Consider the following 243,793-nt stretch of genomic DNA (forward strand, 5'->3'; position numbering starts at 1 on the left):
GAGGCGCTGGCTGTCCGCTCTATTTATTCCTCTCAATGTCTTGTACACCTCTATCATGTCTCCCCTCATCCTCCTTCTCTCCAATGAGAAACAGCCCTAGCTCCTTTAGTCTCTCCTCATAATCCATACTCTCTAATCCAGGCAGCATCCTGGTAAATCTCCTCTGCACCCTTTCCAACACCTCCACATCCTTCCTATAATGAGGCCACCAGAACTGGACACAGTACTCTAAGTGTGGCCTAACCAGAGTTTTGTAAAGCTGCATCATCACTTCGGGGCTCTTAAACTCGATCCCCCGACTTATGAAAGCTAACATCCCATAAGCTTTCTTAACTACCCTATCCACCTGCGAGGCAACTTTCAGTGATCTGTGGATATGAACCGCCAGATCCCTCTGCTCCTCTACACTGCCCAGAATCCTGCCATTTACCTTGTACTCTGCCTTGGAGTTTGTCCTTCCAAAGTGTACTACCTCACACTTCTCTGGATTGAACTCCATCTGCCACTTGTCAGCCCAGCTCTGTATCCTATCAATATCCCTCTGCAAGCTTCGACAGCCCTCCACACTATCCACAACACCACCAATTTTTGTGTCATCTGCAAACTTGCTAACCCAGCCTTCCACCCCCTCATCTAATTCGTTAATAAATATCACAAAAAGTAGAGGTCCCAGAACCGATCCCTGCGGGACACCACTAGTCACAGCCCTCCAGTCTGAATGCACTCCGTCCACCACAACCCTCTGCTTTCTACAGGCAAGCCAATTTTGAATCCACACGGCCAAGCTTCCCCGGATCCCTTGGCCTCTGACCTTCTGAAGAAGCCTACCATGTGGAACCTTGTCAAATGCCTTACTAAAATCCATGTAGACCACATCTACTGCACTATCCTCATCAATCTTCCTGGTCACCTCCTCAAAGAATCCTATCAGGCTTGTGAGGCAAGATCTTCCCTTCACAAAGCCATGCTGGCTGTTCCTAATCAGTCCATGTTTCTCCAAATGCTCATCGATCCTATCTCTTAGAATCCTTTCCAACAGCTTACCCACCACAGACATAAGGCTCACTGGTCTGTAATTCCATGGACTATCCCTACTACCTTTTTTGAATAAGGGGATAACATCCGCCACCCTCCAATCCTCCGGTACCATTCCCGTTGACAATGAGGACTCAAAGATCCTAACCAGCGGTTCAGCAATCTCCTCCCACGCGTCACGAAGCAGCCTGGGGAATATTCCGTCAGGCCCCGGGGACTTATCTATCCTAATATTTTCTAACAACTCCAACACATCCTCTCTCTTAATATCTACATACTCTAGAATATTACCCTCACCTACACTGTTCTCAGCATCATCAAGACCCCTCTCCTTGGTGAATACTGAAGAGAAGTATTCATTGAGAACCTCACCCACTTCCACAGCTTCCAGGCACATCCTCCCACCTTTGTCTTTAATCGGACCTACCTTTACCCTAGCCATCCTTCTGCTCTTCACGTACGAGAAAAAAGCCTTGGGATTCTCCTTAACCCTACTCGCCAAAGCCTTTTCATGTTCCGTTCTTGCTCTCCTCAGCCCTTTCTTAAGTTCCTTCCTTGCTACTCTATATTCCTCATGAGCCCTGTCCGATCCTTGCTGCTTACACCTTATGTATGCTGCCCTCTTCTTCCTAACTAGTTGTTCCACCTCTCTCGTCACCCATGGTTCCTTCACCCTACCATTCCTTCTCTGCCTCACCGGGACAAATTTATCCCTAACATCCTGTAAAAGATCCCTGAACATTGACCACATCTCCATAGTACATTTCCCTTCAAAAATGTCATCCCAATTTACACTCCCAAGTTCTCGCCTTATGGCCTCATAATTCACCTTTCCCCAATTAAATATTTTCCCATCCTCTTTGCTCCTATCCCTGTCCATGACAATTCTAAAGGTTATGGAGCAATGGTCACTGTCCCCCAAATGCTCACCCACCGATAGATCTGTCACCTGACCCGGTTCATTACCTAAAACTAGATCTAATATAGCATTCCCTCTAGTCGGCCTGTCAACATACTGTGTCAGGAATCCGTCCTGGACACACTTAAAAAACTGCGCCCTGTCTAAACCTTTGGCACTAAGTAGGTGCCAATCAATATTTGGAAAGTTGAAGTCTCCCATTATAATAACCCTGTTATTTTCACATCTCTCCAAAAACTGCCTCTCAATCTGCTCCTCAGTATCCCTACTGCTACCGGGGGGCCTATAGAATAATCCCAGGAGGGTAACTGCCCCTTTCTTGTTCCTAACTTCCACACATATTGACTCTAGAGAGAATCCTTCTACATTATCTACCCTTTCTGCAGCTGTAAGTGTCCCTGACCAGTATTGCCACCCCTCCTCCTCTTCTCCCCCCCCCCACCCTATCCCTTTTAAAACACTGAAAACCAGGAATATTCAATACCCATTCCTGCCCCGATGTCAGCCATGTCTCTGTAATAGCCACAATATCATAGTCCCATGTACTTATCCAAGCTCTCAGTTCATCTCCCTTATTCCTGATGCTTCTCGCATTCAAGTAAATGCACTTTAGCCCATCCACCTTACTACTTCTGTAGCCTGTACTCTGCTTCTCCTTCCTCAAAGCCTCTTTACCTGTCAGATCTGCCTTTTCCCCATCCCCTTCTTCCTCTGACCTACTCCTCTGGTTCCCTTCCCCCTCGCAATCTAGTTTAACCTTGTACATGGTTACTAGGCACCGGGGAGTCGGTAAGTGTGTCACTCACTGCAGGATAAGCAGAATGTGCATTGCCATCACTGTTCTGCTGGGCCAGCTGTCTGATCACAGTACTTAGACAGTTGGCCCACCAGGACAGTGGAGAGCCCAGGATGATGATGGTAATGCCATTGATTGCTGTGGGGAGAGTAGAGTTTTTTTTTGGAGTTGGTCATTGCCTGGAACATGTTGGGTGCAAACATTATTTGCTACTTGTCAGCCAATCATGAATGTTGTGCAGGTTTTGTGGTCTGATTAATTTTTGAAGAGTCGTGAATAGAATTGAAGACTGCAGTCATTTTCACCTCTGAAACTGAGACAGAGGAAAGGTCATTGATAAAGCAGCTGAAGATGCTTGAACCCAGGACTTTGCCCTGCAGTTTTGTGCTAGGACTGAGATGCCTTCAACAATCACCACCATCTTTGAGAGGTGTGACCCTAGCCAATGAAGATCTCCCTTGAGTCCCAATGACTTCAGTTTAACATGGGCTTCTTGATGCCACACTTGGTCAAACACCATCTTGATGAACAGAACATCATTCTCACCTTGTGCCTGGGGTTCAGCTCCTTGGTCCATACTTGGACTAAAGCTGCAATAAGCTCTGGAGTCTACTGGCCCTGGCAGATCCTAAACTTTGCATCCTTAAGCAGGTATTTTATAATATGAGATAAGATATCTTTATTAGTCACATGTACATTGAAACGCACAGTGAAATACATCTTTTGCGTAGAACGTTCTGGGGGCAGCCCGCAAGTGTTGCCACACTTCTGGCGCCAACATAGCATGCCCACAACTTCCTAACCTGTATGTCTTTGGAATGTGGGAGGAAACCAGAGCATCCGGGGGAAACCCACGCAGACACATGGGGAGGACGGACAAACTCCTTACAGACAGCGGCCGGAATTGAACCCAGGTTGCTGGCACTGTAATAGCATTGCACTAACCACTACACTACCGTGCCTGCAACACCATGAGTAGGTGTTGTGATTGCAGTGTCAACAAGGCCTTCCATCACTTTGATGTTTAGAAGTGGAAAGCATGCAGCAATTAGCCCGATCAGATTTGTTGTGTAGACAATAATATTCCTGTGGAACTGGAGCAGCTTGACTAGAGCCTTCATGATTACAACCAGATGTTTCAGGATCTATAGCCTTTTACTGTATCCAGTCCACTTTGCAACTTTTTGATATAACTTGGAGTAAATCAAACTGGCCGAGACAGATTGGCAGCTCTGGCTATAGATGGTTACACTTGTTTCAGCCCTGTCTTCAGCACTCACTCGCTGGGGCACAGTATCATTGATGGGTGGGATTTCCTGGAGACCCTCCCATTAGCTGGATCTGGGAGGACAGCCAAGCTTTGACCTGATCTGTTACTTGTGAGGTGGTTCACATCATGCCAGTCTCACCACTACGTCCTCAGGATTCCACCATTCTGCTGCCAAACCGTTCTTGGTGATAAACATTGAAGTCTCCCACCAAGGGTACTTTCTGTGCCATTGATGCTCTCAGTCCTAGTGGTGCTCAATGTAGAGGAATTCGGAGAGAGGCCAGTAGGAGGTAATCAGCAGGTAATTTCTGAGCTCGGGAGGAGGCCATTCAGCCTATAATGTCCTTGCCAGCCCAAAATGAACTATTTTGGTCAATCCCAGCTCTTGGCCCATAGCCTTCATGCTTATGGCTGTTCCAGTGCTTGTCCTGTTACTTCTAAAATGTGATGAGGGTTTCTGTTTCCACCATCCTTTAGGCAGTCAGTTCCATGCTGCTCCCTACCCCAGTACTCAACTTCCCTTCAATTTCTTTTTCTCTTGACTTCCTTCTAATCCTTCTACCAGTCAACAGATCTATGCACCCTAATCATTGGGCTTTCCATTTAAGACAATGGGGGTGCTTGTTCGCACTGTGTAGACTCTCAAAATAGTTTCAGAATGTGCTCTTCCATTTTCCTTGTCCTACCCTGGTCTGCATGTTCTTTGACATCTTTGGGGTTCTAGAGATGGGTCTTCTCTTTTTTTTTAATGGGAACATGTTTGGTTTGAACCCTGACTATCTCCTCTTTTGGAAGCTTCATGTTAGAGTCTCAAAATATGGTTGTCAATTCAGGACAGAGATGAGAAGAAATTTCCTTACCCCGAAGGTAGTGAATCTCTGGAATTCTCTACCTAAGAGAGATGTGGAGGTTCCGTTGCTGAGAATATGGATGAGATTGATAAATTTTTGGATATTAAAATAATTAAGGGATAGGGGGTTAGTGCAGGGAAATGGGTGGCGCTGGGGTAATTGAATGACAGATTGGGAGCAAGGGGCTGAAGGGCCTGTTCGTGCTTCTACATGGGTCTGACCTGATGCTATGGGACTTCATTGAGGGAAGAGTAAATGTTGCGGGCTCCCAGCTGACCCTACCCACTGCCACCCCCTCCCATTAATCTGTATAACATTGTCCCAACACCTCTACGCCCTTGGAAAGGACATAGCTAGGAACCATGATGAAGGAATCTGGAGCTTATATTGAGAGAAAAATAATTCTACAGGTTTACTGTGTCATGCTTGTCTATGGAACTGTTCTTCTAATTAGCTCCCAGATATTCATGAGCTGGATGTGTCTTTGTATTTGAATCCAGTGCCCGGGTCAACACTGTCCTGTTTTATTCCTAATAAGGTTTGTCATGGTTTGATTCACTGGCTTCCTGGGCTATTTCAAAGAACAGTTAAGAGGCAACCACAGGGTTGTGCATCTGTTGGTACTAGTGATCATCTTTGTGGTGAAGTGCATTGAAATGCATCTATAACGTGCCTGTGAATCACTGCCATTTCCTTACAAGATCATTGTATAATACAGCTTCTGAACTATATTTATATCCAGGCTATGTTATTTTGGACTTTTGAAGAAATGAGATTATTGCATTGTAAACCATCTCCAGCTTTATTTGGCTCTTTCTGTACTTTATCCACAGTGAGATTCTTTTCTGCAACACATGAAGCTGAAGTAATAGTTTGACATTTACATCATAAGTTCAGGGTCTAATGTTCACCATTCCTTACTCCCACTAATTGTCCTCTTCCTCCAATGTTGATGAAATAAATCTCTCTGTAGTCTCCAAGTATGATACAGCAATCCTTTTGCACTACTCATTATATGTAGTGCCCCAATGGATATTGCTCCAGCAGAATTTGGGCCAGGTTCCATCACTACACAAGTTAAGCCCTAAGTATAAAGTTCATTGGAAATTGGGGTGGAGGAATCCTGTTGGAGCTTACTGTGAGTTGGTTTGATCTAAAAATAATAGCAAGCCAAAAGATGATCCAATCTAGTTATGGTTAGTTAGTACTGCACCAACAATTGTTGTGCTATGAAGTTTTTAACCTATTGACAGTGGTAAGTATAAGGACATCTCCTATGTGAATCAATAGAATATTTATGTGATTTTTGTTAGCTTGTTAGGAATAGCATATGATTAAAGTAATAAGAATGTATTTTTGATTATCTGCCCATTGGCAGTGAAACAGTCATGGTTATCTTTCTTGCAATACTCTGTCATTTGGACTATACAGATGCACAGTTCTGCCCTGCTTCTTCCCACCTCCATTATATTATGATGCAGTGTTACAAGCAATAAGAAGTTGTGGTTTACTCTAAGCCTGAAGTATGCAGGAAGTATCTGACCCCCTTTGAGGGTACCCTCTGTAACGAACACCCTTACTGTGCCGTTTCTCACGGGCCTGATGTGGTGCCATGCAACACTGCTCCCATCTCCAGATTCACCACAGTCACATAGGGTCACAATGGGGATCTCCAGGACTGCTGGGTTTCCAGTCTTGGCCTTACAGCTGAGGGGAACTGCAGGGTGCTAGGCTAGGGAGTTCTCCCATTGGTGGGAAGATGAGCAACCTACAAATGACTAATCTGAAGGATCATGCAATCAGCTGCACACAATATGTTCTACTCTTTGCAGAACTGCTTGCAATGACTGATGCAGCTTACAAAAGGTGAAATAGAAAAGTCTTGATCTAGAGTTTGACTTTCTAATGCCTTTCCATTTTGGTTCCTTCTCCCTGTTGATCTTGTTGTGCTGAGCTATTACAGCCTCTCTCTCTCTCTCTCTCTTTCTGTCTTTTACTCTGTTTCCTTTCTATTTTCTCCTCTCGGGACTAACAGACTCAGACAAAGTTGGAGCATGCCCGTATTCGGGAGCTCGAACACAGCCTGCTGTTCGAAAGGACCAAAGCTGGAAAACTCCAAAAGGAGTTTGAAGACACTCGGGTAAAACCAATCGATGTGGCCCTCTGCCCACCTGTGTCGTAGCTTGCCCGAGAACGGCTTGGCAACACACCAGCTTCGTTTTATTTTCAAGCTTATTGGGTTTGTTTTGTGCCTCTTGCTTTGCATTGGGAGATAAATGATGAGGTTTATTTATTTTTACTTCTGTGTTTGCAAGCCTTTTTGTATTTCTGCTTGGCATTGCTATTGCAAAAGCTTGGCACATCCTCTAATTTGCTAAGTGTGTGGTAGGAAGCTGCCTGTTACGTCCTCTCGCTCTGCTTGTGGCATCGGCTGCTTGTGAAGCAACAGGATTTATGGCTTTCAGTTAAAAGATGCTGGTTAGTGCTATTCTTTGTCATGGATAAAAGAATTGTTTAGATCGGGTTCAAACGATAAATGTATCTTCAAGTGTCACTCTTAAAGAATTCATAACAATAGGTAATTTAGATCCATTTCTCACAGGCTTGGGAGGAACGGTTACAGATATTCTCTGGTGTGCAGGAATATAATGGGAGGGACATTGTAGCATTGCTGAGTACAGGAGGGACCTCGGAATGTACATAGAAGGATGAGTATCATGATCAAGGGGAGAGGAATCATGGAGTATGGGGTTTACTAGGCATAGGGGTGGGGGGTGGGACAATAATGTGAACCTGTGGTTGGGGTTAATGTGAGCACAGTAAATGGACAATATAGGGGCTCCCTGGCTTATGAATGACCTGACTTATTGAAATTTCACTTTATGCAAATTCTCCCATACATTTCAAAGCATTTTTCAAGCTGCTAATAATGATAAAATGTTTCATGATATTCATTAATGACCAGATACAGCATATATTCCATTAGTTTCGTTATGGTTTGTATTAGGGTGAGTATTCAGTGAAATGAAAAAATTATAGCAAGTGAATGTAGAGCGATACGACATGGATAGCTATAGAAAGCAGATGTTTCTGACTTGTGGAGAAAGTCTCTTACGGACAGTTCTCCGGAATGGAAGCCTTGTGTAACGTCGGCACTGCCTGTACTGTGAGATCGGGAGGGGTAATTGTGTCAGTGCCTAGTGGGGAGGCAATACTGAGCAGAGTAGGTGGACAAGGTGACGTAAAAGGCAGCAGAGGAAATGGCAAGAGGAAACCAAAGAACTGAACTGAAACTGGAGGTTACAGGACATGTTTGCACTGGATGGTAGCTCTGGTGGTGGGGCTGGTCCTCCATCAGTCTAAAGATTCTGAATGACAGCAGTAAGTAATACACGGGAGGGAATTGGAGTGCAGCACTGACGGGGAGGTGGGGTGCACAAGACATCAGGGCCAATGGTGGTGCTGTTGGTGGAGTGGAATGTTAGAAGGGATCAGGGGCTGGGCATCGGGAGAGAGGGGGAATTGCAGTTGGTTTGGAAATCTGGAGTGATGCCGGGGGGTTTGGGGAGTGAGAATTGTTTCAATGTAGAGTTACTAAAGGATGAAGGTAAGTAGCTGACCTGAGTGATGGGTATCCCACGCCAGTGTTGCACTGGGAAGACCGGGTTTCCCAGACTTGCTGAACAGTGGGGCTTTGCACAGAGAGCCCATGCATTCCTTGCAGCCTTAATGTGGAAATCGTGTCAACCTCACGAAGGTAAATCACAGTCCAGTCTAAATTCCAGAGGGACCCCAGAGTGGCTCAGAACTGGTCATTATCCAATCCACTCCAGGAAGAAATCAATTTTCAATTAAAAATGTTAAGAAAATGTTTTGTGATTGAATTTCTATGTAGTTTTTTTCCACTATAGAAGCTTTGAATGTAATGAACCTGTGTGTCTGGACTTCCTGATTCGTCATAAAAATACCACTGCTTTTCCTCCACAAGTTCTGGCAGAACGTAGACAATCTGACTTGAAGTCATGGAATACTGAAACAAGCCGTTCGGCCCACCAAAACCACATTGCGCATCAAACACCTATCTTCACTACTTTTTTTTATTCTTCCCACATTCCCATCAACTCTTTAACCCCCCCCCCCCCAGGTTTTACCCCTCACCTGTGCACTAATTTACAGTCACCAATTACACTATTAACTAGCACATATTTGAGATGTGGGTGGAAATCAAAGCACTCGGTGGAAACCGACACGGTCACAGGTAGAATGTGCAAACTCAGGATTGAACCTGGGTTGCTGGAGGTTGTGAGGCACCAACTCCATTTAGTTGTACCACTGCGTCGTCCTCCTCAGCTCTTGCCCTGGACCAGATAGCATTGACTTGGGTAGGGAGATGGGACTAATTCCATTCCAGCCCAGCGCTACAACCTATTCTCAAAGGTCTGCTCTCTCTCTCTCTCTCTCTCTTTCTCTCTCTCTCTCTCCCCCCTCTCTCTCTCCCCCCTCCTCTCTCTCTCCCTCCTCTCTGTCTGTCTGTCTGTCTGTCTCTCTCTCTCGCTCTCTCTCTCTCTCTCTCTATCGTCCATCTTTAACCTGATGTATAACTGAAGATTTTTCTTTGTAATTGTACATTTAAAAAGGGAAGGGCTTGATCATGAGTAATCAATGATGTTAGATGCAAAGGAAAAAGAGAACGCAGAGTAGAGAAAGAAGGAGAAAGAGTTTCTGGCAGAGAGATGTAGACTACGGGATGAGAAAAGCAGATGCTAGAGAGTGGAACAAAACTATTACCAGAACAGACAGGACATGTTTTATAGGTTTATGTAATGTGTGTGTTATTGGGTTTATTCTGCAAGGTCTCTGTAACGCCACTCATTTATAAAAGGTTTTGTACTTCAATGAGCTGATAATTTAACATAGTGTAAAACACCAGATATTAATGGAGAAGATTACTTCCAGAATGTATAAAGAACAATAAGATGTAGAGTAGATAGAATGTTGCCTTTTTATGTATCATATGCATTGGTAGAATATAGAACATTACAGCACAGTACAGGGCCTTCGGCCCATGATGTTGTGCCGACATTTTATCCTGCTCTGAGATCTATCTAACCCGTCCCTCCCACATAGCCCCCCACTTCTCTATCATTCATGTGGCTATCCAAGTGTCTCTTATATGTCCCTAATGTATCTGCCTCCACCATCTCTGCTGGCAGTGCGTTCCACGCACCCACCACTCTGTGTTTATAAAAAAAAATTACCTCTGACATCCCCCCTATATCTTCCTCCAATCACCTTAAAATTATGCCCCCACGTGTTAGCCATTTTCACCCTGGGAAAAGTCTCTGACTGTCCACTCAATCTATTGCCTCACATCATCTTGTATACTTCTATCAAGTCACCTCTCATCCTTCTTCGCTCCAAAGTGAAAAGCCCTAGCTCTTTCAACCTATCCTCATAAGACATGCTCTCCAATCTAGGTAGCATCCTGGTAAATCTCCTCTGCATCCTCTCTGAAGCTTCCACATCCTTCCTATAATGAGGTGACCAAACCTGAACACAATACTCCAAGTGTGGTCCAACCAGAGTTCTATAGCGCCGCAACATTACCTCGTGGCTCTTGAACTCAATAACCTGGCTAATGAAGGCCAACACTCCATACACCTTCTTAACAACCCTAAGAACCTGTGAGGCAATCTTAAGGGATCAATGGACATGGACCCCAAGATCCCTCTGTTCCTCCACACTGCTAAGATCCTGCTATTAACCTTGTATTCTGCCTTCAAATTCGATCTTCCAAAGTGTTTCACTTCACACTTTTCCGGGTTGAACTCCATCTGCCACTTCTCAGCCCAGCTCTGCATCCTTTCAATGTCCTGTTGTAACCTATAGCAACGTTCTTCACTTTCCACAACACCACCAGCCTTCGTGTCATCTGCAAACTTATTAACCCATCCTTCAACATCCTCATCCAAGTCATTTATAAAAATCACAAAGAGCAGGGGTCCCAGAACAGATCCCTGCGGAACACCACTGGTCACCGACCTCCAGGCAGAATACGCTCCATCTACCACCACCCTCTGTCTTCTATGGCTGAGCCAATTCTGAATCCACGCAGCCAAGTTTCCCTGGATCCCATGCCTCCTGACTTTCTGAATGAGCCTTCCATGAGGAACCTTATCAAACGCCTTACTAAAATCCATGTACACCACTTCCACTGCTCTACCTTCATCAATGTGCTTTGCCCCATCCTCAAAGAATTCACTCAGGCTCGTGAGGCACGACCTGCCCCTCACAAAGCCATGCTGACTGCCCCTAATCTGCAACATCCCCTTTCCTCACATCGACATGCCCCAGCCTATCAGCCTGTTGTACGCCATCCTCACAGACGTCAAGGTCTCTCTCTCTCTCTGGTGAATACTAAAGCAAAGTATTCATTAAGGACCTCCCCCTGCCTCTTCTGACTCCAGGCACATGTTTCCTCTTATCCCTGATCGGTCCTACCCTCGCTCTAGTCATCCTCCTATTCTTCACATACATGTGGAACACCTTGGGAGTTTCCTTAATCTTACTCGCCAAGGACCTCTCATGCCCCCTTCTAGCTCTCCTAAGTCCATTCTTAAGCTCCCTCCTGGCTACCTTGTAACTCTCCAAAGCCCTGTCTGTTCCATGCTTTCTAAACCTTGGGTAAGCTTCTTTCTTCTTCTTGACAAGATATTCTACAGCTCTTGTTAACCATGGTTCTTTCACGCTACCATCCTTGCCCTGCCTCAATGGGACAAACTTATTCAGAACCCCATGCAATTACTCCCTAAACAACCTCCACATTTCCGCTGTGCACTTCCCCAAGAACATCTGTTCCCAATTTACACTCCCAAGATCCTGCCTAATAGCATCATAATTCCCCCTCCCCCAATTAAATACTTTTCCATATCATCTGCTCCTACCCCTCTCCAAGGCTATGGTAATGGTCAAGGACTTATGGTCACTGTCTCAAAAATCCTTTCCCACTGAGAGATCTGAAACCTGGTCAGGCTCATTGCCTAGTACCAGGTCCAGTATGGCCTCTCCTTTAGTTGGCCTGTCCACATACTGTGTCAGGAATCCTTCCTGTACACACCGAACAGACTCCATCCCATCTCTCCCCTTTACACTAAGGAGGTGCCAATCAATATTAGGGAAGTTGAAATCACCCATGACAACAACCCTGTTATTTTTGCACTGCTCCAAAATCTGTCTCCCTATCCGCTCCTCAGCATCTCTGCTGCTACTGGGGGGGGGGGGGGGGGGGGGGAGGGGTGGTGGTGGTCTGTAGAATAATCCCAATAGAGTGATCGCTCCCTTTCTGTTTCTGACTTCCACCCACACTGACTCAGTGGACGATTCCTCCAGGACATCCTCCCTTTCTACAGCTGTGACACTGTCCCTGATCAGCAAAGCCACTCCCCCACCTCTTTTACCTCTGCCCCTGTCCCTTTTGAAACATCTAAACCCAGGAATATCCAGCAACCAATTCTGCCCTTGCGACAGCCAAGTCTCTGTAATGGCCACCATATCATAGTTCCACGTACTTAGCCACGCTCTAAGTTCATCAGCCTTGTTCCTGATATTTCTCACATTAAAGTAGACACTTCAGCCCATCTAACTGACTGCAATTTTGCCCTTTCAACTGCCTATCCTTCCTCACAGTCTTTCTACACTCTGCATCTACTTGTACACTAAATGCACCAACCTCTGACCTATCACTTGGGTTCCCATCCCCCTGCCAAACTAGTTTAAACCCTCCCCAACAGTTCTAACAAACCTGCCCTCAAGAATATTGGTCCCCCTCCAGTTCAGGTGTAACCCGTCTCTTTTGTACAGGTTGTACCTTCCCCAGAGGAGATCCTAATGGTCCGCAAATCTGAAACCCTGCCCCCTGCACCACCAACTCAGCCACGCATTCATCTGCCAAATCATCCTATTCTTACTCTCACCGGTGCATGGCACAGGCAGTAATCCAGAGATTACTACCCTTGTGGTCCTGCTTTTCAGCTTCCAACCTAGCTCCCTATATTCCCTCTTCAGGACCTCATCTCTTTTTTTCTACCTATGTCATTGGCACCAATATGTACCACAACTTCTGGCTGTTCACCCTCCCTCTTCAGAATGCTGTGGACCCGATCTTAGCCGTCCCTGACCCTGGCAGCCTGGAGGCAATATACCATCCGGGAGTCTCTTTCACGTCCACAGGATCTCCCATCTGTCCCCCCCTTACTATGGAATCCCCTATCACTACCACTTTCCTCTCCTCCCTCCTTCCCTTCTGCACCACATGACCAGGCTCAGTGCCAGAGACCTGTTCACTGCAGCTTTCCCCTGGTTGGTCCCCCCCCCCCCCCCCCAAACAGTATCCAAAGCGGTATACCTGTTATTCAGGGGAAAGGCCACAAGGGTATTCTGCACTACCTGCCTATTCTCCTTCCTTCTCCTGACGGTCACCCAGCTACCTGCCTCCTGTAGCTTAGGAGTAACTGCCTCCCTGTAGCTCTTATCTATGAACTCCTCGTTCTCCCATAGGAGCCAAAGGTCATCCAGCTGCAGCTCCTGTTCCCTAACGCGGTCTGTAAGGAACTGCAACTGGATGCACTTCGTGCAGATGTAGTTATCAGGGAGACTGGAGGTCTCCCAGAACTCCCACATCTCACAAGATGAACATACCACTGACCCTGGAGCCATTCTAACTACTCTAGCCTAGCACTGAAGGAAAAATCAAAGAAAGAAAGAAACTTAACAGAGACTTGCCTTGGCCTCCACCTCCTCTCGCCAAAGCTTCAAGTGCTCCACTCTAACCCTGGCCCACTCCAACAATGGCTGCTCTGCTTGTATTCACTGCTATTAATTAGCCAATCAACTGGACACAATTTGCAAATGTGCCTCTTTTAGACTCTTGCAAGGTGAAACTCACAAGCACACACACACAGACTTACCTCTTTTCAAAGCTTCTGCTCCAAATCTCGCTCCATCTCCTGACTCTGCAAGGTGAAACTCTCAAGCACACACACAGAGGCATACAGTATTAATTGGAAGCATTTCCACTGTAACTTCATGAAATTTTCATGACACTCAATATAAAGTATTGGGAAGTTAATCAGAGGATAGGTAAAAGTAGCCTTGAGAAGACTGAGACAAGGTCATTTCTGGAAATGGCAATTTGTACAGAAAAGCCTTTTGTTTTTTTAAGAAGAGCATTGATGGTTTAAACATTAGGTGAGATCAAAATCTATGTCTGGCAAAATGAAAGTCAAGAACATGGTGGGGGAGAAGGTGCAGGGGAAAGTGCAGATTTTTATTTTTGATTAAGAATTCTACAGAAGTTGTTTAAATGTGTGTAAAACCATAGTTAGACCATCTTTTATAAAAGTTCTAGTATCCATATTCTTAAATCACTGAGGCACTGTAGGTGTAAAGACTGGTTTATTGGGATGATACCGAGAGTTTATACCCACCAACAAAGACCAATAAACATGCGGTAATCTGAACAAGATCGTTAAGTTTATGAAGAGCTTTGATCCAGTAAACAAAGAGAAGATGCTTCCACTTGAGACAAAACCAGGAATACAGAGAGTAAGTAGTGGAAATAGTGACAAATAAATTCAAGAGGGAATTTGGGCAAAATGTCGTTGCCTAAGGTGTGGTTAGACTGTGGAACTTTGTTTCTCGGGTGAAAGTGCGACAAAGGCCATTGATGAGGAAGCCAGATAATCAGAAGAGGAAGTAGGAATTAGAACAATCTGCTGTTACAGTGAGATAAAGAAGGACAGATGGGCACTTCTGTGAAAGAAAAATGCTGGCAGCGAAAAGCCTGTATCCAAAACGTAAATAAATTTGTTCTTTCTAAATATAGAACAGTGGAATCATTTCCCAGATCAGGCCTTTGAAATGGATTCTATAAATGCACACTTTCTAGACAAGGGATGAAGTTGTATGTTTGCAGAATGAAAACCAGAAAAAAGAACAAGACTATCCAAGCAAACATCCTTTTGCCCTTCTCCTCTGATGACTCTTCATCTCTGTTTTGTTTTGTCTCGGTCTCAGTTCTGGCTGTATTTCTCTCGGTCTCAGTCTCATTCATTCTCCTGGTCTGGAAATTAGTTTTGATCTTTCTTTTTGTCCTGGTCTTCTTCTGTTTCTTGGTTTCATTCCCTTGGTCCCCCTTTCTCTCACAGCACCATCAAGGGGTACCATCAAAATGAACCCGGGATGTTACAATTATTATGTGAATGGACGACAGAAAACTTGATCTAGGTTGCTAATATCAATGAGAAACACTGGTGATGTACTGGGATGATGACAGCTCATGAAATAAGTGTGGATTTACCATGATTGTGATGATCTTGGGATAATTTCCAACAATTTTGCATCACTGACCCAAGTGTGTTCAGTGCAACATAACAAAAGACTATTGAATTGACTGGAGCTCATGCTATGACCATACAACACTAGTTAGGCCACAACTTGAGCACTGCATACAGTTCTGGTCACCAAATTACGGGAAAGATGTAGTTGTACTGGAGAGAATACAGAGGAGGTTTACGCAGATGTGGGCAGGATGGGAAGGTTGGCTTGGCTGGAGTTACTTTCCTTGGAACAATGGATACTGAGGGGAGACTTGAGGTCTATAAAATTCAGAAGCTTAGATAGACTTAATAGGAAGGAGCTAGTTCCCTTAACAGAGGGGTCAAAAACCAGGGGGCATGGATTTAATATAATTGATGGAAAGGTCACTGGGACGAGGAGGAAGGAGTCCCTCACCCCCCCCCCCCCCACCCAATAGCATGGTGGGGGTCTGGAACTTGTTGCCTGAGTGCGCGATGAAGGCAGAAACCCTCACCACATTTAAACAGTACCTAGCTGTGTACTTGAACGGTGACCTGCAGGGTGATGGGACCAAGTGCTTGGAAGGATGGGTTAGGTTGGGTAGATCTTCAACTGTTGCAGAAACAACGGGCCAATTAGCCATCTCCTGTGTCCTACATCTTCTGAGTTTACATGTATGGAGGAGTGCATTTATAATAGAAAAACTTCTGAAGGTCACAGTTTTATATGTAGCTAAGCTACAAAAATCTGACAGAGGCTGCTAGAGTGGCTGTATGATGGGTATTAACTTCATTTCTCTGCTTTCTGGCCCTAGCTTACAACAGTGGCTGAAAAATCCAGGATTGCACAGCTTGAAGATGAACTTAATCTGAGGAACAGCGAGATCGAGGAACTGCAACAGAGACTGAGAAACACTAACTCCTCGGGCACTCCTGAGCACAGCCTCAGTCTACAGTCGGAGGCTCTCAAGTTGCGTGAACAACTATTATCGGTCAACAAGGAGCACCAGACAGAGAACATCTTACTGAGAGAAAAGTACGAGGCCAGGTTGCAGGAGTGCCAGCAAGAAATGGAAAAGTTAAAGGCCAGCAATGAAAAATACTCCCATGATGTCAGTGAGCTCCGGCAGAAGCTCCACCAAGCAACCAAGGAAAACATGGAGATGATGGACAACTGGAAGAACAAATTGGACACATTGGTGTCTGACCACCAGAAATCTCTCGAGGAACTTAAGGTTTCATTAATTTCAGGTACTGATGTTCAGAACAGTGAGCTGTTGGAGCTCAGGGCCACCATAGAAAGCCTAAAGATGGAGCATCAGCTTGAGTGGGAGAACCTAAAAGCCAAGCATGAAATTGAGATGGCACTGCACCTAAAGGAAAAAGAGGATTTCAAAGTCAAGCTGCAAGAAGCCAAGTGTGAACTGGAAGAATGCAATTCCAACTGGCGAAACAAATTGGAGGTTACAACAAGTCAACACAGGCAAGAACTCCAGACAGCCATCGATCAGCTCCGAAACGCAGAGTTAAGGCTTAGTGAGCAGGAGAAACTTCAGCTTGGGTATAAGGACCAAGCACAGGCTATCGGCTTCTTAAAAGAGCAGATCTCAGCGGCTGAGAGAAAAATGCTGGATTACGAGGCGCTCCAGAAGTCCGAGATCAAACACAAGCAAGAGTATAAATTGCTACAGGAGAAGCTACAAGCAATGGAAGCTCGGCACTCTTCCGAAGTATGAGAATAAAACCAAAAAAAACAATCAATATATCTCTGGTCTGTCTGTGGTGGGAGTAATCATGTTAGTCCTATTGAGCTCTCATTAACATCAACTCAGAATATATCAAAAATAAGTTAACAAAGGATTTAATAATATCCAGGCTTTAAGCTTATAAAATATTAGATGTCAGCATTTGAACAATTAAATATGTGTTGTCTGTACATTGAGTTGAAGTTGTGTTAAATGACAGAAGAGGAAAACATGTTTGCTTACATGAAATGTAATTTCAAGGTTCATTAATTCTTAGCACCATTGCTGCACACTTTTCTTGTACTCGGCGTTGGAAGTTTAAAGAGCCAGCTACCCCTTGGGAAGATTACACAGGGAGTGGCCGAGCCACGGTTGACCCTTGCTCTGCAGGAGTTGGCCGTTTACTGGGCAATGGAAGCCACATTTTGGTGACCCTGTTTTAAGGAGGAGTGATTTCAGTAGAATTCCTATTCCAGTCACAGTTCAATGACTGGGGATTCGTGTATTAGCACTGGATACTTGTACGCCAGACGCAATACTCGTAAAATGTGCGCTGGAAAAAAATCAGCACCAAGAGGCAGGGAAAGAAAATGAATGAGAAAGCTAACAATATTTTTCTTCAAAGGTGGGTAGCCGTGGTTCTGATCCACTCTTTCCAACTATCTGCCACAGTAATTGGACAGAAGGTGCTAGAGCTGTGATATTGATTTGGTGCCTGGAGCACGTTATCTTCTTAGGATGTCCAAAAGTCCTTCAACACTATAGGATTATTTCAACCTAATCTGATAGATGGTGCTTTGGATTAAAGTCTCACCTGAAAGATATTGGGACCCAGGTTCCTTTTTGCTTGCCACTGCCAGAGTGGGTGATGTTTCAAAAGCTTTAACATGGACAGAGAGGCTGTGTATATTTTTAAAGTAGTAAATCGCCAGTCGCCAAATCACTGCCTCATCAGGCCTTGAGTGTCATTACATATGCAAATTAGAGATTGACGAGCTGCATCTGAATGCCCACTTGGTGCCCTGCATTGTACCAGCTAATTGTTAATGAGGGCCACCAGTTTGCAGTTGTAGCCGTGCATTTGCCCTAGCCATGGCCAATTGAATGGTTGACTCTGCCAAGCAATTGTTCTAACATCAAGAATGAGCCCATTTGCTGTGCATCTCTCCCTTAATACACCTGCCGTGGCATTGTAGATTGGTTGTTTAAACCTGCAGTGGGGCTTAAACCCAGAGCCTTGTGATTCTGTGGCAAAGATTGCTGCCACTTCCCCAAGCTGCTGGCAACCTGCTGAAGAATGCAATGTGGATGAAGCTTGAGAGTTCTCTCTGCTGGTTCTGAATCGAAACAAGAATCTTTTAAGGGATTTGTGACCAAAAAGGTTTTGGAATCACTTGCACTAGTATTGCACTTCACTCATCTGTACAAATGATCCAGTCATTCTGAAAGTTGTTTCTATATAAAGGCACTGCAATAAATGCTGTATAGATTCTAGGATAAACACAGTGGCTAATCATTGTCTTCATTTTACTGAATTGGCAGAAGGTGCCCAGAATTCTTCCAGTTTTTGCTGTTGGACACATCTTCTTCTTTGGAGCCTAGTCGCGGTCCATCACTGAGTTGGCAGTCCGCAGCCCACTGCCTGTGGTCGCTAAGCTAACAACTACCCTGAATCCAGGGTTCTTTTCAAGCTGGCGTGGGAGTGGGAGGATTTGACAGGAGCCCCTCAGTGCAACCGACATCCAAAGTGTCACCGGCTCTTGACTGAAGTGCAGACTTTGGTGTGTGCACGTTATCGAGAATTCAGTGACATAGGCATTGAAACATCTCTAAAACTGACCACTGCCTGAGGTTTCAGGCCTTCCTCACTGAAACACGTGTCACCATGTGTTCAATGACACCAGGCGCAGAAATGAGATCAGCTACTTAGTATGTTTGCACTGTGAAGCTTCAAGTGGAACGTCCTCAATATTCCAGATATGCAGGTGCTCCTAATCCTACAGCAGTCGGACATTGAGTGAAAAGGCCAGCTGGATTGATGGGGTATGCTGCAGGCTGACTGCAGGCCGTGGCAGCCAAGAGGGCAGAGAGTGGCTGTAATCAAGTCCGCTAACTTGAAGAGTGTGTCAGTGTTGTAAAGCCATTGCGTTGTTTGGATTAGTTCGTAATGTAGCAGCGAGGCACATATTCCACTGTCACACTCCCCGTAATAGTGAGGGAAGCATTAACGTGCAGAACAGCAAAAAGCCATTCCGCCAAGAGCAAGAAACTAAAGCGTTATCTAATCCACAAGTCCCCCTCTTTGCCATGCCCCCACTTTACCTTCCGACCCCGTGTGAACTTTGACCCTGGCCTGCTGCCTTTACTGCTTCCACTTGGCAGCTTTTGGGTCCAAACATGCACTCGGTAAATTTCCCCCCTGCAGAAACTCTATGAATAAGAATTCACGCACCCAGTGTGAGCACTGCCCACGTGAATTTCTTCATGCCGACAGCAAAGGAAACTGCAGAGAGACTGACTCCAGCCAATTCACTACAGAAGGAAGCGTCATCCACGTGTAAGGTTTAACCATACATGAAAAGCTCCAGTTTTCACCTTAATTTTACCTCCATTTTCTCTCGACTTTCCTTTCTTGATGTCTGTTTCAGATTCCACCGATGTTTCATTGATTGTGACACTTTAGTATTCTTTTTAAACCCCTCAATGACCAGCCAGGACCGAAGAGGACAAACGACATTTGGTGAGATTCATCGGCCCTCTAAATTAACACTGCATGCTGTAGTCTGCATGGCTTTGCTCCAACACTACTACTTGTGGACAGTTCTGGGAATAATAATTATCTTTTCCTCTTGTCCTCTTGAGCTCACACTTTACAACAAGCTTCAGCGTTACTTACTTAAAGGCTGCATGTCCTCCGGATGCTTGCTTTACAAAGTTAACCACGCTGCTCACTGCAGGGAACAATGTGTCAGCAGACCTTGTGCAGGAATAATAAATCACATGCACTGACAATATGAGATGCTCTTGGCAAACACTGTGTTTAATCTTGGCTTTTCTTTATTTTCTATGGCACGGACTTCCGATCAAAGATCTACCTCTTTGTGCTTCCCAGCTTCTGGCCCTAACTGTCACGTTTTCTACAAGTTCAGGGTTGTTTGATGAAGAGGAGAACAGGCTCTGCACCATTTCCTCGGCTGGACATGGGTGGCGGTGATGGTGCCTTGACTCACAAGGGTTCAGAGCTCTGTCCAGAGCCCACTCAGCATTTCAACGGACAAGAATCTCTGCCTCCGCAAGCCTGCTCCTGGGCACTAGTAATGAACTGCACACATCAGACGGGGGTGGGTAGGGAGTACCGCGGGTCACCGAACCAAGCATTGACCTTTACAACTGAACTCCCACCCTCAAATTCCATTTGGTGGCTTCAAGCAATCTTATCCAAAGCAACGAGAGTTTTGGGCAGCTCTCGGATTCCAGATGTTACAGAGGTCGATGATACTCTACTGTGCTAGGCAGTTGGCCTCCATGAGGGACACTTGGATCAGGCATTCCTTCACCACATCTTGACCTTCCTTCTCCTTAATGCCACTTTCTCCCAAGGGACTCGTCAAGCGGTCTTCATTATCGAGCAACACCTGACCGATGACAAGGGTAAAGAACCCACTGCCCTCCCTGATAACTTCCTGTGCATGAGAGACTCTGCCCTGATTCAGTCTGATGTAAAGGCCTCTAATTCTCCATGTCATTTGCAAAATTATTTGCAACAATTGGAAGCGCCCACCAATGCAGGCTAAAATGCAGCAGGACACAACTAATGTCTGAGAGGGAAAGACAAACCATGGGTGGAAATTATAATTCTCCAATGAATGCTCAGCCAGTTCTATGCAATTGCTTTTGGCTCGTTAACGTTCACATTAAAATGGTGCAGAATTTCATTGTGCACAATTTGTTGGTTGTCTATACGAGAACATTAATGGTATTTTTTCTTGATTGAGCCTGAGTGAAAAGCAGAGCTCGTACATTGCCTGTACCGCCTCAGTAATGTCATTGATGTGTTTCCAGGCTATCGACAACAATAACGTCTTGAAGGAGAAAATGAAAATGAAGCAATCGATAGAAGGTAACTTTTGACATGATTTAGGATTTTTTTTTTTGGAAGTTTTATTTGAAACTTTCACACACAGCTTGAGCTAACCTCTTATTTACTCTGCTTTTTTTTTTGCCTTGACACCTTTAGATTTGTTAGACAAGCTCAGTAAAAGGGAAAAGGATGTTTCTTCGATGTCGTCGCAGATCGAGTTATTAAAAACCCAAATTGTTGGTAAGTCAGTTGAAGATGGTTGTCATTCTGTTGTAAGTTGAGAAAAAAAATCTGGTGGACTTGTATTTTTTTTCTTTTTTTAAGGTATTATGAAAAATAAATTAGTAAGTTTGCAAGGAAGGTTTGCAGTCTTCATCGGGAAACTTTCCTCCTTTATACTACTTTGTCCTGTAAGCATGTAAATACCAGTGTGATTACTGTAAACTCGTTGACCATGAAGAGTGTGCTTGCTGAACTCATGGGTAAAAAAAACAGTATTTTTGCTTCAGGGGAATAACTTTGAAGTACTCTCAAGTTAAAATCCTTTCATTGACTTCCTTTCCTCATCTCTGTAAGCTTGCATCAACATTACAACTCTATGCACTCCTTAACCCCTGGTCTCTCGTGGATTGTGAACCTTCCCACCCTCCCCCCCCCCCCCCTGCCCCCCCCACCACCATTGGTGATCATGCCATTAGCCATCTATGCCTTAACCTTTGGAATTCATTCCCTAATCATCTTTGTACCTCCACATCTTCATTAAGATGGCTGTCCTAACTTCGTATAATTGCTTATAATTGTTTTTAGCTTTATCAGAGCTTCACGGAATGGATTTGATTGATTGCATAGAATACCTAGGTATGGATACTTCTGTAAAGTAATTTTGTGAGAACATTAGCCACACTCTCTGATTCCACAGCTCTGGAACACAAGTCCAAATCTTCCGAGAAAAAAGTTGACGCAACGACAAAGGAAAAAGTCAAACTGGAGATGGAGCTGGAGGCCCTGACCCGCAAATCCCACGATGCTTCGGGTCAGCTGGTCCTCATTAGTCAAGAGCTGCTGAAGAAGGAAAGGTGAGAGTTGTTGGACTCGAGTCGGTGCTGAAAAAAATGTGGAGGTGGGGGAGGAGGAAGGAGCTAGCCATGCAGCAGCAGTGGTTCGAGAAGGTGGTAAATGGGGGGGAGGAGGATCGCAGACAGCTATGAAAAGTTTTGGCAGAGTACTGGGTGGGGAAAGGCATCTGAGCAAATATTTGTTCCTGCTGATTTCTTAGGAAGTAATTCACATCAGTTTGCAAAAAACAAGTCTTCTTGTGGTCTCTGCTCTGGATAATATTAAAGAAAATTGCTACATATTGAGGAAGCAGATGAGAAATGCTGCAATGTTCTGAATGATGTTACAGTAACTTAAAAATCCAGTAATAATTGTGGAAACAGCTTCATGCAGTTTAAGTTAATCCACGTACTCCTTCCTCCACTGAGTAGCACTCCGCTCAGAAGTCACATCCCTCAATAGACTCCACGCCTGGAAACAGATTTTTGTCAGGGAAGATAGCAAGAAGAAGAGGTATTCAAAATATTGCTAAATGGCTTATTCATTTAATATACTAAAAGTCATAAATTATTTTATCTTTAATTATGGGTTCAGTTACATTCATTGCTGAATCACCAGCATCTCAGACTGTTCTAAACTTTAATATTAACAGGATTTCTCAGTAGGCAAACACCTTTCAACTTGATCTTAGGCCTGGATCAGACTAACAGCATAATGTGTAGATGTGCAATGGCTGCCCTCTATCAAAGCGTTTGCATCCTTATAATGACTTGTGTTTTTCCACCTATGACACCCATCTGCTTCTCTTCATTGAACCCTTCAATCATCCATGAAACTAGGAATCTAAACGAACTTCGCTCGTTGTTGCTGGAGACCAATCGTCACTCCAGTGCAGGAGAAAAGGACCTCAGCCGGGAAGTGCACAAAGCTGAGTGGAGGCTGAAGGAACAGAAGCTACAAGAAGACATCAAGGTCCTCCGAGAGAAACTATATGTTCTTGTAAGTAAGCTGCAGCTTCTTGCACAAACATTTATTTTCAGCCTCAAAGGTCCAGCATAGATCAACGGCACCAAATCCAGGGATTGGTTCGTTTAGCTTTACCTCAAAGCCAATGGTGAGAGGGATCAAAGGATATAGAGACAAAGCAGGAACAGGATATTGAACTTGGATGATCAGCCATGATCATATTGAATGGTGGAGCAGGTTTAAGGGGCCAAATGGCCTACTCCTGCTCTGATTTTCTGTTTCAATGTTTGCAAACCCAAAGACATCTTGAAAAGTTTCTTTCTTGAATAAGTAAATACAGTTTATTTTCTTTTTAACGATATATGTACTATGATTAGCTTTAAGTCAGTAGGGTGTGTGTTCTAAGTCTGGCTGCCCCGTTTACTGCACCTTAGTGAACTGAAGCAATGGATTTCAGAGACAGAAGGTCATTCTGAAGGCAGAGCTATTTCATTTTCAGCAGTGAACCCTGCTGGCCAGCTATGGTGGGCAAGGCAGAGGGCTTCATTCCCATTGGCTTGTTAGTCTTGTCAACTATAAGAATTTGCAATCATATGATGGGCCTGGGGATGGTATGAGGTGACTAAAAGCAGAATTTGAAAGATAGTACAGTAGTAGTTAAACCTTGGAAATGTATAGCTGGTGACTGAAGGGCACATCTTCCTCCTGTTCTACAGTTTGTATAAAGGTCACACCTCACTGGATCACCTGAGGTTGGAAGTTTGTTGAAAGTGGAGTCACCAATTACATTTTAATTACTATTTTTGGTCAAGTTTTGTATGACTGAAAGGACACCAGTACTGGGAGTGAGAAACGTTTCCATTTTATGCATGTTATGCCGGCACTGAGCAGTTCAGGGTAGGTACCCTACAATTCTGACCGATTATATCGGTATTTTTTTGAAGCTGCAATTCCCGCTCAGCTACCATAATGTAGGGCTTAAATAAAGTTGGCTATGGAAAATGTAAAACGTGTTATAGATAGTGAATTGGAACAAAAGAATTACTCTTGTATTATATCGTTGTCTAGATCAGCTACATGACAGAGAGAGACAAAGAGAAACAAAGGACAGCCCAGTTTATCAAGGTATACTTCAATGATGTAGTAGGATTTGTGATGGAATCCACGGCTAATTACAGGATCATGTCAAAGTGCTTTAATTAACTCCGTGGTCCGTTTCACAAATCCTACCCAACATTCACTGTATGCATCAGAAATAATCCTCAGAAGTGCAGAATCTGGGCTGCAGCACCATTTTGGTTTGCTTTCTCTTGGTGCTTCGTTGGCTGTGCAGTGCTTTGGGCCACCCCGAGGATGCGAAAGGCGCTGTATGAATTCAGGTTTCTTTTGTTCGTTCTTTCTGTTGACAGGAATTTTGACCTTTTACTTTTGAAGTGCTGCACTTTCATTCTGCTTTTTTTTTGCTGGTGCGGCTTTTTGTATGTAAATTTACAGAGAGCTTCTGCAATGCAAATCTTTCCGAGATGTTTATCTGCTGCACAACTGCAGATTTTAGTGAAGCATGGATCAACAGGAAATATTATATTCAGAATTGGTGTTTTTCTGATGTTAAACTCATTTAAATCCATTAAATCCACAATCTACAAGGCTTAATATAAAAATTATTGGATAAAAGTTGATTTCATTGTGACGATAGTAGACCTTAGTAATGTATTGAGAGTGATGCTGTAATCTAATCACCACAGGCTATAGAGCAGTTTCACTCTTGCTGAGCATTATGGGTAAACACTGCTTCCATTTGGACAAACTCGCCATCCTTTCTCCTGACCCCCTTAGAGGTAACAGGGAAATGGTAAACAAAATTAATGAAGGAGGAAAAGAAGCTGAGAAGGGAAAACTATTCCACATGCTGGGTGATGATTCCCACCCACTGTGCGTCATTATTGGATGCAGCTGAAATCAGTGTGACAAATTGATTTTCCCATTTGAGTTCTACTGTATTAAAGTAAGTTCAAGTGAAAGGCCTTTTTCTTATTTTAAAGAGTTGCTCATCACAGATCTACACCATCGTGATTACCTCTCTATTTCTAGGGTACTGAGAAGTACAAACCTGATCAGAAACGGCGCCCCGTTTCTCTGCAGGACACTGAGACAGACACTGAGATCTCCAAACTGCAGCAAAGGCTAGTTAACACCGAAGAGGCCTTGAGGAGTGCCCTGGAGCAGAACCAGCAGATGGAGAAACTAATGCAAGCCATGCAGGCAAGAACCCAGATCCACCATAAAACCCTCTACCTCTCTTTTAAATCACTCCTTAAAATCTATGACTTCGGCCAAGCTTTTGGTTATCTATCCTAATGTGTGGCTCACAGTCAAAACTCGCTTAATAACACTCTTGTGAAGCACCTTGCCATACTTTATTGTGTTATAACTGCTGTATAGATGTAGTTCCCAGATGGTCAAGCCCAGATAAGTTTGTATTAGATTCTATCGGAATTGTGATCCAAATGGAGACGCAATGTAACGAGAATGAATGAAGGGTTATTTCATAAAAGGCACACTCCCAGTATCATCACCTGGGACTGCATATTGGGAACTTGGGCTTTTGATTGCGTGATTTTGTTAACATTAATTTTAACATCTGTAAAATTCCTGTGCCAGGAAAGTGAATTTGTAAAGTTGTCTCAGTATAGAATAGCGAGTTTTATACAGCACATAAAAATATCAACACAATTGGTCAGGGTTAACACTGAATTAACCTATTTTATTATTTCATATCTTCTTATTTCTCTCTGTCTCTTTTGCTACCCCTCCCCAACCTTCTCTGCTACTAAAAATTAACTTGTTTTCTTTCTTTCTCTGTTCTGAGGAAGGGTCAGACACCTGAAATGCAACTCTGTATCTCCTTCCACAGATGCTGCCTGACTTGCTGAGCATTTCCAGCACTTTCTGTTTTTTTCCACTATCCCAGTTATATTTTTGCATCTCTTAAAATGTCACTTTTAATGTGCTGTTTTTGGATAGGCAACACAGGTGGTGATTCTTCATGTGCTCCTTCCTGCCCGTAGCCAATTAGTTTCCTGCTCTTTCTATTTCTTAGACACTGGATAGTGCCAGTTCTGCGAATGGGGTTCATCAACGAAGTCAACTGGAAACTATGACAGACAGCAGGTGCTTCAAGCAAGAGGTGAGCACAAGTTTCAGCTTTTTAACAAATTCAATAAATATCTCAACGCTTACCAAAAAAAGCACATGACCTTGATGTTATGAAAGCACCAACTCTTCGTCATGCATCGTGAGACAATAAACGGCAATTTGACCTGTCAGACTCTCTCCTTGTACAGTCAATGAACCCTAGGGTTCCCAACTCTCCAGAGTGATCAGGCATTCACTGGAATCTGGGGTTTCTTTCCCCCTAAGTGCTGCTTCCCATAATTATCCCCAGGGGGAGAGAGAAGGGGGGACTGTTGTAGTGCATGTATCATTCCAGTAAATCTATGTTGCTCTCCCCTCACCTTCCAAGTATCCTCAGGTACGGTGCCCTGAGGTGCTGTATTACTCCAGCAGTTGTCAAAGCAATGCACAAGTTCCACTGCCTTGATTTTGTGGTCAGACATAAAATCCTGCCTTGCATTCTCTTTGTTGATTACTTCCTGTCCATAATACTTTAATCAAGTATGTTCGTGATCCCCCAACTCTTTGGATACTCATTGTTTCATTACGTAAAAAGTTTTGCATTCTATCATTTTCAGATCCAAAGTAGATGAGTTACCGTTTGCCTACAATGAAATCCATTTTCCATAAATATGCCCAACTGTTTAAGCTATTATTACGGGTAATTTCATCTTTCTATCTGCACTAATGGTACCATCTATCTTCCTGTTGTCAGACTTGGATGCGTGGCTTTCCATTCCATCAGCTAAATCATTAAAAATGCATTGAGTAGTTCCAGCCTCGACAAAGATCCTTGCAGGACATCTTCTAATTAGTAAACTTGCCTATCATCCACCCGCAAACCACTCCCCCCCCCCCCGCCCGTCTCCTGCCACTCAGCCAGTTTCTTAACCAAATCAATAAATTGCCATCAATTTTATGAGCTTCAACTTTAGCTTGCCACTGACATAAGTAAAAAAAAATTACAGGCTAACCTCTGGTGATACTCCCGGTGGGAACATGTGGAAATCAATGGGAGCCCTGTGTGTTTCAAGAAAGAGACAGCATGGTCTTCTCACAGTTCATTAAAAAGAAAGAAAATCTTTAAAAATAAACAAAACACTTTAACATGCCTTTAACTGCCTTTAAACTAGGGGATCCAACAGTTCTCGCAGGTACAGAGAAGAATAGATGGTTGAAGGCGGAATGGGGTTGCCAACTATCCAAATTAAAATGGAAGCCGGCTACCCCATGACAGTATATGGTGTCCTTTCTCTCATATAGTTTTCCTCACCTTGACATCCAGTCGTGGGCCAATCCTGAGCTTAATGACTCTGGGCCAGGAATTTATTGGAGACACCAAAAAAACACAACGGCCCTGGACTTTGCAGTCATTTGCAAATGGAGTCAGCTAATCACTCATTGCCAAACTAATTGAAATTTACCTCAGAGCAACCTCCTGCTGGGTCCTTCCAGGGTCTAGAATACACCCAGGCAAAGAAAAGTAAGGCCCCGGCCCTGGAAGCCCAGCTCGCCACTTGTTCTTAGTCTTAGTGCAATGTTGGCAATTCTGCTTTTAAGAACCTTGAAAGACCTTTGAACACTTTAAAAACCTGAATTTAAAAAAAACACTAGAACTTTTCAAATAAAAACTTTGGAAACCCGTTTTATAATGGTAATTTTTAAACTAACAATGCCCAAAGGTTTCAAGTTACCAATTGCTTCCCTGAGGCTCTTTAAGTTATTCCTCCGTAGGCCTGGGAATCTGGAGGCTGGAAGAGAGTGATTGCTGGGGTCAGGCCTGAGAAGGACTGGGTCTGCTGATGGCAGAATACCCTGCGCACCTCCACAGGTTGGCACAGGCTTCTCCTGGGTTTGTAGTCTCAGTCAGGGCATTACACTGAGTCCCTTACCCCAAACTGAACTCTTTGAAGGCCCCAGTGTCGGAGTGTCACCTGCCACCCTGTGGACAGTTGCTGACAGCCCCTACAGCACTTGCAAGTTCAAAACTCCTTGATATTTTTGTCCGTCACCTAGATTAATGATGGTTAAACAAAGAACATTACAGCACAGTACAGGCCCTTCGGCCCACAATGTTGTGCCGACATTTTATCCTGCTCTAAGATCTATCTAACCCTTCCCTCCCACATAGTCCCCCATTTCTCTATCATTCATGTGTCTATCTAAGAGTCTCTTAAATGTCCCCAATGTATCTGCCCCCACAACCTCTGCCGGCAGTGCACTCTACGCACCCACCACTCTCTGTGTAAAAAAACTTACCCCTGACATCCACTTTGTATCTTCCTCCAATCACCTTAAAATTATGTCCCCTTGTGTTAGCCATAATGAATTGTCAATTCATTTAATGTTGACGTGTTAATGCTGATGTCATTTCCCCACTAAATCTGGGGCTACATTAGCAACACCCCACTACTTTATACATCTTATCAAAAAAAACATGCAGTTTTGTCCTGCACCCTTAACAAATCCCTGCTGTCCTTTTTTGTGACCAGCTAAAATTATCAAGGTGTTCAATAACTGCCTCCTTAGCTATAAATTCTAGTAATTTTCTGTCAGTTGAAATTAGGCTAACTACCCTCTCATCCTGACTGCCCTCTCACCCATCTTGTATATGCATTGTTTTCTGATCCAAAGAATGGTTATTAAATCTTGGAGATTTTGGAAGATTAAAGTCTGCAACATTCTCACCTCTTTCCTGGGATGGAAAGCCGATGGTTTGTTATTTTTTTCTTCATCACTGTTATTTTACGGTTTGTGAATCAGTTCCAGATGCAACACTACTTTCTTTGGGATCTTTCCTTTGTCCCACACCTTTCCATGTATCCTCCAGAACATGTATGTAGTCAATCACTGTAGGATCTGCATCACTTGCTCTCAGGAAGGGTGAGCACAGGGCAGGTGGAACTGCAGGGTCACAGATCCGTAACCGTAAGTTCATTAAGCACCGATGTGCATGGCAATAAATTCATAATGTGAGTCTCTTTAACTTGCCTCTGCAAAAGCTGTCAAATTTCAATGCCTCCTTTTGCCCCGACTCCCTGCGTCATCAGGATGTCAGAGGCTACATTTCCAAACAATTCAACTTCAATTGAACCCTGTTGTGTTCACAAGGTACCACCAGATGTCACTGTCACTGGAACCTCGACCCAAATTTCCCTTCCACAGCCTTGCTGAGAGGTTTAGAGGTGTCTGCACCCGTTCCTTGCTTGTGGGGTTTTCTCCACAAACCTGGCTTGGGACCATGAAATTCATGTGGCATGGGACCTGCGAAGCTATCCTCGTATCTCATTTCCGCAGTTAGAATTGCCAACCCTCTGGAATGGACCTGGAGCCCCCAGAAATTAAGGGATGATTTCCTGGGCACTGCTGCAAGTAACACAGGAAACAAAGGAATCACAATGCCGCCTTTATTTACCCTCCTTCAGTTGATCAGCTTCAAAACAAAATGACAATACCATTAATGCCCTTTGGGCGGCACATAGGCACAGCTGGTAGAGCCGCTGTCTGTACGCACTGGAGACCCGGGTTCAACCCTAACCTCTGGCGCTGTTTATGTGGAGTTTGCACACTCTCCCTGTGACCGCGAGGATTTCCTCCCAGTGCTCTTTTTTTCCTCCTATCCAGCGTTATTGGAATTGATAGGTTAATTGGCCATGTGAATCGCCACTAGTGTGTAGATGAGTGGCAAAATCTGTGGGGAGTTAATGGGAATGTGGGGAGAATAAAATGGGATTTGTATAGGATTAATGTAAATGGGTGCTTGATGGTTGGAGTGGGCTCAGTGGGTTGAAGGGCATATATCTGCACCATATGACTCTGACTGAATCAAAGAGGTTGATTAATTAAGAGGACGGGTGAGGAATCCTCCAGGATCATGTCTCACCAAAGCTGACAACCTGAATGTTGGCTGTATTGGCCCCACTCCCTCTCACCCTACCCCCTGAATCCTCTCTCACCCCACTCCCTCTCACTCTATCCCCTCAACTCTCTCTCGCTGTGCCCCCAACTCCCCCTTGCTCCACCTCCCCTCCTTCCCATGCCTCTGCCCCCTCCCATCCTACCCCTGTCCCTCTCTATCTCCTATTCCTCTTCCCCCCCCACACACCCATTGTGTCCTCCTCCCCCTGACTCCACCCTTCTCCACCCTCTCAACCTCTCTCCGTCTTCCAAAGACAAAGCATTTTCTTTTGCACTACTCTCAAATATTGTACTTCATTGGTATTTTACAGTGTGATTAAAGCTGCAATTAACTCACAATTATATTTTATAATCGCCCAATTAATTGATGACAGCTCTAATTATAACATAATATAATAAAAATATTGATAGTTATAATATGTTGTAATTATAAAGTTAATCATGAATGCAGTGACTGACAGTTTACTTTTTGCAAATTTCAGTTAATAACTGGTTAAAGTTCTGTATGGTTTCCTGACAATATTTTTTCATGAATTTTGTGTTATTGTTGTGCTTTAAAATTTACTTCTTTGAGTTATATCCAAATTTCTGAGGGCTGGCTGGGGAAATGGTAGTAGCAAATACAATAGCAACATTTAAGAGGCATTTAGACAGGCACGTGAACAGGCAGGGGATAGAGGGATACAGGCAGATGGGATTGGCATCATGGTCAGTACAGACATCATGGGCTGAAGGCCCTGTTCCTGTGCCGTACTGTTCTATGGCAGGCAGCATTCCCGAAGGCCTTGAAAGCTTGTTTATAAGTTGGGGTTAAAAAAATTCATCAGCTATGCAGGTTTCCAGAATAACTTAAATAATTTCCATTAGTTCAAAGTGTACAAAATTATAAGAGGCATAGACAGGGTAGATTGTAAGAAACTTTCCCCAATGGCAGAGGCTACGATTAGAGGGCATAGGATTACGGTGAGGAGTAAGAGATTTAGAGGAGTTCTGAGGAATAATTTTTTCATCCAGAGGGTGGTTGAAGTCTGGAACAAGCTTCCTGCGAAGGTGGTGGGGTCAGGTACACTCATGATATTTAAGAGGCATCTGGACGAGCACATTAATCACCAAGGCATTGTAGGCTACAGACCAAGTGCTGGTTAATGGTTCGTATAGATAGGTACTTGATGGTCAGCGTAGATATGGTGGGCTGAAGGGCCTGTTTCTGTGCTGAATTACTTGTGACTGTAAGGCTGTAATTATACTGCCTCTTGCTTTCACAACCTCCATTTTCTGTTGGTTTATCACCCTCGTTCATCTTGCATTCAACCTCTCCTCCTCACAGGTCTTCCTTACTCCACTGTCTGCACCTTCCCTGCCCCTCTCTCTGAACCTTAAAAGGATTAATTCTAATTTTTCCCAGTTCTAAACAGAAGTCATTAACCTGAAACATTAGCTCTGATTTTCCCTCCACAGATGCTGCCTGACCCATTGAGTATTTCCAGCATTTCTCTTTTTATGTCAGTGTTCTACTATCTGCACTATTTTGCTTATGTATTGTGTTTTTCTATGACTTTTAGGTTAAAGCCCAGTGACTTCATCTCCCAATTTTTTTTGTCTTCTCCCAGGAATACTCGAGGTCACGTTCCCCCCAGCGCCAACATGACTCCAGCCGAGCGAAGCAGCTATTGGTGACGGAAAACAGAAGGATAGAGAAGCTCTTCAAGGAAATGTGCGAATCTCCAGCGCTCAGACCTCTTCCAGTAGTTACGGCAGCAATGTAGAATCTGAGAATTTACCCCAAGGGCAAGGCACAGCACCCTGCTATGTGAGCTGTGGAGAAGGCTCTGGTTGGATTGCCTCATCCCACTGATCTGTCAACCTCAGCTGGCTGCTGGGTGCACGTCAAGGCAAACCAATGGAGCAGAGGGTCAGCAGTATGAAGCTCTAGTTCCTGTTGACCAGTTCAATAAGGCAGAAGGAGTTTAAGCTTCTGTTCCCCTTCCTCACTCGATAGATTGGGCCTGAGACTTAGACATCAGAGACAGTTAATTCCCTCTCAAAACTAAAAATATTATCAGGCACTCTGATATTCCCAGTGGCACTGGCCTGTTATAAGCACTGTGTTTGATTTGAAACAAAGTCCATAGGGTGGTAAAGAAGGTGTATGGCATGTTTGCCTTTGCTAGTCGAGGCATTGAGTTCAAGAGCCAGGAAATTATGTTGCAGCTTTATAAAACTCTGGTTAGGCCACATCTGGAGTATTGCATTCAGTTCTGGTTGCCTCATTATAGAAAGGATGTGGAGGCTTTGGAGAGGGTGCAGAAGGGGTTTGCCAGGATGCTGCCTGGATTACAGGGCATGTACTATAAGGAGAGGTTGGACAAAGTTGGGTTGTTTTCTCTGGAGCGGCGGAGGCTGAGGGGAGACCTGATAGAAGCTTATAAAATTATGAGAGGCATAGATAGACAACTGGCATCTTTTTCCCAGGATCAAAATGTCTAATACTAGAGGGCACGCATTTAAGGTGAGGAGGGAACGTTCAAAGGAGATGTATGGGGCCAGTTTTTTTACACAGAGAGTGGTGGGTGCCTGGAATGCGCTGCCAGGGGTGGTGGTGGAGGCAGATACAATAGAGGCATTTCAGGGGCTCTTAGATAGGCACATGAATATGCAGAGAATGAAGGGATATGGACCACGTGCAGGCAGAAGGGAGTAGATGTCGTTAGCTTAATTAGTTTGGCACAACATCGTGGGCCAAAGGGCCTGTTCTGTGTGCTATGAAATTAATATCAGGTCTTTTGCAGGTTTGATCAGTTTGGCTATTAATAGAATTAATATTTCAGTTAGAAACTGAAATGGAAGACAAGTCTTGCAAACATGAAGTGGTTGGTAGCCTTTCGGAATGAAATCTTATAATTGGCCACAGATCCAGTGGAGGATTGCCCAGAAGAGAACTTCTGTTCCTGTAAATGAAAAGCAAAAACCCACAGATACTGGAAATCTGAGATAAAAACAGAAAATACTAGAAGGTGACACTCGGTAGGTCAGGCGGTATATATGGAGAGAGACACACAGTTAATGCTTCAGGTCAAAGACCCTTCAGCAGCCCCCTTGTTTCTGTAATTGTTCACTACTTGAACAACCCAAAACCAGCCACATTATCCCAATTCTCACCCACAATCTGTGTCTTCCTTTGCTGGAACTATTACACAAATTTCCTGGTCAAGCTGCAATGTCCCAGCCTGGATGCAATGTCCTGTTTACCCCGTGACAAAGTGCCCAGTGGTCTAACAACACAAAGAACATCCCTGCTGTATCTCTCACTGCTAGTTTGAAGCCAATGACCTTTTACCGTCACTGACTCCTCTCGGATGAAATCGTGTTCCCCGGCCATTCCACCGTAACTTAAAACTTAAATAATGTAAAAAAAGTATTTAGTTTGTTTTATCTGCTCCAGTGGAAAGAATGGAATCATAGAGTGGTACAGCACAGAAACAGGCCCTTCAGCCCATTATGTGCATGCTGACCAATGAACCCATTTGTACCGTTTCCATTTATTGGTATTGGTTTATTATTGTCACTTGTACTGAGGTACAGTGAAAAACTTGTCTTGTGTATCATTCGTACAGATTAATTCATTACACAGGACATTGAGGTAGTACAAGGTAAAAACAATATAGAATGCAGAGTAAAGTGTCACAGCTACAGAGAAAGTGCATTGCAGGTAGACAATAAGGGGCAAGGTCATAACAAGTTAGATTATGAGGTCAAGAGTCAATCTCATCGTATAAGGGAACCGTTCAATAGTCTTATAACAGTGGGATAGAAGCTGTCCTTGAGCCTGGTGGTATGTGCCCTCAGGCTCCTGTATCTTCTGCCTGATGGGAGAGGGTAGAAGAGAGAATGTCCAGGGTGGGTGGGGTCTTTGATTATGCTGGCTGCTTCACCAAGGAAGCGAGAGGTATAGGCAGAATCCATAGAGGGGAGGCTGGTTTCCGTGACACGCTTGGCTGTGTCCACAACTCTCTGCAGTTTCTTGCAGTCCTGGGCAGAGCAGTTGCCGTACCAAGCCATGATGCATCCAGATAGGATGCTTTTTATGGTGCATTGGTAAAATTTGGTGAGTGTCAAAGGGGACATGCCAAATTTCTTTAGCCTTCTGAGGAAGTAGAGGCACTGGTGAGCTTTCTTGCCATGGCGTCTATGTGGTTGGACCAGGACAGGCTATTGGTGATGTTCACTCCTAGGAACTTGAAGCTCTCAACCCTCTTGACCTCAGCACTGTTGATGTAGATGGGTGCATGTACACCACCCCCTTTCCTGAAGTCAATGACCAGCTCTTTTGTTTTGCTGACATTGAGGGAAAGGTTGTTGTCATGACAACATATCACTAAGCTCTCTATCTCCTTCCTATACTCTGACTCATCATTATTTGAGATACAGCCCACTACGGTGGTATCATCTGCAAACTTGTAGATGGAGTTGGAGCAGAATCTGGCTACACAGTCATGAGTGTATCAGGAGTAGAGTAGAGTAGAGGGCTGAAGACGCAGCCTTGTGGGGCACCAGTGTTGAGAATAATCGTGCTGGAGGTGTTGCTGCCTGTCCTCACTGATTGCAGTCTGTTGGTCAGACAGTCAAGGATCCAGTTGCAGAGCGAGGGGTTGAGTCCCAGGTCTCGGAGTATGGTAATGAGTTTGCTTGGAATTATAGTATTGAAGACGGAGCTGTAGTCAATAAACAATAGTCTAATGTAGGTGTCTTTACTGTCCAGATGCTCCAGAGATGAGTGTAGGGCCAGAGAGGTGGAGTGCACTGTAGACCTGTTTTGGCAGTAGGCGAATTGCAGTGGGTTGAGGTTTTCTGGGAGGCTGGAGTTAATGCGTGCCATGACCAGCCTCTCGAAGCACTTCATGACTTACTTGCATTTGATCCATAGACTTCTGTGCCTTGGCAATTCAAGTGTTTGTCTAGATGCTAAAGTGTTGTGAGAATATTTGTCTCCACCATCTACCCGTGCAGCCCATTCCAGATTCCTACCACTCATTATGGGGGGGAAAATATTCCCCTCAGATCCCTTCTAAATCTCCAAACTTTCACTTGAATCCTGAATTTCAAGTCTCTCCCACCTCTTAGTTTCCCATCAATGACACCATTCTAATTAATCCTCACTGCATACTGTGTACAGGTTTAATTTCATACAATAGGCCACCCAACTTCTACATTTATTCTTTAACCTTCCCATTCATTCATGATGAGTTCTTTAAACTGAAGGAGTCCATTTATAAAATGGAGGAGGTGCATCCCGGTCTGATGAAATTGGGCATGATGGAGAAACAATAGATAAGAACAGATTGGAAAGGTGTTTACTCTGTTTGTAGAGAGAGAATGGTGAGAAGGCCGATGTGGAAATGAGGCCTGTTGGAGGATGTAAGATGAGATTTCTTTATTAGTCACATGTACATCGAAACACACAGTGAAATGCATCTTTTGTGTAGAGTGTTCTGGGGGCAGCCCGCAAGTGTCACCACGTTTCCAGTGCCAACGTAGCATGGCCACAGCTTCCTAACCTGTTCGTCTTTGGAATGTGGGAGGAGACCAGAGCACTCGGAGGAAACCCACGCAGACACGGGCAGAACGTACAAACTCCTTACAGACAGCGGCCGGAATTGAACCCGGGTCGCTGGCACTGTAATAGCGTCGCGCTAACCGCTACACTACCGTGCCTGCCTTGTCCTTAATGGCCTATCCTTCTTTCTAATGAAACGCATTCCGTTTCTGTAATTGCTCACTACTTGAACAGTCCAAGACCGGCCACATTATCCCAATTCTCACTCACGATCTGCGTCTTCCTTTGCTGGAACTATTCATGCAAATTTCCTGGTAAAGACACAATGTCCCGGCCTCATTTACTCCTGTGACAAAGTGCGCAGTGGATTTATAAGAATAGCTATACCAGAGTCTTCTGAATTATTTATGTCAAAATCCTGTTGATTTGAGTTGTTTGGAATGAACTGTTTACACGGATTATATATCTCTATGGGAAATGCGGTTATAAAATAGCCCAGAAACTTTTCCTTAATAAAGCAGTTGTAAAAGTACCTACTCTCCTGGTTCCATATGTCAAAGACACAGAAAGATTTAAACAAAATGGTTTGTGTGAATAATTAAAGTTCTTCTTCTATGTCTCTCTGCAGAGAAGAGATGAGTGTTTGTGCTTCTCCTGAATCGCTCCAAATGAAAGGCTCCGGAGATCCTCCTGGCAGACAATCCACGTCAACTGATCGGAACGAGACCACAGAAAAGGTCAGGGATTCACCAGAAAAAATGTCTCATTCTTGCTTAAAAAAAACAAGGGCAAATGGATACGATCAAGCTTATTTGCCAGGGTAGTAAAAGAATTTGCCATGGTGGCAACAGTTGTTGGGCAAATTACAAGAGTTACAGCATGACTTGTTTGGTTTGTAGACATTCTGTATTGTTGGAGGAAAGAGGAACTTAGGAACAGGACTAAGATTCTACATTTTGAGGCAGTATGAAATTATAAGTCCTGGTGGCAAACATGATAATTGAATTAGATTTGAACAACATGGAATGTCAGGAGAAAAGAAAATGCATTTAGAAGGAAGTTTGAATTCAGTGATCGTAACACTTTATAGTTGCTAATAGTTGAGGAAGATTGTGGCAGATAGTGAGAAAGAGTGAAAGCCCAAACTGGAAAGAGGTCACACAAAAGGCAGCAATCCCAAGTTCCAGACCTCATGGTTTTGTCTTTTCCATCAACCTTGTATTTGGTAACATCAGGAAGAGAACAGAGTGTAGGCCTTTCATTTCTGGGTAATGTCATGTTCTGAATTATGACCTCCAATCACCTGCACAGCTGATAACTACTTATCTACTCACTATGACACAGGTACTTTGTTAATGACTAGCTGCTATACCCAGTGTGGTTTGGGTTATTATGCCTGCAATTGTGATGTTTACATTTATTTCCACACACATGGGTTTTATAACACTCCTTGCAAATGAAATGAAATCTAACTCAAATATGAAATTATTCCATGAATAATTAGGGGGTTAAAATTATGTAGCTTAACTAAAGTTACCAATAAAAGCATACACTCTGAAAATAATTATGTTTACAAAAATTACATTTAACATAGTTCTCTTTAAGTGAGTATGTACCTAGGCACAATGTTTAATCTTACTTGGTTTTAATGTTGAAGTGCTTCAGAATACGCTATGTTTGTTTCTTTTGAATCTGGTGCAAGAATGTACAGATTATTTTTATCTCCAACTCTAGAGCAACCAACATATAGCCAACCATGGGAAAAGCACTGAGTTTCAAGATTAAGGCCGATAACCTTTAGTGATTGTCCTTGCACCTTGTTAATGCTCATAGCAAAACTAAGTTGAACAGGAAACTGAAGTTGCTTGAATTGAAAAGATAGATCAGATGGGATAATTGGTATCAAAGGGATGGAGATATTTTCCAAACAGCATTACCACTCATTATTGTATCCTCAATTACATGTGATGGTAATTTTTGAACTGACAATCTCGTGCCATTGCATAGGATTGGTGGGCTCAAATTCCTGAGAAGCATGATTGGAGCTCCTCCTTTTAATTCATGATTATGTGATGGCACACCAGGTGGTGACAGAGATCTTAAAAATCAAAAGGAAAATGTATAGCCTTATCATTGTTTGTCACACTGTCAACAGATTTATATTGTACAGGTTGGCTGGGAAGCTTCAAAGGTCTTTCTTCATGGCCTGTGCTGCATCAATTTTTGGTGCTAAAATCGCTCTTTCATGCAACCATTAGTAATTTAAATAGTTTTGAAGGATATTGGGGAAAACAGCTCGCGTCCGATCATGATATGATGTAACAATTCAGTCCAAATCAAAATCTGGTTAGTCTTTGTGTTTAATTTCCCCATTTCCTAATTTGAGTAAATTTGAATCAAACTCTCCCGCAGATGGATCACCTATCAAATGCGCTTCCCATATTGGTTTTCAAGCATAATCATTTAACATTTTCCCAAATATATGATGCTTTCATATAAGACTTCAATTCATCTGCTTTATTACCTGGTGGAGTTACCGGTAGAATATTACAAAAATCTCCACCTAGCACCTCCCATTATTATGTCTAAGATTTTGCAACATTCGATCTACAATGGCTGCTTTGTGAGCCATTGTACATTCATCCTGGACGATAAGTTTGCAGTCGTTTTAGAATTTTTTTCCTTTGCAGTTCCTAACCGATGTTACATGTAGGAGTCTCCATATTTGTCAAACTTAAGGGGAGTTAAAAAGCTGAATGTACAGTTTCCCGCTGTCAAAAGTGTTGAAGTAATGGCTGATGATGTCATGTCCAAGGCAGTCATGTTTTGTCTTCGAACCTTAGCCAAGAAGGAAAGTTTCACCAGAAGCATTCAAAGAAAAGCATGATTCCTTGGTCATTGCAAACAGTCTCTGCAATAGTATCTCAGGCATTTATTTGGTATTTCACTAAACTTGGTTTGTTCCCTCAGATGTCCTCGTCTAACTGGTTTAAATCGTAACTAGTTTCCTGTAGAAACTCAATGCACAGATTTTTAGTTTCTCTTTTTGTAGTTCAGATAGACCAAAAGTACTTGGGTCAGGTCAACCTAAATATTTCATACCTCAAAAACAGATCTGACAAAAATCTCATCACTTTCAAATTAAAATTAGACCCCCCCTGGGCTAAAGAGGAACTTCAGTGGAGGTTATTGGAAAAACAAAAGGTGTAGTGCGCATCCTTATGCTAAACTCAATTTGCATGCAAAATGTCAGATTTCTAGGTTGTTTTGTTACTGAGCTATGCACAGGACACAGAGACATTCGATTTTATTTTATACCTTTAGACTCCTAGTCTTTAATCCCTGTTGTTTCAGTGCCAGGGTTATTTACTGTTGTTTTTGTTTTATTGGGATTGCTGCATTTCTGTATGGAGAAGGATGTGATTGCACTGGAGAGAACACAAAGGAGATTCACTAGGATGTTGCCTGGATTGGAGGACTTTAGTTATGGGGAAAGACTGGATAGGCTGGGCTTGTTTTCCCTGGAGCGATAGAGGCTGAGGTGTGACCTGATAGAGCGATATAAGATCATGAGAGGCATAGACAAGGTGGTCAAGATCTTTTTTTCACATGGTAGGCATATCAAAAACAAGAGGACATAATTTTAAGCTGAGAGGTAGAGATTTAAAGGGGATCTGTGGGGTAAGTTTTTTTTTACACAGACAGTGGTTGAAATCTGGAATGTGCTGCCAGAGGAGGTGGTGAAATCAGATGTAATTACTACATTTAAGAGGCCTTCAGATAGGCAAAGCATAGAAGGATACGGTCTTAACAGAGCAAATGGGATTACTGTAGATGAGCAAAAAGGTCAGTATGGACGTGGTAGACTGAAGAGCCCATTTCTGTTCTGTACGACTCTATGTTCAGCCATATTTTCTAATTTTGGCACTTCCTCCTACAATTGCCAGCGGGCAATTAGTGTGTTCCAGATGGATTTTAAAAAAATTGGGTCATAAACCTAACCAGTGATCTAAAGATCTTAAAAACAAGGGATAATTCTGCCTCGGGAAGGGTGGGAGAGCTAAACACTTTCCTGTTTTTTGTGTTCAGTTCTGGTCACCATATTACAGGAAGGATGTGGAAGCTTTAGAGAGGGTGCAGAGGAGATTTACCAGGATGCTGCCTGGATTGGAGAGCTTGTCTTATGAGGATAGGTTGAGTGAGCTAGGGCTTTTCTCTTTGGAGAGAAGGAGGATGAGAGGTGACTTGATAGAGGTGTACAAGATGATAAGAGGCATAGATCAAGTGGACAGTCAGAGACTTTTTCCTAGTGCAACATTGGCTAACGTGAGGGGGCATAATTTTAAGGTGATTGGATGAAGATATAAGGGGGATGTCAGGGGTAAGTTTTTTCCACAGAGTGTGGTGGGTACGTGGAACACACTGCCAGCAGAGGTTGTGGGGGCAGGTACATTAGGGACATTTAAGAGACTCTTAGATAGACACATGTATGATAGAGAAATGGAGGGCTATGTGGGAGGGAAGGGTTAGATAGATCTTAGAGCAGGATAAAATGTCGGTACAACATCGTGGGCCGAAATGCCTGTACTGTGCTGTAACGTTCTATGTTTACAACACGTTTCATAACTCACTCTGGCTCATCCCAAGGTCATATTCAATTGCAACTACTGCACTACCATGCAACTAATTAGAGCACTAAAGCCACTATAAGGTGGTTGCCACAAAATGGGATGAGCAATTCAGAAAGCCTTGGGAGAGGCTTGGAAGTTGCCTCAGATGATTAGTAGTCTCTGTCATGGCTGAGGAAGTAGGGCAGGAGAAGGGATTGTCCAGATGTGAGCTGGTGCTCAGTCCAACACCGAAGCCCTGTTGTAAGTAGGCTTTGCCCCTCGGTCACCCCACTAATCATTGCAGCTTGATCACAAGGGGATGCACGAAAGTTTTAGGTCACCACAGGACACTGGAGTGACCCCAGGCATAGAACAGTGCTTCACGGTAGCCACAGCACCCTTGCAACAGGCGACACAGCTCCATATTTGCCTTTATCTGGACCCAAGCATTGAGAAGATGGACACATTTACCCAGTAAATACCATCGAGTGCTCTGGGGTTGTAGATTTGTACAGGACAGAAACAGGCCTCTCAGCTCACCCAGTTCATACTGTCCAACAAGCTCCCACTTACACTAATCCCGTTTTGCTTTCCCCACATTCCCATCAACTCCTCCAAGGTTCTATCACTCACCTACACATTAGGGGCAATGCAGTGGCTAATTAACCTACCCCGCACGTCCTTGTGATGTGGGAAGAAACCAGAGCACCCGGACGAAACTCACGCAGTTACAGGGAGAACGTGCAAACTCCACACAGCACCAGGAGTCAGGATCGAACCCGGGTTTCTGGCGCTGTGGGGCAGCAGCTCTACTGGCTGTGCCAATGTGCCCGGGTAGGTGTAGCAGGGTCTACAGAAGGGTTGATGGTACTTTGGGCACTGGCAGGGCTGAGGGGTGATCATAGAGGTACGTTCCTTCAAGCAGTGCCATTCAAGTCAAGGCATTGGGCTGAGAAAGTATCCAACATTACAACAACAACTGGCATTTATTGTACAACATCCAAAGGTGTTTCGCTGGAGTGTTTCCAAACAACATTTGCCGCCAAACCAAGTAATGAGATTTTGGGCAGGATGGGAGGAAGTGGTCAAAGAGTGCAGCTTTACGAAGCACCGTAAAGGAGGAACTGGGGAGAGGGGAGAATGTTTTGGGATTCCAGAGCCTTGGCAGCTGAAGGCACAGAGTGGAGTGATTAAAATCAGGGATGAACGAGATCTGGGAATGTTGCAGGGCTGCAGAGCATTCCAGGGAGGGAGGGACAGCGCCCCTGAGAGATGATTCTTGAATTATTGTTGGATTCTCTTCAGGGACAAGGCATATCTACCAGCAGGATGGGAGCCAGAGCAAACCAATGTGGGCAGTAGTAAGCGATCCCTCTGTGGCAACTATATGTGGTGACCCGCTTCACATACTTGTTTACCATCAGACACACTGGATGGTTGGAGGTGGGGGCATTCAATCCCCATTACCCACATACAGTGAAAACAAACCATTCACCGCAATGACTGTGGGCTGTGTACCTGCAGTAATGCTCGCCAACACAAGATGGCAGGAGCAGTCTGCGCCAATGTGAACAGGGTCCTTGAACTCAATGCAAAAGGCCAGTCTAAACCTTGGTTGTGGTCCAGGAGTGAGATGGTGATGGGGACGGAGCTGACAGAGATGCTCTGACACCCTTCACCCCACCTGGGACATTGTATCCCTTGACCCCCCCCCCCCCACATCTTCCACAACCCCAATGGCAGGATCAGCTCTTGAACTCGTTCCCCCTTGCTTGTACCTGCCCCACACAACCAAACATCACACTCTCCTCTTTTTATAACACAGCTTAATGAACTATCCTCTAGTATGGGGAAAATAACTGGGGGAAACGAAGACCCTGGTCACCTGTGCTCCATCGGCAATCCGCCAATGAATGATGTCATCTGCCAATGAATGATGTCATCCTCCAGTGAATGATGTCATCTGCCAATGAATGATGTCACCCTCCAGTGAATGATGTCATCTGCCAATGAATGATGTCATCCTCCAGTGGATGATGTCATCTGCCAATGAATGATGCCACCCTCCAGTGGATGATGTCATCTGCCAATGAATGATGTCATCCTCCAGTGGATGATGTCATCTGCCAATGAATGATGTCGCCCTCCAGTGGATGATGTCATCTGCCAATGAATGATGTCGCCCTCCAGTGGATGATGTCATCTGCCAATGAATGATGTCGCCCTCCAGTGAATGATGTCATCTGCCAATGAATGATGTCGCCCTCCAGTGGATGATGTCATCTGCCAATGAATGATGTCGCCCTCCAGTGGATGATGTCATCTGCCAATGAATGATGTCGCCCTCCAGTGGATGATGTCATCTGCCAATGAATGATGTCGCCCTCCAGTGGATGATGTCATCTGCCAATGAATGATGTCGCCCTCCAGTGGATGATGTCATCTGCCAATGAATGATGTCGCCCTCCAGTGGATGATGTCATCTGCCAATGAATGATGTCGCCCTCCAGTGGATGATGTCATCTGCCAATGAATGATGTCGCCCTCCAGTGGATGATGTCATCTGCCAATGAATGATGTCGCCCTCCAGTGGATGATGTCATCTGCCAATGAATGATGTCGCCCTCCAGTGGATGATGTCATCTGCCAATGAATGATGTCACCCTCCAGTGGATGATGTCATCCTCCATACACCAGGCTCCCCGAACACGTCAGATATGAGCATGATTCTGTCAGTTGTCAATATGCGCAGGACTTGCTGCTTTGCTTCACTGGGTTTAAAACAAAAGGACTGGACATTGGTGAGTTTCCTCTAGTTTCCTCCCACACTGGCTGCTGTAAAATACCCCTTGGTATAGGTTAATGGCAAAAAGGATGAAAGGGGAGTTGATTGGCCTGTGTAAGAGAGAATAAAATGGGTTCCTCTCTGGGAGCTGGCATGGACCCTATGGGCTGAATAGTCTCCTCTTGTGTCATTATATGACAACAGATGGATTCTTACCCTCACGACCCACAAAAACTGGGGCATTCTTTCTTCCCCACTCTACACCAAGAACAACCCACCTACCCAACACCTTTCCGTTGGTTACAAGCTCCCCAAACCAACCTCCAGTCCAACCCACAGTCAACATCATGACTTGTTACTGAGAGATGGGTGTTGGCTGATTGACACTGAAGTAAAGTAAGTTCTCACCTGAACCTGCAAGTCCAGGGGTCTCGACTTCCCTTTCCCAATAGGTTTCTTTCTCTAACTCTTCTTCTCTTTCTCCCCCAGGTCCAGCACTGATGCAGGAGGCGTTTGCCGATGGGACGAGTCAGTTTGCTCTGTGCTTTGTGCAGACGGCCAACAGCTGCTCCAGCCAGAAGCCCAGTGTGTTCTTTTACTGCTTTCCACCAGTGATAGAGCTTGGAGTTTGAAGCCCTTGTGTCCATCATGTAGCCACAATACAAGTGGAAAGGTGCCTCCAGAGCCAGCCAGTTGTCAATAGGCAGTATCCACCTATAACACAACAAGCACCTAAAGCAGTCAACACTCACCTTCCTGCCCAAGTATAATGTCGCTCTATTGTCCTGTTTACTGACCATTTTTCTTGTTGTTTTGCTCACAAACAGAGCTTGAGCTTGAAGAAGGATTTCTTTTGCTAATGAGGATAATAAGTAGTGTTTATTAAGAGGGCAAAACCACATTGTACCCATGTTCGTCAGGCCAGAGCTCATTGTTCGTCTCCACATTTTGAGTTGTTATTCCTGTCCTGGAGGTGATTCCCATTGATTTTATTCCCAGGTTCTCTGATCTTGGAGGAACAGCAATCAAACGGAATCGTGAGAGAACACCTTGCTGATCATCTCCAAACAGCACATTAAACCCAGTCCAATCTGACATGCAGGAAATATCTCTCTGACTGCTGTTTCAGTGAAGATTGTTTCACAGTGGGTATAATGTACAAACACAGGTAATTAATGTTAGTTATTCATGTGGGAACTTGGATTTGAGGCACTTTGTTGGGATGGTGTGGAGAGTGTCACTCACCACATAACTCATCACCTATCGGAACAGCCCAGGGCTCTGCAACCATTATAGCACTTTGTGAAGTGAAGCCCCTATTTGTACAAGCAAGGTCTTACAACAGCAATGAGAGAAGTGACCAGAGGATCCTTCTGTAGATCTTGCAAACCTCCTGTCTTGAGGGCCACCTCTTCTGGCCTTGTTGCTGATTTTAATCTCTCCAGCTGAAGCCATGGAGTCCGAGGCCCTCTTCTAGAATTGCCTCCCCAAACATCTCCATCTCTTTCCAGCTTTAACAAGCTCCTTAAAGCCAAGTATCTGCCCTAATACCTCTTTCAGACTTTGCTTGACAGTGTTCTTATTATATTAACAGCATTAACTGCAAGTTGGTGCTGTCCACAAGGTATTTTCTTCTGAGGTCACTTTTAAATGGTTTACTAATGATCCAGAGCTGGTTTAATGTTGTCCTCTACCCCTCCCCGTTCCCTGAAGCTGTTGATCTTTTATTCTTGTTTATCAATGTAGCCTAATATTTATTTAATCAACAGCACGATTGCAACAATCAGAGCAATTAATCCCCACACTACATAAACTGACCATTGCATTCCTATACATGAGCTGACAAGTGTTTCTCTCATTATTCAATAGGTAGACCAAGAAATGCTTGTATAACAAAGCCAATTGTAAACCAACAAGTAATATCATTTTACGTATGAATGTATAAAAAATATAGTGACCTTTAATTTATTTCAAAATGTTTCTCACAACAGGAAAAATGTCACGGTGTAATGCATTATCCACATTAATGAGCAAATCTACATAGCTTTCTGGAAATTCTCTGAAATTTATTGGTGCATAACTTACTTCCGGGCCTCTCCCAGTGTCTTCCACCCTGGGTCATGCAAACAGTGTGCTGAAACAGGAAGCTGAAGGAGCCTGTGACCTGCTCCAGTGCTTTATAGTCGGGGTTAGCCAGTCAGACATCCCAAAACCTTAAGAGAAAAGAGATTTAAGGTGCTGGAATCTGGAATAAAAGAACAGAACACCAGAAGAACTTAGCGAGTCAAGCAACAACTGTGGAGGCAAACAGTGTAAATCAATGTTTCGGGACTGGAGCAACACACACAAAATAAAATGCTGGAGGAACTCAGCAGGTCAGGCAGCATCTATGGAGGGGAAATAAGCAGTCAACGTTTTGGGTCGAGACCCTTCATTAGGACCCTTCATCTGCAGGATCTCTTGTGTTTCGGGGCTGGTGCAGAGCCTCGACCCAAAATGTTGAATACGCCTTTTTCCTCCATAGAAGCTGTTTAACCTGCTGAGTTCTTCCAGCATTCTGTTTTTATCTCAAAACCTGAGTGTATTTGGCAGTTTCATCGATACTAAACCAACATCTTTACCCAACAGCTGATGATTTTACAATAACTATCAGTTGCTTCTTTGTCCGAGTGGAATCCCACCCTCTTCAACTATCAAATGGAAGCTACTGCTTCAAGAAAGCTCTGAGTCCGTGTCATTAATCTGCTGGGCACTAACTATCACTGCACAAGCAGGGGATTGCACCTGAGCCTTCACTGGTCAGCTCTTCACTGGATACTCCCACAAAGGAACACAGTATCCAGGAGGAGGAAATTCAACTTTCCATTCATTAGGCTCACGGTTCATTATTTTTCAGATCCGGCTACCTTCTGTAAACCTTTTGCTGAAAGATATGTCCATCCATCTTTGATTTGAAGTCTTTATCTGAACTTCTACTTCACTGTTTCCTGTGTGAGGGAGTACATGCTGATATCACTCCTGAATGTCCCAGCTCTGATTTTGAGGTGCTGAGCCCCTGACAGAGAAAATAACTTCTGGCTATCCTTCCAAGTCATTCAATCTTCTCAAGAAACCTCCAGAACTGCAGATCCACAGTCCTGTATAACTAGCTTAGTGCAACTGAAAATCATATTTAAGCGTCAGCCTGACCCTGAGTCCAATTAGAGCACTGACTATAAATTTGTCCCAAATGATTAAAACATATTTAGTTATGTGAAATCTTATCCATAATTTAAATCCTGAATTCAGATTTCCATCTATTTCCCAGAGGAATCTATCTTACAGTGAATGAATGGTGTGTAGATTTAATTTAATAATAATATAGATGTAGGTTGATTTTTAAGGTATGAACATTTGTTTTGCCTTTTCAGCCAAAATGTGAAATGTTAAATAAAGTGCACTGATCCCGGTAGACATTGTATATGTTACGTTGGCAAGGTAACTAACTGTGGGGAAACAGCTGACAAATTCCTTCATGCCGTGCACATGATCTGTCCCACTTGAGCCACCTGTATCCTGTCCTGTACCTGCCCACCACATGGTACAACATTTGAACAAACTGCTGATAATTATCGATAATTTAATAATAACTGCATTATCCCTTGTGTCCAAATGCTGTCTTTCTGTAAGTACACACACACACACGCATGCACGCACGCACGCATACACACTATTAGCATTAAATGATATGTACACTGTATAATACCAGGGTGCACTGTGATAGACCAGCTCTACATAATGTAACTACACCTGCTTCCAGGGTACGACATGCACGTGCTGGCTCGCTGGGAGAGGCAATGGAAACAAGCACAGGTTTGCTGATTGTTGGTTCCTTGGCCTGTTGATTTCACTCTGGGATCCAAAAAGAAACTTAACATGGTCTCCAAAGGTCAATAGAAGATACTGTGGCATAGAATGAAATATCTTGAGTTGTTTAATAAACACCAAAAAAGCAAACAGTATTGTACTATTAGGAGCTATGAACCACTGAGTCAGTTGTGCTTTGACATAAATGTAACCATCTTTTTTCTAAAGTGTTTCACTGTGGAACTTTATGATGGTCATTTTTTTTTTAAAAGAGGGTATGATGCCCTTCACAGCCCATCACTCCATTAGGGTCTTGCCGCACTTCACCTCTCTGACAGCAAATTGGATTAATTAGACCAGGCAACGAGCCCTTGTGTCTCAAAGTAAGGCCTTTGCCTGCTCAGTTAGTTAGAGACACCAAGCTGGAAACCATTCTAGCCTCCAGTTCAGTCCTGCCTCTCTGCACCTCACCCCACTCTGAGACAACGTCCATCCCCATTCTTGGTATAATTGCTTAGCTGCAGCTGGAAACTAGGCAGATCAGGGGATAGAGATGGAGGCTTTGTCCTACCATTCCATGTGCTCCAATCTGAATTCTACTAATTTAACAGAAGATAGGTGCTGACTCTGTGTTCTGTACCCGATCTGTATAGCTGGCCTATATGCTACGATTCATTATGTCAACCCCCCTCCCCATACACATTCTAGGATTTTGATCTTAAATGGGCTTTATAATAGGATTGCTTAACAGAACTCATATAATGAAGCTTCCCCAAGGGATCACAGCTCTCCTGTAATAAATGAAAGCAGTCTGCAGTTAGCATTTTATTCCTAGGTAAGTGTGTAGATAACCAACCCAGCCTGTTGCTTCTGCCTTGTCACCTGGAGGACTTTTCATGAATCTATGTGATGGGACTATTGCAGGAATAAGTGGAGATCAGTGGTGCGGTGCACTGTGGGAGTATCCCTTATCTCTACGTGGTATGGCGAAGGTACAGAGCTTTTCCCCTATCACAATGCCACAGAGGAGAAATGGAATGATCCTATCATACTCCAGTGCTTATGATGCAGGCTATAGTCAGACCCGACAGAATTCCCATTGTTGTCTTAATGTGTGGAGCTGGTTGTGAATATTTAATCTTTAACACTCCGTTATGGCTAATACTCTACCCATTACAGTAAACTGCATGGAGATGTACATGTGTTAACCTTGTTTTCAAAATAAAATGAATCCTGTTTTCCTTGGCTGCTTTAATACATCGATGTTACTAAAACAGCATTCTCCTCTGCCAGGCCCGATCAACATTGCAATTCAAATGCAATATCGCAAAAATGATCTGCATGTAATGGGGTGGTCAGTGTTTGCGGAGGGTTTGCTGAGTGTGCCTGATGTTCTCGGAAATCCACCACCCTACCGGAGACTCTTGAAAGTGATTTACCGATAAAGCCACAAGGATTGAGCCTCTTGGCTGCTGTGTGATTTTCACCCTTGGTTTACAGAGACAAATCCACTTACCTGTATTGGGCTATCTTATTCACAGTGTAGGGAAGAGGCAAGTCTTGGGGACTTCCATAGCTTATGCTGCAAGTTGCATGCAGATATACAGATTAGCGGCAGGAGAAACCCTCTCGGGCCATCGAGCCTGCTCCACCATTTACTACAATCATAGCTGCAACCTCAGCTCTGCATTCTGCCTGCTACTGGTAATGTTCCCCTTTGCTTATCAAGAAATCATCTACCTCCGCCTTCACCATTTGAGACACTAAAGCCTCAGAGTCTGTGAAAGGTAAAGCACTTAAACACTAAGTTTCCTGTTGTTTGGTCTGGTCCCTATTCTGAGCACTGGCCTACCTCACACCATCCTGTTCACCCATCACACTCTGCACACAGCTGTGTCGGATCCCAGTCCAGAAAAGCCTCAATTTCAACATACTCTTTTTTTTCATATCCCTCTGTGCCTTTGGCTCTCTGTACCCTTAATCTCCTCCAACCCCAAAAACTTCTCATTTAGGGCCCTCGTCAGTGCCCTCTTCTTTGACCGAGCTTTTCACCACATCCAATAATATCCTCGTGTGGCTGAGTTGCAAACTTTGATAGCTCTCTCGTGACAATCCTGGAGCATTTTACCATGTTTGAGATGCTCTATCAATGCTGGGTCTCCTGCTGGACCTCAGACTTACCTGGAGTAGAGCAGGAAGAATCTCAGTCTGGATCTACCCCTTCAGGTACTGTTAGTTCTGGTATTGTCAACAGTACCTGTAATATATCTGATAGAATGAGATTCTCAAATCTTTCACACAGCATTGTTTATGGTCCACTTGTCCAGATTTTTCAAGTTGATTGGGGAAAGAAAGTGGATTTTGTTTTGGAGGGAGTGGTGGGAAAGAAAACCTCAGGTCAATTCAGGGTGCAAATTGCAAGGAAATTCCTCTCTAATGTCCAAAGGTAATTTATACACTTGTCCCTGATTGTTCCTATCAGATAGTCTATAGAGATGTCGAGGTGTATCACATGAACACAGTCTAGCCCTTCAGTAATTTAAATAGTTCAAATCAAAATTTCTTAAAGTCTGTGCTTTTCCATAGAAATAGCATGAAATAGGTTACACATCTCTAGGACGGCGAGCTGGGCCTTTTCGCTTTGGAGAGAAGGAGGATGAGAGGTGATTTGATAGAGGTGTACAAGATGATAAGAGGCATAGATCGAGTGGACAGTCAGAGACTTTTTCCCAGGGCGACAATGGCTAACATGAGGGGGCATAATTTTAAGGTGATTGGAGGAAGGTACAAGGGGGATGTCAGGGGTAAGTTTTTTTACACAGAGAGTGGTGGGTGCGTGGAATGCACTGCCTGCAGAGGTTGCGGGGGCAGACACATTAGGGACGCTTAAGAGACTCTTAGATAGACACATGAATGATAGAAAAATAGGGGGCTATGTGAGAGGGAAGGGTTAGATAGATCTTAGAGCAGGATAAGATGTCGGCACAACATTGTGGGCCAAAGGGCCTGTACTGTGCTGTAGTGTTCTATGTTCTGTGATGGTGATTAAAGCTTTTAAGCTCATTATCAGCCTATTGCCCCTTTTAAATATTGTCTTTTATCACCATTCATATATGGGGATCAAACTCAGACGCGCAATATTCTAGATGAACACCATCCCAATTCTTCAATAGCTGCCTTCTGTTCCAGCCTTATTTCCCGTGTATTTTGATAGTCTCCCTTTTAACATTCTTGTGCAATTCACTCGATGAGTTGTCATAGTCTTTGCCTTGTTGAAATGTGTCCACATTCAAATAGCTCCATATATGGTAAAAAGATATTTTAACAGAAGAACAAGAATTAGGATCAGGGAGAAGTCCTTTAGACCTTCCAGCTCACTCTGCTGGTCCCTAACCTTCCACCATTTTCCAGCACTGCCCCTATATTCCTCGATTCCCTTAATGCCAGTGACTCCAGAGGTAATCCTGAATGGTGACCCCTGTACAAGAGGAAGAAAAAACTTGCATCTTAATGAGCCTTATCATAAACATTTTCAAGATTTTGAAAACCTCCAGTGAATCCTAATTAACTTTAACCATTCCAGTGAAAATGAGATTAAACTTTCTCTTTAAAATTCTAACCTTTTGTCAAGGCTTCACTTCACTGAATCTTTGCCATAGCCTTTCCATCCCTCCAAGCTCTTTCCAGCTATAAGGTGCCCTGTCACGTACACAATGCTCTGAATTTTCTGCTGCTTCTTATAAATTCAGCAACAGTTGCTTGCCTGTTGCATTCAATGCTGTAGACAATTTCTTTTTGCTGCAATGTCCCAGTTGAAAGTTATATTTGTTGTTGCATTCGAGTCACTGAAGGGTAGTAAAATCTCATTCAAGTTTTAACATGGGCCAAATCATTTCAAAAATTAGAAAATAGCAATCAGTTCATTCAAACAAGAACTCTGTGTTAACCCTCACAGTACTGGGATGCAGCAATTTGTTGGAAACATTCATTGTGAGAAATAAGAGTATCTTGGACCATGCTGCTATTTACAGATTGCTTCAATGGGACATCGGCAATCAGCCACTGAAACTGAAGTAAGTAATCGGAAAGCAAAAAATTGCAGCTGCTGGTAGAGGCTGTTCCAGGTTACGAGCACCTAACTTATGGACACCCCTATGTACAAATGAGCTCCCATAATATTATTAAATTAAAAGTCTGAGGTATGTACATATGTTCATTCCTACCAACAGCAGAACTAGTTTCTCTCTCCACTTTTAGTAATTGTTCTTTCTTATCAGATGCCATTCGTTACAGTATGGTGGAGGTATGGTTACCATAGCAAGTGAATTTTGTGTATTCTCCAACTTACGGACAAAATCAACATGTAGACATGTGTAAAAATGGAACCCATTCATTACCCAGCCTGTAATCTGAAATAAAAACAGAAAATGCTGGAAACTCTCAGCAGGTCAGACAGCATCTGTGAGAGAGAAACAGAATTAATGTTTCAGTTCAATGACCTCTCATCAGAATTAATGAAAAGGTAGAAACTGAACATGTTTTAAGTTGCAGCATAAGCTCTGTGTGTGTGTGTGTGTGTGTGTGTGTGTGTGTGTGTGTGTGTGTGTGTGTGTGTGTGTGTGTGTGTGTGTGTGTGTGTGTGTGTGTGTGTGGTTTGAGGGGGCGGATGTTGGAGAGAGCAAACGGGATGGCTGTGATAAGGTGGAAACAGAATGAGACAAAAGGTGGTGATTGGTTATTCAGCACCGTTGATCTGTCTGGAGAAGATGTAAAAAGGAGATAAACGGGGAAAGAGAAGGGAGCGATACAAAACTGAGATACAAAACGCAACAGCGGCTGTAATCTGAAATAAAAGAGTATGCTGGAAGTACTCAGCAGGTCAGGCAGCATCCGTGGAGAAAGAGAAAAAAACGTATTAACGTTTCAGGTTGATGACCTTTCAACAAACCAAAATAAATTATGGACTAGAAAAGGCAAGAAAATGACGATGGTGGAATTCTGAAATAAAAAAGAGAAAATGCTCAAAGTTCGTAGTAGGTCGGACAGCATTTGGGAAGAAAAAAAGCAGAGTCAATCTTTCAGGTTGATGATGTCTCAGGTGCTGACTGTCATACTGAACTTCTGCTTTTAATTTCTCCTGGATTCCCACACGTGCCGTGAAATCTGTTCCTCTCGGATTTACTCACAGATGCAGTGTGCCGATGGCAGGGCCCAGTCCTGCTGGGATTCCCCGGAGCTGCTCTGGGGAATAGGCACCGGGATCTTGTATCAGTTCAGAACACTCATTTCAATGGGGATTGTGAAGTTAAGACTCAGGAGGCAAAAGGAAGATTTCTTAAAAATTCTTTTGTCTTTTTAATTTTAAAAATATTTTTAAAAGATATTTACTTCAATTTTATAGTTTCTCTGTGCATTGTTATAATTCATGATGAGTTCCACAGCAGGCAAAGATCCATCGCCAACCTTTCCACCTGTCAATCAAGGGCCGCCAGAGGTGGCTTAGTAGCGTGGTCTCTCCACTGCACCACCCAAGGTCCAGTCGCTATCGGACAGACCACCTGCATTTGGCCCAGGTAAGTGTGGGGATTGGTGGGCTGCGAGTGACAATTCCAGGAGAAGAACTGAGTCGGTATGATCTGACCTATAGAAGCAAAAGATGAGGAAAAACTGAGAGACAGCAGAAAGAGATAGTTGGCTCAGTGGTAGCGCCGTTAAAGTCAATAGGTTTTGGGTTCAAATCACACCCTGGAGATTTAGACACATAATCTGACCTGATACTGGATTGCAGTGCTGAGGGAGCTCTGCACTGTCAGAGATAGATGCTGGGATGAATTTTAACTTCGCCTGATGTATGGGGAGTCGAGGGCACTGGTCAAGGGCAGCAGACCTGACTATTCCCTGCAGCGTGTTTGACAGAACCACTGTAACTCAGCCCGTGTATTATTTACAGGCTTCCTGATCATTTATTGAAGCAATCATGACGATGATTTAACCTCCACCATTTAAAGGCACATTGAAGTATGAAATTGGATGGACTCTGCACCACACGGGGGAGATGCGACATGGCTTGCAGAGACACAGGGCTCAGAGGTTCCTTGCTGGATGATCTGGTCAGGCTGTAGGGGCCTGCAGAGGATCATATTCCTCAGTAAAGGGAGGGAGACAGCAAGAAGGCCCCACTGGAAGCCGCTGCAAGAGTGAGCTTCATGAGTACAGTCCCCCATTCCTAGGTCAGAGCTTGAAGCAGTTTTAAAGGTCTCATCAAGTAGGGAAAGGTGAGCAAGGTGGCACATTCACCTGGACCCTGATGTGGCTTTTACTCCAGGCCCCTCTCGCTACCTCTTTACTCTAACCCACTCCTCATACCGGCTCACCATGCAGATAGGAACGCCCCTCTCTATCCCCATTCATCTAGCCAAACGTGGCATTCAATCTCATGTAATGTCATGCCTCTGCCTCAGTCACCATTAGCCAAAGCTCTCCGTCCATCATTTCTGCACAGCTCTCACCCAGAACATAGAAGACTTCGTCGTCATGGACTGGTTGGGCCAAAGGGCCTGTTTCCATTCTGCTTGACCTTATGACTCTATGAGGTGATAGAACAGTACAGCAGAGTGACAGGCCCTTCAACCCATGCTGTCAATGCTGACCATGACCAACCTTGAGGTTCCTTCATTTCCTTGTTGTAGAAGGGAGAGCAGGAAACCAGAGAGCAGCAGAGAACCAGAGGTCATCCTCCAGTCACCTGGCCACAGCTAAGACAATAACTGCCATAATGGAATTTAGGATCATCAGACAAACCGATGGGGATCTCACCGCTACCTAGTGAGGAAATTCCAACTCTTCCAGCCAAACTTCATACAACATTCATTCATGTGGGGTTGAAGTCAGCAACAAGTGAAAATCGATCTGATGCATATTAAACATTTTTACTCTGAAGGTTGCAGTTCATATCTCTAACCTTCCATACAGAACACGCAGTAGGGTGTTAACCAGAACTCTTCCATGGAGGAGGAGGTCACTCACTCAGAGCATCCCCCATCACAGGACGCAAGTCTGCCATGTTCAGCTCTGACACACAGTCCTCCCAGGGCCCCAGTTAGAGAGAGAACTGTCTTTTCACCAGGTGGAGACAGACGCAGCCGTAGGAAGTCCTCATTGGAGGGCAAAGTTTGTTCCAACCTTTGCACATCTGGATGCAGATGATGCTGCTCAGGGGTCGTTGGGGGATAAGATAAACAATGGGGCAGCAACAAAGACCAGTGGATGTACCAGTAGGTGCGGTGGATGCTTGCTAGGACTTTGGAAGGATTTATCTGAAGCAGAAACGGCTTAATGTCACAGAGTTTTGCGATGTCTTAATCAATGGAAGGACTGGCCACATTCATGGAGTGTATGCAATCCTTATGGAGAGCCACCCTCAATATAGAGATCCTAACTTTGGTACTCAAGCAGTAATGTGCTGAGCAGCTCATTGCTAGCAGAAGAGTCATGAGATGGATGATGGTGACTTAGGACATGGAAATGGAAGCTCTGATCAAAGCAAGTCCCTTCTCAACCGTTGTCCCCTTGGTCAGTCAGTGTCCCAGTTGAGAAGGGGTGGAGAGCTCTAGAGTGGGGCCCTCAGAGGCTCCAAACCCCAGAAGATGTTGCTCAAGATCTTCTGAGCTTACAGAGTAGACCTGAGCAGCAGTCCATACCTGTCCTGCAGCTGTAGGTTGGATCCATGAGTTCTTGTTAAAGGAAGGGGAAAGATTTATAGCTGTACAAGGGCATGCAATGAATGGGTTATGCCATTTGATTGTGTTAAGTTTTGGACCTTTGGACAGATGTAGTCAAGAATGAGTGCAGGTCAGGCAGCTCCCTGAGCCTGCACTGTCATTCAATATCAGGGCTGAGAGAACGTAACGTCAGCTCTGCTTTCCTGACAACCTCTGGTAACCTTTCACCCACATGAATCGTACCTCTGGCTTAAAAATATTCATCCATCCATTCTGCTCCCACTGCCCCTTGAGGATGAGAGTTATTGAGTCACAGAGTTGCACAAAAAAGAAGCAGGACCTTCAGCCCATTGCGTCTATACTGACCATCATTCCTATCTATACTAAACCCAGTTGCCTGCTTTAATTCCATGTCCCTCCATGCCCTGCTCATTCAAGTAGCTGTCAAGAAGCCTCTTAAAGGTTCAGAATTAGAATCAGAATCAAAATCTGGTTTATTATCACTGTCTTATGATGTGATGTTTGTTGTTTTGCAGCAGCAGTACAGCGCAAAGACATAAAATCACCATAAATTACAAAATAAATAAATAGTGCAAAAAAGAAGGGATAATGAGGTAATGTTTATGGGTTCATGGATCGTTCAGAAATCTGATGGCAGAGAGGAAGAAGCTGTTCGTGTTCCTACCTCCGTCACCTCCTCTGACAGCTCCTTCCAGATACCAACTACACTGTGTGAAAGATTTACCCCTCAGATCTCCTTTAAACCTTCTCCATCTTACCTTAAACCTATGCCCTCTAGTTTTAGACACCCCTACCACGGGAAACAGACACTGGCTCTCCACTCTATCTATGCTTCTCATAATTTTGTATACCTCTATCATGTCACCTCTCAGTCTCCGTCACTCCAGGGAAAATGGATCCAGCTGACACAATCTTCCCAATCCAGGCAATATCCTTGTGAATCTTTTCTGTACCCTCTCCATCTTAATCACATCCTTCCTATAGATGTGGTGACCGGATCTGCACACAATACTTCCAAACTTCCACAGCCTTCTGACAAAAAATGTTTTGCCTCACTTCTGATTTAAATGGGTGAGAAGTTTTAGTTCTAGATTCTCCCACATGGAAACACCCTCTCCGCACCCACTCTGTCAAGACTCCTCAGGACCTTATACGTTTCAATCAAGTCCCCTCTCACTTTTCTAAACTCCAGCAGATACAAGTTTAGCCTGTCCAGCCTTTCCTCGTAAGGCAACCTGCCATTGCAGGTATTAGACTAGTAAATCTGAACTGTTCCAACACATAAACATCCTTCTTTAAATAAGGAGACCACACATGGAGAAATGTGTGCAGTAATGGTCTCATGCATTGGAACAGTTTGTAGAAGATTTAACCCTCAAACAATAAACAATAACATTTTGTTACACTTACTAATTACTTGCTGTACCTACACACTAGACCCCTACAAATCCCACATTGGGACACCCACATCTCTTTGCATCTCAGAACTCAGCAATTTCTCACAATTTAGGTAATATTCTGCTTTTTTTTTATATTTTCCGTCAAAATGGATGTTTTTGCATTTTCCCACATTGTGCTCCATTTGCCAGAACTTTGTCAACTCACTTAACCTACCTCTATACCTTTGTAGCGTACGTGTCCTCTTCACAACCTATGTCTTGTTGGGAAATGTAACAACTGTATGCTAGGTTTGGTGTGAAGTAGTTAAAGCCCCAGTACTGATCAGTATGACACACCAATCATTATATCTTGACAACCAGAAAAAGGCCTACTAATGCTTACTCTCTCATTCCTGTTAGCCAGCCAATTGCCTATCTTTGCCAATATGTTATCTCCCATAAACATGAGCTCTTACTACCTGCAATAACCTTTGATGAGGCACCTTATCAATTACCTTCTGGAAATCTAAGTATGTTACTTCCGCGGGCTCCCCTTTCTCCAAAGCACATGTCACTTCTTCAAAAAACTCTAATAAATTGGTCAAACGTGATTTCCTTTCACAAAACCATGTGGACTTTACCTGATTACATTGAATTTTTCTAAGTGATCTTTAATAATAGCTTCTAACATTTTCCTTAAAACAAATGTTAAGATGCAGCTTTTTTTGCTTTCTGTCTCCTTACTATTTCTGTATGGAGTTTTATTTACTGTTTTCCAATCTTCCTTAGGGAATTTTGGAAAATTAAAACCAAGGCATCAACTATCTCACTAGTCTGAGGATGAGGACTTGTCAGTGAGCAGCTCCAGGGGTTTGCTCAGCATGCCTTCCCTGGTAGTAATAATCTTCCTGCATTCCTCCTTCATCTTCCAATTCCCAGTTTACAGCTTTTCCTGGGATGTTACTTATATCCTCTTTTATAAAAACAGTTACAAAATACCTGTCTAATTCATCTGCCAATTCCTCGTTTTCCATTATTAATTCCCCAAATTCACTTTCGAAAGGACCAATGGCTGTAGAAACTCTTCCTAACAGGTTTTAGATTTCTCACTTACTTAATCTCGCACTCTAATTTTCTTCCCTTATTAATCATATTGTCATTCATTGCTGATTTCTTAATATTCTACCCGATCTCTGACCTGCCACCTGTTTATGTACAATAACGTTGCTTCTTTAAGGTTGATACTGTCCCTTCTACTCCAGTACTTGCCAAACATCTCCATTCTTCTAATTCTGGCACCTTTAATCATCATGAAACTGAATCACTTCACTTCTGGTGACAGTGTCTTTCACTCTCCTGGAACACACTCCTGGAACATCTCTGTGCCCCCACTCCTCCTGTCTCCAATCTCTCTGGCCAGGCACTTGGACATATTCCCTGATTTTTGCTAATGTGGCTTGCTGTCAATATTTTGTTTGAAGAGCCCTGGGATGGTTTTACTATGTTAAGGGTGCTATATAACAGAAGTCGTTGTTATCGTGTGGAAAGATCATTGACTGAGGCTAGGTAAAGGTATTGAGTAAGGCATGCACAGCTCTATGTATTGATGTAAGTGGGAGAAGGGATAGCATGTTGGTATCCAGATGTCAGATGGACAGAGCCTGAGTCAACTCTTCCTAATAACTGCACCCTGAGTGTTCCCGGGAGTGGTCTGTGCTGCTTCCCTTGTACTGTCTGTATGTTCTTCCTCCTCCTCCTTCATTACTGCAAAGGATCTGACCTCTCCAGAGTGCGCCTCTGATCCTAACCGCTGAGCTAGGTGACCAGGGGACCAGCAGTCTGAAGACCTGGTTGGTGCACAGTGAAGGACACCTCCGAAGTCTCTTCAACATGCAGATAGTTTGCACAGTGAGACTTCAGACTGGAAGGCCTCGGCTATATCACTGTAGGATGCAATTGGTGGGATACCGCTCTAGTTTTAAAGTGATGTGTGCTTGGAGATGTTAAGTGATTGAGGAAAATGACCTGCCACGGGGTAGCTGCCTGAGATTGACGCTCTCAGCGACAGAAATATCCTGCTTTAACTTTATGCTGATGGAGTGGAAACCCTCGCAGTTAATAAGCTTGCTCAGGAAAATCTTGGTTGCCAAACAAAGGCATCTTGACCTGTGGAAAGATAGCCAGAGCTGCCAATCATTCTGACTGGCCCCATGACAAGCAAAGCAAATAGAGTTGGTCACCCTAGTGTCAGTCATCGACAAATATGTGTGAGTTGGCCAACTTCGCATAATGTCCGGCAGAGCTTTCCAATAACATTGCGGGCCATGGTTACTTTGACAGCCACCAGCTCCAATAGGCTGCAAGTGTCTGCCACTGCCTACGCTGTTTGTCAGTGTCAAGGCCCCGCTGTATTGCTGCCTTGCGGTGTGGATGTGAAGAACCACAAAGGACAGTTAGCAAGTTGGCGCAGTGATGCGGTAGTTAGTACGGCTGCCTCACAGCTCTAGTGGCCTGGGTTCAATCCTCACCTCTGGTGTTCTTTGCGTGGAGTTTACACGTCATCCTTGTGACCATGTGGGTTTTCCCCAGCTGCTTCCATTTCCTCCCACCGCCCAAAGATGTGCAAGTTGATAGGCTAATTGGCTAATGTTAGTTGCCTTTCGTGTGTAGGTGAGTGGGCGAATCTGGGGAAGGTTAATAGGAATGGGATTGGTCTCGGATTTGTGTAAGTGGGTGCTTGATAGTTGGCACGGACTCGGTGGGCCGAAGGGCCTGTTTCCGTGCTGTGTGGCTAAATCCATGGAGCAGATAAAATTGAACCTCCCATTGAGAAAAGTGTAACACTTCTCCAACAGTCTCCCTGCAGGATTCAAATTCATTCTTATTTGTCCCTGTCACCTAATCTCACCCTATCTTATTGTATCTTACACAGTCTCAGGGTTACAGTTGTAGCATCATAGAAATATGATGCATAGAAAGAGTTTCCAGTGTTCTTTCTAGCCCATTGCTTATCCCCTGATGGGACGAAGCTGCTGCTGGAGGTGGGTATGTGTAGGAGAGCAGCAAACGCAGGCACCTAGACGCACTGGTTGGAACTACCCTGTGGGTCAGACCCATCCTGTGGGCTCCACATTGCGCATCATGGGGAATTGTCCATGGTCCCCCAGAAAATATCTATCCCTTAACTAACATCACCAATACTGAAGTTCTGTTGGGAAGAGCCACAACATGGGGCCTTCCCAAAAATGGACACCAAGAGTGGAACCTAATTGGTAAGTGGTTTATTATTGTCACATAAGATAAGATATCTTTATTACTCACATGTGCATCGAAACACACAGTGAAATGCATCTTTTGCGTAGAGTGTTCTGGGGGCAGACCTCAAGTGTCGCCACACTTCCGGCACCAACATAGCACGCCCACAACTTCCTAACCCATTCGTCTTTGGAATGTGGGAGGAAACCAGAGTACCCAGAGGAAACCCATGCAGACACGGGGAGAACGTACAAACTCCTTACAGACAGTGGCCGGAATTAAACCCGGGTCGCTGGAGCTGTATAGCGTTACGCTGACTGCTGCACATGTCAGAAGCTTTTGTTTTGCATGCCATGCAGACAGATCATTCCAAACATAAGTACATCGAGGTAGAACAAAAGGAAAAACAATAACAGAATGTAGAATGTGGTTTACAGTTACAGAGAAAGTGCAGTGCAAGTGAACAAATAAGGTGCAAGGTCCATATTGAGGTAGATTGAGAGATCAAGGTTTCACCTTTATCGTACAAGTGTCTGCTGACAGCAGGTTAGAAGCTGTCCCTGAGATTGGTGGTGACTTGGCAGACTTACAACTCATAGAATGTTTGTGAAAGAATGATGTCATGCTGATGTAATTAAATGGAAGGATGTGTCTTGTACTGTGAAGGGCAAGATATGTACAGCACTAGATATTTGAAAATGTTACTAATAAAGTACATGCTTGAACAAAATATCCCCAGTACAGAGTATCTGGTACTTATCACACCTCTGTTTGTTGGAATACTGTATTGCTGTGTGCCAATCAGTTTCTGTGTTTTCTACATGGGAACAGGGGCTCCACTTCAGAAAGTAGTTCCAGTTATAAAGAACTTCAGACATCCTGAACCCATGGAGAGTTGCCTGATCACTAAAGTGGGGAAGTGAACGGTAGAGTAGGATTCTCTGGCTATTTAATAATGGAAAGGAGTCACAACTGGAGATGCCTGAGTCACCCACATAAGTCAATGATGCAAGACGTGGAAATCCAAAGACATGAAGAATAGGCCAATAATAATTTCCAGCCTCCAGTAACTGAATCTTGATTTAAAACTGGAACATCTGGAAGTCAGTACAAGGAAGGAATAATGCAAAAATCTAGAACTCCAACAAGGTAAATGACTGAGAGAATTAAAAGAAGTTAATGGAACATTATTTGTGAAAGATATGTCCTTTGAAGGATCTGGAAAATGTGCAGAATCAGTACGTCTTAAAGAAATCAGTAAGATAAGATAAAATATCTTTATTAGTCACATGTACATTGAAACACACAGTGAAATACAATCCAAACAAAGTCTGAAGTGAATGAATCAAAGCAAATCACAAAAGAACACCTGAACATATAAAGGCAACTGAGTAAGCAGGGTGTGAACAAGGATATATACTGAGAGTACAAAGGCACGCTTATATTAAATTAGTGGTGTGTGAGGGAACTGCTCAGCCAGAATTAACAAACCCGATCCAGTTTTTGTTCAGCCTCCCAATCCATCAACTGCTCCCAGGCTCCCGAGACTGGTCACTGAATGCAGTGAGTCATCTTTGAAGTCAGCCGTTGGTTTTGGGTCACAACCCCCTGGGTATTGCAGATGCCGTGATATCAGATGTGATGACGTCATTGCATTGCACATGCCCAGTAGCCATTAGCGCTGAATACTGAGCTTCCAGTGCTGAGCCAGCCGTTACCAGAGGAATGATTTGCAGAAGATTTGGATCATTAAGCAAATGGGCATAGAATGATGAAATGTAATTTCATCTTGCAGAGCGTATGAAATAACACGTATACCATAGGTAAATAATGGAACAGGACTAGCACAGTCTGATCCAATAGTATGTTTATGAATTAGGAACAGGGGTAGGCTACAAAACTGCTCCATTATTTGATAAGATTATGGCTGATCTGACTGTAACTGCAACTCTGTATCCCTGTTTACCTCCAGTAACCTTTCATCACCAACACACACACGCACACACGCACACACATGCACATGCACACACACATATCTAGAATCTATCTAACTTTGCCTTAAAAATATTCAAAGATTCTGCTGCCACCAACCTTTGGGGAAGAAAGTTCAAAGACTCACAACTCTCAGAGAAAAACATTTGCTTTATCTCTGTCTGAAATAGGGACACCCTATTCCCCCTAGTTTTTAACAGTGACCACCCCCACCACCCCCCCCCCCCCCCCCCAGTTCCAGCTCCCACAAGAGGAATCATCCTCTCCACATCTACATTCAGCCTTTCAAGACAGCTCAGGATCCTTCAACCAAGTCTCCTCTCACTCTATTTAACTCCCACCTGGCCTGTCCAACCTTTACTCATTAGACAACCCACCCATACAGCTTCTTTGAATTCTTTCACGCACCTAAGTAAGGAAACCAAAACTGTATCAGTGCTCCAGACATGGTCTCACCAATGCCGTATGTAGATAAAGCCTACTTTTGGATTCTTGAATGAAGTGCCTCCCCAGGAAGTGGCAATGCAGCTTCTCTGGGGCAGAAGAGACATCAAGGCATAAACCACCTCTTGAGCATCACCATAAAGGTCTCCACGTTGCTCTTCCTCCAGAACCAGCCGTGGTCTGGGTTCGCACCTTGAGTGGCAGCCAGCAAATGATAATAAAATCCATACCCCTGATTGTCCAAACAGCAGGTTCCCCTAGACTGATGCAGCCATTGGAAGCTTGGCTTTGGGAGACTAAAGGCGTTTCCTTCTATGAATTTGGTGGCTTGGTGGCTTGGTGGCTCTCGTATCAGTGCTCAGCTGATGTGGACGCTGCCGAAATCCAAGGAAATAGTGGTAGCCCTTGTTCTCCAAAATCCATCCCTTTCTGTAGTGCTGGTGTTTGAAAATATTCCACAGTGTGAAATTCTCACAATTGGCAATCAGTTGAATATTTAGCAAGTGGAAACCCTTTGTGTTAATGAAAAGGTCCATGTTATTAATCAGGGCACATTGGAACATGAATGGCTGCCTGCATGTGTGGGAAACCAACAATACAGCCAAACCCCAATGACCAAGACGCCACCGACTCATCTTTGAAATCAAAAGGATGAAATGATTCCTTTGCGAGTGGAGGTTGTTGGTGATGTATCTTAGACTCTGTGAACAGAAAATTGATGGAGTTGGTAAAGATCTGCTGCAGGTGCCTGGAGGTATCTGATGACCAGGAAACTGACAGTCACCATTGTGTTGACTTCCACTGAGACTGCAGTCCAGGCACGAAAGTGTGGCTGAAGGTTTTCCTGCCATATGTCACCTACCCCATGATGACAGCTCTGGAAAGCCCAAGTCCATGAATGGACTACAAAGCAGGTAGGTAGAATGTGACGCCTCCGGAAACTCTATGGGAATAGACTAATTAGAGTTGGGCAAGTTTGTACCTTTGGATCCAAAGTCTGTGGCCCATCCTGAGCAACATACCTCACCGATCCCAACACTTCCAGTGTCACCACTGAGGCACCCACTGAGTGATATCTCAGCAGCTAAATACTGGAGGAAACAACCCCAGTTGTAACAAACTCTGTGCATTGAGCATGTCAGCAGAGCATCCCTTTAAATAGAATCATGCAATGGCTTCCTAATTCTACTGGGGCTGTTCCAGGAAGGTCATTACTGTGGAGCTTTGAGCTCCAGTTTCTGTGGGTACGGGAGGCACTGTGCAGTGCGTGACCAGGGCTGTCATTAGTTGCATGCCTGATGTTGGGAAAAGGTCGGGCATGTAAACATGGATCAAGCACACAAGTGCCCAGTGAAATTTTGTCCAGGAATGACTCAATTTCACCCAGGAATGTTTGCCAGCACAATCTGCTCTGGATAAAACTGATTTTGGGTCATGTAAGTACTTTAAAAAAAACACTGCACAATCCAATTTCTAGGCTAAAGTGCAGAATGCACTCAGTAGCATGGTGAGAGAGGCAAAGGACTGAAGTTCTAGAACATAGAACATAGAACATTACAGCACAATACAGGCCCTTCGGCCCACGATGTTGTGCCTACAGTTTATCCTGCTTTAAGATCTATCTGATCTTAGCCCCCATTTCTCGATCATTCAGTGTCTATCAATATTAGCGAAGTCGAAATCACCCATGACAACAACCCTGTTATTTTTGCACCTCTCCAAAATCTGCCTCCCGATTGCTCATCAGTGTCTCTGCTGCTATTGGGGGGGGGGGGGGAGCTGTAAAATAATCCCAGTAGAGTGATCGCTCCCTTCCTGTTTCTGACTTCCACCCACACTGACTCAGTAGACGATCCCTCCAGGACATCCTCCCTTTCTACAGCTGTGACACTGTCCCTGATCAGCAAAGCCACTCCCCCACCTCTTTTACCTCTGCCCCTGTCCCTTTTGAAACATCTAAACCCCAGAATATCCAGCAGCTGTTCCTGCCCTTGTGACAGCCAAGTCTCTGTAATGGCCACTACGTCACAGCTCCACGTACTTACCCATGCTCTAAGTTCACCACCCTTGTTCCCGATACTTCTCGCATTAAAGTAGACACACTTTAGCCCATCCAACTGACTGCAATTTTGCCCTTTCAACTGCCTATCCTTCCTCACATTCTTTCTACACTCTGCATCTACTTGTACAATAAATGAACCAACCTCTGACCTATCACTCTGGTTCCCATCCCCCTGCCAAACTAGTTTAAACCCTCCCCAACAGTTCTAGCAAACCTGCCTGCAAGAATATTGGTCCCCCTCCAGTTCAGGTGTAACCCGTCCCTTTGAGGTCGTGCCTAATGAGCCTGATAGAATTCTTTGAGGATGTGACGAAGCACATTGATGAAGCTACAGATCTGCTTCTATGCCCTGGCTCAGGATAGTATGTGGGTGCCAATATCAACATCTAATCAATATGGTGTGGCAATTAAAATTAAAGCAAACTAGCTGGTTTGTAGGATAATGAATTACATGTGAGAGCAGCTATATACACAAACTGTCCCAGGAGCTTGCCAGAGGCATTGCAAGGACTTTAAAATAGACTTAGAAAGAGGATTTAGAAAAAAGGATTGGGAGAAAGGGGGAATACCAAGCTAATGGTCGTGGATAAGGAATGCCTGAATTTTTCGTGCAATCTCTGAGCAGATGAAGATCTCTACAGGAATCAAGAAATTGTAAAATAGTCAAATGTAGTCAAACTGGATTGGAATAGCAATCTCATGAATTGATGCAGTGCATTGCTTAGATCATATGTGGAGAAAAGTTCAACTCACCATGCTGTACAGGGAACATTTTGTCCTGTCCTTTTTTACTTTTTAAATGCAGTGTGTGGTTTCGATCCAAAGTGCACCACTTGACAACATTGTGGAAATAGATTAAGTGGAACCTCAGGAAGAATTGTACACATGTTTGAACTGGAAACATTCCATACGGAAAAAGCAGTGGCCTGGAACTAAGAGGGAAGGTCTTTCATAGAGCTGGACCAGCCATATTCTGTAAGATTCTGTGCTGGAGGCACATTTGGCAATGACTTCAAACTCATCTTCAACATCCTAAAGACACAAATGTTTTCTGACCCAGGCGATACCCTCGTACATTTATTCAGCTCCTTTACAATGGTAAAATATCCAATACATTTCACATGAGCATTAATAAACAAAGTATGATATCAAGATACACAACATATTGGCACAAGTTTTCCTGGAAAAGCTAGTATCTCCGTTCACAACTGCTGTTCTTATCTCCATGCCAGGCAGCAGGTTTGTTACTCCTGCACAAATGTGTTTGAACACAAAGGTCCCAAACTTCCTTCCAGATGATTGCTGCTGTGATTCCGACTGCGCTCCAAGGTTGGAGACCAGCAGTGGAGCCCAACCTCCTGCACTTTCTCAGTCAGGAAACCTACCAGCTGAGACTGATCCGTGGCAGCTTCTCCAATCCCATTCACTTTGATGGAAAGGCACATCTGTATGGGAGATAGAAAGAGGTCAGTTTCAAGTAATTTGCTTTTATTTTGCTTCGCTTGTTAACTTGAATGAATTTAATCATTTCAAAGCATTTTCTAGTGGGATTATATGCATTGCAACTTTTTCTACTTTTTAAAGTCTTTTAATAATTTTGAAAAATGTAATAGAATGTTTATTGCATCATTATTGTAGAATGCGTGAGACTGTTGTCTGGCGTCTTTTACCAGTGACTAAGTCTAGAAGTGGCTGTTCGGGGGAAGAACTTTCAGGAGGCCCTGCAGTGTGCAAGACCTCACTGATTAGGCTAGAACCGGCTTTCCTCAGTTAGATGGGAGATTCACTCAAGAGAAGAGTGGATTGAGAAGCTCTCTGTGGCAAGTGTGGGCCACTCCCTGCTCCAGGAAATTCCAGGCCGTTAATATTGGTGAAAAGAGCTTGCTTGAAGAGAAAAAATCAACAAGATGCTGGAGGAACTCAGCAGGCCAGGCAACATCCGTGGAGGAAAGCAGACGGTCAACGTTCCAGGTCAGCTCCCTCCATCAGGACTGAAGATGGGAAAAGGGGAAGCCCAATATATAGGGAGGAGAAACAGAGCAGTGATAGGTGGACAGAAGAGGGGAGATGGGATGGGCACAAGGTGGTAGTAGGTAGATGCAGGTAAGAGACAGTGATGGCAGGTGTGGGGGAGGCGGGGAGAGCAGATCCACCAGGGGATGGGTCAAAGATAAGGAGGCAGTCACCCCATGGGGGGAGGGGAAGCAAAAAGATAGGCGAGGAGAAAAAATATAGGTTAGGAAAGGGAAGAGGCATGGACGGGGCATTCTGCTCTGTTTGTCCCTCCTATATATCGGGCTTCCCCTTTTCCTGTCTTCAATCCTGAAGAAGGGTCCTCACCCGAAATGTTGACCGTCTGCTTTTCTCGACGGATGTCGCCTGGCCTGCTGAGTTCCTCCAGCATCTTGTTGCTTTTACATCTGGATTCCAGCACCTACAGTCCTTTGTTTCTCTAGTCTTCCTTTAAGAGAAAGATTTTAAGAACAAAAGAATTAGAAGTGGGCCATTCGTTCCCATGTCGCTGATCTGCCATTCAATAACATTTCATACCACTTTCATGAACCAACCTCCTACACCTGATTCCTCTAATACCTAAAAAATGTATTGATCTGTTTGGATATACTTCCTGACTGAACTCCAGTAGAGAATTCCAATATCACCGGTATCTGGATGAAAAAAAATTTGCTCGTCGTCTCCATCTTAATTGGCCAACTCCTTGTTCTGAGACTGTGATCTGTGGTGCTAGTCACCTCAGCCAAGGGATACTCTACATCCACCCCATAAGAAGTTAAATGTTTCAAAGAAGCCTATCGTCATTTTTCTAAACTGCTAAATGCAGACTGCTTAATCTTCAAGAGATTGTCGGTCCAGTCTGCTTCATGTAAGGGGTGATTTCAACGAGGAGAGGGTGGGGAGGATGAGTGAAAGAATTTCAGAGTTTAAAGCCCATGTAAGTGAAGGTATGGCCACCAACAGCGAGGGATTGAATTAGGTCTGAGCAAGAGGAAGAGGTAGGAGGGCCAGAGGGCACAAAGGGTTCTAGCAATCAATGATTACAGAGACAGGGAGGAGTACAGCCATGAAGGAATTTGAAATTAGAACTTATAGACTGAGAATTTGCCACACTAGGAGCCAATATAGAACAACAAGCACAAGGATGATGAGTTAGTAGAAATTAGGACATCGGCAGCATTGTTTTGGGTGAGCTCAAGGTTGCAGAATCACAGCAGAGTTATAGCATGGAAGGGGGCCATTCAACTCATCAAGCCTGCACCAGCTCTATGTAGGAGCAGTTCAACACTTCCCTCTCCCCCACCATCTCCCCATCGCCCTGAAAATTCGTTCCTTTCAGATACTTATCGAGCTCCCTTTTGATCATGACATTTGAATCTGCTCCACTGCTAGCCCTCAAAGAATATTCCAGACCCAACCCCTTGCTGCACAAAAGGTTTTTTTCTCCTCACCTCACTTTAGATCCTTTTGCAGTCACACTCATTCTATGTTCTCTGATTCATGAATCTTTCCTCAATGGTAATGGTTTCTCTCTACACACTCATGTTTAGATAGTCTATCAGATCCCCCTTCTGTTCCAGGAGAATGACCCCAGCTTTCCAATCCATCCACATAATTTTATCCTTGGAATCATTTAAGTAAATCTCCTCTACTCCCTCTCTGAAGGCTATTGGTATTGGTTTATTATTGTCACTTGTACCGAGGTACAGTGAAAAACTTGTCTTGTACACCGTTCATACAGATCAATTCATTACATAGTGCGTTGAGGTAGTACAGGGTAAAAACAATAACAGAATACAAAGTGAAGTGTCACAGCTACAGGGAAGTGCATTGCAGGTAGACAATAAGGTGCAAGGTCATAACAAGGTAGATTGTGAGGTCAAGAGTCCATCTCATCATTTAAGGGAACCATTCAATAGTCTTATAACAGTGGCCTAGAAGCTGTCCTTTAGCCTGGTGGTATGTGCCCTCAGGCTCCTGTATCTTCCGCTTGATGGGAGAAGGGAGAAGAGAGAATGACCCGGGTGGGTGGGGTCTTTGATTATGCCGGCTGCTTCACCAAGGCAGCGAGCAGTATAGAAAGATTATAGACAGAAGTAAAGGCGCTGGTGAGCTTTCTTGGCCGTGGCGTCCACCTGGTTGGACCAGGACAGGCTGTTGGTGATGTTCACTCCAAGGAACTTGAAGCTCTCAAAGGGTAGCGCCCAGAATTGGATGCAATACTCCAGTGTTTTATAAAGGTCCACCATGATTTCCTTGCTCTTGCATTCAGTACCACAAGCCTAGGATTCCATATACCCTTTCAACCACTAGCTCAGCCTACCTGCCCCTTACTCCTGTGTACTGTGTACCTTTACTCCCAGCTTTTTATTCTTGTACTCCTTTTGGACTTGTACCCTCTGGTTTATATTGCATCCTCTCATTCTTCCTACCAAAGTGTAGCACTTCACATTTCTCTGCATTGAGTTTCATCTGCCACCTCTCAACCCATTCCACCATCCGGTCTTGATCTACTACTTTCCTTCGCACCATTCACTGTGTCATCTGCAAATTTGGAAAGCATGTCCCACGTACCCAAACCCAAACTCTTAATATATACTATAGAAGCAATGGTCCTCGTATCAACCCCCGGGGAACTCCACGAATGTACTTCTCTCCAGTTTGAAAACCAGCTTTTCATTATTATTGTTTCCTGTTACTTGGTCAATTTTCCATCCATGCTGCTTCAGCTCCTCTAGTTGCACTCCCTTTAATCTTCAAGACAAATCTATTATGTGGCACCTTATTCAATGCCATTCAACCTCATTTCCCTCATTAAAATCTCTATCAAGTTGGTGAAACATGATTTGTCTTCAACAAATCTACGTGGGCTTTTAATCATCAATCCATACTTCTCCAAATGACTGCTTATTCCGTCCCTGGTTATTACTTACGCATGTTTCCCCACCACTGAGGTAAAACTGACTTGCCTATTGTTATTGGCTTAACCCTGACATTCTTTTGTGAAGAGGAGAGTAACATTTGTCGTTGCCCAGTCTTCAACACCGCCTTGAGTCTATAAAACAAAACAGAAAATGCTGAAAAAACTCAGCCGGTCAGGCAATGTCTGTGGAATGAGAAACAGTTAACGATTCAAGTCGAAGATCCTTCATCAGAAGCCTGAATCTACAGATGTTTTGAAGATTGTAGCCGATGCCTCTGCAGCTTCCTTCTTTACCTCCCTCTGGATGAATGCCATCTGGATCAGGTGATTTATCTGCCTTAAGAGCAGCTAGTTTTTCAAGTATCCACTCTTTGTCCATTTATAGCTCATACAGAATCTCAGCTACCTCCTTTCACAGGACTCCAGCAGCATCTTCCTCTTCAGTGAAGACCGACGTAAGGTGCTTGGTTAGATCCTCAGCCACGCTCTCTGCCTCCTTCTTTCTTGGCCTCTGACCCGCTCCCCTCTCCTCTCATTAAACTCTCCACATGTCTGCAGAATATTTTTAGATTTTCTTTTACATTTGCTGCCAACCTTCTCGTGCTCTCTCTTCCCCCTCTCGTTTCCCTTTTTTTAATCAGCCTGGTTCTCGAATGTTAACGTCTTGGCATTTGTCGTGTGCTTCTTTGTTCAGCTCTCATCTACCCTTTGTCTTTTTGGTCATCTGGGAAGCCCTGGCCTTAGCTTCCCTACCCCTTCTCCCCGAGGAGAAGGTACCTCTAGCCGAAATATTTCCCATTATTCAATCATGGTTTTGCTGGCCAATTTTCAATGCGAATTTACCCAGCTTGGATCTGTTCTCATCCCATTGACCTTTGGTCCTTAGCCAATTGCTTATTTTTACCTCAGAGTGGTCTGTGTCCTTTCTCATAGCTATTCAAAACTTTCAGATATTATGATAGCTGTTTCTTAGATGTTCCCCCACTAATACTTACACCACTTGGCCTGGCTCATTTCCCAGATCCAAGTCCAAACATGCATCCTCCCCCATTGAAGCAGAAACATACCAATCGAGAATGCACTTTAGAAACTCCTCCCCCTCTTTGCTTCTTGTGCATGTAGCTGCCATTTACTTGCAATATCCTTCCCATTAGTTGAAGAGTAATAGATAGTTCCAGTGGTGTAATCACACCTCTTGTTTCTTAGCTCTGACCAGATAGATTCTGTCATGATCGGTCCAGGATCTCCTCTCTTGCCAACATCGCAGTATTCCCTTTAATCAGGACTACTGTTTCCCTTCCTTTCTTTCTTTGCTGAACACCTTGCATCCAGGAATTTTAGAATCCGTTCCCGCCTTTTTTAGCCAGGTCTTGTTATAGCCCCAACATCATGGTTAATTGTGCCTGCAACTCACTAACCTTCTTGAACATGCTTCTTTCATTGATGCAATAGATTATAAACCTATCTTAGATCTCATTGTTCCTTCTCTGAATCAGGACCCATGTACAAACATTTTCCTGTTTTCCATTGCTATGTCCTGTGCCCAACCCCTTGAAACGTTAGTTTACGGAGGGTGGACAATGCAGGCTGCCAGCCAAGTTTGGAGGTGTTCAAGTCTAGAGATAACAAAGGCACAAGTGTGGGTTACAGCTGCAGGTGAGCTGCGCCAGGGGTGGAGGTGAGCAATGGTGCAGAGGTGGAAGTGGGCGGTGAAGATAACCGAGAAAATACGGCATGCAAGCTCACCTCAGGGACAAATATGGTGTTGAGTTTGTAAATGGACTATTTTGCCCGTGGCTAGGGAATCGAGTTAGTGCTAGAGACCTTCAGCCTTCCCTATATTGAGATGGAGGAAACTTCTGCACTTATTGTACAATCCCTGTGGTTGTAGAGCAATGACATCCTTAGTATTGTTATTTTGGTCTCCATCACAATAAGTGTCCACTTACAGGTCTTTGTCAGATCATAACCTGCCTTTGGGGAGCTTTTCTCTCATTGTCCAGCAAACTGAACTCAGTTATTGATTTACACCCAGTTATGTGGACCAAATGTGAATCAATATGAAGTTGCAAACTAACAAAGGCATAAGCAAATCTTCAATTAATTCTTTTAATTTAGTTGTCAGCTTTTAAAGCTTCCATTACAGGCAGTGGACCTACTAGCCCTTGGAATCTCTCTAACCAATTGTGCCTTCATCAGACGGGTTACTCCATGTGTTCTTATTGACTTAGTTAAACGTGAAACCCTATTTATCAAACCCTATTTTCCTCGATAGGTGACACAAAGATCTGAGATCCTCAGCCGTCTGAATGCATGCCAGGTTTGAGTTGGTTGCTTCCCTTCGGAAACTTTTATTAGGTTATTTCAGCAGTTTCTCGTTAGCGGCTTCCTTGACTGTAATTAACAGTTGTGAGTAATGCTTGTCGGATGTGGACATATACAAACTGTGGTGCTGAGTGTGCCACTTAAGTACTTGTAAAGAAGTATACTTGGCATCATTCTGCACATCAGGAATTCCCAAAGAGCTTTACAGACTATGAAGTACTTCTGGTGTACTGTTGACAGATAAGAAAGGCAGAAGCCAATAATGACTAGATAATCTTTTTCAGATACTGGGGAGCTGATGAAGTCAGTACAATTTTGTACTGCACGTGTGTGAAATTATGCTCAGCTCTATGGTCCTTTTGTGGTCAAACATGGCCAACTTATTGGTATACCAGATGGCAAAAGGTCTCTGCAGATTTACACTCCAGAGTCGACAATTTCAGGAAGGAAATAATTGGCTAAATATAAATTTTCAAAAGCTCAACTCTTTTGCATATTCTCCATCATTCAGTCCTGCTTCACCTACTCTTGGGTCAGTTTCAGTTTTACAACTAACCATTTGTGGCATTACACAAAGACAGTTGTTGACAAACCCTCTTGTCTTTTGGTTGATGGAGAGATTTTGCAATCCATTACCTTAAAGAATAACTGAAGCAGAGCAATGACAGCTTACAAAGGGATTAGATACATTTTTGGAAATAATTACAAGGCTATGGGGAAAGTACCCTTCCTGGTCCAGGAATGATCAGACAAGTGGTCTCCCAATTACTTCCCCCTCTCACCTGGACTCGTCTATCACCTGAACTCACCTATCCCATGCCTGTGTGTGCTCCTCCCCCTCCCCCCACCTTCTTATTCTGGCTTCTGGCCTCTTCCTTTCCAGTCCTGATGAAGGGTCTCGGCCCGAGACGTCAACTGTTTATTTCCCTCCATGGATGCTGCCTTACCTGCTGAGTTACTCCAGCACTTTTTGTGTATTGCTCCAGATTCCAGCATCTGCAGAATTCCTTGTGTGTACTGTATTGAAAAGATGGATAACATTGACCTTAATGAAGAAGCTTAATGGATATATTTTAATAAACAATTGAGGCTAATTTTGCTTAGTGTTGTCAGTTATGTTTTTAATTTACTCTTAGGCTGTGGTGTCACTGAGTAGTGATGGTTTTCCTACAGTCATGTTAGGTTGGGAGTTCCGGAATTAATGAAGGAATGGTAAGATGTGTCCAGTTCAAGATGGTGTGTGACTTGAGCAGGGGAACCAAAGAGGATATTGTTCCTATATTAATGAAGGTGGTGGGGGCAGCAGTGACTTGGGTTTGGTGCACTGTTGAACACACTCTTATTGTCATGTGAGGAGTACTCTAGGATTACTGCTTCCTCTCCAACTTTTGCACAGACGATCAACATGCTTGGCTTAAGTACATAAACAAGAGAAGCAAGTTGTACAGGTTTATACACAATCAGCAAGTGATGGACAGCAAAACACAAAAGCAAAACCTTCACAACGTGAAGCTTCATATCTTTATCCTCATTAACAGGTTGCAAAGAAAAACCTAAAGGGAAATAGACCAGTGGTGAGGTGGTCCTACAGCAGCTCAGCGCTGAGACAGTGAAACCCGTCTTGTAGCTCAGAGGACCCATCTCCCCCACCCATCCCATGCATCTCAGAGACATGCTGGTTGGAGGCTGTAAATTTCCCCTCGTGTGGGTGGGTGGTGGAGATGATGGACATGTGAGAGGCTACAGGGAAGTACAGAGAGAGGTGGGGGAATGGGATTGACGCAGATGTTCTGAGAGCCAACGGTGACTCGATAGCTCGAACGACCTGCATCTATGTCAGAGAAAATTTAAGAAATCAGAGACACAAGAGATTCTGCAGATGCTGGAATCTGGAGCAACACACACAAAATGCTGGAGGAACTCAGCAGGTCAGGCAGCATCTGTGGAGGGAAATAAACAGTCGACGTTTGCCTCTTCTACCTATCACCTCTCAGCTTCTTACATCTCCCCCCTCCCCCACCCACCCACCTTCCCTCTCTCACCTGGACTTACCTATCCCCTGCTTGCGTGTGCTCCTTCCCCTCCCCCCACCTTCTTATTCTGGCTTCTGCCCTCTTCCTCTCCAGTCCTGAGGAAGGGTCTCGACCTGAAACGTCAACTGCTTACTTCCCTCCATGAATGCTGCCTGACCCGCTGAGTTCCTCCAGCATTTTGTGTGAAATGAGAAATCGGTCCTGAAACCTGTTGTGACTCGGAGACCAAGCAACCAGCTAAAAAGTACAATGCACTTTACCCTGTCCTGGGACATACGATTATGGAAATAGATTTGACGACAAAAGTAGAAGCAGAAGATGCAGGAAATGGGTCAGGCAGCGTCTGTGGGAAAAGAAACAGGGCTGACAGTTCAGGTCCAAGACATGTTGACAGAATAGATTATACAGCCTCTCTCTGTAAACTTGACAAATTCAGAAAGTGCTGGAATTGTCAGAATTCTGGAGAAAGATCATCTACCAGAAACACTCACCTGCGCAACCCTCTCACCACAAATGCTTCTGCTGGGCAGATCCAACATTTTGAGGTAGAAATTCACCCTCAGCTGCTTGTTCTCCACGCGCGGTTTGGTAATGGCTGCACGCTGTCCTGTGTTTCTGAAATCTGGTTCCACTGAAGACAATGCAACAAAGTTCTAACATGGTGTACAAAGCACAGCCGCTGCTATCTTATGCAGTTGTGACTGAGGATGAATCTCTTCCAAATTTCTGATTTTACTCCAGGATTTACATTATTTAATTTTTTGGCCTTAAACAGCAGCCCACCCACTATTGAATCCAGGTACAGTAGCAAGTTAACAGTTCAGAGCCAGAATGAGAAGCATCTATTTTTATTATGAACCTTTAACAACCTCAGGATGTTTTAAGTTTTCTCATGGCCAATGGAGAACTTCAGAAAAGTTGACAGTGTTGTAAAGCAGATAAAGAACTAACGTGATTCAGTCAGAGCCTCATGAAAACAACCAAGACAAACATGCAACAGAAATAGTAACTCAGCCTTTCTCAGTTGTGTGTGCTCAGAGTGTGGATTACTCCTAAACTGAAGTGCTAAACCTGCATTGCACAGATAACCTGCATCTATCCACGCTGGTGCAAGCTGCACACTCCCTTCCTTTGCAAATTAATGTGTGAATATAATAGCACATGGTTGCATTGACCTAGCTGATGCTCAGTTCACAATGACTGGTGGCTTATATCACCCTCTTTTGCCAGTTGATGGTAGGTCTCCAGCCCATAAAAGGAATGTTGCACAAGGCCACTGCATGGCTGGGGGTGTACATGATGCTGCTGTGGGTTGACATTACAATATGAAAGGCTCAGTAGCTATGTCAATGATGCCTGCTTGCATAGCACACGTGTGCACCCTTTGCTCCAACTACCCTCTCACAGCTGTCAGTACAGCACTCTGACATTAACTTTCCCCCATTGTTTTGCAGGTTGAGGTGGCCTGGAGAAAGTCCTTGTCCCAATAAATCATTGTGGATTCTTTTATTTCTTCTCATTCCACAGCTCCCCAGCGGAAGGAGAGGGTTTTCCTTGTGGGCGTAGAGTCATAAAGAACGATACAACATGGAAACAGGCCCTTTGGCCCACCGAGTCTGTACCAACTATCAACCACCCATTTACAATTATACTATATTAATCCCACTTTTATTTATTCTTCCTAAATTCTGATCAACTGTCCCCAGATACCACCACTCACATACACGTTAGCGACAATTTACAGTGGCCAATTAACCTAACAACCCGTGCGTCTTCGGGACATGGGAGGAAAACGCAGCACTCGGAGGAAACCCACGTGGTTACGGGGAGAACGTGCAAACTCCACATGGACAGCACCTGAGGTCAGGATTGAACCTGGGTCTCTGGCGCTGTGAGGCAGTGGATCTACTAGCTGCACTACTGTGCCACCCGATATGAATCAGAATGGGGTTATGCAGGCCATATTACCTGCTGTGTTGAAAATGTCTTGATTATGGCATCCTGTGTCTCCTCCCCAAATGATATGGCATATGCCTTTTACCTCCATTGTAAAGGAGTCGTGGGAGATAGCACTTACCCAATGTAACCCAGGAGTCGTGGGAGATAGCACTTACCCAATGTAACCTATCACCACATTAAGCCACCTCCCCCAACCACTCACACAGGAACACCACTCAGAGAAAGAGGAAACCATCTCGTCATTGTGTCTGACCCTACAAAGGACCAGCTCAGATAAGAGATAAGATATCTTTATTAGTCACACGTACATAGAAACACACAGTGAAATGCACCTTTTTGCGTCGAGTGTTCTGGGGGGGCAGCCTGCAAGTGTCGCCACATTTCTGGCGCCGACATAGCGTGCCCACAACTTCCTAACCCGTATGTCTTTGGAATGTGGGAGGAAACCAGAGCACCCGGAGGAAACCCACACAGTCACGGGGAGAAAGTACAAACTCCTTATAGACAGCGGCCGGAATTGAACCCGGGTCGCTGGCGCTGTAATAGCGTTATGCTAACCGCTACACTACTGGCACCACAAGGACTGAACAACTGGGTAGAGGTGCATGTTTCATGAGGAGTGATAAAAGTGGGAAATCCCAGCTGGTTCCCTTCGACAATTCGGCTCCTGAACCAATTGGCACAACCCTAATCACTGGAGTGGAGCAACACTGTGACCACTTTGCACTAAAATGGACATTGTCTTTTTTTCTAATTCTGTTCTTTCTTCTAAAAAATGTTTAATTTATGTTTTTCTTGTGAATGCTGCTTAAATGGTGCTGTGTGCCTGTGATGCTGCTGCAAGTAAGTTTTTCATTGCACCTGTGCGTACATGTACTTGTGCATACGACAAAAAACTCAACTTTTTGACCTTTATCTTTTATTTCCTGGAGGAAGAGATTGTATAATAGTCCTGCCTCAGAGGACACATGAGGACTATAACAGGGATGCATATATAGGAGGCTGCTCTGAATGCATATGGAAATAATTGTTGCATTGCTTGACCTACCATGGCAGAATCCAAGAGGTATCAAAGAATTAGAGTAGACTGCAAATAGAACATCGTGGGGAGAGTCAGGGGGACATTCCTAGTCTCAAAGCAATGCATGGCCCAGGCAACATGGACACTCCTATGGTGCAGCAGCTGATGGAGCAGTGTCTGCTCCCATTGAGGCACGGGTGAAGGTCACACAAAGTCCTGAAGCCTCCGTGCAGTCTCAGGCCGTTCCAGTCAGAGCTGAACTTGCTGCTCTTCAGGAGAACACTACAATAGGGAGCATGTTGTTGTCATCAAGAAGCAAGCTGCTGCTATGGGAGTTGGTTGTCTGTGTTGGTATGAGAGGCACCAAGGGCCGCTGTACAACCTGGGTCACGCCACATGCAAAGCACACTGACTGCGCTGCAGTGGAAATGCTGCACTGGCAAGATGGAGTTTGAAATGCTGCTCTGTTTCTGGATGCCAGCAAGTCTTCTCCCACCTCCAGCTCTCGGACATTGCCCTTGATGTGCCCCACAGCCTGTTACCCCTCTGCACAGGACAAAATTACCAGCTGGTACTTTCAGGTAGAGAGCTGCTTGAATTCATCTGCCATGGATACCAGCAATCAACTGTACAGAGAGGGAGCATCTTACCATCAGCCATTACAAAGGGGTGTGGGGGGTTGGCGGGGCTGCTGGACTACATAGAAGCAGGGATGTCTATCACTAAGGGGTAACACATGATGAACAGTTAATCAGGTTGCACAGTTAGTAAGTTTTTGTTGGAATAAAGGGTCTGAGATTTCTGTTCATCAATATCTTTTGTTTAATGTATTTCAGATTAACCTCTTCAATAAAATGTCAAGAGGGGCTTTCGAAAGATGGGGCAATGCATAGTACAATGACCTTTGTCTGTGAAAACTTTACTGAACGTGTATAAGAACAGACCCAACAGATCACAGTTGTGTTCAATGCATCTCAGGACCTTCAACAAGGAGGCAAAACTGTTGCAGGTGTGTGTAATGTAATTAGTATCTGGGAGCTTTAAGTTGTTGACACCATCTTTTTTACCTCAGTCTGTGTAATGTCTTTCTGCTTTGAGTGTTGCAGGGACAGAACCCTTATCATCATATTAAAGTGTTATTGAAATGTTAGATGCACATAATGTGATGGAGTTCTAGAAAGGAATGTGCCCTGAAAGGTAAATGATCAACCATAACTGGCACACAGAGTCCAAGCTGTTGAATGAGTCAAGTTGTGGAGTCCTTTACTACATGGTGAACACACATCTGCAGACCTTCTTCCCAGTTAACGAGCAACTGTTCACTTTGGTCACGTGGGTGAAATCACCGTCACTCGTCCCTCAAATGGGAGGTGAAATGTTTCAATGGAATGGGTGGGATCCTTTGTTGATTTCATCTTTATACCTTTCACATTTGGTGATGCAAATACTGTCAACTTTCAATAGTTGTCAAAGTTGGTTGCAAAGGTACTGAAGATGCTTGGAGTCTTCATTATCTCCATCCCTGGAAGTCAAGGTAATGGCCACCTGCTCTGTACAGAGCTGTCTTTTGGAGTGTGGTGACTCGTTGCAAGCTGCTCTCTGCAGATCCACCCATTACTTTTACTATAATCGTTCTATTCTTTTCCTCAATGCACTGTGTAATGAATTGACCTGCACGAACAGTATGCAAGACAAGTTTTTTCACTGTACCTCGGTACAAGTGACAATAATAAACCAATACCACTGTCAAGGTCAGGGATTTACACAAAGATTCCTCTCTTCCCTCTGATAAGAGATTCCCCTCGACTTGATGCTTACCAGCTGTAGCTAGGAAAAAATGTAGCAGCACGGCTGCTGAGTCCATGAGGTTCTGCTGAGAGAGTCACAGACCTAAAGCCTTCCTGCCTTGAAGACTACTAAGATGTGGATAATTTTGCAACTAGTTCTGCTGACTCAGGTATCGGTGTTTTTTCTCAGTAGGTATCCCTTGGCTCACACAGAAAGCTTGAATTATGAGGGCTTGTTTGGACTGAATTATTCCTTTGGGAGTGCTGAAAATCATCCTGAGCATAGCTGCTACTGATGAACCTATCTCTTACTGAAGCTTTGTAACTGCTATGTAACTTCCTAAGTAATGCCTGGTCCTGACTAAATCTGGTCAGCTATAAAAGGTAGCTACTCTTTTCCGCAATGCACTATGTAATGAATTGATCTGTATGAACGGTATGCAAGGCAAGTTTTTCCCTGTATCTCGGTACATGTGACAACAATCTGTCCCAGCTTGTTGCAACGTTGACTGTAGATTGGGTGGCACACTGGTGCAAGCAGCAGAGCTGCTGCTTCACAGCTCCAGTGACCCAGCTTCAATCCTGACCTCCAGTGTTGTCCATTAGAACAGAAAGCCCAGCAACTGAAATATGAGATGTCTCCTTAACATTCTAAAGCAACTAGTCACAACCTCTTACTGTCCAATTAACCTCAGCCCTTACTGGGCCTTGATAAATGAGGGGGACCATGATCACTGCCACATTATGAACAGACGCACGTCCCACTTGAGTGAACACGAGATCAAGTACAATGGTGATAACTTTGCTTCAGATTGAGATCGAAGGGGATGGTCACCAGTCAAAGAGATGACTGCACCATTGCAATGAAGATATTAGGAGGACATGCTGCTCATTAAAGACTAATGTAAAGGTGAGATGCAGCCAGGTCTTCTGTTCACTTGTTATTTTATAAATAATCGCGTGTCATGCAATATCCCGATATTAGGATTAAGAACAGTGGATTTCAATCTACCTCTCAGTGGTGTAAACTATATATTTTGCTTCAATAAAAGAACAAAGTCAAGATAAAAATAGAGAAGATAATAAACTGTCTGTAAATTAAAGTGCCTGTGGTGTCAGTGGGGTATAAGAACATATGAAATAGGAGCAGAAGGAGGCCATCTGGCCCATCGAGTCTGCTCCGCCATTCAATAACATCACGGCTGATCTGGCCGTGGACTCAGATCCACCGACCTGCCTTTTCCTCATAACCCTTAAATTCCCTACTATGCAAAAATCTATCTAACAGTGTCTTAAATATATCTAATGAGGTAGCATCTACTGCTTCCCTGGGCAGAGAATTCCACAGATTCACTACTCTCTGGGAAAAGCAGTTTCTCCTCATCTCTGTCCTAAATCTATTCCCCCAAATCTTGAGGCTATGTTCCCTAGTTCTAGTCGCACCTACCAGTGGAAACAACCTTCCTGCCTCTATCTTATCTATCCCTTTCATAATTTTATGTTTCTATAAGATCCCCTCTCATTCTTCTGAATTCCAGCGAGTATAGTCCCAGGTGACTCAATCTCTCCTCATAGGCTAACCCCCTCATCTCCAGAATCAACCTGGTGAACCTCCTCTGCACCGCCTCCAAAACCAGTACATCTTTCCTCTAGTAAGGAGACCAGAACTGCATGCAGTACTCCAGGTGCGGCCTCACCAGTACCCTGTACAGTTGCAGCATAACCTCCCTGCTCTTAAATTCAATCCCTCCAGCAATGAAGGCCAGCGTTCCATTTGCCTTCTCGATAACCTGTTGCACCAGCAAACCAACCTTTTGCAATTCATGCACAAGCCCTCCCAAGTCCCTCTGCACAACAGCATGCTGCAACCCTTCACCATTTAAATAATAACCTGATCTTCTATTTTTCCTTCCAAAGTGGATGACCTCGCATTTACCAACATTGTAATCCATCTGCCAGATACTTGCCCACTCACTTAATCTATCCATATCTCTCTGCAGACTCTCCGCATCCTCTGCACAATTGGCTTCTCCACTCAAGTTAGTGTCATCAACAAACTTAGATACCCTACGCTCGGTCCCTTCTTCCAAATTATTAATGTATATTGTGAATTAATGTATATTATTAATGTATATTAGTGCCCAGCACCAACCCTTGTGGCACCCCACTCACCAGTAATTGTCAACCGGAGAAACACCCATTTATCCCAACTCTTTGCCTTTTATTGGTTAACCAATGAAAAACACTATGATGCTGGAGGAACTCTAGATTCCAGTATCTGCAGTCCTTTGTTTCTCATTGGTTAACCAGTCCTCTATCCATGCTAATCCATTACTCCCAACTCCATGCATCCTTATCTTATGGATAAGTCTTTTATGCGGCACCTTATTGAACACCTTCTGGAAATCCAAGTATACAACGTCCAGCTGTTCCCTTCTATCCACTGTGCTCATTATATCCTTGAGGAACTCCAGTAAGTTTGTCAAACAGGACCTGCCCTTCCTGAATCCATGCTGTATCTGCCTAATGAAACCACTTCCATCCAGATGTCTCACTATTTCTTCCTGAATGATAGTTTCAAGCATTTTCCCGACTACAGATGTTAAGCTAACTGGCCTATAGTTAACTGCCTTTTACCTACATCCTTTTTTAAACAGTAGCGTGACATTTGCCATCTTCCAGTCTGCCAGGACCTGCCCAGAGTCCAGAGAATTTTGGTAAATTATCACAAATGCGTCCACTATAACTTCCGCCATTTCTTTCAGTACCCTGGGATGCATCGCATCAGGACCAGGGGACTTGTCTACCTTTAGGCTCACTAGTTTGCTCATCACTGCCTCTTAAATGACAACAACTGTATCAAGATCCTCACCTCCCATCACATCCATAACATCTCTCTTTGGCATGTTAGCATGTGCCCCACCGTGAAGACCGACACAAAATAGTTGTTTGAGGCTTCAGCCATTTTCAGATTACCCAGTATTAATTCCCCCTCCTCATCTTCCAAGGGACCTACATGCACTTTAGTTACCCTTTTCCACTTCATATAATTATAGAAACTTTTACTATCTGTTTTTATATTTTGTGCTAGTTTACTTTCATAATCTACCTTCCCTTTCCTTATTGCTTGCGTAGTGGTTCTTTGTTGCTTTTTAAAGTTTTCCCAATCTTCCAGTTTCCCACTACTCTTAGCAACTTTGTATGCTTGAGCTTTTAGTTTGATGACTTCTTTTATTTCCTTAGTTATCCAAAGCTGGGTCTCCCCACCCTTCCTGTCCTTGTTTTTAACTAGAATATACTTTTGTTGAGCACTGTGAAAAACCTCCTTGAAAGTCTTCCACTGTTCCTCAACTGTCCCACCCTATAGCCTGTGTTTCCAGTCTACGCTAGCCAGCTCCTCCCTCATCCCATTGTAGTCTCCCTTGTTTAGGCATAATACACTGGTCTTAGATCGAACTATAGCACCCTCCATTTGTATGAGAAATTCAATCGTACTATGATCACTCTTTCCAAGAGGATCCCTAACTACAAGATCGTTAATTTTACCTGTCTCATTGCACAGGACCAGATCTAAGATGGCATTTTCCCTTGTAGGTTCACTAACATACTGTTCAAGAAAGCTAACACAGATGCATTCTATGAAGTCCTCCTCAAGACTGCCTTGACCAACTTGATTCGGCCAATCTATGTGGAAGTTAAAGTCGCCCATGACAACTGCTGTTCCATTCTTACATGCTTCAAATATTTCTTGGTTTATTGCTTGTGCCACTGTAATGTTATTATTCGGTGGCCTATAGACAACTCCCACCAGTGATTTTTTTTTTTCCTTTACTATTCCTAATCTCTACCCATATGGACTCAACATTCTGCTCCCTGCATCTCATATCATCTCCTACTATCGCCCTGATCTCACTAAACAGCGCTACCCCACCTCCCTTACCTTCCTGCCTATCCTTCCGTATTACCTGATACCCTTGGATATTTAATTCCCACTCATCTCCACGCTGCAACAATGTTTCTGTAATGGCCACTAAATCATACCCCTTTGTACTGACCTTATTTCAAATTCTACTGGCATTCCGATAAAGTGCCCTTACACTCATTGTCCTTTTAGAATCTAATAACCTTTGTGTCCTTTGCGTTTGACTTTACTGTACTCCACTCTTACTTTTCTCTTTTCTAACTTTTGCTCTGATCTCTGCTTTGCTTCCCTCTGTCTTTCTGCATGGATACCCATCCCCCTGCCATATTAGTTTAAACCCTCCCCAACAGCACTAGCAAACAATCCCCATAGGACATTGATCCCAGTCCTGCCCAGGTATAGACCATCTGGTTTGTACTGGTCCCACCTCCCCCAGAACCGGTTCCAATGCCCCAGGAATCTAAAAACCCTCCCTCCTGCACCACTGCTCAAGCCACATTCATCCTAACTATGCTGCTATTCCTACTCTGGCTAGCACATGGCATAGGTAGTAATCCTGAGATTATTACCTTTGAGGTCCTACTTTTTAATCTATCTCCTATCTCCCTAAATTCGGCTTGTAGGACCTCATCCCACTTTTTTCCTATATTGTCGGTACCAACATGCACCACAACAACTGGCTGTTCACCCTCCCCTTCCAGAATGCTCTGCAGCTGCTCTGAGACATCCCTGACCCTTGCACCTGGGAGGCAATGGATAATACAGTGGTCAAATTAGACCTGGATTAATAATCCAGGAATTGGAGTTCAAAGCCCCCAATGGAACCCTAGCTGTGGAACTAAGAAATACTATCAGATTGTCATTAAAAACCCATCCTGCCCCTTGTCAATCTATTTGGTCACCTTTTCAAAAACACTCAATCAAATTGATGAGATACGGTTTCCCACGCACAAAGCCATGCTGACGGTGCCTACTCAGTCCTTCCCTTTCCAAATGCAGGTAGATCCTGTCTCTCAGAATTTCCTGCAGCAATTTTCCAACCACTGATGTTAGGCTCACCAGCCTGTAGTTTCCTGGTTTGTCTTTGCAGCCCTTTTTAAATAAAGGCACAACATTAGCCACCCTCCAGTCTTCTGGTACCTCAACCATGGCTAATGTTTGATACAAATATCAAGGCCCCAGCAATTTCTTCCCTAACTTCCCGCAATGTCCTAGGATACATTTGGTCAGGCCCTGGGGATTTGTCCACCTTTATGTGTTTTAAGACCGTCAATCATTAACTTCAATCAGGTAGACATGATAGAAGTTTATTAGGGGCATAGATAGAGTAGACGGTATCTTTTTTCCAGGGTCAAAATGTCTAATCCCAAAGGGCATGCATTAGTGAGAGGGGGAAACTTCAAAGGAGATGTGCGGGGCAAGTTGCTTCCACAGAGAGTCGTGGGTGCCTGGTGGAAGCAGATGTGATGACGGCATTTAAGAGGCTCTTAGATAGGCAGATGAATGTGCAGAGAACAGAGGGATATGGACCTTGTGTAGGCAAAAGGAGTAGACATGTGTAGACATCATTAGCTTAATTAGTTTGGCACAACATCGTGAGTCGAAGGGCCTGTTCATGTGCTGCAGTGTTCTAGGTTCTATGTACCTGGACCCAAAATTCTTGGACAGTAATTCTGATGAAACTAGTCTTTCTCCAGATGGGTATTTTTCCTCCTGATGTTTTTTCCCTGTTGTGTTCTATGCTACACTAAAGCTAATGATATTTTGACCACTGCCCCTGGTCCCTTCCTCACTGGGCCAGAAATATACTCAGGGAAGCTTCCTTGTTCATATTTTTATGTTTTATTGCCCTTTGCATTGTTATTTTTCCCAGTTCATTTCAAGGTAATTAAAGTCTCTCCTTTGTATCTTTCTATAATTTGACTCCTCCTCACCTTGTGAAGCCCCGTAATGTACAATCAAGACCAGAATCGGTTCTTTATCATGCCTTAAGTCAAACCAAGAAGAAACTTTTAAAAAATCAAGCGCTAGGTCCCTCTCCAATACTGTAATATGACCTTTGAGTTTTACTTCCAACTCTCTGTCTTTATTTATTTTCCTTTCAGCAAGGAATGTTCTCAGTCTTTTTCTTAGGGAGCCAGGTCTCTGCTGTTTCAATTATACTGTGATCCCACATGGCTGACTATGCCTGCAGCTAACCTTACTTTATCTAGAAACAGAAAGTTCTGGGACTAGGCAGCAGGTCAGAGTGCATCTGTGGCAAGAGAAGTAGAACTAACTTTTCAGATCAATCACCTTTCATCAGAAAAGGGAAAGTTAGAGGTCTAACAGTTTTCAAGCAAGTGCTGATGCTGGGAAATCAGGGGAGGAAAGAACAAAGCTGAACGAGTATAAAAGGGTAGAAGGAGAACTCATCCAAGTAACTAAAAGGTTGAATGGTGATGGAAGCTGCAGGATGGCTGGTAATGGAATAATCGGAGGAAACAAAATGGCTTGAAAATTCCATTGCACAACATTTGTTTTCTTCAGAACTTATCCAAATGACAAGTCAATTATTCCCAGAAGTTAAACAGGAAAATGATGCTTTCTGGATCATTTTGTGTATTTTGGAAACATGGCAAGGCACTTTGTCAGGAAGTACTCTTGCATGGCTGATGCTTCCTCGCCATTCCTGTGCAGTGCTGCGTTTAACCAATTCTGGATGGAGTTGTTGTGAAGAGCATCAATTGTTGGCCACCCTGAACACAGGCACACATTTATTGTCGTGCTTGGTCTTAACCACGTGATTTTAAAAAAAACTCCCATTTTCAGTTCCAACTTCTGCACTCCTCAATCTGGCTAGAGAGACTTCAACTGACCTTTTTACAATGAGCTTACTTGATGCTCCTGCTGAATAACACAATGCATCTGCAGTCCTTTGTTTCTCTAACACAACGTCTAGGACAGGCTTCAGAGGAGCCACAAGTGATGTTGGGGATCGAAGGAGGAAGACGTGACAATGTTCAAAGTCTATTTCCACCAGAACCTACAGGGACACATGCTCTTATCTCAAGCTCTCGAAGGAAGAATGCCTCCAGAGGCTAAAGCGACCTTCTGCAGGCAGACTTTCAGGACTGCACCCATGCCTGGACTCACTTGCCAGTTGAGGTCTAGGTCAAGGTCACATTCAGCTTCCTGGTTTCTGGGTCAACCTAGGTGACAACAACCGGAGGTCTGGGAGGATGGGAGAAGGAACAAGAGGGGAAGGAGGAGCAGGTGAAGCAATGGGTTTGGGCGGACAAACTGCGGGGCAGTAAGTGCAGGGGCAGGAGACGGTGCAGTAGGCTGTGCAGAATCGGCAAAGGTTACGGCAGAAGGAGTTGGAGGACCAATGGCTGCAGGAGGAGGAGGAAGTGCAAAGATCATCGAATCTATCTATGACTCTGTAAGTTAAAGTGGGCACTGCAGTTGTTCCTGGAGGCTGTGGGAGTGAAACCCACTCTAGATATACTGTCACCTATTAGACCCCAGGTTCTCATTAACAATAACTCCGCAGGTTAGTGAAGACCAGAAGCAAAACTGCCGATGCTGGAAATCTAAAATAAAACCACAAAGTGCTGTAAATACCCAGCAGGTCAGACAGCATCTGTGGAAAGAGAAATTTAGTTAACGTTTCAGGTTGAAGACTGGAAAAGAAAGAAGAGGACCTCACTAAGCTGCAGGGAGGGTGAGGGGAGGAGATGTCTCTGATAGGGTAAAACCAGGGTGACCACGGCGATAAACTGTGAACAAGGTTATCTGGTCAATGAGTGAAATAGGAGCAGTTAGAGAGTGAGGGCACAGACTAAAGAATGTGGGAGTTGTGAAGTGCAGAGCAGGAAGACATGCCTGGCAGGTCAGGATGGACATGTCCTCCACTCCTAGAGGAAAGAAAGGGAAAAAACTAAACAAGCCAAACCAATATCACAGATGGAGGGCTGACGCAGATGGAGAAATCAAATCATCTGAAGTCGCAGAATTCATTATTGACTCTCGAAGGCTGCAACTTGCCCAGTCGGAAGATGAGATACTGTTCCTCAGGCTTGCTTTGGGCTTCGTTGGAACTGTACAGAGGGCCACAGACCGACAGTGAGTGGCAGTGGGATGGAGAATTAAGGTGGCAGGCAACCAGGAGCCTAAGGTTGCCCCGGGGACTAAATACAAGGGCCCTGCAAAGCAGTCTGCATGTCTCCATTGCCATAAAGGGCGGTGTTCTAACCACACTCATTTTCAATATCAGAGGAGCCATGGCAAGAAGCCAATGGGTCATGGTCACTCCCCCCCCTTTAGCTCCATTGTATCTGAAACGCTGCTGAAATGCTCTCTTTCTGTCACAACAGAGGCCTCCTGGAGCGAATGCAAGGGAAATGACCAGTGTTCAGTAGCCACTCAAACACTCTTCCACCTATCCAAGCACAATTCACAGACATCAATGCATGATGAGGTTCTTCAACATCGCAAATGAACAATGGTTCTAGGGCTGTCCTTAATGCCTCCAACGTAAAAATGTTTAATTTATATTTTTATTGTGAATGCTGCTTATCTGGTGCTATGTGCCTGTGGTGCTGCTGCAAGTAAGTTTTTCATCGCACCTGTGCACACATGTACTTGTACATGTGACAATAAACTCGACTTCGACTTCAACTTCAGTCCTGACCCTTTGGACCTGTGCTCAGGCAGCCTTCGACAACCCAACAGCAGTTGTTGCTGGCAATTATGGCCTTTCACCAATGCCGCAATCTAGTGCAAGTTAATGGAGCTTGGAGATAGTAGGCTCAAAATTTGTGGAATTAAACAATTTCTTTGGCCAAGTGATGGACAAAAAGATACATCATGTTTGCTGTGAGGTCTTTACCTGAACCACTTAGAGCAAATGATCGGTCAGCTAATTAATTGCTATCTACATGTGCGTGATCAACCTTGCAGTGTCATCACAGGTAAGCAAAAACCTTACTTCCATTTGAAAGCTGCAGCCAAGGTCCCAACACAGCGACTCAAGTGAAGGAAGGGAAACCATAGCCAGGCTGCTGTGGAATAAATGAATTATCAAAGGACAAAGTCTCAGACTTGTCCAAAGGTACTGAAGATATGGTATTGGAAAAAGAACTTAAACCAAGGTGTGGTCTATTCTCTCAAACAGGTGTAAGGCATTTTATGGAACCATTAGTGGTGGCACAATGGTGCAGCTAACAGAGCTGCTACTTCACAGCTCCAGGAACCCAGATTCAATCCCGACCTCCGCCGCTGAGTGTGTGGAGTTTGCATGTTCTCCCTGTGACCGCATGGGTTCCCTCCGGATGTTCCAGTGTCTTTCCACATCTACCAATCCACATGGCTTTGTGGTTAATTGGCCACTGTAAATTGTCCTTAGTATGCAGTGAGCGCTAAAATCCCCCATGAGGAGGGAAGCTAATGGGAATGTGGGGAACATAGGATCAGTGTAATGGGATGTTGATTGGTTGGCACAGACTTGGTGGGCCGAAGGGCCTGTTTCTCTGCTCCATGACTCTGTAAAAACATGGCAATCAATGAACCAATACAAGACTGCAGGTATCAAACACTCTCCCGAGTGACGTGTGCAAATTATTTTCCTAAATGAAAGTCATGACAATGCTTCAAAATTATGTAATTGTCTGTAAAGTGTTCTGGGTTAACATGAGATTGTTAACACTGCCATCTTTGTCCATTAATTTTATTTTGTCCTGCTGAGTGTGTAGGAAGCATGGAAATAAGTTTAAGGCAGATCATTTGATATCCATGACTGTTAGTTGGGTGAGAAAACACCTTGTTTCCTAGTCAGGACTTCTGTCCAGTTTTTGTTGCCTGATCGCTAAGCTGACGTTGAATTTGTTGTTAACCAGACTCAGCTGTCTCTTGCCCCGGTTCAAAGTCAAGAAAGAGAGGGATGGAGAAAGGGAGACTGTGGAGGGAGGATAACTACAAGAGTTGAAGTACGGTACATCATTTGCACTGGAAGCATGCAAATTCACTTTGAAAATTTAAAACCTGATGCACTGATTTAAGCAGTGATATAACATGTTACTAATATTTAAAAAGCTCTCAGAACCATTTATGAGACATTTTACAGTCATGGTTCTTAAAATCACAAAATGGTTACAGTGCAGTAGGAGGCCATTCAACCCACTGAGTCCCACACCCCCATCCTCTCCTTGCATCCCTGCAAGCAGTTTACATTTACAGTACTTCTCTGATTTAATCTGCCTCCAGTAACTTCTCTGGTAGTGCATTCCAGACCCTAACCATACACAGCATTAAAAAAAGTTCCCCCATGTTGCTTTTGGCTCTTTAGCCATTCCCCTCCGTTCTATGTCCTCTAGTTCTTCAATCCACTGGCGATGGAACAGCTTTTCCCTATTCTGTCTCAAACTTTCATGATCTCTTCCCAGCCTCCGCTGCTCTAAGCAGAATATTTAATCTATCCAAATAACTAAAATACATCTCCCAAGGAAATATTTAACTAAATCTCTTTTGTACCCTCCCTTAAACTTCCAGATCTATCCTAAAATGAGGTACTTAGAACTGGACCCAATAGTCTAGGGTGCTTTATAAGGGTTAATCATGATTTTCTTGCTCTTGCACCACATGCCTTTATTTGTAAAACCTAGGATCCTGTATGCTTATAAACTTTCAAAATGTCATACTTTATGTGGTTTTGTGTGTTACACTTCATCACCGATGTGTTTGCCTTTTCAGTCAGCCTATCCCTATCCTCCTGAAATCTATTACCGTCCTTCTCATGGCAACTACACTTCCAAGTTTTATGTTGTTTGCAAGTTTGGAAATTGTGCCTGTACCTCCAAACCCAAAACATTAATGTCTGTGAAGAAAAGTAGCCGTCCTAGTACTGACCCTTGGGAATATCACTGTAAGCTTCTCGCCATCCCAAAATAAACCCCTTTCATTACTACACTGTTTGCTGTTACCTTGCCAACTTTCTATTCATGCTGCCTGTGCACCTTTTACTCTATGTAGTTCAATCTTAATGACAAGCGTTTTATGCGACACTTTATCAAATGCCAATTGGAAGTCCACATACACATGATCTGCATTTTCCTCATCAATCCTGCTACCTCATCAAAAACACTGACAAGTTAACTAAACATGATTTGCCCTCAAAAATCCATTCTGGCTTTCCCTAATCAACTCTCCAGAACCAAATTGAACTGGAACTATATTGAGTAGTCGAAGTGACTACTAACTCTGTCCCTGATCATCATTCTAACAGTCTTTCCCATCACCAAGGTTAAACTACCAGGCCTGCAGTCACCGGGCTAATCCTTAACAATGGCACAGTGACACAGCTAGTTGAGCTGCTGCCTTGTAAATCCAGAGTTCAATCCTGACCCCTGGTGCTGCCTGTGAGGAGTTTGCACGTTTTCCCTGTGACCATGAGGATTTACCTTGGATGCTCCAATTTCCTTCCACCTGCCAAAGACGTGCAGTTTGATAGGTAATTGGACACTAAATTACCCATAGTGTGTAGGTGAGTGATAGAATCTGGGAGGAGCTGCTGGAAATGAGGGGAGATTAAAAGTGGGATGAGTATAGGATTAGTGTAACTGTGTGTTTGATGGTCAGTGTGGACTCAGGTGAAGGGGATTCTCCTTTTGGGAATGTACCCAAGCTGTATCTGAACCATCACATCCTTAAAGGTCGAGCATTGTATGATTACGGATTTGTCTGTCACCCATTGATTCCATTTACCCAGACTCTCTACGACTCTATGATGTGACATCTGCAGTTCTCCGGTCCTCAGGCACCATCCCTGCATCCACAGACAAATGGAAGAATACGGCTATGCTGTTTCCACCTTTCCTTCTCCCAATAACCTCGGGTGCAGCCCGTCAGGTGATTTATCCATCTTAAATGCAGCTCATGTTTTTGTACCTTGTCTCTACAAACTCATAACACATCCAGCATCACAGCATCCTTTCCCTTGGTAAGGAACTATATAAAGTATTCATTTACTACCAAGGCCTTGACGCGAAGATTTCCTTTTCGGTCCCTGATCCGTCCCATCTCTCCTCGTACTAACAGGTTACTGTTTATCTGCCTTTCATATTTTCTACCAGTTTAGCTATACTCTCTCTTTGCCTCCTATTTCCTTTCTCACTTCCCCTCTGAACTTTCTATAAAAAGCCAAGGTCTCACATATGTTATCAACATGACATGTCACATGTCCATTTATCAGCTATGTTTCATTCTCTATCTATCATGTTATCCAGAGAGCACTGACTTTAGTTGCCTTAGCTTTTCCCCTTTTGGGAATGTACCCAAGCTGTATCTGAACCATCACATCCTTAAAGGTCACGCATTGTATGATTACGGATTTGTCTGTCACTCATTGACTCCATTTACCCAGACCAGTTCTGTTCTTGGCCCATTAAAATTACCCCTCCTCCAATTGACTATTTTTACCTTAGAGAGGTCCATTTTTTTTTCATTGTGATTTCTAAACCTTGTGATGCTTTGAATGTTGTTCCCTAAATGTTCCCCCATTGATACCTTATGACAATATAATAGCTGCTCTCAAATATTCCCCCACTGGTACTTGCTCCCTCTAGCCCACCTCACTTCCCAGAACCAAACTGGACTGGAACCATACTGATCAAGGTTTCCTAAACATACACAAACCTGTCCCTCTCACTTTGTCCAGTATTACTATCTACAGTTGGAGAACTGAAGTTTTCCATTATCACTACTCAATGATGTTTGGCCATCTTAGTAATTTCTTTCCAAATTTTCTCCCCTATACCTTCCCACTAGTTGGCAGCCTACAGTCACGGTCTACAGTCTATCCAGTAATGTAATGGCACTGCTATCGCTTCTTGCATATAACCAAACAGATTATGTCTTCGACTGCTCTGGGATATCCTCCATCTCCCATACTACAATATGCTCCCTAACCAACACTGCCGTCACACCCTCACCACTGCCCCACTTCCTTCCTTCCCGTCTCCGCCCTTCCAGAACACTTTGATCCATGAAATGTGAAATCCTGCACTTTTTTAACCAGGTTTCTTTATGGCCACAACATCAGAAACCTAAATGCTAATGGTTCCTCTCCAGCCTTGTTTAGCGTGCTGTTTACATACATGCACTGTAAACCATTCTTAGATTTTCCAGTTCTTCTAGTCTAGTTGTACCTAAAAACCATACTGTTTCTTGCTCTAGTGTCACACATTATTCCCGTTCCTTTATGCACTATTGTTTTCTGAGACCTTTCTCCTGCCAACCTAGGTTAAACCCTTCCACACCCACAGCACCAACGAACGTCCACCACACGACATCGGTGCCGGCTTCATTGTGGTGCAACCCATTCTTACCTCCCCCTCGGCTCCAATGCCCCAAGATTCTAGACACCTCCCACCTTTCTCTTTCCCCTTTCCCCCACCCACTCTCACCTCCCTCTCGCACCGTCTGTCCAACCACACATTCACTACCCTCCTATTTCTATACCAACTGCCGTGTGGCACTGTTTCACCACCTTTGAAGTCCTGCTTCTTACGCTCTTTTCTAACTCCTTTAACTCTGCCTGCGGGTTTGTCTACACTGGTGGTACCTTTTCTCTCCACAATGTTGTGAGTGATATCCTTGCTATCACTGAGCAATATCCGTGGCCCTGGCACCAGGGAAGCCACACACCATCCCGGAATCCCACCTGTAGCCACAGAAACACTTGCTTCCTCTTCTATTTATAGATTCCCCTATGATTATTCCTCTCTTGACCACCCCCTTCCCTCCTGTACAGCTGACGTACCCATGGTTACGTTCTTCATTGTCTCCATTCTCCAAGGAAGCTTTTTGTATTAGTTCTCTGAACCAAATTCCTGTTGGAGAGCAATGAGTCTTCAGGGATGTCCTGAAATACCTACATGTTGTTTAGCTGTCTGGTGATCTCTCTCTGTCTCTCTTATGTATGGTAGGGTGATCACCACTTGAAACACTCAGCCTCACAGATGAACTTCAGTGACACCAGCTGCCATTGTAGTTCCAAGGAGCTCAAGCTCCTCTGGGTGATAGTACTTTGTGCACCTGTGGTTGTCCAGGACCTGGGAATTGTCCTGACCACTGAGTGTCTCCAGTGCTGTAAGGCATCAGCCCTACTCGCTGCACCACTCTGCTGTCCTGCCTTCTTGTGATCTCGTACCTCGGATCTCAAACACGTGAAAACTTCCACTGTCATTCCTCTTCCCAGAAAGCTTTGAGCTTGGGCCTCAACTTATCCCTTCCCCACTGATGACATTTCCTCACAGGCTGGCTCCTGCCTCTGAAGTAAATTTTTGGAGCCTCTCTATTTGATGCTGTAAACATTTGGAACTTCTGTGTCCCATACTGTTTTTAAACTCTTTGAGCCTCTCTCTGGCAATGATTTTTAAACTTGTGGAAAAATCGATTTGCTGCTGACATATGTGAAAGGACAATTTATCTTAATAATGTAATTGAAGCAACTTGGACCAGGGGTAATTCTTTGCACCACATCCACTCCTCAAAATAAATGATCCATAAATCATTGTTGATTAAAGATACACATTTGCACTGTGAAGAAATTGCAGTGGTTTTAAGGGGGTTCCTTTCCTTCTATTAGCTCGTCTGTGCTCAACTGTTTATTGAAATGTATAAAATGCCTTTCAGCAGATTGACCTAAGATAGACTGAGGACTGGAATCCACCAGTCAGTTTAGTTTCTCCATGAGTAGTAAATGCTCAACAAAAATGGAAAGAATTTGCTGCTATTCTATCTCTGAAGATAACACTTTGATCTTAATACTATGGAAAGAGAGGAAGGAAAGAAGAAAGTGAGAACTAACTTGCATTTATATGGCACCCATCACAACCACAAAACGTTAAAGCATCCATTAAAGATGTTTTGTATTGAAATCACTGAAAAAGTGTGGGCAATGCAGCAGCAAAGTCCCATGGACAACGAAGTAATAGTGCCTAGATTTTGTTTTAGTCATGTTGGCTGAGGAATAGAAGTTGACCCAGACCCAGCAATGATTCCCCTGCTGCTCTGCAATCATGCCAGGAAAACCTTTGCATTAGAGGGCAGACAAAGTCATAGTATAACATCATAGCCAAAAGACAGCTCCCCCGACTATGCAGCATTCCCTCAATCTGATACGGAAATGTGTACTTTTGTGTTTTAAATTGCAGAAGTGGGATTAGAACCTCCAATCTTCTGACTCAGAAGTGAGAAGTACCTGTGGCCCAATCACTTTAATGACTCTTCCCTAACAACTAAAGCCTGGTGCACAGAGCACTTGGTAGCATTACTATGCAAAGAAATGACTTGCAATTCATGAAAGTTATTTTTTACTGGGGGCAACAACTTGGACAAGAGGATTGCTCCTCAGCCAATGAAGGCAAGTGTGAGCAGCAGAGTGGTACAGCTCGTAGCGCTGCTGCCTCACAGCTCCAGCGACGCAGGTTCAATCCTGATCTCGGTGCTGTCTATGTGGAGTGCTCCAATTTCCTCCCACGTCCCAAGACATGCGGGTTGGTGGGTTAATTGGTTACTGTAAGTTGCCCCTAGTGCGTAGATGGGTGTTAGAGTCCCGACGTCGTGGCAGTGAGTTTCAGGGAATGTAAGGAGAATCGGTTGCATGGAAAATTACTGAGGGAACGGGATTTCTCTGTGAGCCGGCAAAGATACAATGGGTTAAATGGTTTCCATCTATGGGTACGTCTCCCATCTGCCTTTTAGCTGGCTGATCTACCTATCCTGCTACTTTCAGGGATCTGTGGACGTGCCCTCCAAGAACGCTCTATTCCTCAGTGTCTTTTAGTTTCCTACCATTTATTGTGCATTTCCTTGCCTTGTTTAACCTCCACAAAACATCACCACACACTGCTCTGGACTGAATTCCACTCGCCACTTCTGTGCCCATCTCACCAGTCCATTCATATATTGCTGCAGTCCATCGTGCCCTTCCTGTCAGCCACATTGCCAATTTTAATATCATTGACCAACTTCTTAATCTTGCTCCCTTTATTTAAGTCCAAGTCATTGACAGATACCACAAGCAGCAAGAGGACTGGTACTGTCTCCAACAGAATCCCACTGCATACAGTCCCCCAGTCACTCAAAGGCTACTCAACCACTACCATTTGCTTTCACCTACTGAGCCAATTTTTGACCTAGCAGACCATTTCTTCTTGGAACATTTGGGCTTTTAGTTTTCTGACCCATTTCCCAGGTGGGATTAGCTGAAGAGCCTTGTTTAAATGTATGTAGACTACATCAAACATGCTGCCTTCATTGACACTCCTTGTTAACTCCTCCAAAGAAAGACTGATGAATTTAGTCAGACAAATCCCTTCATAAATCCCTGAACAAATCCATGCCGACTGTCATTTGTTAACATGTTCCTCTCTAAATGATGATCTTTACTGTCCCGCAGAATATTTCCCAGTAATTTTTCCACTATGATGTTGGGGTAACTGCTGGTTGCCAATCCCATATTTTGTTGATATAGAAGGCCATTCAGCCCACTGAGTCTATGCCAGCTCTCACACCATTCCCACCTAATTTCCCCATAACCTATTCTCTCCCGTGCCCCGTTACCTCCACCCTGATTCTCCAACAATAGGGATATTGTCCAGCTTGTCGTTGGGACGTGGGAGGAAACCAGAGAGCACAGGGGAAACCCACGTCGTCACAGGGAGAACATGCAGACTCCATGCTGGCAGCACCGGAGGTCAGGATCAAACCCAGGTCACGAACTGTGAGGTAGCAGAACTACCTGCTGTACCACAGTGCCAACCCATTCTCTCTCATTAAACAATAGAACAATATTAACAGTCTTTTGGTCTCTCCGGCACCACGAATGTAGAGCAAGAGGACTGGACAACAATGATCAGAGCTTCTGCTATGATTTTAATCTTTCTTTTTTTCTTTAAACAGTCTGGGATATCTTTTATCTGGGTCTGACCACTTATCATCTTTTAAAAATGATGGCCCTCTTAATATTGCCTCTCTCACTCTGTGTTAACCATTTCCAATATGTCCCATTTTCCTCCTCCCTTTCAATGTTTCCACCATCACCCTTGGGTTACTGTTTTGGTCCCTACTAAGTCCTACTCTTTTCTTTGTTTGTCCCCGTTTCCCATTCTGTGATTATGAAACACATACAGATCAGGGTAAAGATAAGGCGAAGGAATATTTGCTGCAAAGAGCTTTGGTGGCCAACTCCTGGAAAAATGCTGAGGTTTGGCCTCTTAGCTAATGGAGAATCAACTCTGCTGGTGTGAATGCAATGGATTCTCACCGGCTTGATTCCTTTAATGAGCTACCAGTCCTCGGAGGGGATTTTCAGTTGAATGTCTCATATTCCATGGCATTTAGAATGAGAGGCAACCTCATTGAAATGTATCATACTATTAGTGAGCTTGACAAGGTATAATTTGTTCCTCTGGATGGATAGTCTTGAACCAGGAGGGTCATTATCTCAGAAAAAGAGTGTCAGCTACTTCACTGAGCTGATGGAAGGTGTCAATGGCAGTGTGATCCAGTGGGCCATACTCGCCAATAAATTGTTTGGGTTTTTGTTGGACCCACTGAGCTCCAGACCTTATTACAGTCCTGGGCCAATGTGCTGACTGCCCTTGACATCAAGGCAACGCTGACAAAACTGAAGTCAATGGGTATTAAGTCAAGTTGGAGTAATACCTCACACAGAGGAAGACAATTGTAGTTATTGGAGGTCAATCATCCCAACACCAGGGCAACACCACAGGAGTTCCCCAGGGTAGAGTCCTAAGCCCAGTCATCTTCACCTGCTTCATCAATAACCGTTCTTCCATCATAAGGTCAGAAGTGGTGGTGTTCTCTGACAATCACACAGGAGATGAAGCAGCCCAAACCTTCACACAGCAAAACCTAGACAACGTTCAGCCATGAGTTGATAATTAGCTAGTAACATTCATGACTCACAAGTGTCAGCCAATGATAATTGGTTTATTATTGTCACATGTACTGAGATACAGTGAAAAGCTTTAGTTTGCGTGCCGTCCAGACAGATCATTCCATACATAAGTACATCAAGGTAATACAAAAGGAAAGACTATAACTGAATGCAGAAAGTGTTACAGAGAAAGTGCAGTGCAGGCAGATAATTAAGGTGCAAGGGCCATGACAAGGTAGATTGAGCGATCAGGAGTTTTTTTTAATTGTACAAGAGGTCTGTTCAAGAGTCTTATGACAGCTGCATAGAAGCTGTCATTGAGCCTGGTGGTACGTGTTCTCAAGCTTCTGTATCTTCTGTCTGATGGAAGAGGGGAGAAGAGAGAATGACTGGGGTGGGAGTGATCTTTGATTATGTTGGCTGCTAGGTAGCTGGTGATGTTTATACCAGCTCATGTTACTGGTGATGTTTACAACTAGGAACTTGAAGCTCTCAGCACCACTGATGTAAACAGGAGCATGTGCACCACTCCGCTTCCTAAAGTCAATGACCAGCTCTCTTGTTTTGCTGACACTGAGAAAAAAGTTGTTGTCATGACACCATGTCACTGTGCTCTCTACCTCCTTCCTGTACTCCACCTCGTCATTGTTTGAGACAAGCCCACTATGGTGGTATCATCTGCAAACACGTGGAAGGAATTAGAGCAGAATCTGGCCACGTAGTCATGAGTATATAGGGAGTACAGTAGAGGGCTGAGGATGCAGCCTTGTGGGGCACCAGTGTTGAGGATAATCGTGCCGGAGGTGTTGCTGCCTGTCCTCACTGATTGCGGTCTGTTGGTCAGGAAGTCAAGGATCCAGTTGCAGAGGGAGGTGTTCAGTCCCAGGTCTCAGAGTTTGGTGATGAGTTTGCTTGGAATTATAGCATTGAAGGTGGAGCTGTAGTCAATAAACAATAGTCTAACGTAGGTGCCTTTACTGTCCAGATGCTCCAGAGCTGAGTGTAGAGCCAGGGAGATGGCACCCACTGTAGACCTGTTACGGCAGTAGGCGAATTGCAGTGGGTCGAGGTTGTCTAGAAGGCTGAAGTTGATGTGTGCCATGACCAGCCTCTTGAAGCACCTCATGATGGTGGATGTCAGAGCCAGAGTCATTAAGGCACGTTACCTTATTTTTTTTGGCACCGGGATGATAGTGGTTTTCTTAAAGCAGCTGCCAACCTCAGACTGGAGTAGGGAGAGGTTAAGGATGTCGGTGCATACTCCCACCAGCTGACTTGCACAGGATCTGAGGACACGGCCGGGGACACCATCTGGGCCAGTCACTTTATCCAGGTTCACTCTCTGAAAGGCTGACCTGATGTCTGCGCTGGTGACTGTGGGTACAGGTGCGTTGGAGGCTGTCAGGCCAAGTGGTGTCATTTCACTGCCCTTTGGTTCAAAACGTGCATGGAATGCATTGAGCTCCTCAGGGAGGGATGTGTTGTTGTGAGTGATACTGCCCGATTTAGTTTTGTAGCCTGTTACAGCAGTCAAGCCTTGCCATAACTGATGGCTGGTCTCGTTTGCCCTGGCATACCTCCAACATTCAATGGAATTACCACCACGGAGTTTCCCATCATCAATATTCTGGAGGTCAATGACCAGAAACTCAATGAGACCAGTCGCATAAATACCAAAGCTATAAGGGCAGGATGGAGGCTTGGTACCTTGTGGTGGGCGACTTGCCTCCTGACATCCAAAGCCTTGTCACCATCCACAACACACAAGCCATCAGCAGTGTGATGGAAACACTCTCCACTTGCCTGGATATGTGCAACCTCAACAGTCAAGCACCCCCACCCAGGTCAGCACAGCCTATTTGATTGGCAGCACGCCAATCACCTTAAACATTCATTCTTTCCTGTGTGCACAGTGGTTGTGACACAGGCCATCTACAGACCACACAGCAGTTCCTGGTCTCGGCCACTCTGTCCTTTATCTCCACCACCGTGAAGGACATGGGGACCAAGGACACCACCACCTGCAGATTCCCCTCCAGGACGTACATCATGTGAAAATGTATCAGCTTTCCTTCAACAGCCAGTGTCCCCATCCAGGACCTCCCTCCCTGCAGCACCCTGCCAGTTCCTTTACCAGACGGATTTGTTGACGGTGGCTCCCCACCAACTCCTCAAGGGCAATTAGAGAAGGGCAACAAATACTCGCCCTGCCAGGGACGCCCACGCACCAGAAACGAATAAATAAATTCTTTGCTCAGAGGGAAGGGAATCTTTGGAATTTTCTACTGCAGGGATGGGGGTGGTTGGGTTTAGTCCAGCAGTTTGTTCAAAATTTAGATTAATAGATTTTTTCAGTGTTAAGGAATCAAGGGATAGGGGGGTCAGATTAGAAACTGATATCGTTCAGTTGCACACTGAAGGATCACTATGGTCTTATTGAATAGTGGAACAGATTAGAATGGTAACACTGAAACTACTACTTATGTTTTGTAGGAAGCATTCTTCTAAATGTGTACAAAAAAAAACTCCGGGATTAAATCAAAAAGTCTCCAGACCGCATTGTGACTGAGTTCAAGCAGTGGCCCGACACAGCATTCAAAGAGTTAACAGAATGGCTACCAACTGAAGATCTGAGGTGAGTTCAATTTACTTGTCAGCTGTCCGCTGAACTGTGCCGCCTCTGCGCTGTAAAAGTTAACTCCTGGATTTGTTTTTAAGACGCATTATTTATTATTTGCAAAGGAGCGCTTGATCTGCTGACGGTTCGGGACTTCCGCTGAACGTGCACATGATGTTTTGCAGCAGGTTTGCTTTCTTTACCTTCGGTCTCAACGGGATGGCGATCTGCGGACTCAGGGTAACAGTGCAGTCGGCCATTTGATGCGAGCGCATATCTGTCTCTTTCTATCGGCCCCGTGGGAAGATCACATGGTCTGTCTCGCTGTAATCTACACCCTGAAAAGAAGGGCATAAAAAAACCCTGCAGCGCCTTTACATTCTGCAGATTAATCAACGTGGTTATTTGATGCATGCTTTTCATAAACAAAAAAAACGCACAGTTTAACACGGTTCTTTATTGGAATAAGAAATAATGGCCAAAAATATTAAAATTCCTTGATTGAGGAGTAGTTTATCAATGCGCACTCCCTCCCTGTATATTTCTGAGTGTTTTTTTTGTGGGGGTGTTTTAATGGAAGAAATTGACGCGCGCGGTTTCACGCGCTCTTTCTTGTCAATTTCTCGTCTCCCCGCCCCCTTTTTCTCTCTTCTTGTCAATTTCAAGGTGCCGTAATTTGGCGAAAAGAATGGGCCATGTGTGTGCCTTAATCCGTATGTAAATTACAGCCAATGAAGGAGTGTGTAGGATTGGAGCTGGGATTAGCAGGGGCGAATGAGTTTCTGCTTTACTGGGATTAGAGAACAAAGGCTAGTCTGAGCAGAGCCAGCAAAAAAAATCTGCCAAACCGTGCCTACTCTGCAATCAGGACAAAAAGATACCCCTTCAGAAAAAAGACCTCGGATTGTAATTCTCAAAAAATTCAGAAAAGCAAAAAAAAAATCCGGATTGGTCTAAAGGAAAAAACTAGGACGTTGGGAAGTTTTTTTTTATTTTTTTTTAAACAGAAGGAACTCCTGTGTGTTTGTGTGTGTGTGTTTTTTTTGGGAAAGAAGATCAGCGCTGTGGTGGGTCGTCTAAATTTAAAGGTGTAAGTAACAATAACAGAAGCAAACCAGAACAAGTTGTCACAATGTTTCATATTTTAAAGATACATATTGTATCCTGCGGTGACACGTGACTTGCTGGGGTGCAACACGCTGCCTGGGATCAGTCAGTCAGGATTTCAGCCGAGTTGTAAGGGGAGCATTTTATGGAAGCCGCTGGTTTAATTAATCTGACATTTTATGCGCGGCACCCCTTCCCCCCACTGGCGGCTCTTGGCACTTCCAACTCCGATCTGTGTGTGCAGCAGTCTGCTGTGTGTCTCAGAGAGGAGAGGAGAGGAGGGGGGAATAAGTGCCTGCAGGCCGGTCACTGTACCCGGTCATTCACCCAGTCTCCGTCAGTTTTCAAATTCAATCGCGTTCGGTGTCCGCAGTTTGCGAGCAATTCCGAGTGAAAAACAGAACCATCGCTCCCACCCCCACCGCCTCCAAGAACTACTTCGGTGTTTATTCCCGATTCCTCTTAACATTTCCCCTGCAGAAGTGCCCGATTACACGAATTTATTGATTATTTAATTGCCTGGAATGTGTTTTGGCTTCTTTTTATCTTCCACGCTTTTGATTTTCCTGACAATGACTGGATTGGTTTCCTCTCCTTTTGATTGGCCCTAATCTCGTTTTGTACTTGTATTTCAGGTTTGTCCTCCATTTTTTTTAACAAAACAATTTAAAGGGGTTCCTTAAAGTCATCAGCTCTTCCGTATCTTGTATTGCTGACTCGGATGTTATTCGTAAAACTGTGTCTGATAAAGCGGCAGTTTGTGCAGTTTTCATGAGTGACTAATGCCATCAGCATGTGGGAAGGGAGGAGGGACTGTGTCCAGAGTTGGGGGGGGGGGGATTTTTGGAGGACCCTGCTGTGGAGTGAGGCAGTTTCCAGGTGGAACAACGTTTTGGGAAAGTGTCAGTATTCTCAATGGTCTTCAGTGGGACTAATGTTGTCAATATTTCCCCAAAGGGAATAGTTGGGACCACTGGCCTTGTTTGATGCAGTCTCCTGGAAGAACCATTTCCTTAGCTGGAACAGAAAATCGTTCCACGTTCAGCTCTGATTTGGAAATTTGGAATGGAGAGAAACATGCTGCCTTTCTCTGTCTCCTGATCACCCCCAATCTGCTTTACAGCCAACAAGCACTTGTGAAGTCCAGTAATTGTACTGTGGGAAATGCAGAGGGAGCTCCCATCGGACAGTAATGTGATAAGATAATCTCTGTTTAATGGTGTTAGTTGGGTGATAAATATTGATCAGGAAGCACTGGAGGACTCCCTACTTGGATAAATGCAATATGATGTTATCTTCTCACCCAAAAGATGTCACCTCGGACAGAACAGCACCCCTTTGGAACTGCATTGATGTATGAACCAAGATTTCCATGCTCAGATTCTCAGAGCCACGGCCTCCTGACAGACACGAGTGCTGCCACGGAGACGCAATTGATACCTGACATGTAAAATGATGCAGTGTTACTGTTGCATCTTGTCGAAGCTTGTGGCGCAGTTGGCCGCACTTGCGCTTCAGAGTGGGTTGTGAGTTTATGTTCCCTTCTCGGCACCTGGGCGAATAAAATGCAGGCAGACAGTGCCAAATGAGTGCAGGACGATGGGAGGTGCAGTCCTTCAGCTAACAATTTGAACAAGAGCTGTGGTTTGCTCTCTCAAATAGTGTAAAAAAATACCCTAGAACTATTTTGAAAAAGTTGTTGTTCTCTTGCTTTGGCTAGTTTGATGTGTCAATCAACATCACTAAAATTATACTTTTTTTTCAATATTAATTCACAGGATGTGGGCATCACTGGCAACACCAGCACTTATTACCCACTTATAATTGCTGTGAGGAGGTGATGGTGATCCGCCTTACTGAACTGCTGCAGTCGGTGTGGTGAAGGTTCTCCATAGTGTTGTTGGGTAAGGAGTTTTGGAATTTTGACCCAGTGGTTATCTGGCAACTATCATGTTGCTGTTGTGTGAACGTGCATGATTAACCTGTATTATTTCCTACCTTACAGAAGTAGCTACACTTCATACACACCCTCATTAGCTGTAAAGTGCTTTTGGTCACTGAGGTTGTGAAATGCACTATTTGTATATGTGTGTTTCATTTTTTTCATTTATTTGTAATGAGAAAGAGAATGTCAGGAATCTATTTGGCGTCATGTCCTTGCATTCCTTGCTGCTGTATGTGATATAATTTATCTTTACAATGCATTTTAAAAAATTATACAGACTGTATTACTGCAGCACAGTTTTTCATTTCTCCCTTCAATTTCTCACGAAGTGTATTTGCCATTAAGGAAGAGACGTACTAAAGCCATTATGCTTGTTAAACCAACAACTTTTATTTGTACATCACTGTCAATAAGCAAAATGGCCTGAAGGTGCTGCGCAGGAATAAAACTGTTGCTAACTTACAGGTTACCAAAAGCTTGGTCAAAGTAGCATTCTTTTTAGGGTGTATTAAAGAAGAAAAAGAGAAGTTCAGGGAAGGAGATCCACAGCTTAAGACCTAGACTCCTGAAGGTAGATGAATTTGTGGATGCTTGTGTTAGGAGAACCATAGATATCTCAGAGGGTTATAAGGCTGAAGGAGGTGTCTAAGAGGGAGGGTGAAACCATGGAGGGGACATTTAAGCAAGGATGGTGAATGAACAGGATTTGGTTGAACAAAGGCAACAGAGTTGGAACAGCTACTTCCCTTCAACCATTCGATTCTTGAACCAAACTGCACAACCCTAATCACCACCTCAGTATAACAGCACTATGACCACTTTGCACTACAATGGACTTTTTTTTTGTTCTAATTGTATAATTTATCCTTGTATAATTTCTGTTTTACTTGTGAATGTTGTGTATCTGATGCTATGTGCCTGTGACGCCGCAGCAAGTGTTTTTCATCGCACCTGTGCACACATGTACTTGTGCATGTGACCATGAATGTGACTTTAACTTGGCTCTCAAGTCAATGGATGTAGAACACCGGAGGCCAGTCTGGAGTGTATTGGAATGGTCTAGTTTTAGATGATACAGAAGTGTGGGTCAGGGTTTCAACTGCACATGAACTATGCCTAGGGTGGACTTAAGCAATGTAATGATGGAAATAGGCAGCCCCGTTGATGGTGGACATGTAGGCAGAAGCTCATCATTGGGCCATCAAGGCCACGGACTATCTTGTTCCGTTTCATAAAGTCAACCGGGAGAGAAATGATTTGGTGAATGTGGAAAATAGACAGTGGCAGGACCTGATGACAAATGGCTTTGGTCCAACCTAATGTTTAGTTGAAACAGGGAGATAGATTATTGAGGGGTACCAGTTGATATGGTACAAGGTTGATATGGAAGAGAATCCAGTGCAGTTAATTCTCTGGCGAAGAATGGACAAGTATGAATGGAACCTACAAGATCCTGCTTAGCAGGACAACAGTGGAGAGATCCTGGAGGAGGATGGTGGCAGTCGAAGGCACATTCTCATGGGATATAATTTGTCGTATTGGTAACAGACCTTTTGATAGTGGGACACGAGTAGAAACCTGGTTGGAAGGAATTGAAGGTTTGGTTGGCATGTTATTGGACCTTATAGAGGAAAGTAGGGTTGGAAATGAAGTGGAAGTTTGAGGATTGACTGATTTGAAGGAGATATGAGGCAGTATCTGAGGAGAGACCTGTCATTGTTCATTCAAGTTGGAAGCTTGTAAAGGAAGTTGAGTGGTCAATAATTTAATGTGAGTATCTGCCAGTTGGGATAAGTTTAGAGAGGGCACAAGGAGAGGAACTAGAGGAAGGTGTGATTTTTTAGGATTAGGTCTACAGAGAACCTCGGAGGAAGTTTGGTCCGATTGGCTCGAGAAGTGAGGGAAGCTTCAGGGGCAGCTGATCAGATGATCATTGTTGAAGTTGGCAAAGAAATCCTTGAGTCTCTTGTGCTCATTGGAGGCGAGGCTTCAGGGGAGAGAGTTGTGATGAAGATGCTTGCAGTAGGAAGGAGAAGATGGGGTTATTGTTGCATTCCAGGATGTGGTACACTGCTCTTCATTTCTCTTTAGATTGTTATCACTAACATTGCAGTGCAACGTTGCATGGTCTGTCACAGTACAGCTGGATCCCTTGGGCACTCCATGTGGATGTGGCACAAAACGTCACTCCTGACAATTTCACAATTCTGTATTTTTCTTTCCTTGCATCACTTTAATACACCTCTCCATCCCCCCATCCCTATCAACGCAGAACATTCTCTCTCAGAATGCATTCAGCCGAGTTAGTCACACCATGGTTTAGATGACGAATCCATTAAGCTGTGAATGCTGTATGCCAACTCCCCAATGCTCCTTTCAGTTGCACCTTCATGAGATCCTCTGAGTCTGAAGCAGCCTAGTTATCAAACCGTTTCTCCTGGTTGCTTTTATTGCTGAGGTTTGGCCTTGTTCCGCTCCACAGCACCGTAACTAGCTCACCGTCCCTCCCTTCACGTCACGCTCACTGAAATGATACCAAATGTTGACGAGGGAATTGTCCAGCTTCGGCGCGGTCACTGGGGATTTGGCAGTAACTTATTTCCTTTTGTCTAATGTCACATTACAGTGCTGGCAAACAGCTTAGCAAGGCACTGGGGGCAGAGTCACAGTCAGGTTTCTGCGCTGATAAGACGAGCCCAATTTTATTAAGTATGAAATAATGGGAAGAGATCTACCTGTCAACTTCACTGGACCATTGAGCTGCTTAAACTTGTTCAATGTCACTTTAATGGGTCGGCTCCCTAGTTATCTCACTGAAAATTTGCCCCTTACAGCATAGGAAGAAATTAGTCGCCATTTTATCCTTTCAGGCCCCTTACAGAGAAACTGAGTCAGGCTAAAGAGATGGGAAAACCCAGTCCACAGAATTTTTAAGATGTGATTTACAGGGGTTAGGTTAACTTGGAACAGACTCGTGTTGTAATCCTGATGTCAGGAATGATCTGCCTTGCAAAACCACCTGGTGATGTCTGGTGGCAGGGTGAGGTGGGATTGGGAGAGGTGAGATTGTGGAGAAGGTATGAAGGTGAATTTGGTCTCTCTTCTTGGGCAGCTCCTTGGGAACGTTACATTTTCCCAAGGTAGCTCAGCAAACATTCTTGTTGCTTCCTCTGCCCTTCTGGTTATATCTTGTCATGGTGAGCTCAGTGTTGGGCATGTGAACAATATGACCTGCCCATTAGAGCTGACTATATATAACTGGAGCCTTGATACCAGGGATCTTGGCCTCTGGAGAACTCTGACCTTGATTATCCTCTCAGTGGATTTGGAAGATGTTGCAATGATGGTGTTGGTGGTATCCCACCAGTGCCTTTAAGGCCCCCTTTTTCTCTGAAGCATACAGGAAGGTTGGGGGGGGGGGGGGGTCACTGCTCCCTGGCAAACCATGAGTTTTGTCCAGGGTTTTTATCTTCAAACGCTGCTTTCCTCAGATGGCCAAAGGCTGTGCTGGCATATTGAAGGCAATGGTGAATCAATGTCTATCTCCATTCAGCGTTGGCTCCTGTGATATGGTAGGTGGTCCACAATTTCTGAGGCCCCATTGTTGGAAGGTAGAGTGTACAGTGGAGGCAGGTTGGTAGAGAGCCTTTGTTTTGTGAATGTTAAGTGCAAGCCTATTCTCCTGTGTACTTAAGTCATCGAGTTGATGATGACTTGGAGCCTGGTCTCCAATTATGTGCATACACAAGCTTCATCTACGTACTGCAGCTTGATGGCTGAAGGTGGAGCAATCTTGGTTCCGGAGCATGTGGGATGTAGGTTGAAGAGTCTCCCGTTAGTCCTGTGGATTAGCTCCACTCCTGCAGGAAGTTTATTGGAGGTGAGAAGCAATATTGCAGCAAGAATGATTGAGAAAAGTTTACGAGTGATGAAGCAGCCTTGATACCTGTTAGCACTGGGATTGGGTTTGCGGTGGACTCGGTTGAGGTGAAGGTTTGCGTGCTGTAACATAGCAAGTATAAATCAGATCAATTTGTGGGCAGCCAAATTTGAGAAGGCTGTTCCACAGCCCCTCTGCAATGATGGGATCAAAGGCTTTCATGAGGTTGAAATTTCCCATGTACAACTCCCTAGTATACAACCAATGAGGTAATTTGAAATGAAACTTCCGGCCTCCCCTTCGCAACAGTCTGTGGCAGCGTGTCCTAACGTTATTGCAATTGGCTCTGCTCTGCATATTTTCTTCCTGACCTCGGATAAACCTGCCTCACTTGCTCCCAGACTGTTAGTTGCCAAGGAGATGTAGGAAAGGTTGTTTAATACCCCACAAGGACAGACCAGGCTGGTGGATCAGCTGATCTTTTCCAGTCTGATATTTCTACACACTTGTAGTACATAATGACAGTTTCCTGGTGAAGACGTGTCTTTACTATATTTACAGGTGGCGGGTTTCCCTGGTGTTGGCAGTTGCTTCATTTATTTATATTTGCTGATGAATCAACAGCAAGTTTACGTTTTGCTGTTCTGGGAGGTGTAACAATGGAATAAACTGTGTGCAGATAAAAAGATCAGACTCTGAGAGATTAAACACCACAGTTACATTGTTCAAATACCACGAGATTAGTTTCCTAGGAGATGGATCCCAGTAGCCATGGACACAAGGGTCCTGGAATTAGGATTGCGAATTTTCTATCCTCTTCACACAAATATAGAGGAACCTGAGGCGCTGAGATAAAAGGACCCAGTAAGCAGCCTGCACTGTCTCTCTGGCCCACTGTGCACTCCATGACACAGCAGCTAGAAGAGCAGCATCCTCCAGGCTATAGTTGCAGTCTTCCCCGCCATGATATCATTCTTGTATACCTTTTCAACACAAAGAATGTGTGCTGGAAACAGCAGCAGCTTCTTGGGCCTGCCTGTGTTTATTGATTTCTTGTGTGAGGAATTTCTAAGGGCCTTTGTTGCAAATGATGAACAGCTCTTCTTTTATCCTGAGCTGGGTCTTTTTAAATGCTTTCTTTATTTTTAAAGCTTGTTCATTTTTATGGGAGGGATTCTGGCGCCACTGGCAAAGCCAGCGTTTGTTGCTCTTCCCTGAATGCCTTTGAGAAGATCTGGTGAGCTGCTGCCCTCAGCAGCTGTGGTCCTGCTGGTGAAGGTGCTGTCAGGGAGAGAGTTCTGGGATTTAGACCCATCGTCAGTGGAAAAACTGGCAAAGTCGGGATGGAGGGGGATCTATAGGTGTTGATGTTCCTTGCACCCACTGCCCTTGTCCTCCTCTTTGGTAGAGGTGCTGTCAGAATAGCTGAGGCGAGTAACCGCAGGGCATGTTGTAGAGGGAATGAACCTTCAGGGTGGTGGATGGGATGCTGGTAATGCTGGCTGCATTTTACTGGATGATGTCCAGTGACACTCCTGCCTTGTGCCTCATAGGTGGTGAATAGAATTTGAGGGATCGGGAGATAAGTCACAGGATACCCAGCCTCTTAGCTGCCCTCGTAGCTTCAGTTTTTATGTGCCTGGTCCAGATGAGATTCTGGTCAATGGTGTCTCCCTTCCAGGATGTTGAAGATGAGGAATGCACTCGTGAAGATGCAAACTACATGTAAAGGATATAGCTCCCACTTCAACTTTGGGATTCAGCTTTTAGGTCCATGTTTGGACCAAGGTTATGATGAGGTCCAGAGTCAAGTTGTCCTGGTGAAACCTAATTTTGGTTTCATTGAGCAGATTATTAGTGAGTATTGGTGATGACATTGTTGATCACATCTCCCATTGGTTTGCTGATGACTGAGAGCAGACTGGGTGGTAATTAGCCAAATTTACTGTGTTCTTCTTGTGAATAGGACATAACTGGGCTATTTTCTACATTGCCTGGTAGATGCCAGTGTTGTAACTATACTGGAACAGTTTTGTACAGGTTTGGATAGTTAGGGAGCACAGGTCTTCAATATTATAGCTGGGATGTTGTCTGTACCTGTATCAGTGCTTGCAGCTCCTTCTAGAGTGAATTGAATTGATTGGCTTTTTTAATGGAGGAAATCTCGGAAGGGAAACGAGATAGATCATCTATGCTTCACCTCTGGCTGAATGTAGTTGTAAATATTGTAGCCTTGTCTCTCGTGCTGTCACTGAGGATGGTGATGTTCTTGAACCCGCCTCCCTGTGCCAGCTGTTTAATTGCCCATCATCATGCACAACTAACTGGTGGGACTGCAGAGCTTTGGTCTGATCTGTTGGTTGTGAGGTTGCTTTGCTCTGTCTATTGCTTGGTGTTTTTGCTTTTTAGCTCCCATGTTGTTCTGTGTTGCAGCTTTATTAGGCCAGCACCTTGTGCTTGGGTGTGCCTGACGCTGTTTCTGCAGGGCCTTCTGGGTTGGTCCTTCAACCTGGGTGATCCTCTTGCTGGATAGTAAAGCTACAGTGGGGGGTATGCTGGGCTAATACAGACTGTGGTACTGGACATTGCTGCCAGCGGTAGTTCACAATGCGTCACAGTTGTCCATCTTTCAGCAGCCAGATTAGTTCAAAGACTGCGTTCCAGTAGCACACAATACAATGGAGCGTGCCCTTGGTGCAATCTTGTCTCCACCAAAATCATCATGGACAGATGCATGCGATCTGACAACGTTGAGGACTCTCAAGGCTGCTCCTTCTCGCCCGAGTGCCTCTCTGATGCTCCCCTTCTGGTCCTGCTGGTCTTTCTCTGCTTCAGTGTAGCAGTGATGGGGCAACTGAGTGATGATTTTTGTCTGACATTCTCATCAACTACCCCCTCAGATTCTACTACTCACCTACACACTAGAGGCAATTTACAGCAGCCAATTAATCTGCCAACCTGCATGTCTCTCGAACATGAGAGGAAACCAGAACACCTGGAGGAAACTCCACACAGACAGGACCTGAGGTCAGGATTGAACCCAGGTCTCTGGCGCTGTGAGGCAGCGGCTCTACTGCCTGCGCCACAGTCCCACATTGGTAGGTCTAGTAGGCCAGAGCAGGTAGGATTTCCTCCTCTGATGGACATTAAGGAATCAATTGCGTTTTCCCAATAATCTTGTAGTCATTAATGTTGATGACTAGTTATTTTAAAATTTCAGATTGTCAACTGAATTTAAATATGAGAGCTGCCACTGGTGGGTTTACACTCTGGTCTCTGGTTTGATAGTTCAGGCCTGCCTGATGACTGGTGTGCCACATAATGTCTAAATTGATTGTCTTTTCTCCCTTTCCAAGCCTTCCAGCAACTTCTTCCAGCAACTTCTTCCCGCATTGGCACGGCCGTTGGGTTAGAGTGACAGCAGTGGATTACTCTACCAGAATCATTGGGAATAACAGTGAATGAACAGGGTAGATCAATCACCCGACTATTGTGCTGAATGTTGGCCTTGTTGGATATCGGGGGTAGTCTTGCCAAGTAATAGCTTTGCTAGTTAACAATACAGCCTCATCAGTTGCTTTATGCTGGTTGATTTCTGTACACAATGATCCTGAGGCAATAGTTTTGTCCTCCCCCCCCCCCCAGCGGCTGTGCCATCAGCCGACCATGTCAGAAACTTGAGAACTTCCTCCTTAAGCCTAGTCCTTCTCATTTTAGGAAGTTGTTAGAACCTGCACTAATACCATTTTCTTTGGCTAGCTGTCAATCTTTTCCGGTTTTTGTTTCTGTGAAGCGACATTGGAGATTTCTCAGTGTTAAAGGTGTTGTGTTAATGCAGATTGTTATCATCTTTGGTCCCAGCATACTTGAGCCACCAGAAGTGACCAGAAGTGGAAAAACTATGTTGGTCCCTTGTTTGTCCCAACTATCCTTCTGGAAAGGTCATATGTGGATTATGGGAGTGGGTGCTAGACTCAACTGTAATTGTTCCCAAAGTTGAAAAGCTGGCAAATGCTCATACTTGGACTTGTTTAAAGAATGGACATTTGAGGAAAAATAGTGAAGGGTAATTGGGATCAGTGGCCCCATTGAGAGGTTGGTGAGTTCTAAGCAGCAGTATTGACTCCTGGAGAAAAGTGATAGGAGAATGGAAAGTATTACTCCAATTAATGCCACAAGACAGGATGGTAATCTGATTTTCATCTCAAATCCTAATTATACAACAGGAAAGATCTTTAGTTGGCTGTCATTTAATGCTGCTGGTTAGAATGGGTTGTATAAGTTCGAAGGCACTCCTACGGTTTACTTTGCAATTTTTTTTGTTATATAACTTACCAGCTGCTCCTGTTTTGCCAGGCTGGGCTTGTTTTGCCTCACTCCACAGTTGCAGCTGGGATCATTTCCTTCTCTGTGCTCTGCATTCCTTCCTGCTGATCAGTTGGTGTTCACTGATGTCCTCGTCAGAGATTAGTCTAAAACTATTTGCTTTCTTTTCATATCCAGTTGTTCATGTGTGATGTTTCACCAGTTTCCTTTGTGGAAAGTACTTTTAAAATCTGGAATGGAAAATTGTTTTTTCATACCCAAAACAATTCGTGAAATATTCCCAAACATATAATGGAGATGCATGGTGGGAAGCTATGCATTATATCAACACAGCAGAATTATTTCTTCTAGAAACAGGTCTCTTTAGGTGGTTATATTTTGAGGCTTTGAAGCAAGGGTTTGTAATGTGATGGACTCAAGTTAGGATGATCATTAGTGTTATCTGAGCATGATTTTGAGCTACTTGGATAGAACAATGTTTTCCAACATTATCATTTCTTGCCACAGCTCCTGTCTGGGCAGGTAATGACAAAGTATTGGTATTGTTTTATTATTGTCACTTGTACTGAGGTACAGTGAAAAACTTGTCTTGCATACCGATCGTACAGGTCAATTCATTACACAGTGCAGTTACATTGAGTTAGTACAGAGTGCATTGATGTAGTACAGGTAAAAACAATGACAGTACAGAGTAAAGTGTCACAGCTACAGAGAAAGTGCAGTGCAATAAGGTGCAAGGTCACAACAAGGTAGATCGTGAGGTCTGAGTCCATCTCATCCCATAAGGAAATCGTTCAATAGTCTTATCACAGTGGGGTAGAAGCTGTCCTTAAGTCTGGTGGTACGTGCCTTCAGGCTCCTGTATCTTCTACCTGATGGAAGAGGAGAGAAGAGAGAATGACCTGGGTGGGTGGGGTCTTTGATTATGTTGGCTGCTTCACCAAGACAGCAAGAGGTAAAGACAGAGTCCAAGGAGGGGAGACTGGTGTCCGTGATGCGCTGGGCTGTGTCCACAACTCTGCAGTTTCTTGTAATGGGCACATGTTCTAAATTAAATGCAAAATGTGTCACTGAGGCATAACATTTCTATTATATAATTCAAAAGGGTGTAGCTGGACTATATTGCCCCTTGATACACTCTAAAAGTTTCTATCAATCATTGTTATAAAGTGCAAATGATAATTACATTTTCAAATAGAGTAGTGCCTAGTTGGTATTGATCATTGATTCAACATAAATGCAACCATTAGCAATTTAATAATATTGGTTGCTGTAATATGACCAAGCTACCATGTGCCCATTTTGAATGTCTGGTTCCATTTTAGCTAGTGAAGCTGTTCGAGAGCAAACTGTCTACTGTTGAATCATTTGCAGCTGTGAGATCTGTAATCCATTCTAGTATATTTCTCTGGGTAACATTGTATTTTTAATTAAATTAAATTCTCATTAAATTGTATTTCTTCAAAAGAATTAAGGGGTTAAAACAGGTCTCCAAAGCAGTGATGCAATCCCTGTTTCTTCTGCTGTTCGGATCAATTGATTTGATTGATCCAACACTCTGCCTGAGGGTGCATTATTTGATGGAGTAAGTTATGCCAATATTGAAAGTGATACAAGACGACAAACATAATGACTTCGCTATTAACCAAAAAGGCTATTGTATTTCTTCAAAAGTAGTTCAATGAAGTGTAATTGACCAATTGTTGATGTTTTTCTGTGTATAGTTTTGTTTTGTACTTGGTGTGGGCCAAACCTTTACACTTGATTATCTTGTTGTAAATATATTCCATATTACCTTACAACATAGGAGGAAGCCATTTGACCCATTGAATCTATGCTGGCTCACTGAGCAATTCCATTTCCCCTGCAACCTATTCTTCCCATGTCCTCGTCAATTTTACCCACCAAGTACTCTAGGGGCAATTTATAATGGCCAATTAACCTAGCAATCTGCACAGCTTTGGAATGTGGGAGAACTTTGTGGAAACCCACGCAGTCACAGGGAGACGTGCAAACACTACATAGGAATAGAGTTCAGGATAGAATCCAGGTTACAGAAGCTGTCAGCCAACTACTCTACCAACTGTGCCAATGTGCCTCTCTGATAGATTTAGTTATTTAGAAAAAATGATCAGGGTTTGATAAGTGTCTCTCTGAAGTAAACTGGTAGAATAATACAAGAAGGTATATGATCTGATAAACATTGCTACAAGAAAGGTAATTTTTAATCCTTGGATCACAATTCCAGAAGGGCAGTTGACTTAAAAAGCAGAACTTCTAGACTTGCAGGAGACACAATGCACTGAGAGAACAATTTTCAAGCATGGGAGCAAAAGAGTGGTTCTCTAAATTGCTGGAAATTTTATCAATGTTTCACTCCCCAAGGCCTTGTTTTTAAGTTGGCTTCTGGCCTTTTTGACTTGTTGGTCTAGGTGACCATTGTGTGGGATAGAATTGAGGGTAGTGTCACACTTGAAGAGTTCTTCACCTCTATTCTTGGCTCTCAATAAAGGTCCTTGACTGGGCTATAGATGGCAATCAGAGTACTGAAGAATCTGCATCTCATGGTTATCAGTGAATTGCTTCATACCTTCCACCCACCATCTCTACTTCAGGTTATGAGTTTTATGTTGGTCCTTGGCCTTTGGGGTCCCTGTAGAGTTGTTTCTATTTCCTTCAGGCATGGTGGTGTTTCTAACCCAAGAATTTGCATTTGTGGTTAATTAGCACCTGTTTCTCATTCATGCTCATCGAAACAATGCTGGTGCTTTTCGGTAGAGAAGCCAAGTGTTGCCTTCACACGTTCAAATTATGGTGGATATCAGGGCGGTTTAGACACTGTAGATGCTTTGTGGCTTCTATTGGACAAGGGTCAGAGTGTCTGCATAGCACTGCCTGAGCTCACTTTTCAGGGTCCTCAAGACCTTTAACATTGATTTCCTTGTAGCAATATTTCTGTTTTAGGGACATTTAGAAGGAGCCAACCAAGCAGGTTAGGAGGTGGTCACTGTAGCAGTCACCAATACCAGTTATGTCTCTCACTTGGACGATGACATAATCAACAGTTACCATAGTGGACTGAGGGTGTGGTCTTGAGGCTCTTGTGCTCATTTTCCTGATGAAACAGTGTGTTGGCTGTTACAAGACCACACTCCAACCATTGTCAGGAGATGGCTCTATTGAAGTTGGCTTTTCTTACTCCCTTCTTGCCAATCATGTCTTGCCAAAGCATTCCATCCTTTCGGACCATGGAGGATAAGCTGTCTCCAGCTCCAACCTTGATTTCCCCCACCCCTCGAGGTTGGACTGCATTTCTCCCTCACTTACATCCATAGCTTCAAGGATGAGTGTCCAGGCACTGATGACTATAGTACGCTGGTCCCATGTTAAAGGGAGCTTTAAGGTTATTCAATGTTCTCTGTTCCTACAATGGGAGTCACTGAAACACCAGTCTTGCCCATGTTTTTTATATTATATCAATAATATGTAAAGAAGATGGAAGGGAACCAGTGCTACTTTTGTGTTGATTTGGAACAAGAGCTTCAAGGGGAAATGAGTAATTTGGAAGATTTTCCCCAGTCAAACAACAATTAAATCTGAACTATGGACCTATAATGGGCTGAATAAGTATTTGAGCTGGTGACTTGAGAAGACTTGGTGTTAGCAACTAAACATCACAATCTGCCCTCTGGGATGTGACATCTGTTAGTCAAAAAGATGCCTTCACAGGAGCTACAACACTTATGATTGTGGTAGAGGCAATGGAAGAAAAGCAGCTTAATATTCCAGAGCAATAATCTAAGGCAAGGTTGATAATGCCCCATAGCCAAGAAACAATAAAATGCATGTCATTTATCCAAATTGGAGAGAGGTTTGATAATGAATTGTAGAAGGTGGTACTAACCAAAAAAGCTGTGTAGGGGAGGTCTAGTAATAAACTGTGTAATTTAAGGGGATGGGGGAGGGAGTTAAGCAAATTAGTTTAATTATAAACAAAGTAATTTATAATGTGGAGGAATAGATGCATTTGGTTCTGACTTGGGATGTGCTTTAGCTCAAGTTATAATAGTCTTGAGTAACCACCAGTGGAGAATGGCTGAGGTGGCGGTTTCCTATTGACTTCCTCATTTTTACTTTCAGAATATCTTCTCCTGTCGAACTACACTGTAGACTAAAAGTTGATATTGGGTTGGGAGCTGAGGGGGACTTCAACAAGAATTTCGCACTTTGATCTCCTGTCTTGTCACACCTGGGATGTCTGGAATCACGTGAATCCAACATTTCTGCTGGAGGGAGGAAATGCTGTCATTAAGCCAAAGCCTCACTCTAAGTGTATAATCATTTACATTAATCTAGATATTCAGACTGGATTGGTGTGAACTGCCTTGGGTGGGTAAGAACAACTAAATGTATCTAGTCTTTGCGACTCCAAAGGCATGACAACATACATTGGAACATTGTAACATTGGCTTAAATGCCTGGGAATTCAATTAAATGTATATTATTTTAATGAAAAGCACTGTCAAAGAGGAAAAGAAACAGAAGCTTGGGAGGCAGTTCCAGAATCTTGGATCCAGGGAGCTAGACAAGGCTAGGGTTGGTGGTCTGAGTAATATCATAGATGTATAACAGTCCAGAACTGGAGGGGCTTAGAGATCTGAGGATTTTAGCAAGGTTACAGGTATAGAAGGAGCAAGATCATTATATTTTTTTATATATGGTAGGGACTGGTAGCACAGGAGTATTGGGTGAACGGAAGTTGATTTAAGATGGGAAATAAGTGGTAGAGATCTAGTTGAACCCTGGTTTGTGTAGGGTATACGCTGGGAGCTAGCCAGGAGACTATCAGTGTGGTTAGGATTAGAAGTAACAGGTATGGATGGGGCTTTGACAGCAGATGAGCTCAAGTAAAGTTGGAGATGGGCAATATTAGAGATGAATAGGTAATCAAGAGTGATTTATGAGTGGAAGGCAACATTGAGGATATTGTGTATAGTTCTAGATGTAGTTCCTGTAAATGGGAATGAAATAATTGAAGAGGATTCAGAGAAGAGAAGCAAAGCTGACCCTGATCTATGAAAAGAAACTTATAACAATGAATTTGCTTTAATTGAAAGGGAATATGATCTGGGTTTTAAAATGCTGTAAAGAATACTAATGTAATTAAAACTAATTACTTAACCTTATATCAGAATACTACCTAAATTTGCAAGTAAATGGATAGAAAAGTTTTCAATAGGGATTCCCAGTAAAAGTATTCCTTTTTAAAGAAGGAAACTGATGATGGATAAGTGGTTTAGAATGGATAAATGACTGTAGAATGAATAATGATTACAACTGAAGTTCCGGTTTCGCTCCTGTCCATTCGAAAGAGAACTGAGTAAGCCTGAATAATATGGATTGTTATTTGAATTTCTTTTGATGATCATCCGGGAGAAACTTGAGAAAGCATTTCTTTTGGTGGATGCATTTCAGGAGGCAGAGTACAGGAATATAGTTGCAGATGGTGTTAGAAGGAACTGAACTTGAACTAAAGACTGAAAGGTCAATTGATTAATGATGCTGGCTGCTTGGATAGACTCTCCAATTATGTTCTTATATTTAAATACATGAATATTTCAAAATAAATTTATGTTAGGGAAGTATTTGAATATAAATAATGTTGGTCAACTACAATTGAGTTATTATTGTGAACTTTGTAAGTTTGAAAACTTTAGTACTGGCAAGTGAAATCATTTTTGTTTTGTTCCCAGCTTTGATTTGGAACATTTTCTGGCAGGTAGGAACTATCCTCAGCAGTTCCCCAACCTCCAAATTTTCCCTCATTTTGTCTGCTGTGAGCCTAGTGAACCAGATCTTATACCACTGAGATTGGTTTACATTTCCCACTTAACTAGCCCATGGCTTCTCTGAATATGCTTTTAGTTAGCATGGGCCAGGAGGCCACAAGGAAATAGATTGATAAAATTGATTTTGCATTTAAATTGAAATAGATAAGACAATAGGAATTGTAGAATTTACTCACAATTCACCTTCTGCCATCCCGACACTTGCTTGAAACATCTGAGTTACTATCTATCATTTCAGTTGATTGCTGTTAATTAGCTTACAGCACACCCAGATGTGATGTCAGGAAGACTCTAATGGTGAAGTATGGAAATCTTTCAAGCATACCAACCACAATGTCTGATTTGACCTGACTTTGGGTGTTTTATATTGGCATACCTGCCTCTTGTGACACAATTTATAAGGATGTTGCCAGAACTTGAGAACCTGTGTCATAGGGAAAGGTTGAATAAGTTAGGAGAATGAGAGGAGATATTATAGAGGTATACAAAACTGAGGAGTATGGATAGGGTGAATGCATGCAGGCTTTTTCTCCCCCCCCCAGTTGGGTGAGACTAGAACTAGAGGACATAGGTTTAGGGTGAAAGGTGAAATATATAAGGGGAAATCTGAGGGGAAACTTCACTCAGAGGGTGATGCGAGTGTGGAACAAGCTGCCAGCGGAAGTGGTAGATGTGGGTTCAATTATAACATTTAAGAGAAGTTTGGATAGGTATATGAATGCGAGGGGTTTGGAGGGATATGGTCTGGGTGCAGGTAGATGGGACTAGGCAGACGATCAGGTCGGCATGGACTGAATGAGCTGAAGGGCTTGTTTCTGTGCTGCAGTGCTCTATGACTGACTATATGACCATGTTGAGGTATCCATTCATGATCAATGTCATCTGTGAGCCAGTTGTCTTAATTCCAATGCACGGCCAGTCTCTGGCCATTTGTTACACACCTTTTATTAAAAATATATTCTGACTTCAAGAAGTTAAGGAACAGATTTTGCTTGGCTAGCTTACACTTGAATTGTACACCTTATTGGCTGCTTAGATCACAACCAAGTGCAGAGCTCAATCATCATGAGGCATACAATTCTTGTGCTGGAGAAAGCTGGCTCCAAGTGGCCCATAGATTGAGGCGGATGGGAGGCAAATGGCAGCAAGTGGGAGAGGGAAGGTTAGTTAATGAGCAGACAACAGGGACACCCATTTGTTGTGTGAAAAGGTTCTTTTGAATCTTAAAGATGGAGGGTTCTGAACACAGGCTTTGGATTTTAAAAGTTTAATCACAAAGGCAAATGCAGGGACAGAATGAACGGGAACAGATGCACACTTGCGCGCGTGCACAGACACACACACGCAGACACAGACACACACGCAGACACAGACACACACACGCAGACACAGGAGACAGCGAACATGAGGGGGATTTGCAGTGAGGATGAGATACTCACACACACAATAAACAATGTATAGCTTATCAAGGGATAAATACTTCAATGTCTGAATACCTTGACCTAGACAAGCATTGGCTCTAACACTCCTTGGAATCTGACTAAGACACTCCCAAACCACATGGTGGTGTACACTCTTACCAGTGGTCTCTGCAGCATTGGCTCACTATTCCTGGGGAAGTCGAAAGAGGAAGGGCCAGGGCCATGCAACACACTTTTATAGTGCTGGGTGGAGCCTGGTCAGGTGATTTAGACAGGCCAATGGTCAGGCAGGTTCAGGAACAGAGGTGCTCTCCAGGGCCAATCCCTATGCCCACACCTGTTGGGTAGGGACACCTTGATTGACAGTGGTGTCACTTCCGATCCGAGGAGCAATGTTGTCCTCCGACCAGAGGGGTCAATGTTGTTACTGTCACATGACAGCGATGTGCTGTCCTATTACACCATTCTAAAGCCAGTCAGATTCTTCTTAACATAAGTACGTTAGATCCTGATGTTTACACTGGGACCTGCGTGCAACTTTTTGCTTGTTAGTCTGAGTGAGTTTCCCAGTGGACTAGCTCATTGAGATAGTGGAGATGAGGCAGAAGGGCAAGGTTTTTAATTTTCCATTTCTAGCCCTTTCCTGTCCTGATATCAATTCCCTCCTGTCCCAGCAACCCATTCCGTAGCCTGGATTACTGGAATACCTTGAGATGTCCCAAGCAATCAATTTACTTTCTGTGTAATTTCCTGTCTTGAATGTGATGATTTAATATAAGGCCCAGTGCTAAAGTATAATAGGCACCTTTTTTGAAGTAGTGGGTGAGTTTTTGAATCTCGACCCTCTTCACTGCTACAAATTTGCAGCACAGGTAAAGTAGGGGGTGGAGATGAGAGGGTGCAGAGGAGATTTACCAGGATGCTGCCTGGATTAGAGAGTATGGATTATGAGGAGAAGCTAAAGGAGCTAGGGCTTTACTCATCGGAGGGGAGGAGGATGAGGGGAGACATGATAGAGGTATACAAAATATTAAGAGGAATAGATAGAGTGGACAGCCAGTGCCTCTTTCCCAGGGCACCAATGCTCAATACAAGAGGGCATGGCTTTAAGGTAATAGGTGGGAAGTTCAAGGGAGACGTCGGAGGGAGGTTTTTCACCCAGAGAGTGGTTGGTGCATGGAATGCGCTGCCTGGGGTGGTGGTGGAGGCTGATACGTTGGTCAAGTTCAAGAGCTTGTTAGATAAGCATATGGAGGAATTTAAAATAGAGGGATATGTGGGAGGAAGGGGTTAGATAGTCTTAGGCATGGTTTGAAGGTTGGCACAACATTGTGGGCCGAAGGGCCTGTATTGTGCTGTACTGTTCTATGGTTCTATGATTCTAATTTGGAGTCTTGCTGGTGGTACTCATTGCTATGGGTACCTGGAAGTGAACCTTAAGCCTTTTTTTTAACAGTGTGGTGGGTGTTTGTATCTTAAACCTCTGTAGACGAACATCTGGACAATATGTTGTAGCTCTTCTGTCAGGTGGATCAGTGTGCTTAGATCGGCGTCAATGCAACACTTGTTGCTGAGAATCAGTTAAAGACAGGAAGGTGCAAAAGGCAATCTGCTGGTGGGTCTGAATGCAGTGGGTGTTGACAGACAAATTGAGTGGCTATTGGTATTGGTTTATTATTGTCACGTGTACCGAGATACAGTGGAAAGCTTTTTGTTGAGTTTGTACTTGATTGAATTTCCCGAGGAGATGATGAATGTAGTGCAGTGGATGTTGTTCACATGGATTGTAGTAAGGCATTCAACAGGGTCCCTCATGGTGGGCTCATCCAGAAGATTAGGATACATTGGATCCATGGTGACTCGGCTAGTTGGATTCAGAATTAGCTTGCACATAGAAAACAGAGGGTAGTGGTCGATGGGTCTTATTCTGGCTGGAAGTCCATGACTAGTGGTGTTCCGCAGGGATCTGTACTGGGGCCACTGCTGTGTGTGATATACAGTATATATATATATATGACTTGGATGAAAATGTAGACGGGTGGGTTAGTATGTTTGCAGATGCCACAAAGATTGGTGGTGTTGTGGATAGTGTAGAAGGTTGCCAAAGTGGGATACAGATCAGTGGCAGATATGGGCAGAGAAATGGCAGATGGAGTTTAAACCAGGCAAGTGTGAGGTGTTGCATTTAAGGAGATCAAATGTAAAGGGACAGTACACAGTTAATGGCAGGAGCCTTAACAGCATTGATGCACAGAGGGTTCTTGGGGTTCTAATCCATAGCTCCCTGAAAGTGGCCACACAAATCGATTAGGGTGGTAAAGAAGGCATATGGCATGCTTGCCTTTTGTTAGTCGAGGCACTGAGTTCAAGAGTCAGGAAGTCATGTTTCAGCTTTATAAACTCTGGTTAGGCTTAATCTGGAGTATTGCATTCAATTCTGTTCTCCCCATTATAGGAAGGATGTGGAGGCTATGGAGAGGGTGCAGTGGCGTAAACCTTTCAAGGATGCTGCCTGGATTAGAGGGTATGTGCTATAAGAAGAGGTTGGACAAACTTGGGTTGTTTTCTCTGGAGCGGTGGAGACTGAGGGGAGACCTGACAGAAGTTTACAAAATTATGGGAGGCATAGACAGAGTACACAGCCGGTATCTTTTTGTCAGTGTCTAAATGTCTAATACTAGAGGGCATGCATTTAAGGTGAGAGGGGGTAAGTTCAAAGGAGATGTGCGGGACAAGCTTTTTTGCACAGGGCACGGTGGGTGCCTGGAATGCACTGCCTGGGGTGGTGGTGGAGGCAGATACGATAGAGGCGTTTAAGAGGCTCTTAGATAGGCGCACGAATATGCAGAGAATGGAAGATATGGACCACGTGCAGGCAGAAGGTGTAATTAGGTGTTATTGGCTTAATGACTTCAGCACAACTAATTGTGGGCTGAAGGGCCTGTCCCTGTGCTGTACTCTTCTATGTTCTGTGTTTTCTATCCTCTCCCCCACCTGGTTACATCTGACCATCATGACTCCCTTATCTGGTTCCACCCATCACCTACCAGCTTCTATTGTTACCGTTCCTCCCCTGCCTGGTTCCACCTCCCTATTTGTTTTCTTGTCATATTTCCATCTATCACCCACAGCCTCTGTCTCGCGCCCCCCCCCCCCACCCCTTTATTCTGGCTATCTTCCCTCTCCACTCTGGGACCTGAGGTGGGATCTTGACCTCAGATGTCGACCATCCCTTTGCCTCTACTGGTGCTGCCTGACCTGCTGAGTTCCTCCAGCAGTTTGTTTGTTGCTCCAGATTCCAGCGTCTGCAGGGATATACAGGACAGTAATTTGGGGGAAATAAATGGAGGAGTCATTCTGGAGGTCAGGCACAAGGAACGAAGACAAATCACCTGAGGAGAGTGGAATTCAGAGGGCTTCCAACCATCACCTTCTGAAGGGAGGAGAGGGAAGGAGCTGCCCTTAGATCACATTTCCAAGAATTTGCTTTCAGTATGGCAGCTGGAAATTTTGAGCCCCCACTGCCCAACCCCCCCCCCCAAATCTTTTTGGCCACAGTGAACAAGAAAGAAGATCCAGAAGGAAGAGGTGGCAACTGAAGGAAAACCAAAGTATTTGGTGATCGGCTGGGCTTGGCTCGTACCTGATAGCTGACCTCGAATATCCACTCTGGGCAGTTTATATAACTTGTAATGTTCCTGATTTGGGATATGTGAGTGGAATTGTGTGCCCCGCTTATATATGATTCTGTCAGGTCCTTGGATGCCTAACCAAATTCTCTTCCATACGGTCAAACAGTAGATATTCTGTTGTGCTCTCCCTCGTCCACTTCAATCCCTATCATTATGAAAAATTGCCTGTTTTTGTTGTTGAGAAATCACCTGGAAGATGCATACATAGTGCCCTAGCTGGAATAGGACGGGTCAAATGTTTCCATCTCAAGTAGGTGTGCAGCTGTGAAAAGGAAATCACCCAATGGTAATTGACCTCTGACGTGACTGCAATCTTCACTGTAGGTTTCCATAATTAACTTAAGAAATAACAAGCAATTAATGGCTTTTAACCTTCAACATCCCTGCTATAAATGAGGCCTCACCATCAAGGCACTGCATTCCCCCCAGATATGAAGTTTTCTGTCCTTTTCTTAATAAACTGAGGGCTATTTTGACTAATAAATGAAGATGACAGTTGTGGCTCCTCTACTTTTGAAGAGGGTAATGTGTGCCTTGCATATTTCTAATAATATATGTGGAACATTGACCTTAAGGCCAGTTATTAACAGGGTATTTTTAACTCTCTTAGTAAAGGAAAAACAACAGATATTAGAGAGAATTAATTGAAGCTCCAACATCATTGGAAGGTATCTTCGAGTGGAGGTTATCTTTGATAGCTTTGCAGACGTGTGCTTTAAAATAGATTACACATGTGGACATTTTACAATTTCCTTTCCAAAGGAGGCCTCTCTTTCTTAGAAAAAGAAAGGGGTCTCATTTAAATGGCCTTTCCAGAAGCTGAAGGATCAAATTCTATTGAAGGTTTTTTTTGCCCCGTTAATGAGGCTTTGGTAATCCTTGGGTTCTTCCCTGTATCCTCTCAAATGAGAAAGCTTGTTGAAGCATTCCCAAAGGCTCCTTCGCCGATGGAAGCCATTTTTGCACTGTGACCTTGACAGACTCAGCCAGGATTACTACAGCTTTCTAGTTCTGGCTCAGAGCTGGTGTTAACCAGAGCAATCTGCAATTTAAGGAGAGGCTGTGTGTGGCCAACAGTTACAGCAGTTCTGCAGCACTTGGTGCTGCTGGAGGGGCTTTGTTAGTAATGCAAAAACCACAATAGATTAGGTCTTAGTTCACAACAACATTCAGTTTTGTAGCATCTTTACCATCCTGAAACTTTCTACATTCTTTTAATGAAGAAGAAAAAATGAATTGAGATATTTCAAAAATATTCTGTTTTGTCGATAGTTTGCCAGTTAATTCAATGAAACTGCAACATTGCCATAAAATGATTCCATACGTTAAAGCCCAATCTCTTCACTGCAGTGCAGAAAATGTACGAGTCCTGATTTTAATGGTGTCTTAGCATTAATTACACTGCAGAGGTCAGGTCACCATCTGTGGAGAATGAAACGAGTTAACATTTCAGCCTGTTGACCTCTCGCCTTTTAAAGTCTGTGTTCCAGTATGCTCTTGAGTCACATTTATCTGGGAGAGCAGGAATTCTGGGATAACGTTTGGGCAGGAGAATTTTATTTTATCTAGTTCACTCAAGAGTTTTAAGACCAGTGACAATTGTTTCCACCTTGTTCTTGCATTGCTGGGCGATTTGTTTGTTTTCCTTTTGATAGCAAAAAAGTCAAAAGGGACAGGATGAGGGAAAACATTGCAGGAGTGGTTAGTTTCTGCTGAGGATGCAGTGCCTCAGATGCAGGGAAGGATGGTGGAGGAAGTAGTTTGGAGGAAAGCAAGAAGGCTTGTCCTTGAAGTCCAGGAGTTGTAAGGAGAAATGTGATGCACAGGGAGGTCGATTGCTTCAGAAGGGATTGACTTGGGGATCCTTACCAGCAACGGGCCAACACCATCTTGCTTCAATATAGCTTAAAAAAAGGAACTTGAGTGCTCACTGGAACACTATCAAAGTTAAACGCAAAGGTACATAGAGATACTAATGCAGGTGACCAAAAGCTGTTGGGGTATGTTTAAAGGATGAGTTTATGAGAGTTGAAGAAGGGTGTTTAAGGAACTTGGAGCCTTTGCAGATGAAGCAGCCTCCAAAAAAAATGCTCTTCCCAAGACTGCAAGAAATTGTAGAGTTGTGATCACAACTTAGTCCATCATGCAAACCAGCCTCCCTTCCCTTGACTCTGCCTACATTTCCCACTGCCTCAGGAAAGCAGTGAACATAATCAAAGACCCCTCACACCCCAGTCATTCTCTCTTCTCTTCCTCCCCCCCCCCCCCCCCCCACCCCTTCCATCGGGCAGAAGATACAAAAGCTTGAAATCACCAGGCTGAAGTACAGCTTCTATCCCACTGTTATCAGACTCTTGAACAGACCTTGCATTGCTAAAGATGAGCTCTTGATCTCCCAATCTATCTCAACCCTTGCACTTTATTTGTGTACCTGCACTGCACTTTCTCTGTAACTGTAACACTATAGTCTGAATTCTTTTTTCACTACTTCGATGTACTTATGTATAGCATGATCTGCCTGGATGGCATGCAAAGTTCTTCACGGTATCTCGGTATGTGTGATAAGAAACCAATACCAAAACTAATTAAGCCGTAGATTCAGGTGCTTCTGGGAATAAGACAATATAATGGGGTGGCTGGGAGTAACAGGTACAGAGTTGTGACCATGCAAATTTAGGATCATGTCAGTGAATATTCCTTTACATAGAGGTTGATCAGGTTGTTGGGAAGGGTGGTTGAGATTTAAGGAAGCAACGAGATGTTTCAATGATCAGTGAAATGTCAGGGACGGAATCATCGGGGCTGGGGTAGGTATGGGGCAGAGCAGTCTTCAGCCCAATCAGTTTTGTACTGTCACTGTGTGTTTGTAGGTGCCAATGTGGCAGGAGCAACGTGCCATTAATGTTAGAGACACAAGAGACCGCAGATGCTGGAATGTAGAGCAACAAAGAATCTGCTGGGGGAGCTCCAACGGATCGAGCAGCACCTGTGGGAGGAAAGGAATTGTCGACATTTCAGGTTCTGATGCAGGGTTTTGACCTGAAACGTCGACAATTCCTTTCCTCCCACAGATGCTGCTTGACACGCCTTGTTCTTCCAGCAGATTGTTTGATGCTATCATGTTGCTAAGTTTACACTCTGCCTTGATTGTAATTGGTAGTTTGGTGACTTGCTGCTCAGTTCTTCCAGAACAAATGTTTGACAGGCATCATTTTAATTTTACCCGTCTACCTTTGCCAAGAAAGCTGTTTCATGTTTACCTTGCTGTAGCAGATATCAGGTTTACAAAACAGAATGGTTTAGATTCCTAGCTCCCTTTCTTTTGCTTTACCAGTCCTCCCTATGGCACACAAAGCAGTGGCCCAGAAAGAGTGCCTCACATCTCCTGAAAATTCATCCATCCCGGATCAGCTGGACTGGGAGAAAACTATAAACAGCAACATTACCCGCACCGTCTTCTGATGTCTGATGACGTGACTTTGCAAGGTCAAATATTTAATATTACCTGATGCTGAATCTGACAACTACATACACCCACTCAGTTTGTGGCATTTTATTGTTTTCTTGGTACAAACAAAGTAATCCTTTCTGCATTCCTGATTTTGACACAGCAATGTCTCCTCCTGAGGAGGAAAACCTGGCTGATTCCCAGTCCGACAAATTGAATCTATTCCAGCCAGAGCCAGTCAGCTGAAGTTAGTTTATTTTTGGTACAGATTAACATATTCCTGGACTTGGTCACGGGGGACATGGAGGGAATGGGGTCACGTCAATCAAATAATATTACTCTCCCAGTAAGACCTTTGACATCTTCCTAATGTCTGGTGTCCAGAATTGAGTTGGTGCATTCAGACGAGGCATAATATATTTGAAAAGGTTTGGGATAACTTCCATATTATGCTCTATAAATCTAACAATAGGGCAAGGTGAGTTAAAATTTAAAGGAGCACAGAGATTTAGGGAGAATATTCCAGAGGTTTGGGATCATGTTTGAAAGAATAAAAAAAATGAAATGCTTTGTGGTGTTGCTGGCTTATTGATTTTATACTGTTGCTAAGTTGTCTCCTAAGTATTTTGTCATCGCGACAAGCTGGCCTGGTTCTCTCTAGAGCTTGCAATTAATCAGTTTCCTGTTGTCTCCAATCCTGTGGCCAGGAAGTGGTGAATCTTGAGAGAAAACACTCATTACATTAAGGCCAACCATGGTGTGCTGACTGGGATATTGACTGGCTTGAAACACTTACTAAACCAGGAGATTAACGTACATCTTTAGTTTTGATTGAACCCATGTTCATGGCGACTTGTTTCCCTCACACTTTCTGGTTCAGTCAGTCTTCAGTAAAATAAGAAAATTGGATGTTTATCAGAATAGCTTAAAAGTTTGAATGAGGAGTATCTATTATGTGAAAAAGCTGTGTTAACTGAATGTTGTAAGTTTAATGCACCTCTTGTACGTCTATTATGAGACATTGAAGTGGACTGCTGAATAGTGTGCTTTCCTGGGAAAATGCGAACTCCTGTGTGTTTAACCATGGCAGCAAATATTTAAATTACCCGTGAAGAATGCAAAAGCACTTACTGATATCAATCTAGAGAAGTTTAGCAAAAATAGTCATCTAATTGACAACATCCACAATGCTGTTAAAGGGCCAGGCAGTATTAATAACCGCACACTTACAAGTTTGCTCCAGATTGCCTATTTGGAATACCAAGAGGGATCAACTAGATATTGTGTAAAAAAAAACTATTGATTAATCTGGAGTTGGCTAAAGCTGAGTGCTGTGTGCATTCAATGCTCACCAAGAATTCAATGGAAAAATGTTGTCTGCATAAACAGAATTGTTATGCACACGAGTTTCTCTACTATTGTAAATTGTTCCACGGATAAGGGCATTGGGTGAGATTGGGGGCAGTGGACCTTATTGTCTGACTGTGACAAGGGAGAATTTAGAATAAGTAGGTAGACCCACAGCTTGCAGAGATGGGGCTGGGGGAAGATGAAAGTTAATCTAGTATATACTCAAATGGGTACAGGAAGGCTATACCTGCTGGAAATATTCCCAACAAAATCTGTATCCCATCCAAAAAGGGAAGAACATGTACCTTGAGGAGAACTGTTTTAGCTTCTACTAGTCTCACCACATTTCTGTTGGCCATTTATCTCACCAGGGTATTTCGCCCCTTACTATTTCTGCCCTTGCAACCCACCATCCAAGTGCTTTAACCCAAGTTGGAGGAGCAGTTAGCCTAAAAGTAAGGTTCTTCATTTGCCCTGACTCCTCCTGTTATTTTTTTAGTTTAATCCCAATAAGGCATTATTGACCTGGGGGAAACGAGATTAGTTGATCAATATTTTTCTGAGGAAACCATGGTTTCAAATTCAAAATAGAAATTATACCATAATTCTTCTTTTGGCTTTCCACATCAAGACATTTCCAATTGGATGATTAAACTTTTGGAGCTTTGCTATTTATCAAAATGCTTTGTGTGAGTGCTACTTGACCATGGCACAAAGCTTTTTAAGATCACTATTCTATGCTAACAAGCCATCTTGCAAGTATTTTATATCTTGGAAAAAATACTTGTTGTTGATTAGCAGATTGGAGATGAATTCTAGTCGATTCTGACCCAAATCCCAGTAGACCAACTGGTTTTCTTCCTCTCCTTGGGGTGCAGATTGTGATGGAAAATATTTCCAGCAGGTATCGCCTTCCTTAGGTCTGCACCCATTCACATATATCCCAAATTAGCTTCCATTGAGCTTTCACTAGACCAAAGTAGAGTCCCAGACCAGCCGTCAGTTGTGACAAGGTTTACATGCTATAACGGGCTATAAAGTGAAGTTGGGCAGTATCACTGTTATCAACGCATCCCTCCTCAATGAGTCAAATACATTCCATGGACGTTTTGAACAGAAGGGCAGTGAAATGACACCACCTGCCCTGACAGCCTCCAACGCACCTGTACCCACAGCCACCATCGCAGACATCAGGTCAGCCTTCCTGAGCGTGAACTCAAGGAAAGCATCTGGCCTGGATGGTGTCCCCGGCCGTGTCCTCAGACCCTGTGTGGATCAGCTGGCGGCAGTATTCACAGATATTTTTAACCTCTCCCTACTCCAGTCTCAGGTTCCCACCTGCTTTAAGAAGACTGCTATATCATCCCAGTGCCAAAGAAAAATAATGTGCTTTAAAAACTACACCTCCCATGGCACACAGCCATCTCCCTAGCCCTACACTTATCTCTGGAACATCTGGATAATAAAGATACCTATGTCAGACTCCTATTTATTGACTATAGTTCCGCCTTTAATACCATAATTTCAAATAAACTCCTCTCCACACTCCTAAACCTAGGGCTCAGCACCTCCCTCTGCAATGGATCCTTGACTTCCTGACCAACAGACTGCAATCAGTAAGGCAGCAACCCCTCCAGCATGATTATCCTTAACACTGGTGCCCTGCAAGGCTGCGTCCTTAGCCTCTTTCTTTACTCCCTATGCATTCATGACTGTGTGGCCAAATTCTGCTCTAACTCCATGTACAAGTTTGCAGATAACACCACCGTGGTAATCTGGATCGCAGACAATGATGAAACAGAGTACTAGAGGCAAGGTGTCAAGACAACAACCTTTCCCTCAGTCAGCAAAACAAAAGAGCTGGTCATTGACTTCAGAAAGTGGGGTGGAATACATACCCTTGTATGGTGTGAGGTGGAGATTGTTGAGACTTTCAAATTTCTAGGTGTAAATATCAGCAATAACTTGTCCTGGTCCAATCACATAGATACTATGGCAAGAAAGCACACTAACACCTTTACTTCCTCAGAAGGCTAAAGAAATCGGCATGCCTCATTGACCCTCATCAATATTTATAGAGGCACCATAGAAAGCATCCTATCTGGATGCCTCACGGCTTGGTATGGCAACTGCTCTGCCCAAGACTGCAAGAAATTTACAGAGAGTTGTGGGCACAGCTCAGCATGTCATGGAAACCAGCCTCCCCTCCATGGACTCTGTCCATACTGCCCGCTGCCTTGGGAAAGCAGCCAATATAATCAAAGACCCCCTCCTTCCTCAGTCATTCTCTCTTCTTATGCCACCCACCCCACCCGCGCCCCCCCCCCCCCGCCCGCCGCCCTTTAGGCAGAAGATACAAAAGCTTGAGAGCACACACATACCACCAGACTCAAGGACAACTTCTACCCCGCTGTTATAGGACTCTTTGAATGGACTTCTTGTGTGATAAACATAAGAGTCCTACAGCACAGAAACAGGCCCTTCAGTCCAACTGGTCCATGCTGACTGAGATGCCCCAACGAAGCTAGTTCCATCTGCCAGTGTTTGGCCCATAACCTTCTAAACCTTTCCTATCCATGTACCTGTCCAACTGTCTTTTAAAAGTTGTTATTGTACCTGCCTCAACCACTTCCTCTGGCAGCTCACTCCACATAGATACCACCCCTTGTTTAAAAAAAAGTTGCCCCTCAAGTTCCTGTTCAATTTTTCCCCTCTCACTTTAAACCCTTGTCCTCTAGTTCTTGATTGTCCAACCCTGAAAAAAAGGACTGTGCATTCACACCATCTTTGCCACTCATGATTTTATACACTTCTATAAGATCACCCCTCAGTCTCCTACACTCCAAGGAATAAAGTCCTAGCCTGTCCAACGTTTTCCTATAACTCAGTCCCTCAAGTTATGGCAACATCCTCATAAGTCTTTTCTGTACTCTTTCCAGTTTAATGACATCTTTCCTATAAAAGAGCGACCAAAACTGAACACAATACTTCCAAGTGTGGCCTCACCAGTGTCCTGTACAACCGCACCGTGACCTCCTAACATTTATACTCAGTACCCTGACTTATGAAGGCCAGCATGCCCAAAAGCCTTCTTCACTACCCTGTGACTCCACTTTCAGGAACCATGTACTTGTACTCCAAGGTCCCTCTGTTCTTCAACGCTCCCCAGGGCCTTGCTGGAAAGTCTCACCTGGATTTGACTCTCTAAAATGCAAAACCTTGCACTTATCTGAATTAAACTCCATTTGTCATCCCTCCGCCCACTTTACTCAGCTGATCAAGATCCCCCTGTAATTTTTGATAACCTTCTTCATTGGCCACTATACCACCTATTTTAGTGAACTCTTGATCTCTCAGTCTACCTCACCGTGGCCCTTGCACTGCACTTTCTCTGTAACTGTAACACTATATTCTGCATTCTGTTATTACTTTTCCCTTTTTACTACCTCTGATGTACTTATGTTTGGAATGATCTGTATGGGTGGCATGCAAAACAAAGTTTTTCACTGAGTCTTGGTACATGTGACAACAATAAACCAACCCTGCAGAAAAGCCTCGGACTCTCCTAGGCAGCTAACCCAGGCAAACAACCAGAGGGAATTGGCGTTTTCTCCTTTGCAGCTTCATTATATCCCTTACTGGAGCTTTTTAAAACTGGCTGAGTTCTGCCCATTTCCAAGAGGAATTTATCTGGGAGTAGCTTGGTCCTTTAACAGCATTATGTCACCCATTTGATAAAATTCTAACAATGACAATCTCCATTTGTTTAAAATTTGTAATCACAATGAAAAATATTGCAAGGTCTGTTTGTCCGTGACTCAAATCCAAATCAATCCTGAGAGACTCAAATTAGAGACCGCTGACTTTCAGCGTACCTTTGTATTTAAATCACAGAGAGATTGATTAGTCACATTCATATTAGCCAGTTAATCAGACTTTGTTAGTATGTGTTGAACTGATTTTTAAATGATGTGTTTAAATTTGTGATATGCCTTTCTGGTATCCTACTGGCAGGCAGATAAATGTAGCACTTCAGTGAAATGGTGGGAGAAGAATGCTGTTCGGAACGCTAAGCACATGTCAAACTGTGATCCTGAGACCCGCAGGAATGTGTGATTTGAGAGTATCCAGTACAAAGATCAGCAATTGGCTGCTTTTAACTTTTAATCTTTACAGAACTTCAGATCTGAGGAACCTAAATGCAAGCTGATGACTATTTAGATTGTTCGACATTTTTAGGTTGCACTGTTAGGACTGCAATGTTTATTGTTAAGGTTGTCAAGTAGTTTTGCTTTATCTGTTTCACATGGTTGGAGCAGATTTCTAGTTGAATGCATTCAAATCAGCAAGCACTGGAGATTGCTGAACCTTCTTTCAACCTTAGTTGAGATGAGGGGAGAGAATTTTTCCACACAGAGGGGAGCTCTCTTATTAAACTCATCTTTACCATGGAGATTTTAAAACACATGACAAGACCCCTAAGTCATGAAATGCTTGTCATATTTGCATTAACTTCTCCAGAGTTAAAATGGATGGTGTGAAATTCAGACTGCAATGTGCTCGATTCCTCAATGACACTCAGGATCTTGACTGGCAGTAGAAGAATACTTCATCACTTATTTGTATGAATAGAGTTCTTGATAGTTACAGATGCATCCTTCATCCAACGTAAACAATAGACTACACGTTAGAAACAGACTGCTATAGTTTATTCCTATTTTCTCCACTCCCTCTCCTGAAAGGGTTGATTCATTGCAGGGTATGGTTCATGGGTCCTTTATCCAACGGTGTTTTGGGCTTCTAATTGCACTTTGTCTGCCACAAACAAAGATGATAACAAGACCCAACCTTCAATAGGAGGTTGACTGATTTACAGTGTACGGCATTACAAATTGGTTGTTAAAGCTCAGATTGTCCATTATCTGCAACTCCTATAATGCTACTGATAAAGCAGTGCTTCTGTCGAATGGGAGATACAGTGGAACAGAATAGCTGTATTTGTTGGTTCTGGAGAAGGAGGTGGTATTTTTGGAAGCTGATTTGATCAGTGTGGAAGATGAAGAAAAGGTTGTCTTACCTGTGCCCTGATCACAGTCATGAAGGAGAGCTGGTTTCTTTATCTGCAATGAATTTAACCGTGTTTTGCTGATTTTATAATCCTTGTCATGAACCTGAACACCACTTCACTGTAGATTATGAGATTATCACAGAACACACAGGCAGAATTTGGCAATTGTTCCTGCACTTCCAAATCTGCAGAGGCATTGCCCATGTTCCAGCAAGACAATCCTTTCACTAGCTGGTGTTTGCCATATAAATCATCAAATATCGGACACACTGATGGCTGTCATTGAAGGTGACCAGTGCTTTGGTCAATGCGTCGGTCACCTGAGTAACCAATCCTCCTATGTCTCATTCTAACTGCTTGCAAAAGGTAATTCTCAAAATTTGGCTTTGTATGCAGACTGGTGGCTGGAGGAGGGATTGCCAGTGTGAAGGGGGTCATGGAAATTGTATCTTGGAAGCAATAATAAGGATAAGTGCCTGCCCCAGCCTCATCGTTTGTTTGTAATTCATGGTTTTCATCCGCATTCATTCCCATGCAGAAGCGTAGCCTAATATGATACAGTGCCTTCCGATGTGAGCTGTTTCATGGAATGATGTGTTCTAGTGTCGCCACCATTCCAGGTTGTATTCTTCTGGTCTTTCCTTGGAGCTGTTAAGGTTCAAAATGTCTCCCAACTCCACCTCTACTCCCCTCCCTTACCTGGTGCTATCTGCCTGTTATCTCACACCCCTCCTGTCCACCATTCACCTTGAATTCCTTTCTCACCACTCCCTTTCTCCTCCTTATACTGGCCATCTCCCATCTCCACTCTCAGTCCTGATGCAGGGTTTCAACCCAAAACATCGACAATTCCTTTTCGCCCACAGATGCTGCTCGATCCACTGAGTTCCTTCAGCAGATTGTTTGTTGCTCCAGATTCCAGCATCTGCGGTCTCTTGTGTCTACATAGATATACCTAATGCAGGGCTTCAAAATGAGGTGACATATCAAGGAGTCACACAAAGGAAATGCATCACCTTGATGTTAGTTAGTATTTACATTGGCTGGAGTATTGCATTCTACGTGTGTTATGTGCGTATAAAATATCCATCTGAATCTCAATAGTTGCTAAATTCTGTGTGTATCTTCTGTCACTTTTACTGTGTATATTTTATTGGAACCTGTTTAACAATACAGGCTGAGGGGTGATCTGTTGGAAGTGTATAAAATTACGAGGGGCATAGATAGCGTGGACAAGCAATATCTTCTTCCCATTATTGAGAGATCCAATACCAGAGGGCATGCATTTAAGGTGAGAGGGGGTAGGTTCAGAACAGACGTGAGGGGTATGTTTTTTACTGAGAGAGTGACGGATGCCTGGAATGCGTTGCCTGATAGGGTGGTGGAGGCAAATTCACTGGGGGCTTTTAAGAGGGACTTGGATGGGCACATGAATGAGAGGAAAATGGAGGGATATGGACATTCTGTAGGTGGGAGGGACTAGCTGTGTCAGCACAACATTGTGGGCCAAAGGGCCTGTTCTGTGCTGTACTGTTCTATGTTCTAATAAGAGGTCACCAATTTAAGGCAGATGAAACAATCTTTTTCTGAGTGTTGTGAGTCCTTGGAGCCCTTTATCGAAGGGTAACCGAATATTTTTAAGGCAAAGGTACACGTATTCTTGATAAGCAAGGAAATCAAAGGTTACACAAGAGACACCTGCAGATGATGCAATCTGGAGCAACACACACGAAATGCCGGAGAAACTCAGCAGGTCAGGCAGCATCCATGGAGGGAAATAAACAGTCGACGTTTCAGGCCGAGACCCTTCATCAGGATTGGAAAGGAAGAGGCCAGAAGCCAGAATAAGAAGGTGGGGGGAGGGGTACATGCAGGCAGGTGATAGGTAAGTTCAGGTGAGAGAGGGAAGGTAGGAGGGTGGGGGAGGGGGTAGAAGTAGGAAACAGAGGTGATGGGTAGATGGGGCAAAGGGCAGAAGAAGAAGGAATCTAGTAGGAGAGGGCAGTGGACCGTGGAATAAAGGGAAGGAGGTGGGGAATAGATGGGCGGGTCATGAGGGTGGCGGAGGGGGAAAGAGAAGGGGGAGGGGACCACAGCAATGAGGGAAAAAAGGGTGGGGGAGAAGAGGGGAGGGGTTACCGGAAGTTAGAGAAATCGATGTTGAGGCCGTCAGGTTGGAAACTCCCAAGGCAGAATATGAGGTGTTGTTCCTCCAACCTACCTCTGGCCTCAACGTGGCAGTAGAAGAGGCTGTGGATGGGCATGTTGGTATGGGAGTGGGATGTGGAATTGAAGTGGCTGGCCACCAGGAGATAACAGAATTACAGAGTTGAGGTTACAGTCTGTTCAACTATGGTTTCATTAAATGTGGAAGCAAGCTTGAGGGGCTGATTGGCCAACTCCTGCTCTTGTAGATTGTTGTGTTGTATTTGTGCTCCAGATTTCAGCATCTGCAGTCTCTTGTGCCTCTCGTATTTATGCTCTTCTGCCACTGGAAGTGCTGCAGAGCCATCACTGATGGGAGGGTTTACCTGTAGCACCAAGCCTACATAAACAGTTTTTGTTCTAAATGTAGACATAGAATTTTAGAATAGAAAATTTAAATGAGAACAAGTGACTTTGAATTGGTGGTCAGTTATGTTTAGTTATTAACCAATTTATTCTCACTCATATAGGCTATGCATTGCCCAGTATAGCACCAGGGGAAATTAACTTATTCAACTCTTGCGATTGTATTTACCAGAAACTTTCCCATGGGAAATTCAGGTGTTTGCATTTATAGTGGAAACTGCAGCACCACCACTGTGGGAAGTGTGTAATTACAGTGTGACAAGTTTACATAGGCTATTACAATTGTTTATATAGATGTGAAAGTTTATGCTGGAGAAAGTTGATAGGAAGTACATAGAGACATTTTTTACTGCCTCCATCCACTATACAAGTGTCAAAATAATTTTTTTAAAAAGCGAAGCTACAACTTTTCTGCACCTGAGGATTTCTATTCAACGAATGCTGGGCCCAAGGCCAACCTGCTAATGCATTTGGCTTGTAATTGACTTCAGAACATGGACACTATAGCACTATGACCTTTAAAGGGGCAGGCAGGTTATGTCCAGCTCCAAGCTCCAACCTAATGCTCATTACATAGTGTAATGTTCCGCCTTTATAAAACTGTGTGTTGTCCAACTTGCCATGAGTGAATAGTGGGAGCTGGTCATTTGTAATGAAAGCACTAAATCCAGCTAACTCTCAATTTACTTGCCACTTTTACTGCAATGTATGATTTTTGTTTAGTAAAAGAACGTAAGAAATTGTTTTAATGCTATTCAGACCCTACCATTAACTTGGCAATCTTTATTTTTGTCTCCGTAGCTTGTGAAAAAACAAGGCTAGAGAGAAATGTTTTCACTTTGAGCTATTTTTATGCACTCTAGTTTAGGTAGTAGTGTTAAATTAGTGGTAACGTTCCTACATTGCTACATTCTTTAAAAGTCTATTTATGTTTTCAATGTTTGATATTTGAAACCAGGAAGCTTCAGTCTCTCACCAGATGTGCACCCTACAGAATCTGTTACTATACTGGGTGTGGATATGCTTATATGGGGGATGGGATATGGTTTTGTGATTGGCTAGCAAATTTAAGTGGCCTGTCTTTTGGGGGTGGGGAGTAGCAGTGCGTCCATACCTGAAAAATTGACCACCCTCCCTCAGTTCCTACCTTTGGTAGTAAATCCAAAGCCTTTTCCCAAAGTATGTTGCAAGAACAGTTTTGGCTTGATCTGAGGTACCTCTATGAAATCCACTGCTTCTAATTACTCAGGCCACCACAACAGCATCTCGCCACCCTGCAGCCTCCACCGCCAAGAAGGTCAAGGGCAGCAGATTCCCTTGCACCATCTGCAGGTTCCCCACCAAATCGCACACCATCCTGACTTGGAAATGAGTAACTGATCCTTCTTTGTCACTGGGTTGAAGTCCTGGACTCCCTGCCCAACAGCACTATGGAAGAACCTCCACCAGAAGGACTGCAGCAGTGCACCACCGCCTCCTCAATTAGGAATTGGCCAGTATGTTGACCTTGCCAGTACGGACCTGATCCCAAAAATGAGAAAAAATCAAATAACATATTTAGAAAGATACTGAAATAGAGTAGAAACTCGGGAGAGCTCTGTGGGGCAGGAAGAATGGACTCAGAATGAAAAAGCAGTGGTCCGTTGATATACTTTCTCTTTTATAAACGACTCAGTGGACAAACACTTCATCTCACCAGCTTGAGCTGGCTGTTCAAAGAAAGGCTAGAGTCCCAGGGAATGGATTGGATATTGCAAATATCCAAAGAAGGCTGTGTATTTTGAAGCCTACGCATCTTGGCTTTGAAGGGTTAAATTTCTGCAGTGGGTCTTCTGTCTTAGCGCTCCTGTTTAGGGAGAGAGCAAGGGGCCTTGTATGTTAATGAGTGTGGGAAATTTACTGCATTAAACTCTGCAGAGTTGTTTCATCTGCCTTATGTAAACAACCCGTTTATTGGTTCAGTACTCTTTGGTATAATGCTTATTCTGTATGTCTTGCATAAAGCAAGGGGAATTCCCATGGGGATGTTGCATTCCAGTAAACAGTGTGCAAAATAATGGCTTCCCGTTACGATTTCCTATTATGATCCCTGGGTTATTCTCGGGATATTAGAGGCAAGCAAAGTTGCACTTGGGATTGTTAGGAATGCAACATCCATTTACAGAATTGGCTCATTGCTAAACTTAAAGAAAATGTAGATCAACACTTGTGGCACATTGCCACTAGTTATGGTTGGTTTCATGGAATCGTATACCACATCAGCATAACATGAGACCATTAGGCCCATTGTCTTTGTGCTGGCTCTTTGGTAGATTATTGAATTAATTCCATTTCTCTTCAGTTTCTTCTTTCCCCTGCAATTCTTTTTCTCCAAAATTTTATCCTGTTTGTTTTTGAACATTATTATTGAATCTGCTTCCACCATCTTTTCAGGCATTACATTCCAAACTGCTAATAATATAGGCCGTTTGAAGGCTTTCATTCTCATCTATTCTTAGCTTCTGGGAGTACAATTGACCCAGTCTTAAAATATCCAATGACGTATGATTTTGGGTGTATTGCTTCTCATTGCATTGATCTTGTTTATTCTCCAACCACTGGCCTCAAAACCTTCTAACTCCTGAACTCCAGGGTTTGCACATTCTTTGAATACTTCTATTGGCTTGCTTCCTGTCCAAGATAAGGTCCTTTTTATTCGATCTTGTTTGTCTATATTTCTCTTTCACTTTCTTTCCTGTGATATCTGATCCTGGCAGGCTCTAAGTACTGAGCTCTGTCCCAGGGTCATGTACTCAGTATGTGCTTATGGCAATGAAGAGACTTTCTCATCCTTGTTTTCACGTGTCTCCTTGGCTTCTCAACGACTTCCATTCCAATGTTCCACCAAGGTATCTCCATTTCTGCTCTCTGGATCATCCCAGAGATTAATCAGTCTTCCCAAGGAGGCTGTTCCTTCGTGTTCAAGGGATAGTTCCCTATTCCTCTTGCATTAAGATGCTGTTTAAAACTTATTTTGCTCGTCTCCAAATGTAGCTCTGTGGAAGTTTTGTTTGACCATGTACCGTGGAGCACTTGGGGATGTTTTGCTACATTAAAGACACTATATAGATTAAAACTGTTGTTTTAACTGTAGTCGGTGTGACAATCAACTGTAGTTGAGTTTCTGCGTCAGAGTGTGGAATTCCTGATCGACCTGCTTGCACTTGGCTGTGGGCGAGAAATGGCTTTCAAACATTCATGACACAAGGAGCTTTTAAAATTTTCCCTTCCCATGGAATGTCCTGGATATTTGTGGCCCAAAACAGAATCACGGATGATCTCACTTTGTTCACGCTACCCTTTTGTTGGTGTGCAAAGAATTGTGCCAGTCTGTAGTCTTGTGCAAGTAAATTCAGTGAACAATGAGCTGCACTTGGATGGAAAATTGTGCAAAGATGTAGCTTCAATATTGTGGTAAAATGGCCCCCCCTTAGAAGTGTGAATGCCACTGGGAGTTGGTGTTTTAGAGTCCCTGAGCGATGCAGCACAGAAATAGGCCCTTTGGTCCACCGAGTCCCCACCAACCATCAAACATCCATTTACACTAAGCCTGCACTATTTCCATATTTTCATCAATTCTCCTCAGATCATGATCTCAGATTGGTATGCAAGACAAATTTTTCACTGCACCTTGGTACAAATGACAATAGTAAACCAATACCAGATTCTACCACTCACCTACACAGTGGGGAAACTTACACTGGCCAGTTAACCTACCAAACCGTATATCTTTGGGATGAAACTGGCGCACTCGGAGGAAACCTATGCGTTCGAAGTGAGGATATGCAAACTTAGCACAGACCACACCTGAGGTCAGGATGGAAGCTGGATCGCTGGCACTGTGAGGCAGTGGTTCTACTAGCTGCGCCCCTGTGCTGCTCCAGGGCAGGACGATGCCTTCAGATCCACCACTTCTCATCCTTGTGTACGATGCCCTCAAGCTTGCAGTCTCCAAGATCTCATTTCTTTTGCACCCCAAATTCTTTCATTCCAATGTAAGTGGTCATGCCTTCAACTGCCTAGTTAACTAGAATCTCTTCACTAAATCTTCTTGCTTGTTCTTGCTCTCTGTTCCTTTAAGATCCTCTTCTGTACTTCTGCCCAGCTTTGTAGCATTTTACTGTATTAAATACACCTCCTCCTCTCAAAATATTTTTATTATAATGTTAATAGATGCCATTAATTGGTTAAAAGAACTTTGTCACATTCATTGTAGAACAAGGAACAGGAGGATGAATCAATATGGATGGCATATATGGTAGTACAATAGATGTGATTTCCTTTTTGAGTAGAAGGCTACAGAGTTTTTAAATCAATTGTACCACTCCAGGGGAATCTCATTTTGCTTTCAGATCGGCCTGCACAAAAACTTCCAGTGACTTTATACTTGTGCCTGTACCTGCCATTGAGTTATTTATAAATAAACAGAAAATATTGGAAACACCTCAGCAGGTTAGGCAGCATCTGTGGAAAAAGAGTCAACATTGTAGGTCAAAGACCCTTTGTTAGAACTGGGAAGGAGAGAAAACAAGTTAGTTCTAAGTTTCTGAGAGGAATAGGGAGTGGAGCTTGAATAGGACAAAGGGAATGTCTTTAATATGGTGAGGCCAGGGTTGCCATTGGAGATGATGTAAATGAACTCATATGATTGATAGGTTACTGAGGGCTGTTAGAGAGAAAGAGAAAGATAACAAAAGAACAAAAGTTGTGAAATACAAAGCTGTAAGAAATGCCCAATACGTCATGCGATGCTTATGGAGAAAGGAAAAACTGACCCAATATTATAGATGGATGCGGCAGAAATGGCCACTTCTGATACAAACAGAGAAAGTGAGTCACCTGAAGTTGTAGACTTCTGAGTTATTGACTACTGATTTGTGGTGGGGAGGGAAGCAAAAGTTGTCTCTCCTGAAAAAGTTAACATTGGAGATGAATAAAAATTGGTGTAAGGTAAGATAAGATAGGATTTCTTTATTAGTCACATGTACATTGAAACACACAGTGAAATGCATTGTCTTTGCATGGAATATTCTGGAGTTAGCCCACAAGTGTCGCCACGCCTCCGGCGCCAACGTAGCATGCCCACAACTTCCTAACCCATAAGTGTTTGGAACGTGGGAGGAAACCGGAGCACCTTGAGGAAACCCACACAGACACGGGGAGAACGTACAAACTCCTTACAGACAGCGGCCGGAATTGAACCCGGGTCACTGGCGCTGTAATGCGTTACGCTAACCGCTACACTACTGTGCCTGCCCTCCCCAGGAAAAACTGTAGAAACTAGAAATCTAGAACAACCTAGTTAGGTTGGGCCAGAAGAGATGATAGGTCAGGAGATAGTCAGCACTGTATACAATTAATGCATTTTGTGTTTCCTCTTTATCAAAAATTTTCCTTCTGCAATGCGGCTCTTAGTGGGGTGTCTGTGCTGAAAAAAATGATGCTAGTCCCTGTGTATTTGGATAAATTGGCACTAAGTATCTTGGCCAATGCACATCTCTGGAATGGTGGGAAATGGATCTCCTCACTATTCTGGAACTCCAAGGGAGGATCGAATGTCTGGAGGCTGGAGGAAGATAGAACCGTGTTGAGCTGTGATTCCTGTCAGGCTCACTAATAAATGTTGGCCGTTTGGAAAAGTCGATAAGAGGCTGTTGGAATTGTGCTCGGCAACAAGTCAATGCCTTGAGAAAGGGAGGTATGAATTGGCAAGAATTGGATAATTGTGTTTCACTAAGTAGTTGTATGATTTGCCTGTAGTTAGCTTAGCAACCAACAATGTCACTAACAGCTTCACTGGATTTCAACAATGGGGAATCCCCAGTTCAGTCCTCATACTTGCAGTTCGAACTTAAGAATAGATTGTCACTTGTTTATTAAATGAATTTCAATCTGATTCATCACTGCATCACATTGATGCATGATCAGGCCCTGTGTGCAACAGTGTAATGGTAAAAGGGGAAGGCCTCTGGTTTCAGTACAAGATGCCATTTGTTGCTATTTGTTTTCACAGGTAAGCATGGCACAAAGGGGAAGTCTGGAAGAAGGAGCCAGGAGTAATAATTGTCACGAACAGCTACTGATGTGTGGAGTTCAGAGCCTTTCGGACAAGAAGGACATTATCACCAGCTTGGTCTCTGCCTTGGACTCAATGGTCAGTGCCATCTGTTCTATTGTGGTAGTCATCCTTGATCAGCACAACCTCTCAGCTCACGTCTCATCCATGTCACTGTCTTTAGCACGTCTTTCCAATCCCTTTATTCCTTAATGATAATATAGTGAAGAAAACTTTCACAGTAGTGCAAAGTTCAATAGGTTTATTGTTTCTGTTTTTCAATGGCTTTAGAAGTAAATCTTAATGCTTGGTTAGATTTTATTATAGGGACATTAACCTGCATTACAACTTTTAGTGATGAATGTACCTGTACCCGTTGTTTCTCAACTCCATCCAGAGTCTTAATATCCCAACAGTGTGAACCCTCCCTTATTGGTTCAAGAATGCATAAAAGATTACATGTGGCACAACATGATTAAACTTGCCTGTGGAGTTGTTATATAGTTCCCTCATTAATGGTTCCATTCAGAGGCCTCCACGTCTTTGAAAGCAATGAACTTGAGTTCCTTTCCTCACATCCCTGACAGCTCTACAGAGCTCCCAGCAAGCACCCGTGCCTACGGTTCTCAGCATGCATCACTGTAGTGTGGCACAAACTCCCAGCAGCCATCAGGATAAATCCCGACAAACTTGAATGTCTCAGAAGCAGAGACGGCTAGAAATGCTCAGTGATTTTATCGTTAATGGCTTTGTTTTGAATTTAAGTTCTGCTGTTGCTAAGGCTTTTCATTTTCCACACTTGAGCAGTGTGGATTGGAGTGAAATGCTGCCTACGTTTCCACATTGGAAATGAAAAGTGGATGGTTTGTACAATGGGTGAGCTGTCAATCTTTTACCCATTCATGATGTGCAGGTGATAATTATTCCCCTCCCCACACGCCCAAAAACTACACATATACACACAGGTCCATGCAAACAGTCACATGCACAAAGATGTGTGTATACACGTAAAGGTAAATGTGGTCATGCACGTGCCCGCACACACACACACACACACACACACGCAGTCGTGTGGATCTGTGTGTGTGTGTGTGTGAGTCATACAGCATGTAAGAAGGCCATTCAGCCCCCCAGGTCCATGCTGACCACTGGGCATTCAGCCGTATCTATCCCATCTTCCAGCACTTGGTCCATAGCCTTCTATGCCAAGGCAATTCAAATGCTCATCTAGCTGCTTCTTTAATGTTGTCAGTGACTCTGCTTCCACCACTCTCTCAGACAGTGTATTCCAGGTACTTGCCGCTCTGTGGGTGAGAAAGGTTCCTCTTGGATCCTCTCTAAATCTCATTCCCGTTATCCTACTCTATGTCCTCCGGTTTTATCTGATATGGGGGAAAAGTTTCCTCCTGTCTACCCTATCTATCACCCTCATAATTTTATATACTTCAATCATGTTCTCTCTAACCTACTCGTCTCCAGGAAGAACAGACCCAGCCTCTCCAGTCTCACCTCATAACTGAAACACTCCATCCAGGGCAACATCCTGGTGAAGTCCCTCAGCACACTATCGTATCTTTCCTTTAGTGTGGTGACCAGAACTACATGTAGTACTCCAGCTGAGGTCTGACTAATGTTTTGTAACTTCCTACTTTTGTATTCAATACCTTTTATTAGGCCAGTATCCCATTTGCCTCCCTAACCACGTTATCTACCTGTGCTACCATCTTTGAGGTTCTTTGGACTTGAAAGCCGAGGTCCCTCTGTTCCCAATACTCCCTAGGACCCTATCACTCAGGGCTTGGTTAAGCCTCATTAGTACTCCCAAAATGCATCACCTCACATTTACCTGGATTAGACTGCATCTGCCACTTCTCAGCCCACTTCACCAACATATTGAAATCACCCTGTAGCCTAAGTCTACCCTCCACACTATCAACAACTCCATCAATCTTCGTGTCAACTGCGAGTGTTCTTAGACGTGGGGCTGGGAGGAGTTGATGTTGTCTAAACCTTACCTCCACACAGTCGGACATACACATTTGAATGAACAGGCACACAAACATATTCAGACAGTTGGGACTTGTACGTGGATAAGCATGTGCAGATAACACATACGCACATCTGTTATTGATCTAGTCACACTAAGCAATTCAGCTGCAATGTATTCCCGCTCGAGCCCCTCCACCCAAGAACCTACTTTGGGTCCATCCTATTTCGCATCTACTTGTTGCCCCTCAATGAACATCATCTGAAAACAAGTCAAACCTGCATTGACAGCAGACAGCTCTATCTCTTTACCCCACTACCTCTGATTTTTTTTTTGACACCCAGTATTCGATGTGCAGAATTTACTTTCTCGCTAGGCCATTGTCCATGGCCCCTACCACAGTCTTTATTTCCTCACCATCAGCTCCTTCCTCCTTTCTGGCATCTGTTTGAATGAGACCGTTTGCGACCTTGAAGTCGCATTTAGCTGAGAGATGAGCTTTTGACCACATATCTGTTCCATCACAAAGACCCCCTATGTTCCCTCCTCTAACATTAGCTGATTCCACTCCTGCCATCACTTGTCTTGTGTTGAAACCCTCATCCATGTCTTTGTTACCTTCCTGTACTAATGTACCTACCCCTGATTGGATTCCCATTTAACCCTTTGAAAACATAACCTCATCTAAAACCCAACTGTCTACGTCACAGCTCGGTTTCAGGTATCACCTCTGAGCTCACCATCCACAATATATCTTGGTTTTAAAGTTCTTATTCTTGTTTTCAAGCCCCTTTATACTTCCTCCCCTCCCTCTCTACTCAGCTAACTCTCCAAGATTTCTGCACTCCTATTCTGGCCACTTGAGTATCCTTGACTGTGTGTTCCAATCTAGATGGCTGTACCTTCAGCTGCCTAAGACCACGCTGCAAAATTTGCACTTAAACTCTCATCCCCTCTTGCTGCAGCTTCTAAAGTGCTCCTAAACCCACCTCACCTACGATGTTTTTGGTCACGTACGTGGATGTTTCCTTTAGGAGGCTCAGTGACAAAATTTGCTTGACATGTGTCATGCATGTAAAACAGAAGTCCACAGATGTACTTCTAAGTATGTGTTAGAAGCACTATAAGCAATGACACTGTAATTGAAGTAAGTAATTCAGTAAGGCAAAAAATGGTGATTGCAGCAAGGAAAACAGCAGAAGTAGCAGTCATTATGGAAATGGCAGCTGATGTGAGCAAGTACAGAGCATCCACTGTGGAAATAAAACTTCTCACGGTGAACGTTCATTGTGATAGTAAAATGCCACTAGCTTACAGGGGTAGACTGATTTGCTCTTTGAGCATGTTCTGCTGTTAATTAAATTATGGCATACATATCTTAATTCCATCACCTGGCACTAGTTCTATAACCATTAACACCCTTGCCTAACAAAAGCATATCCATTACAAGTTTGAAATGTGAACCTCACCCTCAATAATATTTTTTGTGGAGAGGGTTCCAGCGGTCAGATAGTGGGATTTCTCCCTTGCATTAATTACCTCGAGCATTGGACAGCGCGAGTGATTTTCCTTTCGTTGTCTGTGGTTGTTAATGTTCTAGTTCTACCCAGAGACTAATACCTCTGTGATCTTTTGCTGTCTGTAGTGCACAGCGCTTTCGAAGTTAAATGCTGAAGTTGCCTGCATTGCCGTTCATGATGAAAGTACTTTTGTCCTGGGAACCGAAAAGGGAAAAGTGTTTCTGAACGCTAGGAGAGAGCTACAAAAAGAATTTGTCAAATACTGTGGTAAGTTTACACAACTCAGTTCTGCTTAGCTAGGGCAAATCAAGGCGATGTTTGAGCTCCCAGCACTGGTGTACTAGGCCGAGAGGTGCATTTCCTTCTATAACGTCTGACCTTAGGTAAGAACGTGTAATCATGGCTAACCGTCAGTGTAGAATTATAACAGTGCTGCATTGTTAATATGCAGTTTGAGTACTTTTTTTGTACTAAGGACCCCACTGCCCCTCCCCCTGTCTGCTATGGTGGACATGGCGATGGTTGTCCAGACATCCATCCTTGGTTGAAGCACTTGCTATACTATATAATCACATCAGCACATTGTGCTCTGCCATTAACCTTAACGACTTGGCAGTTTGTTTTGCGATACTGGCAGGGGATGAATTTCAAGGCAAGCGTGCCACTGTTTGAAGGAGAGCAGAGGAGGTCGCATGGTATTCTAACCAATAGTTATCGCTTATGGAACGTGATCAAAAGTAGATGAGCTGGTCTTCATCTCTCTTCTGTTTGTGGGATCGTGAAGTGCATAAATTCACTGCCCTCTGTGTCTATGTAACAAAAGTGACTGCACTTCAAAAGCACTTCACCAGCTTTAGATATCCTGGAGTGGTCTTTATATGCACAATCTTTTTAAGGAACACATGCAAACTTTTAAATTGTCAAAGGCTGGAGGAGATGAGTTAATGCTTCATCTAATCAATATGAAGGACTTTGAATACCCCCTCATTTTGTAAATGACCCCAGGCGTATGTACAAACCCTAATTTGTTGTAGAGCCTTTGATAATAAACTAGGACAGTTTCCAAATCCTAGGGGCAAGGCTGTCAAAAGCCCGATAGGTATCCAGCTCCACTGCTCGTCTCTTAGGGTAAATGGGCAAATTAGAATCTCCAACTGGCCAAATTAACAGTGTGATTAATTGGCTGGGTCCAGGCTGTTGTCCAACCAGGTGAGCTGGAGGAAGTCAAATACATGTTATTGTTTGGAAAGAGAGGAGAATAAAGGGCCAAGTGAGCATGCTGTTACTTTCAGTTTTTTATTCCTTATTTCAGTAATGCCTTTGAGGGAAATTGCTGAGGCATTTCTAGTGAAAGATGGTCATCGGCCATTCATCACAGGCCCTTCTTTGTTTGGGAGCAATGGCTGCGGAGGCCTGCATGGAGATCATCTTCCTTTTGCATTGGGGAGGAGAGCAGGCATGAGTATTCCTTCGCTTGTGAGACATCATAGAAGGAAATACGTCACTCAGCCATGCGGCCATGTTTGCACAGATTTAGAAATAAACTTCAACGACATTGAATACTTTGGGCAAGAGTACTCCATCACTGCCACAAACCTTGGAAATACTACTGTAAAATGTCTCGCCCTTAACCTGCCAAATTCTGTGGTAAGTTTACTGCTTTGCTAGGGTAAATCAAACTGATGCTTGAGCTTCCAGCATTGGTGCACTCGGCTGAGAGATGCAATTCCTTCTGTAATGTCTCACTCGAAGATAAACGTGTAATCGCACTGACCTCTCAGTGTAGACCTGAGGCGGGGCTGCGCTGTTGGAAAAATGCAAAGCTGGAGTACTGAATTTAATGGACATGCTAACCGATTCATATTAATTCATGAGAGAAGCAGGATGAAGTATTCCTGCATTGTGGCTTCAGGGCTGTCATTACCCTTTGTCTGTGAACTAAATCTCCGTCCTTATCCTGCAGCGAGTTGGAATGCACAACTACGGGGGATGGAAATGTTGAAAATGGTGGCGGAGAATGGGCGGAACGTGCAGAGGGACTCGCTGGATCCTATGAGTGATGTTTATGTGCTGCGGAAAATGGTGGAGGAAGTGTTTGCTGTGCTTTACAGTGAGTGTTTGCTGTACCCTGGGGAAGATGGTGTTCTGGTCTTTGATGGAGGGTTGGTGTGTGCAGCACCGACAGACCGGTTTCGCTGGCAGCGCTGTTGTTACCGTTCAACTGGTCCTGCCTCTCGCTGCTGGGAGAGTGATACCAAAGCTGCTGCTTCTGTTGGGTTGCAGCAGCACAAGACTTGTTATACTGGGGTACCGAGGTAGAAGTGCTGCTGTCTTAAGGAGCAGAGATCCAGCTGCACGTGTGCTGCTTGTTCTGCTGGGGCTTCAGCTGCGAAGGAGCCTTCTGTCCTACTGGGAGGAGGGGGGTGTCAACAGTGCAGGTGCTGGGATATGCTGCTGGGACATTGGCTGTACAAGTGCTGACCTATTCAGCTGCATGTGTGACAGCTATTCCAGGGGTTCAAATGCGCGGTTGCTGCCTATTCTGCTGTAGTACAACTGCACGGTTGCTGGGGGTACGGAGCGCAGGTCCTGGATGTGTACTCCGTCGGGTCACATCTGCAGGCTGACTTTGCTAGGATACCTTGTGCTACCGGGTAAATGATTCCACGGGTGACATCTTACTCCAGTGGGGTTTGGTTCCATCTGCCTGTGCAAGAGATGTGATTTCTTTTAAAGTCACAGCATCCAGTTCTTGAATATAGTTCATCAGTGTTGACTGGTGAAGGGAATTTGCAGATGGAAAATGCTTGTGGATATTTTGTAAGTCATTCTTTTGTTTGGAAAACTGAAATATTTGTTTTATAATATCATTGCCAGATTGGTGGAGTTTTGTCTGTATGAAGTTATGCGAGAACACTTATGAAAATTGCAAAGTTATTGTAAGGAGTTTCGATATAACTAATGATCAACTCCCACAGGCGAGGCCCTGGAAAAGTCCACAATTGTTCCTGTGCCTTATGAGAAGATCCTGAAGGACCCACCTTCTGTAATTGTTCATGGGTTGCCCGATGGGGTCTGCTTCAAGCGACCTTCAGAGTACGAAGCTCACACGCTGAAAAGGATTTTGGAGCGAAGTAACAGAATCCGGTTTACTGTGAAAAGGTATTCACTCATAGAAGGGGGCAGTGGAGAAGGTGGGAGGACTGACTGACATTTAGAAGATTGAGTTATTACCTCACTGACATCCTGCCCAGCATCCGGACAGGCAACACAAACTATTTTAGTTACAAAATGAAGGAAAGAGAAACTTGCATTTATATTGCATGTTCCAGAGGACTTCCCCGTACTGAAGTCTGGTCACTGTTGCAATGTGCAAAGTACAGCATCAGTTGGTGCACAATAACCTCCCATGATCAGCAGTGTGATTATGACCAGATTATATTTATTTTGAATATCAGTTAATAGATGGATATTGGCCAATGTTAACTGAATAGCGCTGTGCCATCTATTTTGTTTCTTGAGATGGTTTAAAGTTTCATTGAAAGATAGTACCTCCAATTGTATAATACTTTCTCCTGTACCACACTGTGTCAGCCTGGATTACCGTGTTTTTACAAGAAATATGACTGGGATTTCAGTCTGATGGCTGGATTATTTGTTCCCTTGAGCAGTGAGGGAGCTGCACCCGTTAATCCCCAGCTGGTCTCCCATCCAAGTACTGACCAGACCCAGCTCTGCTTAGCTGAGAGCATGATGAAAAGGCTGATACAATGTTCCCCAATTGTGTTCAAATCTCTGGAGTCAGGCTTGAACCCACAACTCTCTGACTTGGAGGGGAAAGTATTGCCACTGCGAAGAGGTTAATCTTAAATTGTGCTGTAGATGTGCCATCTTAATTGTTTGTAATTTTTGAGGGTGAAGTTGAGAGCTGGAAAGTTCAGTCTGCAGTAATAATGAGATTATCGTAGACTTCTACTGCTTGCCCCTGAAATCCACTGCACGTATTTCTTTATCAAATGCCTAAATCTCAGTGTGAATGCTTCTAAAATATAATTTATAATGTAAGGCAGATCAAAACTGAACTGATGGCCAATAATGTTCCCATTTATTTTCCTGTCCCCTCTGTCCCTCATCATGCACATCTAGGTCATTGGACGAGGACATCCAAGAGCTGAGGACTTGTGTGGAGCTGAATCGGGAAATCCAGCCCGGAAAAAGCATCTGTGACTTTAATCGGGAGAGTCCGATGGCTAAACTTTCCAATCATGACACAAGCAATGTACGGACACCACCACAATTTCTTTATGAACTCCCAGGATCCAGGATCCCGTTGGATTTAAACCAGGAACTTCTGACTGCAAGACCCACTACGAACTTTAACCATGACCTTTCACCCACTGGAGCCTCAATCATAATGGACTCGAAGAAGCTGCCTCCTGCACGGGACTGTGCTGACGACACTGGTAAAGGCCTTTTCTGTTCTGGGGGGACACAGACAAGCAATATTTGGCTGAAAGCAAAGGCAGCAAGCATCCTGATGGTTTCCGATTGACAGGTCAGGGTTAGAAAAGAAAAGAGAGTGCAGGTTGCTTCAGAGTAAGTCTTCTTCCATCATATCTGTATAATCCTCCTCCCCCCCCATCTCTACCAGTGCCCTCCCTGCATCAGTGTGCCATTTCCCCAGGTGGCTTCCCCAGGGCTGAATTTGTGGATGGAAATCACAGAGATTGCAGGAAATCCTGGTCTGCTACCTGGGAGGCTAATCTGAGTCCAGATGAAAGGTCTTGACCCAAAACATTGAACATCCATTTCCATCCATAGATGCTGACTGACCCACTTAAGTTCCTCCAGCGTTTTGTGTGTTGGGCCTATTTTTTTCCCACAAGTATCCCAAACCCAGGTAGCTAGTCCATTGGGTCCAAACCAAGGAGAATTGTTTGGTTACGTTGTGTTTCAGGGAGTGGCTTGAGATTGGCCAAATTCCAGGGTCTGAACTGCAATTGAAGAGGTGAAAGGTTAGAACCTAACCCATTGCACCTCTGTGCCCCTTTTCTACAGATTTTCTCCCACCCTGCTCCCCCTGAATCTCTAACATTACTTGCACATTGAGGCCTAATTAGTATGCCTGCTGCTTTTTGTCAAATTCGTGGTACACAACTGGGGCAGTGCAGAGGGTGAAATGTGCAGTGATTATTTGAGTTCTGCTTTACTGATGCTGAATCCCTTCATGTCATAACCAATGTGAAAAAAGGACTTGAGTTTTCTTTAGTGTGCTGTGTTGTGGTGAGCGCTTGACATCTGGAGCTTCAAAATAGCCACTCAGAAATCAGATAGTCCAGTCCTAAAATGGATGGTTGGCAACACAGCTTCCAACTTCTCCCAATGGTTCACCTGTTAATCCTTTATAAGGAAAGCAAGAGAAGACATGTGAAACTAACAAAATAGGCAAAAATAGTGAGGTGAATATGTAGTCTTAAAAATGTCCAGGCAGGAACTCAATCCATGTTGAATGGACAATCCTTCAATTTATTTGTCTTGTTGATTTTATTACAGTAATGTGGACCAGGGCTATACCCCGATCTATTCATTGCAATCCTCCTTAACCAGCTTCTGTTCGCCAAACCTATAAAGACATGGGCCTCTTTTCGATATCAATGGCCTACAATGGAGCAGAACTGTAGTATTGAATTAATGCTGCCAGACCAAGGACCAGATTGAATATTTTGTCAAACATCACTGAGGCATGACACAATTTGAGGTGCAGTATATAAAATTATGAAGGGCTTGGACAGGATAGATGGTCAGTCTTTTTCCCAGGCAAGGGAGTCCAGAACTAGAGGGCGTAGGTTTAAGGTGAGAGGGGAGAGATTTAAAGAAGATCTGAGGGATAAGTTTCTTCCCCCACAGAGGCTGGTCACCATCTGGAAAAAGATGTCAGAGGAGGTGGTGGAGGCAGATACAATTACAACATTTAAAAGGCATCTGGACAGACACTTGGATGGGAAAGCTACAGAGGGATACAGGTTAATGCAGGCAAATGGAATTAGTGTAAAAGGCATCCCCTTTGGCATGGATGTGGTGGGCCAAACGGGTCTATTTCTGTGTTGTCTGATTCTATGATATATTCATCTATTTGCTGAAATAACAATCAAATTCTGCAAGTTGTTATTTGAATCTACCTCGAAGCCTTCCATTCTATAGGTAGTGGGAATGGTACTGAGGCTTTGGATCTAGGAAGCTCCAGGTTCAATTGCTGCTGTGTCACGCATTAAGGTGATCTTGGGTAGAAAATAGGACACAGAAGGTCCAGGAGTCTTCATGATCCTGCGTAGAGATCAGTGAGGGCTTCACCTGCTGGCAGGTCGGTGACACACTGAACATTACCCTTTAAAATTCCCCTCTGGCAGAGAAGATGGACCAAGTCCATTTACTGAATTTGCAGAGAATGGTCTAAGTCACTGAAGTTGCATCCTTTTTCCTCGGGATGTTGCAAAACATTTCATAATAAGTGGCTTATTGTCTTTACCATTCAGTGGACTACCTTTATGTAGACGAACATGGCTGCATTCAATGTTTGCACGAACACACATGAGATTTATAGAGGTATAATCTATGTTGATGCTACTTGATGAAAGAATGCTGGCCATATTGCATCATGTTCTTCTTTGAAAACTACTGTGGGATCCTTAATATCCCTGTGACTAAGCAGACCGTTTGTCCAGACAATGCGTCATTACCACAGTATTGCAATGAAATTTTAGCCCAGATTATGACCTGGAATCTCCTCCAGGCTTCTCCTGCTCTGCCACTGCAATTTTTGGAAGTTCAGTAGATACTATTTTAGCATTTGGATGAGTTTTCCACTAATCTGCTGAAGTTAGTTGGGAGGGCAGGAGAAGCCTATGGAAAATTCCAGGGTCTGTAATTGATCCAATAGAGTTCACAGCTGAGCCAAACTGACTGAAACTTTGGTCAGGGCACTAGTCACATTGTTGTTGCAAAACATCCGTGTGACAATGCAACATTGCCAGAGACCAAATTAAGGTGCAATATAGCCTCTGTGTCCATTGACTGAAAAACAACACATCAGTTTGGCAGATTCTTCTACTTTCTTTTAAATAAAATATATGTGTATTTAATGTTCTTTATTGTGAAGTATGCAAAATGTAATCCTAGGAATTGATAATGTTGTACTTGCAGTGGCCATAAAGCAACAGATAAGAAGTTGAAGTTCTAATGTATTACTTCAAGGGCAAAGTTAAACCAGTTCATTATCATGAGAAATACTTGTTGCCTTTAAGGTAATCCGTAGATACTTTAATAACCTACCACTAAAGCTGCATGACATTCCTTGCAATTAGAATAAAACGGTTGAAAATCCCATTGGACTAATTTTAAATCCAGTCCCCAGGCTTTTCAAGGGAGAGGCCTCTTGGGCACATCCAGCAATAATTTTATTTTAAAATCTCTCTGACCTCCAATAGTAGTCATTTTCACAAACAACTCACTTCATATTTAATATTTTGGAAAACAAAACCAGTTAGTCCTAGCGCTAAAAGATTCTTGTGGAAGGAAGGATGGACTGGCAGCTGTTGTTTCAATCAAGAGCCATTTTGCCCACCCATGCTTGAGGTTTTCTTTGACTCTTAGACACTATGGGTGGGGGAATGTGGAGAGAAAGAGAGGGGAGAGTTGTAGCTGAATTTATTGAACCCTTTTCATTGAAATGAGTGGGTCTGTTTTAATTTTGCTCCGTTGGGGAGATGAAACCACCTGGCCTTGAAATTTCACTGAACTCTGGCTCTCACCCCCTTAAAAAAAACTAGCTCTGCATTTGAAAATTGGCTCAACCTAAGGTAAAGTAGTATTATGCTTATTTACAGTTATCTTCGTGTCCTTTGGGAAATTCAATTCCTTACCCACTGGCTGTGTTATTATGTAGTTATAATAAAGAACTACAGTTCCCAGTAGGCAATGCAAGGGGTCACATGGGGGATCAGGAAGTGGCTGTAAAAAGAGAGGGAAAGCAAGCTGTCTGGTGTTGGTTAATAAAATGTTCAGATGTTAAACCCACGTGAAGTTTGTCTCTTGATGAAGGACAAACATAACACCAGCAAAAATTCTGTTTGTCCTAGCACTTGTATTCCAGCTGAAAAAAATCTCTCAATTGAATGTGAACAGTAGTGCAACCTGCAATATTCACAGGAGTGAGTTTTTCAACCAAACTCGTTTAAAAGCAGCTCTTATTTACTCACAGAACAACCAGCTTTTACGAATCCCATTTCCCTGGCTACATACAGAGCCAAAGATCAAGCTGAATGTTTTGTCTTCACTGAGACCTCCTACAGTTGCCCAGCTGTTTCAGCCATGCAGGTTGGGGTCCTGGTCATTCTCGGCACATCTGATGGTTACTGAAGAAACCATTTACTTTTCCTTCAGGAGCGGGCACAGAGTTTTATCTACACTGTGGGTCTCCCCTTTGTGCAGGCATTCGTAGACCGCACTTACGTGCTTTACTTCTTACAGGGAGTCCTGGCAGCTTCCTCCTCACACCATGTGACTAGCTCTAGAGGGTCACAGTGAACCCTAACGCACAGAACCAGCTTCCTGCCAGTACTAGCCCATCCATGTCCATCTAATTCCCTGTGAGCATTCCACTGCACCTGTGTCCCGCAGCCCCTCCCCCAAAATCATTACAGGATCTGTTCATTAATTAGCAGCACTCTCCATTATCTGGAAGTATGCACCTTGTACTGTGGGATGACCCTGTAAGGGCTGGCTGCCCAAGTCGCAGCTGCTGGGCTAAAAGATGGTAGCTTAAAGAACTTTCAACAGGTCAATAGAAACTGGCACAGTGCAGTTCCACATGGAAGCTCAGTTAACACTGTTCTGTGAACCTAAGAATTGAAGATTGTGAATTTTGAGACCTTTTACGAATGGCATTAGGATGATTCACAACGCTTTTTAATGTTATGTAAAATGTCATAAAACAATCTCAATTCCTGCATCCTTCAGCTCTGATTAAAAGTAGATGATATTGGAAGCACTTAACAGATCACCCAGTATAGAGTCATAGAGCAATACAGCACGGATACAGGCCCTTCGGCCCAACCAGTCCATGCCGACCATGGTGCTCACCCAGTTAGTCCCGATTTCCTGCGTTCAACCCATTTCCCCTAAACCATGTCCTCCATGTTCCTATCCAAGTGCTTCTTAAATGATACTATTGTACCTGCCTCACCCACTTCCTCTGGCGGCTCGTTCCATATACCCACCACCCTCTGTGTGAAAAAGTTGTCCCTCAGGTCCCTTTTAAATTTTTCCCCCTCACCCTAAATCTATGCCCCCTGGTTTTGGACTCCCCTACCCTGGGGAAAAGACTGCTGCCGTCCACCTAATCTATGCCCCTCATGATTTTACAAACCTCTATAAGATCACCCCTCATTCTCCCGTGCTCCAAGGAATGAAGACCTAGCTTGGCCAACACCTCCCTATAATTCAGGCCCTCTAGTCCTGGCAACATCCTCGTAAATCTATTCTGCATTCTTTCGAGTTTAACCATGTCCTTCCAATAACAGGGTGACCAAAACTGTACACAGTACTTAAAGTTTGGCCTCACCAACAACTTGTGCAACTGCAACATAATGTCTCAACTCCTATACTCGAAGCCCTGACTGATGAAGGCCAGCGTGCTAAACACCTTTTTCACCACCCTGTTTTCCTGTGATGCCACTTTCAATGAACTATGCACTTGTACTCCCGGGTCCCTCTGTTCCATTACAGTCCCTAGTGCCCTAGTATAAGTCCTACGCTGATTTGACTTGCATCACCTCGCACTCGTCTGTATTGAAATCCATTTGCCACTCGTTGGCCCAGTTCCCTAAATGATCAAGATCCCCCTGTAATCTACAATAATCTTCTTCACTATCAACAACATCTCCTAATTTCATGTCATCTGCAAACTTACTGATCAAGCCTTGTGCATTCACATCCAAATCATTGCTATTAATAACAAATAACAAGGGTCCCAACACCGACCCCTGCGGCACACCACTAGTCACTGGCGTCCATTCTGAGAAACAAGCTTCAACCACCACCCTCTGCTTCCTACCTCCGAGCCAATTTTGAATCCACCTAACTAGCTCTCCCTGGATTCCATGGGACCTAACCTTCCAGACCAGCCTACCATGTTGGTCCTTGTCAAAGGCCTTGCTAAAGTCCAAATAGACAACATCCACTGCCTTGCCCTCATCTACCTTTTTGGTTACCTCTTCAGAAAAAAACTAAAAGGTTCATTAAACATGATTTTCCATTCACAAAGTCTCCTCCTAATCAGACTCTGTCCATCCAAATGCTGGTAGATCCTGTCCCTCAGAATTCCCTCCAGTAACTTCCCCACTATTAATGTCAGGCTGACCGGCCTATAGTTCCCTGGCTTGTCCTTGCTGCCCTTCTTAAACAACGGAAAGGCATTAGCCACCTTCCAGTCTTTGGGAACTTCACTAGTGGCTAACGATGAAGCAGATATCTCCGCAAGGGCCTCTGCAATTTCTTCTTCAGCCTCCCACAAAGTCTGAGGATGCACTCGGTCAGGCGCTGGGGATTTATCCATCTTAATGCGCTGTAAGGCTGCAAATACCTCCTCCCTGGTAATACGACTGTCTTCCAAAATATCTCCACTAGTTTCCCTTATCTTTTGAGCAACAATGATTTTCTCCTCAGTAAAGACTGAGGAGAAATATCCATTAAAAGTCCCACACATCTCCTGAGGCTCAGTGAGGAAAGAAAATTCTGATGAGAGGTCATTGGCTTGAAACAGTAACTCTGTTCCTCTCTACAGATGCTGCCAGCCCTGCTGAGTGTTCTCAGCATTTGTAGTATTTTGCTGTTGTCTTTTAGCTATGCTTGTTGCAACATTCCATAGTTTTCCTGTTACCACTGTGTTTGTTGACATGGGGTAGTCCAGAAAAGCCTCAATTTTCAAATTCTCACCTGTGTTTTAAAATTCCTCTATTGCCTCTCCTCTCCCAGTCTCTGTACCCTCCAGCCTGACCACCTCACAGATCTCAGCACTCCTGCAATTCAGGATTCCTAATTTCATTTGTTTTGCCATTACCAGCTGCTCCTCCTAAACCCTTCTGTGTCTGCAGCTCCCTCTAAATAGCTCTTTCATGTGTGGTTCTTCATGAGGCTCGAAATCAACTTTTATTTGAAGTGACATGGACCATTTTGGTACTATGTAAATGCAAGTTGTTGTCGTTGAGTTGAATCCAGGACCTTTCAGCTCAGTATTGCCTAGTAAGCCACATCAGACAGAAGAGCCTAAGGATTACCTCCTGTGCCTCCTGGCCTTGACTCTCGGTATGGCTCTGGGGTTCTCCAGTTAATTAAGGTGGACCTCCTGATGGAAGATCTTGCATAGGATTACAGCACAGAAACAGGCCTTTCAGACCAACCAGTCAATGCTGGTGTTAATGCGCCACCTGTTTCGTCCCATCTTTTCTCCTCTAATTCGATCAGTGTTACCTTCCTATTCCCTACTTCCTCCTCTTAAACACGTCTATACCATTGGCCTCAACCATTTAAGTGGTAGCAAGTTCCACATTTTATGGCCTTAACAATGTGAGGCGCAATCTATAGTACCTGGTGTATAATAAAGGACTTCCTGCTCTTCTTACCAAAATGTAAAACCTTGCACTTACCTCCATTGAACTTCAATTCTCAATTTTCTTTACACTTATTAATATCCTCTTATAATTTGTTGCAGTCTTCCTTTAGTTTAAAATAAGCACATTTTGAAGGATTTTGAAAGGATTTTTTTTTAATTGTGAGTGACTAAGAGCCTTCCTACGGTAACCTGGAAATATTTTTTTATAGTAACTTAAATTTGTCTTTCTCAAGTGATTTGAAATGGTTATTGTTGTAATTAAACCGCAGCTGCTTACATTTACAATGAGCCAGTAATCGAATTATCATTGGCTGTAGAGAAGTCTTGAGTAGGGGTTTTCAGTAAATGAAGGGAATAAAACAGCATTCCTTATTCTGTTGGAAATTCCTTTACTTGGGTAGAGATTACAGACGTAATGATTGACAGTGGGGTAAACTGCCCTTTCTCCCTATCTGCTTATGAGCTGAACCTTGCTTATACTTGCAACCATCCCTGGAGTCGATCTGACGATCCAATGAAGCACTGCTTCTTGTGTTTGGATAGTCCACTTTTGTTAAATTTAAGGAGAAACCAAGCTTGCCATCAACTGTAATTGCAGCTTTCCTTTTGACTAAGTTTCACACTCTGCCTCCTTATCATCCTCCATGCAAGTCCTTCAGCATCCATTTTAAGGGCATCTTACTGACTCAACAATTTTTGACGATTAGCATTTCTAAAGGTTCTAGGACCGAATGCAATGTGTGGAACCTCTATTTTACAATGAGCCTGTGATTATTGTAGCTTTATGGACTGAAAAAGCAACAGTGGGTCAGATACATAAGGATCTAAGAATTGGGAGTAGGACTAGGCTGTCTGGCTCTTCAAACCTGCACGGCCATCGTCAAAATCATGGCTGATCTAACTCGACCTCCACCTTCCTGCACTGTCCCCATTTCCCCTTATTCCCTTAATATCCACAAATCTATCAATTTCCAGGGGCTCTGGAGGTTCAGTCATTCAGTTCCAAAAATTCACCACCAGCTTTTGATTGAAGAAATTTCTCCTCATCTCCATCTTGGATGGCCAGTTCCTTAATCTGACACTGTGACCTGTGGTTCATGACTCTTCAGCCAGGGGAAACACTTCCCTGCATACTCCCATTGAGCCTTGTACAAATTTTGTATGTTACAATGTGATCACCTTCCTTCTTCCAAACACTAGAGAATACCAACCCTATCTACTCAATCTCTCCTCTCAGTGTCCAGGCTAGTGAATCTTCAATGCACACCCTCTACTGCCAGCTTATATCGGGTAGGGAGACCAAAACTGTACACATTACTTCAGGTGCAATCTGACCAAGGTCTTTTATAATTACAGTAAGACATCACTACTCCTACACTCAAATCCTCTTGCAATAAAAAAATGTCAAGGAATAGTTTTTCAAAGAAAACTTGAAAAGTTTTAAACATAGTGCAATTCATTAATATGTACAGACATTGTGTTTGGTAATATGTAAGTGAGTTTGCTCAAAGAATTGCAGTTACGAAATGGGAAAAAAAACACTTCAAAATGTTGCAATTTAAGCTGCAATTTGTATCAGAATCACTGAAGGTGTTCAAAGTTAAAACTTTAGTTGTCTGTAGATTTAAATTCGGTGGCCTGGAATTTGAATCACATTTTGCTGCATCTTTGTAAATGAATTTTGATGGTCTTTGCATAAATTGTGTAACCGCGGACATTCTGTGCAAATTGCGCCATCTGTGAAATGCAGCCAAATGTTTCTGAAACTGTACAATATGCAACATCACATGCATGACATTTGGGACACTTGGGTATTCACTTGGAGGATTTTGGGGGCATTAACAGAGAATCACAAATTCATTGCAGCATTTAAAGGGCTACTCAGCCACATCTCTCTCACTAAACCTTGGAGTTACCAGGGCACTTGGCGCATAAAAACCTGTCTTTGTGACATCTGGTGAGGTGCATGGCCACTTCTCTAGTTATTGCCTCTTTACCAAGGGTACTGCACTTCTGTAGAGCTCCAACTGGGTGCACTGCACGAGCTGGAACTTCAAGACAGCCTTTGGAAAGAGGGCAGATATTCCCAGGGACCCCTAAAGAGGAGGAGGAAGAGAAGGACTTGGGTCTGCGGTTGTGAGAAGAGTCTGAAAGACCGCAACTGGATAAGGATTTGACAGATGGAGTATAATCTGGGGAAATGTGAGGTGAAACACTTTGGAAGTGGAGAGACAGTGTAAAGTACTACTGTACAGAGAGATCTGTGTGTTCTTGTACATGAAATACAGAATGTTAGCATGCATTAAGGAATATATTAATTAGGAAAGCAAGTGAAATGTTAGCCCTTGTTGCAAGGAGGATGGAATTTAATCATAAGCAAGTCCTCCTACAAATATACAGGGCTTTGAGATCACATCTGGAGTATTGGGTTTGGTAGGTCTTATTCAAGGATGGTCAAGCTTGCTTTGAAGGCAGTTTAGCGAAGGTTTACCCAGTTGACTTCTGAGATGATGATGCTGCCTTGTGTGGAAAGATTGAGCACGTTGGGCTTGTGTAAACTGGAATTTCAGAGGATGGAAAAACAGAGACCCCATAAGCCAGGAAGTCATTGACCTAGTAGTCTAAGTTGCTTTGTAGCTCAGTAGTAGTTGTCAGTGCATACAAAAACATGGACTCATTAGGGCCACATTTGTAAGAGATTTGTAAAAACCTTTTAGCCTTTAGGGGTCCTATGCTGGCTGGGTGCTCAGCACATTTTCTCTCCAAGCCACTCAGGGACTTTGTTAACACGTCTCACATATGGATTGTGCTGGGATTTCAAATTAAACAGCTAGGTTTATTTACGGAATTTATGCGTCACAAAGTAAGGAGAGGGGAATTTCATTGATTCCCAACCAAAATAATTACAAGCAACCAAGTTTGTTTTGTGGCACATGGTGTCCCATCCCAAGCAGAACTTTCCTGACCCCATAATGTTGATGTAATTGGTCATACGTTCATTTATAAAGCTCTGCTGGAGAGCCACTTCAAATCCAAAGCTGTGCTGACACACTGAAGCCAATGGTGCCTTCACTGAGCAGTAGCTCCCAAGATATGAGTCATGGTCCAAGTTTTCTGGGGAATCTTTGTTGTTGGAGATCATTATAGCATAGCATTTGGATAGCAGGAAGACTATCCATCTATTACACATCCATGATTAAAGAAATATTGCAATTTACCAGACACTAACATTTCACGATATTACTTATTATCACGGTATTATTTCTTGTATGGAGGTAGCTCACCTATTCACTGAGACGCAGCAGGATTAAGACAGCGTCCCTCCCCTCCACTGTCCCCTGCCTGGGTGACTATCAGTTGTGTCCAGAACGTAATAGTTAAGCAACTGATCAGAGTCTAGACCAAGTTGGGTTTATTCACCCACAGCTGTTTTCTTTCTATGCAACAACAAGTAAACAGCAGCAGAGATTGCTGTCCACCCCCAGCTCTCTTTCTTTTTTCCCTTTTCCAACTCCTGTCATCAATTTAATTATTTCTTTCCTTCCTATCCTTTAAGACAGAGGGTTGTTTTTAATTACAGGCAGTCAAGCTCAATGATTTCTCAAAGCCAGCCTACCTTGATCATACCAACATTTTCTGCAATTCGTAGTATTCTGGATACAGTATTCTGGAAATCCTGTTGGTCACGCCTTGCTCTGTTTGCTTCATCCTGTCCCTGTCTCCTGTCAATGTTGTTATAGGTCATGCCCAAGTCTTTCCCAGTCAGCAACTTTCTGTAAGCTCATTGTACAGCACATCCTGGATCCCAGTGCATCCCTCACCTTTTTCATGTTGAAGTGGTTGACTACAAGGTCACTATAATAGAGTCATAGATTTGCACAGCACAGAAGCAGGCCCTTCAGCCCATCATCCACGCTGAGCACCAAGTATTCATTCACTCTAATCCTACACTAGTCCCGTTTTATTCTCCCCACTTTTCCATCAACTCCCCCCGGATTCTACCACTCACCTACACACTGGGGGCAACTTGCAGTGGCCAATTAACCTCCCATCCTGTATGGCTTTGGGATGTGAGAGGAAACCAGAGAATCTGGAGGAAACCCATGCAGTCACAGGTAGAATGTGATAACTTCACACAGGCGGTACTGGAGGTCGGGATTTAACTTGGATCACTGGAGTTGTGAGACGCCAGCTGTGCCACCGTGCCCCCTGTGCATTTAGCAATATCACCTCCATATAACCTGACTAAATGTGATTAATAATTGGATGAATAAAGAGTCCTTAAAGCAGAGCAGTGAATGGTGTGTTTGTTTCAGAAAACCCTTACAGCTGACCTGAACTCCTACCCTTTCCCCTTTCCCGGATGTGCACGCTTCCATGACAAGTGTAAAAACATCATTATGGCTGAGACCGAATCCTCTGAGCCACTGACCCAGGAAGGTGGGTCAATGAAGGAAGGGAATTGCCAGCCATTAGAGGGAATCATTAGGGGGTCAGTTGTGTGTCACACCCTACCAGTGAATTGGAAATGGGACAATCAGTGTGATGACCACCTCGCTAGTCTCAGGACAGTGTACTCTGACTGTCTCCATCTCCATGCTAACTGTGTTCTCCTCATTTCTAGGTAAAAATACAACAGGGTTTATTGGTGAACTCAGCAACATCTCTCAACATTCACACGTTTCAAAGCGGCTTCTTTTTTCTATAGTACACGATAAAGCAGGTAACACGTTTTACATGTTCTCTCGGGAGCATAGATGGGAGGCGGTCATGACACAGCTCAGAGTGGCAAGGGTCCGACTGGCACCTTTGCTGCTTCTTTCAGTGAAGGGCAGTGCCTGAAGGTCTGCCCGTCCTTCGATGAGATGGGTTAGCAGGCTTTCTGAATGGTAGTGTGTCAGACAGGCAGGCAGATTGCAGGTAGCTGGATGTTGCTGCTTACTGGAGATACCTGAAGTAACGCATGCTGTCACTGCTGTTAATCACAGCCACCTTCAGAGCACTGATACATCTTGTCCTCTTCCTGTATCCCATCTTAGCAAGAGGGAATTTCCTCACAGACTCAGGGGCCCTTTCACTTCTGCTCCCTGTTACTGTAAAGGAATTGACTTTTGTTCTACATAGTCTTTCACATTTGAAGCTGCTGCACCAGTCTTTTTGGAATTTGCAAGGAAGTTTAGTATCCTACAGTACCAGTAAATGTGTCAACAACAACAACAACAACAACTTGCATTTATATATCTTTCAACATCCCAAAGTGTTGCATGGGAGTCTTATCAAACAAAAGTTGACATTGATCCTCAACAGGAGACAGAAAACACAACCAAAAGCTTGGCCAAAGATGTAGGATTTAAGGGGCATCTTAAAAGATGGAAAGAGAAGCGGAGAGATGGAATTGGTGGGGTTTTGAGGAGGTTTCCAGAGTTGTATGGCCTTGACAGTTGAGGTCATGACATCAATGGTGGAGGAGTTAAATTGGAGGGTGATTAAAATGCCAGAATTTTAAAAGCACTGTTAACAATTTTAGAATTGAGGCGTTTCTTAATTCGGGATGTGTATAAATCAGTGAGATGATGGAACATTACAAGTTAGGACATGAGTGTTGGAGCAGCACCAGTAAACAAGTCCTAATTATATTTAATTTGAGATTCTTTGGACCCACTCACACACTTACCTTGTGTAACTAAAGGTTATCTGCTCAACTCTTGTGTGGTTTCTTGCTGATTTATCATGTGATTACAGTACTCACTGCTGTTCCAAAATGGGGAGGTTGATGAGCTCAGTCCAGAAACTGTCTTAAACATTTTCCCATTGTAGTGGGTTATGTAACTGTAGTTTGAGGCTGTTGAAACCAGTTCTGCAACTATGTAGTGATTATGGAGATTAGCTTCAAAACTATTGTTTGTTTATTCAGAGTAATTATGTAAGTATAGTTCTTGTTGTAACCAGTTACATACAAGAACTGTTTATTAAAACCGGTTATGCAATTATGCATTTGTTAATGAGTCTGGTTAGTTACAAAGCTTCTAAACCTTTCATCAGTAGCTGGTACATAATCTATAATAAGTATATTCTGTGTTATGAACAAGGTTCCACAAAGTCATGGAGTTATAGAGTTTTACAGCATAGAATCAGGCCCTTCGGCCCATTATGTCTATGCCGACCATCATGCCCAATGCTACTAATCCCACTTGACTGCATTAATTCCATATCCCTCCATGCCCTGCGCATTCAAGTACCAGTCCAGATGCCTCTTAAATTTTGTAACTTCCTGTCTCCACCACCTCCTCTGACAACTCATTCCAGATACCAACTACTCTTTACATGGAAATATTTACCCTTCAGGTCCCCTTTAAACCTTCTCCCTCTCGCCTTAAACCTATGCCCTCTAGTTTTTGACAGCCCTACCACGGGAAGCAGACACTGGCTACCTATCCTATCTATGCCTCTCATAAATTTATATACCTCTGTCATGTCACCTCTCAGCCTCCTTCCCTCCAAGGAAAATAAGCCCATTTTATTCAATCTCTCCTGATAACTCAAGGACTCCAACCCTGGCAGCATCTTTGTGAATCTTTTCTGCACTCTGCTCTAACCCTGACCAGACGCTCCATATCCCTCGTTAACCAAGGTTCCCTAATTTACCGACCTTGCTCTTCACTCTAACAGGAACATGCTGGCCCTGAACTTTTCCAAATCTGTTAATAACTCAGTGGCAGACCCTGCAGAGATGTGCAAAAAAAGACTGTCAAGTAAACTCTCAAGATTGTGTGAATTACCCAACCTAAATATACAGATATGATGGAAAATAGCTGGTGCAGGAGAAATGTATGTCTATCAGAAAACCTAACCAGTGCTAATGACAGCAGGATTGATGAAGGCGGTGTTTATAATCCATTGGAACCACTCATAAACAGCAAATGGCTTAGTGGCACACTGAAAGGTATCTTCTGATTGTTACAACACTTGTGGGCACATTAGTAGAAATCACACTTTTCAAACAGTGTGATACTGCAAGTGCATTACTGGTTCAGGGAATAAAAACCACTTATTATGTACAGAGCAATTCACTGCACTGTGACATCTTCTAAGCCAGGAAACAGAAGAATTATAATCTCTCCAATAAAAGTTATTGGATTAGTTAAATGCAAAAGATTTTGTGTGTAAATTGAATTATTTGAATTATTTTTACTGATGACGTGGTAAGGGAACAGTTTGGAACATGGAATAGTACAACACCGGAACAGGCCCTTCAGCCCACAATGTCTGTGCTGAATTAAACTAATCCCATCTGCCTGCACGTGATCCATATCCCTCCATTCCCTGCCTGTTCATGTCCCTCTCCAAATGCCTCTTGAACGTCACTATCGTATCTGCTTCCACTACAACCCTGGCAGCACATTCCAAGCACCCACCACTCTCTGTGTAAAAATAAAAACTTACCTCGTACATCTCCTTTAAACTTTCCCCCATTCACCTTCAAGCTTATGCCCTCTTGTATTCCACTCTGGAAAAAACACTCTGACTATCCATCCTACCTCTGCCTCTCATTTTATATTCATCGCCCCCTCAGCCCCCGACGCTCCAGAGAAAACAACCCAAATTTGTCCAGCCTCTCCTTATAGCTAAGGTTCTTTGCCCTTCCCCCACACAGCCCCCTTGTTGAACATCTCCAATTCGATACTGCCAGCGGAATGCTAACTGTACGATGGTATCCACGATTTCCTCGAAGTAATGTAGAGGGATCGTTCCTCATGCGTCCTCAGACAGCACACGCTATTGTGCTACTGGAGAATAGTCTCTATCCTGCTTGCCCATGGATTTAAAGGAGGAATCTAGATGATAAGGATACGGTAATCTCAGAAGACGGCGGGAGGAAGGGTCAAAGCCAGAAAATGTGACCAAGCTGCTGGATGGCAACATTATATTTAATAATGTCAAGAAAAGTTCCATTTAGCTGGCCCTTCAGAGACTGTCACTGATGATGCCTTCTACCTACCTTGCTCAGCATTATTATTACTATACCATTAGACTAACTTTGGGATATTTCATGCCTTACACTTCAACTCTGCAGCACAGCACCTTGGAGTAACCTTTCTTCTTGATGTGTTTGTCAGCCGTAGGAAGAGAAAATGTTGAGGCAAGGGCATGGACGAGGAAAGAGACCACCGGTAGCTCAGGAAGAGTTGATCATTGTTGGATGAGGTCCGCCAAGTTGATTGATCCTCTTTGCCAACAGATCAGTTTTCATACAGGTGGAATATTTAGTCTGCCCTGCTTTCTGCCGCTGAGCATTTGGCAATCTCGGTGGTGTCTACTGTGGGGACCAGGCACTAAGAGAATGTATCAATACCATCTCCCTTCAACATTCTAAACAATGCTGTCAGCACACTAGGGTCCAAAAACGAACCCACTTCACTCCACCAAGAGATGAAATTCACAGAAGGGGAATGGGCATCCACAGGTTAGTGACCTATACAAGAATTTTGCTATATTGCACACTGCAACAACTTGCATAGGAGGGTATTTGTGATGTAGCTTCCCAGATGATCTCCAGCTTCATTCCATCTACATGCAAGACGTGAGCTGAGCCTGAGAGCCTACAGCTCTGCCATAATGAGTACAGCATAAGACAGAAGTGTAGAATCTGAGGTTAGTGCACACCAGTGGCAGCTGGTCATACCTTTGGGTCATCACTTACAAATGAAGCTAAGTACTGTGTATAAGGAATGCATCACATCAACTACATCCATTGCAGGTTCACATTGCAGTTAGGTTTTCTTCCTCAAGCATTGGAAATATATATTTATATGTATGATTTTCTTCTCCAGAGAACTGTGCAGCCTGAGTCATTAAGTGTATTCAAAATAGTCTTTTGGACTTTACAGAAATGAAGGGTTATGGGGATCTAGCAGGAAAGGGCAGGCCATTGATCACAACACCCTGATCTTGAATGGTGGCACAAGCTTCAGGGGCCTACTCCATCGTTTCTTCCTTTTGTTCTTAAACTTGTGGAAAGATGGCAAGACAAATAAAGCAATTGAAGGAGTTGCAGTTATAACTCAGTTGCAACGTGCAGGCTCACAGAGAGTGTGGGAAGTGTGAAGCACCAGTCTCTCTGTGATTAACTGTGCAAAGGGGTGTGTGTAGCTGCTGCAGAAAGACCACTTGGAAAACATACAGAAGTGTTTACAACTTTCCAGTGATGATTGCATTCACATATGTTTGAATATCTTTTTGACTGGGTGTATAATGACTCTGGATCCAGGCGCACAACAGTGTGTTGCCATTCTGTAAGGGAAGAAACAATTCCTTTCTTACTACATCGTTGCTTCCAATAGAAGGCTGTAGATATCAACCTGCTTGGAATGCCTGGATGGTACAATCTGTTAAACCCTCTAATTCCTTTACATATGCCAGGTAAACCCAAAATTATCACTATTGGGAGAGCTTAGAAGAATTGTTTTGTTACAAGAGGGATCCAACTAGAAACACTGATGGAAGCAAATTCCATTATAACATTAAAAAAGAAAAGTTTGATATGAAAGGAAAAAGGCCACATTAACACTGAACAGAAGAACTTCCACTTCCAACGTTAAAGCCTCCTAAGAATGTGAAAGTGATGTATCACCACCAGATCACTGTCCAGGCCACTCATAGCCACAGGACCATGCTCTCTAAGGAGAAGCTGTGCAGGATTGGCCTTTACACACTGGAGTTTAGAGGAACAATAGGTCGTCTCATTAAAGTGTAAGGTGCTGAGAGGAACTGATGAGGTAAATCCTGAGGGGCTGTGTTCTGTGGGCATAGAGTCTGGAAATGGTTGCGAAGGAAAGAGTTGGGTAGGCGCGTCAAGGAGGAGATGGGATGTAGACCTTGAGGTACGTGATCAGCTATGTAAGAGGAAATTTTCTCAGAAGGTTGTGAATCATTGACATTTTGTGCATAGAGAACTATTGTCACTGAGTCATTAAAAATAGGGAGGAATGAGATTTGAATACTCAGTGACTCAAGGGATTTGGGTTTGAAAGGAAGTGAATTTGAGGTTGAGGATCACCCATAATCTTACTGAATGTTGAATAAGGTCTGAGGGCTCCTACTTTCTCGTTTTTAATGATAAGTTGTGGAATGCTGTTCTTTTAAAGACTTTATTTACAGCACAGTAACAGGCCCTTCCAGCCCAACGAGTCCGCGCCGCCCATTTAAACCCATGTTAACCTACCCGTACGTCTTTGGAATGTGGGAGGAAACCGGAGCACCCGGAGGAAACCCACGCAGACACGGGGAGAACGTACAAACTCCTTACAGACAGCAACGGGAATTGAACCCGGGTCGCTGGCGCTGTAATAGCGTCACACTAACCACTACCCTGCCATTCAATAAACAACAATTCAAAATCTTGGTAATCCACAGAACAAGAATGGAATTTTGCTTGCTCACCTGCCCAGATCTGAATTCTCTAAATTGCTAGTAACAGTCTATTAATTTAATGTTTAATACGTGCTAAAAGGGAAGTTGAAACTGATAGTTCAGTAACAATGGTGGTGGCTGCCTTTTTGTTTACAGCTTAGGATGTTGCTAAGCCTATTTGTGGCTAACTCAGCCTGTTTTTGGTGTGGGACCTTCTTCCACACTGAGCATAGATGAGTGAGTTTGGAGGAACTGGTTTTTGGCAACGTGTCGCATATTCCTACAGCTTTGGCATCCCTGCTGCAGTGCATTTCAGAACCAGCTGGTCCACTGTTGACTCTTTTGCACCACTCTTCCTGACCTTGAGCAACCAATTATCTACGTCCTTGTTCCAGAGCATCATTCTTGATTTCTAAACACCTTTGCACCTTTTGCACTGCCCACCTTTTGACTCCTTACATTTCACGAACTCTTCATAACAATGACCTATTTGGAAGTTGGTCATCTGATATTCTCACCATGTGCTTCAACCACCTTAGCATGGACAGGGTACATCCAGTTTACATCCTGGAAAATTTCAGATCTGGGATTTTGCCTTGCCACCTCAGTTTCATAAGTCTTCTGTGACAGTTGGATACAAATGATGAACTTTCTTCAGTTCGTTACTAGATGTTGTCCGTGGCTCATATGCATAGGGTAAAATATAAGGTCCTCAGTTCTATAGATGTTTGTCTTTGCTGTTTAACTTAATACTTCAATCACAGAATTAGTCACTGGCTTGCCCAAAACCTGTACTCATGTTACCAATCCTATTTGCAATCATTAGTGCCAATTTTAACAGAGAAATGGCAAATATCCAAATGGCATTTATTTTTTGATTGCAACATGTTTTAGTCTGAAATACTCAACTAATTCCACTTGACTTCTAGGAATTCTTATTTCTGGAACAGGATTAACCCATAAAGGTTTAAGATCTGTTTCCAATTTTCTTTTCAGTCTCAGTCCTTAGAATGACATGAGTTAGTCCTCCAGAAATGGGTGTTTTAGTCACTTACGTGTGCTTGTTTATGCCTGGATCTTTAGCCTTGCAAATCCAGATGTATTTTATAATTGAGTGTTATAAAGATTTGAGGGAGTAAACTTTTTGGTAATAAGGAAGGAACCCATACCAAACATCACCCACATTTTTGCTATTTACAGCAGTGATAAGTCTCCCAAGTTGTAAACACAGTTTCTCTACTGAAACAGAAATAGTGATGGTACAGGAGCTTACACTGTGAGACTATGCCTAACATGTGGGTCTGAATTCCCTCTCTCCATTGTTTAAGCCAAAATGCTAGCTCATTTAAAATAGGTTTAATGCTTGCTCAGTAGCCACTGAAGCAATTTAGCATGGGTGTGGGAGTGAAAATAGTCTAAGGTAATACAATGAGTTCCGTTTCACTTGACAGATTACATAAATTTGCATGTTAGGTAAGTCTCAATCCCTCACAGGTTTGGATATCAAACTGCCTCAGGTTGTTATTTTCATTTAGAACAATTGCATGGCAGTTGCTTTGGGAAAATATTAAATGGTATTCACACAGGGACTCAGCAGAGTGGGTTTCGTACTGATAGTTAATCTTGTTTGGGGAGTACTCGTCTCTGCTACCCAAATACACCTCTCAATTCCTCAGCATGATGAGTGCTTTTCTTCGAAGATTGTGTAGCTGGTTGCACTGTAATAATCAATGCTCACAGGATTTTCAAAATAACAGCAGATCTGGTGTTAGATAACAGCAGGTGTTGCACTTTGAGAGGACAAACCAATAGGACTTACCAATAGGCTGTGAGGTGTGTGGTAGAACAGAGGGACCTGGGAATACAGATCCATAGTTCCTTGAAAGTCACAGGTAGATAGGGTTGTAAAAAGAGCTTTTGGCACTTTGGCCTTCATAAATCAGGGCACTGAGTACATGAATTGGGATGTATGTTGAAGTTGTCCAAGACATTGGTGAGGCTGAATTTAGAGTATTGTGGGCAGTTCTGGTCACCTACCTACATGAAAGATATCAATAATCTTGAAAGAGTGAGGATAAAATTTACAAGGATATTGCATGGACTTAAGGACCTGAGTTATAGAGAAAGGTTGACTAGGTTAGGACTTCATTCCCTGGAGCACAGGAGAATGAGGGGAGATCTTGTAGAGGTATACAAAATTATGAGGAGTGTAGATAGGGTGAATGCATGCAGGCTTTTTTCCCTTGGGTTGGGTGAGACTAGAACTAGAGGACATAGGTTTAGGGTGAAAGGTGAAATATTTAAGAGGAATCTGAGGGGAAACTTCTTCACTCAGAGGGTGGTGTGAGTGTGGAACGAGCTGCCAGCGGAAGTGGTAGATGTGGGTTCAGTTGCAACATCTAAGAGAAGTTTGGTTAGGTACACGGATGGGAGGGGTTTGGAGGGATATGGTCTGGGTGCAGGTAGATGGGTATAGGCAGAAGACCAGGTTGGCATGGACTAGATGGGTCGAAGGGCCTGTTTCTGTGCTGTAGTACTCTATGACTCTATCTCCCCACATAGTTGATTTTCCACACTGTCTGGATTCAAACATCCTGCATATTTATAACAAACCATGCAGAAGATAATGGAGCAATTTCAAATGAAACCTTGCACATTTCTATCACATTTATGGTATAAACAGAATGAGCAGTGAGACGGTACTGGTGAAATGGACCCACACACTACTAAACCCTACTCAAGGACTCAGTACATGTTCTAGGCTAACACTGCACAGTGGGGGTGCTGCACTGTTGGGTGGTAAATCAAATTACTCTCTTGCTCCCTCTCAGCCTGAGTGAAGGATTCCACACCACTCTTTTGAAGAGCAGGTGTGTTCTCCTAACGTCCTGGGTAATATTTCTCCCACAGTTGACATCACTAAAGCAGATTATTCGGTTGTTATCACATCATTGTTTATAGGACCTTGCTGCGTACGAATTGGCTACTGTAGTTCCTAGATTACGTCACTACACACCAAAATAAACTGATTCGGGAGCTGATTCGGGAAACAGAGCCCTGGGGATAAGAAGGATGTTATCTGGAAGTAAATTTAGCTTATGTAGGACATTGCCCTTAGAATAAACACTGTGTCCAGAAATCTTTTGATAAATACAACAAAATTTTCTGTTAATGTACATTCATGTCTTGCTGTAAACCAATGCAATTCACTGCCCTTTTTGTCCAAGGGCACATACCAAATAGAACATAAAAGATTTGTTTCGAGGAACACTGCAGTCTGCAATGGGATTCTGCTAACCAATCTGTCGGTTTTTAGTTCCCTACTTCAATCCTGTGACTAGGAGTAATTGATCAGTGGACAACTGGCTGAGTCCACTGGAGAACAAGGAACAGAAAACCTTCAGGGGCAGCGATTCATTTGAAGCACTAGTTTAGTAAGAGCCAGTTCACTTGCAATGGACACTGGATCAGCTCATATAATATCCTTCAGTTTGAAAGTTTTGGCAGCAGAACCAGCTGTGTCAAGTCCAAGCTCTCTCAAATATCTTGAGACGTGGGTGGGCCACAAATGAATTAGAGAGACATGGGACAAATGAATTGTGCCAACCATGACAGGTGAAGTGGGTTGGGATTGAGAAAGTAGCTTTCCCTCCACTGCTGTCCTATAAAGGGAGCAGCTTTGTGGAGGCATGACTCATTATTGAGAGAAAGGGAAGCCCTGACATACATAAACCATTTCTCAAAGGCCTTCCCAAGTGGGGGAGTATCTTAGAATATCCGCCAGTAGGAATAGTGGAGGCGAGTACAATTACAATGGTTCAAGGATAGGTAAGGTTTAGAGGGACATGGGCCAAGTACAAGCAAATGGGACTAGCTCAGGAAGGCACCTTGGTCATCTTGTCTCTGTGCTGTATAACTCTATGACCATCTCTTATTCTATTTTGCAGAAAAATGGAACTTGTACATAAAAGAAACAGAAGACATCAATATTCTGAGGGAGTGTGTGCAGATCCTCTTCAACAGCAGATACGGTGAGTCCTTGCATCCAGGTACTGTCATACTTGCTCTAACTATAAGTACTATAACATGCTTGTAACCCATGCAAACTGAAAACAATGCCAATGGAATTGGTGACATTGTCATTGAAAGTTTATTTGGGCATCCTGTTGTCAATTGCCTTCTTAAAGGGCCTGAGACCCCAGCAATTTTGGGTCCTTTTGTCCTTTTTAATTTGACACTGTTTTTCCATGTCAGCTCCAAGAATGTTTCTGACTGATCCTAAGTTGGATTTTCTTTCAGCTCTTGCATATTCAAGGCTGCCTGAAATTTTGTCAGGCTGCAGCTACCACTTTAGATAAGGCTGTTAGTTGCACTAAACTGAATAGAAAATGAGACTAAAGTGGACAATGGAAAATGAATTGGATGGTATTTTCTACCCACTAAACATTTAACAAAAAAGCTCTAAGTGGCTAGAATTCACTCTGTGGTAACAATCCCATTCATCTCTCTGTACTGTATAAATGTTCAAGATTGTAGTCACATAAAAGAATATGACTTTGTATGCATCATAAGAAATTTCCATCTCACTGATGTGAGGAGTGAAAAAAAGTGCCATGTTAATCACCGTGAGACGATGGAGCAGGGAAAGTTGGTAATTGGTTTATTATTGACACATGTACCAAGGTACAATGAAAAACTTTGTTTTGCATGCCATCCATACAGATAATTTCATGTCAATACATTAAGGTAGTACAAGGGAAAAGCAATGACTGAATGCAGAATAAAGTGTTACAGTTACAGGGAAGTGCAGGCAGACAATAAGGTGCAAGACCATGATGAGGTAGATTGTGATGTCAAGAGTCCATTTTATCGTACAATAGATCCATTCGAGAGCCTTTTAACAGCGGGTTAGAAGCTGTCCTTCAGCCTGGTGGTACGTACCTTCAGACTTTTGTATCTTCTGCCCACTTTTCCGAGGCAGCGAGAAGTGTAGACAGAGTCCGTGGAGGGGACACTGGCTTCCGTGATGTGCTGAGCTGTGTACACGACTCTCTGCAGTTTCTTGCGGACTCAGGCAGAGCAGTTGCTATACCAAGCTGTGATGCATCTGGATAGGGTGCTTTTTATGGTGCATTTATAAAAATTGGTGAGGGTCAATGAGGACAGGCAGTATCCGTGGAGAGAACAAACAGAGTAAATGTGCTGGGTCTTTCTTTCCCAGAGTGCAAGATGTAACAGGGCCAGAGTGACCCTAACCCTTTGGGTCTGAGTAGCTTGCTGTGAGGAGAAGCAGCCTATGAGGCCTCAGGTGGTGAATCACAAGGCCTTGCCTGAAGCCTTTGAAGAATTTACATGTCTGATAATCAGAAATGTTGGAAGCAGTTTTGAATAAAAATTGTCTTTAAAAAAAAACAATAAATTTATTTTGTAAACAGCTTGAAGGACTAGAAATTCATTCAAAGCATTTAGAAGAGAAAAAATAAATGGACCATTTAAAGTGCATTTTTATTCTAGTTTGGTGACCTCTTTCAAATGAATGGGGTCGTGCAACTTCGGCCAACTAATGCCGGTCAGATGCACAGTGTATCCCGGCCCACAGCTCTAGCCGTAAGTCAGGTTAAGTTGAGTTTATTGTCACGTGCAGAAGTACGGTGAGGTACAGGTACAAAACATGCTTGCAGCAGCATCACAGGCACGTAGTACAGACAAATATACATTATACATACTCTGCCACAGTGTTCTGTGTATTAACCAATCTTCAATCTATGCCAGTATATTACCTCCAATCCCATGTGCTTGAAATGTGTTTGTGTGGAACGCTATCAAAGGCCTTCAGAAAGTCTGTGCATCACATCCACTGGTTCGCCCTCATCTATTCTACTAACTACAACCTCAAAAAGCTCTTAACGGGTTTGTCAAACACGAATTCCATTCCATAAATCTATGTTAACTCCACCTAGTCTTATTATTACCTAAGTGTACTGCTACCAATTCCTTAGCATTTTCTGCAGCATTTTCCCTACTACTGAAGTCAGGTGAGCTGATCTATTATTCCCTATATCTTCTTTCCCTGTTACCTTAAATGGTAATTTGCTACCTTCCAAATGGTGGGACCCATTCTACAATCTGCTGAATTATAGAAAATAACAACCAGTTATCTCCACATGTACTTCTTCCAAAGCCCTAGGCAGCAAGTCATCAGGTCCTCTGGATGTATCGGCTTCCAGTCCCCTTAATTTCACTGATATATTTTTCTAATATTCCTAATTTCTCTCAGTTTTGTGGCCTGAATAGACCTGTTGTTCTCCACCATTCCAGGAGTTATTTTCTGTGTCCTCTTCCATGAAGACGGGTGCAAAGAGTTTGTTTAATTTCTGTGTCCTTTCCTTATTTCCTGATACAATTTCTCCTGTCTGCCTGTAAAGACTCGTGTTTACATTTCTCATTGTTTCCTTATAATATTTCTGAAGAATAAATTGCAGTCTGTTTTGTTTCTCACTGGATTACTCTCATATTCTACCTTATTTTCGTTTGCTTAATTCTGAATTACTTGCAATGTTGTAAATATTTTCCTTTTATCTATTGTTACCCGTGCTTTCTCTTGTTAGCCACATTTGGAATAGTTTTCTTGTTGAGTGTTTGAATTTTAATGAATACATATTTGTTGTAATCTATATATTAATTCTTTAAATATCAGCCTTCTGTAAAACCTTTTAATGTCGATCCCTATCTACCGTAGCCAACTTGCGCTTCATATCTTTGTGGGTCTTTTCCATATTTAATACATTGACTTCAGATTGAATTAAATCATTTTCAATCATACTATAAACCTACATCATATGTTATGATCGATCCTCTGTGAACACCCTCAGCTTCCAGATTATTAATTTAATCCTTTCTCATTGCACAAAACCAGACATGAAATAGTCAGTTCCAAAGTTTGATCCTCAACATACTAATATATCTCAACATCTTGCATTGACTCCATGAATTCACCCTCTACACTATTACTGCCAATTTAGTTTGCCCAGGCGATATGTATATTAAAATCCATCATGATTAATTGTTTCTTGTCACATGCACCCCTAATTTCTTAACGTGCCCTCAATATTACAAATGATTAGTGGGCTTTGGACAGCTCCCAATGTTTTATGTCCCTTGTAGTTTCTTAGCTCCTCACAAAATTATTCTACATTGATTTCCTGAGCCAATGTTACTTCTTTTTCTACCCTTATTCCATCCTTTGTTATCTTGGCTGTCCCTTCTCCTTTTCCATTTTGCCTATATTTTTTAGAAGTCAAATATCCTGGATTATTTAATTCTCAACCTTGCAACCACGTCTCTGCAACGGGTATTAGTTTGTGCCCACTTATTTAGCTATCTTGTTGTGAATGCTTTATGCATTCCAATGAAGAGCCATCAATTTGTCTTTGACCATTTTGCCTACTGACACCATTTGGAGGTATACTCTTATCTTTGTAAGCTCTGTCCCTTCCCAAAACAGTCTGGTTATCATTACCCATTTTCTACCCTGCATTGTCACCTAATAATTTCTAATTTCCCCTTCCCTGAACCCTTGTGCTCCCCCCCCCACCACCATACGTCCACCAATTACTTAGTTTAAGCCTTATCTACAATTGAAACCCAATTCTCCAACACCAGTTTTTGAACCAGACATTCAACTTACTGACCTTATTCAATCTTTGCCAATTTGCATGTTGCTCAGATGATAATCCAGCAACTCTTTGTAGTTCTGTTTGTTCATTTGGACTCTAGCTGTTCATACCACTTTGGCAGAACTCCTATGTCATTGTTTCCCGCAATGACCATGCCAACTGAATCTTGCCCCTTCAACAGCAAGTACCTCTCTGGCTGCAAAGGAGATGTTCTTAACCCTGGTACTACAACACAGACTTCAGGACTTGCACTTGTGGCTGCAGAGATGTATCTATGCCCCAAAATACATTGTCCCGTGTTACCACTACATTGTTTTTCTACTCACCCAACTTGAATAGCCCGGTGTTATCATCAGTTTGCTCCTCCTCCCTGTGGTCCTAGCTCTCATGCACACAAGTTGCAAGAATCTTGTATTTGTTGGACAAGTGCAAGAGCTGAAGCTCCTCCAGTGCAACCTTCTGAATCCTCAAGCCTGTCTCACGCATCATTAAGCCCTGCCGTCCTTCTCGACTGGCTAGTTCTGCAGGGGTGCGACTGCCTCTTGGAGCCAAGTATCCAAGTAATTCCCTCTTTCTGAGGCATCAAAGTGTCCAAATCCCAGACTCCAGTTCATCAGTTCTGAGCTACATTTCCTCAAACTGCAAACATTTACTACAGATTGGGGCATCAGGAACGAGAGGGCATAGATTTAAGCTGAGAGGGGAGAGATTTAATAGGAACCTGAGGGGCAACTTTTTCATCCAGAGAGTGGTCCGCATGTGGATTGAGCTGCCAGAGGAAGTGGTTGAGGCAGGTACAATAATAACATTTAAAAGACACTTGGACAGGTACATGGCAGGAAAGATTGAGAGGGACATGGGCCAAATGTGGGCAAATGGGACTCGCTTAGATCGGCATCTTGGCTGGCATGACCAGATGGGCTGTTTCTGTGCTGTATGACTCTATGACATGTGATTGCCATGAATCTGGTGTTTCCGTCAGCTCTGACATGCTGCAGCATACCAACTGTCCTGGCATGACTGTCTTAACTTAATTACTAATCAACTTTATCAACTGGCTATTTATGCTTATAATAATTTTGTCTAGCCCCCAATAGTTTGGAGACACTGGGGGATTTAGTTCAAGGTATGCAGTGAATTATAATTGAAAGCAAAGTGTCTCACCAAATTCAGATTAACTCATTGATCCAAAAACAAATGCAGTATTTTTAATCCACTAGTGTTTAATACAAAGCTTCATCTTTACCCTAACCTCAACTGTCCACAATCCTTTGACATGGCACCTGGTAAGCACTGCATGGTGTGGTATAGCGCAGGGTGCTTTAGCAGGACCCACAGATTTATATTCCTAGGCACCGCAAGTTCTGAGTCAGCTGACAATAACTCCAGTTCACCAGTTCTAGCTGTTTGCATAATTAACCAGGGGTATCAGGTTTTACTGCCTGCTCACCACTGCATTTGAAACCCACAATGTTAAGAAAATCAAACAGTAAAACTGCATTAAAATATACATTAAAGGGATTGCCCCCTTCCTTGCCAACTCTTCACTGCAAAGACACTGCCCTTCACTCCATCGACACCATAAAATGATTGCCAGCATTTTGTATCCCCAGTTAAGAGGAGATCGTACAATGAACAGCAAATACTGTTTGCTAAATTGATAGAAATCGAAGGAAATAGTTGATTTGTCTGGATTTGCATTAATTCTCTGTCTGCTCAGCAAAGTCCTGGCCAAGTGCCTGAACTTTATTACAGAGGTTTATTCCAGGCTACATCTGGTTTTAGGGTTGCTGGTTGCTGGAATGGAACAAAAGAACAGTCTTTGCACAATCTTCAAACCAATGAAATCGTTTCTTTCTGACAGGTCATTAGAGGCATACAGCTGTTTGCAAAATAATGTCCTTTCCACTTCTCCATGACACTTTAAAACAGCTGTATCAGGTGAGCTGATTGTGCAGAAATAGTCAGAAAGTTTATTAAAATAACAGTCCAAGGTGTTGGGTGATGGTAAAATGCTGCCTAGTTTGATGTTTGCAATGTTATTTTCAGAGATGGCTCTTGCATATCTTTTGGATATTTTATAACATCTGCTAAGAGTGGAATAACATTTCATAGCATTTAAAGGATTACATCTGGAGAGTAGAGTTGTTTGTCTGATTATATTTAACAGGGATGATGTTTGAACCAGTCCACCAATCCTTAGATATTTATTTCATGTTCTTCAACAAATTCTTATTGATAAAATAATTAAAAAGTCAAATCCCAGAGAAATACTAAAATGCTAGAGGCCATCTTAATCTGCACTCTGAGTTGATCAGAGTCCTATTTTATTTTTGCTTTGAGCAAGACTGAAAGGATGGAATATCCTGGGATGGCTCTTTGTAAGACGCAGAAAGGAGTTGTATTACTGACGCAAGATAAAGGATACATTAAACTGCCTAAATTGGGATCTAGTCTCCAAGCATAATCAATGCTAGGGCAGATCCAGTTAGAGCTGAATAAACAGTCTCTTGAGCAGAACTTTCATCCTTATTTAATTGCTATTATACTAAAAGTTCCCTGTGTCCCCCGGGTTAACTGAAATTAAGCTGTACGGACAAAAGGGAGGTTCAAGTATATGGGGGTTGCTAATTAAAAGATATATTCACTTTTACAGACATTTGCAGTTAACTACAGTTTGCAGAAGTTGTCAAGCCCATTCGGTAGTGATGCAGAGTTTCCTCATTGGGCAGTGTGATTGGTGTAGTGTTTGTGGGTTTCTCTGGTGTTGCTATAAGATGACGCTTAGAACAGAATATCCCAATTGAAGGGAACCATTCACACAGTAACCAGCAGTATCTGGTACAACGATGCAGCAAGGTCACACCATATAGTTTTCTCACACTTGTACCATTATCAGGGAAAGACAAAAGTCGGCCAGATGAGGTGATCAGATAATACGGTATAATTGACTAGGCCACACAGCTTGCTTCACCCTTTTTTAATTGTACCTTCAGAAATAAATAATCAAAAAAGTCTTGATCACAACAGAGAGAGGGATTTAAAATTATGAAATGTTTGATAGGATAAAGGCAAATTCCAGTTCTGAGGAAGAGAAAAGGTAGAGGATTAATAGAAGGTAAAGCAGCCAACATAATCAAAGACCCCACCCACCCCGGACATTCTCCCTTCTCCCTTCTCCAATGGGCAGGAGATACAAAAACCTGAAAGCATGTACCACCAGGCTCCAGGACAGCTTCTATCCAGCTGTTATAAAACTATTGAACAGTCCCCTAGTACGATAAAATGAACTCTTGACCTCACAATCTACCTCGTTATGGCCTTGCGCCTTATTGTCTGCCTGCACTGTGCTTTCTCTGTAACTGTAACACTTTATTCTGCATCCTGTTATTGTTTTCCCTTGTGCTACCTCAATGCACTGTGTATTGAATTGATCTGGACAAGTGGTATGCAAGACAAGATTTTCACTGTACCTCGGAACATGTGACAATAATAAACCAATTTACAAATTTTAATTCACCAAAGTGCAACAAACAATCTGCTGGAGGAACTCGGCAGTTCGAGCAGCATCTGTGGGAGGAGAGGAATGGTCAATGTTTTGGCTCAAAACCCTGCATGAGGGTTTTGACCTGAAACTTTGCCATTTCCTTTCCTCCCACAGATGCTGCTCAGCCCTCTGACTTCCTCCAGCAGATTGTTTGTTGTTCCAGATTCCAGCATCTGCAGTCTCTTGTGTCTCTCCTGATGAATACAAGGTGGCCACCCAGCAATCAAATAGGGAATTCGGAAGAAATGTCTTTATCCAGTGAGCGGTGAGAATGTGGAACATTCTTCCACATGAGGTGAGTTTGGCAAATTGCATGGATACATGGAAGGGGATAAGCAGATATGAGAGATCTTAAAAAGAGAGTAAATCTGTTTCTATACTATAGTTCAATGTAAAGATGCCTCTGGGCTGCTCAGAAAACTGGGAATAGTAATGTGTCTTAAACTGGTGTCATCTGTGTTCTTTTGTAGCTGAGGCCTTGGGCTTGGATCATATGGTTCCTGTCCCATACAGGAAGATTGCATGTGACCCAGATGCAGTGGAAATAATAGGTATTCCAGAAGGAATTCCCTTCAAGCGACCTTGTACTTATGGAGTTCCCAAATTGAAACGGATCTTAGAAGCAAGACATAAAGTTCGCTTTGTTATTAAGAGGTAAGCTGGCTTCCTAAAGTGTTGTAGGCCTCAGAGCCTCTCTGCAATTTGGATTGGACAGCATTTCACCTGTGGATGGGTCTTCACAACTCTATTCCCAACCCATCCACAATTCTTCCTGTAAGTCTGGTTTAAATACTAGGAATTCTGGTTTAAATCTGGTGTAAATACCATTTGGAATTTTGTTTGTTTATCACCTGATGGAGATTATTTTGCTCTGACATCAATCCAGATGCCAGCAGCATGATGACACCTTACGTAATGGCCAGCCGAATTAGCTCATACAGAGACTGTTAGCAGGCTGTTAGTTACAGGTGTCATTGTGCCAAATTTTAATCCGCCATCATATATTGTTCTGAAGATCATGGCCCTGCCAGTTCTATGCTGTAAGTGCCCTTGAAAACCCTCGAGCAGACAGAGATCCACCACCAAGTTTTAATTCCCACGCTGAAGAAACACCCAAAGTTCTGCATTTTGTACCCACGTAGGCACAGCTAATGATGGGAATTCAATCAAGAGCGAAATTCTAGGCCCTCTTATCCTGCTCAGGTGCAACTTCTTGTGCTGGTTACAAACTAATCTGAGCTCATAGAGTTCCCATCAAATGTCCCAACTTAGATCATTGGATCCTGTTAAAAGAGGACATTGTGCACCTGGTTTGGTTTAGTTTGGATCTTTTAAAATTTAACTTCAGTTCATTTTCAAGCAATAGAAGATTTGATGCATGGATTGGAAATCAAACTAAAGACATTTGAAGTACTGTACATAGCTTTTAAGGTTTTATTTTGCATTTTGTTCATTTATGCTGTAGTAGGTAGACCCCTCTAATCATCATTTTCACTGATACACTTTCAAATCAGAGGAATAATTCACATTAATTCAATACATTTGGCCAAGCTTGGTTCAGGGCTTTCATTTAATCTACTTATGTGTTTACAAGATTTAAAGAGACAAATACCAAACCAAAATTAGATCAGAGAGCAGAAGCATTTGGAAGTTCTTGGAATATCTGAGCATGATTTTCCAAACATGGGTTTCAGGAAGGAATGCGGTAGCCATTTGCAGCAGCAGATGACTTTCTAATGTGACTTGAGATATCACTGTTGAATATCGAATCAATAATGGATCTTGTAATGGAACAGTGCACCTTGGTGGTCATTGTCGATAATGCAATTAATCGACATATTTGAAAACAGCTTTCCTAAAGTGGCATTCACCTCCAGCTGATTTGCAGACTCTACCCAAATGAACTAAGAAGTCAAAAGGTAGATGCATCATCTTGGCTTCTATAGCTAATGTGTTCCTCCCAAGGTAGTTGGTATGACAGAGACGGCACCTGTCACTCTAGTTGATGTTGAGGGTTAGAAGTCCATGTGGTAAGTGGTACAGGAACATTCCCATAGATAGAAGGAGAGAAAAGATCAGTGACTGACAGCAAAGCCTGCAGCACAGTGGCCAGTTCTTCCCCGCCCTCTGCCTTCCACTCTATATTGTGTGTCTACTTAGCACCAAACTTCAGTAAAGTTTTAGTCACTAAAGCTGAAGATTTGTGCAATTGAAAATCTTTGTCTTTTACAAAAGCTCATATTGTCTTATTTTTTTCCATTTCCTGCAGGATGTTTGATGAACGAGTTCTGACAGGTAAGCTGGTGAGTTATAATAAACGACATTGTCACCTGGTAATAGTCAGAAACAACCTGGTGGATGTTCAATTTTCTGTTAAGATCCTGAAACATGCTGTTAAATTGCCCCTGATCAGTGGGTCGGCACAGAAATGCATTAATTGTTCTCTAGACGGTCACTTTAGCTTATTGGATTTGATGGGGCTTCCGTATTAGAGTTAAAGTTACCAGTTAAGTTCCTGTTGAATGAATTACAGGTGAATGCGTGTGTTGTTCTTGGACACGTCTCGCAGTTAAGCAGTCATGACCTTTTGGTTGGACTAAGTGGCTGTAAATTTCTTTTGAAGCTCGGACTTCTGTAAAACCCAGACACGATCTTGTCTTGTGGTCTGCTGCAGAATTGACCAAATTATACATCCCTATGAGGCAGCACTGTCAAGGTGCTTTGATGCTTGAGTCAGTGGCTGAGTCTACAGAAACTGCAACGAGCCACAAGGTGTTAATGAAAGTAGAGAGGACATGCAATTTGCTCTTGAATTTCAACATCACTTAGTGCTTAGGTCTGTTTTGGAAGAAATGATGCAACCACATACTATCTAGATAATTGCAGTTTTAATGGCATGGCATACAAGTACATAAATCTTTAGAATAGTAATAAAGGTTAACAAGGCTATGAAAGAGGCCTTGGCATTGGGATGAGTGCACTGAGATCTGTGCACAGCTTTGTTTACCATATTAGAACAAGGAAATGGGAGCACTGGAAAAGGTACAGATAAGTTTATAAGGATGAACACAGAACCAAGAGGTTATAACCATCAGGAAAATCACTTCAATGCTCTTTACTTTGCAAAAGCAGAGGCTGACGGGTGTGCTGCTGGAGAGCTTTACAAGTTACGGTAGTGTTTCCTAAAATACAAGCAGAGAAGCTGCTTTCGTTTGTGGAAGGATCCAAAACCAACTAGAATTAGTTGGTTCTAATTAACTAATTCTGTTAATTAGAAATTAACAGATCAAAAATTGTATTCTGGCTTTGCTCAGCAGGCAGCGAGAATGTGGAACTCGCACTGAGGGGCAGTTGAGGCAAATCTTCAGGAGAAAGAAGATGCACGTGTGAGAGAAGGATGGTGTGGGAAGAGGGTCAAGTGGAGGAGAAGCAGAAAAGAGTTGGGCTGAATGGCCTATCTCTGTGCACGTGTAGATCCAGCAGAAGTCTTTTATATGTAGCACATTGTTTTAGAAAGGATTGTAGCAGGCAAATCGAAACAGCCCTGCACGTGCAATTGTTCATACTTCAGATGCAGCAATGCTCTCATAACAGTGAGGTCTTCTGAACAGCCATCGAGTGCAGTTGTCACAGGTGGACACTGAGGACGAAACATCTGTGTACCGCAATAATTTGCAAAATAACAGGAATAACTCCTCAGCGTTTCTCTGCCCTTGGGTGGTGCACCCTGAAGGGGGAAGAGAAGGCAATGTAAAGCTGCAGCTCTCCTGTATATTGAGGGGAGGTGGGATTATGTGTGTGTATTTGTCTGTGTGTATTAAACATCCTCTTTGTTTTCTTCCAGTTTTCACCCTCCACTCCTGTTCGCATCTCTTAATTCTTTTGTGCAATTATAAGCCTCAAAATCAAGCTCTTCTTAAGAAGGACGAGTAAATAACCCTTATCTTTGTTGTAGGGACAAAATACATACGGGAAGGTTCCAAGCAAGATGGCCACTCCCCTTTGGATGAGGAGTCCCACAGAACAATGACAATAGACATGAACCCCAATAACCACGTCTGCCGGTAGGAAATACCTTCATCACCCGTTAACCCGAGCAGCAATCAGAAGGAAAGGCTTGCATTTATATTTTGTGCTGTTCACAACCTCAGAATACCCCAAGGCTTTTCGTAGCCTTTATGAAATGTGGTAGGAGGTCTCAGTACAAATGTCCCAGCAGACAGAAATGTAATTGTGTGTCTTTGGAGATGATGGTGGAATGATAAATATTTGACAGAAAACTAGGAGAAGACCTATTTACGTATTATGACACAGAATTTGGCCATTCAGCCCTTCAGGTCCGTGCCAGCTCCCAGCAGATCAATCCCTCCTGTCCCATTCTCCCTCCGCTTATTTTCCCTGTCATCCTACAGCTTACTTTCTCACATGCCTATCATCTCTTGTTGACTCTCTTGTCACCTACCTACACTAAGGGGCAATTAAGTTTTTCATTGCACCAGTGCCTGTGTGTATTTTTGCATTCGGCAATAAACTCGACTTTGACTTATAGTGGCCAATTAATCTACCTGCATGTCTTTGGGAGGTGGGAGCAAACTGGAGCAAACTGGAGCACTGGGGGCGATCCCACACAATCAAGAGGACAGTTCATAAACTCCATCGGCTGAGGTCAGGATCGAACCCAGATTCCTGAAAGCAACTATTGAGACACCTTGACTTTAAATAGAGCTGTGGAATTTACCCTGGGTGCAGAGAACTTCACATACAAGCTATAAGTACAGTCACTTGGTTGCAATTTTAACAACCATGTCCAGTCACAAATTCAGTCCATGACAACAATGATTTTTACAACAGTTTTCAAAGAACCCTATTGTAAGTTGGCGTGGAAGTTTTGCACTTGCTGAATAGATTTTAAAATTGGAAGAGAATATTAATCATACAAATAATTTTAAGGAAATAACAGAGGGTTGTTAGAGAGGAAACCCAATAATCTTCATGTAGATTTGACAAATCAGTTTTCAAATATGATCTTAAGAACCAGTTTATGGAATGCATCTGAGACCATTTTTCTGGAACAAAACATTGCAGACCAAACCAGGAAGTGGCTATTTTAGGTCTGGTCTTGTGTAATGAGTTATAATTAATATGTAACCTCATAGCAAAGAATCCTCTGGGATAGAGTGATAATAACATGATAGAATTTTACATTCAGCTTGAATGTGGAAAAACTTAAGTTTGAAATTAGAGTCATAAATTTAAATAAAATCCATTACATACTGTAAGGATGAGGGAACTTTTGACTAAAGTAGTTTGGGAAATTGGGTTTAAAGATAGGATGGTAGATGAGAAAAGAGCTAAAGAAATATTTCATTCTTAATGAAAATCCATACCATTGAGAAATAAAGGGCAAAGTGACCCATCCGTGGCTAACTAGTTATGATAAGGATGATATTTAACTGAAGGCGAGAAGCTTCTGGAGTTGTGCGGTGGTAAGCTTGTGGGTTGGGACAATGTTAGAAACCAGCAGACCAAAGAAAGTGATAGAGGGAGAAAACAGAATATTTTCAAGAAATAATAAAACAAATTGCAGAAGTTTCTACATGCGCTTAAATAGCGGGAGAATAGCAAAGGTAAACATAGGTCCCATAGGACTGGAGAAAGGGAAATTAATGGGAAAAGGCAGAGACATTAAATGAAAGTTTAATATCTGTCTCCACAGTGGAAAACACAAGTAAACCAAATGTAGTATGTGATCAGGGGGCAAAAGTGAGTGAAGAACTTAAATCAAGTGATGTCACTAGAACAAAATACTCCACAAATTACTTGGACTGAAGGTTGACGGATCCCCTAGACCGACGGCCTTTAACCTAGAGTTCTGAGAGGGGTAACTGCAGAGATAGAGGCTGTATTGGTTATGATCCTTCAAAATTATCTAGGTTTTGGAAAGGTCCCAACAACATATTGGAACACAGTGGATGTAACACTACTATTGAAGAACAGAAAGAAGAGGGAAAAGTAGGGGACTACAGGCCAGTTGTATAACATCTGCCATCAAGGAATGATGGAATCTATTAGAACAGTCAACATTTTTTTTTAAGAAGGCAATGGTGCTTAATAAATTAGTTAGAATTCTTGGAGGATACAGCTGGTTGAATGGATAACAGTAGAACCAGAGGATGTAGTGTTTAAATATCCAAAGGGTGTTGGATATAGTGCCACATGGAAGATTACTGTGCAAGATAAGGACTCATGGCACTAAGAGTGAGATGTTAGAAGGGTAGTGGTTTAGCGAACTGACAGAAAGCAATAAAGATAAATAGGTTCTATTTGGGTTGGAGACCTTGGAGATCAATGTTGGGGGTGCAGGAATTTGCAATCTGTGTTAATTAATGAAGAGGATAGGGGGACTAAGTGTAATATCCAGATTTGCTGCTGATACAAAGAAAGATGGGAAAGTAGATTATGAGGAGGACACAGAACCTACAAAGAGATGCTGGTTAAGAACTTGGACAAAAAGGATGGTAGATGGAGTAGGATGTAAGAAATGTACACTTTGATAAGAAGAATAGTGGAATAGAATATTATTTAAACTGTTTGAGATTGTCAAATGTCGGTGTTCCAAAAGTTCTCGATGTTCCCATTGGTATAGCCAGTAATTAGAAAGAGAAATGGAATGTTGATCTCTATTGCAAAGGGGATAGAACACAAAAGAAAGGAAGTCTTGCTGCAATTTGTGCAGGACAGCGGTTGGACCACATCTGGAGTACTGCGCATATTTTTGATAATGGAAGGATATATTTTCCTCAGATGAGCTACAACAAAGGTTCAGTAGTTTGATTCCTGGGATCAGGAGGTTGTTTTATGAGGAAAGTTTGAGCACATTGCTTTCTGGGGTTAAGAATGAAAGGTAATCTCATTGAAACATAAGAACGTAGCAGGCTTGAAAAGTTGCTACTACAAGGGTGTTTTCCCTGCTAGGGGAATTTAGAACAAGGATGTTTAATCTCAGAATAAGGAGCTGGTCAGCAGACTGAAAAGAAGACGACTTTCTCAGACAGGTGTAAATCATTGAAATTTTCTGCCCAGATCGTATGGGTGCTTTGTCATTAAGTCTATTCAAGGTTGCAACAGGTAGATGTTTGCTTTTTCAAATCAGAGATCAAAGGGTTGTGTGGCCTACTACTGCTGCAAAATATTGCTGCAGATTCCAGCGTCTGCAGAATTTCTTGTGTCTCCGTGCTGCTACTGTTTCTTATGTTTAAGTCTACCATCTTCATGGGGTGGTCTTGGGAATACTCCCTTTCCCAAGTTTGTCTAAGATTGTTAACACAATTGAAAACATCGTTTAATAATTGGGATGTTCTTCCTCTCCATGGGAAATAAAAATATACCAGACATTTTGTGCACATGGTGTCCCTATCTATACAACATTTCCACTAAGTGTGTTGTGGAAGATACAGTTGTTAATCATTAGTGTAATGATAAGGTTAATGGTCTTGCTGTTATTTAAGCATTTATAGTACAACAGCTTTGAGTGAAAGGCAAATGAAAAGTTAAACTCAAATATCCAAAGGCTGCTATTCAAGTTGTATGACTGCACTATTAGCTTCACAAAAATGGTATTGCTGATCTACCCTATTATTTAAATACATTGAACAGCGCTGTTGTTGTATTTATGGGACAAATGCCAACTAAATTTAACACAAAAATGGGTTTTGACATTTCAAGTGTAAATGTTTTATTTGAACTTATTCTGGCTGAACATGGTTGCAGACATTTCATTCAAGAAAAATCTGCCTGCTTGATTGGCACCCCATCCAGACAACTGAGAGACCAGAGCTATCTGCAAAGCTATATTTTTGTACAATTTGCCACAGGATCGTATAAACCATTTTCATTATTGTGATGAGCCTCCATTTCCTTAAAACTCATCAGTCCTCTGTTTTATAAACTAATCTTATGATACCTCTCCTCCTGCATCAAAACGGGCTTCCCCGAAGTTTAACCTTCTTCAAAACATGCAAGTAAAATGGATTTAATATCTCTGCAAGTTCTTTATAAGAATGTGCAGTCAGTCCAGTTTGGGCAATTGCTATAAGCGAAAGTAGGTAAATGTGGAGTGATGAACTTCGGTGGTGAAAAAAAGCCAGTAGCATCATTTATACTACAGAAAATAAAAGCATGAATAGAGCAAAGGGACCTAGGAAAAGCTCAGAAAGCTGGACAGCGAAGAAAAGAATAGGAGACTTAAATCATCAGTTGTTTAGCAGCGTTTGTGCAGAGAGATCCTTTCCACGCCCCTCAGCCTCAAGAAAAGCTTGTTCTCTTCTAGAACTAGGTGCATTATAAAAGGAGTTCCCAGTTGATGTACACCACCTAATTACAGTTAACAAATGAATAAATCATTAGAAGTAACTTCTCAGTGCAGCAAGCAATTAACAAAGCAGAAGTATTTATTCCCTGGGTTACAAAATTCAATTATTTCTAGGGTTACATTAATTCATAAATTTATGTATGGTTCTGGACAGATTATACTCTGGGTATTGTGCACTGATCTAGGTTGCATATTGTAAATGACTTAGAGGTACATGAGAAAATGTAAAAAAAATTACAAGACTCATTCCAAAACTGAGAAGTTACCATTAGGCCCATGAAGAGGAAATAATGATAATAATTAAGGGAGGCCTAATAGAAGAATTTCAAATTATTTTGACTTGAGGGGGGCAGATACTAAGAGAATGTTTCCACTTGGGAAAACCCAAAAACAGGGCTAAATATAAGGTACGGTACCTTATATTTAATAGCACGGTAGGGGGCAGGCACAGTAGTGTTGTGGTTAGCGTAATGCTATTACAGCGCCAGCGACCCGGGTTCAATTCCGGCCGCTGTCTGTAAGGAGTTTGTACATTCTCCCTGTGTCTGTGTGGGTTTCCTCTGGCTGCTCCGGTTTCCTCCCACATTCCAAAGACGTACGGGTTAGGAAGTTGTGGGCATGCTATGTTGACGCCAGAAGTGTGGCAACACTTGCGGGCTGCCCCCAGAACACTCTCCGCAGAAGATGCATTTCACTGTGTTTCCATGTACATGTGACTAATAAAGAAATCTTATATCTTATAAGTAAATCCAATAGGAAAATAACGAGAAATTTATTGAGAACAGATAGAGTATGGAACTTGCTACCAGAGGAAATTGTTGAGAAAATTATTTTCAGAAGGAAGCTGAATGAGTTCCAGAGAGCAGAGAGAGTAAAATATAGACTGATGAACAATGAGGTGGCAGATGAAATGGAAAGAAAAGTCGAGTCTAACCAGCAGAGTCAATACTCTGTTAAGATGACACAACAAATTACTAATATGTAGCAAAATCACCTAATTTTCAGAGCTGTAATTCATTGTTTGCCCTCACTGTTGAGCCGGTGCCTGTCAACACTAAATGCAAATATAAAATCTTCCCACTGTTTATTTAGTCTTTCAAATCTTTGTTCTACTCTACACTATAAAGTACTAAATTTTGAAATGTGTTCTCCTCTTATCAGGTCTATGAAGATGAAAGAAAGTGAAACAGGTGAGGCATTGTTTGGTTTCTGATCTACAGCTACTTTCAAAGTTGGATGTCCAAACAGTCTGTTTGTTTGCACAGCTTCTCAGCGTCTAGCTGTTGTATTCCAAAACATTTTATTCTTTTATGAATGTGTATTGAGAATTCTGAGGTTTGGATAACACATGGAGGCTGTAATGTTGGGCTTGCATCCTACAAACAAAGTCCACCCAGTTTCTCCACAGATAGTTACACTTGTCATACATTCCCGAGGGAGCCTTGGTGTGTGCAGTTGGAGAGGACACTCATCCCACTCTATTCCATGAAGCTTATTCTCACATCCAATATGTATATTTAAGTTGACAAGATTGTGCGGTTCCTGCTGCCTTGTTCTAAGCTGTTTTCTTTAATACTTTTAGTGACTTGTAACTTCACTTTCGGGGCATTATCCTCTTTGTTAATAGTGAACAGAGGAACTGGATGCAGTAACGTCACTGGCAATTTTCACACTGGATGGGTTGAGCCAAAGGGCTGGTATCCACGCTGTATATCTCTCTGACTGAGAGAAATGATGTTCCAGGTTTTACTCTCAGGATTCTCTACTAATCTACTGTGACTGCAGGCAGCTAGTAGACATGCATGAAACAGGCTATTGTATCCTTGAACTCTCTCTCCTCCCCCTCTTGGGCTCCCTGGCTTATTACCTCCTCCAGTTGGGGTCAAGCAATGAGAGGACACTGTAATCAAGGAGACACCTCATGGAACAGCATAGCATCCTGTACAACCCAAAAGCCTGTCTCTTTAACATGCCAGTTTGTGTGTCCAAGTCATAGAGACTTAGCAGAGTGCTAATTTTTCTCTGACTAAGAACGTCATCTGTCTCTCTACTTGCAGGCACTTCCCTTGATCTATCAACTTTGAAAAAAGTGAAAACTGAGCCAGAGGATGCAGAAATTATTCAAATTACTGTTCAAGGTAAAAAAGAAATTTGGACTCATTGGATGTAAATTATTGAGTAGATGGTGAAATAACAAACATTTGTTTTAACCTGGAATAACTTTGAGATAACCTTGTAAAGTGAGGGAGGGACTCTGACATTAACGGTGCCCCCACTAAACACAGCTGCTTCAGTTTCCGCTGCCTTTAACAGTGGTATCGCCCACATTTCTGGCCTTGGTCCTCGTTCTCCTTTCTCTCCCTCCTTTCGACGCCATTGACTCTTAAGAGGTCCGTGAAAAGACCAAAGGTGCTCAGACAAGCCAGACACCTCAAACACATATCACCGAATTGTGACAATGTGGAAGGTTATAGGTTAACTATTTACGGTTGCAATTAGAGTATCGTGTCCAGATTTTGAAAAAGATGTCAAGGTGCTGCAAAGTATACCAAGATTTTGGCATCATTTCTCTTGAACCTAGGTGAGCCAATGGAGACCTTTAGATCTATCAAAGGCTTTGATGAAGTAAATACATAGAAGGTTGCCTAGGTTTTTGTGTTCAGATGACTGAACTGGAATTTGAACCCATGACCTTTGACACGCTAACGGCCATGGCTGTTACCAGAGGTTTAAGTACAAAGATGGAAACCTTTCCACTGGAACGTTGTTGGTTCTGAAAGAAGCATGAGGTAAATCAGCCATGACTATTTCCACCTGGATACCAAATTAAGAAGAGCAAGGCTTGTTCTCTTTCAAGAGTGGTTTCATTTCATGGAGTTTTATTTCATGGAGTAGCCAATCAGAATCGATTATGGAGAAGGATTTTGACCAGTTGTTAGAAACAGAGAACATTTTAAAAGGCACAGGAGTAGTTCTGGGTGGAAAGCTGAGTCAGGAGCCAGCACTAGCATGACGGGACAAGTATTCATTCAGAGGATGTAGGTGGCCCTGGGTATCATTGGTGAGACGGGCATTTCATGCAGAAGCCTAACTGTCTTTGCTGGGTGTTTCAGAAAGCAGTTAAGAGTCAACCACCTTGCTGTGGGTCTGGAGTTACATATAACTGGAGCGGTAAGGACGGAAGATATACTTCCCTAGTAACAATCCACTAGCTTCATATGGACACTGTCATCATGCTGCCTTTTTATTTATTTTAACTGATTTATTTATCCCGGCTGGCATGGTAGGATTTGAACAATGCTCTGGATATCAGTCCAGGCTTCTGGATTGATAACTTACCCATTTTGATATCCGAGCCACACTGCAATCAGATTCTATAAATACCTAACTAAATGCTCTCTATCTGTACCAGAGACCTGGCCACAGGCTCTCTGTTCTTTACAAGGTTATGACAGAGCAGTAGCATAAGGGCTGCTAATATTAAAGACAAATCCCATGTTTATTCCAGCAACACAGGAGCTAGGACCTCAGTACCTTTTAACAGTCTGTGAGAAGATGCCAGCACTGGATTGGGTCCAGCTTTGCTGAGCTGTGGAGCTTCCTCATCCATTCCCTGAGCAAGTGTTAGAAGGCAGCAGAGTGCTTGTCAGTGTCTCCTGGATCAGGGTCAGTGGAGCAGCCACTGGGCGAATGTGAAGCTTTAGTTTGTGTCCTGGACCTTGTACTGTACTGAATGAGATACCGGGAGTGAACATTGCTAGGGGTTGGTCATTTTGTGCACCTGTCTGACCAAAGGTGCAAGATTAAACAAGCATTTAGATCACTGTTCGGGAAGGGCCTTTCCCCTCTCATGAAGTAACTGACTTTCTCCTTCTGACAGATCCAAATACGTCCTTGGATGATCTCAGTGAAAACCTATCTGATAAGTCAAGCTGTGATGAGCCTGATATCCTGGTGGAATCTCCTTCTGGTACTTGTCCTTTATTACTTGGTCACACAGGAGAATTCTTCACAATTTATGATACATAACCCCTCTGCAGCTCTGGTCCTTCCTGATGACTGGTGACCACCTTTGAGCTTGTTACACTGGAGAAGTGTCCAGGCTGGGGAGAACCATGCAGCCAAACAAAGCGAGGGAACACATCAACTTCCATCACCTGCAATAGGAGGTGATGAGAGAGGCTGTAGGGTCCACTCAGTCTGTGAACTCATGGAGCAGATGCTGCTGGTCCCCAACAGTGGCCCACGGTCACTGTAGTGTTCAGGATGTCACCCCGAGCCCCAGATCTTAGCACCGAGCTGTCCCACAGCTCACACCAGCCCACCCGCCACCAGCCCTCGCGCATAGCCTCTCTACACTGACCCATGGGATGACTCGACGCTGTGGGAGTGGGAGCGTCAGCAGAGGATTGAGGTTCACAACAGTTTCCTGACACTAAGTGTTGGGGAGGACTTGTGTTCGCATCAGGTTCCCAGCACAGCCCAAGCAGTTGTATGTTTAAAACTTGGGATGGGGTATCCATGATTCTCTGTGCCTGTGTGTTCAGATAGGAGGGCAAAGTGCACTGTAATGAATCAGCACCCTGCGTGGCACTGCTAACTGGTGTATCAGTGTATTGGACCATTTCACCACTGGGGAGGACATATCAGATGGTTGTGCTTTTTCAGAGAAATCTGAAGCCAAAGAGGAAGTCTGAATGAGTAGAGATCAGCTCCCCACACATGCCGCCACAGTGCTGCCACATATTTTATGTGAGTCCTGTGCACCTTTACGTGAGCACATATATAGTCTGTGCTCCACTCAAACTATTCATTGTCAATGTTTACTCTTCACTTCAAAATGAACTGAAAATGTGCTGCAAATTACTACAAACTAAGTAAAACAATATGTTTCCTTTCCCCCTCCCCCCACCCTTAGATCCTGTACAGGATGATGTTTCTAACCACAAGGACCAACATGTCGTGGTGGAAGGTCAGTGCTTTGCTGTCAATGGTACAAAAAGATTGTAGGTAGTGCAAAGCCCTCTGAAGCAACCTTGTGATTTCAGCGCAGAGAGGACAATTAAAAGTACTGGACGATTAATCTGTTGAAAGTTCTTGAGGCAAGAATGTATTGGAAGGTATTGGGGACTAGAATTGACCAATAGGTGTCAGGAATGAAGTGAAACTGCCATAGACCAGTTTTTTCTAGGGGGACCCATTTGACCCAAATTGTGGAAAGGGACAAATTGTGACAACGTTCCGCACGGTCGGCTTCTTCAGAAGGTCAGAGGCCAAGGGATCCAGGGAGGCTTGGCCGTGGGGATTCAGAATTGGCTTGCCTGTAAAAAGCAGAGGGTTGGGGTGGAGGAAGTGCATTCGGATTGGAGGGCAGTGACTAGTGGTGTCCCACAAGGATCGGTTCTGGGACCTCTACTTTTTGTGATATTTATTAATGACTTAGATGAGGGGGTGGAAGGGTGGGTTAGCAAGTTTGCAGATGACACAAAGATCAGTGGTGTTGTGGATAGTGTAGAGGGCTGTTGAAGCTTGCAGGGGGATATTGATAGGATGCAGAGCTGGGCTGACAAGTGGCAAATGGAGTTCAATCCGGAGAAGTGTGAGGTGGTACACTTTGGAAGGACAAACTCCAAGGCGGAGTACAAGGTAAATGGCAGGATTCTGGGCAGTGTAGAGGAGCAGAGGGATCTGGGGGTTCATATCCACAGATCACTGAAAGTTGCCACACAGGTGGATAGGGTAGTTAAAGCTTATGGGATGTTAGCTTTCATAAGTCGTGGGATCGAGTTTAAGAGCCGGGAAGTAATGATGCAGCTTTACAAAACTCTGGTTAGACCACACTAAGAGTACTGTGTCCAGTTCTGGTCACCTCATTATAGGAAGGATGTGGAGGCGTTGGAAAGGGTGCAGAGGAGATTTACCAGGATGCTGCTTGGATTAGAGAGTATGGATTATGAGGAGAGACTAAAGGAGCTAGGGCTTTGCTCATTGGAGAGAAGGAGGATGAGGGGAGACATGATAGAGGTATACAAAGTATTAAGAGGAAAAGATAGAGTGGACAGCCAGCGCCTCTTTCCCAGGGCACCAATGCTCAGTACAAGAGGGCATGGCTTTAAGGTAATGAGGGGGGAGGTTCAAAGGAGACGTCAGAGGGAGGTTTTTCACCCAGAGAGTGGTTGGTGCATAGAATGTGCTGCCTGGGGTGGTGGTGGAGGCTGATACATTGGTCAAGTTCAAGAGCTTGTTAGATAAGCATATGGAGGAATTTAAGATAGAGGGATATGTGGGAGGAAGGGGTTAGATAGTCTTAGGAGTGGGTTGAAGGTCAGCACAACATCGTGGGCCAAAGGGCCTGTATTGTGCTGTATTGTTCTATGGTTCTATGGATCTTTTAAAAATTCCATTATCAAAAAATATGCGCAGTACTCCAGATGTGGTCCACCCGCTGTCCTGCACAAATTGCAGCAAGACTTCCCTTCTTTTGTGTTCTCTCCCCTTTGCAATAGAGATCAACATTCCATTTCTCTTTCTAATTACTTGTTATACCAATGGGAACATTGAGAACTTTTGGAACACAAACATTTGACTGTCTCAAACAGTTTAAATAATATTCTATTTCACTATTCTTCTTACCAAACTGGATAAGTGATAGGGATTGGGAAGGAATCTATCAAAAGTATTAAATGAGAGATGTCTAGAAGAGGATCTAATGAGGGAAGGATCTATCAATGGGTATCTGGTGAAGGATTTATTGAAAGAAAAAGTATCTGTTTCTTTTTGTATTTCGTCTTTTGTGACCTTAAAATGACCAAAGTGTTTAACGCCATAAGCAGCTAATTTGTTTATAGCATGCCCCACAAATAACAGTAAGGGAATGGCCAGAGGTTTTATTGAGGGAGAAATGTTTGTCACGTTAATAGGAAGCCCTTTTCATTTTCAAAATAATTCTGTGGGATCTTTGGTGTTGACCAAGGAGGACTGAAGAGATTCGGTCTCATCTACAACACTGGAACTGCTTAGAGGACTGTATTCCATGGTATTGCACTGACCTCTCCTTTCTACTTTGTGTTTTAGAACACACAAGCCTTTGATGTTCCCATGGAGGGTTGAGTTGGCATAGAGATATGTATTTACTGATAACTGTTGGAAGAAGTAAGTAGGATGATAGTGGAGGAGCAGTGGGCATTTAGTGAAAGGAGCAATCTGACAGTTAACTGGTCCATGGCATTCTATGACTAGCTCTGAAGTATTGAGGTCATCTTCTCTCCTCCCTTAGTAAAGGTCTTGTAACAGTAATAGGGATCGTCCTGTGATGTTTATCAGTAACAATATGATTCTATTTCTGATGTGATTTTCTCCTAGAAGAGTGGAATCAAAAGATTGTACAACTGAGGAAACAGGTGGAGAACCTTTTCAACAGAAAGTACGGTGAGTTAATGATGACAGTTAATAGGCTAGAACAGTCATCACACACACTTGTATTGAGACCTGACCATCGTACAAGTATCTCTCCCCAGACTGACACGTTGAGCTTCTGTTCCTCTGAAATCTGGAGTCAGGGTGACGGGCAATACTAATGTACGATGTCACTGGAATGAAAGGATGATGACATCACTGTAATGTTCTGTTATGTTACTGGGCAGAAAGATAGAGACATTGTAATGAAAGATTTTGATATCACTTGGCTGGAAGATGCCAAATCTTAAAGAAGCATTATGAATGTTGGTAGAATGGAAGGTAATTGCATCACTGTGATGTCACTGGAACCGAAGATGATGACATCACTGTCATGTCATTGGAATGGAAACTGTTGCCATCAGTGTCTGTCAGCTCACCAAACCCTCTGTAACTTTCGAAAGTTTACAGCGATTCTGGAGGACAATCTAGAAATTATCCAGGGAGAGTCACGTGACAGAACGTCAGGACAGCTCCGAGCACTCAGTTCACACATTTGAAGTGAGAAGTCCTGTAAAGTTTGACTGAGAGACGGTGTTGGGTTTCAGTTATCAGGGAATTCCTACCAGGTGGAGGTCACCAGAGAGAGATGTTTGATCCCACACTCTGCAAATCACGACATCACCTCCAACCTTCCTTATTTATCCAAAGTCTTTTCATGTGTTACTGCCTCCCAGATTTATCTGCACTCAGTTCTACATCTGAATCCTTGTAATCTGGTTTCTAACCTCACCACAGTACTAAAATGATCTCTATCGGACTCACGAATGACTGTCCTAGATTGTGGTTCATCATCACTCCTTGTTTCCCTTGAGTTGTTGGCAGCCTTTGAACCAATAACCATGCCGTCCTCCTCCATGCTGTTCTGTTCTTGTTTATCAAACGTTAGCCAGAGAACTACAGTATCTGACTGTTCGGAAATCTTTTGAAACTCGCTGGGGCCCCGGTTTCTGCACTCCCTTGAAACTCACCTGAGGCTCTGTTCTTGCACTCATTTTTCTCTCACAGGGGCCCACTGAAATATATATTGTATTTCTGCCTAACATCTAATGAAAGTGTCAGGATACTAACAGTCTGGCATCACCAAAGCCCCAAACCTGCCGGATTATCGGAGTTTTACTGTACTTGCAATGGTTCTTCTTGCCGTTCCTACACTGATGCCTCTGTAGTTTCCAGTGGATCTATCCTTTGTAGGATACATCACGATCCACAGATAGACTGACGGCTCTCAGACCACTGTCCTGTTGTTTGACTCATTCTTTTTGCCAACATCCAACAGAGGATGGGGCAGAAATTCCCTACACCTATAGGGAAGATTGGTTGTCGCTTTTAGTTCCCAGCACAAAGCACATGGTGACTATTCTCATCCCAGGAAATTCCCTGGAATCTGAGGCAGATGATTCTCAACCTCGGTTTTGGGTTGGATGCTGAGCTGAGCTTTTGTCCTCAAGTTCACTGCATCATATAATCCATCTCTTTCCACCTCTGTGGCCTTTATCTGACTCTTGCCTCAAATCATTTGCTGTGGAACCCATGGCTGTGTTACCTCTAGACGATTATAATCAATCTATATATTAATTATATTAATCTATCAATCTATATTGGTTTTCCTCCCAGCTTCTACCTTGTATGAACTTGCGTTCATTCAACTTTCTACTCCCCTCACTTGCTCCAAGTCTCTCACACCAAGAACACCTTTGCCTACTATCGTACACTGGCTCACACTCCATCAACGCCTCAGTTTTTGAATCCTTTTGCTCACTTTCTAGTCCCTCCATGGTTTCCCGTCACTTTCTGCAGCTTAGTGTCAAACTTGATCAAATTTTTGTCTGATAATGGGCTTTTATGAATTTTCAGACTTTCTTTCCATTGGAGGCACCATATAATTCCAAGTTGTTTGCTGAAACAGGTAGGGAGACCTATGGGGAAGTGATGTCAGAAAGCGTAATCTGAGACACAAGCAACTGCAGATACTGGAATCTGGAGCAACACTCACGATGCTGGAGGAACTCAGTGGATCATGCAGCACCTATGGAGGGAACTGGACAATCAAAAGTCAAAGTCGAGTTTATTGTCATGTTCACAAGTACATGTGTGCACAGGTGCAATGAAAATCTTACCTGCAGCAGCATCACAGGCACACAGCAACAGATGAACAGCATTCAGATGAAAAACATAAATTATGCACAATTTTTACAAGAAAGAATGCAATTAGAACAAAAACAAAGTCCATTGTAGTGCAAAATGGTCATAGTGTTGCCATTACTGAGGTAGTGATTAGGGTCGTTCAGGTTGGTTCAAGAACTGAATATTTGAAGGGATGTAGCTGTTCCTGATCCTGGTGGTGTGGGACTTCAGGCTTCTGTACCTCCTGCCTGATGGTAACTGCCAGAAGATGGCATAGCCCAGATGGTGGGGATCTTTGATGATAGATGTTACCTTCTTGAGGTAGCACCTCGTGTCGATACTATCAGTAGTGGGGAGGGATGTGCCCCGGGTGTATTGGGCAGAGTCCACTGCTCTCTGCAGCTTCATGTGTTCCTGTGCATTCGAATTGCCGTACCAGACCACGATGCAACCAATCAGGATACTTTTAACGGTACGTCTCTAGAAGTTTGTTAGAGTGTTCGGTCACAAGCCGAACCTCCTTAAGGTTCAAAGAAAGTAAAGACACTGGCGCGCTTTCCTTGTGATTGCATCTATGTGCTGGGACCAGGTCAGATCATCTGATATGTTAACACCCACGAACTTAAAGTTGCTGACCCTCTCCACCGCCGATCCCCCAATGTAGACTGGTGCAGGTTTGCCCTCCTTCCCCTTCCTGAAGTCAACATTAAGCTCTTTAGTTTTACTGCAGTTGAGTGCGAGGCTGTTGTTGCGGCATCACTCAACCAAGTGTCCTATCTCACTCCTGTGATTCATTCAACAACATAGTGTCATCGGCGAATTTGTATCTGGCATTGAAGCTGTGCTTAGCCACACAGTCGTGTGTGTATAGGGAGCAGAGCAGGGGGCTAAGCACACAGCCTTGAGGTTGAGACCCTTCATCTGGACTGAAGGATAGAGATCACCAGTATAAAAGTGTGGAGGGAAGTGCGTAGTAAGAGCTAGCAAGCGAAAGGTGGATCCAGGTGAGGGGTGTGGGGGTGATAGGCAGCTGGAGGAGGGGAGAGAGGGAACAGCACCAGAAGCTGGGAGGCGATAGGTGGAGGTGACAAAGGGAGGAATCTGATAGGGGAGGAAGATGGAGCATGGAACCAAATAAAGGAGGTGGGGAGGGCAGGTGGGAACAGTGGGGGGGGAGGGGACCCAGTGGGAGGGGTGTGTGGGTGATGGGCGGATGGAGGAGGGGAAAGAAGGTTATGGGGGCTGGGGTTGAGTGTGGGGAGAACTGGGTAGATATAATCTGAGAATCATTCGACATTATAAACTGATAAGAAACTTTCTACATTCCAAGCTGAATTTTCAGCTTGAACTAGCAATAAAACCAAGCCTATGATTAGATTTCTGGTGGCCAGCTGATCAACAAACACATAACCATTGACAGATGGATAAGGATCTTCTGGTGTATTCAACCTGCTCCACACAAAGAAACCCTAGTGGATAGCATACACCCTCTGAGCCCCAACCAACACCAGTGAACCAGTTCCAGTCGAGTTTATTGTCATGTGCACAAGTAAAATAAGACAAGATTTCTTTATTAGTCACATGTACGTCAAAACACACAGTGAAATGCATTTTTTGTGTAGAGTGTTCTGGGGGCAGCCCGCAAGTGTCGCCACGCTTCCGGTGCCAACATAGCATGCCCATAACTTCCTAACCCGTACGTCTTTGGAATGTGGGAGGAAACCGGAGCACCCGGAGGAAACCCACGCAGACACGGGGAGAACGTACAAACTCCTTACAGACAGCAACGGGAATTGAACCCGGGTCGCTGGAGCTGTAATAGCGTTACGCTAACCACTACACTACCGTGCCTGTACGGTGAGGTACAGGTACAATGAAAAACCTGCCTGCAGCAGCATCACAGGCACGTAGATACAGACAGCACACAGAACATGAATTATACTTAAAATTATACCATACAGTGGAAAAAAACTGCAAAAACAAAACGTTAGTGCAAAAAAAAATCAAAGTCATAATCAAAGACAAGTCAATGGTAGTGCAAGAGGTGGTCCATGGTGTCCCGTTGCTGAGGTAGGGTTAGGGTTGTGCAGGTCGGTTCAAGAACCTGATGGTTGTAGGGAAGTAGCTGTTCCTGAACCTACTGGTGTGGGACTTCAGGCTGCTGTACCTCCTGCCTGACGGTAGCAGCGGGAAGAAGGCACGGCCCAGATGGTGGGGATCCTTGATGATGGATGCTGCCTTCTTAAGGCGGCACCTCCTGTGGATGGTATCAATGGTACCACCACACTCAGACATTCCAATGGAGATTTGAACAATTCGCCCTGTTAATGATTTTCAATATATTGTTTGTTTCAGGTGAAGCAATGGGATTCTCCGATCCAGTAAAAGTCCCATATTTGAAATTCCAGTCCCATCCTGAAGAATTGTTTGTAGACGGTTTGCCAGATGATATCCCTTTCAGAACACCCAATTGCTTTGGAATTTCCAAACTTCAGAAGATTTTAGACGTGAGTGAGAACATTCGGTTTATCATCAAAAGGTAAGGAACCTTGGAAACAACATAAACAACTAAGGTTAGTGAACTTCAAGTCATGAGATAACAAGAATTTCAACCCCAATCCACGTTGCCTGACCAACTTGCTCACTCCAGGGGTGCACAACTGATGCACAAAATAACTGTCAAGCTGGAAATAAGCAATTTAAAATGCTGGAAGCAGTCATTGAGACAGGCATGGGAAAGGCAAACAATTAATATTTCAAGCAATTTCCTTTCAACAGAAAGAAATAGTGAATTGAATTAAAATGTTGGGAGGAGCAGCATGAGGAAAAGGGAAAAGGGGATCACAAAGAAATCCAAATGTTAGCTGTCATGTGATTGGCTGGAAGAGTTAACTAACAGAAATGACATCATAAGACAAAAAGGAGGCAGGATGAACAAAACTGGAAAAGCAGAGCACACAGAATGCAGGGAAGGGTGTGAGCAGCTGAAATGGGAGACAGGGAGCTGGAAACTTTGACAAAATGGGAATCTGCATCAAGCCACAAGTCTGGTGGGAGAGCAGAACCAGAACAGAGTGTGTGCCCTTCCCATCAAAGGCCGTGAGCTGACAAGAGATCCCCAGCGCAGCCACCAGCAAGCACCCTCCCCTTCCCTGGCAGAACTGTTGCACACACCCTACCTGACAGCACTCCTGCTGGTCAGAGAATGGATGTATGGTCAGAATCAGGTTTATTATCACTGACATATGTCGTGAAATTTGTTGTTTTGTGGCAGAAGTGCAGTTCAAGACTATAAGTTACAAAAATAAATAAATAGTGCAAAAGAAGAATAATGAGGTGGTGTTCGTGGACCGTTCAGAAATCTGATGGTGGAGGGGAAGAAGCTGTTCCTGAAGCATTGAGTTACTACCTCCTCCCCAATGGTAGTAACGAGAAGAGGGCATGTCCCAGGTGGTGAGGGTCCTTAATGATGGATGCCACCTTCTCGAGGCACCGCCGCTTAAAGGTCTGAAACAGTTGAATTCAGTATGGAAGTTGAGCTGCTGTGATGCATTGAGTAGAAAAACGTAAGTGTTAGTTCAGGAATTAAAGCCTAAAAACCTAACCATCAATATCCCTTCCTTAGTTTAAAAAAAACCCCAACCAGTTCAGAGGAGAATGTCTATAATGGGGGACAGACCAAAGTTGTTTAGGTATACAAAAAAATGAAACAAATTAAAACAAAATTGTTCAGTCACGTTCGTGGCATGAGAAAAAGAAAACAAAGAGGGTTATCTGAGAATTGTTAAATTCAGGGTCGCTGGTCCGTATCCTCCTGCCAAATTCGCGGCTGTGTCTGTTACAAAGGAGCAAACAAGAGTTGCTGGAAAGAGATGTTATATCAGTCCCCAATTCAACATTGAGATCCACCGCTGCGTCAGCGTGGGTCCAATCTGTCCTGGAAGAACTGCCTTTTGACCAAGATCTCCCTCCTGCTGCTGTGATTTTCTTTTCAAAAGTATATTTTAATCAGAACATGTACAAAGTACAATCGGTACATCTTTCACTGTACCATGGATCCAGTACATTCTCTTTCAGTGCATCAACATCACTCCTGTTTCTTCCTCAAACACTGCACCAGTGAAGTATTTAAGAGGCTGGTACTCAGGGTCCAGACTCTCGGTGTCCAGTGGCAGCAGGATCCTTGGCTGTTGTCCTTCCCCACAGAGCCTTTGCGGTGCATCGGGCTTCCGTGCGTCCCTCAGGACGTACTCCTGCACCCTGGAATGTGCCAGTCAGCAGCACTTGCTTTCAGGGGAAGGCCAACGAGTTTCAGGCTGACCAAAGTGCACACTTCACCAGGTGGATGGTCTTGCAGCAGCAGTTGACATTTGCCTCAGTCTGTGTCCCTGGGAACATCCCACAGAGCACAGAGGCCTGTGCTCTGCAGCTGTTTGCATTGAACCTCAACACAAGAAACATTGCATCTTCTTCCAGCTCTTCTTGGCAAACGCGCAGTCCACGAGGAGGTTTCATTCGCACCACAGCCGTCATCAAGGGCAGCATGCAGAGGGATTGAGACTGACTATGCAGGAAGGATCTGACTGGGTGGGCCCCTCTCAGCACCAGCCAAGCAAGGTCCTGGTGCTTGTTCTGAAGTTCTGGCGATAAGACATTCTGCCAGATGACTTTGGCGGTCCGCTTGGCAACTATCCCACGGGATCCACTGTCTTGTTCTCCCCCAGGGCCTGGAGGATGTCCATGCAAACCACTGTCCGATGGACCTGTGGTCAAAAGTGTTTATCTGCAGAAACCTTTTTCTACGAAATAATGTGGCAAGGTCCAACTGAATCACCTGCCACCCTTGAGCCCAGCAAGTAGCAGTCTGGACACAATGTACAGGTGGGGTTTAAACACCTCTTGAGATGTGCAATTCATGCCAACACTCCTTAATGTGAAGGCATCCCAGTTTCACAATGTATCTGGTAATTTCAGATTTGGTGTTGGTTCTAATTTTAGTGCACATTTTCCTTGTCTTGCATTTTTAAAAAAGGCAAGACATTGCTGTTATTGGATAAAAGTTAGGTTCCTGATTAACACCTTGTTATTACACTCACAGGCCGCAACTGCTACTTGATGAAGTGCAAGACACATGCAAGGAAAGAACCAATTCAGGAGGTGAGGAAGTTGCAATGCCGAGCCCATCGTATGGTGACACACCAGGTTCTAACCCACATCCCGTCCCCCAACCTCACTCAAACACATGGAGATAAAAATCTGCTCAGTTAAAGTGACAGTGAAGCTGTTGTGATTGTCAAAAAGCAAACTGCTTCCCGTGTACCTCAGTGGGATGGGAATTGACTCGCTTCTAGTTTAAAATATTATGTCCACTTCCTTGCTATTTCCTTCCTCCACATGCCATGCGTGTCTGCAGCTGACAGGAGCAGCTAAACATCCACTCCCACACCGTTCTGGTGCTGACTGCCTGTGCCTACAATAACAACTGCTTGTATTTATATTGCACTTCTTAAAGCAGCAAAGCACCCCCAGGCTCCAGGCATTTAGAAATGAAACTCTGGCCTCCACTCAGCCAAGGTGAGATCTCCTCTGCCTCTCTGGCCTTTGAAAGGATCTCAACTTTGGTTGACAACAGAAGCTTGTAATGAGATTGTGAAGGGGGAAAGGGGAACTGTGTGGATGAATCTGCTGAAGCAGCAGCCCGTTGCCATGGTACAGCCGTCCATTGTGAGTGTGATGGTCTACAGATCCCTCTATCTTGTAATAGAGTCAGACAGCATGGAAACAGACCCTTCGCCCCAACTCTGTTCCATTTAAAGATTATGCCCTTTCCATAGAAGTAACCTCTGAAAATAAATGTGTGTTATCTCAGGATGCCCCATACACTTTAAAGTCAACAAGTACTCTTGAAGTGTAATGTAACAGTTGTAGGAAATACAGCAGCCAGTTTGTGCACAGCAAGCTCCCACAGAGAGCAATGGGATAAAGTCCTAGTAATCAGACTTCTATGAAAATCAAAATACTGCAAATCTGAGATAAAAACAGAAAATGCTGGAAATCCTCCGCAGGTAAGGCAGCATCTGCGGGAAGAGAAATGGTTCAGGTCTGAGCCCCTTCGTTAGAACTGAGGGAGAGAAAGAAACAGTAGTTTTAGGTAGCACAGAAGGTGGAAGAGAGAATGGTAGAACAAAGGGAATAGCTCCGATAGGATGAGACCAGATGACTTGATGTGACAGTTAAATGGCAGCTAAAATCAGATTAGGCTTCTTTGGGTGGTGCTCAATGAACACCCCACTTTGCACAAAGGTGTTGTTGGTTGACAGAGTCACAGATACAGCATAGAAACCAGCCCTTCTGCCCACCAAATCCACACTGACCATTAAGCACACATTTTCACACAACTCCCATCCAAACCCATTTATATTCTCCCCGTATTCCCATCAACTCCTCCCGATTCTCCCACTCACCCACACACTAGAAGCAATTTACAACACTTAATTAACCTACCAACCTGCACATTTTTGATAGGTGGGAGGAAACCGGAGCACCCGGAGGAAACCCACGCAGTCACAGGGAGAACGTGCAAACTCCATACAGACAGCACTGAAGGTCAGGATTGAACCTCGGTCTCTGGAACTATGAGGCAGCAGCTCCTACTGGCTGTGCCACTGTGTAACTCACAACTGTATGGGGCAGTGTATGGGGTTTATGAGGTTTCCAACTGGGATGTTTATTACAATAGGAGAGAGAGCAAATGGAGTCTCAAATGGAGCAAAACCCAAAATTCAGCTTGGTAGTGTTGTCCCAGTGAATAGAAGGTTACACGGGCAAAGGTACTTTGGGAGAACTGTATTTGTTCTGCTCAGACATACGTAGGAAATCTCTCTCTCTCTCTCTATCTCTCTCTCTCTCACTCTGTCCCCCTCCCTCCCTCCCCCCTTCCCCCGCCCCCCCCCCCCCCCCCCCCCCCCCACACACACACACACACACACACACACACACAGTTAAACCGATGTAATGGCTGGGGACAAGTCTTCAAGGTAACTGCAGTGCTACGTTTTAGATGCATTGATTTGGAATATTGTAGAACAGAGTACAGAAACAGGCAAGTTCCTTCCTCCTTTCCCACATCATGTAAGATCATCGTTGACCGACTTCTGTGGTTCTGCAATAACAAGTCAATTCCTAAAACATAAAGTCTAAGGACACAGAACTAGGAAAGGTGGTAGTGGATAAATCAAGAGGGCTGCCTTATATTGTGGCATATTTCTGAGCATGGCTTGTGAAAGGCATTCCAATGGTCAGTTTGCATGCACTGATCATTTTGTTGTAGTATTTCTACAAACACTTTGTGATGGGTGGATGGGCTGGTGAGGAAGCTTAGCCACCAGAACATGGAGAGGTTAGCAAGAAGGTCCTTTACCTTGTTCCAGCAACAGCTCCGTCGTTTTTACCCAGGGGTTCATCCAGCTCAACTCCACACCATTCGCCCTTTGCGATATCTGTCTCTCCCACGTACTTCACCACTCCGGTTTTGTGCTGCTCATCAGGAGTTGATCTTGGGATAGGAATCGATCTTGGTGTTTCAGGACAGAGTAATGGACTGAGGAAAAGATATCAGTAATGCAGTTAAATGGGATGTATCCCAAATTGTAGAGATAGTTGGAACCCTGACAGAGATTTGTACATCGTCATTGGCCACTGCTGAGGTGCCAGAAGGCTGGAGGACAGCAAATGGGTGGTCCCTTTTTTCAAGAAGGGTAGCAAGGATAAGCCAAATAATTACTGGCTAGTGAGTCTTATGTCAGTGGTAAGCAAGTGATTGGAAAAAGTCCTGAGGGCCAGGTTCACAGAGGTAGAAAGGTTGGATTGATCAGGGATAGTTCTCATGGCCTTGTTGCTGGAAGATGCTATCCGACTAATTTGATTGAGTTTTTCCAAGATGTAACTAAATATATAGATGAGAACAGTGCAGTTGATGTGGTTTATGTTGACATTAGTAAGGCATTTAACAAGGCCCCACATTGGAAGGCTGGTCCAAATGGGATCCAAGGCAAATTGGCACATTGGCCAAAAAATTGGCTTGATAATAGACAGAGGGTGATAATGGGGGGGTTGCTTTTGTGATTGGAAGCCTGTCATAGGGATCGGTACTGAGACCCTTATGTCCATTAACAACTTAATAAGATAAGATATCTTTATTAGTCACATGTACATCGAAACACACAGTGAAATGCATCTTTTTGCGTCGTGTTCTGGGGGCAGCCCGCAAGTGTCGCCACGCTTTTGCAGATGACTCAAAAATCAGTGGTGTTGCGGATAGTGAGGGGGATATTCTTGGGCTACAGAAAGATTGATCATTTGGAATTTAATCGTGATAAGTGCAAAGTGATACATTTTGGGATGGCAAATAAGGGTAGAACATGCACAATGAATGGTAGGGCATGAGGGAGTATTGAGGAACAGAAGACCCTTGGTGTACAAGTCCAAGGATTCCTGTAGGCAGTACGGGTAGATAGGGTGGTAAAGGAGGCATGTTGGATGCAAGCCCTCATTGACTAGGGCATATAATATAAGAGCAGAGGGGTTATTGTACAGCTTAATGAATCATTGAGGAGGGCACATACAGCATGGAAGCAGGCCCTTCGGCCCATGTGGAATATTGTGTGCAGTTTTGGTCACCACAGTATAGAAAGGACCTGATTGCTGTGGAGGGGATGCAGAGCAGATTCACCGGGATGTTGCCTGGGATGGAATGTCTTGGTTGTAAGGAGAGACGGGATGGGCTGGGTTTGTTTTCCTTGGAGCAGAGGTAGGGGGGTGAGGCGTAGCTGAGAGGCTGGCTGGTGGGGAGGGGGAGACCTGATAGAGGTGTACAAAATTATGAAGGGTATAGATAATGGGTAGACAGTAGTAAACTTTTACCGATAGCAGAAATGCCTGTAGCCAGAGTGCATAAGGAGTAAGAAGCTAAGAGGAGATATAAGGAAGAAATTTTACACCCAGAAGTTGGGTGAGGTTTGGAATCCACTGCCAGAGGGTGCGGTGGAGGCAGAGAGTCTCATAACATTTAGGAAATACCTTGACAAACACCCCAATCACCAAGGCAAAGAAACCTACGGACCAAGTGCTGATAAATGGGATTAGTATAGATGGTCGGCATGGACAGGGTGGGCCGAAGGGCCTGTTTCTGTGCCGTATGGCTGTTGTTCTATTATATATAAGACAAGCAGAGGTTCATTTAATATCTACTTGCATGTCCAACATGTTAGAATCCCTGTGTGTGAAGGTATTGGTATTCTTATATCCACCACTAAGTGGTGCTGTGGCCTCTGAAACAAAACGAACAGGCAGATTTGGAGGGCACATTACCCGAGGAAAGCAAATCATGAACCGTAGTAGCCAACATGGAGGCAAGAAAGGGAAGAGAAATGGTCAGCAATTTGGTGGGAATGTGGGGGAGGGAACAAGAAGTAGGTTTGATGGACAAGTTGAACTCAGAGTCGGGTGAGAAACTGAAGGGTGGTTCATCTTCATGACAAAGGACTCGTGGACTTGCTGCTGGAGTTGAGTGTAGCTGAGGGGTTTAAGAAGAGAAGTGGAGAAGAGAAGCCAGGGGTTATCTTTCGTATCCTCATGATGCTGGAGTTGGAGCATGTTTGCAGCCCTGTCTAGTGATGAATGGCAAATCACTATGCGCCATAGACATCTTCACCTGCACCTCTTGGACAAAAGGAGCAGACATGAGGGCCGCAGCAGGGTGAAAGGCAGTAATGCTGTAAGTAGGGTGGAGACACAGAGAGCAGGAGTTGAGATGGAGCTTGAACCCAAGGCCAAGTCGAGTAGGGACAGAAGCAGAGGGAGAAAAGCAGAGAAGATCTGGAATTCTGGAGCCACAGGTGAAAGGCAGATGACAATTGACATGGGGCTAAGAAACTCATCTGCCCCGTACCCAAAGAAACACGCAATTCAGACAAAATTTAAGTTAGCTAAAACTGTGAACATTTCTGAGTGGGTTAAAACCAGTTGTTAATAAGGATGAGAATTTTGAGAACTTGGCCGCTAATTTCTGATGTTCAGTTTGCTCTGGTGATGTCAACGGTCATGCAACAACCAAGGCAAGCTTTTCAACCACACTGTCTAAATCTTGACAGTGCTGTTCACTCACAGAGGAACCAGCTCTATTACCACTGAAGGCTCAAACTGAATGTAATTTAAAGGGTTAGACATGTCGCTCCTGCAGTCACAAGCTAAGTGCTACACAACTCTTTGCCAAACAAACCTCAAGTACGCTGACCCCAAGTTCCCCCTGAAAATTAAGTGACCAGAAGAAATCCAGCTTGTGAAAAAAAAAGTGGTTGCTTGTCCATCAGGTCGAGAAAGAAGTAACATACTGGATAGAGAAAGACATTTCATTAAAGGGGTAGCGCTGGTGACAGGAAGTTGCCAGGGATGTGACTGCAGGAACATGGGTGTCCTCTGCCAATGCACTTTGGGAGCCTTGCATGACAGCTACACTGCATTCTAAAACCCATTCAGCCACTTGAGCCACACATCCCCTTGGTGGTAACTGTGTGGTCACACAAAATATGATCTGCAACAGATCAGCACAATTGTTAGTTACTACTTCTGAGTTGACTGTCAAATTCTTATGAATGCACAGCAAATTTGTTTGAGTTTGTGGTCTTAGCAGCAATTTATTTAATTTAAAAAACATTGTACTTAACCCTTGTGATATACTCTCCACCATACCTTATCCCTAGATCCACTTTCCATAGAACATAATGTAAGGCGACTTGGGGAACTTGCTTATAACAATATGAGCGTCCCTTGTAGCCAATGTAGTGCTCCTCATTGTGACAAGACCTCCCAAAGTTCTTTACAAAGCTGAGTTTAGAATGGACTCCAAGGGAAAGGGGAGAGCAGGAAGTAAAGGGGTAAGGATGAAATGTTGAGAAACATCTTCAAAACATCTTTTGTAGTTAGAGATGGAGAAAAATGAGGAAGGAGGGAGTACTTCAAGACAGAGCCCTGTTTAGTATCATTACACTTAATGCCCTACACATAATGTGCAGCAGGATTTAGTAAGTAAATTGGAATGGTTGATGAGTTCTCAGTGCAGTCCTGAATGCAGTGACTTGTCAGATGCAGTCTTTTTCCAACCTGTGAGGCATCCTTCAGTTTCAGTCAGACAAGGTGGGGGAGGGGGGGTGGGGGTGCAGTCCCACAAGAAATGAGCTTATCAGCTTGAGTGGTACTCAAAGGTCAAGTTAGAAGGTTCTGTCTCTGCCTGCCTTGGAGATGCGAGGTGGAGACTTGTTAACCCAGCACTGCTGTCGTGCAAAGTGGAAAAAGTAGGATGACTGAAACAAATTAAAATTAGGAGAGGGATTTCCGATCTATTTTAATCATCTTTGTGCTTATTCTAGTTTCAACCCAGGAACCTCGTGACTCAGTGAAAGATGAATCAACACAACTGAAGAGGCAGATCCAAGCAGGTCAGTGCAATATACGTTAACGATTGGACAAGAGAAGTTAATCCTCTTCCCAGAGGTCCGTTCATCTTTTTACCTCCTCCTCCTTAGGCAGTCCCTTGGGATCGAGGATGGCTTGCTTCCACTCCACTTCTGAGGTGTCTGATGAGGCCAATGTGGGACTTGCAGACCCTGCCACAGGTAGGTGGGGCAGAGGGTGCCTGATGGGGCAGAGGAGTGGGTATTTTGGGGGTGTAGTGTGCTCCTTCTGCTGATTACACTGGGGCTTCTGTGTGCCATCAGACAAAGAACTCGAGGTTCTCAGTGCCATCCCTAACACTGCTCCTCCATTTTAAGAGCTCACAGGCCAGAGATTCCCACAAGTTGGTGGTTGTGCTGCCCTTTTCCAAAGGAGCTCTGGGAACTTCCTTGAATGGTTTTCTCTGTCCACCTGGAAATTTCTTGCGACAGCAGAGCTCGGAATAGAGTCTCTGTGTCAGGATCGTGCTCAATACAATCCTCATAAATATAAACTATCTGAGACTTTTGACTGGATTCCAGACAAGAATTCACTTCCAAACATTTGTTATTCCATACACAAACCTTCAGAGAAGTTAGGCTTAGATTAGATTTAAACTAGAACATAGAACACTACAGCACAGTACAGGCCCTTTGGCCCACATTGTTGTGCCGACATTTTATCCTGCTCTAGGATCTATCTAATCCTTCCCTCCCACAGAGCCCCCTGTTTTTCTAACTAAGATTAGATTTCAGTCTGTAGTCACTCCCACTGACCATCACTGCTTCATAATCCATGATAGTGTAGCTAGTAATTATTACTGAATAACCACCACTTATAGCAAATTGAATTGTCACAAATTTTTCTAGGTATTGAAATAAAACCAGTTTTCTGTATTTGAAATCTCTTGCTCTTCTTCTGTAAGCTGCTGACATGAACAAAGTAGCCCCATTACTGCAGGAAATCTCTTGAACGCAGCTGTGGAGAGGAACAGGATTTCGCCAACAACTGGTTAACAGGAGGCTGCCTGGCTGGTTTCAGCTCCCTTGAACATTCAGTGGGCGAAGCCACTTCCTGAGCAGCAAATGGACCAAACCACTCCATGACAGGGAACACTGACAACATACACCCAACAATGAAAGATTTGTACATAGGGGCCACAATAAAACTCTGTGTTTCACCAAAGTGAATATTACAGAGGAAACTGCTTAATTAATTCATGTAGTGGTGAGGTGCATGTCATTCTTCCAAACCACTGAGAGTCTTTAAGAATGAGCTGACATCTGTTCTGCGAGTCGCCCTGGTAACAGGCTGTCATGGCCTGAATTTCATGAACCTCACTGAGAACAATTGTATGAGCTTTGCCATTTTAACTCTGGAGGATCAGTGCCTGTGGCCTGGTTCCCAGCAGTTACACTGCTAGCGCTTATCAAGACCTGACAGGCAGATGTCAGTGGCGTTATCACACCCGTTAAGGCGTAGCATATACAACGCAGGAGTGGGTAATTCAGCCCACTGATCAACGCCAGCCTTTGTGCTTCGTCACATCTCCTCCCATTCTCCTCTGACCCCCATGTTTCTATTTATGTCTCCCCCGTGTACAATATTTAACTTTTCTTTAAAAGCATCATCAAAGCCAGTATAATTTGTGGAGTAAGGGAAAGGTGTGACCGAGTAAAGTGAGTGTATTGCATAGAGTCATAGCGTTATACAGCACAGAAATAGGCCCTTCAGCCCACTCGTCCAATGTGCTTATCTGGGCTAATCCCATTTGCCTGCATTTGGCCCATATCCCTCTAATACAAAAGTACAGACCTTCAGAGAAGTTAGGCTTAGATTAGATTTAAACTAGAATATGGAAGACTACAGCACAGTACAGGCCCTTTGGCCCACAATGTGGCTCTAGTACAAAATATTAAGAGGAATAGATAGAGTGGACAGCCAGCGCCTCTTTTCCTAGGGCACCAATGCTCAATACAAGAGGGCATGGCTTTAGGGTAATGGGTGGGAAGTTCAAGGGAGATATCAGAGGAAGGTTTTTTACCCAGAGAGTGGTTGGGGCATGGAATGCACTGCCTGGAGCGGTGGTGGAGGCAGGTACATTGGTCAAATTCAAGAGATTACTAGATAAGCATATGGAGGAATTTAAAATAGAAGGATATGTGGGAGGAAGGGTTAGATAGTCTTAGGCGAGGTTTAAAGGTTGGCACAACATTGTGGGCCGAAGGGCCTGTATTGTGCTGTACTGTTCTATGTAAACCTTTCCTACCCATGTACATGTCTAAATGTCTTTAAAACATTGTAATTATTCCTGCCTGTTACCACTTCCTCTGGCAGCTCATTCCATATACCCGCCACTCTTTGGAAAAACTTGCTCCTCGAGTCCCCTTTGAATCATTCCCCTCTCACTTTAAACCTATGCACTCTAGTTTTAGACTCCCCTACCCTGGGGCAAGAGACTCTGACCACACGTCTTATGCAGGTGTGTGCTGACGGGGGAAAGCTTGCTAATTCATCAGTCACACCTCCATTCTAACGTCACTATCTTTATTGTGTTAGAATTACCAGATAAAGCAACAGTGAAGCACTTGACAAGCTCAGACGGAAATAAATCAAACAATTCCCTTAACATCATTGAAGTGACGATCCCAGGTAAGGAGAAATCGTTCTGTACCTTGGTAACCTGCCGGATGCTGATTTCTAAAGGTTAGCTATATAACATAATTGCAAAGAATCAACACAGCTGAAGTACTGCTCCAGAGAAAATAAAACGCCATCTATTATCAAGGGACATACTTTTTAAGTGAAAGGCAGTCTAATTTCTGGGACGTTGGTGAATTGCCTTCATTCCGACGTTTATTCTGGGAGCAGCGGTCAGTCTCAGCAATATGTGACCTAGAAATGCCTTTGTACAGCTACAACAGGAAGATGCTGTGCTGTTGAAACTCATCTTAACCCTGAGAAGAGCAATTTTGGCAGATTTCTGGGTGCCTGTAGGGAAATTTGATTTTTCAAGGGGGATTTTTTGTTTCCGCGGATCTTTTCCTCTGGGGAAAAATCCTCCAGACAACAATTCTGGTGCAGTGCCCAAAATTTACCCAGTCATCCAGCTTTCCTGTATCCCCATGCCTCTTTATATTCTGATCACGGTTCACATTCTCACGTAGTCAAGTTTACTGATATGTGCACAAGTACGGTGAGGTACAGGTACAATGAAAATCTTGCAGCAGCATCACAAGCTTGTAGGTACAGGCAGCAACACAGAATATAAATTATACATAAAAATTATACCATACGGTGGAAATAAAAGACTGCGAAAGCAAGACCCTAGTGCAAAAAAAGACACGTTCAGTAGCAAGTCAATGGTAGTGCAAGAGGTGGTCCGTAGTGTTCTGTTGCTGAGGTAGGGTTAGGGTTGTGCAGGTCAGTTCAAGAACCTGATGGTTGCAGGAAAATAGCTGTTCCTGAACCTGGTGGTGTGGGACTTCAGGCTTCTGTACCTCCTGCTTGAAAGGAGCAGTGAGAAGGGGGCATGACCCAGATGGTGGGGATCCCTGATGATAATGCTGCCTTCCTGAGGCAGTGTCTTCTGTAGATGCTTTCAATGGTGGGGAGGTCTGTACCTGTGATGGACCGGGCTGTGCCCACAATTCTCTGTAGCCTCTTGCGTTCCTGTGCATTGGAATTGCCGTACCATGCCATGGTGCAACCAGTCAAGATACTTCCAGCAGTTAGTCAGAGTAATTGGTGACAGGCCAAATCTCCTTAAGCTTCTAAGAAAGTAGAGGTGCTGGCGTGCCTTCTTCATGGTTCATCAATGTGCTGGGCCCAGGACAGGTCACAGATGTTAAAGCCTAGGAATCTGAAGCTGCTAACCCTCTCCACCTCTGACCCACCAATGAGAACTGGTTTCATCTGGTCTGCAAATTGGGATCCAAGCACTGATCCCTCCAGTACCCCACTATTCACAGTCTGCCAACCTAAGGAAGACCTAGTTAATTCTACATTTTCGGCCTATTAACCGACTTTAAATCCATCTTATAAATATGAAAGTTGGAAATGCTCAGCAGGTCAGGCAGCATCTATGGAAAGAGAAACAGTTAACGTCTCAGGTCAGAATTGTTAATCGAAACTGAGAAAGAGAAAAGTCAAGTTGATAGTAAGTTACAGGGAGGATGAGAGCAAGAGGGATTTACTAACAATAGAAAGCCTTCTTAGGTCCATGGAATACATTGTTCTGAAACTGATCCAACACAGTGCTATACAGGGAAACCCAACAACACTATTCTGTCGATTGAAGATCTTGATCTTTCTGGGATTTTCAGTGTTAGGGTGGCTCAGAATGCTGTTTTAATCCCATTAAAAATTAGTAAAGCTAATTCTAGGCTTATGTCTGAATGTAGATTGCCTACAAAAGCAATGAGCGATCAAGGTTCCTGCGGGGTCAGACTCCTGTGCTCTGGGTCTGCACCCAGGCCAAGTGCAAATATACAAACCAGCTCCCAAAGAGTGTGCCCAGTTAAAATCCTGGGATCTTGTAGTGTGACATCTGTAAAACAAAAAGATTGGTTGCCATCCATTGTGTCAACAATAAGATGTTTTGTCTGAACTCCGGGGAACAACTCTATTTATATACTTTTGTTATATGCAGAAAATTACGATGCAAAGCTGACCAGAGTGGACATTGCCAACAATCTACGTGAACAAGTGCAGGACCTGTTCAATCGTAAATATGGTAATTTCAGTCTTCCTACTATTTAGAACGTAACCTTGTGGATTGTTCAAAGAAAGCAATGCCATAGTATAGCGGCTGATTCATGGTAAACTTGCCTTTCTGAGCACCCACCGGGTACATCCCTCCCAGAGACCCATGACTATAAGGGAGCAGTTTCCTACCTTTCCCTCTGGTCTGAAGGTCAGTGGGAGGAACTGGAACCCCGATCCAGGCCCGTGAGATCTGGTAGTATCAGATCAGACCCATCTGAGGAAGGCCTCGGGACTTTTACTTTGCGCTGGGGGTAGGCAGCTGGATGCAGGGGGAGCTTACGGCTGGGTTTAGGGGGAGATTACCTTTATGTTGCCTGAGAAGCTGTTGGCAGATCCCCTGCAAACACTCAAGCCCATGGGCTCTGAGAGTAAGGCATTACATCAGCTTCTTTAGACCTCCCTAGACTAATGAGCTGAAGTGTGCCCTTATCGACCAGAATATCCCTCCCACTTTAGATAATAAACAAAGGGGAGGAGTAACCAGAGACCACCCGGAAATCCCAGGGCACTGCAGGAGGGCCGGATTTCTGACCTTTGCACTTTTGGCTACAGTAAAGAGCAACACTTAATCCTCAATCACTGAATAGCTAGTCTATAACGAGGCTCATTCTGTGTGGTCAGAGGCCATGTATCTCAGTCTTACATGCTATTCCATTTACTAATTGTTTTATATGTTTGGGGTTTGTAGGTTTTGGGATTGCGTAAGGGTTTCCATCTCTGCAATCATTTCATTGACAGATAATTCTTGAATGAGGAACCAAAATCTGCCATTGTCCTCAGAACATTTGGACCACTGGTGCAAAGCTTCATCTCTCCACCTGTCCGTCGGGTAACAGAATGGGGCAGAGGTGTGGGCGATAGTAGGAACATGAGAGTTTGAGTTTGGTCCTTTAGGAGGATTTATTACTTGGAGAAAGGGCAACTTCAGAGGCAAATCAACAGGGGGGATGGCAAGCCGAGGAAGTAATTACTCAGCAAGCCAAAAAGACACAGACTGATGGATCGTACTGTTCCCTCTCCTTATAAACAAGCCACCATGTGCACAAGCTGCCTTAACCACCCTCATGTTCCCACCACAGTGTCAACTCTGGTACAGTTGATGGTCCTCTTGCCTTTATGACAGATGGTTCTCTCAGATGGACATATTTCTGGAGATTTATCCCCAGTCTCCAGCTCAATATTTACCCCTTAATCAAAATTTCTAAAACAGAGTACCTGGACATTACCACACAGCGTTTGTAGGAGATTGCTGTGTGCAAGTTGGCTGCTGGGTTTCCTATGTTATGACAATGTCTACACTTCAAAAGTTAAAGCAGTGAGATGTTCTGAAGGGTGCATTGTGAGCATACACCTTTCCTTTCCCATTCCATTGCCTCCTTTGGTTGACTTTTTTACAAGTACCTGGAGGCATGTCTGGCCTAAAACCAGTTTTGTTTGGGACTATGTTTCTGCCTTTCCCATCTTTTGGATTCAGACTATCCAAGGGATGTAAAAGAAAAGAAAGAACTTGCATTCATATTCACCAGCGATGGCTTTATTCATAAGTGATCACTACCAAGATGAGTCTTGAGATCACTCAGTAATCCAACCCAAGAGCTACAGGTCCATCACCAGAACTGCAGCTGTTTCCATGCAGGAAGGTGACTGGAGGGTGGGTAGAGTGTTGTCAGAGGCCAGCAAATGTTAGTGGAAAGATCTAGACTGATAGCAAATTGGGGATGGCTGAGGAGTCATGAGTCAGTGGAGAGGCTTGAGGTCAGAGTATGATGCACCAATGGATGGATCCCTGCAGGTGCAGAGAGTCCAAGTAAATAGGTGAATCCTCTACTTGCCTTGCAATCCTCCCAGATCACACTGTGGTGTAAAAAGCATGCTGTTCCTGAGTGCCCAACAACAGGCACCTCCAGGGTGATGTGTGTGGGGAAAGATAAGAGAGAGATAAGATATAAGATTTCTTTATTAGTCACATGTACATCGAAACACACAGTGAAATACATCTTTTACGTAGAGTGTTATGGAGGCAGCCCGCAAGTGTCGCCACGCTTCCGGCACCAACATAGCACTCCCACAACTTCCTAACCCTTATGTCTTTGGAATGTGGGAGGAAATGGGAGCACCCGGAGGAAACCCACGCAGACACGGGGAGAACGTGCAAACTCCTTACAGACAGCGGTGGGAATCGAACCCGGGTCGTTGGGGCTGTAATAGCGTTACGCTAACCGCTACCCTACCGTTCCACCCCAGGATGGTCACCTGGTATTGACACAGAAATCGTGAGGAAGACTGATGACAGGAAGTGCCCAGTCAGATTTTCCAAGTGATGAGAATCAATGCAGAAACAGTTATCATGTTTCACTCTGGGGAGGGTGGGGAGCCTCAAAGTTCCCTTGCATAATGCTGATCTGACAAATCTGTTTTAGTAACAACGGCTGTAATGTTGCTCAGGGCAGCCCTCACTGCTCTTCAGATCTTACCACGGCTGTGTTTGCGTCATCCTGAGAGAGTGGACAGGGTTTACCTTGTCATCTGGAAGACAGCACGGCACTTCTTCAGTTCTGCAGAGGTGTGTCAGGCTGGATTATGTGCTCCGCTCTGGAGTAGCGTTAGTACTTGAATTTCTTTGTTTTGAGTGAATTTTAAGATGTTTATTGGACAGCTCATGCCTGTTTCCTGTGAGGAATTCTTGCACTCTTTCCCATTCTCTTGTCAGCCAAAGAGTAAGGAAGCAGAAGCAGTAACTGTAGGAACCCAGCCAGCACAGCCCAGGCTTGATTTCAGTCATTGTGCTTTTATCTTGAGTCAGAAGGTCAAGGGTTCAAGTTCACTCAGGGAACTGAGCACAGAATCTTGGCTGTAGTAATGCAGTATTATTGCACATTGAGACTTTATCTTTTAAATAACAAACTAAATGAGGCATATAAGATTTCATAGCACTAACTGATTAATCAACTTCTAATTCTCCTGTTACGTTATGGTCAGTCAATCTCCACGAAATCCAAAGAAATTACTTGTTTTGTGCTCAATTTAGCCACTATGTTCCTACATTTCAAGATTAATTTGTTGCCTTTATTGCAGACATTTCCAGCTTCATTCATCCCAAAGCAATCTCTGCCAGGGATCCAAAATCAGCCTGTTGTCCAGACAGGCCTGTTTATGCAGCCACTAGGGAAATCTAAGAACTGGCTGGATGTTTTCAGGTGTACTTTGGCCAAGGGATATCACTTTCCAAAAAAATTGGCCTTTGGAAAACCCATTTGATCCTTGAAAGTTGACACAGTGAGGTCCAAAATACTGCCCCTGCATCTCAGCCAGAGTCAGTCAGGGATAGGTGACCACCATGGTATGTTAAGCACTAATATCCTAGTAATCATTTTGTTGCCTAATTATATTTCCAACAGTACTTACATTAAATTTCTTTGATTTAAAGTTATCTTGTCAACCAATTCTAAGTTGATCTTAAAGCTAGTGCAGGTTATTTTAAGGATGCATCAGTCCTGGAGAGATCCAACATGGAAACAAGCCCTTCGGCCCATTGACTCTTCACCGACCATCAACTACCCATTTATACTAATCCTATGTTAATTTCAGTTTTATTCTCCCCACATTCTTATTGACTCCCCCAACTCACCTACCTCTCACCTACGCATAGGGACAACCAATTAACCAACATCCCACATCCTTGGGACATAGGAACGAACAAGAGCACCCAGAAGAAACACACGCAGTCACAGAGAGAACATGCAAACTTCACACGAGACAGGATCCAAGGTCAGAATTGAAACCAGGTCTCTAGCGCCGTGAGGCAGCAGCTCTACCAGCTACGCCACAGTGTTTTGTATTGAATGAGAATGATTTGTGGAGAATTGCTGAGCTACCGCTCACTGTCCATGTTGATTATTCACCATGTGGGAAAATACTGTCCGAGTAACCTCTGCCCCTCCAGGTTACATTGACTCATGCATTCTATGAAATAAAAACACAAATTGGAATGGTGTTGGAGATAGGGTCTCATTTTTCATTATTTACAGGTGAAGCTTTGGGTATAAAGTACCCCGTTCAAGTTCCATACAAGCGAATAAAAAGCAACCCAGGTTCAGTTATAATTGAAGGGCTTCCACCTGGCATTCCGTTCCGAAAACCTTGTACGTTTGGATCCCAGAACCTGGAGAGAATCTTGGCTGTGGCCGACAAAATCAAGTTCACTATAACCAGGTAATACCAACTGGAGACTGTAGGTAACCAGATAATGCTAACTATGAAGTCGTGAGTAACTAGTCCATAGCAACGTGAAGCTGTAAGTAACAACCAGGAATTAAATAGATCTGTTGGAAACGGAGCAGGATATTAGGCAACCAGTTAAGGAAGCTGGGAGTTGTAATTGGGTAATGACATCGGGGACTGTGGCTGGTTATATTAAAGTAACCAGGTAATAAGAATGAAGAAGGTAAGTACGATGAGGTGTTGGCCGCGGGAAGCCCTAAACAGCCATTTACTGGCAGCTAGGGAGTTGTAAGTAAACAGGTTGAAAAAACAACACTAAATCAGGAAATAAATGGATCCAGGAGCTCTAATTAACCAGATAAAGGCAACTAATAGTTGTGAGTAATTAACAGGATTGGTGTCTGTGAGTAATCAAGTGGCTATAACTGACCATGAGGAAGATCAGATCAGGTTTAGAATGCACATGTATAAACTCAATGCAGCGAGAAGGTTTGGAGAGCTGTAGGCACAGTAGCCCTGTCAGGGGGGATGATGTAGTGGTGAAAACTGAAGCATGGCCCGAGGAAAGACAGGACTGGGTGCCGAGTATTCTTGGTGCAAGGTGTTTGGAAAAGACGCTGGCTGGGTGGTGTCATCACTGATTGAAGAAGTGCTACAAGGAGCAGGTCCTTGAGAAGTCATTTATCACCATCACAAGATGTGCAACGTTCAGTAACAACCAGAGCTTTATGTGGTGGGGCAGCCACGAGAATAGCCATTGGCACCCACCACTACGTCACTCCAGCACATCCCAATGGATGCAGCAGTATTTTCAAGCACTGATAAGCTAAAGTTAAAAGGAAAATAGGATTGATCAATAGAATACAAGGATAGTTAACATGAGAGGAAATCTAAATATCTTCTGTAGGCATGTAAGCATGTAGTGAGAGGAGAGATCGGGCAAATTAAGGAACAAGTAGGTCTACGCATAGAGATGGGGGGCATAACTGGAATACTAAATCTGTATCGGTCTTTACTGTGGAAGAAGATGCTGCCAGGATCTCAGTAGAAAGGGAGGTGGTGGAGATACTGAATGAGGTGAAAGTTGTCAAGGAGGTACTGTAAAGACTGGTAGAGCTTAGAACATAAGAACATAAGAAATAGGAGCAGGAGGAGGCCATCTGGCCTGTCGAGCCTGCTCCGCCATTCAATAAAATCGTGGCTGAACTGGCCGTGGACTCAGATCCACCTGCCTGCCTTTTCCCCAGAACCCTGAATTCCCCTACTAAGCAAAAATCTGTCTAACGGTGTCTTAAATATAGTTAATGAGGTAGCCTCCACTGCTTCCCTGGGCAGAGAATTCCACAGATTCACTACTCTCTGGGAAAAGCAGCTTCCCCTCATCTCCATCCTAAATCTACTCCCCCGAATCTTCAGGCTATGTCTCCTAGTTCAAGACACATTGCAAGTCACATTCATGGATGCTCTGGGAAGTGTTGGTGGAGATTGGAGGAAGGTTCGCATCACCTTCCAATCCAGATACATGGGAGGTACCAGAGGACTGGAAAATGGGACATCCTGTTCAAATAAGTGTTAATGGATTTGCCAGGGAACTATAGACCATTTACTTTAATCTCAGTGGTGTGGAAGCTTTAGAAACAATAATTGGGGGAAAAAATGGAAAAGTTTGGGTTAGTAATGGAGAGGCTGCACAGATTTTTAAAGACAAATCTCGTCTGACCAATCTGATTGAATTTTTTGATAAAGCGACAGTCAGAGATGAGGAAGGGAAGGTGGTAGTTCTTCATCTACATTTTCAGTTGACTAACTAGAGAGAATGAGATGCAGGGATCAGTAACAGCATGAATGAGAAATTGCCTTAAAGACAAAAAAAAAAGCAGAAAGCCGTGGGAAATAGTTGCTTTCACAGAATGACTGACCCCACTGCTTTTGATATATTTTAGTCACTTGGATATGGGTGCGCAGAGTAGAATTTTGAAAGTTGCGCATGACACAAAACTTGGTGTGATAGACAGTTAAGAAGATAATAGTAAAGCGTTCAAGAGGATTTAAATAAGGGGACTAGGCAGACCAGTGGCAGATGAAATTTAATGCAGTGCAGAAAGTGTGGAGGTATCATACACTATATACAGTATATATCTGTGTGTATATACAGTGTGTGTGTATATATATATATATATATATATATATATATATATATATATATAGTTCTAAAAGGTATGCAGGAACAGAAGGTGCTGAGTCAATAAATGTTTAAAAGTGGCAGGGCATATAGAGGGAGCAGTTAGTAAAGCATGAAGGATCAGGGCATATAGAGGGAGCAGTTAGTAAAGCATGAAGGATCAGGGCATATAGAGGGAGCAGTTAGTAAAGCATGAAGGATCAAGAAATTCATAAAGATAAGCCCAGGGAGCAAAGCAGTGAGATTGTGCTGAACTTTACAAAACTCCTTAGTTCACAACTGGAGTATTGTGTTCAGATCTGGTGGCCGTACCTTAGGAAGGCTATGAAGATCCCAGGAAGAGTGCAGAAAAATTTGGTAAGATGAGGGATGAGGAATTTCAGCTATAAGGTTAGGTTGTCATAGCAGGGGTTGTTGTCCGTAAGAAAAATAGTAAAAAAGGTTTAATAGAGGAGTACAGGATCGTATTGAGCTTAAAGGACAAGGGAAGTTGTTCCTGTAAGTGAGCAGTTCAAGTTCCAGCGGGCACAGTTTCAACCTGATGGGTAAAAGTTGCAGCAAGAATCTGAGGGAAAACTTTAACCAGATGGGTATTGACCTGGAATGTACTCTGTCTGGTCACGACAGCAGAGTCAGTCAGGACTTTCATGGAAAAACTGGAAGTGTACTTGAGCAAAACTAACTTGCAGGACTAAGGGAAAAATTATGGGAACTAATGAGATTGCTGCATAAAGAGGAGAGGTAGACTTGATAGGCTGAATGTCCTTCTGTGCCACGAATGTTCTGTGATTCATCCTACTGCTGGTGCCTGGGTTCAAATCCAAGTTAAAAGATAATGCCATCCACTGTAGTGCATACCCCATAAACATATGAATTTCCAGTGATGCAAAAGCAAGGGCACAAAGATGTTACATATGCTATACTAATAACTGATTGATGTTTTCTGAATTTTGCTCCTTTAAAAAGCATTGAATGACACTTCATTCTGAAGAATATTTTGCAGTCTCTTTGAACTTCCATGTTTTTGTCATTTTATAGGCCTTTCCAAGGACTGATCCCCAAACCTGGTAAGAATATCTTCAATGCTCTGAAATCATTATTTACACATCATTTCCTTTGTATTTGAAATTTGGATGGTAATGGTAAGTTAACCCCCATCCCATCCCATCCCATCCCGCCCTGTAATGGGAAGGTTCCCTTGGTGTTCAGGGATAGAATCTTGCCAGGATCAGATATGCTGCCTACTCCCTCTTTCTATGACACACTTTCCAGCGACAAGCAAGGACTGTCCTAGAAATAATGGGGGTGGAACTGCAGTTTAAGAATTCCCAAAGTGTATTCCTGACACTGGAGGCTTCCCAATTGCAGCGCCAATCGGTTAGATTTATCATGTCTTTCTCATACAAAAAAGGAAACGAGAGCAGGTATCATACATGTTCTTCTCAATATCTCACAACATAAACCAGGGTGTGGACTGACTATGAACTCTTTTTTTGAGTGAGAAAAATCTTCAACTGTACAAGAAAGACAAACACTGGAGAAAACCAACCCATTCTCATTGGTGGTAATGTGGACTTTGCTCCTCTGTACAGCTGGAGATCATGCCTCACTAGTGCCCTCCCTTACCTCTGGTCACTGGCAGTATTACTGGGCTATGCCCTGTAATACTGAGTGGAAAGGTCACTGATGCAATGACCAGCCAATGCTGAACAAGGTGGAGAGATCTCAGGTCACTGGCGGTATTATTGGGCCAGGCTCCACTGCGTAGCTGGAGACCTCCGATCCCAGGTGTATCTATGGGCTGGGCACCACTTGACTAAGTAGTTGATTACTACCACTCTCGTTTAAGAGGCATTTAAGAGACTCTTGGATAGACACATGAATGATAGAAAGATAGGGGGCTATGTGGGAGGGAAGGATTAGATAGATCTTAGAGCAGGATAAAATGTCGGCACAACATTGTGGGCCGAAGGGCCTGTACTGTGCTGTAGTGTTCTATGCTCAATAAGTTCTATTCACAACAGTTTGAGCTGTTTTTATAATTCCATGAGTCTTACCAGAGAGATCTGCCTGCCCAGGGAGGGTATCAGAAATTTATGGATAGATCAATCACTCATTCACCTCTCACATACAGGGAGGTCTAATTGTCTTAAAGGTTGTACAACTAACATTGTGGAACATCCTTGTTTCTTCTGCTGCCATTGATCAGCCCCAGTATGAGCACCTCATGCTCCCTCTGCTACTTATTAATTTTTAAAGTCAGATTCAGAATCAGGTTTATTATCACTAGCATATGTCGTGAAATTTGTTGTTTTGCAGCAGCAGTACAGTGCAAGATATAAAAATTACTATAAGTTATAAGTAAATAAATAGTGCAAAGGAGGAATAGCGAGGGAGTATTCATGGACTGTTCAGAAATCTGATGGCGGAGGGGAAGAAGCTGTTCCTAAATCATTGAGTATGGGTCTTCAGGCCCCTGTACCCTTCCCTGATGGTAGTAATGAGAAGAGGGCATGTCCCGGATGGTGAGGGTCCTTGGTGATGGATGCCTCCTTCTTGAGGCACCGCCTCTTGAAGATGTCCTCAATGGTGGGGAGGGTTGTGCCTGTGATGGAGCTGGCTGAGTCTACAACCCTCTGCAGCCTCTTTCGATCCTGTGCATTGGAGCCTCCATACCAGGCTGTGATGCAACCAGTCAGAATGCTCTCCACCATACATCTATCGAAATTTGCAAGTGTCTTTGGTGATATATCAAATCTCCTCAAACTCCTAATGAAGTAGAGCTACTGGCGTGCCTTCGTGATTGCATCAATGTGTTGGGCCCAGGCTAGATCCTCTGAGGTGTTGACACCCAGGAACTTGAAGCTGCTCACCCTTTCCACCGCTGACCCCTCAATGAAGACTTCTCCTTCCTGAAGTCTACAATTGGTTCCTTGGTCTTGCTGACATTGAGTGCGAGGTTGTTGTTGCGACACCACTCAACCAGCCGATCTATCTCACTCCTGTACGCCTCCTCATCGCCATCTGAGATTCTGCCAACAACAGTGGCGCCATAGGCGAATTTATAGATGGTGTTTGAGCTGTGCCGAGCCACAGAGTCATGAGTGTAGAAAGAGTAGAGCAGTGGGCTAAGTATGCATCATTGAGGTGTGCCTGGGTTGATTGTAAGTGAGGAGGAGATGTTATCACTGACTCACACGGACTGTGGTCTCCCGATAAGGAAGTCGAGGATCCAGTTGCAGAGGGAGGTACAGAGGCCTTTGTTTTGAAGCTTGTTGATTAGTACTGAGGGGATAATGGTGTTGAAGGCCGAGCTGTAATCGATAAACAGCAGCCTGATGTATGGAAGACAAGTGCAGAAAGTAGAGACATCCTGTCACCATGGCTTGCGCACTCAGCTGCTGTACGCAGGAATGGAACCTCCATACTACAAATTCCAGGTATTCATCATCAAAACCAATGCAGTTGCAAGAAGCTTCCTTGTCTCATCCAACATTGGGTCCCCTGGGTTGAGCCTCTTAGTTTATACTTAACTTCTGTCAGAAGTACTTTGATGCAAGAATGGAGACTTTGAGCTCCAACCTCATGATAAATAATTTATCATTTTGGAGAACTCGCTTGTACAGAGCTTGGAGAGAAACTATCTCCCTGTTGTTCACAGATCTGTTCCCACACAGACATCCTGTTATGGGGTGTGGGAGTTCCCACCAACTGGAATGGCATTGTGAAGGAGACATCTCAGTAAGATGCCTCACCCACAATAAATTGTGACCCTGCCCTAAGAAATGCAGGGAAGGTTCAAAACAGAGAATTACTGCCTCATTACCTGAGATGTCTCTCGTTACTGGTATCTGGTCTGGCACACAGTGATACTGGGTCATTTCTGCCCTTAGAAGTAGTGAGACACCTCAGACCCCATTCCCATTGGGGAAATATTCAAAGCAGAACGTAGTTAAGAAAAAGATGATATGCAGGATATATCCTCCTAGAAGAGGTTAGCACACTGAATGTGTGTAAACACACACACCTGACATATCATTTGAAACATGGGATGTTTACTGAAAGCAGCTGCTGTATTTGTGGGAAGCAACATAACACTGTGGACAATGACACTCCCATGCATGTGACCAGGCAATGTGGTGTGCAAGCAAGGATTTTGGTTCAGATCTTAAAGCAACTGTTGATGGAAGCATTTCCACTCTCGCCAAGTGGTTGTTGATTGGGTAGGAATGCTATCTGTCTTTTGAGCAGAGATCTATCACAGAACTATGTTGTATTAGGAAATAGAAGACTTAAGTAGTCCATGCATAGTAGCAACAACTTTAGATTGGACATCTGTCATAGATTTGCTGTAACTTGGAAGAAGTCTGTGGAATCACAGTTTAAAGGTTATCTTGATGGTTACTGACACACCTGTGATGAGCGTGATGTGGTTTGTTGGTGTAGCCATTGCACTGCTCCCAGTTCTTTGGCAATTTATTTGACAATTTATTGTCACCACATAGAAGTGTCATACACCATGTTCAGGAACAAGGTGTATAGGCAAGCACAGCATAAGGGCAAATGAGAACTGCACAGAAAGTATATCCACTGGCAGGAATGTTAATAACCCGAGAAAATTATTTTAAGGTAATTGGCAAAGTAGTAGAAAGGGCGGTGAGAATGTCTGGTGCAGCAGTGTGGTGTGATCTAGAATACACTGCCTGAAAGATGGTGGAAGCAGATTCAATGTCAGCTGTAGATTGGAAATTGGATTTCCCAAAGAATGGGGAAAAGTGGGGTCATTAGATAACCTCGTTATGGCCTTGCACCTTATTGTCTGCCTGCACTGACTGTAACTGTAACACCTTATTCTACATTCTGTTATTGTTTTCCCTTGTACTACCTCAATGCACTGTTGTAATTAAATGATCTGTATGGATGGCATGTAAAATGAAGTTTTTCACTGTACCTCAGTACATGTGATAATAATAAACCAATTTACCTATTCGAAGAATCTGGACAGTCATGGCAAATTGAATGACTTTCCGTTATAATCTTATGGTTGTAAGAAGTGGATGTTGAAGTTTCTATCCATGGCAATATTGGGAAGGGTATCACTACATTTCTAAGGCCACACACACTGTCCCAGCATCATCCAAGTTCAGCCACGTTGTGTCTTCTTACTGTTGACCTACAGGACTTGTATCGACATGTCATCGTAGTGATTCATAGCTCAGTCCACACTTGGTTGTATTTAATATCCTGTATTAGATTCAATTAATTGAATTAATATTTCAAGTAAGAATCAGAGGACTATCTTTGACGTGCTCTAATTCCTGCAGAGTTAGTGTGGGAATCCTGTTGAAGTTGATGTGCAGTGTGTATGTCACTTCCATAGGACACTCATTTTGTCTACGAATCTAATCATCTGCTTATTTGATCGTGAGCCACCTTGGATTCCCACTGCGTGGCTTCACTTGCAACCTTTTCTGTTTTTTTATGAGAATTGTTAAAAGCCATTTATCTTCTAGCACCACCCCTTCCCTGTGAAGACTGCTATTATCAGACTCCTACCCTTTCAAGAACTTCCTCCTTATGATAAGACCAATGTCATTTTTTTTAACTACAGGAAATAGATACAGACCACTGCCTGTACCCTTAATTAACCTTAGGAGCTGCCACCTCAGGCAGTCAGGAAGTGGAGAAGCTTTCCTCGCACTTCTTTTCCGAAGTTGTCTTCCTGTCCATTGGCTGCATTATTACAAAGACCACCTTTGGCCGCTATTCCCCCTCTTACCTTTTCCAAAACTTTGCCATTCCTGAAGTCTTTGTCCAAGTCTTCGACATGACTTTTCCAGATAGTCCCCCAGCTACCCACCTAACTCATTTAAGCCACCACAGTGTGTGGCTATTTACATAGGTCAACTCTTCGAAATTTAACCAATAGGTATTCATCTATTTCTCTAACTTGCAGTAACCCCACCCCCTCTTTTTCTCCCCCCACTCCCCCAACTCCTTTGTCTTCCCTTATTCCTGTGGTTCCCTTCCCCCACCTTGATGACCTGCCCATCTCCTCTCCTCCCCTCCCCCATCCTTTATTCCATGGTCCACTGCTCTCTCCCAGCGGATTCCTTCTGCTTCAGCCCTCTGCCTCTTCTACCTGTCACCTCTCAGCTTATTACATCTTCTCCCCCTCCCACCTACCTTCCCCCCCTCACCTGAACTCACCTATCCCCTGCCTGCGTGTACTCCTCCCCCTCCCCCCAACCTTCTGCCCTCTTCCTTTCCAGCCCCGATGAAGGGTCTCGGCCCGAGACATTGACTGTTCATATCCCTCCATGGATGCTGCCTTACCTGCTGAGTTCCTCCAGCACTTTTTGTGTGTTGCTCCAGATTCCAGCATCTGCAGAATTATTTGTGTTTCAGTTAGTTAAAGTCTTTACTGTTCAGTATGTTGATAAAAATGTGTACAATGGAATTCAATTGTTTGTGTCACTGAGGTAATCAAATCCCACAAGTCTTCCACAGGTTCTGAAACATTTTAGTACCTGGAGTGAGTTCTCAGCTGCAAATCCTCCTGTTGTGTGAAACTATGTTTAACCCTAGTGTGGGAACGTTCTCTGGAGTAGAGTTTGTCCCCTTGGTACTATTTCCATTTTGAACTATGTTTTATCTCAATCTACTCCCTGATATAGTGACTACATTCTGAGGCAGCGTACATCAAAGACCAGTGTTGTTTCGACATCAACCAGAGTAGGATATTTCTCACATCACTGAAAGCTCGTATCTTAAATTATTCAACTTGCTTACCTTAATTGGGTGAGTAGAATCCTTACAGGGAGCATTGCCTTACAGGAAGATATAGTGCCTCAGGGAAGACGAACTTCAAAAACCGACTTAAATTCATCAGGTGATACTAACTTGGATTGACCAAAGGACCATCTAATCAGCTCCACTTCGAAGATGATTAACTATCATCTGGGAGTGAAATATTCAGTTGAGGAAGATGCTCTCAGTTTATATTGACATGAAGGTTTAGTAAAAGGATAGATTCCCTTTAGTCAAAAGATAAACAATAAAGATCATAGTTTAATTTTTTGTAATAACAGGATTCTGTGCCTAACTTTCTCTCTGTTCTCTCCACATTCTAGCACCCAGGCGAATAACATCACTGGAGAAAGCATATGCTGCTTTACAGGGTAAGTTTTCTACTCACCTTACTGTGCCCTGAACAATCACAAGTGCAGCTCACAACATACATGAAAGCATTTTGTTAGTTCCTGTTAATTGCCTATATTGATGATGCATGTGTCTCTCCATATGAAATGAGGATTACACTTTCTGATACAGATGTAAACAAGTTGCCACCATGTGTGACAAACAGTCAATAAATAGTCAATAATGGTTGACTGAGGTGTCTCTAATAGCTTGTCACATTCAGAATTAGTTCAGCCAGTTAAGTAGATAATGTCTACATTTAAGGAAAGCTCATGGTAAATTGGAATCGGAAAACAGGGGTTGGGAGCTCGGGGGAATCTCTGAGCCATTTAGAAATTAACCTATAGTGAGGTGGTTTAATTTTTCACTCTGACACAATTGCTGTCATTTTCTGCACAGACCCGGTAGTTTATTTATGTAACTTGGGACTCTGAATCAGAGGCAATAGAAATAAAATCTACTTCCCTTCACATTCCATTCCACTTGAGTGTTGGCTTGGAGCTTGATGGTGTTTGAGAAATCAAATATGTGGACAGGGTACTTTCCAAATGAAATTCCTCCATCACCATGTGCTCAAGTTGCCTAGAAGTTGGAATAACACAGTTTTTTTCACTTGGAGTAAAACACTTTTTTTGACCATTTCTTGGTTGAATCACAGTAATCAGGAAATCCGACCTGTCGTCAGATGCCCTTGTGACCCCAACGTGACGTCTAAATCAGAGATGCAAGTGATGACGTCATTCCCTATAAAATGTTCCCTTCAGAGCATTGTAAGGGAACTTCGAGTAGTTCTATCTACGTGTGTGAATATACTGTGATCCTGTTGGACAGGAGAGTCTTCTGCTTTGGAACAATGTAAAATTGACTGGGATACTCAGTATGTAGCAGGAGCTTGAAGCCCCAGTATACATGTAGATTAAATATACCGCCTTGCAAATAATCCACCATCTCATATGATGTGTGTAAACTGCGTCTTAGGGCTTTGGTGAAGACATTACCGATCGGCAATAAAAGTGGGATAACAGGTGACTTTTCTTCAGGCTTTTTGGTAGACATAGAAGATCCATGCTTGACAAGTGAATTTGTGACACCAAAACTGACTTTTTGCTATGTATTTCCCTGCAACCGCTCACATGTAATTTCACTTATCTAAGGCCTCTGCATGTAAACCACATTGGTGTTGATTTATCATTGAACTATTGGCTGCCCTGACTGGCTATTTCAGGAGCCTTGGCATCAATGAACTAATTCAAACAATTTAGCACGTATTTTGAACAAATTGATCTGTTCTTTAAAGCACAATTACATATTGATAGAGGTGATCAACAATACGTGGCCATCAACATGCACAAGGGGTTCCACTCACTTATGAAGTACCAGATGGAGGAAAGTCATAGCCCAAGATTTTCCAGCCCAAAATGAATAAAAATCTTGCAAGAAGTGGATTAGTGCTTGCATGCCAATGTGATCAGTTGATTGCCATACGCACAGAAGAAAATCTAATCTTGGAGGATGTATTCAGAAAATGACGTGAACATAGTGTGAAGTTGATACAAAGCATATTGATATTGTTTTATTATTATAACATGTACCAATTTACAGTGAAAAGTTTTTATTTGTGTGCCATCCAGTGCACTGGGATCTCGGACATGCTGTGCTGATGAGGCCAGGGTCCTGATGATCACTAATGCAACCAAAACCGTCGCCAGTGAGTCTGACCGCTGATTAACTAAGAGCGCTACAGAATTCACCAGAGATGAGTTCAAAACAGAAAGCATAACTTGAGGATAGGTGAGGGTCATAGAGTAGTACAGCACAGAAATATTCCTTCATCACAGCATGTCCATGCCAACCTTGTGGCGCATCCACACTAATGCCATTTGCCCACACTGTGTCAGTACCCTTCTATGCCTTGCCTATTTAAGTGCCTGTCTAAGCATCTCTTAAACAAAGTGATCGTATCTGATTCCATCTCCTCCTCTGGCAGTGAGTTCCAGATATCAATCACACTCTGTGTGTAAGAAAAATTCTTTCCCCTCGGATCCCCTATGAAACTCCTTCCTCACACCTTAAACCTATGCCCTTTTTGTTTTTGATACCCCTGTAAAGGGAAGAAGATTCTGATTATCTTTCTTATTTATGCCTCTTATGATTTTGTATATCTCTAAGGAAAACAATCCCAGCCTATCCAATCTCTCCTTATAACTAATAAGTCTAGGCAACAGCTTGATGAATCTCTTCTGCACTTTCACATCCTTCCTATAGTGTGGCCAGAACTACACACAATACTCCAAGTACAGTCTAACCATTGTTTTGTAAAGTTGCAACATAATGTTCTAACTTTTACAATCTATGCCTACGAAGCCTAGTGTGCAACATGCCCTTGTCACCAGCCTATCTACCTCTGTTGCTGTTTTCAGGGAACTGTAGACTTGAGCCCCAAGTTTGCTCTGCTCATCGACAGAGGTTTCCAAGTTGTTCCTTTGAGCCAGATGTTCACAGGTAGCCTGACATCATGTACAGTTAAACATCCCTTGACGTTACAACACATGAGAACTGAACAGGCGTTTCTAATTTTGTGATAGATTTACATGTGTAAATCCGACCTTGACTCAGGTGTAACAGTGTAAGTAAAAAAATGTGTTCAAGACCCAGTTCAGTCAAGGTTTTTACTGAAACTTCCAGCTATTAAATTATTATGCTTTGACTATTAGCCTGGCCCTATCTCTGTGTACTTGAGGATTTACGGCTGTGTATAACCTGTGACAGGCTGTAGTGTCTCCACTGAGTAACTGTTAGTGTACGATACCATAAACTGTCAGCAGTGTGTAAATACCATGAAGGGTTAACTGTTATGCAAGTAAGCTGTGTGATCATTGGTGAGGGATGTTGGGGTTGTTAACGGTTGGAACTACTGCCATGTCGTAGGTTACACCGTTTTATTCTGCTGATGCTACTCTTGTATTTGATTGTCGTAATATTTTTCATCAATTTTTATAAATTAGAGGATGAAGAGGCAAACCGACTTGGAGAGAAAGTGATCCTCAGGGAGCAAGTGAAGGAATTATTCAATGAAAAATACGGTATATTTAACTTAATGAGCCAATCTTTGCTCAGTCTTGCTTTCAAATTTGTGTTACAATATTTATAATTAAATAATCTTCAAAAGTAATTAATTTTGTTTTTGAATTCTGCTGTCTTGTAATTTTTGCTGAACCAATAAACCTTCACGATGATCTCCTCCCTCTTCACCCTGTGAATCTGTAACATCTATAGCCGCGTAACTGTGTAAATGCACACATTTAGCTCTGAGCTGAACTCTGATTACACTATTCTTATTTAAGAATGCACTGGTCTCAAACACCCATTCATGAGTTCCCTCTACCATACAGAAAAAGGATGTGAATGTTGGTGGTCAAATGCAATATTCAAGATTAATGAAGGTATCAGAGGCCTATTGGTACATAGAAACACTTGATCTCACCATCTCAGATCAGATCAGATAAGATATCTTTATTAGTCACATGTACATCTAAACACAGTGAGATGCATCTTTGTGTAGAGTGTTCTGAGGGCAGCCCGCAAGTGTCGCCAAGCTTCTGGCGCCAACATAGCATGCCCACAACTTCCTAACCTGTACATCTTTGGAATGTGGGAGGAAACCAGAGCATCCGGAGGAAACCCACGCAGACACGGGGAGAACATACAAACTCCTTACAGACAGCAGCTGGAATTGAACCTGGGTCACTGGCGCTGTAAAGTGTTATGCTAACCACTATGCTACCGTGCCTAGGAAGGCTTCTGGAGACCAAGGAATAACAGGAGCGGAAAACTTCACCCAGGGCCCAAGCAGTTTGAACAGTGAATGCCTTAGATAGAACATAGAACAGTACAGCAGGGGAACAGGCCCTTCAGCCCACAATGTCTGTGCTGGCCATGATGCCAAGTTAAAGTAATCCCATCCGCCGGCACATGATACATATCCCTACATTTGCTGCATGTTCGTATGTCTGTCTAAATGCCTCTTAAATGTCACTATTATATCTGCTTTCACCACTCTGTGTAAAAGAAAGAGAAACTTGCCTCAAACATCTCCTTTAAACTTTCCCCTTATCACCTTAAACCTACGGCCTCTCGTATTTGACATTTCCAACCTGGGAAAAAGACTGTTATCTACCCTGTCTGTGTCTCTCATCATTTTATAGACTTTATCAGATCTCCCCTCAGCCTCTGATACTCCAGAGAAAACAATCCAAGTTTGACCATATATAGTGAATACTCTCTAAAGCCCTTTGTGGTTTATAGCCGTGATATTTTACCTTACAGGAGAAGCTCTGGGACTGAATCGACCAGTTTTGGTGCCATACAAATTGATCCGAGATAATCCAGAGGCCATTGAAGTGACGGGACTACCAGACGATATCCTCTTCAGGAACCCAACTACCTACGATCTTAACAGGCTGGAGAAAATCCTGAAAGTCAGAGATCGAATTAGGATGATTATTAAAAGCCAGTTACAGTAAGTGTGAACATCTGCTACCATCAGTCCACTTCACTTATTCAACCCGTGTGGAAATGGATTAGAACTGAGTCACTGATGTGGACTTTCCCTGTTTCATGTTCACCACAATGAATAAATTTTGATTGGAGAAAAAACACGGGTTCACTGACTGCTAATATCTCCCCACATCTAAATTGCAGGCTTTGCTGTGAGCTGTATAAAATAATAGCTAATTCATTGTGAGTGACTAACAATGTGGATATCCTCAGAAAGTAGGTATCCAATGGTTGCTTTGGATTATATCATTTTATTGAGATTCATTTCCACATGTATGTTGTCAAATTGTGCCTTTAGAAATCTGAATTATATAACCATTACGTTGTGTGGTTTGAATTAATTGGATTCCTAAGGACAAGATATGGAAAAGTTTGAATGAATTAAAGACTCACTTTGAGTTTTCCAATTGCGGTAGTCATTTTAACGTGGTGCATTGTCAAGAAAGCAAAGCCCTTTCTCCCCACTGGTAGGAGAATGAGTCACCAAAAGACACAGATTTTCAATCGTTAGGAAAATAAAGGGAAAGATGAGGATGCATTTTTTTTTCCAACTGGGTAATTTTGATCTGTCATGCACCATCTCAAAAGGCAGTGGTAGCAGCTCAAAAGGGAATTGGGTATATATTTGAAAAGAAATAAGTTACAGAGCTGTAGTGATAGTGTAAAAGAGTGAAACTATTGGGAAAGCTCTTTCAAAGAACCATTGCAGTCACAATGACCCTAATGGTCCCCTCCACCATTGTTTGATTTTAACTGAGCTTAGTTTGTCGATATCCAGCACTCTGTCACTGAGCACTGATAAAACTTGTTATTCCCATACAGTGATGTTTCTTATAAAGGGCATTTGGTCCACTATGTCCCTGGTTATTTTATGTTCATATTGTTTGTTAGCATGCTCTCAGTATCTTTCTTAACCAGTATATCGACGTTTAATATTCACTATTTCAAGACTGTGTAGAACTAGCCTGTACTTAACTGCAGGAAAAACTCAGCAGGTCAGGCAGCATCTGTGGAGGCAAAAGGATGGTTGACGTTTCAGGTTGAGACCTTGAATTAAGGCAGTAAAGTTATGTCCACCAGTCCGATGTATCAATACAAAGATTAATTTTTTAAAAATAAGACACTAGAATTTTTTCATTTTTTTAAAATGAAAATCTCTTTTAAACAGATGAAGGACCTGATGCAGGGCCTTGACCCAAAACGTCAACCATCCCTTTGCCTCCACAGATGCTGCCTGACCCACTGAGTTCCTCCAGGAATTTATTTTTAGCCTGGACCTAATCTGTCAGAAAACTGTTGACAGGAAGAATAGTTGCTAACCCTCATACAACGTTACAGAAATAGCTCACATGAAAGTGCAGCTTTTGGATTATAAGTTTGTTTGTGGGAACTCTGTTGAAAGAGGAAATGATTCTGTGAAGTCTAGCTGTCTGGTTGATAGATTCTACATTAAAAACATGGTCACTTGTACTTGGGGAGGAGGCAGCTGCTCAATTACTTGTAAGATATCGTAATAATGTTAGCACAATCTAATAAAAACATTATTTCATTCCCTTGCTGTTTTACTTGGGTAAGAAGGTAGAGAGGCAGTAGATTTTTGTTGGGGGGAGCAGGCATAGAGGGGGACAAAGACATTTTTCTCGAATTAAGTCAGTGAACTAAAGTTACGTCCAGTGGTCCAGTTCAAACTTTAAATATTTTAAAAATAAAACACTAGTTTTTACTTCATTTTTTAAAAAATGTAGTTCGTTGTCTTGCTAAATAATAGATAATGGTTGATGTTTCAGCTGGCTGCTATTCTCCACCACCACCACCACCCCCCCACGCCGACTTCCCTAGTCGAAGAGTTGAAGTCAGCACACGTGCAAAGCAGTAAATCGGCTGCCAAGCACAAGTTAAAGGTCACAGAACAACAGCTTGTGTTTAAGTAATATTGTTAACATCAAACTTGAAGCAAGAGCCAGAAAAGCAGTTGAGCAAAAGCTTGGTCGGAGAGGTAGGTTTGAAGGAATGTCTGAAAGGAGCGAGAGTTGGAGAGGGAATGCAGGAGTTTTGGCACTGGATGGCTGATAGCCACCTGGCCAGCGGCAAGGTGAAGGAAGTGGGGAATGCACCAGGTTCCCCGGAGGGACCTGCAGGAATTCCTTCAAGCCCACGTGGAAGCAAAAATTATTCCACCAAATTCCCTGAGAACTTTCTGGTTTTACATGCTGGCAGTTTGGCCTAGAGAGAGAGAGGGCTCTGCATGTCTGGAGTTAAAACTGCATTCAAGGCTCAATGACATCTGCAATCCTTTCTCTCCTACTCCTCTGTCTCTCCCCCCCCCCCACCCCCGCTCGTCTCTTTACCCTTTCCTCCCCTTCCCCTCCCCCCCCCCAACCCTGTCCCCATCTGCTCATTTATGGGGAATGACCCAAATATCTCCTAAAGATAGCAAATTAAAATTGCATCCAAGCTGTTAGATTGCACCGGGTAAATTGCCATCTTAATTTTAATTTCTCACTGTTTTTGGCAAGAGGACAATGTTAAAATCAAGTCTCTAGAGAGCTTGTACAAAATGATAATTACTTAAATGAACTATCAACCAGTTTTCCAGAATACAAGAACAAAATAGTGCAGATGCTGGATCCCTGAAATCAAAACCAACAGGTATTGGAAATTCTCAGCAGATCGGGGAGCTTACCAGATGTGGAGAGAGAAATAGTTTTAATGCTTCAGGTCGATAAGCTTCATCACAAGCGAAGAAAGTTAGAAATAAAGCTATTTTTAAGATGGAGAAAAGGGAGAGAGGAGAGAACATGAGGTCAATGGCGGAGTGTAAGGCAGCAAAGATTAAAAGACAAAAGACCTGATTGTACATCTATCCCCATATGGTCATTTCTTTCTACAACAGTGAACTGAAATCCCTTCAGTTTTGTGCAGGATTGATTTGCTGGATTTCGTTTGTTGCTGGATTTAGTAAAAAATCTGCCCATTCCATGTTTATTCTGTGCCTGGTGACTTAACAATCAAGGTAAGAAGTAAAATAAATAACAATCTTCAAAGCAGGAGGGTGGATAACTGTGTTAAGATAACATAGGATCACAGACATTACACAGCATAGAAATAGCCTTTAGCAGAGCAATGAATTTGCAGAGCAATGAATTTGTCCAACTTGGTTTAGTGATAGGACAATTAATTTTATTCAATATTGATTTTATAGATGTAACCAAGTTGCGTGATCAACTGTGTGCTTTGAGCTTTTATATTAGGTGCAAATATTAAAATGAAATTCCAGTTTCTTTTTAAAAGTCACTCATACTCTTCTTTTAGCCAGCTACTTATGACAGAGGACTCACTGTAGATTTGACTACATATATATATTGAGCTGTAAGTTAAGTGCAGTACCGAGAATCCACTGTATTGTTCAAGGTTTTGCATCTTACTTAAATAGCTGGATATAAAAATTCCCGGAGCAAAATTTGAATTTTATTGGGAATTTCTATGGCATTCTGGCCTACATTTATCTATCAACCAAGGCTCTACAAAAATAGATACATTTGACTATTATGGGGCCTAGCAGCAACATTTAGTATCATAATGTGACTTCCAGTAGATGGGAGCAGTCTTCCTGGATTGCTGCTTTTTGAAGTCAAACTCTATTTTATGCCCATTTATGCAGAGCACCAGTTTCAACCGTTCAAATGCTAATACAGAATCTTGAAGCTGGTACTGAAAGTTATGAACGTAAGTAGACAGTAATTCACATGGAGCAACACACAAAGTGCTGGAGGAACTCAGTGGGTCAGGCAGCATCCGAGGAGGGAAATGGGCAGTTGACGTTTTAGATTGAGACCCCCTCATCCGGACTTGATGAAGAGTCTAGATGAAGGGTTTTGACCCAAAACGTCGATTGTCCATTTCCTGCCACAGGTGCTGCCTGACCCGCAGAGTTCCTCCAGCACTTCGTGCATTGCTCCAGGTTCCAGCAGCTCTCTTGTGTCTCCAGTAATTCACATGGTGCCCGAGGAGAAACGCATTGCAACATTGAGCTGAGTCATGGTGACTGTCCAAAGGGATTCCTACACAAGTGAGTCCCAGACTTGCAGAGCGGCTGTGAGACCAGGTCTGAGTTACAGATGCCACTACAGCTGTCACTGCACTCCACAGAGTCTGAGAATGGAACCCAGTCCTGTTGGGATTCTTCTGCATCACACTGGGAAATCTACCTCTGCAATCCTATGCCAGATCAGGCCTGGTGTAGGATTGAAGACCGCATAAATTTCATTGGGATTTCCTCAGCCTTGAAGCAGATGCTTCATTTTTATTTTTGTTTGATGGTTTTGTGTGTAACTGTTTGAAATTTATCTGATTTATTTATCATTGCAAGACTTAAAAAAATGAAATACCTAATTTTAAGTCTTTGTGCTGAGGCCTTGTTACATTTTCCCAACGCTGAGGTGCAGAGGGTCAGGGAGATGAAACGTTGCTTCTCATGTAGCGCGGGTAAGCCAGTGAGAACTGTGGACAGTCAGCCTGGTTCAGGAAGGTTCACCCCAGTAATTAGAGGAGGAGACTGTTCTAGGTTTGGTAGACTTGGCTGTCAAGTCGTGAATGACTTTATTCATTGATAACTGACATGCTTTTATTTTTGATCCTGTACAGGCCTTTTGCAGAAATTTGTAACGAAGCGTCTAAATCAGGTGAGATATTTGTATTTTTCCTGTTGCTTCAGAGAAGAGTGTTGCGTGGGATCATCTACAATAATGTACCCACGAGGTGATTCCCTTCCAGTGCGACTAAACCAAATGGACAGGTGTTGCCAGCTTCAGTCAGTGCTCAATGCCAATCTCAGTGAGGGTGGCAGACTGATCCAGACATTGCAATCCTGATCCTAATCATTGTTTAAAGATTCCTGCAGGAGTGTTGGGTCTACATGGCAGGCATATCAGGGTGAGCAAGTTGTATCAGTGACTGCCCTGTTGGCTCAGTAAGCTCATCCATTGAGTAGCTAAACCAAAATAAGATGGAAGTTCTCAGGATTGCAGATCTCCATTGGAGTCAAGAAGCAACAGGCAAGATCATATGAAAAGTTTGCTGTTACATAAGCAGTCTCTCAGTGTAAAGGAAGATGCTTTTTCACTCCTGTTCCGAAGCAGCTGACGAGTCCAATATGGGGCCTGCAGACTCTGCCGTGGGAGGGGCAGGAAGTGCATGGGTAGTTTGGGAGGTGGTGTGCTCCTTTCCACAATTCCACTGGGCTTCTGCTTACCCCCAGTGAAAGTCAAATGCTCCTCCTCCATTTTGGGCCAGGGATTCCCACAAGTTGGTAGGAATGCTGCATTTTGTTTTGAGAGTGTTCTTGTATTGTCTTCTCTGTTCCACTGGTAATCTCTTGCAGTGACGGAGCTCAAAGTAGAGTGCCTATTTCAGGAGTCTGGTACCAGGCGTATGAACAATATGACTGCCCATTGAAGGGGGCCAAGTATAATCAGAGCCTGAAAGATGGGGCTGTTGGCTTTCCTTATCCTGCCAGTAGACTGAGGATTTTCTGGAGACATGATTGGTGGTACCACTCCAGCACTTAAAGTGCCTGCTGTAGATAATCCATGTATCAAGCACAGAGGGCAGAGATCTCCTCCTGGATTTGAGTTTTTGATGGCTTTCTTCAGATGACCAGAAGATGCCCTGGCACAGTGAAGGCAATGGAGAATTTCATCAGCATCTGCCTTTGCTGAGAGGTGACCTCACAGATATGGGGCAAGGGTCACATTTGCAGGGCCTTTATTATCAGAGTGTATTATTGTCTAGCACAGAGATTGGTTTGTCGGGCAGTTAAGAAATCAATCATTATGGGCCCAGAGACTGTAAGTACTCTGAACAACACTTGTCAGGTTTCCTTTTCTGATCTGGTTGGGATTTGCCTGTCTGAGTGGTCACTTCTGCTGACAGGTTTCCGTTTCTAGATTCCTTTCACCAAATGCAACTTCTTCATCTGATGTCGCGGCATTAAATGACCAACCAGGCAGTAGTTACTAGTCCAGTAACAACCATACCCAATGCTTACACATGAGGAAATTCTCATCTAAGATACAACACACCTGCTGACCGACCCACCCCACCCCACCCCACCCCACCCCACCAGAGTTCTGTTCCTGAAAGGAGCCACTCCCTTGGGAGAGAGGAGGACATAAACCATCAGGGAATAAGGTGCACTGAGCCAGCAAGTGCCATAGGAAAGGTTTGATGTTAACTATAGTTTAACTGTAAGCTGTGTGTCCTAGTTGTAACATCATGAATTTTTTTACCTTATCAAGCATCCAAACCAGAAACAGTGCACAAACGAAAGAGAAGAAGAATGTCAGAGGGGAACATTGGACCATCTTCTTCTAACATGGAAGCAGGTGTATCGCCAAATCCCGTCTCCCTTGTGGTAATGATTTTATTTTTAACTACACGTGGTATGATTCTGTTGTTTTTGATTCCCCATCAGTAAATGGGTTATGATGTAGGAGGACCACAGTATGTGTCCTCAAACATCATTCACAGAGGGCTGGTGACATTCACAGGGACCCTGGAAAACAAAGGCTGCACTCCTGGCCTGCCAGTTCTGCTCCATAAAGCTGTTGAACGACACATGGGAACAGTTTCCCCCAGGGGCTAAATGTGGAACTGTCCCAGTCCCTGTCACTAAGCCAATAGATCTAGGTCCCAGAATGAATACCTAATCCCCACTGAGTTTCTCTGGTGAGTGCCAGGGGTCTGGTTAGACTCTACCAGCTTTTATCAGATGGGAGGGAGAATTCCTCAGGGTTAGACTTCCTGGTTCTCCTCCTGGCTGGAGGTGGAGGGGAGTAGGATGGAGCTTGGCTTTAAAGTTGCCACAGTTTGCTTTAAAGTATCCACCATTTGATAAGCATGGATCAGCAGAGGGGGAGATGAAACACAGGGACACTTGTCACTTATTTTGGAGGAATGTGTTAACCAGCAGAAGTTCTGGGGTGAAGTTCTGGGTTAACATTGTGAAATTCTGAGGAACTAACAGTGGTAAATCTTCACTGGCCACCTTCTGTCCATCCACTGTTGGTGTGGCAAATTCCACTTCATTGCCATAAACAACTATCAGGTTGTCTCAGTCTGAAACGTCGACTGTTCATTTCCCTCCATAGATGCTGCCTGACCTGCTGAGTTCCTCCAGTACTTGTTGTGTGTGTTGCTCCAGATTTCCAGCATCTGCAATGACTCCAGGTTGTTTAAGGAATATTGTTAAATATCAGAATGCTTTAAGGGCACCATCTGATATTTTTTACAGATATATAATGCAGAATTTGTTATAACTTTTCAAAGTACAACTGGTGACGTTCACGGGGACCCTGGAACACAAAGATATCCCCTCCCGTGTCTGTAGTAACATTTCTGCAGATTCCTGGTGACTGTTGATGTACTTCCAGGGAATCCCTGTGGCTGATACTTCTGAGGAATTCTTGTAACTACTGACAAACGTCCAGGAATTTCCTGCAACAAAATACTGCTATGGAGTGCCTGTGCAATAAATCTTGTGGAGAAGTGGAGATGAAACTGGGGGATGCACAAGTAACAGTGGGTATTTGTTGAGCTGGGGGTCAGAGGGACATCCACCTGGCAGTACTGGGACCATCACAATTTCCAAATGAAGTGAACAAAGTGAGGAAATGAAACCAAATTCAATTTGCCACTGATGCTGAACTGGTTACTCAGCTAATTTCCTGTGTCTAGTTGCACAAGAGGCAATCCACTGCTGGCTGTCTGGACCAACTTAGATTAGCTCTTTGCAATGTCATTTGCCACTCTCACAGATCATTATTACATTTGACCGTCAATAACTTTTCATGCAAAAAAGTGCTGCTGGAGGAATCCAGCAGGTCAAGCAGAATCTGTAGAGAGAATTGTACACAGAAAGCATCCTATCTGGATGCATCACGGCTTGGTGTGGCAACTGCTCTGCCCATGACTGCAAGAAACTGCAGACAGTTGTGGACACAGCTCATCACATCATAGAAACCAGCCTCACCTCCATGGACTCTGTCTATACTTGTCGCTGCCTCAGTAAAGCAGCCAACATAATCAAAGACCACCCCCCCCCACCCCAGACATTCTTTTCTCCCCCCCTCCCATTGGGCAGAAGGTGCAAAAGCCTGAAAGCACATACCCACAGGATCAAGGACAGCTTCTATCAGCTGTTATAAGATGGTATAGTACAATTAGATGGATGCTTAGCCTCACAATCCACCTAATCATGGACTTGCACCTTATTGTCTACTTGCACTGCACTTTCTCTGTAACTGTTACACTTTATTCTGCACTGTTATTGTTTTACTTTGTACTACCTCGATGCACTGTCGTATTGAATTAATCTGTAGGAATGGTATGCAAGACAAGTTTTTCCACTGTACCTCAGTACATGTGACAATAATAAACCAATTTTACTCAAGATGGAACATATGGGAGTGGGATGCCGCACATTCTGAAACCTTTATTTAGTATCAATGAGAGCACACAAGGGAGTTCCAGTGAGAGTCTCATTCAAACAGTAAAATACTGTTTTGGCACTCTGGTAATCATTGACAGAATGTCAAAGTTTGAACAAGTCTGAAGGGCAGTGAACTACCTGAGCCATCTCACTGTTTAATTGCATAATTTTGAGTCGTAGAATCTCTGGCGATCTCTCTGAAACCCTCAACCCAGCTGCCTCCATTCTCACTGTCTCCCCTATACTGGTCCATTCACACTCATCTCAAATGCTATTCTCAGTCAGATAGTACATGTCACACATTACATTATATATATCATTTGTTCTCTTACCATGTTCCTGGCTGTGAGATTTCATGTCCCTAAATGTGCATTCCCATTACCAAAGCTTGTAATCTCTCCCAGCATGTATCCTTTGCACTTGGCAAAGTATCCCATGCACATATGAAGATCAGGATTTCCCCTGCTACAATTCTACCAGAGTCGATTGTGTGGTTTGTTTTAAGAGGCACTTATGTCAACTGTGTGTAAACAACAACTACAGTACCAGCAGTCTATTTCAACACAGTTGTCAGCTTAGTTGATAACAATCTTTAACACTGCTCTGCTTGTGATAACCATTGCCAATATTAATATGGTTTTACAATACAACAAACTGGATTGCTTCATACTAGAGACGTGTCTGGTGCCCTCTTACTGACATTGTTCCCGCTGACTCTCACGGCCCCCAACAGAAGTAAAGAAACAAGTAACTAGAAGCTCAAGGTCATACTTGCAAACTGAACTGTGTTGTGTGTGGAAACCAAATGCAAATTGGGTGATACCTAGTGAGTCTGCAAGGGCAACCCGAACTTCCTGATGCTTATCACCAATTCTCCATTCCACTCAATTTGTCCTTGACCGCTTGCTGTTCAGTATCTCATGTAACTAGTAGGTACATGAATTCTCAGAACATTACAATGAACTAACTCATGTTGCCTTTCTAGTTTGTGCCCATACTTGCAAGTTCCAATGAAAGGTCAATCTTCTTTAGTGTAAATATTGTACCTCTCCCCGCAGGTGCCGCCCAGCCTGCTGTGCATTTACTTCAGATTTCCAACATCTGCGGTAGTGTCCCAATTCCAACATTTCTCTCCTTGTTTTTGTTCAGCACTTCCACACAGATTAGTTGCAGTTAGTAAACCTTCACCAGCACCACCGCCATTAGCATCATCCAGTCTCTCAGTCTCCACCCTATTCACAGACATTATATGTTCTTTTCACCTCTTCCCTTTTGCTGAAATTTAGAAATCAAATGGGTTTTCAGTTTCCAGTATTTTCTGCTTTTATTTCAGATTTCCAGCATCTACTATTTTTTTTTCAAATACTTTAGAATTACTAATTAATCCTGCGTCATTGCACTGAATAGATCTAAAATAGCTCGTTTAAAAACAAAATGCTGGATAAACTCAGGTCAGGCAGCATCTGTGGAAAGAGAAAGTTGTAGAGAAAGAACAGAACTAGGTTAGCCTGGGTAGCAGAGAAATTTGGATAGGGTCAATGGGTGGAACAAGATAATTTCTCTGTGGTTAAATAATGTGGCAGTTAAATCAGATTAAGTTTATTTGACTGTGTAATCCGTTGCTAATGTTGTATCGTCTGATTATACAAAGAGGAAAACAGGAAGGAATAAAAGGATGACAGGCAAAAAAGGTGGCCAGTTCTCGTACAAAGAAAAAAGTTATCTAGAGTTTGAGAATTTGATAAGGTCCTGCAGGCTACAACGTACTCAGACAGAAGACAAGGTGCTGTTCTTCAAGCTTGTATAGAGCCTTGCTGCAACAGTGCAGAAGGCTACAGACAGAAAGGTGAGAGTGGGATGGTAAATTAAAGTGACAGGCAACAGCTAGCTCAGGGTCAGTCCTGCAGAATGTACACAGGGGCTCTTAGCTTGTTTCCTGGTTGGCTCTGTTTTCTTTTAATCTGGTGGAAGTGCCTCCATTTCATTCTATAAATTCATCCCTGAGGCTCAATTTAATTTGAATTAAAGAAAAAATGTTCTGAGGCAGGGTCCAGGACCTAAAATGTAAACTCTGCCATTCCACGGATGCTGCCTGATGTGCTGAGTATTTTCTATTTGTTTTTGGTTTCAGATTTACAACATCTAATTCTGTTCGATTTTAACAATGCTCAATTTAATTTGCCCAGTCTGAATGTTAAAGTCCTCCACAATTATTGCAGTAGCCTTGTTATTTTTTGATTGATAATCTCCCCAACAGTATGATTTCTGATACTGAGCCAACAGCCTGCTCCCACCAGTGTTTGCAGACCTTTCTTATTCCTTATCTCCTGCCAAACGCTCTAATGGATGATCTTCTGAGCCAAGATTCTATCTCATTTAAGTTATCCTTCCTTTAAAAATTATTTCCATTCTGCTCATCCTTCTAAAATGTCAAGTACCCAAGAATATTCCCCACTTTTCTGTAACAACCATGAGATCACATTAATTTATATCAATATGCATTGTCCTCTTGTACCATATTCTGTTGTCAGATTTCCCCACCCTCATTGCAGTCTTTGTTCATAGTCCTTGGATTTGCTGGACAAGGTCGAAGGCAGATAATTCTGCATCTACATTCTTATACCTGCTTAACTCAGTTACATTTCTATCCCTGAACACCAGCCAAATGCAGGCCCCCTTACTCAAAGGATTGACTGCCTTGTGGATCAGGCCGTCCAAATAACTATTTCCCTGACACATAATTAAGTATGCAACTCAAACCCCAGCATAACATCCAAGCAAAAGTTCAAGATGCAGACATTTAATGCAATGTGATGACTGCATCTTTCTCCGATCCCCACCAACTCCCGCACATTGCATTTACACCTTCCCTGCCATGGAATTACAGGGTCAAACACACAAGGAGGTGATTTAAATCCATACCAGTTCTCTGTCAAACAATCTGGTCAGTGCCATTCCCTCCACTATCACCACACTTGCAAGGAGCCAGTTCCAGGTCATTACCGATTATTAAATGAAAACCATTCTTCATGTTTCCCCTCTCTTGTCCAAAATCTTAAATACATGTCCCCAGTCCTAATCCTATGCTAATGGAACAGCTTTTCTTTAACATAATCTTGATCAAATTTCCCCTCGATCTCCTTTGCCCTAAGGAGTGCAACCCCAGTTTTGTTTTTAAAATCTAATCATGTAGCTAAACTCTTATGCCTGATTCTCTTTAACCCTGGCTGGAACCCCTCTCAACCCAATGGAATTAGTCCCCTCCCTGGTTAGAAGTTCGACTTTAGAGTTTTCCTTGCTCTTCCCCACTACTAAACTTTATTGCAAGAGGATCTTAGTAGGAGTAAGAGTGTTTACTTAAAATTATACAGGATGTTGGTGAGACCACACCAGAAGTATTGAGTATGTTTGTTTGCAATAGAGAGACTTGCATAGTGAAGATTCACCAGACTGGTTCCTGAGATGGCAGGTCTGTCAAATGAAGTGAGCGAGTAGGCAAAGCCTCATTTCTCTCTAATTAAGAATAAGAGGTTACCTCATTGGGACATACAGAGTACTTAGGGGACATCACAGCATAGAACAGGAGGATGACTGTGGAGTCTAGAACTTGGGGTCTAAAATCTCAAGATAAAAGGGTAGGCCATTTGAAGGAATGGAGGAGAAATTTCTTCACATTGGAAGGTTGTCATGGAGATTGATAGATTTCTGGGTAGGACAAAGCAGGAAAATGGTGCCAGGCAAATTAGCCATGATCTTGTTGAATGGCAAAGCAGGTTCACAAAAAAAAACTAAATGGCCTACTCCCAGTCTTATGTTTTATATTCCAAACCTCATGATATGATGACCACACATACCCAAGTGTCCTCCCACTGACACCTCAGCTGTAGATCCAGATACACCTGCTGTATAGTTGGACCAAGATCACAGTTGATCTCCTGAACGCATTTCAGCAGTTGCTCCCCTCATTTCTCTTTAACATTAGACCTAGTCAATACTTAGGTACCTACCCAACAGCATTATAGTTCTTGCACACCTCATTTCTCCACAGGTGTCTCCTCCATTGTCCTTCTAGCATTTGGAGATCTGTAGAATACCTCAGTTGTGTAATCTACCTTTTTTGCTTCTCAGCACTAACCAAATGGATTCTATTCTTGTTCCATCAACAAGACCCCTCTTTCCATTAGTACAAGAAGTTTTCTCTGATCAGTACAGCCACCCCATCTTTTTCTTTTTTAAAAAAACTCCCTTATTTTCGAAGCACATCGAATTGATAAAACCCTCACTGTTTTTAAGCCATGTTTGCATCATATTCCCACAGGAGGCACAAGAGATTCTGCAGACGCTGGAACCTGGAGCAACACACACAAAGTGCTGGAGGAACTCAGCAGGTCAGGCAGCATCTGTGGAGGGAAATGGACAGTCGACGTTTCTGGTCAAGACCCCCCCATCTGGGCTGATGAAGGGTCTCAACCCATAACACCAACTGTCCATTTCCCTCTATAAATGCTGCCTGACCCACTGAGTTCCTCCAGCATCTATCATATTCCCACATGCACTCATAACTCACCACACTTGCTGCATTCTACATATTCTGTCTTTATATTCCTCTCTAGTATGGTGCAGCTTTCCACTATAACCACCTCACTCCCTTCTGCGCCTTATTCTATTTTTAATTCCTCTGTATACAAGTGCCCATCTTCCTGTTTAATCCCTTCCAATCAAATCTTGGTTTATGTATTCAATTAATTGAGCTTCATGTTATCTTTATATCTGGTTTGTTTTATCTAATTAGTTCATCTATTTAAAGGTAGTCAACATTACCTTTATCCATCTTTCATAAGCTTTACTTATAACATTGGTAGTTTACTATAAAGACTAAGCAAAATTTGTATACTAAAGACAAAAGATTCTGCAGATGCTGGAATCTAAAATACTGGAATTTAAATATTTAAAAACTACCACAACTATTGGAGGGAAAATAATGACATCTGTCTACAGTCAGGCATTGACCAAATTTCCAACCTGTTCTGTACAACCACTCTGTCAGTAAAACCTATTTACTTACATAAATCTCAGAAGTACACCCAAATTTCCACAACTACTGATGTAGCCTTTCCTAAGAGTGATTATCACTTACTCAAGTAATTAGTTACAACTGTTACCTGCCGCTGATAGTCAGCTTGTTTACTATTGATTAAAACAAATGAGTCTTTTAATATGTAAAGGTCGACATATACAGGGAGATTGGATGTTTGAAGCCACAAGAAAGCAGGAGGATATTTACTGCAAAATCACTTGACTCCTTTGGTATGACTACCTCTGGTTGTACAGAAGGTTCAGATTTAAACGCAGACATGTACTTACGATGCAACTCTCAATACCAAGCTCATTTTACCTGTTGTTCAACTTTAAATAAATTAGCTTTAAAACAACTTTAAATAAATCAAAGCAGTGGTAGAGCTTCGTGTTCCTGCTTATCTCCCTCCAGCAGCTGTCTCCTAACTTCACACTCCCCTCCCCCCACATCGCTCCATCTGTTTCTCTTCCCTTTCTCCTCTCGCTCTCTTTCTCTCTCTCTCTCTCGCTCGCTCTCTGTCTGCCTCCATCTATCATTCACTTGCCACTGTCTCCGAACTCCACCCCCCACTCACCTCCCCTACCTGGCACTACCTGCCTGTTATCCTACGTCCCTCCTCAGCCCACCAATCATCTCGGAATCCTTTCTCACCACTCCCCTTCCCCTCTTTATACCGGCCTCCTCCCCTCTCTGTACCAACCATCTCCCCTCTCATTCCTGATGCAGGGTTTCGACCCGAAACGTCAACAATTCCCTTCCTCCCACAGATGCTGCTCGACCCGCTGAGTCCCTCCAGCAGATTGTTTGTTGCTCCAGATTCCAGCATCTGCGGTCTCTTGTGTCTCTTTTAAATAAACTAATGCCTGTAGCTGGGAGGAACAGGTAGATTTGCTCTGAGATCGGTGACCTGCCCGTTCTGTACAATGATGTTTTCATTTCTTTCTCTCCACAGCAATGGCCAATGTACCTAGTAGACTACGGTGCAGTCAACATGCAGATCCAAGGGCCTGTAAATTTTTAAGCAGCACCTTTCTCAAAACCAAGCATGACTTTGAAAATAAGGACATGTAATTATGTACCATAATTGTATAGTATGAACTGTAATATTTCCTTCTAGAATGCATCCTGATTTTTACACTGTCTTCATGTGATCAAGGGCTTTAAATAAATGTGTTGCCTTGCACTCAAACAAACTGGCTATTGTGTTTGTGATAAAGGTGAGTTCACAAAGGCCTGTCTAACAGTGATTATTTGGGGCATTCCACCAAATGAAATCCTGAACTATTTCAGTCGGCTGGTAGAGCTTGCTGCCTCGCATCTCCAGTGACCCCGGTTCAATCCTGAGCTCGGGTGCTGTCTGTGTGGAGTTAGCACATTCTCACTGTGACTGTGTGGGTTTCCCCAGGACGCTCCGGTTTCCTCCTACCTCCCAAAGATGCGCAGGCTGGTTGATTAATTGGCCACTGTGACTTGTGCCTGGTGAGTAGGTAAGTGATAGAATCCAGGGAGAGATGATGGGAATGTTTGGAGAATAGGTTACAGGAAAAATTAATGGGGAATTAACTCTGTGAGCTGGCATTGACTCAGTGGATTGAATGACCTCTTCCTATGTTATATTGAAATATGGATCAGGATTGCAGACAGACTTTTGCAGAAGTCATTAGAAAATTTGTTTTCCAGTTCAGTCTTATGTCCAAGACAGGCAATGGTGCATGGTGTTACCTGGGTTTGGTCTCATTCATTTTCTGGCATCAAGCAAAAGAAACAAAGAGACTGCACAGGCACATGATCCAGGAGAGGGGATGCTTATGGTAGGAATGGAATGAATTTTGGAAGATTATAGACATGGGCTGTCCTTGAGCCAGTAATGGATTCAAAACAGAATCAAACCTCCTGCAGCCCATTAAAAGATAAACTTT

The 243,793-nt window shown here is 43.4% G+C and overlaps 2 protein-coding genes across 15 annotated transcripts in view; both read left to right on the top strand.

The window, feature by feature from the left end:
- The window catches only part of clip2 (CAP-GLY domain containing linker protein 2), a 145,456-nt gene extending 97,250 nt beyond the window's left edge, over nucleotides 1–48,206 (top strand). For 3 of the 4 annotated variants that reach the window (XM_052035254.1, XM_052035253.1, XM_052035255.1), the window contains 11 exons: nucleotides 6,907–7,011; nucleotides 16,042–16,956; nucleotides 21,034–21,091; nucleotides 21,209–21,292; nucleotides 21,972–22,128; nucleotides 22,948–23,107; nucleotides 25,166–25,336; nucleotides 26,175–26,261; nucleotides 31,777–31,880; nucleotides 36,349–36,457; nucleotides 43,605–48,206. In XM_052035254.1, coding sequence (XP_051891214.1) covers nucleotides 6,907–7,011; nucleotides 16,042–16,956; nucleotides 21,034–21,091; nucleotides 21,209–21,292; nucleotides 21,972–22,128; nucleotides 22,948–23,107; nucleotides 25,166–25,336; nucleotides 26,175–26,261; nucleotides 31,777–31,880; nucleotides 36,349–36,457; nucleotides 43,605–43,616 — 1,962 coding nt within the window. In that variant the 3' untranslated portion in view covers nucleotides 43,617–48,206. The remainder of the gene's footprint in view (nucleotides 1–6,906; nucleotides 7,012–16,041; nucleotides 16,957–21,033; nucleotides 21,092–21,208; nucleotides 21,293–21,971; nucleotides 22,129–22,947; nucleotides 23,108–25,165; nucleotides 25,337–26,174; nucleotides 26,262–31,776; nucleotides 31,881–36,348; nucleotides 36,458–43,604) is intronic. The other variant, XM_052035256.1, reaches the window with a different exon arrangement.
- Nucleotides 48,207–97,781: 49,575 nt separating this feature from the next.
- gtf2ird1 (GTF2I repeat domain containing 1) lies at nucleotides 97,782–243,060 on the top strand. 11 transcript variants are annotated; one of them, XM_052035730.1, is made up of 33 exons: nucleotides 97,782–98,398; nucleotides 98,506–98,568; nucleotides 101,266–101,391; nucleotides 139,090–139,230; nucleotides 142,764–142,905; nucleotides 144,602–144,748; nucleotides 145,617–145,800; nucleotides 146,785–147,101; nucleotides 158,931–159,029; nucleotides 168,664–168,747; nucleotides 176,410–176,593; nucleotides 178,209–178,234; nucleotides 179,895–180,003; nucleotides 185,472–185,500; nucleotides 186,368–186,448; nucleotides 188,191–188,280; nucleotides 189,229–189,282; nucleotides 191,673–191,738; nucleotides 196,248–196,431; nucleotides 198,991–199,049; nucleotides 200,418–200,498; nucleotides 205,319–205,387; nucleotides 205,475–205,564; nucleotides 207,942–208,034; nucleotides 210,034–210,117; nucleotides 214,178–214,361; nucleotides 217,591–217,619; nucleotides 223,686–223,733; nucleotides 226,758–226,835; nucleotides 228,079–228,271; nucleotides 232,954–232,991; nucleotides 234,606–234,721; nucleotides 242,827–243,038. In XM_052035730.1, the coding sequence occupies exons 4-33, from the start codon at nucleotides 139,096–139,098 to the stop codon at nucleotides 242,893–242,895; spliced, it is 3,162 nt and encodes a 1,053-aa protein (XP_051891690.1). In that variant the 5' UTR covers nucleotides 97,782–98,398; nucleotides 98,506–98,568; nucleotides 101,266–101,391; nucleotides 139,090–139,095; the 3' UTR covers nucleotides 242,896–243,038. The 11 variants fall into 11 exon arrangements, 10 of the variants coding, with proteins under 10 accessions (XP_051891690.1, XP_051891688.1, XP_051891689.1 ...); XM_052035732.1 differs by lacking the exons at nucleotides 97,782–98,398; nucleotides 98,506–98,568 and adding exons at nucleotides 99,205–99,470; nucleotides 119,364–119,432; XM_052035728.1 differs by lacking the exon at nucleotides 98,506–98,568.
- Nucleotides 243,061–243,793: the final 733 nt, after the last annotated feature.

Source organism: Pristis pectinata, chromosome 21, assembly GCF_009764475.1.
Source record: "Pristis pectinata isolate sPriPec2 chromosome 21, sPriPec2.1.pri, whole genome shotgun sequence".
Lineage (NCBI taxonomy): Eukaryota > Metazoa > Chordata > Chondrichthyes > Rhinopristiformes > Pristidae > Pristis > Pristis pectinata.

What these genes read in the sequence shown, in the direction of transcription:
- gtf2ird1 (XM_052035730.1), top strand. Translation starts at nt 139,096, where the DNA reads ATGGCACAAAGGGGAAGTCTGGAAGAAGGAGCCAGGAGTAATAATTGT. An exon ending in AGCATATGCTGCTTTACAGG is followed by an intron (nt 223,734 to 226,757) that starts GTAAGTTTTCTA and finishes TTTATAAATTAG; the next exon opens with AGGATGAAGAGGCAAACCGA. An exon ending in ATTATTAAAAGCCAGTTACA is followed by an intron (nt 228,272 to 232,953) that starts GTAAGTGTGAAC and finishes GATCCTGTACAG; the next exon opens with GCCTTTTGCAGAAATTTGTA.